This window comes from Panthera leo, chromosome B4, assembly GCF_018350215.1.
Source record: "Panthera leo isolate Ple1 chromosome B4, P.leo_Ple1_pat1.1, whole genome shotgun sequence".
NCBI lineage: Eukaryota > Metazoa > Chordata > Mammalia > Carnivora > Felidae > Panthera > Panthera leo.
Window position 1 is genome coordinate 24,002,847 of NC_056685.1, and position 221,139 is coordinate 24,223,985.

The 221,139-nt window shown below is 39.4% G+C and overlaps 1 protein-coding gene across 1 annotated transcript; it reads left to right on the top strand.

Annotated features, from left to right (window-relative positions):
• Positions 1–113,983: 113,983 nt before the first annotated feature.
• Positions 113,984–212,798, top strand: LOC122223988 (amyloid beta precursor protein binding family B member 1 interacting protein). Its single transcript, XM_042945156.1, has 14 exons — positions 113,984–114,058; positions 151,892–151,963; positions 157,211–157,298; positions 160,911–161,203; positions 162,545–162,622; positions 168,789–168,948; positions 170,123–170,244; positions 188,426–188,512; positions 190,816–190,959; positions 194,932–195,042; positions 201,163–201,261; positions 201,850–201,961; positions 209,358–209,461; positions 211,963–212,798. Exons 2-14 carry the CDS (start codon positions 151,892–151,894, stop codon positions 212,470–212,472), a joined length of 1,980 nt encoding a protein of 659 aa, XP_042801090.1. The 5' UTR covers positions 113,984–114,058; the 3' UTR covers positions 212,473–212,798.
• Positions 212,799–221,139: the final 8,341 nt, after the last annotated feature.

A 221,139-nucleotide genomic window follows, 5' to 3' on the forward strand; every position in this document is an offset into this window, starting at 1 on the left:
GTACAAGGGGAGAAAGAAAGAAATGCCCTATAATATATACCACAAGATCCAACCATCTGAAATCTGCATGAGCTTGCCCCTACATTCTTTCTCCCACATTATATACAAAAACATTGATACTTGAAATGAACATAGGTTTGGGTCTTTCCTGTCTGGGAAGCAAATAGGTTCCCTATGACGACTAGGAGAAAACTTTTATCTGTGCCCCAGAATTTCATGAAGGAATAAGCTTCCCCATCTAGGCTATGTCTAATGGCCAAGCATCCCCTTCCTTTCTAGATATCGGCTATTGAGACTAAGCACAGAGCTGCCCACCTATTTTGAGCCTCAGGCCAAAAGGTCCTACCTCAGAGGCAGAGTCACTATCAAACCCATTGTCCTGCTTGGAGAAGATGGTGGAGTCCAGGGCCCTGCCCTAGACAGATCCCTCTTAACCCCAGGATGCTTATACCTTGTGGTACAGATTCTCTGTCAGAAGCTGCTGTTTTTTAACTTGATAGTATGACAGAATTTAAAAGGAGGAACATTTGTACCTGTGCATGAAATTCCAGCAAAATAACTTCTACCCATAGATTGTTTCTCTCACCCCCTGCCCCTTCCAGATCCTTCCCTAAGTTGGCTGGGAGTCTTGCTCAATCCTATGCAGTAAAATCCCTGCCAACCATAACCCAGAAAGGGAGGTAAATGAAAGCCTAATAGGTCCCAGTAGTTTACTAAATATTCTTTAAAGTAGGTCTGTAATCTACTTGGGAGGGAAGGAATAAGGAAGGAAGGTTGTTTTGAACATTAGCTCAAATTCTCAGTGCCAAAGGCCTTTATAGGGGACCATCCTTTACAAATTTTAGAAAAGCCTGGTTTTAGCTTAATCAGAGTTGACATGGCCATTTTCATTTTATTCAGCAATATTGTGTTTATTATTTTTAAATACTTGAAAAAAAGTGGTATGTGTTTATCTGAGATGCATAAATGGTATTGACTTCATGTACTGTCACAAGGCTTGTGAGGAAAGGAAAGGAAATCAATTGTGTGTATAATCGTATTGCCTTTGTTTATATTGATAGTACTGTCCCGTCACCTCAGATTGGGGTTGCGCACTTTAGATCTGAACTGTATGGTGTTGCAAATCAACATGTGTTGCTATAAAAGCTTGTACAATATATTATTGATATGTCGTTTTCCATGTGGTAGCTGTACTGATATGAGAACTACATTTGCATCCATTGCTGTACTCTCACCCCCTCCCTCTCTCTGCTAAACTGTACACCCTCCACATCAGCTCTAATAGAGAACATGCCCTCGGCTAAGCTCCCCACTGAGAAATCTCCTTTGAGAACTATGTGATTTCACAAAAGGCAAGGTGAATTCTACTTCATCTCTGAAAATAGAAGAAACCGATGTGGATAGAGTGTCACAACCCTTCCAAATTGCAGGTATTGTCCCTGCCAGGGTTTTGGAGCAGGCGCTACCCCTCAGAATATGGACAAAGAATGCACGGGTGTAAATATAGCAGCAGGACAGGGAATCAAGGACCCTAACGGTGGGTATCATCTTGCACGTGCTTTCCTGTTTTCAAATGCTAAGTACAAACACTGTGTATTTATTAGTTACGTGTGCCAAAATACTGTTCCCAATTGGTGTTTCTGGAAGACATCGCCATCTTCCCAACATTACTCCATTACTCAAGACAGAAAAAAATAAAAAATATAAACATGTGGCAACCTGTTCTTCTTACCAAATATAAACCTGTGTATGATCTAAGTATTTTATCTGTGTTGTCTCTCTAAACCCAAATAAATGTGTAAATGTGGACACACCTCAGGTTTTGGTTGCTTATTTCTGGTTTTGCCTTTTTGTGGAGGTAATTTTTAATGAATTGCCTGAATAAGAGGCCCTTTCCTTGTCACGGAGCTCAGAATGTGGGTCTTTGTTGGGGAAAAAGCTCTGACTCCTACTGTTGCTTCTGAAGGATGTTGTTTTACTGCTTTGGCTTCAATCATTCAATCAGATCCAATCTTTTTTTTATTTTTTATTTTTTATTTTTAAAAATTTTAATGTCTTGGGGCGCCTGGGTGGCTCAGTCGGTTAAGTGTCCGACTTCAGCTCAGGTCACGATCTCGCAGTCTGTGAGTTCGAGCCCCGCGTCAGGCTCTGGGCTGATGGCTCAGAGCCTGGAGCCTGTTTCAGATTCTGTGTCTCCCTCTCTCTCTGCCCCTCCCCTGTTCATGCTCTGTCTCTCTCTGTCCCAAAAATAAATAAACGTTAAAAAAAATTAAAAAAAAATTTTAATGTCTTTATTTATTTTTGAGACAGAGAGAGAGAGAGAGAGTATGAGCAGGGGAGGGACAGAGAGAGGAGACACAGAATCAGAAGTAGGCTCCAGGCTCTGAGCTGTCAGCAGAGAGCCCAACTTGGGGCTTCAACTCATGAACCGTGGTATCATGACCTGAACCAAAGTTGGTCACTCAACCAACTGAACCACCCAGGTGCCCCATGATCCAATCTTTAAAAAAAAAAAAAACATTTTAGGAGCCCCTGGATGACCCAGTTGGTTAAGCATCCGACTTCAGCTCAGGTCATGATCTCATGGTTTATGGGTTCAAGCCCCGTGTTGGGCTCTGTGGGCTCTAGCTCAGAGCCTGGAGCTCAGAGCATGCTTTGGATTCTGTGTCTCCCTTTCTCTCTGCCCCTCCCCACTCACATGCTCTCTCTCAAAAACAAATAAAAACATTAAAAATTTTTTTAAATAAAAAAATAAACATTTATTATGGAAAATTACACATGCATACAAAAATGGAGACAATAAACTCCCATATAGATTTCACTTAGATTCAACATTTACTGAGTCAGAGACTGAATCTTGTTTCAACCATTCCCCTACCCCACATCCTTCCTGACACCAGATTATTTGTATATGAATCTGTAAAAGGGTTCCTAGAAAAAGGTCATGACAATTATCACAACTAAAACTAGAATAACATTGTCATAATAGTAGCAAATATTCAGTTAATGTTCTCATTTCCCTGATTTTTAATTCTATAGCAAAACCCATAGCCCATGGCCTGTGGCCCAGGAAAGCCAGTGAGGCCCACACAGCTTTCAGGACAGGTGGGGCACAGAGGAATCAGGAGCATGATACGATGCTATACACATGGGCTACTGCAAGCTGTTGTATAATATTGGTTATTTCTGTCCTTCTGTGGGTTGTGAGTTTTGGAAGTATCATGTGTTCAAGGGCTTTTGTCCCATGCTCACTCTTAGGGGTTAAGAGGTTAAATGCTAGAAAGCCATGGGAATTTAGTTGGTGGAATATATCCTGATGTGCCTCATCAGGTCCAGGCTGCCCCTATGGGCTCGAGATGCCCTCAAAGGTATTAGTCTGAAGTAAGTAGATACTACTTCAAGCAGATGCAGGGCTGGAGGAGGACATAAAGGGGAAGGAGAGACAAGGTTTCTCGATAATTTCAGTATTGCTTATAGGGGACCCAATAGACAAGAGCTAACTAAAGAGAGAACACTTTGTGCATTCCTGCCTTTATTCTCATTATTTCCTCAGCCCAGGAAGAATCTCCATTCCTCCTTGCTCTAGAGAGCAGGATCTCATGGATATTGTTACAACAACAGCCTTCTTCATTAGATTGTGTGTGGGTTAAGTAAAACATATGTACGGCACTTAGCATGATGCTTTGCACACAATAAGCTTTCAACAATCTTGTTCTTGTAGTGATGCTGGTAATTATATATAACTTCTATAAATCAGCTTTGTCACCTCCTCAAACACCCACCCTTCTCTGGATTCCCCAACTACTAGCTCTTGGTCAGTAGTGTTCACTGGGCACTTATCTAACAAGTTCAGGTTGGAAATAGCACCTTTTGCATTTTCTTCTGCTTAACCAATGTAGATTATAAGCAGAGTCTGTTTCTTATCTTTCTATGCTATCAGCCTTCCCTTATGTTCCGCCTCCAACAGCACACACACCCCTGACAAAATTCTGCAGTCTCCAGTGGTGTCCTACAAGTAGAAGGCCCTCCATCCCTACTGTCACTGGACCTCTCCATGATGACTCTAGGCAAGAAAACTCCTTCAGTTGATAAATGGGGTGGGGGAAGCTACTTGATCTCCAAGAAGAATGTAGGTGGAATGTGTTTTAAGATTATAGGTTTATATCACTGGATGGGAGAAGATACTTACTAATGACATATCTGGTAAGGAGTTAACATCCAAAATATATAAAGAACTTATACAACTCAACACCAAAAAAATCAAATAATCCAATTAAAAATGGGAGGAGGACACCTAGACATTCTTCCAAAGAAGGGATACAGATGCCCAACAGGTACATGAAAAGGTGCTCAATATTACTTATCATCAGGGAAATGCAAATCAAAACCATAATGAGATATCACCTTACACGTGTCAAAAAAGCAATAATCAAAAAGAAAAGAAACGTGTTGGCGAGGATGTGGAGAAAAAGGAACCCTGTGCGCAGTTGGTGGGAAAGTAAATTAGTGCAGCTATTGTGGAAAACAGTATGGAAGTTCCTCAAAATACCATGTGATCCAGTAATTCTGCTCCTGGGTGTTTACCAAATAAAACAAAACAAAAAAACACTAATTTGAAAAGATGTATTCACCCTTATGTTTACTGCAGCATTATTTACAATAGCCAACATATGGAAGCAACCCAAGTGTCCATTAAAGGATGAATAGAGATGTAGTATATAGATGTGACATATATATATATAGAATAAAGATGTGCACACACACATACACACAATGGAATATTACTGTCATAAAAAAGTATGAGATTTTGCCATTTGTAACAACATGGATGGACCTAGAGAGTATTATGCTAAGAAAAATGTCAGACAAATACTATATGAGAAAGACAAATGCTATATGATTTTACTTACGTGTGGAATCTAAAAAAAGTTGAATAAAGACACAAACATAAATCAGAAACAGATTCATAAATACAGAGAACAAACTGATGGTTGCCAGAGGACAGGGGAGAAGAGGATGGGCAAAATAGGTAAAGGGGAGAGGGAGATACAGACTTCCAGTTATGAAATGAATAGGTCTTGGGAGTAAGAGGTACAGCATAGGGAATACAGTCAATGGCGTTGTAAGAGTGTTGTGGTGGCAGATGGTAGTTATGCTTGTGGTGAACATAGCATAATGCATAAGCTTGTCGAATCACACTATGTTGTACACCTGAAACTAATGTAACATTGTATGTCAACTATATTTCAAATTTAAAAATAAATAAGTAGATAGTAAACAAATCAAAAGACTAAGTGGAAAAAAGATTGCAGGTTTACAAATCTGGAAGGCCCTCAGATGCATTAATTAATTCAGCTAAGTTTTATTGAGGAGTTACTCTATGCCAGATGCTTTCATATGTTAATCCAGCACCTTCATTTGACATATGGGAAAAATGAGACTCAGAGAAGCTTAGCCATTTTCCTAAGTCAGTGAATTCACAGCACTAGCAGCACTTTGCAATGAGCTGATACACCTGGTGAAGCTTCAGAACCCTGCCTTCTAGAACCCTTCTAGACTGTCTGTCTTCATCTCGTCTTCCGTATTTCCCTACCCACATCTCCCATCTCCATCGTTACCGCTCTTTCCCACACTCAATGCCACCTAGCCTTTTCTGAGTCCTGCCCCAGGGCCTTTGCCCTTACCATGCCCTCTGTTGAGAACTCGCTGGCCCAAGAATTTTCCACAGCTGGATCCTTCTTCCAAATACCACCTCCTTGGCAAAGCCTTCCCAGACCAACTGATCTGAATTTCTTCACTCTTAATCATGCCATTTCATTTAATTTTTTCATAACAATTTTCTCATTATTCATTTTTTGCAAACTTCTAAAATGCCTCGGTGGGAGATAACAATGCAAACCATGGCCTATCCAAGAAATTTATGATCAGAAATTGAATTTGAATTTTCTTAGACTCCATCATTGTCAAAATGAGAAAATTCAAACAAGAATGAGCAAGAGAAGGAGCAATATGCCCATCCTAACATCCTGATAATACACGATTACTAAAAGCTTTTTGATAGTGCCCGGCCATATATCAGCTTTCTATGGTCACTCCCGCCTCAGACCTTGAAATTTTCTATTATATGATGCTTCACATTTTACCTTGGGCTTCTTACACTCTGCTTTTATGAATTAGACTTCTTGTTTAACTTGATTTTTGAGCTGGCTGTTGCAATTGGGCAAACACAGCTAGCTCTAAAATTAAACCGGAGGCAATGTCCAGCTTAACCCAATTTTTACCATCTTGGACAACTCTGTCTGAGGTTCTGTTTATGTTTTACAATAACAGGACCAGCCAGTGTAATCTTCTTTAATTTATTTGCCTATTAAAACATACATACAGGGGCACCTGGGTGGCTCAATCAGTTAAGTGTCCAACTTCAGCTCAGGTCACGATCTCATGGTTTGTGAGTTCGAGCCCCACGTCAGGTTCTCTGCTGTCAGCACAGAGCCTGCTTTGGAGCCTCTGTCCCCTCTCTTTATGTCCCTCCCCCACTTGTGCTCTCTCTCTCAAAAACAAATAAAACATAAAAAAAAGTACATATACAAATATGTATGTATGTATGTATATAGATATTCTATCTATACACAGTTGCATACACTTATATGTAATTATGCAGATAAAAGCACACACACACACATCCACTATAATTTAATGCACTTAGTGGTACCACAATAAAATTCAAATCTATTTCAGGGGCGCCTGGGTGGCTCAGTCGGTTAAGCACCCAACTTTGACCCAGATCATGATCTCATGGTTCGTGAGTTCGAGCCCTGCATCAGGCTCTCTGCTGTCAGCATAAAGCCCGCTGTCCTCTCTCTCTACACATTCCCTGCTCAAGTGCTTTCTCTCTCTCTCTCTCTCAAAGATAAATAAGCATTTAAAAAATCCAAATCAATTTTAATAATTGACACAAAAGAGGATCAAGCACTCACCAAATGCTCAGTAGCTCAGAGCCCAAGTTTAAAGAGAACTGGAGGGGTTGATTTCCCAAGAAATAAGCAGAAGCGCTATAAAAACACACCGTGAGCATTGGCTGGCAAATAGTCATAACCGTTTCTTTGTGCCTATGCATGGGGGAGGCCCAGAAGGGAGGAAGGCAGGGAGCAGGGAGGCTGAGGAAGGTAGCAGGCTCCAAGGAGTCTATACCACCCCACGCCTTCTTCGGCCACCGTTTACCCTTCTCTCAGCTGCTGAGCTATTTTTATCTGAGGAAATGTAAAATAAAAATTGCATCAAAAGGGTAAAATAACTACCAATGGGCCATCTTCTGCCATGGAGAGAACAGATGATTGAATGAGAAAGAAAAAAACGGGATAAAGCCGCCATGAGGGGCCAAGAGGGTGGATGGAAATAGACCAAAGCCCAAGTAAGTGACCATCTCAGATCTGCATGCCCCTTGGCTGAGGGAAACTGTAGCCCATTTTCCACACCCATCTCACTGAGTCCTCTACCAGTAGCCCAATTCCAGGAACTACTTTCACTTGCCTAATCTCCCACCAGAAGAAAACACCATTAACACAAAGACCTGACTCAGTTTCACCTCCCCACAAAGGCTTCCTCACGTACCCTTAAGCAAATACACTGTGCTTTTAGATGTTCTATCTCTGTAAGGCTCACTGGCATCTATGTTGCTTTGGAAACTTTCTCCAACTGTTTGATATCTGTGACTCTGGTCTGTCCATCGTGTTTCAAGGGCAAGAACAGGCCTCCTAGTCACAGGCTTAGAGACCTGGAAAGATTCTGAAAGATCATCTGGCCCATAGCTTCACAAGCCCTGGGCTGGGGGACCCAAGAAGAATGACGACTTCTCCAAACTGGGGCAAATTATAGAAGATGAGGACAACAAAGAAGGGATTTTGTACCACCAAAGCCATTCATTTGGAAGGGCAGGCTCTCATCTCAGATTCTGCCCTTGTTACATTCTGTTGTTGCTGTCGTTCATCAGTACCCTGTCATTTCTAACACGATAGTGATGGCAAAAGAAAGAGTTACCAACTCTGCTAACTGCATTTTTTTTATGTAAACCATAAATCTGAGAACCACTCATTTCATCAAATCTTTCAGATTCTCCCCACCCCAACTTCGATTTCAAGGCAGTTGATCAGCCTTTAATAAATGCAATTTAAATTGACTTGAGTATTTGCAAGTCAAATCAAATGCTTTAAAACACTGGAATGTGGTGTAGTCTACTTGTCCACCAATAATATTTTCATTTTCAAATTCATGTACATCCCCACACCTTTTGGCATCAGACTCCTCATTCGTTCCTTGCATTTTATTGTGATTTACCCAGGTAGGTGTTATCTTTGGCCATGCAAAATAATAAGATTTTAATTTTTCCCCCCAGGCAGCTACTTAAGGATATTAGAGCCTAAGATCTTTCATGATGTTTCAAATAAAGAAAGACTTTCAAAATTAGTCTTTGATAGATGGATAAGAAGCTCTGACTATGAAGTATCAAAACCATCTCTTTGCTTTACTCTGCTGTTCATATGAGAGTGAGTTATAGGACTGTTTTGTGACCTGGATGTTTCCTGTGCTCCACTGAGTAGAACGGCAATTCTTTTTCTACTTCACATTTCCTGAAGTTTCCTTGTCTGTGATTCAAACAAATTTACACATCTGATACCATTTGCCAGTGCGTGGAAACTGACAATTTGCAGCAACATACATCAAAATGTCCATTTAGGAAAAGCACCTGGTTTAACATCTGTCTTTGTTTGTGCAAAGGAAGCTCTGATTGGCAAAGACTTTATAAACTCGGGGATATTCTTGATTCTTGCCATCCCGGTTAATTCTTTGAATTCTGCTGTAGGGAATAGGGAGAAAGATGAATATGAGCAGAGAAACCAAGTTCTATTGTATTAACCTCTTCATCCCATTTGTAAATGTGAGTATTGGAAGACCAAATAACTGAGGGGATTTGTTTAAATTGTAAAAAAAAATGGTATTACCCCAAAGTATGAGAGATTTTAAAACATGTCCCCATTCCCATGTCCTCACCTGATATTTCTTTCCTGTGTAATAGTAAGGGATTCCCATCACCATGCTAACCCAACCAGTGTTGGAATTACCTGCCCAACATTTATGATAAAACAACAAACTGGAGGTGTTAATTATGGACGCTGAGGGTTCCCACGGGACCCTCTTCTTGTCCTTGCCGTCTACAGAGGCACCGAGTCCTATTAACTTCCTTCCCAAGGACTTCCATGGCTCCAAGTAACTCCAAATCTGATTTAGTATATGGGCACTTAGGAGTACTATAATTTTATGGGAGGAGACTTAACAGAGTGGGCTTGTGGCAGCCTAGAAACCTAGGCTCCTGCCAGGAGAGATCGGAGACCTGTGCTCACATACGTTCCTCCAAAGGAGGCAGCTGCTGGAGCCAGATTGCCTGGCCTCAGATGCCAGCTCTGCTTTTCATTAGCTCTGTGACCCTGAGCAAATCACTTAACCTCTCTGAACCCCAGTTGTCTCAGCTATAAAGCGAGGGCAAAAATAGTACTTATCTCATAGACTGATAACGAAGATTCAAATGAGAAGAAAACCAGATGCCTGGAACATTAGCAAATGTTCAATACGTGTTCATTTTATGTTTATGCTGTGCCTGTAAGGTCCAGGCTTAGATGCAAGCCCCTCATCCTTAACTCCGCTAGAGAAGATTGTCCCAAACACATAGAGGAGGTGACAGCGGCATCTTCCTGTAGAAGGCCATTCTACGAATCATCAACCGTGAGAATAGCAGGCGGGTGACTGAGGAAGCCTTGGTCACCTCGGTCTCAGTATTAATAGAGACTAGGAGGAGACCCAGATAAGCTGGACAAGACAGCTGAGTAAAGAGGCAACAAGGAAGTAAGCTATGTTAGATGGGATGACTTATCCAGTACTTGTTTGTGTTTTTTTTTAATTTTTTTTAGTGTTTATTTATTTTTGAGACAGAGAGAGACAGAGCATGAGCAGGGGAGGGGCAGAGAGAGAGGGAGGCACAGAAACTGAAGCGGGCTCCAGGCTCTGAGCTGTCAGCACAGAGCCTGACGCGGGGCTCGAACTCACGAACCGTGAGATCGTGACCTGAGCCAAAGTCGGACACTTAACCGACTGAGCCACCCAGGCGCCCCTCCAGTACTTGTTTTTAACCCTGTCCCCCAAAGCACATCCTTGCCTCAGACAGGCACCCATCAGAGTTAGAGCAAAATGGAAGGGGACTCAGCTTTGGCTTCATTGGAATTGCTAATATGTTCTTACCTAAGGCTTATGAGCTTCCATTTATACAATGAAAATGTATCACCGGGGCACAACTCAAGAAGGAAGAGTGACTTTGTCTCCCCCAAGCCATTAAAGAGCTTCCAACACCTCAAAAACAAGTAGCAAGGAAGCACTAAAAGTACTGAGTTGAAGGTCCTCCCTGGCCAGCATCTGCTGTCATTGGTCCTGGCATGTAGCATGTGCACAGTTAAACACAAATAAAATACAAGCGCTCCACTCTCTACTTGGATTCGTTTCCCATTTTTGGAAAAAATGTTTGGGATCTCAAATAGTGTCAGAACTGGGGCCTCTGGCTGTGGAAAAGTAATCAAAAGCTTATCACGGTTGGCAAGAAAATGACTTTAAGAGGAATTCCGATTTATTTAAATATGCTAAATTTGTAAATTCCAAGAAAATCCAATTATACCAAGTTGAGAAGAGGAGAGATTCAAAGGACTTCTTTCAACTCAGATTTCAGTCAGTCAAGGAAATCTTGCTGCTAAATCTTTTGCCTTCTCCTTATTTCCTATTATGTCTGTTTGGGGATTGTCAAGATCAAGATAGTAAAGAATAGGGATTTTCTCTAGTGTCCATTTTTATTTCAGTTGTTGTGGAAGGTTTACATTCCCTCTGTGCTGCTGGGATCTCTTCTAGACGGAGAAACATTCCTCGTTGTGCGTCTCCACAGACGGCTGAGCCTGCTCTGGTTTATGTTTGGGGAAGAGAAGATTACTCTAATTGTCACGCAGGAGCCAAGATGCAAGGAAACAGTATTCTTTCTGTGTATGCGCTTGGTAAAGTTGCAGAAACAAAGCATCCCCTCACTTCACTTCTTCCAAAGGGTAGATGGAATCTCAGGTAAAATATCTATTGAGGATGGACCATCTACAGTGATTCATGGGTGAGAAATCTAATTCCATCTAATTCTGACATCGGGTCCTTATCTCTGCCCAGGTCATGATGAGCTATAATAGTTTATCATAAGAGATTACTCAGTCGGGGAAGAAATGCAATGCATGAAGGGCCCCGAGCCACTGACACCAATTAATCTAGAAGGTATAACAACACTCAGGGCAGGAATTGAGGGATGGGAGAACTGGCAAAGGCATGGCCCAGTGCTTTTGCCTGACTCATTCTGAATCTAAGACAGCTATTCCAGAATTCCAGAAGCCCCTTTAGTACTTCTTGGACTAATGACAAAATTCCCTACTCCCCCGTAATATATTGTCCCTTGTCTTTATGAATTCTGAATGTCTTTTCCTCGTCTGTAAAATCGGGTTCGTGATAATTCTCGCAGAGGTTGTAAGGATTCGATGAGAAAATACCTTCAAGGCTCTTGTCGAGAGTAAGCTGCTGGAGCCTGTTCCCTCCGTTCCCTCCCCTGTCCTGTGGCTGCTCTTTCTTCCCATGGCACTAGAATTGCCTCCCGAGAGAACTGCTGCTGGGGAGTCAACCAGGACAACATATTCACTACGAATGTGATTGTTTGCCACCCTGGGTAGCTCTTCACTTAACTGAGGGGTTTTGTTTCCTCGTTTGTTGCAACAAAACGTCAACTGAGACCATGCGCTGCTGCACAGAGTCGCGGGTTTGAGCACACTGGGAGCAGGTTTTACTCCAGCAAGCTCATTTATAAGGGTTTTATTGGATTCCATTTAGATAGGGCCCCACAAGGCGCAGACCAGATAATCAGCTATTAGCTGGTGAGCAACAGACACCTGAGACAGAGGACCCCAGGCTGACAGATTTCAAGGCAGCTGCGGAGCTGACTCCTGTGGGCCGCGGAAGGCCTCAGCGTGCAAGCGAACAGAACCAGCGAGGCTCTGTCTCCTACATCCCACACCACAAGGCTGGCGCTCGGGAAGAATCGCTGTTTGCCTCATTCATGTCACTCACAGGCCACAGAAAGCCACTCTCCCTGTGTCTCCCCAGGCCCCTGAACAGGATCACGCACAAGGAGCCCCGTCTGCTAAGAACAACCCTAGGAGGAACCAGGTCCTTTCAAGTTCTGTCCGACACAGAACCCATAATCGTCTCATCCTCCCTGTGCCCAGACAAGGGAAGAACAGAAAGAGAGGAAAGAAACGGAAAGGGGTCTTAGTCATTATTCCCTCTGATGTTAAATAACACACAATGTGCTTCAGGGTTGGGGGAGACCCATCACAGTGCCCAAGAATATAAATATAAATCTCCTGTGTTAAAGAGCATATCTAGGGGCGCCTGGGTGGCTCAGCCAGTTAAGCGTCTGATTTCAGCTCAGGTCATGATCTCACTGTTAGTGAGTTCAAGCCCCATGTCAGGCTCTGTGCTGGCAGCTCAGAGCCTGGAGCCTGCTTCAGATTCTGTGTCTCCCTCTCTCTCTTCCCCTCCCCTGCTTATGCTCTATCTCTCTCTCTCTCTCTTAAAAATAAACATTAAAAAAAATTTTTTTTTAATTTTTTTTTGCTTCTCTAGAAACCATGTTTCTCCAAGGGTAGATAGTACTGGAACAAGTGCAGTTTTAGGACTAGCCCTGGGTTCATACCCCTTCAGTGCCATAAGATTTAAGATATGTTCAGCCATGCTAAAAAGGTGGGGTGGGGGGAACCTTATAAATTCACTGGGCTCCAAGAAAATGAATACTAGTGAAATAGTTTTCATGTGATTAAGTCTATTAGATTTGGAGGCAATAAACCTTTAGGCACATGAGCTGCTTCCTGGCTTCCTCTACCACAGAGCATCTTAAAAATCATCATTTCTGGGGCGCCTGGGTGGCGCAGTCGGTTAAGCGTCCGACTTCAGCCAGGTCACGATCTCGCGGTCTGTGAGTTCGAGCCCCGCGTCGGGCTCTGGGCTGATGGGTCGGAGCCTGGAGCCTGTTTCTGATTCTGTGTCTCCCTCTCTCTCTGCCCCTCCCCCGTTCATGCTCTGTCTCTCTCTGTCCCAAAAATAAATAAAAAACGTTGAAAAAAAAATTAAAAAAAAAAATCATCATTTCTATTTCAGACAGGACTACATTGAACCATACTCCACTGCACCAAGTTCTACCAATGTCAGGTCCACTTCTTCAAATCCATCACGCCCTGTCTATTGCTGCTGCCACTCACCTCAGTTCTGGCCCTAATTTCTAATTGGGAATTTTGCAATAGTAGTTACCTTCTGTAAGATAAGTTTCTTTTGCTTGCAAGTAATGAAAATCCACTTGAACTAGCTTAGGAAAAAAATTGGCAGGATACTAGAAAAGCTCATAGAGTCTCAGGAACCCCGGGAGCACTCAGGACTTGAGAAAGGCAGTGATCCAAGCACTCCAACGACTCCAGCTGCAAGAGTTTGTGCTTGGTCCCTCTATCGCCCTGCCATCAATTGATTACCTGACCCAGCTCTGAATTCCCAGTCTCTGTGTCTTGCTCTTATTCATAAGGAAGAATCTGGTTGGGTGAGCAAATTTGTTTGGGTCGGTCAAGTGTCTACTCTGGTCAAACTGGCCATATCCAAGATGATGTATCATGTAGCACAAATATGGTTCCCCTCTCCACCCCATACATGAGAGGCAGAATAAAAACATCAATAAATATGTAAACCCCAAGGGAGAGAGAGTGGTGGTTGGATCCCAGATTGGAAGAGAAATTGTAGCCTTGAGCAGATGCAGTCTGCTATACACAAGGAACCCGTAAGGGAACAACTTTTTTGTTTTACCTTGTTTTTCTCCCTTATTGTTCTGGCAGGAACATGGGAGAGGTTCACCCGTTTCCATAGCAGAGTAAAAGAAACAACAGCACCTGCCCAGCCCTGGCTGGAGTAAGCAGGGTCACATTGAGCAGGGCTGGGGCTACTGGAGTATGAATCAGACAACAACAGGTACAGAGGAAGCAGGGTCACATTGGGCAGGGCTGGGGCTACTGGAGTATGAATCAGACGACAGGTACAGGCAGACTGTGCAGCCCCTGGGCATTATCATCTCCTCCCCATCTCCAACCTATGGGAAATGTAATTAGAAGCAAGGGGAAAACTTTTGGAAAATAGTAGCCCTTCAAGTGGAAGTACTGGGAGATACTGTGAAGGTAGGGGTATCTACTGATGAGCACAAATGGGAAGATGCTGAGCCCAGATTTTAACGTGAGGCAAACCTCACAGTGAAGAAAACATCCCCAAATTCATCTGAAAGGGTGAGGCTAGGAGAGCCCAGGTCATAGCGTACTTGACAAGCCAATGTGGCTGGATGGGACTATACACTCCAGAGAAAACTAATGAGATATTTGGGAGGATGGACATTACAAAATAAAGACAAAAAATGGACAATCTATATTAGAAGAAGAGGAATAAATAACCGAGACAAACTAAAGCTTTAAGATAAACCAAGAGGAGCACCAGGGTGGCTCAGTTGTTTAAGCAGCCAGACTCAAATCATGATGTCACTGTTGGTGAGTTCGAACCCCACTTTGGACTTTGTGCTGGCAGCACAGAGCCTGCTTCAGATACTGTCTCCCTCCCTCTCCCTCTCTAAAAAATAGACATTAAAAAAATTGTTTTAAAGATAAGCCTAATAAATATCCTCAATGAGATAAAAGAGGATACTAAAAACATGAAGTAAGAAGAAATAGTTACAAAAAAGAAACCAGGTGACACAGGGTATGAAACATATAATTGTAATAATGCGTTCAACAGAATACGCTAAAGAATAGAGTGGATACAAACCAAGAAGCAACCAATGACCTGGAAAAATTGGTCAAGTCCCTGTCCCAAAAAGTATAAGGAAGAGAGAAAGAGAGGAAAAGTTAAAAAAAGTGGAAGACAGATACAAAATTTCAGTGGAAAGCACCTGAGCATGAATGTCAACGTCACTCTAGCATCACTGTGTGCTGTGTTCAGAATACCCACTCAACAGGAACATACTTCCCGCTACAATTTCTTTAGGGAAAGTGAAAACTACAAAACAACAGACATTTATTTCTGTGTTTTACTGACAGTTGCCTAATAAAAGAGTTTCAGATGATGGCAAGAAATTCCAAAATAGATTTCATTCAGTTACTAGGTTCGAAAAGTATACTGTTTTACTCTGAAGTAAGGAAATGAAGCAGACTCCAGACAGGTTTTTTTCTTAAATGTGTCACCATGAAGCCAAAGGCATTTTTAACATGCTCTGAACACAGTGACCCTAAAGACATAAGGATCAAGTCTGAGGTTCAGATACCCATCATCCTAAAAAAGCAAAAGAGATGTTAAGCTATGGTTGAAATAAAAACCATTTTACAAAAAGTTTCTAGTTTAGTAGCATCTAAATACTTCCATGAAAGTAAATGTTCTGGGTGTTCTCTTAAAAGAGACACAAGTTTTTGGTGGTCTGGAAGTGTAATTGGTTCCTGGGTTATTTTATGTATAAGATAAATGACAAAAGAATAGTTATTTTCAGAATTATTCTCCTTTAAACAATGAAAATCTAGTATTTTTCCCTCTTTTTAAAAATTTTCGGGGCGCCTGGGTGGCTTGGTCGGTTAAGCGTCTGACTTCGGCTCAGGTCATGATCTCACGGTCCGTGAGTTCGAGCCCCGCGTCGGGCTCTGTGCTGACAGCTCAGAGCCTGGAGCCTGCTTCCAATTCTGTGTCTCCCTCTCTCTCTGACCCTCCCCCATTCATGCTCTGTCTCTCTCTGTCTCAAAAATAAATAAACGTTAAAAAAAAAAATTTTCTTTCCAAGCATTTTTTCCCAACCCAGCTTTTGGGAATTCCACCTCCCATTTTTACATGTAGACTTTTCAAATTGGAAAAATCATGCACCGTGAGTGGAAACCAAAGAAAATCAAAATGAGCCAAATTTATGGGATGGTTGAGCCAAATGGGATGCTTTCTAACAAAATGTTTCTTTCTGAGAGATTTTATTCCAAGTTGTGGTGTTGTCTGGGAATCCAAGTGATGGCACAAGAGGACATCACCTGATTCAACCCCATTAGTGACATATGAGGAAACTGAGACACAGGGAGACAAGCAAGGTCACCAAGTCAATAGGTAGCAACATCTGAACTAGAATCTCATGCCCCAGAGTCAAAGGACGATTTGTGCACGGTTATAAGTGAAGTTTCAGTATGGAAAATTATTTAATACTGACGAAAATAATATAGATTTACAAGAAAACAAGAATACGCATTTGGAAAGCTTGTGGGGCGGGGGAAGGAGAGAAGCGTGGAAGGGCAGATGGTTTATATGTATTCAGGCAAGAGATGGGGAAAGAGGCAGAGAAAGCAGCCTCAGAGAGAATAAAGCTCTTATCTTCTCCTCCAGGGAGAATGCATGGAAGACCCACTCAGGAAACTGCTCACAGCCACTAAATCTCAGCCATGGCTGGGTGCACCCCTGCTCCAGACATACAGAGGATAAGGAAGGGCTCATTGTGCACCTGCCCATCACTCACCTTCCTTTCTCTTCTGCAGGAACCCACCCATCAGCTCTGTCCCTGTTTCCTACCTCCCGGGCCACCATGACCACACTGCATCCTGAAAGAAATAAGCCTAGTCAACTTCCAGATAGAATTTGTAAGCAGGTATTCAGTTGTCTCAGGAGGCTTCTGCTCTTCCTCACGCCTCAAAGTTTCATTTATGTTCTTAATGATGCCTGAAACCCCTTCAACTTGAAGTTAAGCCTTTCTCTTCCAAAGGGAGGAGGGGAGAAAGGGGGGTTTAGATCGCAAATGTTTAATTTAATTATCAAATTGGCTGGAGTTCATTTCATTGAAATGTCATTACGAAATGACTAATGCTTTCTTTCCCTTCCCAACTCACTCAGCACTTCTACAAAATCTAACCCATATCCAAACACTCAATACCTTCACCTGCTGCCCTGAGGACTCCCTCCACACCACTGCAACAATCCTGTTAACTGCTCTCCCTTTCTTCATCCGGCTTCCTTCTCTTCTAGTAAATGCAAGTCTATAGATTTTCTTCTGAGCACTGCTTTCTCCCCTTTTCACAGATATTAATTTAAAGTAATTTCATTGTTATTCATTTCTTAATTGCCTATAATTTTAGTTTTTATTTTCTCTTTAATGCATGAAGTATATACAACAGTATTCTTAAATTTCAAGTGATGAGTTATTTTTTTTATTTTTCAATATATGAAATTTATTGTCAAATTGGCTTCCATACAACACCCAGTGCTCATCCCAAAAGGTGCCCTCCTCAATACCCGTCACCCACCCTCCCCTCCCTCCCACCCCCCATCAACCCTCAGTTTGTTCTCAGTTTTTAACAGTCTCCTATGCTTTGGCTCTCTCCCACTCTAACCTCTTTTTTTTTTCCTTCCCCTCCCCCATGGGTTTCTCTTAAGTTTCTCAGAATCCACATAAGAGTGAAAACATACGGTATCTGTCTTTCTCTGTATGGCTTATTTCACTTAGCATCACACTCTCCAGTTCCATCCACGTTGCTACAAAGGGCCATATTTCATTCTTTCTCATTTCCACGTAGTATTCCATTGTGTATATAAACCACAATTTCTTTATCCATTCATCAGCTGATGGACATTTAGGCTCTTTCCATAATTTGGCTATTGTTGAGAGTGCTGCTATAAACATTAGGGTACAAGTGCCCCTATGCATCAGTACTCCTGTATCCCTTGGGTAAATTCCTAGCAGTGCTATTCCTGGGTCATAGGGTAGGTCTATTTTTAATTTTTTGAGGAAACTCCACACTATTTTCCAGAGTGGCTGTACCAGTTTGCATTCCCACCAACAGTGCAAGAGGGTTCCCGTTTCTCCACATCCTCTCCAGCATCTATAGTCTCCTGATTTGTTCATTTTGGCCACTCTGACTGGCGTGAGGTGATATCTGAGTGTGGTTTTGATATGTATTTCCCTGATAAGGAGGGACATTGAGCATCTTTTCATGTGCCTGTTGGCCATCCGGATGTCTTCTTTAGAGAAGTGTCTATTCATGTTTTCTGCCCATTTCTTCACTGGGTTATTTGGTTTTTGGGTGTGAAGTTTGGTGAGCTCTTTATAGATTTTGGATACTAGCCCTTTGTCCGATATGTCATTTGCAAATATCTTTTCCCATTCCATTGGTTGCCTTTTAGTTTTGTTGGTTGTTTCCTTTGCTGTACAGAAGCTTTTTATCTTCATAAGGTCCCAGTAGTTCATTTTTGCTTTTAATTCCCTTGCCTTTGGGGATGTGTCAAGTAAGAAATTGCTACGGCTGAGGTCAGAGAGGTCTTTTCCAGCTTTCTCCTCTAGGGTTTTGATGGTTTCCTGTCTCACATTCAGGTCCTTTATCCATTTTGAGTTTATTTTTGTGAATGGTGTGAGAAAGTGGTCTAGTTTCAATCATCTTCATGTTGCTGTCCAGTTCTCCCAGCACCATTTGTTAAAGAGACTGTCTTTTTTCCATTGGATGTTCTTTCCTGCTTTGTCAAAGATTAGTTGGCCATACGTTTGTGGGTCTAGTTCTGGGGTTTCTATTCTATTCCAGTGGTCTATGTGTCTGTTTTTGTGCCAATACCATGCTGTCTTGATGATTACAGCTTTGTAGTAGAGGCTAAAGTCTGGGATTGTGATGCCTCCTGCTTTGGTCTTCTTCTTCAAAATTACTTTGGCTATTCGGGGCCTTTTGTGGTTCCATATAAATTTTAGGATTGCTTGTTCTAGTTTCGAGAAGAATGCTGGTGCAATTTTGATTGGGATTGCATTGAATGTGTAGATAGCTTTGGGTAGTATTGACATTTTGACAATATTTATTCTTCCAATCCATGAGCATGGAATGTTTTTCCATTTCTTTATATCTTCTTCAATTTCCTTCATAAGCTTTCTATAGTTTTCAGCATATGGATCTTTTACATCTTTGGTTAGATTTATCCCTAGGTATTTTATGCTTCTTGGTGCAATTGTGAATGGGATCAGTTTCTTTATTTGTCTTTCTGTTGCTTCATTGTTAGTGTATAAGAATTCAACTGATTTCTGTACATTGATTTTGTATCCTGCAACTTTGCTAAATTCATGTATCAGTTCTGGCAGAATTTTGGTGGAGTCTATTGGATTTTCCATGTATAATATCATGTCATTTGCAAAAAGTGAAAGCTTGACTTCATCTTTGCCAATTTTGATGCCTTTGATTTCCTTTTGTTGTCTGATTGCTGATGCTAGAACTTCCAACACTATGTTAAACAACAGCGGTGAGAGTGGACATCTCTGTCATGTTCCTGATCTCAGGGAAAAAGCTCTCAGTTTTTCCCCATTGAGGATGATGTTAGCTGTGGGCTTTTCATAAACGGCTTTTATGATATTTAAGTATGTTCCTTCTATCCTGACTTTCTTGAGAGTTTTTATTAAGAAAGGATGCTGAATTTTGTCAAATGCCTTTTCTGCATCGATTGACAGGATCATATGGTTCTTATCTTTTCTTTTATTAATGTGATGTATCACATTGATAGATTTGCGAATGTTGAACCAGCCCTGCATCCCAGGAATGAATCCCACTTGATCATGGTGAATAATTCTTTTTATATGCTGTTGAATTCGATTTGCTAGTATCTTATTGAGAATTTTTGCATCCATATTCATCAGGGATATTGGCCCGTAGTTCTCTTTTTTTACTGGGTCTCTGTCTGGTTTAGGAATCAAAGTAATACTGGCTTCATAGAATGAGTCTGGAAGTTTTCCTTCCCTTTCTATTTTTTGGAATAGCTTGAGAAGGATAGGTATTATCTCTGCTTTAAACATGTGGTAGAACTCCCCTGGGAAGCCATCTGGTCCTGGACCAAATCTCTCCTGTCGGGAGATTTTTGATGACTGATACAATTTCTTCACTGGTTATGGGTCTGTTCAAGCTTTCTATTTCCTCCTGATTGAGTTTTGGAAGTGTGTGGGTGTTTAGGAATTTGTCCATTTCTTTCAGGTTGTCCAGTTTGTTGGCATATAATTTTTCATAGTATTCCCTGATAATTGCTTGTATCTCTGAGGGATTGGTTGTAATAATTCCATTTTCATTCATGATTTTATCTATTTGGGTCATCTCTCTTTTCTTTTTGAGAAGCCTGGCTAGAGGTTTGTCAATTTTGTTTATTGTTTCAAAAAACCAACTCTTGGTTTCATTGATCTGCTCTACAGGTTTTTTATTTTTATTTATTTATTTTTTTTAATTTTTTTTTTTTTCCAACGTTTTTTATTTATTTTTGGGACAGAGAGAGACAGAGCATGAACGGGGGAGGGGCAGAGAGAGAGGGAGACACAGAGTCGGAAACAGGCTCCAGGCTCCGAGCCATCAGCCCAGAGCCTGACGCGGGGCTCGAACTCACGGACCGCGAGATCGTGACCTGGCTGAAGTCGGACGCTTAACCGACTGCGCCACCCAGGCGCCCCTCTACAGGTTTTTTAGATTCTATATTGTTTATTTCTGATCTGATCTTTCTTATTTCTCTTCTTCTGCTAGGTTTAGGCTGTCTTTGCTGTTCTGCTTCTATTTCCTTTAGGTGTGCTGTTAGATTTTGTATTTGGGATTTTTCTTGTTTCTTGAGATAGGCCTGGATTGCAATGTATTTTCCTCTCAGGACTGCCTTCGCTGCATCCCAAAGCGTTTGGATTGCTGTATTTTCATTTTAGTTTGTTTCCATATATTTTTTAATTTCTTCTCTAATTGCCTGGTTGACCCACTCATTCGTTAGTAGGGTGTTCTTTAACCTCCATACTTTTGGAGGTTTTCCAGACTTTTTCCTGTGGTTGATTTCAAGCTTCATAGCATTGTGGTCTGAAAGTATGCATGGTATGATCTCAATTCTTGTACACTTATGAAGGGCTGTTTTGTGACCCAGTATGTGATCTATCTTGGAGAATGTTCCATGTGCACTCAAGAATAAAGTATATTCTGTTGCTTTGGGATGCAGAGTTCTAAATATATCTGTCAAGTCCATCTGATCCAATGTATCATTCAGGGCCCGTTTCTTTATTGACCGTGTGTCTAGATGATCTATCCATTTCTGTAAGTGGAGTGTTAAAGTCCCCTACAATTACCACATTCTTATCAATAAGGTTGCTTATTTTTGTGAGTAATTGTTTTATATATTTGGGGGCTCCTGTATTTGGCACATGGACATTTATAATTGTTAGCTCTTCCTGATGGATAGACCCTGTGATTATTATATAATGCCCTTCTTCATCTCTTGTTACAGCCTTTAATTGAAAGTCTAGTTTGTCTGATATAAGTATGGCTACTCCAGCTTTCTTTTGACTTCCAGTAGCATGATAAATAGTTCTCCATCCCCTCACTCTCAATCTGAAGGTGTCCTCAGGTCTAAAATGAGTCTCTTGTAGACAACAAATAGATGGGTCTTGTTTTTTTATCCATTCTGATACCCTATATCTTTTGGTTGGCGCATTTAGTCCATTTACATTCAGTGTTATTGTAGAAAGATATGGGTTTAGAGTCATTGTGATGTCCGTAGGTTTCATGCTTATAGCGATGTCTCTGGTACTTTGTCTCACAGGATCCCCCTTAAGATCTGTTGTAGGGCTGGTTTAGTGGTGATGAATTCCTTCAGTTTCTGTTTGTTTGGGAAGACCTTTATCTCTCCTTCTATTCTGAATGACAGACTTGCTGGATAAAGAATTCTCGGCTGCATCTTTTTTCTGTTGATCACATTGAAGATCTCCTGCCATTCCTTTCTGGCCTGCCAAGTTTCAGTAGAGAGATCTGTCACGAGTCTTATTGGTCTCCCTTTATATGTTAGAGCACGTTTATCCCTAGCTGCTTTCAGAATTTTCTCTTTATCCTTGTATTTTGCCAGTTTCACTATATGTTGTGCAGAAGATCGATTCAAGTTACGTCTGAAGGGAGTTCTCTGTGCCTCTTGGATTTCAATGCCTTTTTCCTTCCCCAGATCAGGGAAGTTCTCAGCTATTATTTCTTCAAGTACACCTTCAGCACCTTTCCCTCTCTCTTCCTCCTCTGGGATACCAATTATGCGTATATTATTTCTTTTTAGTGTATCACTTAGTTCTCTAATTTTCCCCTCATACTCCTGGATTTTTTTTTATCTCTCTTTTTCTCAGCTTCTTCTTTTTCCATAATTTTATCTTCTAGTTCACCTATTCTCTCCTCTGCCTCTTCAATCCGAGCCGTGGTTGTCTCCATTTTATTTTGCAGGTCATTAATAGCATTTTTTAGCTGCTCCTGGCTGTTCCTTAGTCCCTTGATCTCTGTAGCAATAGATTCTCTGCTGTCCTCTATACTGTTTTCACGCCCAGCGAGTAATTTTATGACTATCATTCTAAATTCACTTTCTGTTATATTGTTTAAATCCTTTTTGATCAATTCGTTAGCTGTCATTATTTCCTGGAGATTGTTTTGAGGGGAATTCTTCTGTTTCGTCATTTTGGATAGTCCCTGGAGTGGTGTGGGACTGCCGGGGCACTTCCCCTGTGCTGTCTTGAATATCTTGCGTTGGTGGGCGGGGCCGCAGTCAGACCTGAATTCTGCCCTCAGCCCACCGCTGGGGCCACAGTCAGACTGGGGTGTGCCTTCTCTTTCCCTCTCCTAGGGGGCAGGATTCACTGTGGGGTGGTGTGGCCCGTCTGGGCTACTTGCACACTGCCAGGCTTGTGGTGCTGGGGATCTGGCATATTAGTTGGGGTGGATCGGCAAGGTGCACAGGGGCGGGAGGGGCAGGCTCAGCTCGCTTTTCCTTCAGAGATCTGCTTTGGGAGGGTCCCTGCGGCAACAGGAGGGAGTCAGACCCGCCAGAGGGATGGATCCGCAGAAGCACAGCGTTGGGTGTTTGCGCGGTGCAAGCAAGTTCCCTGGCAGGAACCGGTTCCCTTTTGGGATTTTAGCTGGGGGATGGGCGAGGGAGATGGCTCTGGCGAGCGCCTTTGTTCCCCGCCAAGCTGAGCTCTGTCGTTCGGGGCTCAAAAACTTTCCCTCCCGTTGTCCTCCAGCCCTCCCGTTCTCGGAGCAGAGCTGTTAACTTATAATCTCCCAGATGTTAAGTCCCGCTTGCTGTCAGAACACACTCCATCCGGCCCCTCCGCTTTTGCAAGCCAGACTCAGGGGCTCTGCTTGGCTGGCGGGCCGCTCCTCCGCCCAGGCTCCCTCCTACCAGTCCATGTAGTGCGCACCGCCTCTCCGCCCTTTCTACCCTCTTCCGTGGGCCTCTCATCTGCGCTTAGCTCCAGAGAATCCATTCTGCTAGTCTTCTGGCGGTTTTCTGGCTTATTTAGGCAGGTGTGGGTGGAATCTAAGTGATCCGCAGGACTCGTGAGCTCAGCGTCCTCCTACACCGCCATCTCCCAGAAGCCTTCCATAAGTTTTTCTGATGAGTTATTTTTGACTACCCTCTTGTTATTTTCTAATTGCAATGAGCCATGGTTGGAAATACAGCCTATATAATAGGATAGTGACATTTACTGATTTTCATAGGTATTTCATAGTCACTTGAATGGATTTAGATACAAATCTCTATGTGTGGGCATATGTATGTTCCCATATATATATATATAATTTTGTACATGTATATGTATATATACTTCATACATATATACGTATATATACATATACATGTACAAAATTCCCATTTTATATGTATAAATATAAAATTTATGTACATACAAAATTCCCAAGTTTTACATATGCATGTTATGTATAATACTTATACACACACACACACATATATATAATCTAATTGTAAACTTTGCTATTCATTTTTTATTATTTTCTATGCTTATTTATTTTTGAGAGAGACAGAGCATGAGCAGGGGAGGGGCAGAGAGAGAGAGAGAGGGAGACACGGAATCTGAAGCAGGCTCCAAGCTCTGAGCTGTCAGCACAGAGCCCAATGTGGGCCTTGAAACTTCGAACCTTGAGATCATGACCTGAGCTGAAGCCAGATGCTTAACTGAGTCACCCAGGCACCCCTAAAATTTGCTACTTAAATCCTCTATGTTCACTGGAATATAACCCCAATGGCAAGGATTTTTGCTTATTTTTTCCTTGCTTTAATACTCAGCATAAAGAACAGTTCCTGGAACATGGAAGGCATCTAATAAATATTTAGTGAATAAATGTTAAATATCCATGTATTTTCTGCTTTATATATCAGCTTTTTAATTATAATTTCTTTAAAAAAATTTTAAGTGAAATACGGTTAACATATATTAAATTAGTTTCAGTTATGCAACATAATGATTCAACAATTACAGAATTACAAAATGCTCACCATGGTAAATGTATTACAATATTATTGGGTTATACAATATAGTGTATTACAATTATTATTGACTAATCCCAATGCTGTATATTTCATCCCCAGGATTGTTTATTTTGTAAGTTCATAACTCTTACCCAAGCCCCACAGACCTCCCCTTTGGCAACCACCAGTTTGTTCTCCGTATTTATGAGTCTATTTCTCTCTGTTATTGTTTGTTTGTTTTTTTAGATTCCACATATAAGTGAAATCATATGGTATTTGTCTCTCTCTGGCCTATTCACTTAGCATTATACCCGTCTAGGTCTATCCATGTTGTCACAAATGGGAAGATTTCATTATTTTTATGGCTGAGTAATATTCCATTGCATATACACACCTCATCTTCTTTATCCATTCATTTATCAATGGACACTTTAGGTTGCTTCCATATCTTGGCTATTGTAAATAATGCTGCAATAAACATAGGGATATATATATTCCTTCTGAACTGGTGTTTTTGTTTTCGTTAGGTAAGTACCCAGAAGTGGAATTGCTGAATCATATAGTAGTTCTATTTTTAATTTTCTGAAGAACCTCCATACTGTTTTTCAGAGTGGCTGCACCAATTTACATTCCCACCAATAGGGCACAGGGTTCCCTTTTATCCACATCCCGCAGGTCAGTTTTTGAGAGAGAGATATGTCTTGTTAGCATTGGACTCTGTCAAAACTACTTGAATGAACCAAATGTTTGTGATAGAAAGGAACTAGGGGTGCCTGGGTGGTTCAGTCAGTTAAGCATCCAACTTCAGCTCAGGTCATGATCTCATGGCTCATAAGTTTGAGCCTTGCACTGGGCTCTGTGCTGACAGCTCAGAGCCTGGAGTGTGATTCAGGCTGTCTCGCTCTCTCTCTGACCCTCCCCGGGTTGCCCTCTGTCTCTCTCAAAAAAATAAAATAAAAACATTTTTAAAAATTTCAAACTGTGTCAGGTAACTGAACACAAAAATTCTAAATCATACACTGATTCTGATATAAAATGACATGACTCTTCCTCATTCCGACTCAGTTCAGCTGATTCTTTTCTACACTTTGTAAGACTCTCAGTTTAAACCATGCCTTCCAATACCTGGCTGGCCCAGTCAGTACAGCATGTGACCCTTGATCTTGGGGTGCTGAGTTTGAGCACCATGTTGGACATAGAGCTTACTTAAACTGGGGCCTTCTGGAAAGACAGGAGCATTCCACTAATTCCCACACAAGACTCAAAGAGAATGATAATGAATGAGCTTAGAATAGGCTGTGTAATTCAAATAGCATAGTTAACCCCCTTACTATTTGGCTTTTTGTAACTACTTTAATGTGAATTCTGAGAAAGCCACTCGCATAAGCATGTAAAATGATGGCATTATTAATGGATCCAGTGAAAGGTCAGGGAGAGTTTCTAGGAGTGTGGAATCGTTGATTTTCAGTGCCTTCTCAGTGAAGCCATAAGTCAGGCTTGAAAACTGTTAGGAATTGTTTTTCTTTTCTTTTGAATTTTTTTTGTTTTGTTTTGTTTTGTTTTGTTTTTGCCAAATTAGGACACAGCTACCAACTGATACAAATAGGCACGAAGGAATTGCCTTTCTTGAGTATATAAATCTGGTCTCTCAAAAGAAACTATTAAATTTCCTTGAGGTTTTTTTTTTTTCCTCTTTAGGGATCCTTTAGCATAATGTCATGTGAAAACAATACTTATAATTATGTCCGCCTGAAAAAAATATATACTTCTGATTTCCCCAGAGCAGTAAACACTATTTTACAATGGATTTATAGTGAGGATATCCAAAGGCTCAAAGCTGAAGTATGTATGACCCCATTCTAAGAAGGGGAGCCTGCTCAGATGTGGGGGCTCCAGAAGAAACTCCCGAGAATGGGCTTAGGCAGTGGCTTTCTCAGACCACCACCATCCAGGAGCAAGAGGATTCCTAAAACTAAAACCGAATGAGGGAAAATTTCCTCTGAATGCTCTGTCCTCAAGGCTTCACCACAAGCAGACTCCTAAATAAAAAGAAAAACCAATACAGACAATGAAATGGAATTTCAGAGAAGAGAAGGATTAAGGCAGCCCTCTGTGTAGGAATTTAGCGATAAAGAAACAAGGATCCTTCATTCTCTCCCTCTCCTAATCTGGAATATCCAGACTCTGAAGTGTTCCCAAAATTCAGAATATTCTTTTTTTGTCTCATGTTCTCTCTCTTTAAAAAAAAATTTTTTTTAATGTTTATTTATTTTTTGAGAGAGAAAGACAGAGCAGAAGCAGGGGAGGGGCAAAAGAGAAAGAGGGAGACACAGAATCCAAAGCAGGCTCCAGACTCTGAGCTGTCAGCACAGAGCCCGATGGGGCTCGAACTCACAGAGTGTGAGATCATGACCTGAGCTGAAGTCAGATGTTTAACTGACTGAGCCACCCAGGCACCCCTCATGTCCTCTCTTTTGAAACAATTGCCATTTAACCACTGATGCCGTCAGAAGCTCTATGGGAGAGTAGTATCTTCCTTAACAAAAGTTGTGATTTTTAGAGATTAAACTTAAATTCAGAATGTAACTACCTCCCTAATATTTTCAAGAACGAGAACTTATTTTTTAAGCATTGTTGTTCTTAACCCTATCCTTCTTAAGATTAGCTTGGATAGCTAAAATCCTTCCATTTTGAGTTGCATGCATTTTCAGAAGAGATTTTTAATATGCCCTCCCCCATAAAGAAAATTAAAAACAGTGCAGGGCATTTTTCCTCAACACTCTCGGTCTCTGGCTGGGTCTGAAGATAAAACTGATAAAAACAGATTAACAGGAGAAAAGCATACAAACTTATTTGTTTATTTAGCTGTTTCCCTTCCCAGGCTGTGAGCTCTGGATGAGGTACTCAGTAAACATTTTGTATAATAACTGAAAGAAATAAGAATAACTGACCGATATCCAAGAACCACTATTTACACAGAACAGAATTATTCAGAAACTCATTAGGGACATTTTTTTTTGGTGCTGTATATCATTGTGAGTAAAAATGACCCTTAGAACAACTGGTTCCCGAAACATGTATGAATAATCTGAAAAAAAATAGCTAAAAAAGGCGAAGCCATCTTTAAGCCACATATTAAACAAATGAAAGCATTAGTGGCTAATGCATTTTATTGCCTTTAATAAAATATGTCATTGCTTATTCTGTCTCTAGAGAAAAATAATTAACATAACTATCCCACAGGTCATGCCACTTTCCTGTCATTCTAGATTAAAGGGGGCTTGATTGCACTCAAAATCTGTATTAAAATATATTTCACCTCAGAAGCACCTCTTACATGACAAAATATATTTTAGAACCTGTCAAAATCAGTGATGACACTGATGGCAACACTTCTATTTTAGGATCCAACACCTGGTGAAGGAACCTGGGCCAAAGTGTTCCTGCAATAGAACTGTCTTGATGGGAGGACACAGCCCTATGTCTTCAACTGCCTCTTGCCTGGGAAACACGGGGAATACTTAATACTTTAGCAGTCTCCCTAAATTTCCTTTCCTCACACGGTTCCTGCCTCAGACCCGCCAACCCTGCTTCCCCTTGCACCAAACGTCTTTGATATAGTTCAGCCAGCATTCTCTCAAGTTTGCAACCACCTTCTTTGAAAAGATATTTTTTAATCTTAAAACGTGTTACTTTGCCCTAAACAGCTTCTCATTTTCTTAAGCAAGTTGGAGACATTCTGAATTTTAATAGGTTCTGAAGTAATATTCGTGTGGTTTTTTTCTCTCTGATCGCTGTCCTACCTGGTAAATGCATATTCTCCACCCTGGCCAACAGGTCCCAGCTGTCTTTACTGCTGCTTCATAGTGCATTGAATTCCAAACAGGCACAAAGGAAAAAGGAACAGAAGATGTGTAGCTCTAAGGTTGGATCACCTGACATAGTAATGAGAAGTAACTTTCAAGAAAAGCAAGAGCACCCAGGATTCCTGCTCCAAGCCTCTGCTTGCTCAGCAAGAATTCTTCACAGATTTTCTTTCTTTCTTTTTTTAAGATTTATTTATTTTGAGAGGGTGTATGTGTGTGTGTGTGTGTGTGTGTGTGTGTGTGTGTGTGTGCGTGCGTGTGAGAGAGAGAGAGAGAGAGAGCAGGGGAGGGGCAGAGAGAGAGAGAGAGACAGAATCCCAAGCAGGCCCTGCACTGTCAGCACGGAGCCCAATGTGGGGCTCCATCACAGGAACCGTGTGATCATGACCTGAACCGAAATCAAGAGTCAGATGTTCAACTGACTGAGCCACCCCAGGGCCCCTCTTCACAGATTTTCTGATACCACTTACTTAGAATTCTTTCCTGGCTTCCACTGGAAATCTCAGCCAGGAATCTATATCTCCATAAGTGTCTCCGTTTACAACAATGAACAGGCCCATTACCTCTACCGTGTGAAAAGCAATTTGCAGTAAGTAATGGCGACTCATTTCCCTGCTGACCCTTTCCCTGCCATCTCTTTACTCACAGCCCAACCTTGCCCTGTCATGGCCCCATCTCTGCCAAATGTAGCTTGTCAGACACCCACGTTTCTGTCTATAATATATGTCAACTGAAGTAAGAACTAACATCTGATTTTTCCAGAGATTGTAGGTCTGAGAGTGACACCAAGGGACTTACTTTGGGAAAACAGGATTACTCTACATGAAGCAAACCTCAAGTACTAGAGACGTCTTCGAAACATTCCAGTTATCATTAATAACTTGAGACTCGTCTCCTCTAGAATTGTATTTAAGTCTATTCTCCCACGCAGAAAACTCTATGACATCTTCAAAGAGATCCCATAAGAAAATTTCAAATAGCCTCATCAGCTTTTTCTAGAATATGGTATTGAAGAAAAGCACCATCTTTTTCTCATAGAAAGCTTCTCACAGGGCTTTTAAATTTTCAACTATAATGTAATTATTCCTTTGAGCCTCATACGTGGTTACCAATACTCCATATGATAATGCTGCACTTAAAAGACAGGGCTACATTTTCACAGAAAATCCTCTTTAGGGGGTGGATAAAACTAAACTGACAGAGTTAGGCTTTAATTACTCAGTGTATTCAGTAACTTACTTTACCTTAGTGACCTTACTTACCTTAGTAACACAAGGTGAAAAACTATGACGTACTTGGACTGTGCATAAAACCAATACAAGCTTGAAGGAGATGCCTGAACCCAACACGAAAGTGGAAGCCTAAATATCTGAGTCTTCTTTCCTAATTCTTTTCACCCTTGAGCCCTTCCTCCAGCCCATAATCAGCTTAAACAAATTCCACATCCGCACACAATGGTCACAATAGTCGTCCATATGTTCACCCTTCACAGTGAGATGGAGTCACCTGAACTTGACTTTTGCACCAGCATCTTCCTGGCTCATGCCTGGCTCCTAGCCGATGCTCAGAAACTGGTGCCAATATTATGATCTCAGGGCACCTGTTCTGGAATCTAGGCTCCTATTATCAGCTCTATAGTTTCAACCTGTTCAAAGGGCAGTACCAAGCAGCATCAGTGTCTTCCTCAAGGAATTCAGGCTGTTTTTTCTCCAGTATTTTTTAAAATGTTTATTCATTTTTGAGAGCAGGGGCGGTGGGGGGGGGGGGGGGAGGGCAGAGAGGGAGAGAGAAGATCCCAAACAGGCTCTAAACTATCATGACCTGAGATCATGACCTGAGTTGAAGTCAAACACTCAACTGACTGAGTCACCCAGATGCCCCTCCTGCATTTTTTTTATGTGCCTTCACACAGCATCTACATTTGCATTCATTCTCTCCAATGTTCACTTACAAAGAATGGACTCATCAGCTGTTTTAGAGATCACTCTAAGGAAATGTTTTCTGGGTCCTCGTTTTTAATTTCTTCTGCTCCTTTCACACTGAAGGACACATGGAACACAAAGACAGTTTCATTTTGAGAGCAAGGAGTCATCATTGAATAGCTAGGGGTTTCTGTGAATTCTCTCATCACTGGTAAACTTCTGGCTTGTGCCACATTTCACCTCAATTCCTAAGGACACAAAGAAAATAATTTTTTTGGTATTCTTGCCATTTCCTTGTCCTCCACTCCTAATTCTCTATTGTGGTTCTTGGAGGACAAATCTTTTCTTTTGTCACTTATCTATTCTTCATATATAATTAGACCCCTCAGTTTCCTTTCACAAGCAGAGAGTGGAACTGAGCACATTTAAATAAAAAGAAACTGTTTTCTGAGTCATATTGCCAGCATGCTGATGAATGCTGTTGCTGAGGCTGGCAAATCATAATTATTGGTACTTTTAAAAAGTAGAACCTTTAAATGCTATATATGAAGTGTCACATTACTCCCCACCGTTCAAGTCTGCAGTGGGCAACAATTGCCTCCATGAGGTTCTATTATAAAAACACCTAACATTAGGGGCACCTGGGTGACTTGGTTGGTTAAGTGTCCAACTCTTGATCTCAGCTCAGGTCACGATCTCATGGTTTGTGAGTTGAGGCTCTGGGTAGGGCTCTGTGCTGACCATGCAGACTTATTTGGGATCCTCTCTCTTCCTCTCTCTCTGTCTCTCTCTCCTTATCTCTCTTTCTCAAAAACAAATAAACTTAAAAAAACCCTAACAGTAGCAATTAGGAAAATACACACACACACACACACACACACACACACACACACACACACACAGAGGGAGGGAGGGAAAGGAGAAACAGAACTGGGATCTATATTCTTTCTCTTTCCATTTCTCTTTCCCCCAGAATGATGATAGGAAATAGTAAAAATGGTCCAAAAGCACAGGGGAACAAGTCAGGACACTTGATAATCCAGAATGGGCTCTTGGGGGCTGGAAGAGTGGCTGCATGTTTCTCCATGTGGCATACAACCCTGCTGCAGGATGCAGGAGGCTGATGACAGAGGGGCACCAGGTTGTTTGCTGTTGTTGTTGCTGCTGCTGCTGTTTAAGTAGAGAGCCCAAGATTCAAGACTCTGTGGCTCAGTTGGTTGAGCATCAGACCATGGGTCGCAATTCATGAGTTTGAATCCCATGACGGGCTCTCTGCTGTCAGCACGGACCCCTCTTCGGATCCTCTGTCCCCTTCTCTCTGCCCCTCCCCTGCTGCCCCCCCATGTTGTCTCTCCCTCAAAAATAAATAAAAACATTTTAAAAATTCATTTAGAATTTGGTAAAATGACTGCAAGTATTTTCTAGAAATTTTAAACCTGGGAATATTTTCTATCTTCACTTTCTCTTTTATGGTTCTTCCAAACAATTTTCACTTTTAAGTCTTTTTTTTTGTCAAAGTAATAAAATATCTGGAAAATCCAATCAATACAGAAAAGCAAAAAACAGAACCTGAAAGCCTTTCTACAAACCCTGTAGATAACCTCTGTAAAGAGATTTGGCTGTATCACACTGGAATTTTTCTACACATTTGCAAACATATAGATGTATTGGTATATATGTTTATATAGACATAGAATAAAATTGTATATATATACATACATACATAAACATATTTATAGGTATATGTGTTTCTGGGTTTATATGTATTACTGAATATAGAAGTAAACAGATAGAGGGTAAAATTTGAGAAATACATAGCTGTGTGAGGTCATATTTCTAGGTATATTTGTTTTCATGTGAATGTACATGTACATGTGTATATATATAGATATATGTATACAAATGTGCATATATATACATATACACAATACATGTATTTACATATTTATCTGTTATCACTGGCACTGTAATTCTTCTCACGATGGCAACTGCATTTGTTTAAGAAAATTCTTTTGCAAGGTCATTTGGGATGGGATGTGAGACATTGAAACATAGGTATTTGCAAGAGACAGAGTAACACAAAAGATGAACTAATTTTAAAAACCATCATTTTCTTTGTTATGGTCAGTATTTATTAAATACCTAGTATATGTCAGGTGCTATTTTAAGATGACTAAACCATTCCACTGGAGTATATGAGCAAAAATATGCTCTGAGAGGGCAGGAAAGGGGACAGAGTGGCCGAAAGGGTGGGAGAGAAGAAGGCTGCCCAACTGAGCTCTAAGTGAGGAGCAAAGACAGCGAGGCATCCCCAGGAGTGAGCCCCATCTTCCTCTGCCCATATCTCTTTTCTACACCTTCTTCCCTAGAGCAAAACAAATACTGCTCATTTTTTCAGGTACAGAAACTTGGCCAATATTTTTCTGAACTTTGGTCAGTGTATTTTTTTTATGAGTGGAGGAGAATTTTTGTTTTTGCTTTTATTTTTGTTTTGATTGTTTGTTGTCCTTTGGACATAAAGAAAGTTTTAATTTTCATAGAAGCAAATTTATTGACATTTTCTTAATGGGTTCGGGCTTTATGCCTATCCATACCCACCCCAGAAATTATAAAAAAAAAATTTCTCATGTTTTTTGTTGGCACTTCTGTGACTTTATTTATTATATTTAAATCTTTGCTCTATCTGAATTTTTTTCCTGGATAATTTTTTTTAAGAAGTAATGTAGAGACTCTTAAAAACTGAGAACAAACTGAGGGTTGATGGGGGGTGGGAGGGAGGGGAGGGTGGGTGATGGGCATTGAGGAGGGCACCTGTTGGGATGAGCACTGGGTGTTGTATGGAAACCAATTTGACAATAAATTTCATAATAAAAAAAAGAAGTAATGTAGGAGTTTATTAATGGCTAATCACTTGTTTTAATATTATTTATTCATTTACTCTTTTCATTGATTTTATTTCATTTGTTTCAAGTTTATTTATTTTGAGAGAGAGAACATGTACAGGGAAGAGGCAGAGAGAGAGGGAGAGAGAGATAATCCCAAGCAGCCCCCACACTGTCAGCCCAGAGCCCAATGTGGGGCTCTAACTCATGAACTGTGAGATCATGACCTGAGCCAAAATCAAGAGTCAGATGCTTAACTGACTGAGCCACTCAAGCTCCCCTCTTGTCACTGATTTTAAATGCCATTCTTCTTGGGGCGCCTGGGTGGCTCAGTCAATTGGATGTCCTACTTTGGCTCAGGTCATGATCTAGCGGTCCGTGAGTTCGAGCCCCACGTCGGGCTCTGTGCTGACAGCTCAGAGCCTGGAGTCTGTTTCGGATTCTGTGTCTCCCTCTCTCTGACCCTCCCCCATTCAAGCTCTGTCTCTCTCTGTCTCAAAAATAAATAAACGTTAAAAAAATTTTTTTAATAAATAAATAAATAAATAAATAAATGCCACTCTTCTTTATATACTGAATTTGTATTAGTTCTTGTATTTATCAATGAATTCTTGATTCCTTTCCATTGATTATACCACCCATTCAGTATAAGTACCCTAAAGTATTAACTAAGGTCACTTTAGTGACAACAGCAATTTTATTTTGCTGATTTATTGAATGTTTATTATGTGCTGATACTATTATGTTTTTTACAAGTGGAACATAAGACATAGAGAAGTTCATTAATTTACCCAAGTTCACACAGATATTAAATGGAGGAGCCAAGGTTTTAACCTAGATTGTCCAGCCTTAAAGACAATCTCTCGATTTTCAGCTGCCTCATGACACAACTGGATGTCATAAAGCTATTCTACTTTTGTGACTTTTCTCTTTCTGAATATGCTTTTATGCTTATTTTTCTAAATTAACTTCAAAATTATTTTTGGCAAATTTTCCCAAAAATCTTGGCCTAGTTTTACATGGGGATCCTAATGAATACACACATTGATTTAAGAATCGATAAGTCTAAGGAGTCTTCCTTTCCATGAGTAAAGTATGCTTCTCTATTTATTTGTCTTCTTTTACGTCCCTCTACAGAGATATTTGCAAACATCTTAATGGTAACAGGACTTGGTCTATCCATTTTATTTCCTGATTATTGGTTATATAGGAAACATATTAACTTTTGTATATTAAAGTCAAGTGGGGGCGCCTGGGTGGCTCAGTCGGTTAAGCGGCCGACTTTAGCTCAGGTCACGATCTCGCGATCCGTGAGTTTGAGCCCCGCGTCAGGCTCTGTGCTGATGGCTCGGAGCCTGGAGCCTGCTTCCGATTCTGTATCTCCCTCTCTCTCTGCCCCTCCCCCATTCATGCTCTGTCTCTCTGTCTCAAAAATAAATAAACGTTAAAAAAATAAATAAAAATAAAGTCCAGTGTAGTAAGGATGGTATCTTAGTAATACTTGTGATTTTACCATGAATGCCTCCAGTGTTTTGCCATCCATATAATCCTACATTTTGATTTGACAGATATATTCTTAAATATTAAAGAAATGTTCACATCTTCTTAGTTTACTATGATTTTTAAACTCAGAAATAGACATTAACTTTTTATCAAATACCTCTTCCATACCTATCAACATGATTATGTCTTTTTACCTTTTGACGTGTTAATAAGGTAAATTGTTAATAAATATTCTAATATTAAGCCTTTTTAAAAGTCCTAGAATAAACTCCACTTGGTTTTGTCTACTTTTTTAGTTTATTCTTGGCTTTTATTTGCTTTGTTATTTAGAATTTTTGCATAGACACTCACATGTGAGACTAGCCTATAATTTTCCTTTTTGCGTGCTATTTTTGTCAAAATTTATATGCCAGTTTTATAAAAAAAAAAAAACTTGTCTTTTTCTGTGTTCTTGTACAGTTATAAAGGCATCAGAATTATCTATTTCTTGAAAATTTAAAAGAATTCACTCAGGAAAACATTGGATACCAATACTTCTTAAGGATATAGCTTTTAGAAAGCCTGAATAGAGCAAAAATAAATCTATAGATAAAGCTGGTACCATTTTTGACAAACATAATAGTTGGCTCAGATTTCAATAGTTTGGGGAAAGACTAGATTTGGGTAAATCAGAAAGGTTATCCATAGAAAGAACACAGAGTACAGCCAAGATACACAGCAAAGAGATCACCAACATCACCCAGGATAACCAGAGGTACAAGTTTCCAAAAATTCTCCCTAGGAGATGCACAATTGTAGATGGTACTAGAAGCCTAACCTCTCTCCTTCCTGGCAGTCCAAATTTGGAAATGTGCTAGAGATCACCTCACCTGGGCTGAGGACACCTCATCCATCATGGAATTATACAGGCAACAGTAAAATCTCAAGGACAAGCACCCATGTATTCTCCACCTCCTAGGCTCTTCCAGCTGGGTTCAAGTTTATCTCTAAACTCAGTACTGGGAACCCAGAACAAAGGCTAGTTTTCCAGAAGCCTCTGGGTACCATGCTAGCAATCTTTAGAATAGTTTGGAGTGTGTGTGTATCCACCCATCTCTTAAAGATAAAGATAGTAGTTCCAAGAGAGCCTATGATATTGGAAATCTGTGTACTTGCCAGATCATAACCTTCTTGAGGCTGGGCTCCAGATCTCATAGAACTCCAGCAGCTCTATAGAGTGCCTGATAAGCCAAAAATGATTTTTTAATTTTCTTTAAGTTTCTGTCTGCCTTCTCAAATCTCAAATAAAATCCTCAACAATGATGCACTTTAGCCATAATAAAAATGTTTTCAGATTACATCTACACCCACTCCTGCTCTATACCCTGGTGTTAATAAAGCTTTCTTCTTCCTGACTTTGAAGAGAGCATAGACTAAGATACCAAAAGTGAGGTAGGAAATGTACTTCATGACAAAGGAGGTAAAATAAACAAAAGAAAGGAGACAGAAAAACAGAAAGCTAGTTCAATGAAAAGTTAATGCACTTGCAAGGTTTGGCCTGGAGATTGGTGGGATGTAAAAGCTGGGTGATAAATTAGGGCTAGAAGTTGGAAATTGAGCTGATTTTATTTCAGGAGTGACATGGACAAATTCACATTTCGAAAAGCTCCTCCTGGCACCCAGGGGAAGTGTGCATTGGAGATGGAAGAGCCAAGGGTGGGGAGAGCAGGGGAGAAAGCTGATGAACACTCCCGAGAGAGCAAAGACAGGAGGCTTAGAGGAAGGAAAGGGAAGGCAGACTTAAGATGTATTGGGAAGAATTGGCAGGACTTAGTGACAAACTAGATAAGGGGACTGAAGAAGACAACAGAGCTGAGGATAAATCCTACTTTTATGAGACTCACTAGAACAAGAAGCACAGGATGAAAGTTCGGGTGCGAACAGCTTACTTTTACAGGTGACTGTGGGAAGGTTTACCTAGCAGTTCTGCTGGGCAATATGGGTTGCTCAGGAAAGAAAGAAAGAAAGAAAGAAAGAAAGAAAGAAAGAAGAGAAGGAAGGAAGGAAGGAAGGAAGGAAGGAAGGAAGGAAGGAAAGAAGGAAGGAAAGAAGGAAGGAAAGAAGGAAGGAAAGATGAAAAGAAAAGAAAAGAAAAGAAAAGAAAAGAAAAGAAAAGAAAAGAAAAGATGAATTTCAAGGATAGGGGGAGGTTATTTTAAGGACGCCAGGACTTGAGCCACAAGGGAAGTTAAAAACCAAAAGGAAGTTATTCTTCCCATTATCCACTTCTCAACGTTATCAGTCTTTCTAGGCCATAGGCATCCAATCTCCACCCTCCAGCCAAAGAGATTCTCCTAAAACAAGTCAAATCGGGCCATTCCTGGCTAATACCCACGGCCCTGAGGGAGAGGCTCACAATCCTTAATTTCACCTTGGACCACATTCATAGTCAAGCTCTAGCATCCCCCTCCACCTCATCGCCCACAACTGTGCTCCTTGCCACTGATGGGTAATCAGAGGATTAAAGGACTACTAAGGTGATAGAGAGATGATCTCTCATCTCTTTCTTTCTGCCCATCAGTACATTCCAGATTCACCTCCTCTGGGAGGATCCAAATCTCACTCCTCTCCTGTAACTTTTTTTTTAAAGTTTATTTATTTTGAGTGAGAGAGAGGGCAGGGGGGGCAGAGACAGGGAGACAGAAAATCCCAAGCAGGCTCCACACTGTCAGTGCAGAGCCCAATATGGGGCTCACAGTACGAACTTGTGAGATCACAACCTGAGCCAAATCAGGAGTCAGATGTTCAACTGACTAGGCCACCCAGGCGCTCCTCTCCTATAACTTTTCTTACATGTGGCTCTGGCTTATACAGACTTACCTGGAGTCCTGACATCATAGGTTTCAGAAATATTTTCTAATAGCATGAAGCAACATTTCCTTAATTTCCCTGTTGCAATTCCAGATTCTCATGGGAGAGACTCTGGGTGACCCTTATTATAAGGGTCAGGTGACCACTTTCACTCCAATCAGCCCTGAACGAGGGTCAATGTCACATAGAAAGTAAGAGCCTTCCCAAGGCAATTGAGATGGCCAGGCTCACAGAGAGAGAGGTATAGGCACCAAGGAAGTGATCAATTTCTCTATCCAAATACTGTCCTCTTTGTGTGTGACTATTTTTTCTAACTTCTCCATTTCTACTTAAATTTTGTTCTAAGATTACAAAGTATCAGTACCACTCACACAGTGTTTCAGTCTCAACCAATTCAGTAGTATATATGAATCTAACATGCATGTTCTTATTTTCCTTTTTCCAGATCACTCATGAAAACATTTTAAAGAGAAATTTGGTTTCCTAGTGTGGCATCACAGAAGGCTCAGACCTATTCCCAAAAAAGTGGATTTAGAAGAAAAATGTTGGGGTGCCTGGGTGGCTCAGTCAGGAGAGTGTCCAACTCGATTTCAGCTCTGGTCATGATCTTAGGGTTGTGAGATCGAGCCCTGCATGAGGCTCTGCATGGAGTGTGGAACCTGCTTAAGATTCTCTCTCTCCCTCTGCCCCTTTCCCCACTTGTGTGCTCTTTCTCTCTCTCTGTTTCTCTCTCAAAAAAAAAAAAAAAAACATTTAAGAAGAAAAATGTTAAAAATCAAGAAGCTAAAAGCACAAGGTTATTGACTACATCTCTGTAGTAACAGATGGTAATACTAATTGTTGTTCAGGAGTTGCATATTGTTTCAATTTTCTCAAGGGTAAAATATGAAAGTAGACATGGACAGATTTTTAATATTCCATTTCTACACTCACCGCATGAGCTTTGCAAATTATGCGACTCTCTTAATAAAATGCATCTTCTTTTTTTTTTTTTTTTGGAAGGATGTGGCCCTTTTTTTAAGGAGAAACATTTTTAGAAGGTAGCAAAAAATATCACAACCTAGAAAAACTCATTTGAAATTAAGTTGTCTATTTGCAAGTGAATGAGGTGCTATTTCTGTCCATTTCAATATAATCAGCATTCTGCTTCCAGTAATATTCAAATTTTCATTGCAAATCACAGTGATGAAGGTCTGCATTTCTCATAACTCAAGGAGATTCAGAACTCACCCCTGGTTCATGGGCTCCTTTAGCGTTTATATGAGATTTTTATAATAGTTGGAAGATAAGTTTACCTCCTTCCACCAATACCTGTTGGGTGGGAAACACAACTAAAAATTAAAAAGAAAATATCATGTTAAAGAGGTGTGAGGTGGAAGGCATGTAAATAGTTGATCAAACGTGGACAGTATGTAACAATATATGATGCAAAGAGGATAAAAGAGATCCTGAACTTGGGACTTGCCAAATCCAAGCTCCATCTTTGAAAGGATGTCTAATCTCCAATTAGGTGTTAAAATTATTTTATATCTTGGACTTAAAATATAACCCCTGGACACAACCTAGATAGTCAGCTTCAAGGGATGCCGGGATGAACTTTTCTGCCCTTCCCACTCTGAACTATTTTATATGCTGCCTGTCCTTCCTTCCACAGAGCAGGCAAATTTACTGTGAGAGGGCTATCCCTTTGGATCAGGCATTGCTTTTTCCAGGTAGGGTCTTTAAAAATGCAGATTCTCCTGAGAGAGGTAACATAAAATATCGGTGACATCGTTACCTGCAAAGGTTTATCAAAAGCTGTGCAGAGAGGGTAGGATAGCAAGGGGGTGAGGAAGCAGCAGAAAATGGATGTTCAGAGACACAGGGGATGCTTTCCATCAGTGCTGCTTCGATTTGGGGATTCAATTGACGCTTTCCTTAGTGAAATACTTCTAATAACTCACAAAAGTGTTTCAGGTTTGGTTTCTTCTTTGTTAGACTCATTTAAATCATGAAACTATCCTGATCAGATGGCCCATGTAACTTTGATTATGTTTGTACCAAAGGCTTTTCTGCCACATTAAATGCAGTGATTACCACCACCTTCGCTCTACACAGGGGACCCAAATAGCCCGTGTGAGTTCATTTGCTAGTCAATCACAATCCTGTTCTCATTTTCCAAATCAACACAGAGTTGATATGAACATGTATGTAAATGTTTAGCACCATGCCTGGATGTGCTTTTGGGGTTTGAAATGGGCATGAGAACAAAGCTAGCCCATTAGGGTTTTTTTTTCCTCCAAAAAAAATCTGTAATGAGGAAGGGAGGGAGAATAGGGAGGAAGAAAGATCCTGTATGAATAGGATTGGGACAATTCACTGGACAGTGTGGCATGGCCATATTCAGCTCTTTGAACCCAGAGGTGAGAAAAAGTCAGACTGCTAAGAGCAGGATGCAGTGGGTGTACACGGAGGGTCCTGGCAGCTTGGCAATTCCCAGCCCAAGTTCCATACTGAGTCCAGCTGGGGTCCATGAGACACCCTTATGCCCACATAATGAACTTCCCACCACTACCTTTTCATTTTTGTTTTCAGTCAGCCTGAATTGAATTCTGTGGCTTGCAAGCAGAGTTGAAACTAATACAGTTCTTGGGATGTTTCTGTAGATATACCCCGATCTGTAATGGCAGGTACACTGAGATGTCAGAGAGGAAAATCTTAGATAAGGCTCCCAAAAGGGGGATGCCTTGTTCTAAGTAAGGGTCAATGTGTATTTCAGAAGAATGGCATGAATGTCATCCAGAAGACTGAGCCGTTGGCCACTCTGTTCAGGGTTAAGGTCCATTACTGGCATACCAAGAGCATGAAAATGTGACAAATAGGATTGTCCTCTGAAGACATAAAACATAAAATCAACACACGGTGGATCAGATTAGATACATGCCAAAATATCCAATGAGAAAGAATGAAATCTGGCCATTTGTAGCAACGTGGATGGAACTGGAGAGTGTGATGCTAAGTGAAATAAGTCAGGCAGAGAAAGACAGATACCGTATGTTTTCACTCATATGTGGATCCTGAGAAACTCAACAGAAGACCAAGGGGAGGGGAAGGGGGAAAAAAAAGTTACAGAGAGGGAAAGAGGCAAACCATAAAAACCCTTAAATACTGAGAACAAACTGAAGGTTGATGGGGGGTGGGGAGAGGGGAAAGTGGGTGATGGGCATTGAGGAGGGCGCCTGTTGGGATGAGCACTGGGTGTTGTATGGAAACCAATTTGACAATAAATTTCATATAAAAACAAAAACAAAACAATTAAATAAATAAATAAATAAATAAAGTTTCAAAAAAATATCATTTATAAAAATCAACATGCTCCCTATGTCAAAAATTTGATTCTAACATGACTGAATGGAGGAATAATGCTGATAGAATTTTGAGATGAATTTGATCAGCAGCAGCTTGGGCCTGGGCTGGGAGGTTTCTGGTTTAAAAATAAAAGATGAAACTCTCAAAAAGTGTAAAACTTACAAAAACAGAGTTATTTTCAATTGGCTTTATCTAGGTGTATATATAATCCATTATATACTATTTATATAAAAAGTATATAAAATTGATACATTGTTTTCAACTTTGATATTCCACAGTAATTTAAGACATGAAGAATCACATAACATGACCATATTTTCATCAATAATTGCACACCTCTGTATCCAATTATAAAGGTTGAATTGTGTTAGAGGAATTGGCAATATACTTGCCTTTAGAGAAACATAGTTTAGTTCTCTCTCTATATATGGATCCCTTTATACCATGTCACATTGGTATTACTTTGGTCCTATATATATATTTAAATGTTTGAAGTGCCTTAGACTCTTGACATAGTTTCAAAATAAAACTTTGTTAAGTTCTAATAAATTTTGAGTAAAAAACTTGAATAAAATCAAAGAGCAAGCCATGATTTATGGCTAAGAAGATAGTGGGAATATGGATGGAACAACATATGTTTACAATACAAAAAACAATATTACATAGTAATTAGAGCAGTGGTTCTCAAAATGGGGTTCTTTCAACCTTGGGGATCCCAACACCTTTTCAGGGAGCCCATGGGGTCAAAATTATTTTACAATTAATAATTGTAAAACGTTATTTGTGGGTTTTTTTACTGTGTTGACATTTTCGTGCAAAAATAATAGTGATTAAAATTGCATGTGCTTTAACATGAATCAAGGCAGTGGCACCAAACTACACTATACTGGTCATTACCATAGTCTTTATCACCATGTACTTATAGTTTAAAACATCCACTTTCACTGAAGACTGTCCTTGATGCTGCACTACATATGATTAAATCTCCACCATTTCATACAAGGTGATGAAATGAGAAGAAATGAAAAGAAAGGGGGATGGCAGACAGAACATCTGGGGGTGTATGTTTAGGGTAATAGAAAATGGGAGAAATGAGAGATTTTCAAGCAGATGACAAATAAATTTGAGTCAAGAGCTTTGAGAGAGGTCCCATGTGTCCTTCAGCAAAATGGTTTTGCAGAAAGGGTCCTATGATGAGGAAATTCTCCTGTTTTTCTTATCTCTGCTTTTCTGGTTCACCCAATCCCTCTCCCGATCCCCCACATGTTTTTAAATGGGGAGTACGTATCCTGAAAAGCAATAAACATCAATTCTCTCTCTTGGGGAGACCTGGCTAATACCAAGTCTCTAATATATAAAAGAAAAATTATTTTTCATGATAAAGCAGGAAATGCTCTAAAAATTGACCAAAAAATGGTCAATATCACCATAATAATTGTTAAAAATTGGAAAAATGATAAAAATTCTTTACCATTCTTATTTTTATGAGCTTTCTGTGAGACAGACTTATCTATTAGAAATATTTCTCAAAAACTTAACAGAAGTCCATGGGGGAGGGGAAGAAAAAAAAAGAGGTTAGAAAGGGACAGAGCCAAAGCATAAAGGAATCTTAAAAACTGAGAACAAACTGAGGGTTGATGGGGGGTGGGAGGGAGGGGAGGGTGGGTGATGGGTATTGAGGAGGGCACCTTTTGAGATGGGCACTGGGTGTTGTATGGAAACCAATTTGACAATAAATTTCATATTAAAAAAAAAGAAAGAAATATTTCTCAGAGAATTTACAAGATGAAAAAATCATTAAAAAAATCCTCCCCAGTTTCTCTTTATTTTGCTTTTTGAAACACTTGTAAACATTTATACGAGGTTTTCAGAAGACTTAACCCCCTGGTTCAATTTGTATTCAAGGTCTTTGAAGATAGTCATCAGTTTCTGCTCCCTTTAAAACTCCAAAATTACACTAGCACAGCCTCTCCTGACATATGGCAATTGGTCTGATTTAAAACTTGCTGGTTTAAACTTGTACATTCAGTCCTATGCAGCCTGAATTCTAAATATAACCCATTTCTCCTTAAGACAAGAGCTCAATGGAATGTGAATTCTACACAGAATTTCACACAATTTTAGATGTTCACCTTAAATTTACTGCCTAAAGTTATTAAAATACTGGTTTTTAAATTATCTAATTAGGTCACTGACTAATTAACTACTACTACACTTGTAAACATTTATATGAGACGACTATTTTTAAATCTCATTTTGGTGCTGCAAAGCTTCCAATGGACTTATTTTGGCTAGGATCAATACCAGTTTCCAGGAAGAACAGTGCTTGATGGAAGACTGTCTAAGTAAGCTTTGACACCAGGCGCCATATTTCCCATCTGGTTACCAGCTTTCAAGTAAAGCCTCAGGAGCTATGCCTTACATTTTGTTCCTGGCCCCATTAGAGGCTCCTTGGCTGGGACAGAACTCTGTGTCCATGTTTTCTCACCATCCAGCTGTTTGTCTTGTCCCAGGCTCCTCCTTTGTGTAGTTTTCTGAGATGAACCTCTTTCCTATCCTGCCTCTGTTCTTTCTGCAACTTTGACTTGGCTCTCCTTGGACCCAGCTTCCTGTCCTGCTTCTGCCGGCCCCGAGAATTGGCCTCTGTGCTCAAACAGTAAGCAGTGGGAACATCAGCAGTGGGAAACCACATTCACCTTCTTCATTCCCTTTACTTCACATGTGTTCAGCTGCCCAACTGAACTCACCCTGCAGCAATCCTATTTCAGCCTCTTATCTTCTTTCCAACCCACTATTCTTTCATATTTTTCCCTAAAAATAATGCCATTGGCTACTCTTCCCTCCTCTCACCCTTTCTCCACCATCTCAGTCTTCTGGTCTTTCTTCCTCCTAATATGTCTGTTTCTATGTCTCTTTTTATTTTATGCTCTTCCATGGTTCCCTTCCAGTTGTTTTTTGTTGTTGTTGTTGTTGTTCACTTTCTTTTCTGCCACAACCAAAGTATTTTCTCCAATACTTGCCAAGGAACAAGTATTGCCAAATGTGTGGTTTTGAATCAGACAGCCCCCATATTGGAGCTCTCTATCTGGGAAACCAGGTGAGAAAATACCAGATACTCACAATGGTTTTAAAGTAAGTAAAATTTGCTTCAGTATATTATGAAATGACCTTGCACCATTGTCCTAGGTTGCTCTTTGGGGCTCTACACACCTCTGTTCTGATTCTCCATGAGAATCTCACCAACCCTTAATGCTGGCACACAAATCCTGGCCTCATGGTTCTAAATTCTCATGAATAACACCTGCCAGTCAGAGGCATTGCAACGTCTCAGTTTTACAGACTATTTTCCTTTTATACACTTACTATGTGTACACTTACTATGTGTTAGCCTTGAAAAGTTTATTTTTTCCAAACATTGCAGAACTTTTAAATGGAAAGTCCAAGTTTAATCACAAAAAAAAAGAATAGCATTTTAAAATGAGAACATGTTAAGAAATAGAATCCAGTCCTGAAAATCCTTGAGGGAAAAAAATCACTGTATTTTTTCTGTTGGAAATTTATATTTGCATTTGCAGCAGGGCTATTCCAAAGGATGTCATGTATACATGGGCATCCTTAAACATACAGAAATGATTCTGTACTTGTTGCATCATGTTCTGAGTGTTTGTGGTTTGGCTAGTCATGAGAAATGACCTGATGAAGAAGCTCAAGAAGCCGTGAGTGGCCATGACCCTTACTTCTGCTGAGGTAATAAGAGCACCAGCTCTTTAGAAGGAGTAATGCTTCGTTCTGAAAATTACCTGCCACTGAAAATTTCTTTAAACTATTCCCTATTCGGTTACATTTTCCATATCAGATCTAGTGTAGGATGAGTTTATAGCACCTTAGGCAGAAGTCATAGCCAAAATATTTCACATCCAGTAGGGAGATACTGATCACTCAGAATGGAAGCCCAACCAACCAGAACAGATACCATATTGGTACGTACCTCCTAATAGCAGCTCTAGTTTTGGAAACCCATGAACAATGAATCTGAGAGATCAGCTATGTCGATGTTCTGTACTGCATGTGTTTTTGTTGTGCCTTTTGCTTGTATAAAAGAAAAAAGTAGTTTGGATAAGTAGAAATTGGGAAAGCCTCACTTCTTAAAGAAAACTAAAAAACCAAAATTGTAAAATTATACAATTGTATATTAAAATTGTAAATTAAATTACCAAACAAGAGTTTCCTACTTAATGGGACATGCCTAATGCAGTGCCTGAATAGCATAGGTATAATAGGTAGTTTGACTGGTGGTATTAGTTATATCTTTTTATCACTGAAAATTTATCAAGAATTTATTGAAAAATCTATGACCACTCTGAGGGCCTGTTTAGGTTACACAGAGGCTTCACAACAATATGTGACAATGTGAAAAACAAAATTAATTGAGGACTCACAGAAAGTGATAAAAAGGAAGAGGAAGTTGGTGAATCCATAAAGTAGAAGATACCAGTAGATAGGGGACAAAAAAAAAGGAAGTAAACACGGAAATCTGAAATAAAGGGGAAGTAAAAAACAAGCCAAGAAAATTAAGTAGCCTAAAAATATATCTGGTGAAACTGCACAGTACTAGGATGGGAAGACAGTTAATAGTTCAGGAACAGGAAACCAAGAACTAAAGTGACCCAGTGATTTAGAACATTGCTCAACAAACCTCTCAGCGTCTTGTATTGCTCAGGATAAAAGCAGCCTTTTAAAAAGCCACATACAAGGGACTCCCAAGAGCCTCAGTAAGCGCAAAAAGCATGTGGATTCTGAGGTCCCTCCTCCACCACCTACACCCCATATCCCAGTCTTTGCATTTAGCTAGTTCCAGAAGCCTATGGTCTTCAGTTGGCATCAGATGATAAAAATAAAGTGACAAAACAGGCAACATAATTTAGAAATAACTATGTCTATGAAGAAAGTAATTTTTGCCCTATGGGAAGAGGAGGGAGAAAGGGAAGAGAGAAAGACTGATTTGTCCCATTTCCACAACCCTGCATTATACCTACAGCGGGTGGGGAGGTGGTATTGTACAAAGAGTTTTGGTCAATTTGGATACACAAATGTTTAGTGATGTATATGAAATAGTCAAATGTCTACCTGTTGATAATACCTGTTGCTGTTTTTGACCTAATTACATATATATACTTTAGTCGTGTATTATTAAACACCTTCTGATTTACCAACATTGATTTTTTTTACACTCACATTACATTTTAAAAAATGTATTCAAGTTATTTACCTGTGCCTTTGACATCATCATCTTCACCATTATTCAAATCACTTTTGGAGTTATTGAGTACAGTTCTCCAGAGCACATTATTATTATATTTTATAAATATGATTCTGGCTCTGAAATGTTTATTCCATACCATCAATAACCATTCACAGAATACTGTCAGTTGGCTTTTTCACTCATAGTTGCATAGTCTTAATCTCTAAACATTACCATTTGATGTATGATTCTGTAGAAAAATATATTAAATATTGAATAAATACAAAATATTTATAACATGTGTTTGAGGTATAACAACCAACTGGTCCAAAGAAAAATCTCATGCATCCTACACTCAGCATAAGAAATGAGCATTGGAGTGCCTGGGTGGCTCAGCTGGTTGAGCGTCTGACTCTTGATTTTGGCTTAGGTCATGATCCCAGGGTTGTGGGACTGAGCCCTGCATCAGGCTCTACACTGAGTGTAGAACCTGCTTAAGATTCTCTGTGGGTCCCTCCCTAATCTCACTGTCCTTCCTCCTTACCCACTTGGCTCCCATCAGTATTCCACCATTTTAAAGTTCGTGTTGATCATTATTTTGCATTTAGTTATGGTTTTAGTACTATGATTGTATCCTTGTACAACATATGGTTTCATTTTGCACATTTTTATTTCTTTAAAAATGAAATCATGCATATCCCACAACTTATTTTTTGACTTGATATTATATTTCTAAGATTTATCCATACTGAATGTGCACAACTATAGGTCATTTATTTTCATTATTGCAGCATTCTATTAGTTGACCATACCAGCATGCATTCATCCTTCTTACTACTGATGGAAATTTAGGTTGTTTCCAGATTTGCCACTACAAACAATGCTTCTATGAATATTCTTTTGATGTCTCAGTGCTCATTTGAGAGATTTTTCTGGAGTATTTTATTGGTTTGGTTAAATTTCAGATAACAGAATCTCTTCTATATAATCTAAAGGATCTATTACAAAGTATGAAACATTATAAATTAAGCTTCCTATTACAACTCACAGCTATACAAAGAATGGGGATTACTTCTATATACTAATATGAAGTGATCATCAAAATATAATCTTAGCTGGAAGAAAAACAAGATGTGGAAGAATAAACATAGTATTTATCTAAGAAAAGGAAAAGAAAGAAAGAAGGAAAGCAAGAAAGCAAGAAAGCAGGAGAGAAAGAAAATGTGTGCAGGGTAGGGACAAAGAGAGAGAGAGAGAGAGAGAGAGAGAGAGAGAGGGAGAGAATCCCAAGCAGGCTCCACACTGTCAGCACAGAGCCCAGTGCGGGATTCAAACTCATGAACCCATGAGATCATGACCTGAGCCAAAATCAAGATTCAGATACTCAACTGACTGAGCCACCCAGGTGCCTGTCACATGCACACTTTTAGTTTTAAAAAATAAACTATAAGGGAACCTGGGTGGCTTAGTCCGTTGGGCGTCCGACTTTGGCTTGGGTCATGATCTCACAGTTCATGAGTTCAAGCTCCGCGTCAGGCTCTGTGCTGATAGCTCGGAGCCTGGATCCTGCTTCGGATTCTGTGTCTCCCTCTCTCTCTACCCCTCCCCTGCTCATGCTCTGTCTCTCTCTGTCTCAAAAATAAATAAAAAGCATTAAAAAAATAACTTATAAAATACATCAAAGGATTATCTATAGAGGGAGAGAAAGGGCCAGAAACAGACACTTAACTTTTCTGAATACAACATGTATTGTCAATTTGACTTTGGAATCATGTAAACATTTTACATAACTTTAAAACAAATCAAAATGAAAATAAAGCAATCCCTAAATATCAAAAGCAAAATGAAATAAATGAAGTCATCTCTGTATCAAACTGAAAACACACAGATAGACATTATTTCAAATAATTTTAAAATACAGTACTTTGACCATACATCAGATCACTTATGAGACAACTTGAAGAAGTTCCCACTGGCCAAAGATGGGGCAACAATAAAAATAAGAATACATAAACCATATTAAAAAGCAATTTATTCATAATAATAGTAAAATAAGCAACTTAAACCAATGTGTGAACTTAGCAAAATATTTGAGAAGTAATTGGGGACTGAAGAGTTGACCAAGATGGCAATATAGGAGGATCCTGAGCTCTCTTCCTCCCTCCTCCCATGGACACACCAAATGTACAACTCCACACAGAGCAAACCCCTCTGAAAGAGATTCAGAAATTAGCTGAGTGACTCCTACACATTAGACAAATGAGAAAATACTCACATTGAAACGGATAGGAAAAGCTGAGATATTCTCTTACCATAAACCCCATACCCAGCACAGTGCCATTCAATTGGGAGGAAACTCCCAACTCTGAGCTTCACCCTGAGTGAAGGGTTTGGACCCCATATCTAGCACCCTAACTTTAAAGACTCCCACCAGAAGTTTGGGTTTCTAACAAGCCCAGCTCTGAAAGCCAAAGGCTTGTGTCCATGAGACTTACAAGACTATAGCAAACAAAGAATCAACCTTAACAATGCATGAGCACTCACTGCAACTATCCCCTCCAGGCCTCAGTGCAGAGAAAATAAGAAAAAATGCCTATCTCTAAGTCTTTTCCTGAAAGAGGTTTATCTCCATATTTTCAAAGCTACTAGTCTTATGAGGGCCAGTCTTCTACCTCAGCAGATACTAATAAGGGTTGGCTGCAATTCTCCTCCAGAGACCAAGGAAGCTAGAGGATACCCCTTTTGCCTTCCCCATCTAACCCACTCCAAGGAAGGAGCTTATCCACATATCTGGTGCCCCAGCTTTTGTAGCAGCCACACAAGAGACAAGTTCCCCAGATGCCTGGCTCTTTAATACCCAATAGGGCTTGCATTCATGAGTCCTGTGGGACTATAGCAAACAAAGAAACAGTTCTTAATGGGTGCCAGAGAACTTCCTTGTAGCTATACTCCCAGACAAAATGCCCATTTCCTAGTTTCTCCCTGCAGGCTGCTTAACTACATACTTTCCTAGCTGCTATCTGAGGGTCTGGCTTCTAATCACCCTGCATCTAGGTAATAACTATAATCCATCCTTTGAGAACACTGGTAGGTCTTTTATACCCTCAACTACTCAGAACCATCTAGAAAGAAGGAGGTTTGGATGATCACAAAAATTTTGAGAGGCAATCAGGAGCTCAACCTGGACTGATTAATGAGGCTCATTTTCTAAGACTGGAAGGGGAGGCTGTTTTATTTTAAGTGCAGACACCAACACAAAAAATCAAAGAAAACAAAAAAAACAGGGGAATATGTACCAAACAAAGAATAAGAGAAATCTTCACAAGCCAATCTGAACAAAATGGAGATACATGCTTTGCCCTATAGAGAGTTCAAAATAATAATCATAAAAATATTCACTGAGGTTAAGAAAGCAGTGCATAAGCAGTGATAATTCAACCCAGAAATATGAAATATTTAAAAGGTACCAAACAGAAATCACAGAGCTGAAAAATATATTAACTGAACTGAAAAAATTCAATTCAGGGGTTTAACAGCAGAGCAGATGAAGCAAAAGGATTGGAGAACTCAAAGATGGGGCAATGGAATTCATCCAATCAGAGGATCAAAAGGGAAAAAAGAATGAAAAAGAATGAAGATAGTTTAAGAGACTCCCTGGACACTATCAAACACACAAATAGACATGCAAGATCTTCCATGATAATTCCTAGCTATGAGACAGAGCAGGGACTAGACTCAGGTCCCCTCAACCCTGACTACAAAATCCATCATTCTTTGGCTGCCTCCATAAGGAAAAGTAAAGGCTAAAACTCTATGCCTCTTAAGTTGCATATTCTTCAGGAATGCATAGGGAGAATGCTTACTGAAAGGAGGATGCTTCCTACAAAGACTGGAGAAGATTCAAGACCAAAACAGTCTGCTCCAAGATGGATCCCAGTGCTGACCTTTCATCAACTTTTTTCCTCATTGTGATACTAAAAATCACCCCCAGGTGTGATTTAATATGTGGTGCATGAAATTAAACATGTGATGCATGAAAAAGCAAGACCTTCAAGTACACAGGTGTTAACAAATCCTTGCCTCTACATGATTATATGTCATCCTTTATCCACCCAACTTTTTCTTAAAAACTCTCCCTGATCAGTGAGTCAGCCTGAGGATTCTTTCCCTTGTGCTGCTTCACTTGTACTCAAGCACAAGTCCCAATATAAAGTCCCACCTGTGAGGGTGCCTGGGTGGCTCAGTTGGTTAAGCATCCAACTTTGGCTCAGGTCATGATCTCATGGGTCGTGGGTTCGAGCCCCACATTGGGCTCTGTGCTGATAGCTCAGAACCTGGATCCTTGCTTCAGATTGTGTCTCTCTCTCTGTTCCTCCCCCACTCATACTCTTTATCTCTCTGTCTCTCAAAAATAAATAAACGTTAAAAAAAATTAAATAAAGTCCTGCCTGAAACTCCCATTTGGCCTCTTGTTAATTTTTATTGCTTAGAGAGCCCAAGGGCTGGCCTTGTTTGGTAACAGCTAGATCTTCACCATTATATCATATCATCATACTATATGTTCTTGCTATATTAAATTACGTGTAGATCCTTGAATGAGTCCTTTTTTCCTTTCCTTTTTTTTTTTTTTTTTTTTTTTTTTGCTTAATAATGCTTTCTGTCCCTGAATGTCTTTCATGCCCCCTTCATCTAGAGGTGTATTTCCAGACTCATTTCACATTGTTAGCATTATTGGAAAGCCTCCATAAGAATAGCACTGTAGAAAGTACTGAAGAGCTTATGTTTCCAAAGAAGAAACATTTTTCTTGGAATTAATTATTTGAAAACTGTGCTCTCTACTTTCCCAAATGCCCACATTACTGAGTCAATAACTCAGTAGCTGTCTATGCAAAAACCTCTTTAATCTGCTTATATTTGTGTTCCTCCATTGTTGCTATCTCTTTCCTCATCTGCTTCAGAATTAGTGGAGAGGTAGTAAAGAAATCATCAGAAGCCATATATTAGGAACAACTTCCTTACCCTAGCAGGTGAAGAGATGGTTCAGCACCAAGGACAGGGGCACCCATGATTGTCCAGGCTTACTTTCCTGGCTGTCTGTCCAGGCTCTCTCCTCCCCATTAATATTTTAGTCATGTCATGACTGTGTTCCTTAAGAGTTCCTCCCCACTGTTGAATTTATCTCTATCATAGTTGTCACCTTGTATTAAAATTACTTGTTAATATATCTTCTCAACCACACTTAAGGGTACTCTTCTTAGCCTCAGCACAATTCCTGGGGCATAGTAGACTCAGTAAATTGTAGATGAATTAATAAAAATAAATCAACAAATAGCTTTCAAAAAAGTGAAATCCAAGGACACACTTAGATAAAACAAGTATGAAGGGAAGCAAAAGTCATATATTTGTTATCACTCCTTTAGACATCAGTTCTCAGTTGTAGCTGTGCATTAGAATAACCTGTAGAGATTACCAAAAATACAAAAATCCAAGATGCTACTCCAGAAATGTAGAATAAGAATCCTAAGAGCTGGTATTTGTCATGTGTATGGAGGACAGGTAATTTCCAAGAGCATGAAATAATTCTTCTACAGATACCTCTAAGTGCTGCTATATCCCTAGAGGGGGAATTATCATCTGGAAAGGGGAAGAAGCTCCAGCTGTTGTCATTTATTTGAGCAGCAGGACCCAATATTTTCAGCTAGGTGTAATGGAAAACAGCAGAAATTGTATCTTTATGCTGACATCTGCTGGTCTCCAACTTATGGTGTAATAATGCAGATAAAGTTATTCTTCAGATTCTCTCCTTCCCATCTGCAACCTATAAACAAACAGTCCTAAGAACTATTTCACTTCCCAGGTGGTGCCAGTAGCACAAAATAAATCCACTCTGCTTCAAACAGGGGAGAAAAGAAATGACAACAGCACCATGGACATGAGAGGAAATCTGTTTCAGCTTTTGATTTTCTTCCTTTTAATGAACTTCATCTTTCAGATTATCTTTGCAGAACTAGCTGCAAAATTTTTCTCAAAATATAAATGTGAAACATGTTTCACTAAAACTTGAAAGCTCCTACATTTATAAGTAACATGAACTGCCAAGCACATTTATAACATGTCAGTTAAGGCTATTTAACGTTTTTCTCTTTTTGTCTAGAAAGAGGTTATTTAAATTTTTTAATTTTTTTAATGTTTTTTTTTTTATTTTAGAGAGAGAGAGCATGTGTGAGCAGGGAAAGGGCAGAGAGAGAGAGGGAGACAGAGGGTCTGAAGTGGGCTCTGTGCTGACAGCAGAGAGCCCAATGTGGGGCTCAAACTCATGAACCGCGAGACCATGACCCGAGCTGAAGTCAGATGCTTAACCGACTGAGTCACCCAGGCACCCTTAAATTTTAAATACCCATGTAGAGAGCTTTATGCCAGATTTTCCAAAGATCTGGAAACACTTATTAACTGAATTTTATTATTCAATTCAGGAAAATAACTTCTGGGTCTTTCACTAAATCCACAATTATAGCATTTGACCCAGTCCTGCTCTCAAGGTGCTTATGCTTTAGTTAAAGGATGTAGGGTTGTTCTCAAATGATGCAAATAAAGATTCTGGCCATCCTCTTCATCACTCTTCTGTCATACCTCAGAGGTTGCTGCCTTTTATAACATAATTCTTCCAATCAAAAAACAACTTGCATAATGAAACTACAAGGCAACTTAATATTTTTATTGATTTATTAGCTATGATGTTATCCACAAGTAGTGTTTAGTATTTATGAATCTCTTATTAATATGGCGATGAGAGTTGTTCCACTGCAGAAAAATATTCAAACTCCAAAAATTATAATCAGTTTAAAAAAATAAGATTAAATGATACACTGAAACCTTCAGTGTATTTGAAGCCATTCAGGAAAATATAAAAATTGCTTAAAAATAGTATATATCCTTCAGTTAATATGAAACATATATAGTTTCTTCCTTTAAAAGTAAAAATAAAATTTCTACATTCCTGATCTTTTTGGAAGGTTTAACCTCCAAAATATAAAAAATGTTGTTAGTTGTGATACTTCTGTTGTTCAAGGAAGGGAATGCTGTCTTTAAAAGCAACTAGAAGAAATATTTAGAGTAATATTAATACAGTAAATGCCACATGGCTTATTATTCCTGTTTGTCAAACTAGAAGTGGTAGAAGAAAGACACAGTGCTAAAGATACAGTGAAAATGAGAAAAACATTACAAATCATCTACAGATGAACATAAACCCTATAACTAAGCAATCTTGGATGTGAATTATCACACAGAGAGACGTTATTTAAAATGTTTTTTAATGCTTATTCATCTTTGATGAAAAAAGAGACAGAGCATGGGCATGGGAGGGGCAGAGAGAGAGGGAAACACAGGATCTGAAGCAGGCTCCAGACAGGCTCTGAGCTGTCAGCACAGAGCCCAATGTGGGACTCAAACCCATGAACCTCAACATCATGACCTGAGCCGAAGTCAGATGCTTAACTGACTGAGCCACCCAGGAGCCCCCAGAAAGAAGTTATTTAACGCATGATCCAGAATTGTGTCCATATTGATTTACATCTCGAGACTTTAAAATGTAAAGCATTAAAACGGTAATGCATGTAAGAAATAATATTCTCTTGTAGTAAGATAGAAGTCTATATTTATCAAAATTCAAAAACTTCTTAGTAACTTAATTCAAAATATTATCTTCATTCCATCAACAGTCCTTTCATCTTCAGACTGGTAATATATTTCCCAAACAGCTGTTTTTCATACCTGTACCTGAGGCCATGTTCATACTCAGACCTGTAATTTTCACCTTAAAAATTGATACCTTATCCCTTTAACACATCTAAGTCAGAGAGAGATAGGTTCTGCTACAGAGTTCTGCCTAAGTCTCTGCTCTCAGAAAGCATCTTTCTCTGGGAAGGACAGAGGTTGTTGGAATCCTTTCTTTTTTTTAATGTTTACTTATTTTTGAGAGAGAGAGACAGACAGACAGAACATGAAAGGGGGAGACGCAGAGAGAAGAAGACACAGAATCTGAAGCAGGCTCCAGGCTCTGAGCTCTCAGCACCGAGCCTGACATGGGGCTGGAACTCATGAACTGTGAGATCATGACCTGAGCTGAAGTCAGATGCTCAACCGATTGAGCCACCCAGGTGCCCCTCTTGGAATCCTTTCTTAAAGACTCTCTTAAAGTAGTATTGTCTTGTACAACAAACAATAAACTGGGAGTCAGGAAAAACATGTTCTGAGCAACTCACCTATCCTATTTGGGCTTTGGACATCTTTAGTAGCTTCCTGTAAAAAAAATTTTTTTTGAAATTTAGCATAGTAAAATGGCTACATTGTTGTCCAAAGTGTTGAGATTTCTACCAGCAATCAATTTATTGTCTCTCAGTTTCAAATCTGCCCTTTTTCTTAATTTAAAAAAAATTGTAACATTTTATTGAGATATAATTCACACACCATACAATTCACCCACTTACCATATACAATTCAATGGTTTTAAGAATATTCACAGAGCTATGTGATCATCACCATGATCAGTTTTAGAACATTGTCATCTCCTCTCAAAAAGAAACTCTACATTTAGCCATCACCACTCATTCTCCATCCTCTACCCACCCAGATAGCTATAAATATACCTTCTGTCTCTATAGACCTGCCTATTCTAGACATTTCATTTAAATGGAATCATAGAACATGTGATCCTTTGTAACTATCTTCTTTCATTCAGTATAACGTTTTCAACTGTCACCCCTGTTGTAGCATGTATCAGTACTTCATTCCTTTTTATTGCTGAATAATATTCCATTGTATGGATATATCATATTTTGTCAACCTATCCTTTTATCAATTGATGGGCATTTGGGTTATTTTCACTTTGGGGATATTTGAATAATGCTGCTATCAACATCTGTGCACAGATGTTTGTGTGGACCTGTTTTTTCATTTATTTTGGGCTATACCTAGGAGTGGAACTTCTGGGTCATATGGTAACTATATTACCACTTGAGGAACTGTCAGACTGTTGCAAAGAACTGCACCACTTTCTTCCATTCCTACCAGCAGTGTATGAGAGTTCCAGTTGCTCCACACCATCATCAACATTTGTTATCTTCTTGACAATTTTTTGATATTGATAGCCATTCTAGGGTGTGTGAAGTGCTAGCTCACTGTGGAATTACCCTTCTTTGCAGTGCTTTATGATAATGGAGCTGGATATTATAAACGTTTTTTCTTTGTCTTCTAGCACAGGTGATGCTTTTCTGCAGAGGCCATGGAAGGCACACTGCAAGAGGAAGGAACTTCTTTTCCTCATTTTAATCTGCTTTTCTTCTTACCCCTATAATGAGGCTGCCAGTGGCACATGAAAGACCCATTGGTTCTCACCTTTCAGCAAATTTGGCTAGCACCCTGGCGAGGTGAATTGCTTCTTCACCAGCCCCAGCCAAACAGCTACAATCAGCTCTGGTCTAAGGCACTTCAGGACTTCAGGAACTTCTTTTGCATCTAGTAGCCTGCAGCTGTACCCTCTCCAAAAAGGTCTGAATATCTATCTTTGGGGAAGGAGCCCTCTTCCAAGTTTTACTTCTGTGGATTCTCTCCCTTAGCCCTAGAGGTAGCAGCTGTTCCCTACCTTTGTTATTGCTATATTGTTTGCAAATTTCTTTTACCCCTTTTAGTAATTACCTACCTTTTCCTAGTTAATAAATGCTGTGTCTGAATGCGTGTGTCCCCTCAAAATGCATAAATTTAAATCTTAATGCCCACTGTGATGGTATTAGTAGGTGGGATCTTTGGGAGGTGATTAGCTAATGAGGGGGACACCCTCATGAATGATATTAATGCCTTAATAAAGAGACACCCTCAGAGAGCTACCTAAGCCTCTTCTGCCATGTGAGAATATAACAAGAAGTCTGGGACCTGGCAATGAGCCCTCATTTGACCATGTTGGCACCCTGATATTGGACTTCCAGCCTCAAAAACTGCAAAATAAATTTCTGTTATTTATAAGCTACCCAGTCTGTAGCATTTTGTTATAGCAACCTAAATGGACTAAAATGATAATATTTGTAATAAATTTCCCTTGTTTAAGTTACCAGTATGGTTTCAGCCTCCTAATTGTACCCTGATACAAGGTTCTCCTTCTAATGCGATTAGATATAATGAACATTTTCTTTTTGAATTAGTCATATCAACACCACTCCAAAATAGAGTCAATTACTTTTACAACCTTAAGTGTGTTAAACTATCATTGCAGTGCTATCTAAATCCACCTTTGCAAATTCAACACAGAACTAGAATCTCAAAATCTCTAGTAAACAATTATAAAAACTATAAACAGAAATTCTAAAACTGCTGAATTACTATCATTGCAATGAAAGAATTGTAACTTTATGTGACAGTTTAAATGCTTTCAAATTTTAATTAACTATCATTTGAAATAAATGCACAAACTTGTCCAGCTCAACATAAGATAAAAATGGAATAGGATTCTTCATGAATTTGCAATATGTGTGTGTGTGTGTGTGTATATATATATATATATATATATATATATATATCCCTTCAATAATAACTTCCTATCATATTTAACCATAGGTTAATAATCTGTCTTCAACTTACAGGTGAAATGAAAATGTTAGGTTATGATACAAAAGAAAACAGAGTAAGAACACCTTTCTCTGCCCAAGGCGATTTTAATGAAAACCAAGTTTAATAGACAGCCAGCTTTAGCAGGCACAGTCAAAAACTGGTATGGAACTTAATTAGTTCTTCTCTAATTTATTTTTATCTTGCCACTTCCTTAAAGCTGTCCTATATCATTTCAGAAGTCTACATTCATGCCCAGTAGCCAACATTTGCTCTGGCATCTGCTGACTTCATGCTTTTATGAAGTTCATTTAATACTTCCTGCTCACCCGATTACTATTGGTAAATCCTGATGTGAATTCCCATGCTATAGTGTTATAGCCCTGAAACACCACCAGTTACCAGAATGAACTGACCTCAATTTTTAAGATGCCATTAGCCCATACTATACAAGTGAAAAATGAAATAACAAAGTTCTGCTTGACTGTAGCTACCAAACATTCAGGCTAGGCTCCAGATTGCCCTGCAGAAATACAGCTTGACCTAAGTTATTTTGGTACTATCATTTAAGTTGTACTCAGGCTACAGCTCTCAAGATGGCTACTTGAAAATGTTTCTTTGGAAAATTTCTCGAAGTTCAGTAGGTAGGGGCTTTAGTGTTGGGCTTATTTAAATAGAGCAGTCTTATGGCTACCCTGCCCAGTTAATAGAAACGAGGCTAAACAATCCAGAATCCCGAATGTGGGAATCCCAATGTAGTACTGCCTTTGGTTCCATTACATTCCTGGACATGTAACACTCTCTTTTAAGCAACAGTGATGCAAGAAAAAGTCACAAAGTTTGAGATAGCCAAAAGGATTCAAATAAGGCCTCTGCCTAGACAAGCCCCATGAACTTGGTGAGTCATTTACTTCTCTAGACCACCATAGAGTAAAATACCACTTATCTACCACAGTTATCATAAAGATATCTATATATTGATATATGTAATTATGTAATTAAAAACACGAATATTCCCACACTTTGTGATGGGAATAAATGATATATTCGTGTTTTTAATTAGCTTACACACAATGAAATAATGGAATTGATATTACTCCATTAGGTGTAATGGCTAAAAAAGAACTAAGGCAACTTCACATTAATCTGTGGTATGTCTATGCCCATTATTCAAATATCAATTACAACAATATCTTATAACTTAATTCTCCCAAGTATATAGGGAAGCCCCATCCAGCTGTAATAAAGTAAAGAGTAATTTATCTTTTCTATGTGAAACTGTGGATTACCAGTTGTTATGAGGTAAATGTCTGTGTCCCTCCCAAAACTCATATGTTGAAGTCCTAACCCCTAGAGAGGTTATATTGGAGATGGGGCCTTTAAGAAAGTAATTAAGATTAAATGAGGTCATAAGCATGGGGTCTGATCCAATAGGATTAACGGCCTTATAAATAGAGACCAGATAGCTCTCTCTCTCTCTCTCTCTCTCTCTCTCTCTCTCTCTCCAACCAATGACCCCCACACCCACATTACTCCCTCTGTGTGCATGCACCAAAAAAAAAAGGCCATGTGAGGCCATAGCAAGAAGGCCAGGAAGTTAGCTTTGACCAGAAACCGAATCATCTGAGACCTTGATTTTGGACTTCCAGCCTCCAGAACTGTGAGACAACAAATTTCTGTTGTTTAAGCCGCCCAATCTATGATATTTTATTATGGCAGCACTAGCTAAGACACAAAAGTGTAATTGAAAAAACCATAAACCCCAGAAAAAAAATTTATTTCTTCCTTAAGTACCTTTAATTCTTATGTATAGCAGTTGAGTTCACTTATTAAAGGTATAATATGTATAAATCAGCATCTCTGATGTTTCAACAAATAATTTATATATAATGAATTATAATTTAGACCCCTAATAGATACCTCCCAGTACTAAAAGTTAGGAATACTGAAATATATTCAATCAGAAACCTAGTTTTGATAGAAAACTACCTTTTAATAGAAAACTAGTTCTTACAAGAGTAATTATATGTTTAAGAAACATTGCATTCACAACAGTAAAAAATATTTAAATGTCAGGATTTAAATAACCAATATAAAAGTGGTGATCATACCATTTGACAGAAAATTCCCTGAGGGTAGACTACCTCAGACACATGTTATATTCCTACTTCGATATTTAAAAATAAATTATAGTTTGGGTGACTTTCAGGTTCATGGATTGGTGCTCCTATATTGCTAGCCAATGTTAATTGTGACCATCAGGCACATTGCCACTTAATATGGCTAAAACAAGCCACACACAGAGCCAAGTACATCATCTGCAGCAAGATTGAGAACCACAGTCTCATAGATCAGAGACTTTTACTTCTCACCAGCCCTTCAGTTCCATCTCAAAGCTTGATTTCACAACCACACCAAGGACACAAGGCTCCCTCTTATATGTCCAGGTTATTCAGTCCAATGGCACTGAATAGTGTTAGGGTATTGGTTATTCACAGCTGAAACAAAGAACTTTTATACTGCCTTTGGTACTGAACATTTCAGTCTGTTAGATAAAGCTCCTTTGATTATCCTCTAGACATGAAGTCTGCCTTTCTTTGCTCATTAGCTGAGTTAGAGGCTAGAACAAGGCATTTTGCTGATCTCCCAAGTATTAATGCAATAGTAAACAAGTCTGTAGGTGCCAACAGGAATGCTCCCAAACAGCTGCAAAAGACATCAGTAGTAAAGTCACCATCGTTCAATCCGATCCTATACATGGCTAAGTTGGATACTGCATTTTCTCCATTGGCCTTCCTTGTGACAAATTTGTGATTTTTATAATTTTTAAAAGGAAGCTGTGCAATTTTATAGAGCAGAGTCAATAGAAAAAATCATAGCCATTATAACCATCTTTATACATTAGAAAGTTCTAAAAATAAGGAAGTATGCTTGATGAAAGCCCCAAATACTCTTAAAAGGCAAAAAAGAGCAAGAGTATAAATACATGTGATTAATAAATAAATACAAGTCAGCAAAACTAACATGATTGATAGTTTAAGCATTTACATGTTGAACATCATCATTTAATCATTTAATCCAGCTTTAAATCATAAAAGACTTATTGTTGTTACCTTAGTTAACATGACGTGTGAGAAGCACCAACACCAAAGCTCATAAGTATTCTTATGAGCTTTGTGTAAACCGAAACGGTTATGTATTCACTTAACCTAAAGTTAGATCCACAAAATTCCATAGCATTAATTTAGTAACATGCTCTGGTGTCCAAATAAATGTAAGTCCTGAATTTACTATGATAAATACTTAAAATTTGAGTTTATATTTAACCCAACTCTAACTCCAACCCACAAGAAATGAGATTATAAATAAGACTGAATTCTGTGTATATTAAGAAAGACAGATGGGTCATCTTTCTATGGAATGCAATCAGCTCATGATGACTCAAACATATTTCAAAAATACAGTTCTTCTAAAAGTTGATATCACAATATGTAAACATTAGATAGTGTTCCTCAAGGACAATCCAAAAGCTGTCAATCAGGTTTCTCTATTCCCCAAGGAAGTTAGGAGGCAACCCATAAAAGAGATATGCTGGTGCCATGTTACTGGGCCATCCAACTGATCCTTCTATGTGCACTTCTGGAGAAACAGAGATCATTGTGTCATTATGAACCTCAAAAGAAGACAGACTTACAATGCCCACAGACTTCTTTCAGTCATCTGACCACCAAGTCGCCGAGCATTTAAGGCAGGCTGCATGTCATCATGAGCCAACTGACTTGAAGTAACTTTAGTTATACTACATGAGTGGAGCAGCTTTAAATTAATGGCAACATTAGCAATGCCCTTTGGCAGGAAATCTAAAAGACTTCTGAACAAACTGTCTGGAAGGAACCAGCTGTATCTGCTTCTCATTGTGGATTTAAGTATGTTTGTGCCTTACAGCTCCAGTAAGCAATCCTGTCTTGGAAACAGTAGTAGGTATTACTACTGAAAGAGCAGTAGGAATTGCTGACAGGATCCAAATGAAGCTAAAGATACTGTCATCAGAGCCATCTCCAAAAATACTATACATGGCACTGATCAGGGGAGAGAATCTCAAAGTTCATCAGAGCTCCAGCCTGGACCTTGGTGATCCAGAGATTGAATGATGTGTCTGGGTAACTTCCAGCACATTTGCATATATTCATCAGTCCCACATTGGTACCATTCTTGCTGATATAAGAGAGCAATGACAACCCTTCACAGACACCAGTCGGGGAGCCATGGAATATGAAGCCTATTGGAAAACAAACGACAGTGCCAGATTTGGTGAACTATCCAACCTTGCCATGACAGGATAGGCTGATTATGTGTGGGTCAGAGTTCATTTTAAAAATAGAACAATAGATGGGATGCCTGGCTGGCTCAGGTCACAGAGCATGTGACTCTTTCTCTCAGGGTTATGAGACCAAGCTCCCACATTGGGCATGGAGCCTACTTAAAAAAAATTTTTGTTTTAATTGGACAATAGGTAATTAGGTAGTGCATCACTGTTGATGTCTAGGCCTTTGTGGCCACCACCCTCTGTCATGAAACAAAACAAGCTGAGTGGCATGTGAAGATCAACACATGGTCGTCTTTGCTTAGGTTGCAAAACTAATAAGTATTTTTGACGCACAATTCAAGCGCATGGTCAGCTCCACTTGGGTCCTGCTGCTGACATCAGTACTCCGAAGTATTTCTCTTCAGGCTGCTCAACTGACACCCAGTGAGCTCAGACGCCCCTCCTCACTGTTAAATCACTTTAAAGAGAGGTGTAGAAGGGCGCCTGGGTGGCTCAGTTGGTTAAGTGATGGACTCTTGATATGTGCTCAGGTCATGATCTCATGGTCATTAGATTGAGTCCACATCAGCTCCACACTGAGCATGGAGACTGCTTGGGATTCTCTCTCTCCATCTCCCTCTGCCCCTTCTCTGCTCACATGCTCTCTTTTTCTCTCTCTCAAAATAAATAAATATTTTTTAAAAAGTAATAAATAGAGGTGTAGAAAGTTTCCACAAAGCTTCTTTCTAAATTTAAGATTCTATTGTACTGCTAAACACTAAAAGCCATGTAAGCATTTTCATATATAAACATATATATACACATATATATCTATTATATGTGTGTATGTAACAGAAGGAATAGAAAAGTAGCTGAACCAATCTATTGAGGTATAGCTGGCAAATAAAATAGTAATATATTTAAAGTGTACATCACAATCACTTGACAGATGTACACATCATAAAAGAATTCCTACCATTGAGATGATTAACACCTCTGTCATCTCACATATTTATTTATAAATATATATTTTTAGTGAGAGCACTTAAGTTCTACTTTCCTAGCAAATTTCAATTACATACCATAGTATTATAAACTATAGTGACCGCATTATATACTGGATCCTCAGATCTGATTCATCTTTTTTTTTTTTTTTGAGAATAGTTCACACACAATGCTATATTAGTTTCAAGTGTACAACATAGTAATTCAACAAGTTTATACATGATGCTGTGCTCACCACAAGTGTAGCTACCATCTGTGACCGTAAAACACTATTACAATACCATTGACTATATTCCCTATGTTGTGCCTTTTAATATCATGACTTCTTCATTCCATAACTGGAAGCCTGCATCTTCCGCCACCCTTCCCTCATTTTGCCCATCCCCCCATCCTATTCCCTTCTGGCAACCATCGGTTTGTATTAATGGGTCTGATTCTGCTTTCTGTTTATTTATTCCTTTGTTTTGGTTTTCAGATTCCACATATAAATGAATCATATGGTATTTGTCTTTCTCAGCCTAACTTCACTTAGCATAATACCCTCTAGATACATGTCACAAATGGCAAGATCTCTTTTTTATGGTTGAGTAATATCACTCACACACACACACACACACACACACACACACACACACACACACAGGTATCTTCTTTAACCATTCATCTATCGATGGACACTTGGGTTGCTTCACCCAATATCTTGGCTATTGTACATAATGCTGCAATAAACATAGAGGGGCATATATCTTTTCAAATTACTATTTCTGTTTTCTTTGGGTAAATACCCAGTAATGGAATTACTGGATCATAAGGTGATTCTATTTTTAATTCTTTGAGGAAACTTCATGCTGTTTTCCGCAGTGACTGTACCAATTTACATTTCAACCAGTAGTGCATAAGAGTTCCTTTTACTCCATATTCTCACCAACACATGTTATTTCTTGTCTTTTTTATTCTAGCCATTCCACAGATGTAAGGTGGTATCTCACTGTGGTTTTGATTTAGAATTCCCTGATTATTAGTGATTTGATCATCTTTTCATGAGTCTGTTGGCCATCTATATGCTTTCTTTGGGAAAATGTGTATTCAGGTCCCCTGCCCATTTTTAATTGGATTATTTGGGTTTTTGGTGTTAAATTCTTTATATATTTTTGGATATTAACCCCTTATCAGAAAAATCATTTGTACATATCTTTTCCTTTTCATTAGGTTACCTTTTTGTTTTGCTGATGGTTTCCTTCACTGTGCAAAAGCTTAAATTTTTTTTAGAGCAGAGCAGAGCCCCACCTGGGGCTTGATATCATGAACTGAGAGATCATGACCTGGGCCACCCAGGCACCTCTATTTATTTTTGTGTATGGTGTGAGAATGTGGTCCAGTTCATTCTTTTGCATGTAGCTGTTTGGTCTTCCTAGTACCATTTGTTTAAGAGACTGTCTTTTACCAATTGTATATTCTTGGCTTGTTTGTCATAGATTAATTGACCGTATAAGTGTAGGTTTATTTCTGGGCTCTCTATTCTCTTCCATTATTTACGTGTCTATTTTTTGTCTCAGTATCATACTGTTTTACCATAGCTTTGCAGTATATCTTGAAATCCAGGATTATGATACCTCTAGTTTTTCTTTCTCAAGATTGCTTTGGCTATTCAGGGTCTTCTGTGAGTCTATATAAATATTAGTGTTATTTGCTCTAGTTCTGTGAAAAATGCTGTTGGTATTTTGATAGGGATTGCACTGAAGTGTAGATTGTTTTGGGTAGTATAGACATTTTAACAATATTAATTCTTCCAATCCATGAGCCATGGAATATCTTCCCATTGTTTGTGTCATCTTCAATTTCTTTCATCAAATGATTTAGAGTTTTCAGAATATAGATCATCTCCTTGGTTAAGTCTATTCCTAGTTTTTAATTCTTTTTGGTGCAATTGTAAATGGAATTGTTTTCTTAATTTCTCTTTATGCTTCTTTATTATTAGTATATATAAATGCAACCAATTTCTGGGTATTAATTTTGTATTCTGCAAATTTATTGAATTCATTTATCAGCTCTAATAGTTTTTCAGGGGAGTCTTTAGGGTGTTCTATGTGTAGTGTCATGTCATCTGCAAATAGTGACAGTTTAACCTCTTTTTTACCAATATAGATGGCTTTTATTTCTTTTTCTTGTCTTATTTCTATAGCCAGGACTTTCAGTACTATAGGAATAAAAGTGGTGATTGTGGACATTCTTGCCTTGTTCATGAACTTAGAGAAAAAGCCCTCAGTTTTTCACCATTAGTTATGATATTAGCTGTGTTGTTTTTCATATATGGCCTTTATTATGTTGAGGTCTGTTCCCTCTAAACCCACTTTGTTGAGAGATTTATCATAAATAAATATTGAATTATGTCAAATGATTTTTTCTGCATCTATTGAGATGACCACATGGTTTTTATTTTTCATTTTGTTAACATGGTATATCATGTTGACTGATTTGCAAATATTGAACCACCCTTGTATCCCTGAAATAAATCCCACTTGCTTGTAGTGAATTATCCTATTAATGTATTATTGAGCACAGTTTGCCAGTATTTTGTTGAGGAGTTTTGCAGCTATGTTCATCAGGGATACTGACCTGTAGTTTTCTCTTTTTTTTTTTTTTTCCAGTGTTTTTTTGCAGTGGTTTTGGTATCAGGGTAATGTAGGCCTTATACAATGTATTTGGAAACTTTTCTTCTTCTATTTTTCAGAATAGTTTAAGGAGAACAGATATTAACTCTTCTTTAAATGTTAGGTAGAATTTTAAGTCCTGGACTTCTCGTTTTTTTTGGCAGCTTTTTGATTACCAATTCACTTTCATTACTAGTATCAATCTGTTAAGATATTTTCTCTCTTCCTGATTCATTTTTGGGAGATTATACATTTCTAGGAATTTATCCACTTCTTCTAGGCTGTCCAATTTGCTGGCATATAATTTTTTGTATTATTATAATCTTTTGTGTTTTGTGGTGTCAGTTGTTATTTTTTCATCTCTGATTTTATTTGGGCCCTTTCTTTTTGTGTCTTGGGGACTTTACCTCAAGGTTTATCAATTTTATCTTTTCAAAGAACCAGCTCTTGGTTTCTGGGTTTCACTGATACCTCTCTCTATCTCTCTCTCTCTCTCTCTCTCTCTCTCTATCTTTCTCTCTCTCAAGTCTCTACGTCATTTTTTTCTGCTCTGATCTTTATTATTTCCTTCTTTCTACTCACCTTGGGCTTTGTTTGTTCTTTTTCCAGTTCCTTTAGGTGTAAGGTTAGATAGTTTAGTTAAGTTTTTTCTGGTTTCTTGAGGTAGGCCTGTATTGCAATAAATTTCTCTCTTAGAACTGCTTTTGTGAGGCGCCTGGGTGGCTCAGTGGGTTGAGGGTCAGGTCATGATCTCATGGTCCGTGAGTTCGAGCCCCACGTTGGGCTCTGTGCTGATAGCTCAGAGCCTGGAGCCTGCTTCAGATTCTTTGTCTCCCTCTCTCTCTGTGCCTTCCCCTGACCCCGACTCTCTGTCTCTGAAAAATGAATAAACCTTAAAAAAAATTTTTTAAGACCTGATTTTCCTGTATCCCAAAGATTTTGGATCATTATGTTTTCATTTTCATTTGTCTCCATGTATTTTTTTATTTCTTCTTTGAGTTGAGGGAGGGGCAGAGAGAGAGAGAGGAAGAAAAAGAATCCCAATCAGGTTCTATGCTGTCAGAGCAGAGCCCAACCTTGGGCTTGATCTCATGAACTGTGAGATCATGACCTGGGCCACCCAGGCACCCCTATTTCTTCTTTGATTTCTTTCTTGACCCATTGGTTGTTTAGTAGCATGTTGTTTAACCTCCATGTGTTTCTGTTTTTTCAATTTTTTTTTCTTGTGGTTGATTTCTAGTTTTATATGTGGTCAGAAAAGACACATGATTTGATTTCAATTTTAAATTTATTGAGACTTGTTTTGTGGCCTAATATGCACTATATCCTGGAAAATGTTCAAGTGCACTTGAAAAGAATGTGTATTCTGTTGTTTTTAAATGGAATATTCTGTATATATCTGATATGTTCATTGGGTCTAATGTGTCATTCAAAGACACTGCTTCCTTATTGATTATCCACATAAATGATCTATCCATTGATGTAAATGGGGTGTTAAGGTCCCCTACTATTATTGTATTATCAATCTCTCCCTTTATGTCTGTTAGTATTTGCTTTATGTGTTTAGGTGCTCCTAATTTGGGAGCATAGATATTCATAATTGTTATATCCTCTTATTAGATTGATCCCTTTATCATTATGTAATGCCCTTCTTATCTTGTGTTACAGTCTTTGCTTTAAAGTCTATTTTGTCTTGGGGCGCCTGGGTGGCTCAGTCGGTTGGGCGTCCGACTTCAGCTCAGGTCATGATCTCGCGCTTCATGAGTTCGGGCCCCGCGTCGGGCTCTGTGCTGCGAGTTCAGAGCCTGGATCCTGCTTCGGATTCTGTGTCTCCCCCTTTCTCTGCCCCTCCCCTGCTCATGCTCTGTCTCTGTCTCAAAAATAAATAAAAGCATTAAAAAAAAATAAAGTGTATTTTGTCTTATATAAGTATTACTACCTTGTTTTTTTTCACTTCCATTTGCATGAGATATCTTTTTCCATACTTTCATTTTCCTTTATTTTATTAAAAATAATTTTTTAATGTTTATTTACTTTCAAGAGAGAGAGATCCAGAGTGCAAGTGGGGGAGGGGCAGAAAGAGAAGGAGATGCAGACTTTGAAGCAAGCTCCAGGCTCTGAGCTGTCAGCACAGAGCTCGATGTGGAGCTCGAACTCATGGACCACGAAATCATGACCTGAGCTGAAGTCAGATGCTTAACCTACTGAGCCACCCAGGAGCCTGCATCCTTTCATTTTCAACCTCTATGTGTCTTTAGGTTGCATGAGAGTCTCTTGTATCTTATTCATCTTTTACTTGATTGTGTACCCTTATATCAGCCTCTATTTCTCCCACCTTCTCATCTAGCTTTGACAACTACCATTCTATTCTTTGTTTATATGAGACTGACTTTTTTAAAAATTCCAAATTGATAACATGTAGTATTTGTCTTTCTGTGTGTGGCTTACTTTACTTAGCATCATGCACTTTAAGATCACCCATATTGTCACAAAATGCAAGGTTTCCCTCCTTTTTAAAGTTAAATATGGGGCACCTAGGTGGCTCAGTCGGTTAAGCAGCTGACTTCAGCTCAGGTCATGATCTCGCAGTTTGTGGGTTCAAGTCCCGCATTGGGCTCTGTTGACAGCTCAGAGCCTGGAGCCTACTTTGGATTCTGTGTTTCCTTCTCTCTCTGTCCCTCCCCTGCTCATGTTCTGTCTCTCTCTCTCTCAAAAACGAATAAACATTAACAAAATTAAGGTTAAACAATAATATATATATATATATATATATATATATATATATATATATATATACACACACATACACATATATACCACACTTTCTTTATCCATTCATCTGTCAATGAGCACTTAAGTTGTTTCTATGTCTTGGCTATTGTGAATAATGCTGCAGTGAACATGGGAGTACAGATATCTCTTCAAAATAGTGATTTTGTTTCCCTTGGATGTATATGCAGAAGTGGAATTGCTGGATCATACGGTAATTCTATTTTTAATTATTTGAGGAAACTCCATACTGTTTTCCATAGTATATTTCAGTGTGGGTCTCCATAGTCTTGTCTCATTTGTTACTCTGTGGGTTCCTGCATCTGATATCTGTTTCTTTCCCCAGGTAAGAGAATTTTTTAGCCATTATTTCTTTGAATACACTTTGTGTCTCTTTCTTTTTTACCCTTCTGGGATTGGTGTCCTAAAAGTCCTTTAGCTCACTTCACTTTTTTTCATTATTTTTGTTGTTGTTGTTGTTGTTGTTGTTGTTGTTGTTGTTGTCGTTGATATTTTTTTAACCCAAAGATTCTAAACCTATGAACTCTCCAAAAGGGGACTAGCTCAAGGGGAGGGGGGAAAAACAAAACACAAAAACAACAAAATTTCTGAACCACAGGCACCAATCTTTTTTTGCAAAAATTAGTGAGCTAATCATGCCATAAGTTTCAATGAACTCCCCTAAATGTATCATAATTCAAACTAAATATACTTCCAAGTTCAGGCAGGACTTCGAAAACTATACACATGGCCCAATGGACAACATAACCTAATCAGACAACAGGCTTAAATGAAAATAGCTGCACACTCTCAAAAAGGACTTGCATGATCCATTTGTTGATGCATGGGAAAAGTATCACAGAAACCTGAAGGCATCAATCAGCCTAGACTCATATTTTCAGGCTTCTATCTTCAATCAACAATTTTCTAATACATATCTCATTAAAAGTTCTCATAAAAATCAAGTTCCTTATCAGCTTTCATCTATAGTCAAAATACACTACTCACTCACATGTGCAGTTTTCCACCCTCAATCATCTCCCTTCTTCCTAGCAACTAATGATGGGGAAGAATGATGAAAAGTAGTCCCTTTGCTCTCAGCTCTGAATAAGAGGGAAAAGCTGGAGCTCCCCTGCTCTCTTCCATCAGCTCAGTGAGCTCAACCCACAAAGGAAGGTGCTCTGCGACCACAGTCTTGCATTCTTTTCTATCCTCCTTCATCTTAGAACTAGTCCTAACCTTTTCTTGAGCTGGGTCAGTCATCTGAATTCAAGGAATCATCCAGGAAATCCAAACAACCTAACTCAAGTTTTTTTGGCTTTCAAATGCATTGTTTTACCTGTTAACATCCAATTTACATTTTAAATTACATCCCCCCTTGCTAATGAATAAAATATCTTTGTGTTTCCTGAGAACTCACAAGCAGAGGTTGAGGAATTAAAACAAAATACAAGGAAGACAATTTAGAGCTAGAATTTTCTCCCAAAAGTCCAGAAATTTACTAATCTATATGCAGTTGAACAAGGATCAATGGCCTGTGTGTTTAAGCATGTATGTGTTTGAAAAAGCCTCAAATGCTCAAATCTGGGCCTGATACTATCCTTTCTTTCATTGTTACAAAAACTAGGTACTTCATAAATAGATTACCTGGGATATTCAGACATTTTGTCTTTTCACCACAGATATTTGAAGATTCGATGCATTCATCTCTATCCCGAAAAGCACAATAATCACAAAAATAGAGACGATATAAGGACACTGAAATGCTGATTTGGCCATCTTATTTTGAGGAAAATATGTACCTTTCTCACTAAATTATGGAAAGATAAAGAAATTTGGAGTTCCAAATTTAGATATATGCTGTTTGCAAATCTGTACAGATGATACTTCATCTGATGGATCTGATCCATGTTTGTGGAACATTCAGACAATTGGGGAAAACCCAGCAGGGCAAAAAGTTCATTTTCACACTGTGATGGTCTCTTAAAAATTGCAAAATTCATCACTTTTGCAAAGGTCACATTCTTGGGAGCTTCCCCCCAACATTAATTACTTTCACATCAACTTCAACTTTCTGCAGAGGGTATGACCTCATAAGATGATATCTGCTATGATGAAGTAGTTCCTGAAGATGAGTTTCAAAAGAACATTGGCTGTCCCCCTACAAGCTATGGAAAGACATCTGTTTCCCAGTATCAAAGAGTATGCCACACTGAACCTTCATCAGATTCATTTGCTCATGCATTTTCTTCCATTGGTTTAGAATAGTTCATTGCTAGCTAATCAATATTTGCTGTTGTTTTGTGAGTTTCTGCCTCAAATCAGGGACAATCATGTGCTGGCTCTTTAGCATCTCCACAAATTTCTCTTGTCCCTTAGCAGACTCCAGTTGAAGGACCAGTGTATCCTCAGATGGGATTCCGTTTTCTCCTCCAACAGTTAGAACAACAATGATGTCATACACAACTGCTCACCATTTTCCATTTCAGACAATGCGTTGAGTTTAAAACAGCAATATTAATAACATGACTTCTTATTTTGGAAACTTTAAACTTAAAGAAATTTTAAGTGTCCTGAACATGCCATCTATGCACCAACATGAAGTTTTAAGCTCTTGGCTTTTTGCATATACAAAAACCTTGTATTATTTACAGTTTTAGAGCATCAAAATTTAATAGGTGCTTCCAAAGACCAAAAGTATTGACCTTGATATAAAAACTATGTGGTTTTAAAGTTTACATACAACCATAGTTCAAAGTGTAATGACACATAGACTGTGGTTATGCAAAGCTATCCACAGAATTTATCAGTTAACAGAAAATGCTAACTTTGCAATTTATCTCAGCCTCTAGAAGAGATGGATAATGGGATCGTAGCTTCTTTTATGTGTTTATTTGTGTACCTATAAGTGGCAGGGGTGTGTGCGTGTGTGTGTGTGTTTATGTGTGGGAGTGTATGTCTATGTGTGTTTATACTTGGGCTTTTCTCCAGAGGGTGACCAATCTGATGAGACACAGGTTCTGTTCATTTTTTATTCATAAATTCAGAGCTTGTTTGTGGAATAAAAAAAGGAAAACACAAACCACTAATGAATGCCAAAAACAACTTAGAAGGAAATTAGGAAGATTAATTAGGAATACTAATTTAATATGATAACCACAATATACTAACATTCCCTCCTTTTTTCTACTCATAGTCACAAAATTTGTGTAACTACATGGCTGGAAATTTGCTAACATTTCAGACAATTCTGGCTAAAAGAAATCACACTATTTCAGAAAAGAGTGAAAGATTTTTATCTAATGCCTAGAAATTTAAAGTAACCCTTAACTATACCTATCAACCAACTCTACAGAAAAATTAGTAACTAAGTGGGCCCAACAGCTGAACCAATGTTTGTAGGTTGAAATAAGCGTGTTAGTGAAGACAGTAAAAGTAATGTGAGATCTTGCTAGGTATTTTCCTGAGAAAAGTCGCATCCCACACACTGATTTTTTTTTTAACAAAAAAAGGCTCTTTGAGGAGTTCTGTCCATAGTTTTCTACAAACCACTTTATGAAAGCACATTAGCCAGCCCTGAGATGTTTGAAGAAATTATGTAATCATATTTGGGATAACAAATCTCCCTCCTCAAAGCTTCCATTTTGATAGCATACTAAAATCATGGTATATACTTAAATAGTGTGAGACAATGAGAAATACCTGGGGAAAACTTTGTTAAAGATTTTCCTTTTACATTAAGGAAATGGTTATTTTATATGTGAAATGGTTATTTTATGATGAAACCCAAAGACTATACACTATATATATATATATGTGTGTGTGTGTGTGTGTGTGTGTGTGTACACACACACACATATATATAAATTTTTTATATTTTATATTCACATTATATAAAATCTAACTGGAACCAGGCAAAAACATTAACCCTTATCTTGGTTGCTCCTTTTTATCGGATCAGAGCCAACAGATTAGGAATGTGACAAGAACATGTTCTCCTTCAGAGAGGGCTGCTCATACTGTCACCATCTCTTTATGCCCAAACCTCCACTTTTCATTCCAGGCTCTATTGAAGAATTATCTTCTGATCCAGTGGACCCACCAAACCAGACTCCTACTAACCACTTCCACTTAGTGTGAAGGCTGTCATTTACCAACACTCTTATCCCAATTGAGTAGAAATATAGAGTTGGAGTGGAAACGGTCTTTTAAACATAATTATAATTATTCTGTGTGTGTGTGTGTAATGTTCTTGCTAAGAATACTTCCCCAATTATTTTAGCTTTACATGATACCAAATATTCAATCAAATTAATTACCTATAATACCCAATCTGCCTTCCTTAATAAGGCTCCCAGGGACCTAAAGGTGAAGAACTCCCTTAGATCTCTGCAATGACCACCTAGAACTTTCCAGCCCCTTCCTAATAAGTCAGCTAACAACAGTGACAAAAGTTCCCAGAGACTGCTTAAATTATTTTTGGTGGCTTTGGTGGTCTGATGTACTAAGAAATTCCATCCATTCCTCTCTGGGGTTCAATGTTACATGTGATTGAGTTTAGCAGTGCTCTCTACTATAGACACATGGAAATGAGGAGTGCCAGAGTCCTTATGGACCCCCCTCGCAAGTTCAATTCTCATTTTATAGATGAGAAAACTAGGACCTGGGGGAGAAATGACTAGCCCACTGGATTATGAGCAGAGCTAAATATCCTGGATGCACCTCGGATGATGCTCCCAACTTGATGATTAAGATTTAATTCCTGACTAATATTCCTAAATTCTCCCAATTACTTTTGTCACTGAGATGACTCCAGAGGTAACTGAGACATCTTAAGTTGTGTTCAACCTGGATGAGGGAACAAGTCTCAGAAAATATTCTAGACTTAACTCCTGATGAAGAGGTGTACCTTGTTTCGACCAAGCTCACATCACATAATAAAAAGAATATTAACTGGAGTCTTCAGTTCTGTCATCTGGTTCCATATCATCAAAGTTGATTTTGACCTAGTGGAATGAAACCACTACTTTGGTTTTAGATTATACTCAGCTTATATTTCTCTTGTAGGGACCTTCTTAGTGAATAGAGACATTCTAGGACTTGGAATTTGGGTCCATATAAATTAGATTCTATAAACATGTAAATGCCTGAGCAGGAGGGGTACATACAAATGAATGTTGACAGCATTAAACAATGGCAAGGAGATGATAAAAAGCAGTGACAGCAACAGTAGAGAAAGTGAGGATCCGCAAAGTTTAAAAGTGGCCCCTTAGTCCTTTAAACCTCTATTGAAATTGTATGTCAAAGGAATAAAGAATTTAATAATACTTCTGAAGCCACAAGATGTGTTATGAACATGTAAGAATTGAGCTGTATAACTTCTTTTTAAAAAGTTTGTTTATTTAATATTTATTTATTTAGAATGAGAGAGAGAGAGAGAGAGAGAGAGAGAGAGAGAGAGAGAGAATACCAAGCAGGTTCTGCACTGTCAGTGCAGAACCCAATGCAGCACTCGAACTCACGGGTTGTGAGATCATTACCTCAGCTGAAGTTGGACGCTTAACTGACTGAGCCACTCAGGCACCCTGAACTGTGTAACCTTAAACGCTCTTTAGACTATCTGAAAATACCTTAAGTGAAAAACTGTCAATAAGTCAACTATCTGTATAAATTAATCATTTTTATTTATTTTCCATTATTAGTTTTTAATTACAGTGTAGTTAACACACAGTGTTCTATTAGTTTCAGGTGTACAATATTCGATCCAACAATTCCATATATTACCCAGTGCTCATCATGATAAGTGCACTCCTTAATCCCCATCCCCTATTGCCCCTATCCCCCACCCATCTCCCCTCTGGTAACCATCAGTTTGTCCTCTATAGTTGTGTGTAAATTAATCATTTAAGCCACTTTCAGTTCCTTAAAAGTCTATCCTAGGCATGCCCATTGGTTGATGCAAGCCACTTTGTCTCAACTAGCTTGATGTCACTCTTGTAGCTTTTTCTTTGTCCTTAGGCTTATTGGAGGCATGACATGAAACTCTCCTTTGCACAAAGAAAAGAACCAAAACCTGCCTACAGGCAGTTGGCTCCCCAGAAGTCTCAAATGACCTAAAGCTCACAGTAAAATGCACATTTCCAAGCTGTATCGAGCCCAGCAGAAGGCATCCAGAGAGTTATATGGTAAACACGTTCCACAGTTAAATATGCTGCATAAGGGGCTTGGGAACCACCGGGTGGATTTCCCCTATCCCAAGCCACTGGCCCAATGTCATGGGGGAGCTGCACCCCAGGGCCTGTGCCTCCCAGCTGGGCAGCAGTGTGGGCCAGCTCATAGGAGCTTCCCCTAGATTCCTGGCCCCTGGAGTAGCACAGCAGCCTTGTGGACCTGGGCGGCTGGGCTCTAGGGGTCGGGCATTGTGGGCAGGAGCAGAGGGTGAGGGCACAGGGCTCTACGTGCTCACAGGCAGGCTCCACCCAGCCAGCAGGAGCTTACCTTAAATGAGAGTCCAGTTTGAATTTAGAAGCCACGGTGTGTAGACCTATAAATGACGCCCGTTATTCTTCTTCCTTCAATTCTGTTATGTCAAATTATGCTATTGCTCTCCAATATAGTAATGTTCTGGGTTCTAGCCAATACATACCTCAAAAAGACTAAACATATACTTTCTAATTGACTTAATACATGATACTAACTATACATTACCTGAAACAGAACATTTTATATGTGCATTTCATGAAAATAAGAATGATTTGCAGGAAGGATGCTTTCTCTAAAAATCAGGCAATACCAATCCAACTGTTTTTAATATATTTTTACCATTTAAAAGTTTAAAGTTTTTTTAATCATAGCTGAACTAGTCTCTCTCTCTCTCTCTCTCTCTCTCTCACACACACACACACACACACACACACACACACACAAAATTATACATACAAATACACACACACACACACAGAAAATCAAGGAACCTCATTAAACGTTTTTTTTTTCCCCACTACACATCAGTATTATGCAATCAGTAGTATCCAAGCTGTAAGCATTTTTGATGCCTTATTTAAAATTAAACATTAAGAAAAATAAATTACTAAACATTAGGAAGATGAAAAACAGTTAATATTTTCTCCTGGTTTGAATTATAGTTCTGTACTAGCCACCATGTATTAAGCACCAATTATGTACCAAGTATTTTAAATAGATTTTCTTTAAGTCAGACTGCAGTCTTATATCTAATAATATCCACCACTTATGGGAGACAGTACTTACCATGTGCAGGGCACTGTGCTAAGTAGTGTGTGTGTGTGTGTGTGTGTGTGTGTGTGTGTGTGTGTGTGTTGTGTGTGTGTGTGTAACATCTGATTTTGTCCTCACAATAATTCTGCCAGACAGGTACTATTATCCTTACTTCATAAAAGATGAACTTGCAACTAAGAATTTGCCCAAGGTCAAACACCTTGGAAGCTCTGGAATTTAAACCCTGATCTGCCTAAATCTGAATTGGGCTCTGTCAGGATCCAAAGTCTGAGCCTTTTTTAGTACATCATTCTGCCTCTTGATGTTGCCTAATTTCTAGCTGTTTAGGAGGGTTATAAATAAATACACAGCTTAGGCAACATTTGCTTTGTCCCCTGAGGACAGATTTCTAAGAACCTGGCATGTGATAAACAGGGATTTCTGTCCCCCGAGGAAAGGATGAAAAAGTGTAATGGAGGGACGCCTGCGTGGCTCAGTCGGTTAAGTGGCAGACTTCGGCTCAGGTCATGATCTCGCGGTCCGTGAGTTCAAGCCCCACGTTGGGCTCTGTGCTGACAGCTCAGAGCCTGGAGCCTGTTTCAAAAATTCTATTCCTATTCCTATTCTCAAAAATAAATAAACGTTAAAAAAATTTTTTTAAAAAGTGTAATGGAAACTAATTGTCATTCTATGCATCGGGAGCAGGGTGAACACAGAGTACTATTCAATACAGAATTCAGTTTTAATTGCCATCACTGTTTCCATGTCATATGCTACAGCATTTCCCAGTGCTAAAACCACTGCTCTTTGGTTTTTCACACCACCCTGTAATGTAAGCATGAATTACGCCCTTGAGGATGCTGAAAACCTCAACAAGGTCAAGTGACTTGACCAAGCTCACAGTTGCCAGAGCGAATTCCAAACAGGACTTCAGACTCCAAAGCTGGTCTTTTTTATATGAATTCCCTGTTCATCGACATCACTTCCTATCATTTTCTCTTATTTATGGTGATGTTTTTCTACACTAAGAAATCACGCACTGATTTCTACTGAAAACTGTTCTTTCAGATTCGAATTCAAATAACATTTACCCAACACCTTGTACATGAGGACCCTATACCAAATTTTATTGTGTGTATTTTTCTCTTAGCCTCATGCTATTTAAGGTAAGTATGATTCATTTAATAAACTGCTAGTTCTCACAACTGCCCTTCAGGAGTTTCCAGTTTAGTAGGTTACAGAAAAATTACCACTGGTTTGATGTATTAATATCCCCATGGTATTTGTACCTCAACTTTCCTTACTCTATCATTCCCCCTTTCTCCTCATTTCCTCCCATAGACTCCATCTGCTATCACTTCAGCATCTCCCTTCCTGGGATTCTTAAATCTCTCAGTAAACCTGTGGCTCAATACCCAGCAGCTAAACATACAGATACTTAGATGGGGCGATTTGTAGTTTACATTCCAATGTCAACTGGATGCTCCTTGCTCCCCAGCCATCCTTTTATGTTTCTCTCCTCAGTCTCCACCCTGTTCTCCCCAGCAGCTCTCTGGAACCTCTGACCTCTCAGGTTCACTTGACCTTAGCCAATGGTTTTACCTCCTGCTTCACAGAAAAGAAACTAAAAGTCACCAGACCTCACCTCCGACAACATTCTGCCACTATAAATTTATCTGTATCTACATGCCTCTCTGCCTTCTTCTTACTTTTCAAGGCTAACCCCTTCCCTTGGCTCTGAAACCCATCCCCTTCTACCTGTGGGGATATCCCTGCCTCCCAGTACCATCACCTCCCCCTTCTTATTAGCTCCTTCCTGTAAACATGCAAAGGTTTTCTGCCCTCTCTCTTATTAAACAAGAACCAATAAAAGAGCTCTTCCTTAATCCTGTAACCACTTCTAGCTAAAGCCTCTCATTGTGCTTCATCATTTCACCTTTGATGACATCACTTTCTCCTGATTTTCTTCTGACTTCTCTGGTTGGAGGAAAATCTCCTTCATTAGCTCATCATCCTCCACCCATTCTTTAGTATTTGGTGTCCTTCAGAGTCCCATTCCTGGTCCCCAGCACTGTACCACATGAGTCACACACTGCCTATGACAATCCCATCCCTCATCTTCCTACACAACCCCTCCAGCTGTCATCTCTGGCTATGGTTTTTCAGTTACCATATATATGTTGGCAACTCCCAAATCTGTATCTTCAGGGCTAATGTCTCTGTTGGCCTCCAAACCCATATATCCACACACATACATCCCGCCCTCCCAACCTCATCTTGGAAATCCCAAAGCAAGCAGAAGCATCTTCATCTCCTGCCAAATTAGGTCTTCACTCTAAATGAAAAGCATTATCAAGGATGGTACCTTTGATCCCTATCAGTCATAAGTCCTTTCAAAGCATCTACTGCACTTAGCAACAGCCACTCAATATCCTTATGGATATCCTCACCCTATGTCACCAAGACTGGATGTTTTCACAATTGCTTTGCTACCTCAAGTCAGGGACTACCTGTTCTCCTCTATCACTACTGATGGGATGCTCATTTCAATACAGCTGGCAGGTGATCCAACCCTACATTCTCGTTTTAGCCTCTACCTTCTTGGACCTTTCCTGGCACCAACTGTTATAGGTTGGATTGTAGGGTTGGAGATGGAGATTAGTGCAGGAAGTTTAGTGGGGGGTGGTCTGTAGGTAAATACCTGGAAGGGCAGGAATGAAGCAGCATCGGACAGGGGGAAAATCAGTCTACTATGCAGTCTCAACAAAGGTCTCAAGCAAACCTTCTGTAATGAGGATGGCCCTTCAGAGCTGTCCCCAGCTGCAGGAAAAGGGCCGGGGCTTCATGCATCCACATCAACCACTCTTGTGTGCAGACTGTCGCCTGGAGACGGTGGTGACCTTGGGCAAGGCACCTCTCTCTAGAAGAGAGAAATTTCCAGAAAGGGCTAACAGCTGAGGACTATTAGCTGGCAGCACTCCCAGCTACTGGGGATTTGGGCAGCGTATCACAGTGATCACCACACTAGCTGTGCTGCTGTAGAAGTTACTTGATTTCTCTGTTTACATGTCTGTAAACTGGGGAGGAATAATTGTATTACCTGCTGGGGTTGTTGTAGGAATTAAGGAAAAACCACGTAAAGTGCTCGGTAGAGTACCTGGTCATGTACATAGTTAAGCCCTCAATAAATGCAACGCTATAACTGTCATTACTTTTATTAATTTGCTATAGTTTATCATAATATTTTATTATTGTTATTCATTCAGATCTCATTTATCCAGAAACTCCCAAGATTATGTCAACCATTCCTCTTATGTTCTCATAGCACTTTAGGTCTTATCATAGCATTTAAGATACCCTATTTTCATTGCCTTTTCACCCATCTCCCTTACTAGAGTGTAAATTCCTTGAAAGCATTCACCTCTTAGCCTTACCTAAAACCTGCCCAGACCGCAGCATGCCCCAACCAAGTCTATACATTCTCTCCCATGTGGCCATCAGAGTTGGGAGGTCCTCACTGTTGGTATCCCCCACACTCCCGATTTCCTCTTCAAACTCTTATAAAACCTCTCCTCTTTAGGCTCTCATGCCCTTAGACTCTATCACCCTCACCCCCCCTTGTCACCATCATCAACAATCAATCCTCCCACCAATCCCAGTCACTCACTGAAGATTTAGACAACTGGCTCACAGTCTCTTTCTACTTCATTTCTTGCCATCATATGGTGTGACCTTAGTGTCCACTAGGACAATTCAGACAAAATGCTTATCCCTCAGTTCTTGATCTCTTTAGCCCCAGTGATGTTTCTCTCAACTCCTCTACTATCTATTCCCTATGGTGAACTGGGCGTTGTGTCAATTGACTGGACATCCATCTGATTGGCCAGTACCCATGTTTCACTGATGTCAAATATTTTTAATATTGCCCTAGCCATGAGCACATGCTAAACCACATTTGACTTTTCCCACTAAACTATTCTTCAACTTCACTGGGACCAATCTATTGACTCCTCTGGTTTCTCCAAGGTCTCTCTCTCCTTCATTTCCATACTCAATTAGCTTATACTTAATGATCCTTCATCTCAGCAAGATGCTGCAGAAAACTTTAACTGCTTCATCCCAGGGTCTTTTCACAGCCCCATTTAGAGTTTGCAAAATGTTGCCTTCTCCATAGTTCTGTCAAGCACTACCAGAGAAAGTCACACACCAGGGCATATTGGTAACCCCATAAATCCATGGTCCCCAACCTCAAGTGGGTGTTCAATGGTGCTTCACATTTCTTTCTGGTTGGTTTTCAAATTGTTTCCCACCCTTTTGCAGTCTTGACCCTCTTCACCAAATCTCAAGCCCCTTACTCCTATCTTCAGCAAACAAATTTACCTTTAAGGGTTTTTCTTTTATATATTTTATTTTATTTTTATATATTTATTAATTTATAAAAATTAAAGAAGTACCTGCTCACTGTAACAGGAGAAACAATACAAGACATAAAGTGAAAGATATACATGCCAGGGTGCCTGGATGGTTCAGTCAGTTAAGTGCCTGACTTCGGCTTACGTCATGATCTCATGGTTCATGAGTTTGAGCCCCACGTCAGGCTCTGTGCTGACAGCTCAGAGCCTGGAGCCTGCTTCAGATTCTGTGTCTCCCTCTCTCTCTCTGCCCTCCCCTGCTCATGCTCTCTCTCTCTGTCTCTCTCTCTAAGAATAAACATTAAAAAAAATTTTTAAAGATATACCTATGCAATCACACAGCTCTATTCCCACTGCTTGAAGAAATCAATGTTAATAAGCAGATAGGTATTTCTTCAACAAATTTCTCCAAATGTATATGAACAAATGAAAATATGTAGAGATATATACAGGAGTGTATCTGGTCTTACAAAATGGGATCATACTACAGATATTTCTTAGTACTTTGTTTTTCTTATTTAATAATAATAATCATGGAAACTCTCCACCTTTGTCAACACATATCTATATCATATCTATCTATCTATCTATCTATCTATCTATATATTATACATGTGATATATATTGATATACCAATATGTACAAAATATATATCAATACACATAAATATATTATAGACATAAACACACTCAGTTTGGCACGTGCAAAGCTCCAGGATTATTTAACTGCACATGTAGGCAAAGCTCACTCTATCATACCCAACTAAAACCGAACAGATAATAAACTCAAACACCTAAACATCTTCATGATGAGAGGTTTCAAACATAAAGAAGTAGCTCTTATAAAATATTGAAATCAAGGTCAGGGCACTTCCTCCCCTGGGGCAGTTTTTGCTGCAGAAACAAGATCACATAACATCACTCCATATCAGTAGGTTTTCATGAATGAATGTATCTCTGACTTTTGAACATCATTCTAAATTAGTCATTCACTAACTGATAACCAACTAAATCATCTTCAGTTTCCTTGCCACTACAAGAATGCTGTAATAAATGTTCAGGAATATGTGGTTTTACATATCATTATCTCCATAAGATAGATTTCAAAATGGGAATTCCCATGCCAAAGAGAATGGATTTTTTAAATTTTAATAGATATAGTCAGATTACATTCAGAAAAAAACATAGCAATCCACTACTGTCGGAAGCAAAGTAAGAGACCTGCTTTCTTGTACCTATGACATGTCGCACATGATGTGATCTCTCCCCTTCGTTTCTTTTTCTTTTTTTTTTTCCTGCCAGTTACATGATTTGAAAATATAAAGTCCTTGGGGTGCCTGGGTGGCTCAGTCGGTTAAGCAACCAACTCTTGTTTTCGGCTCAGGTCATGATCTCACAATTCAGTTTGTGGGTTCGAGCCCCGCATCAGGCTCTACGTTGACAGTGCGGGGCCTGCTTGGGATCCCATCTCTTTCTCTCTCCCTCTCTCTCTCTCTCTCTCTCCACCTCCCCTGCTTGCACTGTCTCCCTCTCTCTCTGCCCCTCCTCTGTTGGTGTTGTTTCTGTCTCTCTCAAAATAAATAAAAACTTTAAAATATATATATATAAACTCCTTAACTTTCACCAACTTGACTTCTAGCAAGCTTTTCATCTATTTATTGGTCATTACATTTTATCTTCTATGAATCACCTCTGCCCTTTCTTTCCTGTGTGTTTTCTATGTCTTATTAATCCAGAGATATTATTGTTATGGATATTAATAGTTTTGTCTGTAATGTCTATTGAAAATCTATTTTCCAGTCTACTTTTTTATTTAGCATAAAAAATTGTCATGAACCTTTAAAAACATATATGTAGAAAGACATATCTGTCTTTCTGACAGACCAAGTTTCTTGGTCTGTCTGGAGGATTTCCCTATTTCAAAATTTGCTCTTGAAAATTTTATCTAATCATTTATTGTTTTTTAATATGACATGTTTACTATGTATAAGCATGAAAAAGTGGTCTAGCTTTGATTTTTGTTGTGGTATTTCCATTTATACAATGTGTGTGCATGTATTACATATATTTCAACATCTATCAGGGAGGGTGATGTAACCAAAACGGCAGAGTAGCCTAGCTTCTGCCCCCAACAAAGATCAACAATTATATAGCTATCCAAGAACAAAGAAATAGCTCTGGGAGAACTCGGGAGTCCACGTAAGAAATTTCAGTAACATAGTAGAACAAAAAACTTGAGAATAACTGCACAAAAAAGGGAAGGAAGACAGCTTCATTTTGCCTGCATCATCCCATTCTCCAAGCCAGCATTGCTGAGCACCAGGAGGGAACTTCCCAATTAGAAAGAGTTCCCCCTCACAGGGAGAAGAAGAGTGGGGTGAGTGACCAGCTTCCCTAGCCTTTCAGGGCCCTGCACAAAGGTCCCATTTCAGTTTGCCCCTATCCAGAGATCAGCAAAGCTGAGATGTTAGCAGACATGGCTACTAACAAGAAAGAAAAGCAGGGGATACCAATAGCAGCCATTTAGCGGGAATAATCAGCTTCCCAGTAGCCTGCTCTGGAGAAAAACCCAGCATCTTTCACCACTGGAGAAACCAATGGCCAGCACAGCCACTACAAACCCCTTACAGACTTCCCTGGCTTTTACCCCACAGGCACCTTTAGCTGGCCCCCACAGCCAAATACATACGTACCACCAGCTCCAGCCACTGCCACTGCTTGCCCTGTCCCCCTGGGCCCAGAGGTGCTGCAGGACCCCAACAGCACTTGCAGCCTCTCTGGACCTCCTTCCTCTCCCTTCACAGTACCCACCAAGTACCATACAATTGTCAACGCTGTGGAATCCAACAACCTGAGCTAGCAAGCCACCATGGACCCCTGGTCCTGGTGCCACCACGTGCCCCTGAACTTGGCAACCTGCACCACTAGATTTGGGGTCACAGCATGCTCCAGCATCCCCCTCCCACAAGTGGAAGTCCCCCCTTAATGAAGAGATTATAATTATACTATCTTTGCTGACCACAATGGTATGAAACTAGAAATCAACAATAACAGGAAAACTGGAAGATTCACAAATATGTGGAAATTAAACAACATGCTCCTGAATGACCAATGAGTAAAGGGAGAAATCAAAGGGAAAACAAAATACATCTTGAGACAAGGAAAATGGAAACAGAACATCCCGAAACTAATGAGATGCAGCAAAAGCAGTTCTAAGAAGGATGTTTATAGCAACAAATGTCTACATTAAGAAAAATATCTCAGATAAATAACCTAATTCTATACCTCAAAGAACTAGAAAATGAGAAAAACTAAGTCCAAAGTTAGCATGAAGAAGGAGATAACAAAGATAAGAGCAAAAATAAACTTAGTAGGGAATAGAAAAATGAAAAGACTAACAAAACTAAGAATTGGTTTTTTGAAAAGGTAAAGAAAATTGGCAAAATTATAGCTAGACTTATCGAAAATGAAAAAGAACTCAAGTAATTAAAATTACAAAAGCAAAAGAAGACATTGTAACTGATACTACAGAAATACAAGGGATCATAAGAGACTACAATGAACCATTATATGGCAAAAAATTGGACAACCTAGGGGAAATGGAGAAGTTCCTGGTGAGACAACCTACCAAGACTGAATCATGAGGAAATAGAAAATTCGAACAGACCAATAACGAGTAAGGAGACTGAATCAGTAATCAAAACTCTCCCAGAAAATAAAATCTCAGGACCAGATGCCTGCATGGGTGAATTCTACCAAACATTTAAAGAGAAATTGAAGCCAATTCTTCTGAAAATTCTTCTACAAAAAATTGCAAATGAGGCAACACTCCCAAAGTCGTTTTACAAGGCTCAACTTACCCACACACCAAAGCCAGATAACACTATGGAAAAATAAATTTGCAAGTTAATATTACTGATGAACATAGGTGCCAAAATCCTCAACAAAAGATTAGCAAATGAATTCAACAGCACATTAAAAGGATCATACACCATGAGCAAATGAGATTTATTCCTGGGTTGCAAGGATGGTTTAACATATGCAAATTAATAATTGCAACACATCACATTAATAGAATGATAGATAAAAATCATATAAGCATCTCAACAGATGCAGAAAAAGCAATAAACATAATTCAACAACCTCTCATAATAAAAATTCTCAATAAATTGGGTATATGATAAACATACTTCAACATAAGAAAAGCCATATATGTCAAACACTCAGCTAACCTCATACCCAGTAGTTGAAAGCCTTCCCTTTAACATCAAGAACAAGACAAAGGTGCCCACTTGCACCACCCCTATTCAACTTAATACTGAAAATCCCAGCTAGAGCAATTAGGCAAAAAAAAAAAAAGAAGGCATCCAAGTCAGAAAGGAAGAGGTAAAATTGTCTCTGTTTGTTGATGACATGAGCTTGTACACTGAAAGTCCTAACAACTCCACCAAAAAACTGTTACAGTCAAAGAATTCAGCAAAAGTTTTACAAAATCAACATACAAAACACCAGATGCATTCCTATACACTAACAATGAAGTATCCAAAAAAGAAATAAAGAAAACAGTCACGTTTACAATATTATCATAAACAATAAAATCCTTAGGAAAAAACTTAACCAAGAAAGTTAAAGATGTAGACTGCAAAAATTAGAAGGCATTGAGGAAAGAAATTGACAAAAACACAAATAAATGGGAAGATACTTCAGGCTCATGGACTGGAAGAAGCAATATTGTAAAAATGTCCATACTACCCAAGGCCATCTATAGATTCAATGCAATCCCAATGCATCAAAATTCCAATGGCATGTTTCCAGATGTAGAAAAAAACAATACCAAAAGTTTTATGGAACCACAAAAGATCCTAAACAGCCAAAGTAATTTTGAAAGAACAAAATGGAACCCATTATACTTCCTTATTTCAAACCACATTACAAAACTATAGTATTCAAAAACAGTATGATACTGGCATAAAAACAGACACATAGATCAATGGAACAGAATAGAGGGCCCAGAAATAAACCCATGCATATATGAGCAACTAATATCTGACAAAGGAGCCAAGAATACTCAATGGGGAAAGGAGAGTCTCTTAAATAAATAGTATTGGGGAAACTAGATATTTACATGCAAAAGAATGAAATTGAACTTCTATCTTACACCAGTAACAAAAATTAACTTGAGGAACACATCTTGATCACAGTGTTGTGAGTTTGAGTCCCACATTGGGAGCAGAGATTACTTAAAAATAAAATTTTAAGGGACGCCTGGGTGGCTCAATCAGTTGAGCGTCCGACTTCAGCTCAGGTCATGAGCTTACAGTCCGTGAGTTTGAGCCCCGCATCGGGCTCTGTGCTGACAGCTCAGAGCCTGGAGCCTGCTTCGGATTCTGTGTCTCCCTCTCTCTCTGCCCCTGCTCAACTCATGCTCTGTCTCTCTCTGTCTCAAAAATAAATTTAAAAAAAAAAACATTTAAAAAAATTTAAAAAAATAAAATAAAATTTTAAGGGGTGCCTAGGTGGCTCAGTCAATTAAGCATCCAACTCTGGGTTTCCACTCTGGTCATGATTTCATGGTTCATAAGTTCAAGCCCCACATTGGTCTCTGCACTGGCATTGCGTACTTCTTGGGATTCTCTCTCTCTCTCCCTCTCTCAAAACAAACAAACAATTTGTAAAAAAATAATAAAAAAATTAACTTGAAATGCATTAAGGACTTAATTCCTAGAAGAAACTCCTAGAAAAAACATAGGGGAAAATCTCCTTGACATTGGTCTTAGAGATAAACTTTTGGATGTAGGTACCAGAAGCACAAGCAACAAAAACAAAAATCAACAAGTGGGACTACCTCAAACTAAAAAGCTTCCATACAGCAAAATAAACAAAATGAAAAGGCAACATATAAAATGGGAGAAAATATTTGCAAACCATATCTGATAAGGAGTTAATATTCAAAATATATAAGGAACTTACACAACTCAGTAGCAAACAATCCAATTTAAAAATGGGCAGAGTACTTTTAAGTAGACATTTTTCCAAAGAATGCATTCAAATGTCTGGCAAGTACATGCAACAGTCAACATCACTCATCAGTAGGGAAATGCAAATCAAAACCACAGTGAGATATTACCTCACAACTGTTAGAATGGCTATGGTCAAAAAGACAAGAGATAACAAATGCTGGTGAAGATGTGGAGAAAAGAGAAAACTTGTGCACTGTTGGTGGGAGTATAAATTGGTGAAACCACTGTGAAAAAACAGTATGAAAGTTCCTCAAAAATTAAAAATAGGGGTGCCTGGGTGGCTCATTCAGTTAAGCCTCTGACTCAATTTCAGCTTGGGTCATGATCTCATGGCTCTGACAGTGCAGAGCCTGCTTGGGATTCTCTCTCTCTCTCTCTCTCTCTCTCTCTCTCAAAATAAATAAATAAACATTATTTTAAAAATTAAAAATAGAACTATCATATGATCCAGGAATTCCACTTCTGGGTATATATCTGAAGGAAATAAAATCACTATCTCAAAGTGATATCTACACTTCATGTTTATTGCAGGATTATTCACAATAGCCAGGTTAGGAAACGACCCAAGTGTGCATTGATGGATGAATGCATAAAGAAAACACACACACACACACACACACACACACACACACACACACTGGAGCATTAGTCACCAATGAGAAAGAAAGAAATCCTGCCATTTGCAACAACAAGGATAGACCTTGAATGCAATATGCTAAGTAAAATAAATCAGACAAAGACAAATACAGCATGGTCTCACTTGTGGAACATAAAAACATCAAATTCAGAAACAGAGAATAGAATGGCGGTTGCCAGGGACTGATGGGGTGGGTGAAATAGTACAAACTTTCAGTTGCAAGATGATTAAGTCCTGGGCATCTCACATACAGCATGGTGACTATCGTTGACAGTACTGTGTTGAATACTTGAAAAATTCTGTGAAAGTAGAGCTTTACCTTTGTGATTATAACCAGAAAGTGGTCATTATGGGAGGTTAAAGGGTGTAGCGAACTCTACTGCAGTAACCATTTTGCAATGTGTACGTATATAAAATCATCACATTGCACATTTCAAACTTCTACAAGGTTATATGTCAAATATATTTCCATAAAGCTGGAAAAATAGCTATGATTAATATGCTCAAAGAAGTTAGATGACAAGATGGAAAAATCTCAGTAGAGAACTGGAAACTGCTTGGGTTTTTTTTGTTTTTTGTTGTTTTTTTTTTGAGAGAGAGAGAGAGAGAGAGAGAGAGAGAGCAGGCAAGCAAGGGAGGGACAGAGAGACAGAATCCCAAGCAGGCTCCATGCCTAGCATGGAGCCCAACATGGGCACCATCTCATGACGCTGGGCTTATGAGTCAAAGTCGAGTTGAAAGCTCAACCAACTGAGCCATGCAGGCACCCCTGGAAACTGCTTTTAAAAAGAATTAAATGGAAATGACCGAACTGAAATGATGAACAAAATCAACTGGATTTAACAGTAGATTACACAGCTCAAAGAGGTAAGCTAGAAAATAAATCAGAAGATTAATACACAGAAAAAAATTGGATTCAAATCTAGAAGAGTGCGTAAGAGACATAATGTAACACAGTAAAAACATTTAATATGTAATTAGAGTCCCAGAGTAAGGAAAAAGAGAGGAAACAAAGTGACTTTTGATAGGCTAAGGGTGGAGAAGTTTCCAAAATTGTCAAAAGACATGAAACCACAGATTCATGTCTTCATTCATTTCTCTGCGGGGATGATTAGCTCACCCTCCCATCACCTTCTCCATTTTCAGGTGTGACTGCCCTGATGTGCTCCTGGTTCTGCTCTCTCCTCTCCACCGGCCTTTGTAATGATCCAGCTCAAAGGTCCTCAACGCTCATAGTTTTTCAATATGCACTGAGAATATTTGGGGGAGATTTTTTTAAATGCACCCACGAGATGATTTTTCACTTGATTTGGGGGCAGGGGGCTCAAGTATCTGGTGTCTTAAAAATATCCCTAGGCGAAGAGCACCTGGGTGGCTCAGTCCATTAAGCAGCAGACTCTTGATTTCGGCTCAGGTCATGATCTCACGGTTCATGAGTTCAAGCCCCTCATCAGGCTCTCTGCTATCATCGTGGAGTCTGCTTGGGATTCTGTGTCTCCCTCTCTCTCTGCCTCTCCCCTGCTCACTCTCTCTCTCTCAAAAATAGTAACATTAAAATAAAAAATATTAAAAATATCCCCAGGTGATTTCAATGTGTGGCCAAGATGGAAACCACCAGCAGTTGCTCAGCTGATGCCAGGTGAGTTCTGTTCTGTGGGAAATAATAGGAAGCCACATTTGCCCCAAATCAAGCCAAATTTTCCATTGAGACTTAGGAATCACGAAGCTGCTCTTTTTATCTCCATCTGTCAGATTGCTACTCCTATCTTTCTGCTGGCTCAGAATTCAAGAGAGGAAGAGAGGGGGTTACTTATTAGCCCTGCAATCAATTGGCTCAAGATTTTATTCTTCATTCATTTAATATAAAGTATTAAACTCAATCTGACATTTCAGTCCTCAGTTTGGGTCCTGGCACACTTATTTCCATTAAAATTATAATTAGTATGTGTGTGAATTTTAAGACTATATAAGAAAGTACCATGAGGCCTTTATGAATGTCATATAAAAAGACCAGAGGTGTCCTCACATTGGTCCCTATAACTGTGTTTCTCTCTGTTGAGGTTTACCTGCTTTTCCTGAAAAAGAGGTAGACAATGAAGATTAGTGACTTTAACTGGCTGTAAAACTGTGTGAAAGATTTGGGGAATGACTCTACTAGACAGAAGCAAAAATCACTGCTGCATAACCACTGAACAAGGACCCACCACCACTGCCTGCATAATATCATGAACTTATAATGAGGAAAGTAACCTCAGAACACAGGCAGTAAGCTAAGCAGTATGCAAGGACAGGGAAGAAATGAATGATAACAGAGGTGGCCCCTTGGCAGGGGGGCAGGAAGAGTCACTTGGCCCAGGCATCACTAGAAAGACAGGAAAATCTACAATCTTCTTTCTTGTAAGTCGGTGACAGACCTTTGCTGCATTCAGACCAGGATGTGACCTTCAGATGGCTTATTCGCAGCAAAGTTTCATGTGAACTGTGACATTGTATATGTGTGACTCATACAACTTTGACATGTTTCTGATGTAGTTAATCATATTTGTTACTAAATAGCTTCTTTGTGCAAATGCAATTTTTATACTAAAATTACTGCTTATTTCTGCTTCAGTGCATTATAAATTGTTATTTATCTTCTTTGTAATGCTCTTGATTATTTAACCCAATGGTATTTAATTATTTTTCTCTTTATCCATGTTTTCTTTGTTTACTCAAATAGCATAGGCAGCAATTGGAATGGGAAATCAAGATGAGTTTCAAGGAGTACACTGCCTAAATTACAAATCACCTTATCTCTCTCCCTCTCTCTCTCTCCTTCTCTCCCTCCCTTTGTCTCTGTCTCTCCCTCTCCCTCTTTCCTTCTCTCCCTCCCTTTCCCTCTCTCTTCCCTCTCTTCCTCTCTCTCCTCCCTTCCTCTTTTTTTCTCTCTCTCTCCTCTCCCTCCCTCTCTCCTCTCTCTCTCTGCCCCCCACCTCTCTCTCTCTCTTTCTGTCTCTTTCACACACACACACACACACACACACACACACACACACACACACACTTGTTAAGACGTGGTATCAGAAGTTGTCCATTGTGCTTCATAGTGTGTGTGCCTGTCCACACATCGCAGGACATCCAAGATATTGAACACTCCTGGCCTTGTGTGGACTTCCTGCTGCCCTTCATTTCTTCATTTTTCTAGAATACTGAAATCCTACTCCCTTGGGGGCTCCCTGTCAGCTCCACTCTCTAGATCATTATGAACCTGAGTAAGAATGACCACCAATTCCCAGGAGAGAGAAAGGGAAAGAAAGATTCAGGGGAGGAGGATGTGCTGAAGAAAAGAAGATAGAAAAAACTGTTCTATGAATAAACAGTTCTTCCTTCGGAAAAGACTTAGTTGTACATTGGGGAAGTTGAAGATTGTTTAGCAACTATTTGGGTACCTCTGAAGTGCTCTATATACATTATCTCAACTAACTATCATAGCAACCATATGTTCAAACATGGAATGTTTGAATAACATTGTAAATAACATGGAAATAGACTTTCAGGGACTGAAATAGAAAGATATGTGGGTGCTATTCTTAGCTAATCCTGAGGATAACTGGGGACTCATTAGGGTTAAAATGCTAGAAAGGCATGGTCAGATTTGCATTAGTAAGATCACTTTGGCTTTGGTGGGGATGTGAGTGAGTGGCTTTCAGAGTAACTGGAGTCTATAGTTTTATTACATGTTTTGCCACAAGCAAAAAGAAAATGTAAATAACAATATAACACTCTAATATAGGCCATACATTATTTCTATGTGGTGACTTTCCTTTCATTTTCCAAAATAAATTAAATTATTTCAATTGAATGTTTCAGTTATGAACAATTTAGATAGAGAGTTTAGCTTATTTAAGAAGTAGTACATGTCAGGAGGCTGTAATACCACATTTGTTTCATTATTTACTCACATGAGAGGAAAAATTTGACAAGAATGACTCTGTCTAAAGATGATTTCCCTTTTTCCCTTAAAAACCATGAGCATTAATGTCATTGACCACAAAAGAGAGAACATTCATTTTGAAGATATAAATCCAGACTCTTTAGAATGTATCTCAATGTACAAATGTGAGATAGAGAAACTGAAGGGACCCCATAAAAGAAAACCATTTTTTCTCCTTTCCCTGCTCTATTCTTGCTAGGTCCTGCACCCCTGCCTTACACATGCCTTAATATATGTTCTCCTTGTAGGGTACAAGAAGTTAATGATTTCTTTGGAGTCTTCCAGAGTGACAGAGAACATCTAAGGAATGACTGCACAAGGTGACCATGTGCATATTCCAGGCCACTGGCACTAGACATCTCAACATCCAGCCCCCTGGCACCAGGAAGTAAGTGACTTTATGATAGACACCTGGCCCCTGTCCTTGTCCTGACCAGTTCCTGGATGCCTGAGTGGATAGGTACACCAGACCACAATTGTGAATAAAAACCCCAGACCCCAAGCAAAGATAAAACTCTCTATCCTTTCCTTTCTGAGTCTCCCAGATGCTGTCTATATCTGCTCTCTCTATATATCTTCAATAAACTCTGCTCCCACTTCCTGCTGGCTCACGTTTGATTTCCATCCTGCACAACACCAAGGACCCCCTTGGCTGGTCCCGTAGGACCCTCCCCACCAGGCCCCGGGCCCTTGGACCTGGTCTGCCTGCATTACACGCAAAGAATAATAAGCCAAATAAATGAATCTCAGAACTTCACCATGCAAAGACTCCATGACTTGCATAAATAGGAGCTGCTTTTTTCTACTTCAAGGTCAGTCACAGTATAAGGGCACATTAAAAAAAAACACAATTCTGACTCCAAAAAGCCTTGGAAAGTAACAAATGTCTTTGCTGAAGATTTCCTGTGAACATCTTGTGGATATCTACACAGCAAAACAACAAAACAGAAGGATCCTGGACTTCTAACAGCCTTGGACAGCAGAGTTTCCAGACCAGGCTCAAGGTCGACAAGAGAGAGAAAAGAACATTCTTCATTGTTGGTTCACTGTCCTAGCATTCAAGCCTATATGTATTAATTCAAGAATTTATTCACTGTCCTGATCCTAACTAATATTATAGCATGTCTGGAATTATTCTTTAATCGTTTTGACAAACCTAAAGGGAAAAACAATCTTGTAACTAATTTACGTATTCAATTCAACAAGTGTTTATGGAAACAAAGACTTCTCTAACAACTGGAGATCTAGACATAGAACAGACAAGATGCCTGTCTTCAAGTAAATTACATTCTGCGTGACATGCAAATGAAGAAATATGATACGATAAGTTGGTGTTTGTACCTGTGGGATTTGTGAACCAAATGCCTACGTCTGAAAAGCCAGAGAAGGCTTTACAGAAGAGATTGCATTTTGTGTTGAGATTCAGCCACAAACAGAAGCAAAGGACTTTGTACGTGCAGGCACACAGTTCTGGAAGTTGCCCAGTACTTCTGGAGTTTGGCGAGCATTAAGACAGTACTCACTTTGTGAAAAGCTTTGCATGTCTTAATTTACCCAGGACAGTCCCTATTTATCTCAGATAATAGCTTTTCCTCTCACTCTCAAAAGTGTCTCAGTTGGACCATACATTAACTGGTCACCCTATCTGCCAAAGAATTAAGATTCAGTCCTGTAAGTGATGAATTGCAAATCAGAACTAACTGCATACAGCTATTTTGGACGCAGGCATCTTTTGCTGCAGCCACTACAAAAATTACCTTGTCAAAACATAAAAGCCCTGATTTTTAAAATTATTAAATCATCCCAAGCCTTTATTCCACTATTAATTCCCATATCAATAATGGCACTTTATACTTCATTCATTACTGTATTCCTTCAATTTTTTTAAAATATTTTTTTATTTCTAGTAATTTTATTTATTTCTTCTATCGCAGTCATAGAACACTGTATAATTTCAGCTATTTTAAATTTGCTTTATGGCCTAGATATAGTCTCTTTTGGCATATGTTTCATGGGCACTTTAGACAAACGTTTATTCTGCTGTTTTGGGGTAGAATATTTTATAAATGTCAATTACATTCTGTTGTAATGTTGTTGTGCTCTTCTAGATTCTTATTTATCTTTTTTTAACTTTATTTTTTATTTTTTAAAATTTATATCCAAGTTAGTTAGCCTATAGTGAAGCAATGATTTCAGGAGTAGATTCCTTAATGCCCCTTACCCATTTACCCCATCCCCTCTCCCACAACCCCTTCAGCAACCCTCAGTTTTTTTCTCCATATTTATGAGTCTCTTCTGTTTTGTCCCCCTCCCTGCTTTTATATTATTTTTGTTTCCCTTCCCTTATGTTCATCTGTTTTGTCTCTTAAAGTCCTCATATGAGTGAAGTCATAGGATTTTTGTCTTTCTCTGACTAATTTCACTTAGCATAATACCCTCCAGTTCCATCCACGTAGTTGCAAATGGCAAGATTTCATTCTTTTTGATTGTCGAGTAATAATCCATTGTATATATATACCACATCTTCTTTATCCATTCATCCTTCGGTGGACATTTGGGCTCTTTCCATACTTTGGCTATTGTTGATAGTGCTGCTATAAACATGGGGGTGCATGTGTCCCTTTGAAACAGCACACCTGTATCCCTTGGATAAATGCCTAGTAGTGCCATTGCTGGGTCGTAGGGTAGTTCTATTTTTAGTTTTTTGAGGAACCTCCATACTGTTTTCCAGAGTGGCTGTACCAGCTTGCATTGCCACCAACAATGCAAAAGAGATCCTCTTTCTCTGCATCCTCGCCAACATCTGTTGTTGCCTGAGTTGTTAATGTTAGCCATTCTGACAGGTGTAAGGTGGTATCTCAATGTGGTTTTGATTTGTATTTCCCTGATGATGAGTGATGTGGAGCATTTTTTTTATGTGTTGGTTGGCCATCCTGATGTCTTCTTTGGAGAAATGTCTATTCATGTCTTTTGCCCATTTCTTCACTGGATTATTTGTTTTTTGGGTGTTGAGTTTGATAAGTTCTTTGTAGATTTTGGATACTAACCCTTTATCTGATATGTCATTTGCAAATATCTTCTCCCATTCTGTCGGTTGCCTTTTAGTTGTGCTGATTGTTTCCTTCGCTGTGCAAAAGCTTTTTATTTTGATGAGGTCCCAGTGGTTCATTTTTACTTTTGTTTCCCTGGACTCCGGAGACGTGTTGAGTAAGAAGTTGCTGCGGGCAAGATCAAGAAGGTTTTTGCCTGCTTTCTTCTCAAGGATTTTGATGGCTTCCTGTCTTACATTTAGGTCTTTCATCCATGTTGAGTTTATTTTTGTGTATGGTGTAAGGAAGTGGTCCAGGTTCACTCTTCTGCATGTCACTGTCCAGTTTTCCCAGCACCACTTGCTGAAGAGACTGTCTTTATTCTGCTGGATATTCTTTCCTGCTTTGTCAAAGATTAGCTGGCCATACATTTGTGGGTCCATTTCTGAGTTCTCTATTCTGTTCACTGATCTGAGTGTCTATTCTTGTGCCAGTAGCATACTGTCTTGATGATTACAGCTTTGTAGTATAGTTTGAAGTCTGGGATTGTGATGCCTCCTGCTTTGGTTTTCTTTTTCAAGATTGCTTTGGCTATTCGGGGTCTTTTCTGGTTCCATACAAATTTTAGGATTATTTGTTCTAGCTCTGTGAAGAACGCTGGTGTTACTTTGATAGGGATTGCATTGAATATGTAAATTGCTTTGGGTAGTATCGACGTTTTAACAATATTTGTTCTTCCTATCCAGGAGCATGGAATCTCTTGCCATTTCTTTGTGTCTTCTTTCAATTTCTTTCATAAGCTTTCTATAGTTTTCAGTGTATAGATTTGTCACCTCTTTGGTTTGATTTATTCCTAGGTATTTTATGGTCTTGGTGCAACTGTAAATGGGATAGATTCCTTGATTTCTTTCTGTCACTTCATTGTTGGTGTATAGGAATGCAACTGATTTCTGTGCATTGATTTTATATCCTGCAAAATTGCTGAATTCATGGATCAGTTCTAGCAGTCTTTTGGTGGAATCTTTGGGGTTTTCCATATAGAGTATCATGTCATCTGCGAAGAGTGTAAGTTTGGCCTCCTCCTGGCTGATTTGGATGCCTTTTATTTCTTTGTGTTGTCTGATTGCAGAGGTTAAGACTTCCAATACTATGTTGAATAACAGTGGCTAGAGTGGACATCCCTGTCTTGTTTCTGACCTTAGGGGGAAAGCTCTCAGTTTTTCCCCTAAAATATTTTTAAAATTTTATTTATTTTGAGAGAGACAGAGAGAGAATGAGTGGGGGAGGGACAGAGAGAGAGACAGACAGACAGACAGAATCATAAGCAGCTTGTGTGCAGTCAGCTCACAGGGCTCAAACTCACAAAACCATGACATCATGACCTGAGCCAAAATCAAGAATTGGATGCTTAACCCACTGAGCCACCTAGGCGCCCTTGATTTCCTTGAATTTTTATGAGCCTGTATTACCTCCACAATTCATAAATTACATAACAATATAATTAGACTTCAATTTGTCTCCAAGACCTTTCAAAACTATTATTAGATGGTTTCAGATGGATTAGACTAATGCCTAATATATTCCCAATCAAATAAGATCAGCACAATTACAACTTTAAAAGGCAGATGTGTTTGTTCTCTAGAGTTTAAAAGAAAAAGTGCCTATAGTGGCTTCCCAGAGCTGTCGTAGCAAATGACCACAATCTGGATGGCTTAAAATGATAGAAATGTATTCTCTCACAGTTCTGAAAAACCGATGTCTCAAGATCAGGGTGTGAGCAGGGCCATGCTCCCTCTGAAGGCCCTCGGGAAGAATCCTTCCCTGCCTCTTCCTAATTTCTGGTGCTCACCAGTAATCAGTGCATGGCATTCCTTGATTTATAGCTGCATCACTCCCATCTCTGCCTCTGTCATTACATGGCCACTTCCCTTGTGTGTCCTCTATGTCTATCCAAATCTCCCTTTTCTCATGAGGGTACCAGCCATTGTATTTTAAGACTCAACCTGTTCCTGTATGACCTTGTTTTAACTTGACTACATCTTCAAAGATCCAAATAAGGTCATATTCTGAGGTTCTAGTACACACAAATTTGAGGGGACACTGTTCAACTCAATACAGTCCCATTATTAACCAAAGTATAATACTTATCATAAGTAACTGCCTACACTCATTGAAACATTAACAGAGAAACTGGGGAGTCTGCTGACCAGCAGCATCTAATTCTCAGAGAACAAAGCAAATCCTCTGCCAGATTGATTTAAGTGAATGAGTAAGGAACTATCTATGGCTCCATGTTTCCAAGTGGCACCGAACCCCAGTCCATCTTCATCCACCCAGTCTTTTTGTTTTGATCCATGATCCCCCCTCATTCTCACCTCCCCTCTCTACACCATCCCCAACCCCCACTCCAGGGTGCAGAATCTTAGAGTTGGAAAATTCAGGCATGCAGTGAGGATATCTGTTTCATACACTACTTAGTAATAAAAAAAAGTTGAAACTTTAATAATTTTTTTTTTAGGCCATGCTAAAATATCCCTAAATCAAAATGTCTGGATAGATACAGATGAGATCAAATGTACCCTAATTTTGAAGGAAGAGTGGCCTGGTCAAATTAGACCATTAAAGAGGCCATTCTGACTCCACGGTGGAGGTCCCACTGAGAAAAGGTGACGTGCATGGTAGTGTGTCCAGATAATATTCACCAGAATTCCACCTCTACATATACTTCCCTGTAACTAGATACTTTCCTGATCTTACGCACTTCTCAGCCCAGACATCCATGCATGAGCAAGAGGGTCTGTAGGGCAGGGCTGTTTCAGCAAATCTAGAGGACAAAGTATCTTATTTGTGGCTTGGAAATTTCAGGCATCAAGCTCCCAGTGTCAGAAACATATGAATGTATATAAGAAAAAAAAATAAGAATATATATAAGAAAATTTAAGCCAATTTCTTTGCTCTTAAACCCCAAAAGTGAAGGTTGCTGGGCATATTAGATAGGAATCATTTTTCTGTGTGTGTTATGGACTGGTCCCCCCATTTCATATATTAAAGCCCTCATTGTGACTGTATTTGGAGATAAGGCCTATAAGGAGGTAATTGCAGGTTATATGAGGTTAAATGAAGGTTACATAAGGGTGGGCTCTAATTCAATAGAACAGGTGTCTTTATCAGAAGAGGAAGAGACACCAAAGATTACCTCCTTTCCTCCCCCTCCTCCTCTTTCCCCTTCCCTCTCTCTACATGTGTACCGAGAAGAGCCCATGTGAGGACACAGAAAGAAGATGGACATCTGCAAACCAGTAAGAGAGGCCTCACCATAAGCTGAATTTCTGGCACTTTGATCTTGGACTTCTTGCCTCCAGAACTGTGAGAAAATAAATTTCTGTTATTTAAGCCACCCATCCTTGGTATTGTGTTATGGCAGCCTTGTACATTAATGCAACAGAGATCTTAAAATTGGGGGCTTACTCACACAGGGCTTATTCCCACATGAAATAACTATCTAGAAGTAGATAGTCTAGGACTAATGCAGCTGCTCCACAAAACCCTCAAACACCCAGGCACCTCCTAAGTTGCTGTTCTGCCATCCTTAGTGTGTGGATTCTATATTCAAGGTCATCTCATGGTCCAAGAGAGCCTCTCCAAGGTTTGCATTTTAAGCAACAGGGAGGAGGATATGAATGAAGACACATCTTAAGGGAGCTTCTCAAAAGTCCAAAATAATACTTTCACTTCTCCCTCGTGAGCCAAAATTTACTCACATGGCTGCAAGTAGCTTCAGGGGAGGCTGGACACATTTTCCAAAATTCCATATTATATAAGAAGACAATGGATATTGGAGCCTAGTGATGGTCTATAACACAAAATGTAAGAAAAATAGATTTGAAATAGTATGTGATTGAGCAGAATTCATTTTTCCCACTTGCATTTCCAGCTTCCAATGAGACAAAGCTTGGGTGGGAAGACAGAGTCTGGGAGGAACAGAGAAGGCAGTTGGAATGGGTTGCCCAGCCTTTCAGCCAAGTCTGCAAAAATAAGAGTCCTGATTCAGGTGGACCTATACCCTGATTCCAACCTGCTTGCCTTTGGAAGGAGCCAGTGTTCCCCCCAAACCCCCACAACTGGGAAACTAAAAATAGTTGCATGGCAAGCCAAAGAAGACGGGTCAAAACATGCCTCTCACCAACCCTGAGCCCCAGCGTAATGTTGTGATTTGTAATAAGAAATATAATTTTGGTCTTTGTCCTGATTCCTGGCACAGAGCTCCTAAAAGCCTTGGAATTTCCTGAGCAGTAAGAGCAATGGGAGTATCTTCTGTTGTAATATTTGGTCTCTTGTCCAGTTCCTCAAATTACTTCAGAGTCATAAATGTGAAATGGGTGTCTTGTTACTCATAACAAGCCCCTTTCCACCATAACTGGGTTTATGTTAACAAAGTGACTTGGAAAGCACCCAAAAATGGAGGCTGGCTGCCAGGGGAACCAACCATGAAGAGAGGGGTGGGACCGATTTCTGGGGAGGGGGGAGGGGCTAGAGGTTGGAATCAACCACCAATGGCCAATGATTTAATTGATCGTGCCTATGGAATGAAGCCTCCATCAAAAAAACCCCAAAAAAGACAGGGTTCAAAGAAGTTCCAGGTTGGTGAACACATGGCAGTTTAGGAAGAATAGTGCCCTCAGAGGGAACATGGAAACTCGGTGACCTTTCCCCATACCGTGCCCTGTACACATCTCTTCCATCTGGCTGTTCCGGAGTCACATCCTTTCATAATAAACAGTAATCTGGGGAGTAAACTGGTTTCCTGAGTTCCGTGAGCTGCCTCAGCAAATTAATCAAACCCAAGGAGGGGGTTGTAGGAACTTCCAATCTCTAGCTGATGAGTCAGAATCCCACATGAGACTGGCATCTGAAGTTGTGGGGGAGGGGCAGCTAGTGTCCTAGAATTGCATGTTGGTGTGGGGAACACTCCCCTCACACACTGGAATTGGGTGCAGAATCTTTACCCAGCATGATATGGAAAGTAGCCAAGCATTTCTCCTGTGTGCCCAGAATGGTAAAGACAGGACGGAGAGCTTTCAACCAAGAGAGTTTCCATAAACTGAAGGGGAAGACTGCCAGGGGACCCAGACTGTGTGACCCTGTCCTTGGGAGTTTGCTGGGATTAGCATCACAAGATTCAAATGAAAGAAAGTCATATCATCATGCAAAAGGAAAAAATAAAGGAAAAAATTTGAGTAACAGTACTTTTAAAAATAATAATAAGAAAAACTTGGAATCAGTTGAGATAAGGATGGGAACTGAAATTAAAGAGAACTGTAGACAGAAACAGTGGTTTTACCAATTGCCTCACTGACTGATTGTAAGCATGGCTCAGGAGACAGTACGGTCTTTGTCCCTCACTAAGAATGAGTTACAATTAAAAAGTGGGGAAATAATTTTGATATGGATCTAATTAGAAATTTAAATTCCCAACAATGAATTATTTTATATACTTTTATCTGAGATCACAGGATTTAAAACTGGATAAAGCAAAGAAAACTAGAAGTAGTTGAGAGATTTTGTGGGGTCTTAGCAACTCTGCTTTGTCATTTGATTACACCAGCACCTTCTGCCATGTATTTTACTGAGCTTCAAATTCATTTGTTCATATAGAACTTTTCAGTTTGACCAGATTCCTTCTTCAATTGACAAAGATGAGAAGTAAGGGAAGATGGGAGGGACAGAGGGAGAGCAGAAAGGTAAGGGAGAAAGAGAATGGAGGAGGAAAGGAGAAAAGGTTCCCACTTAAAATATATTTTTTGCTGTATTGATTGAAAAAAAAATGGTGTCTGAGGATTGCTATAGGAGCAGTAGTGGAGTGCAGAATCTGTTGAGGTCCCAGAATAGGCAATGAAATGCCTACCGAGGGCTTCTTCTCAAAGCACATTGAGCTGACTTCGTCCTTGGCAGAATTCACAAGGGAAGGCACCACTAGTGTGGAGACCACATTAACCTGAATTTATTAACATCTGTGTCTATTTACAGCTTTCAAAGCAATCTTGCATATGCTCTCTGAACACCAACCCTGCAATTCAAACAGGAAAACATTATTGGCCTCATTTTACAGTTGTGGATAGGGTGAGAATATTGAAAAAAAATATCTTCTGACCTTATGTTTCACAGTCTGCTCGCAGGTTCAGCCTGTGCACACTACTCTTAGAAAAGGCACCAGTCTAAGAAGATATGCTAGGAGAAATGGAGCCTAAGTTCCCTTGGTGCCCCTTTCTTCACACTTCAGCTACTTCTCCAGATCTTCGTGGAGCTTACTTAACAAAGGCAACACGTCATCATAAAGTTCAGACTAAAAGGACAAGAAGATGTCATTCAAAGAACCAGACGTGCATTCCTGGCAGCAAAGAACAGTTTTCAATTTTCAAGAACAAAGAGGAAGACAATATGCCTTGAACTTAGTTTTCTATGGGGACAGACAACTCTAAGATGAAGTTGGAGAAGTGGGCTTGGCTGCAGATCTTATAAAATCTTTTTTTTCCCTTTTTTAAAACAAGAGTATTTTTTTAAGTTTATTTATTTATTTAGAGAGAGAGAGAGAGAGAGAGAGAGAGAGTGTGTGTGTGTGTGTGTGTGTGCGCGCAAGCAGGGGGGTGGAGAGGGAAAAGGAGGGGAGGGAGGGAGGGAGGGAGGGAGAGAGGGAGAGAGAGAGAGAGAGAGAGAGAGAGAGAGAGAGAGAGAGAATCCCAAGCAGGCTCCATGTTCAGCATGGAGCCTGATGCAGGGCTTGATCTCATGACCAAGAGATCATGACTTGAGTCCATAGCAACAGCTGGATACTTATCCAACTGAGCCACCCAAGTGCCCCAGATCTTATAAAGTCTTAATGATATTGTCAAAGAGTTTAGATTTTATCCTAAGTACAAAGGCAAGTTTAAATTTTATGTAAACAAAGAACGACAGTTCAGGGAGGCAAGACATACAGCGGCAAATAATCCAAGCTCTATCTTATACTGCTTACAAAAAGTAACTTGAAATAGAGTTTTGCTAGATAGTCTGAGAAGTTTGTGTGTTTTGGCTTCTATTACCAGGAGCCAAATGGATCTAGCAAAAAGGAAGATAAAAGAACTTAATTTGGATGAAAAAGACCTGTAGTAAATTTTGTGCTCTAAACTTTAAAAATATGTAACACCAGTGTTTCTTAAGTCATATGCTTTTTTTTCAGTGTTCAGTCCTGGCACAAAACCCTCTTTGCTGTAGAAACACATCTACTATTATTTTATCACCTTCCTGAAGTACATGTAAGGCTCTGCAATATCCAGAAGCTTGTTGTAGCCTATGGTATTTCACAGAGCTTCCAAAACATTTGTAGTATTTGATTTCCAATTTCTTCCCATACAATTTTATGTTCTCTCTCTCTTTTATTTGTATTTTAGATCAAGGCTTCCAACAATAAAATGTTCAGCTTTAAAAAGTCTAAAGCAGTGATCCTTCCTTATCTATCAATATTTGTTATAAATATTAATATTTACAATTTAAATTTTCCCTTATTTTGATGAATAAGATTTTAATTAAAATTTAATATATGTTTTTAATTACATTTTTGCAGTCATGAATTAAAGAATAGTCCAAGGTGCAAAGAATTTTTTTGTAGCTCTACTGAGGTACAATCGACATAAGCTGCATATATTTAAAGTATACTATTTGATCAGTTTTGACATATGTACACACTAAATGGAAACCATCATTAAAATCAAGATTATATACATGTTCGTGACTCCTAAAAGTTTCCTGTGTCTCCCCCATCCTTCTTTTTTCCCTCTTCCCTCCCCTTCTCAGTGCTTTCACTCAGGACAGATTAGTGTGAATTTTCAAGAATTTTATCTAGATGAGATCAAACAACATGCATTCTTTATTTAATATGGCTTTTGTCACTCAGCATAATTATTTTGAGATTCATCCACCTTGTTGGGTGTATCTGTAGTTTCTTCCTTTTTTTTTTTTTTTTTTTTTTTTTTTTGGAGAATAGTATTCCATGGTGTAATTGGTTTCCCCATTCACCTATGATGAACATTTCATTTGTTTTCAATTTTGGGCTATTACAAACAAAGCTGCTATGAACATTCATGTAACAGGTCTTCCGGTGGACAAATGCTTTTTTTAATGTTTATTTATTTATTTTGAAAGAGAGAGAGCGAGAGCACAGAAGTGTGAACAGAGAAAGGGGAGGGGCAGAGAGAGAAAGAACCCCAAGCAGGCTCCCTGCTGTCAGTGTAGAGCCGGAGGCAGGGCTCTATCCCACAAAAAGTGAGATCCTGACCTGAGCCGAAATCAAGAGTTGGATGCTTACTTGGCCAGCTGAGCCACCCAGAGACCCCTGCTTTTATTTCTCCTGGATAGATACAACACCTCACACAAAAAAAGATATGTATATAATAAGTAAGCATATTAAGAGATGCACAACATCATTTGTCATTAGGGAAATGCAAATCAACATGACAGTGAGATACCACCACATACCTATTAAAATGGCTAAAATCCAAAACAACTGACAATGCCATTTGCTGGTGAGGATGAAGAACAATAGGAGCTCTCATTTATTGTTGATGGGTATACAAAATGGTACCATCACTTTGGAGGATGGTTTGGCAGTTTCACACAAAGCTAAACACAGCCTTACTATATGAGCCAGAAATCATGCTCCTAGGAATTTAGCCAACTGCTTTGAAAATTTATGTCCATACAAAATTCTGCATGTGAATGTTCAAAGCGGTTTTATTCATAATTGCCAAAAATTGGGACCAATCAAGATGTCCTTGGTGAATGGATAAACAAACTGCAGTCTAACTATCCAATAGAATACCTTTTAGTGACAAAAGGAATGTGCTGTGAAGCCACACAAAGACTTGGATCAATTTAAATGCATACTGCTATGTGAATAAAGCCAATCTGAAGAGGCTATACACTGTATTATTTCATGTATAGAACATTCTGGAAAAGGTAAAACTGTAGAGATGGTAAACAAAAATGCTGTTAAAAGGTAATTATTCAGTCTGTCTTCTGGATAAATGTGGGTTTGGATGTTTCTTATTTTTTACATGACCTCTCCACCCACACATCCCTCCCTGTACAAACACTGACTTTTAGAATCATATTTATCTAAATGTTTGCCACTATTTCAACAAAATCATAACTGCTCTTCCACAAAAATGTTAAGCAAATAATATTTGCTTTAGAGACTACCAAATCTTTACTAATTTGCATTTACATTCAAAGACAAATTACAATTGTTTTGATAGTTGGATATCAGCAAACATATCAGTACCTAGGAGATAATATACCTCATAAAAATTCACTTCCAGAGCCAGAGCTGATCATAAGATACCTATGGCCAATCAGATTCTAGCTCCCAGGAATTTGAAAATGGAACATAATAACTCTCTTCAGTCCCAGTTGGTGTTTGAGATGTGACAGAACGTCAATCTGGACTAGGTAGCTGAATGGATGCCCCAGGTTCAATGTCTCCTTTATAGCAGTGGTAGCTGCTGACTGTTTATACTTGAGTCCCTCTCCAGAAACTGTCCTTGACCAAAGGGAGACATTCTGTCTAAGGGCACAGCCTCCTCCCCAGAGACAGCCAGCATCCAATGGCTGGTTAATAAGGGGCAAGCAAAGGTCCTGCCTCCCATTCTTAAAGCTCTCTGTAGAATTGGCTAAAGCTTCTATTGCCAATATATCATAGCCAAACTTCTCCGTCTCCATCCTTCTTCCTTCACTCCTTTGCAAGCATTGTTCCTGAGATCATTTGCAACAAATTTTCTGCACAGAAATCTCTATCTCAGAGTCTGGAGTCCATGAGATCTGCTCCAAGGCAGTGGCCATGTTTGACCTATAGCAAAAAAGTTAATTGCAGCAAAAGAGGAAAAAAAGGAGTTAGGTGGAGAATATTAGACATAAATCATATGAGCACAAAAAGAGAAATGAAATCCTCAACAAAACACTAGCAAACAAAATTCAGCAGCATGTTGGAAGGATTAAACACCATGACCAAGTGCAATTTATCCCTGGAATGCAAGGGTGGTTCAGCATATGAAAATCAATCAATATAATATACCACATAAACAGAATAAAGGGAAAGAAAATCACATGATCATTTCAATGGGTAGAGAAAAAGCACTTGACAAAATTCAACATCCTGTCATGATAAAAATTCTTAAGAAATCAGTAATAGAAGGAAACTATCTCAACCTAGTAACAGCCATATCTGAAAACCCATAGCAAATATCACACTCAATGGTGTTAGACTGAAATTGTTTTCCTCTAGGATTAAGAACAAGACAGGGATGTACACTCTCACTACTTTTATTCAACATAATATTAGAACTTCTAGCCAGAACAACTGGGCACAAAAAAGAAATAAAAGGAATCCTAATTGGAAAGGAAAAAGTAAAATTATCTCTGTTTGCAAATGATAAGATCTCCTCTATAGAAAACCCTAAAGATTCCACACCAAAACAAACAAACAAACAAACAAACAAAAACTGTTAGAACAAATGAATTCAGCAAAGTAGCAGGATACAAAGTTAACATGCAAAAATCAGTTGCATTTCTATACACCATCTGAAAAGAAAATTATGGAAACAATTCCATTTACAATAGCATAAAAAAGAATAAAGTATTTAGGAATTAATTTAAGCAAAGAGTTGAAAGACTTATACAATGAAAACCACAAAACATTGCTTAAAGAAATTATAGAAGACATAACTAAATGGAAACACATCCCACGTTCATGGATTGGAAGACTTAATATTGTTAAAATGTCAATATTACCCAAAGCAATCTACAGATCCAGTACAATCTGGATCAAAATCTCAATGGCATTTTTGCAGAAATAGGAAACCCCATCCTAAAATTCATATGTATTCCCAAGGGACCCTGAATAGACAAAACAATCTTAAAAAAGAACAAAGCTGGAGGACCCACACTTTCTGATTTCAAAACTTACTACAAAGCTACAGTAATCAAACAGTGTAGTACTAGCATAAAGACTGACATGTAGAGCAATGGAAGAGAATAGAGAGGCCAGAAATAAAGTCACACATATATGGTGAAATGATTTTGGACAAAGCTGCCAAAACCATACAATGGGTAGACAGTCTCTTCAACAAATGGTGCTGGGAAAGATGGATAACCACATATAAAAAGATAAAATTGGACCTTTACCCAACAACATATACAAAAATTAACTCAAGGGGTACCTGGGTGGCTCAGTTGGTTGAGCATCTGACTCTTGACTTCAGCTCAGGTCATGATCAGGTCATGGGACCGAGCCCTGCTTTGGGCTCCATGCTGAGCATGGAACCTGCTTAAGATTCTCTCTCTCACTCTGCCCCCCTGCCACTTGCATGCTGTCTCTCTCTCTAAAAATAAATTAAATTGTTAAAAAATTAATTCAAAATGTATCAAAGACTTCAATGGAAGACCCAAAACCATGAAACTTTAGAAGAAAGCATAGCTCAGAATCTTCAGGACACTCGATTTAGCAATGATTTCTTAGCCATGACACCAATAAAATGCAACCAAATTAAAAACAGATGTATTGGACTTCACAAAAACTTAACAGTTTTGTGTATCTTGGGCGCCTGGGTGGTTCAGTCAGTTAAGTGTCTGACTTTGGCTCAGGTTGTGATCTCGTGGTTCATGGGTTCGAGCCCCATGTTGGGCTCTGTGCTGACAGCTCAAAGCCTGGAGCCTGCTTCAGATTCTATGTCTCCCTCTCTCTCTGCCCCTCCCCTGCTCATGCTCTCACTCTAAAATAAATAAACATTTAAAAATTTTTTTTAAATTTGTGTATCAAAAGACAATATCCACAGAGTAAAAAGACAGCTCATAAAATGGGAGAAAATACTTGCAAATCATATATCTAAAAAAGAATTAATATCCAGAATATACAAACAAACCAACCAATTAAAAAATGGGCAAAGGACTTAATAGACATTTCTCCAAAGAAGATATACAAATAGCCAATAAGCACATGAAATAATGTTTAACATCAGTAATCATTAGAGAAATGAAAATCAAAACCACGGTAAGATACCCATTAAGATGGCTACTATCAAAAAAGAAAACAAAAACAGAAAATAAGCTTTGGTGAAGATGTGGAAAAATCAAAACCTTATGCACTGGTGATGGGAATGTAAAATTATACAGCCACTGTGGAAAAAGTATGGCAGTTCTTCAAAAAATTAAAAATAAAATTACCATATGACCCAGCAATTCCACTTCGGGTATATACCCAAAAGAACTGAAAGCAAGGACTTGAAGAGATATTTGCATTATTCACAATAGCTAAAACACGGAAGCAACCCAAGGGTCCATCAGTGAAAGAATGAATAAGCAAAAATGTGTGTGTGTGTGTGTATACACACACACACACACACACACACACACACACACATATATATATAATATGGAATATCATTCAGCTTTAAAAAGCAAGGCAAATGAGACTTAAGCTATAACCTGAATGAAACTTAAGTATATTATGCTAAGTAAAATAAGCCAGTTTTAAAAAGACCAATACTATATGATTCCACTTACATGGAATACTGAAAAACAGGCAGAATGCAGAATGATGGGTTATCCAGGGCTGGGGGAGGGGAGAACAGGGGAGTTAGTGTTCATGGGTGTGGAGTTTCAGTTTTAAAAGATGAAAAGAGCGGGGCCCCTCGGTGGCTCAGTTGGTTGGGCCAATGACTTCAGCTCAGGTCATGATCTTGCAGTTTGTGAGTTCGAGCCCCTCATCGTGCTCTGTGCTGACAGCTCGGAGCCTGGAGCTTACTTCGGATTCTATGTCTCCCCCTCTCTCTACCCCTACCCTGCTCATGCTCTGTGTCTCTCTGTCTCTCAATAATAAATAAATGTTTAAAAAAAAAAAGATGAGGGGCGCCTGGGTGGCGCAGTCGGTTAAGCGTCCAACTTCAGCCAGGTCACGATCTCGCGGTCCGTGAGTTTGAGCCCCGCGTCAGGCTCTGGGCTGATGGCTCAGAGCCTGGAGCCTGTTTCCGATTCTGTGTCTCCCTCTCTCTCTGCCCCTCCCCCGTTCATGCTCTGTCTCTCTCTGTCCCAAAAATAAATAAAAAACGTTGAAAAAAAAAATTAAAAAAAAAAAAAAAGATGAAAAGAGCTATGGAGTGGATGGTGGTGGTGGCTGAACAACATTATTCATGTATTTAACATCACTGAACTGTACATTTGAAAATGGTTAAGATGATAAATTTATGTCTTGTTTATTTTATCACAATAAAAAAAATTTTTTTAAAGAAAAAATAGAGACTTCCTGGTCTACCTCTACTTCTTAGTATCACCCTTCAAGCAGCCCGGCTATACTTCCTGTCTGAGTTCAATGAGCTACCAGAGCTTCTCTCCAAGAGCTTATTTTGGCTTCAGCCAGTTTGAATAGATTTCGTTCCTTGCAAATCAAACAACCTCCATTTCTTTTATACTTTTACTCAGTGATATTGGGTAGCAAGGATCACTGCTTTACAGACACATACACTGGGAAGATACAGTGTATGCATATATATCTCAGTATTTCAAAGATGTTAATGCTTATTAAGTAACCTACCACTGGGCTCCCATGGGCATAGCCTCTGTGCACTGTCAATGCAAAGAAACCATCAGCCAAGTTTCTTTTTACATCAAGTCCACATGTCTTAAAACTCCTTTCCTCTCTTTCTTCTCACTCTCTACCTCTCTCATACCCAGCAATGTCCCCAAAATCTCTTTCTCATTGTTTTGCTCTCAGCTACCCACCAAAAATCCTCTCCCAAGCCTTCTTGGGCTCTCTCTTTTCTTCCCTACCCTTCTCCTGCTGCTATTCTTCCATCCAGCCTTTCTGGTGCTCCTCCCACTATCACCAGGGTGTGGAAGGAAAGGAATATCTGAGAACAGTGGCCAAAGGACAAGTAGAGGGTCAGAGGTCAGGCAGAGGGAACATTTTGTTAACAGGCAAGAGAAAATACATATGCTATATACAAAACATATAATTAATAATAGTATACTGGTTAAAATAGAAACCACAAACAGTTATTGTTTTTATGTTTATATTTTAAAAGTCAAAGCACAAAGCTTTACTACGACACAAATAGGAGACACAGAGGTCCCCAAGAAGCCTTGAGCACAAACCAGGACTTAGAGGCTTGATACAGCTATTTATCATGATCTCTCAGGAATCTGTGGGTTGATGCATCTGGGTGGTTCTCCATGCTCTCTGGTGTACCTGCATTTGGATAAGAACTGGGGCTGGGATCTTCTGAAGGTTTGATGGGGCTGGGTGTCCAAGATGGCATCTTCACCTCATGGCTGATGCCTCAGTGCTCCTTCATGTGGTCTCTCTCTCTGATGGAGTAGCCTCCTTCATGAGTGTTCAGGGCTAAAAGAGGCAGGAAGAGATGCTGCTGGCCAATAAGTGCTAAGTCCACCATCACTTTGCTGTCTTCTGTTGGCCAAAGCAGTCACAGAGTCCACCCACATTCAAGGGGGAGGGAGAGAAAGGGACTCCACTTTCTGATGGGTAAGAGAGATACAGTCATGGCCTTCTTTGGAAAACACAGTCCATTGCAGATGGCATTAAAGTTGTGTATTTAAATCAGAGGCAAATATTCCCTACAATTAAGGGCAATCCAAATAAAATGAACTGGCAAAACTTTATGAAGTGCTAAACCAAAAGAAAAAAAATACCTTCCCACTCCCCACCCCCAAAGTAGCAGAAATCTTAATTCAGCTCAACACAGGTCCCTTGTCAGAAGGTAGATGCTCTTTGGCCAGGAGGAAACATGCCGAAAGAGTAAGGTAGTAAGACACAGTTAAAATCCAACTCAGCTTAAACTTTAACTGTGTTCCTCCACGGTGCCAGAGCCCACGTTGTCTAGCCACTACCCACGGTCCTCAGAGATACTCCAGGAAGACTGCTCCACTGGTCCCTCCACAAAGAAGAAGTCACCAGGGGACTTTCTCCCACACCACCGTCTCATGACATTGTGTTCTTCCCTGCCTGTGATTCACTCAGCCCTTGTCTCTCCCATATCCCAAACTCTCTCACTGCCACTCCTGTATCATGAGGCTATTCCTGGTGCACTCCTCTGTCCTGGAACTTTAACTCTGCCTGGAGGACACCATGTCCATTGCAGCTTTCTCAAGGAAAAATCGTTTATTCTTCACACTCCATGTACCTTAAGCTCAGAAGGTGACTTTGCTGTTGCCCATTGTCCCCATTGCCGTGGGCAGACCTTTAGTGGCTCCTCCTTTTATTCAAAACAAAAGAAAGCAAAAAGCAAACTAACTTCTTTTGAGACGTGCCGTTTGGGGAAACTACTCTGTCCACCTCTTCAGATCTGTCATCTCCACAAATCCCAGTCAGCCCTGCTCTGACACCTGACTCCCAGTCTTCCTTTAAAATGACTTTAAATCATAGCATCATTCTGTTTGTTTGGAAGAGTCATGAATCATTACCTGTTTCTTGCTTTCTCACCCAGTTAACATTCTGGTACTCTCAGAAGTGGCTCAGTCTCAGCAGTAAGTTATGGGCCACCCTAATCCTGGATGACTTAAACGGTTACCTGGGAAGATATACATAATCCTTTGGTCTCTCTCTCATTTCATTGGTCACATCAGCCACCCAGGCCCATGGTCACATTCTGGACATTGTCAGCACCCATAATAATGTCGATTATCTCCAGAAGGAAAATTCAATCCGCCTACCTTCTGACCACAATAACCTTTCCTTCCAGCTGGCCTGTTCAGCTAGCTACTCCCATGGCAGCTAAACTTTCTCCAAACCCAGGGAACCTAGCTTTGCAGGAGAGTCACACGACTGACCAGATTGCTTCCACCATCATCGCCGATTTCAAATAGATTCTCGGGCTGCCTGGAAATCTCATTAAATTTTTCTAGTCACATTTTCTGCAATGACCTTGTCACACTTTCTCCAGTTCCCCAAATCTATGATAGTCTATGATAGTCCCTACTATCACACTCCCAGCAGAAGGCTCTACTTTTCTTCTTACCATATAAAAGACAATAGAGGCTTTAAATGAGAACTTCCTTATCTCACAGCTATCAAAAATAAGAAATTCCTTGTCTACTCTAAACCCACCTTTCTTCCTCTGGTAAAATACAGAAAATCTTATTTCTCTTTATTTAAAGACCCAAGAATATACAATGAGGAAAACGTAGTTTCTTCAGGAAATGGTGGTGGGGAAACTAGATAGCCCCATACCATACACAAAAATAAACTCAAAATAGATTAAAGACATAAATGTGAAGCCTGAAACATAAAATTCCTAGAAGACACATGGAGTAAACTCTTGGATATTGGCCATAGCAATACTTTTCTGGATCTGTTTCCTCAGGCAAGGGAAACAAAAGCAAAAATAAACTATTGGAACTATACCAAACTAAAAGCTTTTGCACAGTGAAGGAAACCATCAACAAAACCAAAAGGCACGCTACTGAATGGAAGAATATATTTACAAACGATATATATGATAAAGGATTAATATCCAAAATATATAAGAACTCATACAACTCAACACCAACAAAACAAATAATGCAGTTAAAAAATTGGCAGAGGACCTGAATCACAGATGGCCAACAGACACATGAAAAGATGTTCAACATCACTAATCATCAGGAAAATGCAAATCAAAACTACAATAACATATCCCCTCACACCTGTCAGAATGGCTAGCATCAAAAAGAGGAAGTATAACAAGTTTGGTGAGGATGTGGAGAAGAGGTACCCTTGTGAACTGTTGGTGGAAAGGTAAACTGGTGCAATCACTCTGGAAAACAGTATGATGGTTCATCAAAAAATTAAAAAAAGAAATACCATATGATCTAGTAATTCTACTTCTGGGTATTTACCAGCTGAAAAAGTAAACACTAATTTGAAAAGATATATGCACCCCTATGTTTATTGCAGCATGATTTACAATAACCAAGATACGGAAACAACCTAAGTGTCCATCAATAGATAAATGAATAAAGAAGATACAGTGTATATATATAATAGAATGAAGTCTTGCCATTTTTAACAACACAGATGGACATAGATGGTATTATGCTAAGTAAAATAAGTCCAATAGAGAAAGACAATTATCATATGGTTTCCCTTATATGTGGAATCTAAAAAACAAAACAAATGAACAAACAAAAAACAGAAACAGACTCACAAATTCAGAGAACAAACTGGTGGTTGCCAGAGATGAGGAGGTTGGGGGGTCAGGCAAAATCAGTGAGGGGAATTAAGAGGTACAAACTTTCAGTTATAAATTAAATAAGTCACAGGGATGAAAAGTACAGCATGGAGAATATAGTCAATAATATAGCAATAATTTCATATGGTAATGAGGGCAACTACACTTACCATGGTGAGCATTCATAATGTATATAATTGTCAAATCACTATGTTGTACACTTGAAACTAATATAATATTATAAACTATATTTCAATTACAAAGACAAAAAGAACTTGAAAACTTTTCACCATCCATCATTTCTACTCTCTCTTTAATATTTAATCCTTCAATCTCATCTGGTTTCTTCCTACTTGAAAACCATTTAAAAAAATAAAATAAAATCTTCCTCAATTTCACATGCCTGACTCTCTACCTCCCTATCCTTCTCCTCTTTACAGGCAAACTACTCAGAAGGGTTATTTTGCTCACCTATTCACTCCTTAGCCCATCTGGCCTCCAGCCCCAACATGCTATTAAAAATAGGTCTCTGTGGGGTGCCTGGGTGGCTCCATTGGTTGAGCGCCTGACTCCTGATTTCAGCTCAGGTCGTGATCTCACAGTTTGTGCGATCAGGCCCTGCCTGGGGCTCTGCAGTGGCAGTATGGAGCCTGCTTGGGATTCTCTCCCTCTCTCTCTGCCCCTCCCCAGCTCTCTCTCTCTCTCTCAAAATAAATAAACATTTAAAATAATACATCTCTGTGATCGTTAATATAGCTCAAGTTAATGGGCACGTGTTGATCTTCATCTTATATTACTCTTAACAGCCCGAGACATGGCTGCACACTCCCACTGTTGTGAATTCCTCAACACCACCTTCTCCTGGTTTGCCTCCCACCCCATCAGAGCTCTCCCTCTGTCTCCTTTTCAGGCTCAACTTCCTCTACTTTGATGATGACATTCCTTAAAGCTTAGCATAAGGTCTTTTTCTCATCTTACTCCTAAGCCATCTATCTCATCAATGGCCACCTGTGGGTAGATTAGCCAACCTGTGTATCTCTAACTGTAAACCACACTCTGAGCATCAGCCCCTTACACATCTCTCTACATGAGGTCTCCACTCACACGTCTCAAAAGTTTATCATACTCAACTTGTTCAAAATAAAACTCACTATCTTCCCCTCCCCCAGTCTCCCCCTGCATCCACCAGAGTTCCTCATCTCATTGAACGGCAATGACATCCATCATTATCCAAGTCTGCATCTTAGTGGTCATCCTTGGCTCCTCCCTCTTCCTCACTCTGTTCAAATCCAGTCATCACTGCCTCCTATCAACTACCTTATAAATATCTCTCAGGTCCATCCATTTCTTTCCATTTCCACTGTCACCAATCTAGTCCAAACCACTGTAAATCTCTCAGCCAGCCTCGCTCAGAAATCTTCCTGCACCCATTCTTCTCTTCATCTGGTCAATTCCCTAAACTACAGCCAAAGTGATTTTCCTAAAACATAAATCCTGCCAGCTTAAAGTATTCTTAACACAATCTCATTGCTTTTAAGATGAGAAAACAACCTTCAACATGGTCCACGTGGTCCACATGGTCCTACATGGTCTCTCCCTACTGACCTTTCTTCGTCTAGCCCTGCCTCACACCAGAGCTCTCAGGACTCCAGTCACACTGGCTTACACTCAATTCCTAATGCCTTCTGCCACTCTCCCACTCCCGTGGCAGCCCATCAGCAAACATTGGTGATTCTGCTCTAAAATCATATCTTGAATCCAAACTCTTCCCATCATCCCCATCTTCAGGATACTAACCAAAACCACCATCATCTTTCACCTGGACTACTGCCACAGCCCACTGAATGATCTCTCACTGCCCTTTGTCTTGCTCCATTCGATCCATTTCCAATCACCAACCAGCATGATGACGTACAGCAAAAGTCCAGTCATGTACTTACTTCCTAAAATCTTTCCAATGGCTCCCCACTGCAATCAGAATGAAACTCAAAGTCCTCAAGGCTGACCCCAAGCCACTGCCTAATGTGGTCCCTGCTTACCTCTCTGTCCCCATCTGTTACCAATGCCCTGCTTTTTTTGCTGTATGCTAGACACACGGGCCCTCTTTCTAACCTTCTATGTTCCCATCTCAAGACCTTTCCTTGCTCTTTCTTCTCCTGGAATGTTCTTCCAAGCCTCTGACTGGCTGCTCCTTTTCATGACTTTGCAAAGAGGTATTGCCTGCTCTCTTCCTCTCCTGTGAAAGTCACTCCATTGCTTCACCTGACTTTCCAATATAGTACTATGTTCAGAACCTTCCAATGGCTGCTTCCTGTCTCAGAGTAAAGTCCCAACCATAGCCAGAAAGACCACACATTATCTGGCCACAATTTCCTCTTTGATCTCATATACCACCTGCTTCCCTGTCACTGTGCTCCATCCATACTAGCTTCCTTGCTGTTTTCCCAATGTCTCAAGTGCCTTCCTAACCCAGAGCCTTTGAACATTCTCATCCCAAAATCGACATGAATTAATCTCTCGTGTCTTTTAGGTCTGGCTCAACTAACACTTATCAAAAAAGCTCTTCCTTGAGGATCCTAGTTAATATAAGGCTCCATCCCTACTACCATCACTCTCACCTTTTAACTCCCTTCAAAATACTTACGTTACGTAATATGGTAAATATTAACCTGCTTTCTCAGGAAGAATTTTCTTCACAGCTATTTTTATTGTTCTTAGATGAGTTAATAGTTTTTCATTAAATAAATGACTGAACTATCTTAATTTACCTAATTGATTTGTGTGTCTAATATATCTGTATGTCTTTAGGTCTTCTCCACCACCTTCCTTCCCCACACGGCGGCGGGGAGGCCCTTTAAGACAAGGCCCTATAGGGAAGACGCGGTAAATTCAATCCCACTTACAAACTCTCTAACTTCTGTATTTTCGGATCTCCCCACTTTCTCCCAGGAGGCTCCACTCCCAAAGAATCTCGGACTACGTCCAGTCAGTCCTTCGCTATTACAAATCATGCGGCCAAGAATGGGCGTGGGTATATGCAATCCTTCTTTTCATCACTGTGATACATTCTTAGAAGTGGGATTTCTGGATCAAAGGGTAACTGCCTACGCAAGTTAAATAGCTGTTGCCAAATTCGCCGCCACCGGGTTCGTACCGTTTTGGAGTTCCACCGGCAACGTGTCAGAGCGCCTGTTTCTTCACAGTTTCGCCCGCGCCAACTCAGTGTCCTTAAGCTTTGGGGGGAGGGGAGGGTTGCCATCCGACAGTTGAGACACGGGCTGCGCTGAGCGCGCCCTTCCACGTCCGACCTCCAACCCCGCAACCCCACCCAGGACTCCCGCGGGGACCTGCGTTCTTGCGGACCCGTGCGGGGGAGGGGCGGGCAGGCGCGCACCCGGGGGGCGGGGAGGGGCGGGCAGGCGCTCACGCGGGGGGTGGGGAGGGGCGGGCAGGCGCGCACGCGCGGGGCCCCCAGCGCTCCGCACACACGCGCCGCGTCTCCAGCGGGTGGGCTGCGCGCGGCGGGCAGATCCGGCCTTGCTCAACAGGATCGAAAGAGGAAGCGCAGAAAGGGCTGAAGTAAACACTCAGGAAGACCGTTGCAAAATAGATGAGGTTCTCGGGTTTTTTGGAGCCATCATCTGGCCCCACATCCCTTAGTCACTAATACAGCGAGCGACCGAGAAGGCTCAATTCGCTAGGGAACGCTCCGGAGGGAAGGGGACGCGCGTAGGGGCGGGATGAGGGAGGAAGGCCCAAGTTTTCTCAGAATTTAAAAAACTACAACTTTCGAGGGTGTGGTGTAGCAGTGAGGCACAGACCCGATTAGTTGGAAAAAGCAGTCCCCGAGTTTCAAGAGTCTGCATCCACCCGTGCTCCTCCCTGTGTGTCTCGAACCGAGCGCCCTCGTGGCACCTCGATGCAAAGCGGCGCGGCGGGCGCCTCACGTCTGCGCGCTGCGTGGGAAGGGCAGGGCTGACACCACTTCCTCCCCGAGGCGGCGGACCTGAGCCCGGGTGGAGCCCAGTGCGCCGCGTCGCCTGCCCCGCCGCTGCCCCGCCGCCGGCCCGCGCCCCGCCCGCGCGGAGTCCCAGCCGAGCTCCGCCGAATCCCCACGCAGCCGTCGAGGTAAGCGGCGTCGGCCCCGTCCGAGCGCCCTGAGAGCTGCAGCCGGGACCCTCGGGGCTGCCGCGGGACCCTGTGTGTCCAGCGCGTCTGCTCCCGGGCCCGACCCAGCTCCCCGCCTTGGCCGGGAGAACGCGCTCCCCCCGGCTTGGCCCTCCAGGGGAGCGCGTCCCCCGGGTCCCCTCCGCCGACTTCAGTACTTGACCCAGCCACGCTGGGGGTTGGGGCGCGGGCTCGTCTTCCCCGCGTTCGCTTTCATCACAATTTGACTGATTTCCTGCCCAGAAAGTTGCTTCAGAGATAGTCGGGGAACCCGTATGAACCCTCACCTGTTCAGCTGTCCAGAGCCCCAACTTGACCCCTCTGGAGGAATTCCTGGGGGCATTTTAGGGCACCTTAGATTAAATGCAAGTCGTGCAAGAATGAGAGTGACGATCGAAGTCTGATGTATTTTAGTGTTATCGTACTTTAAAACTTTTGGACAATTCTTTCGTCATTTTAAAAACATCTTTACCAGTGATTGTCCTTTTCATTTTACAATAAGGTAGAGGAAAGATTTGGACAGCAGGTGTAAGTTCCATAATTTGGTTTGGGGGGAATGCCCAGAGTGACGTTTTATAGCATGAAGGAAACTAACTGGGATGCCCTTACATCCAGGGGACCTTAGCCCAGGAGTCCCCCAGGAGACTTTGTCCCTTGCACCTCTTACTGTCTTTTCGGGAAGGTATTTCTTTTTCATACCATTGTGGAAAGGTAAATGTGTAGTTTCCTAGTGCCACTCAGAGTAAAGCTGTTGAAGAAGAACTTTAAATGTGGACATTAGAAAAAAAAGCAGTATCAGAGGAAAGTAACATAGAGAAAAGGTGAATGACTTGATTACTCCCAAGGATATTATTTCTGGTGGCAAAATGTGGTTTAAATAAAGGCAAGGGTACTTACTACCTACTACTAATTTTAAATTCTGGGCCTCTGAACAGAAATTTCAGAAAGAGAGCTTTTGTCCCTTGGAATGAACCTCCAATGCCAATTTTCCCTCAGGCCTCACTGCAGTAGTCTTACAGTTAAGATTGGCTAGCAAAATTAACAAAAAAACTACTGAGAAATCTTCTATAATGTCTTCCGGGTGGTATTTCCTGTCTGTTCAACGTGTTGTGAAAGGTCTAAGAAATTTAATGTCATCTTCAGGCTGTTAACACATAATCATTTCACACCGATACTAATGCTTGTGGGTTTTTTCTGGGTATTTGGGAGATTTGGATTCAAGCTCCAAATCCGCCTTTAACTAGACAAGGTTGGCCTTGATTAAGTTGCCTTAACCTCCCTGGACCTGAGAGGGAAGCGAATTTGTTTGACTAGAGTATGTCTGTCATTATAATAGCAATTGGGGAACAGCTATAAATTCTTTGAATTTGTCCTGCCTAGAATACTAGCAAAGTTAGAATTGCTGATCACACAGAAAAGAATGGAGAAAATCATACTGATAACATATTTTGTTAAAGTCTGAAATATCAACAGTTTTGAGACCCTTTGTTTCTATAGAAGGTCCTCCAAAAATAGTCCATTTTTGTTCTATATGTAAAATGGCAGGTTTCCATTCTGTTGAAAAAACTGAGGTAGAGAATTGATGTGCTCAAGCTTGGACAGGTCAGTATTAGATTCCAAAATTCTTCAATTATTATTACTCAAGAGATATAACTTTGTGATATGGATTACTTAATGATTTAGTTACTTTAAATCTTAAACACAGTACTTACAAGGTTATATATATAGTGTCCATTAATTTTTTCTTATTTTTATATCCTAGGAATGTATAACAATCATCCACTTTTTTTACCTTTATTCACTCATAGTAAAAAAGTTTTAGATATTTTCATATTATTATTAGAATGAGCTATTTATAAAATTTATTGCCATAAATGTCTGTTTGATATGCCACTCTGAATTTCTTTAAACCATCCTACTTTCAAAAGCATTATTATTTTCGTTTACTTCTAATCCTCTTCCATCTTATTTTAATTATTTTTATGTCCAAAACCTTTCAGTGAGTCCATAAATCTTCTATAAATTAAGTTGGCATTTCATAGTTTATCACACCAAAATATTTTCAATGCTAAAGACCTCATAGTTTATTTTATAGGCAATAGAATGATCTTAGTAATTCTCACCTGGAAATAGAACAATTCTTATTAACATAATTAATTTTTTAGGATGTAAATGTGTCTAAGTATTTTTTTAAACTTTATTTTATTTTGGGGGGAGAACACAAGTTGGGAAGAAGCAGAGAGAAGGGGACTGAAGCAGGCTGTGTGCTGACAAGCTGACATCAGCGAGCCCCGTATGGAATTCAAACTCCCCAACCATGAGATTATGACCTGAGCTGAAGTCAGACAATCAACCAACTGAGCCACCCAGGCACCCTTAAATATGTCCATATTTTATGTCAGTTCTGTCATCCTCTGTGGCAAGTAGCTTAAAGTTTAAGCAATTATTACAAATTGAAGTACATCATAAATGCCAGGATTCGAGGTGTTAGATTGAGGGTATAGCTCACACTGGTTGTATAGTCATGTTTTTCTGTATTACAGTTATGAGAAACATGATTTGTAGGGGAAACTGCTCTCTGTTTGGAAAAGTTAACAGATTTCTCTTGAGAAGAGAGAACAGCAGCACTAAGGAATGGCATTGAATAAGCCATAATCAATTTAAGGGGCTAAGGTTGTACATGCACAGTAACAAGGCAGGGCCTGTGGACAGCTTCTAGGGACTAGAGAATGTGACCTGCCACCACAGCATCCCCATTGTCTAGCCAAATTCCTGGCACCATAGTTAGGACTCAAAAAGCATTTGCTAAATGTGCAGATATAGCAGTTCCACTTGTGGGTTATGCCATCAGAATGTCACAAGCCCCTGACCCAGGGAGCTCTGTTGGTACCAACCCTGAGGCATGAGCAGGCAGAGATACAGCACCATTCCAAGGGACCACACCTTCTCAGCACATGCTCTGAAGCTGGAATTCGTGATGCAGTTTCCAAACATTTTCTAAAGATTGGTTAAGAAGCTTACGCAGAGGATAAGAAGCAGAGCTGACCTTTGAACTGAGCTAGTCTCATACGGCACCCCCTAGGAGCTGTACCAGGGACAGGGCTCAAAAGGTGAAAAAACATGGGCCCTTTGCTCAGTGCTCTTCTAGTCTAGAAAGGGGGGACATGAATGGGTACAGTTCTACACATGACCAGAGTCAGGTGCTGTGGAAGCACATATGAGATCCCTGTACCACAGTGGGTACAGGGAGGATGAAATTAAGATAACCAAGGAACTTGCCTTGCAACAGTGGGAAGACAGGATATTATAATCAGTTGTGAAGTTATTATATTTATATATGTTTTTTGAAAAATTAATTCTGCTTTGGCAGCCATCACGTGTTTTCATTTTTATATTTATGCTCATCCCTCTTGATACCTCACCAGGTTGATTAAATCAATGAAGCAGTGAGTATATATTTTTTAAAGTTTCTACTGGAGATCTTTCTGATTTGGTTTCACATCACAGACTCATTAGTGAGACGGTTGTGGGCAGGGAGAGGGTTTAAATGCTAAGTCACATGGCAATTATGTTTCCACAAACCGGCTAGAAGATTTACGTCCAGGGAGCTATATCCTATCAAACTGGAAGAAAAATAAAGAGCGGTGGTAGAACAAGTAAGCTAGACTAGGTTTATTTTGTCCTTTTTTATTATGAAATGTTTCATGCATACAAAATATGGTGTATAATGCATATGTTAATTATAACAAATAATAAAGCCAACATCTGGATACCTATCATCCAGTTGAAGAAGTAAAATATTACCAATCCATCTTCTGACGTCCTCTCAATAGCATTCCCCTTTTTTCTCAGTAGAATATTCTGTATATCAGTATTCTGAATGTGCTGATTTTTTTTAAAAAGCATTTAGAAAGCATGTACATGTATTTGCAAAGATGTCAAACTGGGAATTAGAGTACACTGGCCCTTGGGAGACTGGGATTAGAATCTCCGACTGTAAGCACAGTTATAAACAGAGTCTCCTGTTAAGTGAAGACATCTTATTTTAAATAGTGTAATGGGGGGCGCCTGGGTGGCGCGGTCGGTTAAGCGTCCGACTTCAGCCAGGTCACGATCTCGCGGTCCGTGAGTTCGAGCCCCGCGTCAGGCTCTGGGCTGATGGCTCGAAGCCTGGAGCCTGTTTCCGATTCTGTGTCTCCCTCTCTCTCTGCCCCTCCCCCGTTCATGCTCTGTCTCTCTCTGTCCCAAAAATAAATAAAAAACGTTGAAAAAAAAATTAAAAAAAAAATAATAATAAATAAATAAATAGCGTAATGGGGCACTTGGGTGGCTCAGTGGGTGAAGTGTCTGACTTTTGGTTTTAGCTCAGTTTATGATCTCACGGTTCCTAAGTCTGAGCCCTGCATCGGACTCTTTGCTGACAGTGTGAAGCCTGCTTGGGATTCTCTGTATCCCTCTCTCTCTTCCCCTCTCCTGCTCATGATCTCTGTCTCCCTCAAAATAAATGAACATTAAAAAAAATTAAAAATAAAAAGCAAAGCAGGTTATAAATGATTAAGAGTAAGTACCACAGAAATAGGGGTATCTTAGTTATTACTGAAGTGACCAAGATTCATCAGGGGATAAGTTTTAAGGGTAATAAATATATTAGGAAGTGTTCAGTTTTTCATATTACTTAGATTTCTACTGAAAATACAATTCAGTCATTTAAAAAACATTTGCCAAGCGCTATTCTAGATGTTTGAATGTGTTTCTGAGTAGGTGAGGCAAAGATCTCTCCATTGAGGAGTTTGTATTCTAACGGGGAGATACAGACAATAATCAGTAAATGTAACAAATAAGTAAGTAATATAGATTTAATAAGTGAAAAGTGCCATAAAAAAGTCAAAGTTGAGCAAAGTAAAGTTGTAGTATTTAATAAGGTGGTCAGGCTTGGTCTCACTGTGTAGATACAGCTTGAGCAAAGTTTTGAAGGAGTTAGCTAACAGGCTATCTGAGGGCACTGTGTTCCCAGCAGAGGGAACAGCCAGTGCCAAGGCTGTAAGACAGAGTTCTTCCTGGTATATTCAAGAAACGGGGAATCTCACATGGCTAGAAGGTGGGTGAGCAGGACGAGAATAACAGGAGATGTGGCTGGAGAGGAGCATGAAGAGGTGGCAGATCATGTAAGGTCTTGTCGGCCATTGTAAGAAGTTTGGCTTTTACTGCGAGTGAAATTGAGGGACTGTTGTGGGATTCTGAGGACAGGAGTAGCATGATCTGACTTATATTTAAAAGGCTCACTCTGACTGCTTGAGGATGAAAGCCAGGAGCCCATTAGGAAGCTTTGGGAATCACCATGTTTTTTGAGGGTGAGGTCAGGATTTTTTGACAGCATGGATATGGGGTTAGAGAAAGAGGAGTCAGCAATGATTCCAAAGTCTTGACCTAAACAGGTGGAAGATAGAATTGCCATCAATTGGCATGGGAGGTTGGAGAGGAGATGGTCAGAAGTTCAGTTTTGGATATAAACATAAAGTATCAATTGGTAATAACCATGTGCTTATTACATATAAGGCTGAAGCCATTCAGGCTGAGTAGCTATTTGGGAAGATATTGTTGTTATTCTCAGTATACAGAATTAGAAATGATGGTTTGAGAGTTAAAGAAATGGAACATAGGGGCACCTGGGTGGCTCAGTCGGTTAAGCATCCAACTTTTTATTTCAGTTCAGATCACGATCTCATGGTTTGTGGGTTCAAGCCTGGCATCGGGTTCTTCACTGATGGTGCAGAGCCTTCTTGGGTTTTTGTCTCCCTCTCTCTCTGCCCCTCTCCTGCTTGCTATCTCTCTCTCAAAATAAATAAGTAGACATTAAAAGAATTAAAAAAAAAAAAAGAAATGGGACATGAAACCAGATCTTTTAGAAAAAGAAAAAAGTTTTAACCATTCTTTCAAAACTTGCTGAAAGGAGAAAAAGAAAAAAACTTGATGAAAAGGTTGACTAGTAATCTTTATTATACAGATAAAATAAGAATATAGTCAACTAATCAGTAATATTCCACTTCCATGAAATGCTAGACAATGAAAATTATCTTTAATGACTGTAAAAGCAAAAAATAGATACTAAAGACACATTCATAAAGTCATTACTAGTAACCTGGGCATTAGGCAATACAAGGTTTCTATGATTGTGTTTAGCAGCAAATTCTGAGGGAGGAAGGACAAAGGCCTTTTCCACAAAGGAGACTTTTATCTAAACCAGAGATTAAGATATTTATATTTTCAAAACCCAAGACCAGATTTGGAAGAGAGGGGAGCTTTCTCTTGGCACAGCTGGATTTCAGATGGATGCAAGTGTTCAACCAGGGCCAAAGGTTCACTAGTAGCTGTTGAAGAATGTTAGATGACATGGTTATAGTATTTTGAAAAGTGAAAGTACTTTCTACCTCATTAGGAAGTAGCTACTGGAATGATGATAATTGATATTTCATTTGTTCTGGTTATAAGAGCCATCAAAGCAGTGTACTTATGGAATGGTAGTATTTAGTGGAACACCAACCAAGTGGTTGATTACCATTTAATACACTATGTTTTTCACCAGGCAAAACTCCAGTCTTCAGTTAAATACATTATTAAGACTTCATCTCAAAAAATAAAAGAATCAGTTAGGGAAGGGGGGAATACCATAAAATCTTTTGCAGGAGATTTACAGTATATTAATGAAATTACTGATTAAGTAAATTTATCTAAGGCTACTCTATAGTACAATATTACAGACTCACTTAGGTCTCCTAATACCATAAAATTCACAACTGACAGGTCAATGAACTAAGTAGATTCAGGATATAGTATGGGTTTGTTTTGTTGTTTTTAAGAGAATAGCTTCCTTCTGGTTAAATTCCATAAGTGATATGGCTTACTTAGCAAACCAAGAATATTTCTTAACATGCTTACTAATTCAGTGACATTACTTTTCCCCTGTTGTAAGGAACAAACAGAAACGAAGTTGCTTGGGCCATGAATGTAGTGCTGTAAACACATGGCTCATAAGACCACTACTGAATAGAGAAGCTGAAACCCCAAGGTAGCTCACTACACTGTCAGAGCAGAGACAGCATCCCTCAAGGCTTACAGGGGCTTATGGCTCTTATGCATGTGTTTGAGTTGCGTGAAACTCTGCTCAGCATGCTATAATTATAACTTTTGTTTTCAGTTTCAACACACATCTGCTGAAGGCCAACAATGTGTCCAGTGTGGAGGGTATAAAATAGAATAAGATGTGGCCCCTAACCTCAAGAAGCTTCCAACTGAGTGGGAGAGACAGACCTGTAAATAAACACATCCCAGTGTGTGATATACAATGATAGGTACAGAAATAATACGATGAAGAGTGATTATAGGGAAGACATCATGTGGAGGTGACTGTGGGGCCCTTGGAAGGATAAAGGTATTTCCAGGCAGCCCAGGGAAAGAAGGCTACCCCAGGTACCACACATATGAAATAGTTGGGCAGTGCTGCAGCATGAAGTGCAGTGGGAAAGGAAATGGAGCAATTCTGATTTAACACTTGGTGAGTAATATTCAAATTAGGTTCATATGGTACAGTCACCATAATCTATCATCTCTGAGTCAAATGCTTAGGCACTTGTAATAACAGAACTGTAGCACTCCAGACCAACCCTGTCCAACAGAAATATAATACCAACCATGTATATAACTTTAAATTTTCAAGAAACCACATTAGAAACAGTAAAAAGAAACAAGTAACACTAATTTTAGGGATATATTTTATTTCGTATGTATCCTGAATGATCACTTAATTAATTAATATTAATTATGCTAAATTGCATTAAATTTAATTAATGTTAAAATTATTGGTGAAGTCTTCTTTCATTTTTCCATACTAGGTCAGATCAACCATGTTTCACCCTTATACCACATCTCCATTTGGACTAGCCACAATTCATGTGCTCAGTAACCACATGAACTCGTGGTGACCAAATTGGACAGTACAACTCTAGATAATGGCACAAATATTGTATCTTAACTATGTGTTGACTTCTCAGCTGCGTAGAGCATCTTAGATGAATTATGAAGTAAGCTAAAGGGAAAAAGAAGGGAACAGTGTTTTCTATTAGTATGGAGTCTGTCCCTGGAACCTGATTTTAATTCACATTTAAACCTGTACTCAAATACTTTGTTAGTTCTCTAGCAACAAAAACAAACCCAAATTATCATTTCTTACCTTCCTTTTTATTCTTTCTCTTCCCCTCCCACCTTGTTTTTGGATTCTTCCTAATAGTAACAAGGACTGAGAAAGAATGGAAATAAATAAGCAGAGAGGTATGCCGTAAACCCACATCCAGCAAAATGTGAGCTGTTGCCATAGTCAACAGTGGTTGCCATCTCTCTCTCTCTCAGTCTCTCTCTCTCTCTCTCTCTCTCTCTCTCTCTCTCTCTCTCTCTGTCTCATTGCTTCCACCTACTATTTCATAAGCATCAACAACAACTCTCTTTGCAGTGGTTCCAAACTCTAGAAATATACCTTCTTTTGGCTGGCGGGGAGGGATAGGTAATGATAAGACTTGGAAGATAGAGTCGGTTTGATTCATGGGTATGGTTTAACAAGGCTCAGGGATATTTTTATGCCCTCTCCTATCTTCTTCAGAATGGTTAAGAATTTCTGTCATAGAAACAATATTTACAGATGTCCTTTCCAGTGGCTTGGTCTTTGGAAACTGCCTGGTCCACAAAAAAACGGTAGTCCAGCCAGTTTCTAGGTACACAGAAATGTAACAAACAAAAGTACCCATCCAGTTGCGAACATGGGATTGTGTTTGTGAATATGTGACTGACATTTGTCTCCACTGCTTGTTTTAAATGGAGAGTAAAGTAATAAAAGTGATGATGATGATGATGATGATGATGATGATGATAATAGCTGATAGCTGATATTAGTATCACTAATATCACTGTGCCTGGAACTATATACTAAGCACTTTACAGACACCATCTCATCCCCATGAAACATGGACTGTTCTTATTCATTTTACAGCTGGGGAAACTAAGCCAACAGAGAGGTTAAATAACTTGCCCAAGATTACTCAGCAGCTGAGTATATTTACTGAGTAAATGGTGTGTGTCAACACTTGATGAAAATACAAGGTTCCACATCTGAACTCATAATGTGGTGTGAAAGACAGACACACAATTATATTAGAGCTGGACATACACACAACGTAACAGAGGAATGAGCAAAGCAGCTGCCAGTTTCCACCTCTTAATAATCACAGCCCTTGTTTTCAGCAGGCAATGTGGCATGCTGATTGTTAACATGAACTTTTGAGTTAGACCCAGGCACAGTCCGGTTCACCCGTCACTAGCTGCATGAGCACACACAAATTATTTAATTCCTCTAGGCTTAAGCTTTATAACCTATAAAATTAGAATTTTGAATTAAATTTAGAAATGTGAATTAGCATGTCACCACATCAGGGGATTATTTGGGGAATTCAGTGAGACACTCTAGATGTCTGACCTGTAATGATTGTCCCATATTTATAATTCCTACTATTCTTATTTTAAAATAGGTGCTAATACATATTAATGTGAGCTAGCATATATTGAGTTCTAAGTGCCAGTCATGGTACTAAGAGAGCTGAGGCATAAATTTTGCCTCTGCAACATAGTTGAGAAGATAACAATACCTATAGAGATAAACTGTAAGGAAGCTGATAAACTTTCGAATAACGGATCCTAACACTGCTGCTACAGGATTTGAGATGAGGGTAGATCACCAGGATCCAGCAGTGAGCCTTGAACTGGCCTTGCATAACGAATAAGACTAACAGAAGTGGGGAAAAATAGGAGAAACAGCACAGAGGCAACATAAAGGGTGTGTATAGAGGAAGAGAAACAAACTACTTTCACTGTAAGCAAAGGTTTAATGAGAGAAAGATGTCGATGACTTTGGAGTGGTGCGTGGGGTGGATTGTGGATGAGCTCACCCTAGAAGATGTTTTCTCTGAACAGGCTTTTCTGGCTAGCTGGGAAGATGCCAGGCTGGCCTGCACACACACAACAGTAAAGCCGTGGATCAGTCACCTAGCCTCTGCTTCCCGACTAGAAGCACTGGCCTCCCTGCCACCTACTCCTTCACCTTCTGCTTGTCTTTCTCTGATTGACATGGACTTTCCTGGTTTGGTATTTGTACCCCTTGGAACAAGGGTGCTTGTTGATATGGGGAACTGCTAATGTTCCTCAGGCTATAGTACAAACCCCGATCACTCCTGGAAAAGGTGTTTAAGGGGGCAGTTGCCCCTGGTGCATATTGACAAAGGAGGGCCTTGAATGGCCCTCCACAATTTGGTACAAAAAGACAAGAGAATAATTTCATTTTTGACAGGCTGTCTCTGCTGCAGACAGATCCATATTCAAAATTTGTGTTACTCAGGAACCTGCTGAACCAAATGGTGTAGGGAGTTGAGACTCTTACCAAGAGGCAAAGAAATGATAGAAATGCCAAGAAAAACAATATATTGCTTAGCTGATTGAAATATAAAGGAGCCATGAATTAAGAACTGTGAATGTATCATCATAAAAAAAAAGCATTTGAGGATTTTCAGTTTAACTTAGTAAAGTTACATGGTAACTGTTATGTGAAACACATATAAAACACATCCACTTATAGAAGTTGAATTTCACTCCATATCTGCTGATTCCATTGTTTGGGGTTCTTGGGGTTTGGGGGTTTTTTGTTTTGTTTTGCTGCTCGGTGTATTTTAAATTGAGGATTAATTTCTTTGCCAGATTAATCATCAATCTTTCTATGGGTGGATTCAATCTAAGGCAGTGTTGCTAGAGTCTGGTTCTTTGTGGGAGCAAACATGAGTTTACCCTAAATCCATTTGGATTGGTCCTAGATTATAGCAGTATGGTGCTTGCTGTTACAGTTTCTTTTTATTTTTATTATATTGGCTGGTTCACTGTTATGTACATTTGCACAAATGACTCAATGATTATGTTTGGATTGGATATGCAGAGAACTAGAAGTTATTACATTACAGATAGAGGAAAAGAGCTTTCGGGGGGGGCGGGGGGACTTTAAGGTGTAAAAAACACTCTGCTCTCAATAGCATTCATTTAAAAATAATGGCTCACACAATATACAAAATTTAACGCAAAATAGATCATAGACGTAAATGAAGAGCTAAAATTATAAGACCCTTGAGAAAAACATAGGGGTAGATCTTTATAACCTTGAGTGAAGTAATAATTTGTTAGATATAACAGTGAACACACACACACACACACACACACAAATTGAATAACTTGGACTACTTCCAAATGTGAAACTTTTCTGCTGCAAACAGTGCCATCAAGAAAGTACAGAGACAATGCACAAAATAGAACAAAATATTTTATTTTCAAATTATGTACAGAGAGTCCCAACTTATGATGGTTCAACTTACAATTTTTTAACTTTACCATGGTGTGAAAGTAATGCTCATCCAGTAGAAACTGTACTTTATATTTTGAATATGGATCTGTTACCCAGCTAGTGGTATGTGGTACAAGACTCTCATGATACTGGGCAGGGGCAGTGAGCCTCAGTTCCAAATCAGCCGCATGGTCGCAGGCTAAACAACTGATACACTCATAGCCATTCTGCACTCATGCAACCATTCTGTTTTTCACTTTCAGTGCCATATTCAATAAATTACATGAGATAGTCAACATTTTATTATAAAATGGGCTTTGTGTTAGAAGATTTTGCCCAGCTGTAGACTAATGTAAGTATTGTGAACACACTTAAGGTAGGCTAGGCTAAGCTATGATTTTTGGTAGGGTAGGTGTATTAAATACATTTTTTACTTAGGATCTTTTAACCTTACAATGAGTTTATTGAAACATAACTCATCTGTATCTGTTAAGGGACTTATATCCAGAATATTCAAAGAAGTCTTACAACAACAACAGCATATATATGTATGTATATATATATATATATATATATATACATACATATATATATGAATGACATATAATCCACTTTAATACTAGGGAGAGGATCTGAGTAGACTTTTCTCCAAAGAAGATATAGAAATGACGAATTAGCACATGAAAATTTCTCAGTATCATTGGACATAAGGGAAATGCAAATCAAAAGCACAATGAAAACTTTATACTTGCTAGGAGGGCTACAATTAAAATGACAGACATACATATTGATGGAGAAATTTGAACCTTTATACGCTGCTGGTGGGATGTAAAATCATGCCACAGATTTGGAAAAACAGTCTAGCAGTTCCTCAAAAAGTTAAAAGTTATCATGGAACCCACAAGTTCCATTCCTGGGAATCCCCCTAAAAATGAAAACATATTCCATGCAAAGCCTTGTATACAAATGTTCATAGCAGCATAATTCATAATAGCTGAAAAATGGAAACAACCCAAATGTCTACCAGCTAATGAATGGATAATCAAAATATGGTGTTTCAGTACAATGAAATATTCAGCAATAAAAAGAAACAAAGTGCTGATGCATATTACAATGTAGATGAACTTTGAAAACATTATCATAAGTGAAAGAAGCCAGACACAGAAGACCACATATTGTACGGTTTCATTTGTATGAAATTCCACAGTAGGCAAATTTATCTTGAGAGAAAGTAGACTGGGGGTTGCTTAGGGCAGGGGAGGGTGAGGGAAATGACAAGGACTGCTATTGGGTATGGAGTTTGAGAAGAAAATGTTCTAAAATCAGATTTTAATGATAGTTGCACAACTCTGTGAATATACTAGAAACCATTGAATTATACACTTTAAATGAGTGAGTTATATGTTATGTGAGTTACGTCTTTTTTTTAAGGTTATTTATTTTGAGAGAGACAGAGCATGAGCGGGGGAGGAGCAGAGTGAGAGAGGGACACAGAATCCGAAGCAGGCCCCAGGCTCTGAGCTGTCAGCACAGAGCCCGATGACGTGGGGCTCGAACTCAGGAGCTGTGAGGTCATGACCTGAGCCTAAGACAGATGCTTAACTAACTGAGCCACTCAGGTGCCCCAGAGAACTGGGCTTTAATAAGAAAACTCTGGTAGCATTTTAGACACTGGATTTAAGGAAAGACTAGAGGTAAAGAGATAAATAATAAGCAGATGGCAGAGACCTGGTAAGACCTATGGTGGAGCTGAACGGGGGTGGTAGTGTGGAAAGAATAGGACAAGTTCAAGGGCATTAGGAAGGCTGCATTGACAAGACACCCTGGCTGACCCAGGTGAGGACCTCAGGAACAGGAGGCTAACAAGATGCCCCTGAAGTTCCTGAGAATGTGGCTGAGGGGAGATAATTGTACTATAGGCTAAGACAAATGTAGGCTGGTTTGGTGGGGGGGAGTTGGGGTGTCATGTGGGCAGAGGGAGAGTCATGTCTAGTTGGCTCCTATTAGCAGGAAGGCTGAGTGTGATCTTCGCAGACGACCACTGCTATTAGATTAGCCACCCTGTATGTCTTCACTGAGCTTGCTCTTGCCTGTGTCTCATCTGCTTCTCCACTTCTTAATGTGGGACTTCTGTTTCAGTTCCACAGTTCTGGTGACTTGCTCACCAAACTTGAGTGTCTTCTGCCCAAATACCCAGTCTCAGCCTCACTTCACTACTCTGATCTTCCCTGGGATCTGATTCTCACCCAGAGCTGTACCGACTTTCTCCTTAGTTCCCCAAATAAGCTCTAATTTGCATCTTGCTGAGCCACAACTTATATCGGCAAACCAAGGGGGGTGAGGGGCAGGGTGGAGAAGAGGAAGCTGGAAGGGGGCCATGTTGTGGTTGAACCACCACCCTTTGTGGGAATGCCCTGCAGACAACGGAAGTTAAGTGTCGGGCTCAGTGTGAGGAGAGAGATGGAGACATGGATAAGTGAGATGTTTCTGCTTCACTCTGCCACGGTATCTACAGAGATTAGATAATAGGAATAAAAAGATATTAGATATTTCTATTAGATAATAGAAAACAAAGATCAGGGAGGATCTACCCCAAAGTTAATCCAGGATCACAGAAAATATCTAAATCACTTTTCTAAATAATTTACTTCAAAAAGTAGTTAAAGCTGCATCTTTGTTCATATTGATGACATCTGGATATTTTTACTGTCATGCCTTTGCCAAGGCAGCCGCCTAGACAACAGGAAGATGCATGGGATGGACAGTGTGAGGACTTAACGGGTGGTTTCTTAGAAGTTTTACAGAGACCTTTGTCTGGAAAGGTCCATGAACACCTTACCAAAGAAATTAATCAAGCACGGTACCACATTTTTGTCTCAGTGTCCTTAACAAAATGAATCCAAGTTGTCTCTCAGTATATTATGTCTTTTGTATCAGGGCATCACGGGACAGTCGCAGTGTTCTAAAATAAGTTATTGGTGGTAAAGTTGGTGCAAAACAAAGACTATAATATGCTAGCCAAAAACATTAAGACTTTATTTCATTTTATGTTTCCATTCTGGTAAGATTATAAAGCAGCAAATTCTTTAATATTCTTGAATATATTTCTGCTTTCCGTATGTTCCATCATTGTCTATTTTATTCTTACACTGTTGTTGTTCTGCTTTAATTATTGTCATTGTGGAAGGCTTTTATTCTTTTTATTTCCCCTTCCAAATTTCGTCTGAACTTGGCTCTCATATGTGTGTGTGTACCTTTTACTATGGTAATTTTTCTAGATAGTTTGGAATTGTCTTCTGAAATTTTCTCCTCTGATCCTTAAGTTGTTAGTAAAGTGCTTTTCTCTTAAGGATTTATTTTATTTATTTAATATTTTATTAGCAATTTCTATTTTTGTTATATTTAATCAGAAAATACAGCCTGTACAATTTCTTCTTTGGAGAATTTATTGAGATTTTCTGATATATGATGAGTTTTTAATAAATATTATGAGTTAAGCCTATTTTTTTAAGGCAAAGCCTGATTTTTTACTCAGATCCTCTATATATATAATTTTCCCATTAATCAGCCAAATATAGAGAGGAAATACGTTAACCATTGCTGAGGTCATAATTTTGTAAGCCAAATCTTAAGTATTATTTTCCATAGAACATTGATTTAGTCTTCAAAACAATTTGTATACATAAAAGAATATATTTTTGGCTGGAAAGTTTGTTTAATAATGAGTCAGTGCTGAACCTATACAAATAAAGCTAAATTCTTAATTGCAGTTGTTGTTCTGGAGAACTAACAAAAATAATTAGCTTCTGACAAGAAAAATACTCCCTGGAAAGTTACTAAGCATAGTAACAAAAAACAAATAAAATACCTTTTATTAAAATAATCATAAGATTTGGGGTGCCTGGGTGGCTGTCGGTTGAGTGTCTGACTCTGGCTGAGGTCATGGTCTCACGGTTCATGGGTTCGAGCCCCTAATCAGTCTCTGTGCTGACACCTCAGAGCCTGGAGCCTGCTTCAGATTCTGTGTCTCCCTCTCTCTGCCCCTCTCCTGCTTGTTCTCTCTCTCTTACTCTCTCTCTCTCTCTCTATCTCTCAAAAATTAATGAACATTAAAAAAAATTAAATTAATAAGAGTCATAAGATTCAACCATCAGAAACAACACATGAAAGGTATATTTTCATTTGAATTTTCTTTTCACTAAGAATGTTTAGAGTCTAGGCAAGAAAAACAAGGAGCTATTGCAATACACCTTCCACCTCAAATTGTCCACCTCAGACTGATCCTGGCAATGTTTTGGAGAGTAAAGTCACAATCAGATGGGGTGGAGAAGAGTCCCTTTTCCATTTTTTTTGTAAGCAGCCCTCACAGTGGAATTTAATGAAAAGACAACCTATGAAATGGGAGAAAATATTTATTTGGAAACCATATAGCAGGTAAGTTTTACCACACAAAGGAAATGATATATCCAGAATATATCAAGAACTCATACAACTTAACAACAACAACAACAAAACAAACAACCCCATTTAACAGTGAGCAGAGGACCTAAATAGACATTTTTCTAAAAAAGGCATACCGATGTCCAACAGGTACATGAAAAAGTGCTTAACATCACTAGTCATCAGGGATGCAAGTCAAAACCACAACAAGATATCACCACACATCTGTAAGAATGGCTGTCGTCAAGAAGACAAGAGATAACAAGTGTTGGTGAGGATGCGGAGGAAGGGGAATCCTTATACACTGTTGGGAATGTAAATTGGTTCAGCCACTATGGAAAAAAGTATGGAGATTCCTCAAAATATTAAAAATAGAACTACCTATGGGTGCCTGAGTGGCTCAGTTGGTTAAGCATCTGGCTCTTGATTTCAGCTCAGGCTATGATCTCACGGGTTTGTGAGTTCAAGTCCCACATCTGGCTCCTCATGCTGACAGTGTGGAGCCTGCGTGGAATTCTCTCTCTCTCCCTCTCTCCTGCCTCTCTTGCACATGCCCTCTCTCCCAAAATAAATAAACGTAAGCATTTTTTTTAAATTGAACTATCTTTTGGTCTAGCAATCTCTCTTCTGAACGTATATCCAAAGGAAACAAAAACAGGGTCTCGAAGAGATACACCTGCACTCTCATGCTTACTGCAGCATTATTCACAACAGCTAAGATACAGAAACAACCTAAGTGTCCATCAATGGATGAATGGATAAAGAAGATGTGGAGTATATATACACAATGGAATATTATTCAGTCATCAGAAGGAAGGAAATCCTGCCATTTGTAACAACATGGATACACCTTGAGAGTGCTGTGCTAAGTGAGAGAAGTCAGACAGAAAAACAAATACTATATGATCTCTCATATGTAGAATCTAAAAAGTCAAGCCCATAAAAACAGAGAGTAGAATGGTGTTTACCTGGAGCTAGAGATGTTGAAGGGTAAAATTTGGAACCAGTAGAGAAAACAAGTCCTGGAGATCTAATCTACAGCATATCGATTACAGTCCACAATACTGTAATATAAACTTAAAAGTTGCTAAAGGACTAGATCTTAATTGTTTTACCACACAAAAGCAATGATAATTATGTGACATGATAGAAATGTTACCTAACGGTGGTGGTGATCATACTGCAGTATATAAATCAATACATTGTATACCTTAAAGATACACAATGTTATATGTCCAATTGTATCTCAATTTTAAATGTATATGTCTTAACCTCTGGTCTTGCCAGCATGCCCTTTAGGTCACTTCTGTGGACCTGAACCCAAATGTGACTCTTAATTCTATTTTAAATTATGAAATTGGTACATGATGGAAAATTTGGAAAATAGGGAAAAAGAGACCAGCACCCTAATACATGCACTATTTCACATATTGATTTATTCTAGTTTTTTTTCACGGCCCCTGTTTTTTTTTACATTACTGTAATATTAGAATATAAATTATTTTGTATCCTGCTTATTTTACTTAAATATACAGTTATAGTCTCCATAGCCATTATTTTTAATAGTAACAAAAAACCCATTGTGCATTGCAATAATTAATTCTTCCCATTTTGTTGGATATTTAAATTGCTTTTAATTTCCAATAATGCTGCAGTTTCACCTTCAGGCATAAAGAGTTCTTTCATAGTATGTAAAATTTCCTTGAATTAAATTCCTAAAGGTTGAATAAGTGAAACAAAAAGAATGAATATTTCTATGATATTAGATATTTAATATTGATGAATGAATAAATATAAAGAAGTAGCTTCTTTAAAGCACCTAGATTTTAGGTCATGCTTGGAAAATACCTCACTATTTGTAATGATCACAAAACAGAATCCCTTTTAGATTAAACAGAAAGGAGTTTATTACAAGGCATATGACTGCATACAAAACTGGGAGGGCCAGGGAGTTAGGTGTGATGTTAACCGTCAGGAATAACAGGCAGGGGAAATGCCCAACTGTACCTTCAGAACTGTTCTGGTGAATCCTCACGGCCACCAATATCTACGACTCAGTCTCATGATAAGGACACTAAATTTTATACTTGAAACCAATATTACACTGAGTGTTAATGAACTGAAATTTAAATGAAAACTCAAAATATAAAGTAAAATGAAGGGACACGATAACTGCCCCTGGAAGATTCTGTTTGTCCGCATGTGGCTTTCACTTATGTTGCTCATTTCCACCCAGCAGATCTCATGTCAGCATGTCTCCTTGACTTGATCACAAGTAGAACCCTAACTGCAAAGGAGTCTGAGAAATAGCGTGTCTAGATTTCCAGCTTCAGTGTTATGGGAACACAGCATACAAAGCACTAGGAGAGAGCATTTCAGAAAGCCAGTTAGTAGTATCTGCCACAGAATTATAAAGAAGGAAAGGGAGAGAGGAAGGGGAGAAAGAAAAACCTTTTTTCTATGACTCTTAGTTTTACTGTTACACTGAGATTCTTAACTCCATTCAAATTTGTTATGTGTATGGTGATGAAGTAGGGATCTGATGTTATTTTTTTCCAAATGGATAGTGATTTATTAAGTAATTTCTTACTTTCTGCTGATTATTAATTGCCAACTTTTTCGTATATTTAAATTCTGTGATCTCTGCTCTTTTCTGTTGGTTTATTTGTGTATATCTTAAAGTACCACATTTTTCTTTAAAATGTATTTTTTGTTATTAAGAATAATATTTTATTTCTCAGTTGAAGTTAATAGTTTGTCAGCTTTTTAAATTTGTTTTAATCCATCTGAAAGTTTAATTGAAATCGCAAAAATTTCATATTCATTTAGGAAGAATGAATATAGAATTCACCACATTGAATGTTCCTTTCTAGTAACATGTTATCTCCATTGTTCAAGTTTTCTTTTATGCTATATAGTTTTCTCTATATGAAATTGGCAAATTTTTATTATTTATTTCTGTATTTTTCATAGTTTTGGTTGCTGTTATAAATTTGATTTTTTTGCCATATCATTTTCTAACATGTTGCTGAATATATTGGAATGTTATTGTTTTGTATATATTTACGTCACATCTTCTAATTAATTTTACTTTTTGCTTATATTCCTATGTATACAATCATGTCACCTACAATTATGCTAATTACATCTTTTCCCTATTGCCTATTCGACAAATCTATGGTGCTTTTGTAAATGAAGTTTGAGATCAAAGATGGCAATGGAGTAGACTCCTCTTGTCCCACAAACACAACTAGGTAACTATCAAATCATCCTAAATACTCCACAGATAGGCCTGAGGACTGACAGAACAAGCTACATAACTAAAGGGAGACAAGAGGCCTTATTGAAGAACAAGTCAGAGACTCAGACAAAATGTGAAGACAGAGGAATTTATCCCAAATGAAAGAATGGAACAAGGCCACAGAGATCTTGATGAAACAGATATAAGTAACATGCCTGCTGGAGAATTTAAAGCAACAATCATGGGGCACCTGGATGGCTCAGTCGATTAAGCATCTGAGTTTGGCTTAGGTCATGATCTAATGGTTCATGAGTTCAAGCCTCACGTTGGTCTCTGTGCTGACAGCTGAGAGCCTGGAGCCTGCTTCGGATTCTGTGTGTGTCTCTCTCTCTGCCCTTCCCCTGCTTGCACTCTTTCTCAAAAATAAATAAACATTAAAAAACATGTAAAGCAACAATCATGAGGGTATTCACTGGGCTTGAGAAAAGAATAGAAGACATTAATGAGACCCTTACAACAGAGATAAGAGTTAAGAAAGAATAAGAGATGAAGAACACAATAAATGAGATTGGCAACAGCCTTGATGCAATGAACAGCAAACTGGAAGAAGCAGGGGAAAAAAATAGTGACCTAGAAGATAAAATAATGGGTGATAATGAAGCTAACCAAAAAGAAAGAAGAATATGCAACATGAGAATAGACTTAGGGAACTCAGTGACTCCATCAAACGTAATAACATTCATATTATAGAAGTTCCAGAAGAGGATAAGAGGGAAAAAGGGGCAGAAAATTTATCTCATGCAATAATGCCAGAAAATTTGCCTAATGTGGAGAAGGAAACAGACATCGAGATCAAGGAGGCATAGAGAACACCCATCAAAATCAACAAAAGCAGGTCCACACCAAAACTTTTTGTAATTAAATTTGCAAAATATAGTGATAACGGGAAAATCTTAAAAGCAGCAAGACAAAAGAAGTCCTTAACTTACAAAGGAAAGCCTATAAGACTAGCTTCAGATTTCTGAACAGAAACTTGGCAAGCCAGAATGGAGTGGTATGATATATTCAAAGTACTGAATAGGAGAAATCTGCAGCCAACAGTAAGTACTCTATTCAGCAAGGCTATCATTCAGAATAGAAAGAGAGATAGAGTTTCCCAGACAAACAAAAACTAAAAGAGTTTGTAACCACTAAATGAGACCTTCAAGAAATATTAAAGGGGACTCTTGTAGTGCAAAGGAGAGACCAATAGTGACAAAGACAAGAAAAGATCAAGAGAAAATCTCCAGAAATAATGACAAAGCAAGTAATAAGATAAACACATCTGTCAATAATTATTTTGAATGCAAATGGACTATAAATGCTCCAATCAAAAGACATAGGGTGTCGGAATGGATTAAAAAATAAGATCCATCTGTATGCTGCCTACAAGAGACTCATTTTAGACCTAAAGGCACCTGCAGATTGAAAGTGAAGGGGTGGAGAAACATCAAACAAATGGATGTTAAAAGAGTAGCACTACTTATATCAGACAAACGAGTTTTTTGTTCTTGTATTGTTTTTATCCTGCTTTGATATCAGGGTAGTACTGGCTTCATGGAATGATTTTGAACGTGTTCCCTCTATTCCATTATTTGTAAGATTTTGATAAATACTATTTTTTTAATGTTTGGTAGAATTCATCAATGAAACCATGTGGTCTTGGGCTTTTTTGTGCTGGGAAATTTTTGATTCCTAATTCAACTTTCATTCTTGTTATTGGTCTAAGAAGACTTCCTGTTTCTTGTATTCAAGATTCATGATTCAGTTGTGATAACTTGTGTATTTTTAGAACTTATTGGGTCTTTTTTTCCTAAGTTATCTGATTTGTTAGTATATAATTGTTTATAGTAATCTGTTATCACACTCTGTTTCTGTGGTTATCTATTACATTATTTTCTCGTCCATTTCTCATTTTGGTTTTTGAGTCTTCTCTCTTTTATTTTCTTAAAGTAGTTAATGCAGTTTTGTGGGGTTTTTTTAAAAACCAGGTCATTACTTTCAATGGTATGCTGTTTATTCTGGTCTCTATTTTATTTATTTATGATTTTTCTTTGTTATTTTCTTCCTCTACTAAATTTCAGATAAGTTTTTCTTTTTCCACTTCCTTGCAGCATAATGTTAGGTTGTTTATTTGAATTGTTTTTCTTAATACAAGCATTTATAGCATAAATTTCACTGTAACGTCTACTTTTGCTGCATCCCATAGGTTTTAGAATATTGTGTTTTCTTTTTTTGAGAGAGAGAGAGCGCATGCACACATGCTAGTGCAGGAGGGGCTGAGAGAGAGAGAGAGAGAGAGAGAGAGAGAGAGAGAGAGAATTTCAAGCAGGCACTACATTCTCAGCACAGAGTCAGATGTGGGGCTCAGTCCCATGAATTGTGAGATCATGACGTGAGTTGAAATCAAGAGCCAGGTGCTTAACTGACTGAGCCACCCAGGCACCCCTCTTTTCCTTGTTTTGAGACCTACTTTGATTTGCTGTTTGATTTCTTATTTGGCCCATTGTTTGTGCAATGGTGTGTTAATATTTACGTATTAAACATTCAATATTTCTAGTGAGTGAATGAAGAAAGAAAAAAGAAAGAGAAAGTTAGTTTTACTGCCACTAGCCATCACTGGTTGTCTACAGCACCTTTTCCGTTAAAATATTTACTATCTGTCCATCTATAGAAATAGTTTGTCAGATTCTGCCACAAAATATCTATAAATTTGAAATCTTTATTCTGGCTCTGTATTGTCAGACCACCAGAATAAACTTAAATAGTACCAGTAATGATGAGAGTCTTTAACTTGTATCTGACTTTAATAGGAACAGTTTTTGTGTTTTACATTTAGAATAATAGTTGCCATTGGTTTCTGGTAGATGCCCTTATCAAGTTAAGGAGAGTACCAACTATTTCAGTCTTGCTAAGGGGTTTTTACCAAAAATGTATATCAGATTTTTACTAACTACCTTTTCACCATATAGTCTACAATTTAACATTTAATTTAGTGAATTAATATATTTCCTGCTGGTAAACTGTTCTTGCATTCCTGGTTGTTATGTATTATTCTTTTAATATATTTCTGGAATCAATTTTCTAAAATTTTATTTGGGATTTTTGCATTTATGTTTGTAAGTAATATTGATTTGTTTTCTTATTTTTTGATTGCTTTTTTAATAGCAACCTCTACTTGTTGCTGTGTCATCTTAAAACTCTGAAGGCATCAGTTGGGATTTGTTTTTAATTCCTTTTCCATTTCTCTCATCAACTCTGTCTCCCCAGGGTCAGTATTCTGGTTTTAGTCTTGAGGCGCCCATGCTCTTGCTTTTCCTCAAATATTTCATCACCCTTGGTTGTTGACTCATAATTTTAATGAAAGGGCTGGAATAATATAGGAAAATGATGTGGATTTACTTGGCAGCTGTAACAACCCTCTTTCTTGACTAGGAAGCTGACTGTGAGGTTCTATAAATGAATGTGGGGAATAATAGGCAGCTATCTTTTTGGTTTGGATGACAGTGAGACATTGTCAGCCCTCCTTGAGGGCTGTTTACTGAGGCTAGCAAGGCTTTGTGCTGGAGGTGGAGCACATAAGAGTTCTTAGCACATTTCAATGAATGTGGACATTTCTCTTCCCACTCTTTCTGACTGACTGATTGATTGATTGATTGATTGAATAGTTGGCTCGTGGGATTGGAATCTGCTGTCTGTTATGCAACCCCAACGTTCAAAGCACTGCTCTACTTGTTTTCGGAGGCTCAATGCTCAGCTTAGGAACTAGTGAAACAGTTCTCCCATGTTATTTAAGGCAAGGATTCTTACTGATTTTAGACTGGGGTGATTGTGGCAGCTCATTTTTCCTTGTGACATAGAAATAAAATGGTCCATAGCACTCAGTCCTTTGAATAATTACTCCTCCAATTGGGGGGGGGGGTCTCTGGGTTCTCTCCTTGATGATCCTGAGCTTGGTGTTTTCCTCAGCTCTATCTTAACCACACCCCCTCTAGACTCATATTGGACTGCTGTTTCCTTAGCACTCATTTTTCAGTCTGTGTAGTTCCTTCTCCTTAACATCTTCCAGAAATTCCTCAAAATAGCCTGGTGATGCCATTCTTCCTTGGTTTCCAGACTGTTAGTCAGTGGACAAAGAACTCTAGACCATTCTGTGTTTTCAGGTTCATTATTTTCATTCCATAGTTGTGCTTTCTGACACTGTAAGAGAGAAATTTTAAATGCTGTACCTGTAGACTAGGTGTGATAAGTAATAATGCAGGAGCCCACATGTGTTAAGTGACCAGTTAATGTCAAAATTCAATGCACAGAAATGTGTGGCCTTAGCTGTTACTCTAGGCTGTCCCAGCATACTCCACAAAGCAGAGGCTGGTGTTCTTGGTTTCCATTAGGGTCTCAAAAGATGCAGTCTTTGTGTTTTTTTTAACTCTGTTCCTTTTTCAACTCATGGCCTCCACACCCCAACCAGCTGCAACCAAGAACATCCCTGGGCCAAGTGGTTTCTCTGGTGGGAAGGGATGGGGCAAGAGGGAGGAGCCTGGTTTGAAGACCATTGATTCTAACAATATGCCATGCTGTCATCGCCCTCCTTCTCTTCATAACCATGATCGGTGTCCGACCTCAGCCTGCATCTTTGCACATCAGCCTTCTGGGTGGCTAAAAGATGGCTGTAGTTCTGACTGCTTAATAGTATGAGGATCTCCACTTCCTGAGATCTTCCATCTAAGCCAGGCCCATTCTAATTGCACTTTACATGTGTTAATTTATAGAATTCTCACTTTGACCCCATGAGGTAGCTTTTTTTCATACCTTTTCAAAGATAAAACTAACACACTGAGAAGTGAAGTAACTTGCCCAATGTTGCACAGCAGTAAGTGGCAGTGCTGGGTCTTGAACTCAGGCATTCCAGTTCTAGTCTCTGTTTTCGTCCCTGGGGGAGGATCTTGTCTGCCCCTTGCAGTTCAGTGGCTGTTTGAGGCCCATCTAGATGGGCCCACATGTCATGGAGGGGAGGTAGCTGCACACAAAATCGAAGCCCACACACGCCGCACGCTGGATACATATGGAAAATGGTTTAGGAGGAAACTATTAGATATTTTCTTGTTTTAGTTAAGGGATGAATCATCTTAAATGTGGGGGAGTACAAATTCAATTCCTTTCTTTAAAATAGTGAAAAGTATTGTCAGTAGCATTTTTGAAGAAGACAGAAATTTTAATGAGAAACTCAGGAAAATAATTAAAACTGGGTTGTCACTGAAAAATCTTAAATATACCTCAGATTTTTCTGATGTAAATTTTTTCCATGGCATGTATCACCCTAGTAGGTTTTGCACACGCCAGCAGTCACGGAAATGACTGCAAATAGTTCTAAACAGAGAGAAATAAATGACACAGTGGGGCACACACTGCTTGAGCTTATTAATGCAGAGTTTACCACACTTGACCCTTATCATTACCAAGAGCCCCAATCTTTGGGGATTTCTTAGTGACAGGTGCAGAATATTGACCACGACACAGAAATGGAAAATTCCTCACCCCACAGAAAGTCAAGAATTGGTTGATATCTCCAGTTTTATTGTTCAGCCATGCTGCATATAATTTTTCTGCAAATGCAAACATCTGGCTCATAGCATCGTATCTTTGAAAAGAAGAGCAAACTGTAAATTTCCAACAATAGGGAACTGATTAAATGATGGTGCAGCACATCCACATGGAAGATACTTGGAGCCATGAAAGTGACTTCAGAAGAATTCTCAATGATAGAGAAGGCAGCATGTGTAAGTGCTGTTGTCTGTGTTGCTATCTCTATTTCCCAGTCACTTCTGGAAGCCCTCAACGCTCCAGAGATAACCAGTGACTTTTACGTATTAAAGCCAAAGGTCATTTTTCAGTTCTCATCTTGAGAACATTCAACGTTACTGTCATATTTCATTGATTAACTCATTAATATTTTCTTTTTGGAGGTGGGAAGATGCTGCATTAAATGTTCAGGAAAATTTTAAGACCTAAGAGCACAAAGTGATTCATAGAGTTACATATCATTTCTTGTTAGTATTACAAATAAAAACTTCTTAAAATGGAGAATCTAAAGATGTTAAGATGTGCAGAGCATGCCAGGACACCCAGCTGTTCATTACCCAAGGCCATACAATGTTCCTTAAAACCTTTAGAGTTCACAGTATAACTTTTAGGCTTATCAAAGAAGGTTGTGAATTTTTCTATATTTCTTATTTGGTTAAATACAAAGATTCATTTTTCTTTATTATCTTAAGTACTGTTGGAAGTTAAACAACTTCTCTTGAATTCTAATAGAAGCTTTTAATAGGTAGGCATCTGGTACCTAAAAGGCAATCCTTCGTAATGCATTATCTGCCATTTCAGTGTCTTTTCACTTTGAAAATTGTAATCTGAGAACCTTGGCAATGAATTGTAGAAATAGCTCATCCCAATAATAATATGAAAATATCTAGAACTTTTATTTGTAAATGAAGAAAGGTGGGGTGCCTGGGTGGCTCAGTGGAGCGTTCGATTCTTGATCCTGGGCCTTGATCTCAGGGTTGTGAGTTCAAGTCCTGCATTGGGCATGAAGCCTACTTAAAAAAAAAAAAAAGTAGGTGATTGATATACATGCTTAGGATATAAAAATACAAAACTTTAACAGACAGTACATAAGTAAGTATTGTGTTTAAGATTTAAGGTAACTAAATCATGAAGTAATCCACACTACAGAGTTACATTTCTCTGTGTGTGTTTGAATGTGTGTCATCTCTTGGAGGATGCATTGTGAGAGTCTAAGTGTATTTTCCACCTATGCTTCTGTGTGATCTCAAACTCCTGACCACATGCTCTTCATCTGTGAAAATGGGAGAAATATTTACCACCACATGGGTTTTGTGAGAATTAGATGATGGTATCAGTTCACAGGATAGATTTTTTTTCTTTTATGTTGTCTTTGCCTGCCTCTACTTTTTATTCTCCCTTGTTCCTCTTTCTATTTTTGTTTTGTTTTGTTTTGTTTTGTTTTGTTTTGCCTTGTGTTTTTAAACTCAGGTCTGTCTAGCTTAAAAGACTGGTTCTTTTTTTCCCCCCAGCTTTTCATTTTGAAAACCTTCAAAACTTCAACAGCAAAAAGCAAGGATAGTGCAATGGACATCCATATTCCCTTCATTCAGATTCGCTATTTACATTTTATTGTATTTGCTCTATTTTTTTTCACTTTATCTCTTAAGAACAAAGACCTTGTCTTACGCAATCATGGTATAATTATCATGTGGGAAATTTCATTGATTTAATACATTTTCTGATACATAGTCCATATTCAAGTTTTCTTTATTATCCCTGTAATATCTGTTTTCTTTGAAGAGTCCAAACCAGTCGTTTGTTGTTTTGCAGAATGTCCTTAATTTGGATTTGTCTGATTGATTCCTCTTGACTAGACTCAGCCTGTTAGCAGCAGCATTATAATGGTGATACCATGTCCTCAGTGCACCACATCAGGAGCAGTGGTGTCAGGTTGTCCAATCAATGATGATCCTAAGTTTGATCATTTGGTTAAAGTTGGGTCCATCCAATTTCTACATTTAAAATTACAGCCTTTGAAAGGGTTAAGTAACATCTTTGTTACTTACTGTCTTGCATTTTGGAGTCTTACTCAGCCATCTCACCTATCCTGGAACTTGACTTAGCAGAATAGGGAGCTACTCTGAGTCAGTATCATTCCCCAGCCATCTTTCATCCATTGATGTCAACATCCACTATTTATTCTTGCCATCCAGTAGGGCAATGGTCGTAGAATCATTTTCCTTTTTTAAATCTGTCTTTCCCCCTAGCTTCTTTTCTCCTCTGCTGCTCTCTCTTAAATCATTAATTTATTTAGTAAATGCTTTTGAAGGTCTTCCATGACCAAGGCAGGCACTATGCTTAGTGCTAGAAGTATAAAGGTAAAACCTGACCTCATGAAGCCTAAATGAATATATGAATGTATTACATTTTAATTTAAAAAATTGTATTCATCCATTCACTGAACAAATATTCACTATCATGTATCTACATTGGCCTACTTGCTGGAATCCAGCGGTAAGCAAAATCAGTCAGATCCCTGACCTCATATAGCTTATGTTCTCTCTGCTTACCAGAGAGACTATATAAGCAGGGAAAACAGGAGTTGTGCAAGAGAGTTGATTTTGAAACAGGTCGGGGAAGGCCTCAGTAAGGAGGGAACATTTAAGCAAAGACCTAACAGCAGTGGACAGCAAGCCACTTAAGTAAGTGAGGAACAGGTGTTCCAGACAGAGAAGCGCATGCGCAAATGCGTGCCTACAGTGTTCAAGGAACAGCTGTAGGCTGGTGTGAGTGGAGAGTTAAAGGAGATAAAATCAGAGAGGCAGGGGGCGGGGCGGTGCTAAGTACTAGTTGAATGTGTGAAGTAAGAGAGAAGTTTGGGTTGGAGATACACTTGGGGAGTTAGCAGCATGTATATGATATTTAAAGCCTAAGGCAGCATGATGTCACCTAGGGAATAGTTGTAGATGGAGGCCAAGAGGAAAACTAGATCAGGGAGAGGAGAAGAAACTAATGTAGGAGGCTCAAATAAGAAGCCAGTGATGTGGGCAAGGACAGTTCCAGGATCTCTGGGGCCTAAATATTATACAATTTGGGGGAGACTCTCTTTAGAAAACAGAATACAAAATTATGAATAAAAAATTAACAAGAAAATATTTATTTAGAGATAGGAAATCTCAACAAATTACCAATTTTTTTTTTTTTTTTTAACGTTTATTTATTTTTGAGACAGAGAGAGACACAGCATGAACAGGGGAGGGGCAGAGAGAGAGGGAGACACAGAATCGGAAGCAGGCTCCAGGCTCTGAGCCATCAGCCCAGAGCCCGACGCGGGGCTCGAACTCACGGACCGCGAGATCGTGACCTGAGCTGAAGTCGGACGCTCAACCGACTGAGCCACCCAGGCGCCCCCAATTTTTTAAAAACACATACCACAAACAAAACAAAATCCAAAAAGCAACACTTATTTTTATTATTACTAATATTCTGCCTGATACATTTTTACCTGCATGTTTTTTGATCACCTGTCTGTATGAGGATGAATCTGAAATACAATTTTCTATAGAGGTAATAGACAATTTAGTCTTTCCTCCAGCATGGTTGCACAAAATTAATTTTATTTTTGATAGTTTAGAAAAAGTATATCTTGGTCTCAAAGCTCTCTGTGGTAAGGCCTCATCTGTAACTTCCTCTGTGGTTTCTTACTGTGACATTGTGTCTTACCCAGGAGAAAGACCTCAGAGAATTGAGGTATTTGCTGTCACTAGATATGGCATGGCACCCCATGGCTCCCAGTGGCCTAGGAAGCAGCTGGTCCAGCTCAGCCAGGACCATACAGCCATCAGTTCTTGCTACCTCCCAACTGCTAGGCTGGTCCTGGAGATAATATAAGGTGGCCAGGAAACCTCAGTCAAGGTGACCCCATGCAAGGAGCAGAGCAGAACAATGTCTCCATCACATCTTCTCCTCGGAACCGATGGGGTCCATAGTCCATGAGATCTACTAAGGATCCAGCTTTTGCTGGAGTCCAAGTGAACTGGAGGTAGTGCTGGCACCCATTGGCCCCATTCTAAGCCCTGGAACCATGACAAGGATGATCTCCCACCATAACTGTGTTCCATGCTGCTGGGGTGCTGGAAGAGAAATACAGTCTTATAAGGGACTTACAAATGAGGAGCCCTGAAGCTTAAGCTTTATTAGCTTCAAGTCAGTCGTCCTCTGTTAGTAGGCAAAGCAGGAAGGAAAGCTTTTATGAAAGCCAGATGAAAAGAATATTTCTAAGAGAGAGTGATCAATGAATGATGATAAATGCTGTTTAAGATGCTAAGAGTTAACCATTGGATTTAGCAACATGAAAGTCCTTGTTGGGATATGTCTTGGTCAGTTTGGGCTGCTGTAACAAAAATACCAGCAACTAGGTGGGTTAAACAACAAACATTTATTTCTCATAATTCTGGACCCAGGTAGTCCAAGATCAAGGCAACAGCAGACCTGGTGTCTGAGGAGAGCCCTCTTCCTGGTTTGCAGATGGCCATCTTCTGGTATCCTCACATGGCAAAAAGCAGAGAGAGGAAACAAGCTTTCTTGTGTCTTTTCTTACAAGGGTGCTAATCCCAACATGAGGGCTCCACCCTCACGACCTAATTACCTCCCAAAGTCCCCACCTCCAAACACCATCACATTGGGGATTAGGTTTCAACATATAAATTTTGGAGGGACACAAACATTCAGCCATGGCGGGATAGATTTAGGAGAAAATCCAGATGAGTAGGAGATGGTGAGTATAGAGAAATATTCACGGGAGTTTTCTGTATGAAAATTAATATCCATTGTTTTTATCTACAAATTAGTGAATATTTTCTATTTTTGTCTCTTATAAAAACCTAAATTATGTTGTTACTTTAGTTTGATGTCACAGTGGATCCCAAATACAAAAGCAGATCCCCATTCCTTATATGGATACTCAAAATAGGATTAAAAGGCAACTTGAGAAAAATCTCGAGATTTTAAAATTCCCTTTTCAGCCTATGTATGTCCAAGTAAAAAATAGTCTACAATTTGTCTCCCCAAGATACAGAAAAGCCATCTGGACAGATGGAAGTGAAAATATTGAGTTCATATGAGTTTGTTTCCCTTGTCACATGCTGTTTACTTCTTATCCTATTGAATATTTTTGGGTTTTTACAGCCATCTCACTTTTCACCTACCCTGGAACTTAACTTAGCATAATGCAGCACCCTGCCCTTCTCCACCCTGCATTCACTCAAAAGCAAAGCAATTTGGAAATAAATACATTTAAAAATCATACTTTAAAAAAATATGGTAGCCCATCTCATGTTCTGTGTATGTGTGTGTGTGTGTATACTGTGACAAATTCTAAGGTTTTTCCAAGCACCTCCATAGTGGTTTTTAAATTATTGAAATAAAGCACATCATTTCATGTTTCCTTTTTCATTTACAGATGTTTTTTCCACTGAACTCTTGCCATCACAGTATTGCTTACCGAAGAATCCTATTGTCTTGACTGTTCCTTTTGCATTACCATATATATGCATATCCCCAACATGCACAAGAATTTCCTTTGTGAATGATTGTTGTGTTTGGTTTGTATTGTTCATGTGATCATAGTGATTATCCTATTAACTTAGTAACTGTTAGCTTATTGCTTAAAATTTTCACTTATTCAGGTGTACTGTATAAAGCCTATTAAGTTGACTGAGAGATTTCTTCATCTTAGATGTTTGTTGAGTGTTATTTGATATTATGTGTAATTTAGAGATGCTTCTATTTCCTGTTTTATGTTACACAGAAGCTTCAGCTTCCCCCCTCCCCCAAACATTGCAAGAACCTTTAACCATGTGCTGTGTTGTTCCGTGAACCACTTCCTCTTGATAAGTGCTTTCATTGCATTTTGCAAAAAAACTACACTGAAGGAATCAGGTAAAATTCAATATTGTCAATTAGTTTCCAATCATACTGTACACTAGTCACGTCATAGTTCCCACCAGCATTTGGGATCTTCTGGATTCTACACTCCTTATTCCATACTAAGTGTGATCCCTGTAATTAACAGAATTTTTTTTTAATTTTCTCTTTTTTGATATCTGTAATTGTGTAGGCTGATTTTTTCACTTGGAAAAAAAAGGAACATGGCCTGCTATTTTTTTTTTAATTTAAAAGTAATAAAAATACCAGGGACGCCTGGGTGGGTCAGTTGGTTGGGTGTCCAGCTTCACCTCAGGTCGTTGATCTCATGGTTTGTGAGTTCGAGCCCCGTGTTGGGCTCTGTGCTGACAGCTCAGAGCCTGGAGCCTGCTTAGGATTCTGTGTCTGCCTCTCTCTCTCTCTGCCCCTCCCCTGCTCACATTCTGTCCCTCTGTCTGAAATAAATAAATAAACATTAAAAATTTTTTTAAAAAATAATAAAAAAAAATACCAAAGCCAATTCATATGGACAGAGAGCCTCTAATTTTTCAACTCTTTTTTCTTATTAATTCTAGTTATATTTAGGCTCTGGTAATCTAGCTGTAGACTCAAAGCATTGCTTACCTGCACAAAGAAACCCAAGATAACATGTAAAGTTAAAAAATTACAACCTCAATGCAAAGATGCAAACATTTTTAACTGTCTCCAAAATAAGAAGACATACAGTAAATAGATAAAGTCTGGATATTTAATCCTTGACACATAGACGAAGAGAAATACTGTTGTGGAAAACTCTTCCAGATGTTTGTTAACAGTGTCTGGGGTCAATAAATGCTTCTTGACTGACTTGAATGGTGTAGCCTCGGGCAAGTTACTTAACCTCTAGGAGCCTTAGTTTCCTCATCTATAAAATAGGGAAAATAAAAGTGTCCTATCAGGGTGGTTGTGAGGATGGATCTAATCAGTCAGTACATGTAAAGCACAAGAACAATTTGTGGCACAGAGGGAGAACACGTAATTGTGTGTGAATAGTTATGATCATCATGCAGGTGAAGGAACAGGGAGATTCGTCTCTCTCTCAACCCACAGCCATGCACAGAACAGAGAGAGAAAGCATCTGTTCTGGTGGAATTTTGGAGACCAATTCTAACTTGTCTGAACTTAATCGATTCATTTTAATGATTGGAAAGTAATATTTTATTCATCCCTAGTTATTTTATTATTTTAATTTTGCTAAAAGATATTCTTTCATTCTGTTTTTGGTACCAGTATCTAAATTCATGTAAAGATTAGACGTAGCTAAGAGCATAGCTGAAAAGGTGAGCTTTGAAGCATTCAAATTAGACCCATCTACAAATTTATACCTTGATCTGGTGCTTACAAGAAAGCAGGCATTTGACAAAAGCACCTTATAAAAAATGTGTATAACACAAGGTTCTTCACTGATGCTGACTGCCACCGTGTACATCGTTTCTGTAAAGCCAAGAACTGATAATCACAAGGAAAAAAATCTTAACCTTTTGATTTTATACAGAAGTTGTTAGGAGCACTTTTTTAAAGACCTTTTTAAGGCTTTTTTTTAAAACTACTTTTTGTGAAAGGTACAATTTTATGAAAAATGCTTGTAAATGTATTATTATCAATTTTGTTTAATATTCAAAATTGTATATATAATGAGTAAATCTTTTAGTTTTAAATATATCAAATAACCCCTTTAATACTATTATGCTCAAAACTCATTTCACAGCAAGAGAGTATAACATATATGAGGGGAGTACTTGAACATGTTCATATGTGTGTTCATTTTTATTTTACAGATTAGCAAATTCACATTTAAATACATGAAAAATAAAAAATATAGCATCATCAAATACACACATACACATTATTTATTCTCTATTTTGAAACCCTGTGCAATCCAGAAGCAGATAATTATATGTAAATAGCAAAACACATATATATTAATTATATGTTAAAGTGCTAAGAGATAACCTGATATATTACTATATAATTAAGCTGTTACATTTTCATTCAGAATTATGGTATAAATCTATGTTTATATGGTTAAAATTAGATATATAATGTGAATAAATAAATAAGATAGAAGACATAACTTGTTTTTTCTTATTAAATACTGGTTAATTAATCTACTGCTTGAAACATTAACTGACTTCAAATTTAATTAGATAAGAAAGAATGCCATTGATAATGTCACCCAAATTGCCTGATAGCTATTAGATTTTTCTCAAAGCAGCAAAAATTGTGAGCATGAAAACTGATTGAGGCCTAAGTATATATAAGCCCCAATGAAACCTTTGTGTTTACCAATAGAGTTTTATTGGTATAAATTTCAGTTTTCATTCATTTAGCACTAAAAAAAGTGAACTGTTGCTCTAGTGAGTGAGGTTCCACAATCCTACAGCTGTGACAGCAGCTTTAGAAGCAGACTTTCTGTTTAAATGTCTTGATAGTTAAAGGAATCCTGGGACTTAGTGACCTCCCAAGGACTGTCCAGCCCTGGAATGTCGCATGTCTGAGTGCAATGCAGCAGGATCCACGTCTGGGCATAGAAGCTGGATTAATAGAGTTTTCTGTGTGGTCTGAGACCTCAGCCTTAGCTCACTTCTTCCCACTAGGCTGGGAGGTTATTTATTCTCTCTAGGCTTTCAACAAAGCATTTAAGTTTATTTGTTCATTTTGAGAGACAGAGAGAGTGAGAACGTGTGTGCACGCACACACACACACACACACACACACACACACACACGAGTGGGGGAGGGGCAGAGAGCGAGGGAGAGAGAGAATCCCAAGCAGGCTCCACACTGTTAGCGTGTGGAGCCCGACTCAGGGCTCGATCTCATGAACTATGAAGAATCATGACCTGATCGGAAATCGAGTTGGAGATTTAACCAACTGGCCCATCCAGGTGCCCCCAAAGCATTTTTAAACACAAAGATGAATGAGATCTGATCCTTACTTAATAACAGCTCCCAGTCTGGAAACATGTTCAAAAAAAGTAACAAAAAAGCATGATTTGGGAAGCCTGGGTGGCTCAGTCGGTTAAACATCTAGCTCTTGATATCAGTTCAGGTTGTGATCTCACGTGGGACTGAATCTCTTTTCTGGCTCCATACTGGGTATGGGGCCTGCTTGGGATTCTGTCTCTCCCTCCCTTTCTGCACTTCCCCTACTCACTCGGTCTCTCTCTCAAAATAAATAAATAAAACATTTTTTTTTTTAAAAAGAGCATAATTCACTATGGTAAATGCTATTACTGAGTGCTTATGCCAAGAACCATATAGTATCTTGCAAAATGTCAACAATCCTATGAATCACATGTTATTCCTTTTATTTTACAGACAAGGAAACAAACCTAAGAAGGTGAAATACCTTATCAAGGTTGTTGTTGGGGCCAGGATTTACAGATATGGTTACCAGCTGGCTATGAAGATACCATTGAAGTGTTGACATGAGAGCTGGATTTTGAATAACTAGGATTTTATGAAGGATACAGGGATAGGAAAGCATATACAAAGGCAAAGAGAATTTTTTAAAGCCTCTTCAGACAATGTCAAGGGCTGCTATGAAGGACTTTGAAAGATAGGCTGAGACCTGAACTCTTTGCACTTACTTCATCATGATCACCATGGCATGGTTTTAAGCAAAAGAGTGACACATTCAAATCTGCATTTCAGATTCATCCAATTTGCAGTGATAGTAGTGAGGCTTGAGCAGGGGATCTAGGAAGCTGGAGGTGGGATGAGCTGATGAGGGGCTGAACCATGGCTTGATAGTGAGGATGAAGGAAAGGAGAGGGCTCTACAGGAGAAAACCAACAGGATTTTTTTTTTCTTTTTTTTCTTTTTTTTTTTTTTACTATTAGATGGAAGAATGGGAGGAGTCAAGGACTAGGCCAAGGTTTCTAAATCGGACTAATAAGTGAATAATGACTATTAGCCAAGTTAGGGCATGTGGGATGAGAATGCGCCAGAAGGGCAATAATGATAGAAGTTGCCCGTAAGATACTGGATGGGCTATTTTGAGGCAAACTACTCTGACAGATAAAGTAAGATCTGTCCTGGTCTAGGCCCAAAATTATGGCTGGAATTGTTAATCCATTGTGTGGATAGATTTTTCAAATATGTATATTTGAATGTTATCTATGAGATTTATATACATGGAGAACAGGGACACCTGGGTAGCTCAGTCGGTTGAGTGTCCAACTTTGGCTCAGGTCATGATCTCACAGTTCATGGGTTCAAGCCCACTGACAGTGCAAAACCTGCTTCAGATTCTCTGTCTCCCTCTCTCTGTGCCTCTCTCTGTGCCTCTCTCTCTCTCTGTCTCACAAAAATAAATATTAAAAAAAATTTATATACATGGAGAAGAGAAACTACTTGAGGATAAAAACTGAAGCTTAGAAATTTGAGCCTTAAGGAAATACTGAGCATTATGGGAAATTCTGTTGTCATTCAGGGATTCTCTAACGTAGAATTTCAGTCTGAGTGTGCAACCTCAATGACCCACCCCTCTTCTAGCTACTCCCTTCCTTCCATGAAAAAAAAAAAATCAAAACAAATCTATTTGGTAAAGTATTATTCCAGTTTTTCTTAACAGTTTGTCATTCTTCCCCAGGCCCAAAAGGAACTCAAAAATTACATACTCACAAAAAGATGTTAATTCCACCCAATCATGATGTGCACATTGCTTGTTTTGCAATCCATTGCCTCAGTAAGGCTGCTCCACCCCTGCTGGTTTGGACTGCTGACCCAAATAACATTCTGAGCTATCAGGGCTGGGTGTTCTCTTTCTCTCTTTGGCTCTCTGTCTTTTTAATCTTGATTTTGACCTTTGGAGGATACCACAGATCCAGATAGATGCAGCCCTATTTTTTCATGTGCTTAGATGTGTGCGTATGTGTATACACTATATACATACATATATATCCCTGTAACTCTTATTCTGTCTATGCCAAAAATAAGGTTTTCTTGTAGGGAGGGTAAATATGTAAGATGGTTGAACTTGCAGATTAATCCAAACTTATGTTTTCTTTATGTTTTTAAGTTCATTTATTTTGAGAGAGGCCAACAGAGAGTAGGAAGAGAGAGAATCCCAGGCAGGCATCATACCTGTCAGTGCAGAGCCCATTGCAGGGTGCAAACTCACAAATTGTGAGATCATAACCTGAGCTGAAACCAAGAGTCCAGTGCTTAACTGACTGAGCCACCCAGCCTCTCCAGTCCAAACTTATGTTAAAAAGGCCCTTAACTCAAATGTCTCATTATTTTCACCAAGGTTACAAACTCTTTTAAACTGTGATTCATTCAATAGCAGATTTACAGCCTGATTTTGAGGTTGACTCCTTTTAATAATCCAATACCAACAGACTCTAGGAAAAAGGAATGAAAGGGCAGGGGGAAAGATTTTTACCAGATGAACACAGGAAGAGTTTCAGCAGAGGTCATGAGAATGCTGTTGTTTTGAGTTATTTCCATCTTAGGTGTGTGATTCACTCTGGCATGTCCTTAGCCCGCTATGTATGGGTGGTGTCTACAGGCTGAGAAACTAAGGTCTTTGGGCTCAATAGGTTTTTCTGATTCATCATTGTCACATTTGTTTCCAAAACTTTATCTTCATCATTTTAGTGTTTTTCCAAATTTAATGATTTAAGAGAAATCATTAATGGCAGTGTTCTTTTTATTAATATCATCTTTGTTTTCTATGAGTTTTTTTTGTAACACTGGAAGGCACTTTTCAGATCAGCAAATAAATTTATTTTTTCTACTCTGAGTGGATTACTTTTCTCTTATGAAAGATTTAAAATGTATTAATGCTAACACTCTTTTTAAAATAAAAATATAGTTTGCATATCATATTGGTGTCAGGTGTACAAGATAGTGATTTGACAATTATATATGTTATGAAATGTTCACCACGATACTCTTAACACTCCTAACTTTCCCTGTTAATAATAATTCATCTGAAGGATTTTTTTATTTTGTCACATTGTACTGCATAACATCCTGATGAAAATAAATTCACATGGGTATTTCTGGAATTTTGTTGTTTATCCTGCTAATTTCCTCTTATTAAAGTAATACATGGGGGTGCCTCAGTGGCTCACTCAGTTAAACGTCCAACTTTGGCTTAGATCATGGTCTTCTGGTTTGTGGGTTTGAGCCCTGCATCGGGCTCTGTGCTGACAGCTCAGAGCCTGAAGCCTGCTTTGGATTCTCTCTCTCTCTCTCTCTCTCTCTCTCTGAAAAATAAATAAACATTTAAAAATTAAAGTAATAAATGAATCATCCATCACAAGATTTTGAATACCAGATGAATTGTTTGAGAGGACAGTGTGTGAGTACTTTGTTGACATACTTTCTTTTCTCCATGTTATAGGTAATTTAAAGAAGGGAGGGTGTGGTTCAAATGTTTTGGAAGCAACTGGGAGGGATTGAAACCACCTGTGAGTGGATCCTGGTATTGCTCCCCTCCCCAACCAGAGGCAGGACCTGCCTGCAGCAGTCTTTCCCTCTCAGACTGTGATAAATACAGCCCAACAACCTACCTAAAATGAGATCTTCCCTTTTTGTTATCCCATCTCTGTTCACTGATGCTGTGTTTGCATCCTCCCTGACTCAGACTTTTACACACAGCCCCACACCTCCTTACCTTGCGTGGTCTGACCCCAAGCATCTACTGAATGGCTTCCTTGGGTTCAAATATATGCCTCCCTGCCTACATGCATGTACACTTGATTCTTTCAGGTGTGTCTGCTACTTAGGAATGTGCTAGTTCCATGGTCTCGTGGCCATCTCTTGTTGAAGTCCCCTTCCTTGCCCTTCCTGGCCATCCCAATTTTTTAGCTACCCACTTTGTCCACTTGGACCCATGGAGACTAGTTTGGTCTGAGAAAATAGAGTAATAGAGTCTAATTGTCGCTCTGACAAAGTGCCTAGGGCTTGGTTGAGTCTTGGACCAAGCAGATTGGAGAGAGGTCAGGGATGGAATTTCGGGCTGCAAGGAACCTTTCTCTCCATAGCCTTCTCTTTTCGACTTACTTGTCCATGGATACAGCTTTTGGGGAAATAAAGAGATGAGACAATTATCCAGGGACCAGGCTTTTATTAGATTGCTTATATCTGCGTTTTTTTTTTCTGTTTTTCAGATGGGTGAGTCAAATGAAGATATAGACCAAATGTTCAGCAATTTGCTGGGAGAGATGGATCTCCTGACCCAGGTAAGATCCTCTTTTTAACTTGAAATTAGTAAAAGATGGGTTTACAGTATTTGATTTTAATATGATGAGAGAGCTATCTTTAAAAAAAGAACAACTGGGGGCGCCTGGGTGGCTCAGTCGGTTGAGCGGCTGACTTCGGCTCGGGTCATGATCTCGCGGTCTGTGGGTTCAAGTCCCGCGTTGGGCTCTGTGCTGAAGGCTCGGAGCCTGGAGCCTGTTTCGGATTCTGTGTCTCCCTCTCTCTGACCCTCCCCCATTCATGCTCTGTCTCTCTCTGTCTCAAAAATAAATAAACGTTAAAAAAAAATTTTTTTTAAAAGAACTGGAAATTGACAGTATTGTATGTAATTTATGTAACTATAATAGTGGTGGGGAATAAAACAAAGCTGTTTTCCTGATTATATCCTCAGAGTTCAGTTAATTGAATACATTGGTCACATATATGTTCTGTTATGGCAGTTCCCATGCTCATCATGTTGAAATATTTAGCCAATAGAGGAATTTTTCCCAAGTAAACCTTCAAAACCATCATCACTGAACTATTTCCCCTGCAGTTACTAGCCAAGACCAGCCAAGCTTGGGGTACCTGAGTGGCTCAGTCAGTTAAGCATCTGACTCTTGATTTCAGCTTAGGTCATGATCTCACGGCACGTGAGATCAAGCCCCGCATCATGCTCTGTGCTGACAGCACAGAGCCTACTTGAGATTCTCTCTCTCCAGCTCTCTCTGCCCCTCCTTGACTCATGCGCACACTCTCTCAAAATAAATAAATACGCATTAAAAAAAAAAAAAGACTAGCCAAGAAAATCACCTGAATCTTTAAAGAATTTTTAGTAAAGATTCTTTACCGATCTTTGAAGGAATGCTACATTTTAAAGGGTGAGTGGAAGTTATCATGGCTTCTGATTAGACTAGAAGAACTTAGTCCTCTCAGAGTAGCATAAAGACCACCGAGGCAGCTTCACATCTCGAAAAAACTACTGGAACCAGGACTAGATTAACTCAGATAACCCCTATTTTGGGCTAATTGGAGCCCAGGGGGCTGCTGACCTGAGGGCCAGTGACCCAGGTTACAAAGTCAGGTAAGCATTAGCATGTCTTATAGTGTTCTAATAAATGCTTCTTTGATTCAGAGCATAGTCAGCTCATCACTTTTCACATAAAATATTATAATAAGAATAATCCAGTATTCCTAAATAAGAGATCTGAAAGTTTTCCAAAAATAAATTAAGAATAGTCTGTGTTTTAAAAAACATTTATTTCAGGAAAAACAAATCAATTTTAGTTAGCACCTACTTAAAGTTTGTGTAAAATTCAAGAAAGCTTAGACACTATGAAGGAAGAAACAAAATATGAGACACTAAGCTAAGATGAAAGGGGTGCTGATTAACAGTGAGTGTTAGGATGGTAACCACACTCCTGTCAAGGAGGGGACTAAACATGGGCCCCGAAAGGGAAGGGTTGAGTGACCATCTGTGGTCTCCCTTCATTCATTCACTCACTTCTGCTCCAGTTGGAGGAGTGATTGTTCTGATTGGTTGCAGTCTGGGGTTTTCACAGGACCACAGCTGAGTGTTGTTACTCTAACTGAGGAATGGGGACAGGACCCCTTGTAGTGTCTTGAACCTGCCTCCACTCCAGGCCTTTCTGGTGTTTTCCCTTTCTTTATTGTGCTCATGTGGATGTAGTCACAGGGCTTGCTTGGCTAATACACTTCTCCCAACAGGTAGGCCTCAAGATTTCACAGTAAACAAAAAGCCCCACTTTGTCCTTGAGTTTAAAATCTAGGCTTCATTTCAGCCATTATCAAGTGCACTTTGACCTTACTGGGTATTTTTTGGGCCATTAGAAAAGCTGTATTTTAATCCTCATTTGTGAATTTTGTACATACTCTATTATTTGAAACTGCAGTGTGGTTGAGATGGTTGGATTAACCATATGCTTCCTAATTTCCCAAAAGAGCAAAATTAAAGGAAACTAAAATGTATTAAGGTGATTTTAACTTTTTTATTTTGAAATAATTTTAAGCTTAGAGAAAAGTTGAAAGAATAATACAAAGAACTCCCATTTGGGGCACCTGGGTGTCTCAGTTAAGCATCCAACTCTTGATTTTGGCTCAGGTCATGATCTCATGGTCATGGGATTGAGCCCCATGTCAGGCTCTGTGCTGAGCATGGATCCTGTTTGGGATTCCCTCTCACCCTCTGCCCCCCCGCCACACACAAACACACAAGTATGCACATGCACACGGTCTCTCTCTCTCCCAAATAAACATTAAAAAAACAAGCAAAAGCCAAAGAATTCCCATTTACTTTTCTTTCAAATAGCTCATTAACATGTTACTCCATTTGCATTATCATTTCCCTCTGTCTCTCTCTATATATACACTTATGTGTGTTATATGCATGTGTATGTATATATATATATGTTTACATATGTATGTATATTTATGTATATAGAAATTATGTTTATGTATGTATATCTATGCATAGAGAGACATAAAAGCTAGAAACCAGTATATATACTGACTGGATTTTTTATGCAGAAGGGGAGCCAAGCCATTTCCACTATTTGTATGACAAAAATTTAAATATACAAATATCCAGGAAAATATGAAAAAGAAGAGGTAATGATACATGAAGACGGATTCATGAAACAGATTTAGATCCAAATATATACAAGAATTTAAAATATGATAAAAGTGGCATTTTAAATAAGTAGCAAAAGGAAATATTTAATAAATTGTGTTGGAATAGTGTCTGGAAAATGAAAAGCTGAATTTCTTCTTCATACCTTACCCCAAAATGAGCTCCATGCATCAGAGATCTAAATATATGAAATATATCCATAGAAGAAAACATGAGAAAAATGTTTATCTAATCTTAAGATGTAGGTAGCTTTTCTAAGCAAGATATGACACCCCCAAGCCATGAAAGAAAGAAGGAAATACATATATAAAAAGTTTAAATACCTACATGGAAAAAAACAAATAAATAAATTCTGAATTCATATTGATACCAAAAATAAATAAAAACAACAAAAACAAAACTGTTGGTCACCATTGGAAATTGACAAAGCATTAACTTACCACTCTGAAAATTGATAAATAAAGAGAAAGAACCAGGCATTTGCTTTAGTCTTTCTATAGTCTTAGTTACACTATATTTCAGACTAAACAAATAATTGGTGAGAGAAAGTTCTTCTTTATAGTAAAGTTCCAGGGACGCTTGGGTGGCTCAGTTGGTTAAGCGTCCGACATCACCTCAGGTCATGATCTCACGGTTCGTGGGTTCGAGCCCCACATCGGGCTCTGTGCTGACAGCTCAGAGCCTGGAGCCTGTTTCAGGTTCTGTGTCTCCCTCTCTCTGTGCCCCTCCCCCACTCACGCTCTGTCTCCCTCTGTCTCAAAAATAAATAAACATTAAAAAAAATAAAAAATATAGTAAAGTTCCAATTAAACATTGAAAAGGAATGAAGAATTAGAAAGTCACCATTATACAACATCTGATGAAATACACACTGAAGCATATGATTTTTAAGGTTAGTGAGTACAGAGCAATGTTCTCAATCTTTACTCATTCACATATCACTTTCATGATTTTTGTCATGTTGCAACCCACTGTCCTATTATTCTCTTAATGTTTGTCATTAATTGGTTTTTAAAATTAAACTCTGTCTCAAGTAGATGTTCTAATTTGATTTTTTCTCAGACATCCAAAGGAGATACCCAATAATTTAAATTTTCATTGCGTTTTTGTATACCACCTAAAATCATTCACAGGCCACACCAGACACGTAGAGAACATGCTACATTCTTTATTTCATTTTGGGCTTTGAGTGACTTTCCTAGGATAAAGGGAACTCCTTCTGGAAGTCAATTACCTTTCTTTTTTTCCTTCTCTCTAACTGGAAGCCTGTTTTATCACACATGTATGTATTAATATTTTGTTAGAGAACTACTTCTGATTTCTTTGAATAGCATGGTGATTATGTCCTGAGCAAAGATTAATCAGCTACCCTAATTGTGATGTTAGACTTCTTAGTCACGGTGAAGGAGCTCATTGATGAAATTCTTTGTACTTTTCTTTGTTCTGGTATTTGCCCCAATGTTTAATCAATCAACTTCCTCTCTTCTCCACAGTTTTGCTTATTCTGTTTTTCAGAATGAATTCTGGGTCTGCAGTCACTTTTCCTTATACTTTATCCTTAATACTAACTTGCTTGGGTTAATTTTTTTAACTTCTTAATTAATGGTCTTTTTTTGTTTCTACTTATAATTGAGGATATTCCATTGTTTTATTCTCAAACGTATAATGATTCGTTTCCTTCGGACATCTAAGACATGAACAAGGATATTATTTACCAAATCCAATTAACATCAAAGGATGCACTTACTATCATGAACATGTTCATGTTGCAGGATGGGGGAAATCACCTCTCAAACTATAGACATAAAAACATTTTTGGAAATTTAGATTGTATGTGTAATATAGCTTTCAAATCATGGAGGAAGTCACCTTTTCAATCCAAAGCTTTTATTTACAAAATTGATAACTTATTCTGTCTTAATTTATTTTTAATAAGAGTTTTATTAGATAAGAAAAAGCATAGGGGCGCCTGGATGGCTCAGTGGATTGTGTGCAACTTCAGCCCAGGTCATGATCCAGAGGTTCACGAGTTCAAACCCTGCATCAGGCTCTGTGCTGACAGCTCAGAGCCTGGAGCCTACTTCAGGGTTCTGTGTCTCCCTCTCTCTGCCCCTCCCCAGCTCTTGCTCTCTCTCTCTCTCAAAAATAAATAAAAACAGTTTAAAAAAAGAAAAAGCATAATATTTTATTATGTACTGGCAGATTCATCCTGAAACAACTTTGATCTTCCAAGTGACTAGACATTCCTTTTCTTTGATGTCGTTACTTAAGTCCTTACAAGAATTACACACGATATGTGTCACAAATGCACCATTACAGGAGATTTATCTGTTATTCCTGAAAATTAACTATCTCATGCTCATCATTCTATGTTGACCTGCTGTTTCAAGGTATACCTTGTAGAACCATTTTGATGTAGTCATTTTCTGTAGGGGTAAAAAATCACATAAAGCATTTTTCATGTAAGAATACAGTTTTCAAAGAACATATTTAGAAAGAAAATGTGTAAACAATAAATGGTTTTGTCTTAATGATTAAAATATACTGCAGACATGTTAATGTGGTAAATAACTTTGAGGACGGGGATCTATTTTCACAGAGTTTAGGAGTTGACACTCTTCCTCCTCCTGACCCCAAACCACCCAGAGCTGAATTCAACTACAGTGTGGGTTTTAAGGATTTAAATGGTAAGCAAAATAATTTCTTAAGTAATTTGAAATCATAACAATGACTAACATCTGTACAGAACTATGATTTGAAAACAAAAATGTAAGGAACCTGGACATTTTAAACTCCTGGATTTTGGCTTGTGTTTTATGGTGTTTGGATTAAATTGGGGGGCCAAAAAGATATTTTTGCCTACAATGAAAGGGAATACTATCCTGCATTTATGTAGAGTATCAAAGCAATTTTTTTTAAGTAAAGGGAGTTTCTTCCTAGTACTAAGAACCAAGAGTAAGAAGCTACAATAGAATAAAAAAATATTAATAAGGAAATGTCCCTTCAAAGATAATAATGAACTATCCATTTCAGAATGTTTGATAATATATGTATGGGTGCTTCAAAATATATTTTAATTGATATATAATTAATATGTATTTGCTCTATTTTTTATCTTCCCTGAAATCATCACATTATTTTATTAACAAAAATCTGTCTTCTTATTTAGTACGAAGACAATCTTTAGCCCATGTGCTTTTTAAAACTACAATGAATCTTGTAGTAATTGCTTCCAGTGAGAATGCACTGCAACTCTTGAAAAAGCTTTTCCAAAGACGTGCAGTACCCACCAAAAAAATGAAAAACAAAGTAATAGAGAAGCCCAGTTACAGAAATCCAGAATTCCAAGTTTTTTTCTGCCACTGGGTTTCTTTGTTTCTGTTATTTTTAGTAATTTTTTTATAAACCTTTAGGTGCCAATGCCTATACCCGGACAAATTATAATACATTTCTTCTGACTTCTTTTCCCCCCTTCTTTTCTGTTTGCCATATAAACTTAACTATTCCTGGCAGTTATTTCCATCATGAGATTGAGTGATGGTAACATTCATGACATTTCAAAAGAAGCAATACACCTTGGTAAACTGTCTGACATTAATAAATAACATATACTTGCACATATGAACAGTGCGGGTTTTTGCCTAATCACACTCACCATGGCTGAGTGCTTTAATGAGTTCAATTAAAAGAATTAATCAATACTGCAGTTATAGACGACTCAACTACTGCCTTCTAAGCACTCAGTACCTAGTATCCAAAAATTACTGAAAATGACAGAAACAAAGAATCCCCGCAATAATATAGTATTGTTTAAGTATAGTCACGAGAAACTCATGTCATTAAGACTAGAAGATTAGACATATCCATGAGGCACAATTTGGGTAGAGGACAAAACCATTAAAAACTACTTATGTGTACTGAAAATTAAATGTGTTGGTAATTAGAAAAGAAATAGGCTTTTTACTGTCTTCACTTAAAATGTTGCTAAAATAAGTTAAAAATATTTTGCCCAAAGTCATTCAGAGAGTTAAAGACTTCTGAACAGAACCCATTCAATTCTGTATTGCTCACTTCTGTATTGATATAGTTAAGGTTATGATTTTCTTTAGAAATTGTTAATATGAGAACTGTTATGGGAACTCTGTCCCTAAAATTTTTATAAAGGATTAAAATAATTTGCTCATATGGCAACAGTCACAACATAATTGCTGACATTAAGAAATTATGAATATACTTCATTTGTTCTACATATATTTTCTTTGAAAATTTTTAAATTAATTCAATTTTATGAAGAAGTTATATGCAAAAATGGCTTAGAAGAAAATAAATCCTTTTTACACATTTACTTGAGTCCAAGTGCTATACACTAGAACTATCAGCATGAGTATAATATGCTACTTGGTATTTACTATGATGGTGTTTGGCAATAAATTATTTCACAGAGCTTCATGGTCGTTGCTGAGTAAGCTGCATTTCCTCATTCCACTTCATCCTGCATGTAGCAGGTGACTCTTCTTCCTCATGAATCCCTTCCATACTGCCCATCCTGTGTTCATTACATTTGCCATCCAGTGAATGCCTGCTTACCAAAGCACTCCTCTAACAATGCTCACTGACACCACTCCCCCATAGGCCCCACAGTCTGTCAGCTTTCAGGATCACATGTCCAATCACCGATCACACATGGAAGAAATTCCAGTGAGAACTGTCCTTCCTCACCCTCACTCTGAAAATCCGTGTCCGTGCTTTTTTAAAAGTTAACTCTCAGCTCACCGGCTTATGAAGTATTTACCACTTAACCTAGTTCTTTAAAATTATTTTTTACCTCTCAACCTCCTTAGTGCTTTATTTCCTGCTGATAATCATTAATCAGTCTTTCTTTGAATGTGAGAGTTTCCGTAGTTGGATGGTGTGCCTACAGAAGTTCTATCCTTACCACAAGTCTCAAAGCATACTAAACCCCAGTTGATTGGGACCTACTTTCTTCCAAATAGATTTATCATCGGTACTCTGTCTGCTCTCCTAAGGCCTGGGGAAAACTCCCCTTCCATCTGTTTCCAACATCTCCCCTCCCCTACTTTTCTAAAACTCTCAGCTCTTGCACCAGAATATACAAGAATTCCTATTTAGGCAACTAATCATGTGCTTGGATCTGACTTTGTAGCTAATCTGTGAGGGTAGAAAATAAGTTTTTCTCCTTTTATGGGGGGTGGGGGGTGGAGGAGAACTTCAGCTTTGTTGAGGTATAATTGACAAAATTGTAATACATTTAAAGTGTACAGCTGTAACTGACTCGATATATGTGTGCGTATAGAAGAATTTCCTCCATAGAGTTAATTGACACATCAACAGGGGTGCCTAGATGGCTCAGTCCATTAAGCGTCTGACTTTGGCTCAGGTCATGATCTTGCAGTTTGTGAGTTTGAGCCCCACGTTGGGCTCTGTGCTGCCAGCTCAGAGCCTTGAGCCTGCTTCTTTGCCCCTCCCCCCCATACTCTGCCTCTCTCAAAAATGAATAAACATTAAAAAAAAATGAACACATCCATCACCTCACATGTTGTTGTTGAGAATATTTAAATTCTACTCTCTCAGCAAATTTCAGTTAAATAACAGTATTATCAACTATGGTCACCATGTTATACATTGGTTCCTGAGACCTTATTCATCTTTATAACTAAAAGTTTGTACTCTTTCGCCAGCCTCTCCCTGTTTCCCACACCCCCCTGCCCCTGACAACCCGTACCCAAATACCACTCTTAAAAATGACCTTCTTAAAAATCACACACACACACACACACACACACACACACACACACACACACACAAAATGAAGTATTACTCAGCAATCAAAAAGAATGAAATCTTGCCATTTGTAACTGCATGAATGGAACTAGAGTGCATTATGCTGAGGGCAATTAGTCAGTTGGAGAAAGACAAATATCATATGACTTCACTCATATGAGGACTTTAAGATACAAAACAGGTGAACATAAGGGAAGGGAAGCAAAAATAATATAAAACAGGGAGGGGGACAAAACCTAAGAGACTCTTAAATACAGAGAACAAACAGAGGGCTGCTGGAGGGATTGTGGGATGGGGGGATGGGCTAAATGGGTAAGGGGCATTAAGGAATCTACTCCTGAAATCATTGTTGCACTATATGCTAACTAACTTGGATGTAAATTAAAACATAAATATTTAATTTAAAAAATGAAAATTCTTTAAAAAATGGTCTTCTTTCTGTTTTCCCAGGTAGAAATTGTTACTTTGATCATTAACGTGGTGATTTTTCCTATCAGAGTCCTTAAATGCGCTGGAAGACCAAGATTTAGATGCTCTCATGGCAGATCTGGTAGCAGACATAAGTGAGGCTGAGCAGAGGACAATCCAGGCACAGAAAGAGCCCTCTCAGAATCAGAATCATCCAGCACCCCTGAACATACCAGATTTCAGCGGTGCAGCCGCTCTTGGTTACGGAGCAAATGTTGCTGTAACTAGTGTTAGCCAGTATGAGGATGATTTACCACCTCCGCCGGCTGATCCCATGTTAGACCTTCCACTGCCGCCACCACCTCCTGAACCTCTCTCTCAGGTAAGTGTGTGGGGCAGGGATGGCAGGACTCTTGACCTCTGCTACCCATGGTCTTTGACTTTCTTCAAAATGACAGTTACATTCATAATTACCTAATTTCTGAGATACTTAAACAAGGATACTGAGTACGTTTGTTGCAAAGCCAGAGTCCTCCATAAGAAGACACATTGGTGTGTATAAAGAACATATTGGGGACATACTCAGGAATTATTATAGCTCGGCTTAAGTTTATATTTGTATGCGACACTCCCTGATAGTACTCAACCTTTTAGGGTAATGTTTTATTAACTTGGCATGAGCAGTGCAACCAATTTTATATCATGTCTCTGTCTCTGGTGCTTGCCCAGTATGTAAAGAATTGAAAGCATTCCTCACATACTTCTGAATTGAACTAAATGGAATTTTGTTGAATTTGGCTACCCTGTTCAGTAGAGCAAATATATCTATGAACTATTGGTAATCTCGTAGTTGGGTGGAGTGAGGGTGGAACATTTACTTACAAAAATCAAAGGGCTTTAGGAGCACCTTGGTGGCTTAGTCAGTTGAGCATCCAACTCTTAATTTCAGCTCAGGTCTCATTATCCCAGGGTTATAGAATTAAGACCCGCATTGAGCCCACACATTGGGCTCTGCACTGAGTGTGGAGTCTGCTTGAGATTCTCTATTTCCTCTCTCTCTCTCTCTTTCTCCCTCTCCCTCCCTCCCCCTCCCTCTCTCTTCCCTCTCTCTCTCTTTCTGCCCCTCTTCCCCACTCATGTGCTCTATCTCTCTCTCTAAAATAAAAAAAATAAAAACAAAGGGCTTCAGGCTCATAAAATATTTTACTCTCTTTTCTGCCTGCTCACATGTGTTTGTCAGTGTTTTCTTGGTGAATTATAAGTTTAGGTTTGAGTTTGAGTCTTAACTTTTAGAAAACTAAGGACCCCTTTAGGAATCAAATAAAAACTAAGACTCGCAGAAAATGTATGCTGATCCAGAAAAATGTATATAATCTCAGAGAGTACTCAAATCCCTTGAGATCCACCTGTAGATTCCTCAGGTTAGACTCCAGCTTTGAGCCACTCAGAGATTTCTGTGGACTAAATATGTGAAGCTCTTTTAGAGTCCTCATTTTATCTTTGAAGTTACTATTTCTAAGATACAAAGAGTGACTGCATTCTACATCTTTGGGTTGAACATTTTTGTTATGGTTATTTAAATTCTGAAAATCAAATGTGAAATTCGGTGCCTCCTAACACAGCCTTTTGTCAACATAAAGTAACTAACACATTAGCCATGGCCCAGGTACTTTCTCACTGCTGTTCTCTAGTGGATGGTGTTGAATGTCTTGCTGTTTTACAGGAAGAAGAAGCAGCCCTAGCCAAGGCTGATAAAATTAAGCTAGCATTGGAAAAACTGAAGGAAGCCAAGGTCAAGAAGGTAAACTATGAATCACTTTTGCATGGGGCAGTTAAGTTAATGACATTTACGCTTAATGGGAAAAAAAAAAAAAAACTAAAATTTCTAGTGGTGTTTTCCAAATAGGTATAAATTTTTTTTTTAATTTTAGGACAGATAATTACATAGTTATTCTTTCTGTGACATCAGTTGGCTCATTTGTGATTGATAAAGAGGGATCTATTTAATACAAATGTGGAAGTTTCCAAGTTTCCACCCCCAGGGCTCCCTCCCCTGGAGGCACCCTCTTGTTCTGCTCAGCTGTCATGTAATAGCAAGTGGTGCCACCTTCTGGGCCCACTTAACTGGGTCAGAGCTTCGCTTCCATTGGCTTTCCCTTAGTCAGCATTTCCCCAGTTGCTTTTGTACATTTTTCATCACCCCTGAGGCAACCTCCAGCCCCACTGCCCGCCCTAGATGTCCTGGTTATTTCCTGAGATCTCAAATGTTTTGACTAGTGCTCTGGGTTCAAAGTTGCATATATTTTGAGTGATCTGTCTAATCCTATTCTCCCAATAAGCCTGCAGTTTCTTTGTGTGTTTTCTGCAGACTGTAGGCTTTCCAGGAACACATATATTACATTATCATAGAAACACATGTATTTAACCTCAGTAGAATTGCATACCTAATAACAGCTAAGTGTTAATGATAGTTGATTTGGTAACTTAGAAGAAAGATGAAACAATCTTATTTCACTTCCTGAAGCATATGCCATGTCTGAGACCACTTAAGAACTTCTTACTTCTAGCTGGGTAAATTGTTCTTTTCACAGAGCATAAGACCTTATATTCCTGCAGTACCTATCAGGGTTCCTTGGATGAAAGTGTTCAATACATGCTGAATAATATTCAGTAAATAGTCCTTGACTATCCCTGGGTTCAGACATTCAAGGTTCATGTGTGAAAGTCTTCCCAGATCAGTCTGGCTCCATTCATTCTAAACATGCATGAAATTCTTTACCATTATTCTTCCCAGTTCTCTACATGTGATTAAATTCTATGTCAGTTATTGGAATCATACATCCTCAGCTGCCTTGCCCTTCTGTCCCCTTGTACTCATCTCATTAAGCCCTGGCTAACTCCAGCTCTCCTCCTACTCAGTCTGCCCCTCACCGTGCTTAGGCTTCCCAACAGTGCAGGCACTCTCCCACTAACCTAGGAAACAATTTCTACCTGTTCTCTCCTTTAAAACTTCCAATACCTTCCACATCCACATTCTCTCAGCTAATGATGTTGCTCCCTGTTGCAGTGAGAAAATAGCAGGATTTAGAAGGAAGGTTCCATAAGCTCTTGACACATTTATCTTCCTGCCTGCCTGCACCTGTGACATAGAGTCCATAGTCTTTCCTGTAACTGTTGATGAGCTGTCATGTTTCGGAGACCAACTTCTCATGGGCTCCAGTTCCCATCCTGTCTTCTTGCCCCTCCCATGCTAAAGCCTCCCATGGTGCCCCATCTCACACAAAAAAAGCCCAATCCTCACAGCAGTTTGAAAGCCCCTAGATGGTCTGGCTGCCCGCTGTCCCCCACCACTTACCCCATTCTTGCTACCTGGTCTCACCATTGGTCTTCAGACACTCCAGGAATGCTCTGGCCTCAGGACCTTTGCACTTTACAGTGTCCTACCTCAAAAGCTCTTCCCCAGATACTGGTGGGTTTTCTCTGTTCCTCTCCTAGGTCTGGTCACCTTCTCAGGGAAGCCTTCTGATCTGACATTGCACTCACACGTCACCACTACCCCCACCCCTTCCCACTTTCTTTTTCTCTTCTGTGCTCGTCACCATCCAGCATACTATCTACTTCTATTTATTGCCTACATCTCCTCCTCACTCCCACAGAAGTTCCTCCAGGGATTTTTGTGTTTTCTTCACTGACACATCTGCATCCCATAGAACAGTGCTGGGTTTACAGATATACTCCAGTTCAGGCCATGTCTCTTCCTGTGTAGAGTTAAATTCTAGAGAGGGAGTAAGTGTTAGGAGGAAGGTAAAGCAGAAAGAAGTGATGGAGAGTACCTGAGCCACTCCTAGGTGGACCTAGTGATGGGGGAGGCCTCTGTGAGGAGACACCACTTAAGCAAAGACCTGGGCAGCAAGAAGAGGCCAGCTCCCCCTGCACACAGCTGGGGAGTGTCCTGGGCAAGCTGGGTGGCCACTGTTCAGAGAGCCATTGAGTAGGAGGGAAAGTTGAGGAGGAGTTGAGGTCAGAGAGGCAGGCCAGGCCACACAGTCTCACAGACCCAAGGAAGAGTCTGGAATGTCTAAGTGCATTGGGAAGCCATTTGAGGGTTTTTAACCAGGGATAACATCTGGTTTTCAGAGATCATCCTGGATACTTCATGGAAACTGGAAAGGATGACAAGCAGGGTGGCCTGTTCTACAGCCCACATTAGCACAGTGGCTCCCTGGACATAAACGTGGGCCACAGTGGGTCACTAACTTTATCTGTAGGGTAAAAACACAGAAGGAAATGAGTACAAAGAAAATTCACAATTACTTAAACTATTTTAAAACACCAGACTGTTTGTGAAAGGGGGGCCACATTGGCTATATTTTCAGAGGGGAAGTGAAAAGAGAAGTCGATTGTTAGATAAAAAGGTAGGACAGCTAGCTTGCTCAGTCGATTTGCTTCAACTAGAGGTTAAGAGACTGGGAGGAGATAGCAGCTGTTTCCTGCAGCGTATCAGAAAGCCAGAGAACTTCAACCATAATTTAGGTGAGGTAAATTGTAACGGTAAACACAGTGCACAACCTGTCTTGATTCAACGAAGATGTCAAACAAAGCCACTCTGTACGTTTGAGTTGTACGTTTGGTCTGATTTCAGACACTCCAGATACGTTCCTTAAAACAGAAACCTGTGAGCACAGAACATTAAGAAAATAACAGAGACAAAAATAAAAAATAAAAAAAAAAGAAAATAACAGAGACACACTTGTACATTACTAACATGACTAAGATGTACTCATACATAGTCTGCAACATAGAAATGGAGTCTGAAGTACTCTGTAGTACTCAAGTACTCAAGTACTCTGTAGAGTGTTGACATCATTTTGGATTGCAAATGATGTACATACAGCTTATGTTACAAAGCTTTTGGAACTGGAAATGGGATCAGACTCACTCACTAACTTCATGTGTTTGTTCATTTGCTTTAAAGCTCGGTGACACAGGAGAGCAATTCCATGTGTCAATTTTATCATGGAATCAAAGAAAATGTATATCATTTTCTTTGTATATGATGTATAGGATCATGTATATGATTCTAGGATATTCTTTTATTTAACAACTTGCAAAAGAAAAAGAAGAAATGATAGAAATCATGAAGTTCTTACTGTAACAGATTAGAAAGGGGAGGTTTTTTTCATTCTTGAATCATTCTATCCTGTATCAAACAGTATAGATATGAAAAGCGCTCTGCTTGCTCAATCACATAACTGGGATGTAGCAATATTACGTGTTAGTGTAGCTACTCTTCAGCTTGTAAATGTGACAGAAGCTGTGAAGAATAGTAAATACAATTTCTTCCTGCTAAAAGTTGCCAGCCTTCTCTTGTTTTTTTTCTTTATTTTCCAAGTTCTGTAATTGTAGACATTCATAACTACATGTGGATTAAATTTAGTTTGCAACTTCTGCCAAAAAAAATAAAAAAAAGTTTCATCACTGTGAAATTATGTGATTCAGTTTTTGTCCCTCTATCTAAAAACAAAACAAAACACAAACATATGTTTTCTTTTCTCAAGAATACCTAAGCAAAAATGAAATGTGGTCAAACATCATTATTTTTTCCATCATGGAGATTAAGTCTTCTAAATTCTAACATTGGCCGTGTTTTCTTAGGACATGTAGCTACTCCACATCAGTAATTCTCAGCAGAGGGGTTCCTGGGTGGCTCCATCAGTTAGGCATCTGACTCTTGATTTTGGCTCAGATCATGATCTCAAGATTCGTGAGTTCAAGCCCCACGCTGGGCTCTGCACTGACAGATTTCTCTCTCTCCCTTTCTTTCTGCCCCTCCCTCGCTTGTATGCACTCTCTCTCACTCTCTCTCTCTCAAAAATAAAGAAATAACCTTAAAAAATATTTACAAAAAAATACTAATAATTTTCAGTAGAGAGCAGTGGGTAGGCCTTCCACAGAAAATAAATCGTAATAAAGCCCGCTATTTGAGGATTTTGTGTTTCTGTACAACCCTCCATGCTTCATGCCTCAGGTCAGATGAATGTTTCTTTGACTTTGTGGCACTTGGACCTATCGTTTTAAATACATCAAAAGACAAACATACAGGAAAAAAGCAACCTTCCAACAAGACGTTTCTGGGCTACAGGTTTTATAGGTTTTCAAGGGAGAAAAAGTATTCTGCAGACAAACCTGGACTAAAGGTCTAATTTGAATGATCCTGTGGAGAGGATACGCACTTTTGCTGCCCTGATGTCTTATGTTTTCACTCTCAGTGTGCAACTGTTGAGAAGAAGGCATATGCTAACTTGTGGTTCCTTCGGGCCCCTCACCCAGATTTCTATCTCCACCCATACCCTGGGTTTCTGTCAGTAACTCTGCATAACAATCCACAAGATTGCGCTCTTCATCCTGTTCCCTATAGAACGTTTTGGAGATCAAATTAGGTGGAAGTAGGACAGGAGAGGCAGTTTCTCAGGGGCTCAGAACCTAACCCAAACTTTTGGGGAGGGAGAAATGTTACCAAATGTAACATTTCTCCAGACCTTCACTTTTTTAATAGTGGTAAGTCTCATCTGTGAATAACCAGTACAGACCCTAGACAAACAGAATAGGCAGAACTTGTCTTTATCTGTTTCACACTTCTCTTTTCAAGTTAGAATAGAAATGTAAGTAAGCAAGAGTGGTACCAGGCAGTTCTGGTTAGGGATGTTTCCAGGAATTCTCTGTATAATGTGTATAGTTGGAGACACCTCAGGCTGATGGTCAGTCAGGGCAGTGTTGTCTGGAAAGGAAAAGGTAACAACATCTGCTTCCGGCATGGCAATCAGAGATAGACTCCAACTTGATTGACTCTCACTAATGCTAATTCCCATGTAATTAGGTAGGATCAGTGATCTTGGTAAAGACTAAAATAAGAACACAGGGCTTTCTAGGAGTTGTAGGAAATCTTCCCCAAACATATGTGTGTAGTAAATTGGGGCTCAGTGGGCACATTTCCGCTGTTCCTTTTGAAGACTGGCTATATAGCACCATCATAATTACTTCATGAATGAATTATCTTATATTAAATCAGAATCATGGTCTCTCTGGAGTGGGGGGGGGGGGGGTTCGGAATATTTTATAACTTTGACAAGTTGCCTGGGAAAAATCAGTGAAATCCTATGTCCTTATTGAAGATGAGTAAATTCTGCTCCCACCAAACCCTCCAGATTTGGAATGGGATAACTATCAATTTCATTGTGAACTCAGTGCAGTAGAATTTTTTTAAAAAATGGAATGAAAAGTAAATTTGATCATTAATTTGCCTTCATGCCTCCATAATTCATTTTGCTTAATCCACCTCTAATCTCAAAGATACTCAGCTATGACACAGTCTGTAACCCTCCCGTAAGGCCCCTCAGTTGTATTGTGTCGCTATGTACTCTTGACCTTCAAAAGAATTGTAGTTTAACCAACTTGATCTTTTCTGTATCTTAGAACTCTTGGGTTGCATGAAATAGGACTCAACTCCAGCTAAGCAAAAGAAGAATTTATTATAGACATGCTTTCAAACAAGAAATGCTTCTGGGCTCCTGGATGAACCTCAACAAATATAGAAAGATATCAGGAGAGCAGGAAGTCAGCACTTCTTTGATCCTGTTTGTTTTCTGTCTGCTTCACCAGAATGCAGGGTCTCTGAAGGCTGGGCAAGGACTTTGTTTATTATGCGTTTTTTTCAGTTTGGGTTTTTTTTGTTTGTTTTGTTGTGTTGGCTTGTGGGTTTTTATTTTTGGTTTGTGAATAGGTTTTTCCATCTCCATATTTTTTGCACCTTAAGCAGTACTAAGCATATGAGTGAGTTCATATTGAGTGACTTTGCAGGAGAGCTTCTTACTTAAATTCACAGAAATAATAACAACTTTGAAACCTTAATCTTCATGGCCTTCTCCAGTTGCTGAAATTTACTAGCTGCCCTGTGGCTTTATCCTCAGCTTGTTGTCAAGGTGCACATGAATGATAACAGCACTAAATCGTTGATGGTGGATGAGCGGCAATCAGCCCGGGATGTTCTAGACAACCTTTTTGACAAAACCCACTGTGACTGCAGTGTAGACTGGTGTCTTTATGAAATATACCCAGAACTTCAAATTGGTAAGTCCCATCGTCAGTGTTAGACTGTGCTCCAAAAACCTGTGGGTTTGCTTTTTTACGGGTTTTGGTCTCTTATTAAGAAGAATTTGGTTCAAGACTATCAGGATTTCCCATAAATCACTCCCCTTATGGCAGATTCAGTGCTTGACTCTTCATTCCTTTGTGGTGAAGAGCCTCAGATTGTAACAAGTAGCCAGACCTTGGGGGATGTAAACACTATTATTGCCACCGCTGTAGTGGTTCCATAAGAAAGAGAAAGTGATAGGATGATACGTCTTACTGCATGCTTAGTAAGTTGAACATATTGTGGGAGGGCCTGGGTATCTGTCAGCTAATGTCTCTTTAGAGTTTGCGTCTTTACACTATAGTGTAACTCTGCCATACATCAATGTTCATTTCCCCTTCCACCGTCCCCACTCACACTTTGTTTAGTTGAAGAGGCTCAGCTCCAAAGAGCAAAGGACAGTTGGTAGAATTGGAGTAAAAAAAAAAAAAAAAAAGTGAAAAAGCAATTAAAGAAATACTCTTGTTACTTCTCTTTGTTAAAATCACTCAGAACAGTTGTCTCTCTCAGGAGAGCTTGGTGGAATACAGAATTACCTGCCTTCAAAGCTTTCAGTGAATTTTTTTTTTTGAATGAATGAAATGGTGTACACTGAAAGAATCTCTTGAGGTATTTTGCAACTCTCTGAGTCAAATAGAGAAATGAAAGCCTTCCTGTATGTTTAGGTTTGGTTCAGATATGCGTATGTAGTTTTTAGTGTCTTTGGGGGGTGATGTTTCAGAGAACATATCACATGTCTCATAGCCTCCTTCAGAGTTGTTAAGCCAATTATTGCTTCATGGTCCTCCTTATGGATAAGATGTTTACCTCCATCTGAGACTGTTTAAAGTGAAAAGTAAAAATGCAGATAAGAAACAAGTGCAGTGGCTGGCCATTATCACGATATTGTATGGTCGTCTGCCATGTTTTTTTGTGGAAAATAAGTTGAAGACCTGACACTGAAGAAGAAACATAATAGGGGTGTTACAATGTGACATCATGGAAGAATTAGGAATTTCTAAAAACCGATGAGAAGAATGAAGCATTGTATTTAACTCAATACTAGCTTAATTCTCTGTTGGAAACCCTAATGTCTTGGGTTGGAAAGAATGCTTTTTCTTGTTTCATCAGAAAGGGTTTTTGAAGACCATGAAAATGTTGTTGAAGTCTTATCAGACTGGACAAGAGACACAGAAAATAAAGTGCTATTTTTGGAGAAAGAGGAAAAATACGCTGTATTTAAAAACCCCCAGGTAAGATAACTTGTATATAGTTAAACCATATAAAATATGGAGGATTTTTTTTAATGTCACCTGTGTACTAACAAACATCATTCATTGTCTCACAAAATATTGCAAATATATTCCTTTAAAAAAAACACACACACACACAATCCAGGGACACCTGGGTGACTCAGTCACCCAGTGTTAACTCAGTCAGTTAAGTGCCAGACGTCGGCTCAGGTTATGATCTCACAGTTTGTGGGTTCGAGCCCTGCATCAGGCTCTGTGCTGACAGCTCAGAGCCTGGAGACTGCTTTGGATTCTGTGTCTCCCTCCCTCTGTCCCCTTCTCTCTCTCTCTCTCTCTATCTCTATCTCTATCTCTATCTCTATCTCAAAAATAAATAAACATTAAAAAAAAAAATAAAGGAATGCCTGCGTGGCTCAGTCAGTTGAGCATCTGACTTCCACTCAGGTCATGATCTCATGGTTCATGAATTCGAACCCCACATTAGACTCTCTGCTGTCAGCACAGAGGCCTCTTACATCCTGTCTCCCTCTCTCTCTTCCCCTCACCTCCCTTTCTTAAAAATAAATAAACATTAAAAAACTTAAAAAAAAATTTTTTTTGTTACGTTTCTTTATTTTTGAGAGGCAGAGAGACAGAGCATGAGTGGGGGAGGGGCAGAGAGAGAGGGAGACAGAATCAAAGGCAGACTCCAGGCTCCAAGCTGTCAGCACAAAGCCCGATGTGGAGCTCGAACTCATGAACCGTGAGATCATGACCTGAGCTGAAGTCGGATGCCTAACCGACTGAGCCACCCAGGCGCCCCCCAAAATTTTTTCACTTAATAAAAATACACAAACTCAACTCTTAGGTCATATGTAAACTATAATAGGCCCTTAAAGGATTCAGAAAGAATAGAAACCATTTTGTTTTTTTTAGATCCAGCATCCAAAGCATATCTGTCTGTTTATTAATCCTCTTCTTCTGTCCTTACTTCTATTTGGCTACATTAATTCAATATACCTTGATGCACTAAGGGTCATGAATGCTTCATGTTTTAAACACTCTTTTTTGTTGTTGCTAATACTTGGTGCTTATTGATGCTGGGATTACTAAAGAGGGCACCTGGAAAATGTACCATTTATTGTGATTTAATTCTGTAAACAGTCTACGTAATGAAAAGCATTATTCTCCGGGGAGCCTGGGTTGCTCAGTCAGTTAAGCGTCCAACTCTTGATTTCGGCTCAGGTCATGATATCGAGCCCTGCCCTGGGCTCCGTGCTCGGTGTGGATCCTGCTTAAGAGTCTCTCATACTCCCATGTGCTCATGGTCTCTCTCTCTCTCTCTCTCTCTCTCTCTCTCTCTCTCTCAAAAAAAAATTTTTTTAAAAAGCATTGTTCTCCATATTTGAAAAAGCTTCCTTCAAGTCATGTGTACAAGGATGTCACAGAAATACAGGCCTTTTCCCACTGTGGCCTCCAGCCGACTGTAATTGCATGAGGGTCATTAAGTCTTTTTTGGAAAGTCAAAGAACATTAAACACAGACAAGATCATTGGGGACATCCAAACACCTTTATATTTTACAGGTTAAAAAAACTAAGTCCCATATCACTAGAGGCAGAAATAGCAGGATACTAGAGCAGCTTTCTTGTGAGAAAATGCTCTTTCCCCTGTACTGTGCTTTTTTCTAGAGTCTTCTCTAGGTTTTGTGGTGGTGCACTGACAAGAAAGCAATTAAATACTATTGTCTTTGACAAATATTGAACAATAAAAGTATGGTTGATGCTTGAACAACACAGTGTGGGAGGGACGTTAGGGGCACCGACCCCCTATGCAGTTGAAAATCTGTGTATAACTTTTCACTCCCCAAAAACTTAATTACCGATAGCCTGCTGTTGACTGGGAAGCCTTACCAATAACATGAACAGTCAATTAACACATATTTTGCATATTAGATGTACTATTCAGTGTGTTCTGACAATAAGCTATGGAAAAAATATTAAGGAAAAAATCATAAGGGAAAGAAAATACAGTACTGTACTATATCCCCCCCACCCCGCCAAAAAAAATCCGTATATAAATGAATCCATGCAGTTCAAACCTGAGTTGTTCAGGGATCAACTACAAAGTTTTCCAGTTGTAACTACCTTCAATGGAATGGTTTAATGCCTGTATTAGTTAGGGTACCATCTTAGCTTCTGTGACAAAGAGACTCCCTAGATCAGTGGTTGAAACCAGCTAGAAGCTTTATTCTTTCTCACGTACCAGTGCAGACATAGGTGGGTAGATTTAGTAGGAGGCTGTGCCATTCTCAACAATGGCTTCTGTCTCTGGGCCCAAGGCAGCTTTTCCACCTGGCCATTTCCCAGTTCTTAGGGAGGGAATAAAGAGCCAGGGAACTGCACAACCACACGTTTACTGGAAGGACCTGGAAATGGCACTTTTACTTCTGCTTCCATCGCATTGGCCAGAACTTAGTTACAGGGGATTTTGAGCTACACAAGAAACTGACAATACAGTCAATTTGAACAACGATACACATAACTAAAATCGGGAGTTGTATTCAGAGTCACCACTTTGCACAGTTCCTCCACAAAGAAGTTTTCACATTGAGTCTATAAAAATGGTGCCCAGCGCTGTGTAACATGGCTATAATATTGTATAACCAAGAGGAGAAAGAAGAGAATAAGTATAGGCGGATATCTGCAGCTTGCCATGGCATCTAATGAATCAGTGCACAAAACATAACTACATGCTGTGAATTTTTACAAAGTGCACATCCCATTGAACTACCACCCACATCAAAATATAGAGCATGAGTGATACACCAGCAGACTCGCTTATGTCCCTTTCCAGCCATTGACCCCCATTACAAGAATAATCATGATTCTGACCTCTCTGGCCTCGGTTTTTCATGCTTTTTAACTTTGTATAAAATCATATCATAGTACTCTTTGGTGTTTACCTTCATTCCTTTTGTTGCATATGGCAGAACATGGTTTGTTCTTTTTCTTTGCCCTTTGGTATTCCACTGTGCATTTGTACCAAAATAAGTTTATCTGTTGTATTACTGATGGACATTTGATTTGTTCCTAGTTTGGGGCTTTAACAAGTAATGCTGTTGACAACACTTTTGTACCTGTATTTTGTTGAACATATGGAGACTTTTTTCTTGTGTAATACATACAAGTACAATTGCTAGCTCATAGTTTCTGCACATATTTAGTTTTAGGAGATACTGCCAAGCAGTTTTTCAAAGAGATTGCATGATTTGCCTCCATTAGTATTGTATGAGAATTACCGTTATTCCAGATCCTTGCCAGCCCTTGGTGTTGCCATTTAAAAAAAATTTTTTTAGCTGTTCTATGTGGGTGTGTCTTGGTATCTCCTATGGTTTTAAGTCAAATTTTCTGTTGCCAAAGGCTTGAGTACCTTTTCAAATGTTTATTATCGATTTTTGTGAAGTGCCTGTTCAGGTCCTCTGCCATGATTCTCAGCCTCTTACCAGAGGGGAAATGTGGCTCTCAAAATATCTCAGCATCAATTTGTGGTTCCTTTATCTCTTGGATCTTGGCCCCTTACATCCTGGTTGCCCCCATAGCTCTCCAAAACCTTCACACAGTTGTTGTTTTTTTAATCCATATTTTCAAGCTGTTCTTTTGAAGCTTTGGTCTAGCTACAAGCTACTGTATCATAGGAGGAGGCAGAAATCCTCCTGCTGAATTCTTCTGGATAATAATCTGTTCTTTAAAACCAAGTAAATAGATTCTTCTAATTTGCAATCACATTTAAAGACCATAATGGAAGTGGAAACATTTTTTAAGTTGCTGATATTAAGTATTTCCATTTTCTCAGTGTTTGGTTGGATAATGTATCTTCTGTTCAGTACTCCATGTGAATAGCTACTTCAGCGTGCTGACCTTAGGGCTCTTGCCTTGTTCCTGAAGTAGACTGTGACCATTCCCACATCGATGTCATGGCTCCTAAAAGGGAAGCTTTGTAATTTTGAAATACCCACAGTCCCTTTGTAAAAGCTGTATGCTGAGACCCTTTGATAGTTTTTAACAGAAACATTTTTTTTAAGTTTACACAAAAAGAATAACAAATCCTCGAGAAAAGTATTTCCAGAGTAAGTTTCTTAAAGAAATACAACCTGGAAATTCTTTTGTTTAATTGCCTTACATTTTTTCCCAAAGCAATGTCTCAAATCAGTTAATTCAAAAATCCAAATACATCCTGTATTCCATTTGGGTTGTTAATTCTTTTTCAAATGTAATTGTCAACATTTATATGTAGTAGTGAATCCCAGAACAGAGTAGTGAGAAACTGATACCTGCTTCCATTCCCTAGTCAGGACTATCTATACCTGTGGGCCTGCAGGTTTGATCATCCTGCCCAGCCGGCTTATGGTGCTGTTTCGGAACTATTTCAAGAGTTAGACACTGTGCGTGAAGAACTAGATTTAACCAGAAATTATAAAAGGAAAAGGCTGAGATTCTGAACAACTTATTTGTTCTTCTCAAAAGGTTTCAAAACATTGAATGTCTTTCCACTGTTGACTTATATGGTGAACCTTTACTGGAATGCACTCCGTTTACTTGGCTTTAGCAAATGTTGTGGAGTATCTGTTTACATGTTTAATCTGTGCTATCTGTGGAAGACACAAAAGCAAAGATACTCTTTGCCTCAGACAATTTACAGTGTAGCTGAAGAAAAAGATATGTACAAAAATAAGGACAGCATAGCTTCCAGCTTTAACATGAGAGTGGTGGAGGACAGAGACTATGGCCTGGTACAGTCTTAAGATTAAGTCCCAGCATGCAAAATGCTATTGACAGCACAAGAGAGCTTTAGTAAAGGTGTATGCTGAGAATTTTGGTTTTGTAATTACTGTATTACTTCATAATACACAAGGTTAGGAAAATGTCAGCTCAGTAGAGCAGTGAAACTAGGAACTTAGCAGTCAGGTAACCCATTCATCCTGTCCCTGAGGAAAAAATATACTCTGCACAGATGTACAGATGCAGAGGGAGTGCGTGCAGCTCAAGGCAAACCACAGATCTTGCCTGTTGACAGATACTGACTACAGAACAATCTCACCCTGATTTAGGACATGAGGGAAGAGGAAAAACCAACATTGTGTTTATGAGAAAATACTGCAGGACCCTGACGGGAAATAGCATCTCAAAGACATTATGGACAGTATATCAATACAATTAATGAACTGCGGGATTCAGAAGAAAATTGTAGAAACTTGTTACCTTCAGTAGAAGGCAGTGAAATATGGACCAAACAAACCAGTAGAAGAGGCAACAAAGTAAGAGTAAAAGAAAAGAGAATGGGAGGGAAAAGAAGGGAAGTGGGAAATCAGAGTCGGGTCTGAAAAGCCTGGGGGTGAGGTGAAATACTAGCTTCTGTGGAGCAGATGGCGGGCAGGGAAATTTACTCAGAGAAACTTCTGTCCAAGCATTCACCTGGAGAACTTGGGGGAGTTAGCCAGGGGAACAGCAGAGGGGAAGCGAGCATTCTAGGCAGTGGGCCAGTGCAAAGTCCAAGAAGAAAGAGGGACCTGCATTTAGGTCATGGGAAAGGTTGCATGGCTGGACCGTGGAGAGGTGAGCGAGGGACAGGGAGGGACAGTGCATTCAGGTACGTTGGTGGGAAAGAAAATGGTCAAAATAGCATATTGGTAAAACAAGTCAGAAATGAATGTTTCCAGTCACCAGTTCATGCAGATTTAATTGTATGGGATTCATTTAAAATGGATTTTTAGACTGTTTGGTCAGTTTCCAGCATTCAGTTATTTTTAAAAATCCAGTTGCAACCACCAATGCCTACTTTGCCTATATAGCTGTGTTCTTTTTTTTTTTTTTTAGTTTATTTATTTACTTGGGGCGGGGGGGAGCAGCAGAGGGGCAAAGAGAGAAGGAGAAAGAGAGAATCCTAAGCAGGCTCCGCCCTGTCAGTGCAGAGCCTGACACAGGGCTCGAACTCATGAACTGTGAGATCATGACCTGAGCTGAAACCAAGAGTTGGGCGCTTAACTGACTAAGCCACCCAGGCGCCCCTATTTAGCTGTATTGTGTTTTTCTTTTATATTAAACTGCACTTCCTTGACACTGTGTGATCCAACTTGGCTATCATGATTGAAGCTATTGCATGGAGTGTGCCCTATTCTTTGCAGGTACATAACCTGACATTGAGGCTTCATTCTTGCACAAAAATGATTCATGGAATTAGAGATGATGAGTAAAATGCCTTCTGCAGAAGGTTATGATATGACAGAAGGTTCTGCAACCACTGATAATAATCAGGGGTGCTGTTCATTGCATTAAAATGCTGGGGTATTGTGCTTGTTCCTGCCATCTCAGTACCTGTCAGAGCTCATAGAGGCCTGGCCCCTGGGGGACCTCATCATTCCTGGAGTAGGTCCTTGTCCTCCTGGCTGGGAGCAGTACAATGGCCAGTGGCATCAGGCTGTTGGTTTACACTCACTTCACTCATCAATACTTCCTCCAAACCCAAATCTTTAGGAGTAGGTGTCAAACAAGCAAACTCAGCTAATAATGAAATAGAGATAAAAAGAAGGAACTTTAAAAAGTCTGACAAATGGCCCAAAAGTCTTAAAGATGGATAAAAACTTGAGAGCTACTAAATACTGAGTGCATTGGAATGAGTAAGACCTGAGAAATAAATGGGGGCAGGGCATGGATTTTGAACCAGCTTATTGTTTCTGCTATGATTTTATTCCTGATCCAGTTGTTAAATCAAATCATATGGGTGTAGCAAGACTTCATTTAGACTGGAGAGGAGTGGGCACAAGATGATCAAGGGACTTGTAAACAATGTTAAAGACATTGGCCTTGATCCTGAGGCTTCCAGGGAGCTGTTGAAGGGTTTTGAAGGGGGGCAGTACCATCATGGCTGCATGATGGAGGATGGATACAAAAGAAAGCAGCGTGAAAGCCACCATGTGATGGAGAGGTGGTTACAGAGCCCAGAAAAAGGAGGTGATGATGGACCCAAGGGAGTTGGAAGATATGTAGGAGGCAGAATTTTGCAGAATGTGGTGATCATGAATGCTGGTATAATGAGGAGGCATAGAAGCAGACAAGGGTGACATTCTGGTTTCAGGCTAGGGAATGGGATGGATCCTGATGTCATTCACTGTGGCAGGAAGCACAAGAAGGGAAATAAGTGGGGAGAGGGACATAATGAGCTAAATTTTAAACATGCTGAGTTTCCCCCTTTCCTTCAAAAAAAAATCACATTTCACCCTCCATAAATTTAGCATGAAATTTACACATTTCTCTTGAGTATTTTCTGTCAGATGGGCAATCATAAGAGATGTGCTCCTCAGTTTTTCCTTGGGTTATTTTCCTTTTCTCATGAGATAACAGAAACCTTTTCATTACTGAGATTCCCATCTGACCTGTTCTCAGAGTGCAGGGCATTTACAGAGGGATAGAAGATTTTTGGAGAGAAACCAGGTTCTGCAAATTTATGAACCCAAAGATGCTTATTTAAAAGCAATCCCACTAGGGGTGCCTGGGTGGCTTAGTCAGTTAAGCGTCTGACTCTTGGTTTAGGTTCGGTCATGATCTGGTTCGTGAATTCAGCATCAAGCCTTCCATCAAGCTGCAGGTCTCCTGGCTGACAGTGCAGAGCCTGCTTGGGATTCTCTGTCCCCCTCTCTCTCTGCCCCTCCCCTGCTCACTTTCTCTTTCTCTCTTAAACATTATTTAAAATGTTTTAAATAAACATTTAAGAAATAAATTTTAAAAATAAAAGGAATTCCACCAGGATGACTGGTCTATATTTCCGGAGGTAATAACAGATCACCCCATTTATAAATGAGGAAAAGCAGAGTAGCGAATTCCCCTGGTTGCTGTTATGCCCTATTCCATTTAAAAACTACTTATTATTCTGGAGTGCCTGGGTGGCTCAGTCGGTTGAGTGTCCGACTTCGGCTCAGGTCATGATCTCGTGGCTCGAGAGTTCGAGCCCCGCGTCGGGCTCTGTGCTGGAAGCTCAGACCCTGGAGCCTGCTTCTGTCTCTGTGTCTCCCTCTCTCTCTGCCCCTAACCCACTTGCATTCTGTCTCTGTCTCTCTCAAAAATAAATAAACATTAAAAAATTTAAAAACTACTTATTCTTTTGGACAGTCATTGCTTTGTTTGGCTTCACTCCCAAGAGGCAGGAACCACATATGAGCCTAACTATTGAACCTTGGTGAGGATGCAAAACTATCAGTGGTTCTTCAGAGAGCCACTGCTAAAGCCTGAGACCACTTAATCGTGAGAACAGAAAGTGCACTAACTAGATTTTTTTTCAGCGTGATTATTGAAAGGACTCGGAGCCATCTCATGGGGTAAAAGATAGGAAGCATGACCAGGGAAGCATGCCAGCCTCCTAGGGGCTGGCACTGGGAGTAGAAAGCTGTGGGGACCACAGCCAGGGGCATCTTGGGCCCAGCCTTCCCATGGGCCTCTATTACTCTGTCCCTCAACGAGCGGTGTCCTTCCTCTCCCTCTCAGTAGGCCCCCTTACTTTGCCTACTCATCTCCCCCACACAGCCCCTTATGGCCAACCCCAGATGGTGGCTGCCTCTATGAACGGATGTGAAACTTTTGTGGTTGCATACCCCCTGGAAGAAATTTTATAAGCTGTATACCACCTCACATATTTGTATGTTGACATCCAGAATTTTTCAACAAATTTTTCTAGTTTAAATAGATGCAAATAATGCAATGACTAGCATATTATGAATTTTGACATTTTTAAAAGTTATCCAGTGGAGTCTAAATAATTTTGTGGCAGTTTGATTTCTTTACCATGTAAGAAGCACATGACCAGCTTTTTGTTAATAGACTTTATTTCTTGGAGCAGTTTTCAATTCATGATAAAATTGAGGAAGTTCCCATATACTTTCTACACATACATAGTCTCCCCCACTATCAGTATCCCCCACCACACTAGTATATTTGTTACAATCAGCGAACCTACATTGATTGACAGGCCATTATCACCCAAGTCCATAGTTTACATGAGGGTTCACTCTTGGTGTTGTGCAATAAACCTTTTTAACATTTGGGAAATTTTACATTGTTCCTTGTTTTTCCCCTTGAACTATTCCCATTCCATTTTCTCCCCAAAGATTTCTCCTATTGTAATATATTTTTATGCCTGAAAGTCTCTGACTGAGCTCTCTCTCATATTTCTCTTCAACAAATTATATTTATAAATTGGTAAGTAATTTTTTAATTTCCTGTCATCATAAGGCACTTATGTGTTAAAAAATTACACAATTGGTTGAACAATTTAAAAACATTGAAATTAAATTGCTTGACAATTTAAAAACATTAATATTATAACAATTGATATTAATCTTAAAAAGTAAAACTCCAGGGGGAAACATCCTTAATGAGATAAATAGATGAAACCTTCTCCCCTCTGATTAGTTCCAGGATAAAAGGATGAATGTTCAGTATCAATTATATTCCTATTTTTCATTCTTATAGAAGTTGAGTACTTTTTATAGATGCAAGCAGTGAGAAACCTTGTTCACATAAATAAGTGGACAAGAATAGAAGAGCTTTGTGAGAGCAATGCCATTAAATTCTTTGAACTCCTTCCAAGTTACCTGCCACTGAGAGATCAATGATGATTCTTTTAATGCACCACCTGACATGATTAGGTGCCTTCCATTGTGTAAAAGCAAAGAGTTAGAAACCACTTGACTTCCCAAAAGATTTGTTTTGAGTTGTGAGTCTTTCTTTCCCTCTCACCACCCATGTTTCAAGTTGTCCCTTTGTTTTGAGCCTTTGAGCTCCCCACCCAGGGCAGTAAGATCCTCTGTGGTTGTGAGGTGTGCCTTTCTCTTGGGAAATGGGAAAAGGGCCTTCCACTCTCAGGCAGATCCATTTTAGAAAAGAGTATGTATGGAAGTTGAGGGTGTAGAAATCGATGCCCATCTACCCTTGGTGGGGCTTCAGTATACACTCCAAGGGGGACACAGTTGAACACAGCCTGGCCTTGAATGGTGACTCAGTCTCCCCCACAGTTAAATTAACTGTCTTCTGCTTCTGAATCTGTCACAACTGTTATCAAATAATGATTTGTGTCATTTTCATCTTCAGCTTGTTAGGAGGCTCAAGGAAGGTAGGTATTACTGAACTTGTCAGACAGTAAGGACACTTAGCTGATAATAGCCAGTGAAGTGTGTATCAGATATATATATATATATATATATATATATATATATATATATATATATGTATATATATATATACACACACACACATATATATTTATATAAATATAATTTATAATATAAATATAAATTATATTTATATAAATATAATATTTGTGTGTAAATATATATATACACATATATAATTTATTGTCAAATTGGTTTCCATACAACAACACCCAGTGTTCATCCCAACAGGTGCCCTCCTCAATGCCCATCACCCACTTTCCTCTCTCCCCCACCCCCCATCAACCTTCAGTTTGTTCTCAGTATTTAAGAGTCTCTTATGGTTGGCCTCCTTCCCTCTCTGTAACTTTTTTCCCCCTTCCCCTCCCCCATGGTCTTCTGTTAAGTTTCTCAGGATCCATATATGAGTGAAAATATATGATATCTGTCTTTTTCTGCCTGACTTATTTCACTTAGCATAATACCCTCCAGTTCCATCCACATTGTTGCAAATAGCCAGATTTCATTCTTTCTCATTGCCAAGTAGTATTGAATTGTATATATAAACCACATCTTCTTTATCCATTCATCAGTTGATGGACATTTCGGCTCTTTCCATAATTCGGCTGTTGTTGAGAGTGCTGCTGTAAACATTGGGGTACAAGTGCCCCTATGCATCAGCACTCCTCTATCCCTTGGGTAAATTCCTAGCAGTACTATTGTTGGGTCATAGGGTAGATCTATTTTTAATTTTTTGAGGAACCTCCACAATTTTTCCAGAGTGGCTGCACCAGTTTGCATTCTCACCAATAGTGCAAGAGGGTTCCTGTTTCTCCACATCCTCTCCAGCATCTATAGTCTCCTGATTTATTCATTTTAGCCACTCTGACCGGCATGAGGTGGTATCTCAGTGTGGTTTTGATTTGTATTTCCCTGATGAGGAGTGACGTTGAGCATCTTTTCATGTGCCTGTTGGCCATCTGGATGTCTTCGTTAGAAAAGTGTCTATTCATGTCTTCTGCCCATTTCTTCACTGGATTCTCTATTTTTCGGGTATGGAATATGGTGAGTTCTTTATAGATTTTGGATACTAGCCCTTTATCTGATATGTCTTAATAGGAACAGACCAGGAGACTCTGGGAGCCTCCAGCAGGAGGGTCTTTCAGTCCTTGGGATCAGAGACAGCCTGCCTGAGGAACATGTTTCTCATGTTCACCAAGGGAACAGAGATGAAGGAGAGAGGCAGGAGGGGAGATTCCAAGCCATAGAGAAGAATTATAAAGGCCCATAATCAGACTGTATGTCATGCTCAAGGAATAGAAAGGCACAGTGAGGCTGCCGTGGAGAGTGCTATGGGGATAGCATGCACAGGGCCAAATCCGTGGACCTGACATGCTGTGCTGAGGGTTTTCAATGACAGCTTCATAAAACGTGTTTTCTGTTCAGATTTGTTTCTACCAAACTGCCTCTCACTAGAAAGCAGTACCCTGAAGTGGCCAAGAGTGTGGCTCCTAAAGTCAGACTGGTGGGATTTGAATCCTGACTCCATTGCTTGTTAGCTGTGGGTCCTTGAGCAAATTACCTAACTTCACCAAGTCTCTATTTTCTTGTCTGAAAATGAGGATAATTTGTTTTTAGAAATATGTTGTGAGAAGTAAAGGCCATCATCCACACAAAGTGTAATGCATACCATGATTTTAGTTGGCTTCATTGTAGACAGTAGTCTGAATGAGAGAAGCGATGGAGGCACGTGGGAGGACATGTCTCCAGAAGGTGTCAGTGGTGCTCTTGGATTAGGGTGATCACAGTGGGGCCAGGACAGACTTCCATCTGAGACAGTGGTACTGTATAATCTCACAAGTTTTGGGCAGGTAATCAAAGAAGTGTGCATAGGAATCTAACCTCAGGCTACCTGAAGTTGTTCAGGACAAATTAAGGAAGTAATGATTTAATCCCTAGGTTCCCCATGATGCCAGGCACTTGCTCAAGAACTACATGAGCATCCACATTGTATTGAATGCTTCTTGTATTGTATCTACATTGTATTGATGCTTCTTGAGCATCAAATGTATCCACATTGTATTGATGCTTCTTGAGTATCCACATTGTATTGAAAAACAGCCAGGGAAGGAGACTGTAGGTGAGATGCAAGGCCAGGGGTGTCTTCCGGATGTAATGGGCAGAAGAAGAAGAAGCATTTACAAGCTAGTGTGAAAATAAAAGCAGTAACCAGCATTGTTTAGGAAGTGAGGTACATGCAGAGGACAGATGCATAACATGGGGACATTATGTTTGGCTGTGTGTCTGGAGGCATGGGGTCAGCAGCCAGTGAAGTACAGCTAGGATACTATGGGCTGACGAGTGGTGTTTAGCACCATATTCTAAGCACCAAGACAGAGTTGTCAGAGATGGGGGCCTGTTAGAGCCTGGGGCCCAGGATGTAGAATTTAAAGGATGTAGGTTGGTGGGCAGAAAAACCCAGGTTGAGGAAGGAGAGGTGTCAGTTCTACTCATTAACAAATGTGGCTGTTCTATAGTTGAGAAAGTTGCCCAAAGCTTCAAATATCCCAGAAAATTAAGCACCTCCTCAAAGAGAAAGAGCCTAAAGAAATTGTTTTATATTTCTATTTTGTATTTCAGGTAGGCCTAATGACTAGAAGAAAAGAACAAAAAGATGAGGTGGGAGGCACTGTGGAATCCCACAGGGAATGGAAGATAGGCCTCTGGGAAAGCCCACCCCCAATATTTATGGGGCCTAGGGCAAGAGTAGATTGAAGGCCTATAGGCAATATATCGATATATATTTAAAGTTCTAAATCAAGTTAATAAACAGTTAAATGTGTTCTATCTTCCTACCTGGGTACCTTCATAATGACCTAAAAGTTTGGCCTTAGCATTCTTAGATTTCTTTTGAGTACTGTGCAAACAGGTGGTGTCATGGAGGTGCTCATGACCTTCCCCTAGACTTACCCTTCCACCCACCCCATCTATCCTGTCCCACCTGGGCCTTGCATGCATGATGTGGACACTCCAGCCCAGAGAGTAGGCTTCATACAACCCATCACTCTCCTGCAGGAGCTGCCCCTTGGCCACCTTCTGGCCTAGATGCACATACTAGCAGTGCCATCTACCCTCAGGAGGATGGGTGTAGGGCAGAGCCTCAGGGCCATTTGGGCAGGGAATTCCAAGGTTCTGAGTTTGTGGAGTATGGACTAAAATGTGGAGGTCATTGGCTCCAGGTGGCCATATCCCTTTGGCCCCATAAACTTACTGTTTATGTGAGTGGGGGAGTGGCTGAATGAGGGTCAAGGCAGGGACCCTTTAAAGTGTGGAGTCAGGGGGCACCTGGATGGATCAGTCAGTTAAGTGTCCAACTCTTGATTTAGGCTCAGGTCATGATCTCACAGTTGGTGAGTTCAAGCCCCAAATCAGGCTCTGTGCTGACTGCATGGAGCCTACTTGGGATTCTCTCTCTCTTCCTCTCTCTCTGTTCTCCCCCACTTGTGCTGTGTCTCTCAAAATAAATAAGTAAACCTAAAAAAAAATAAAGTGTGGAGTCAGGGCAGGGGCCCCTCTTGCCCAGGTGGTACTGCTTCTTTTGGGTAAAGTGGGTTGGGACAGTAGAACCTTACTATCTAAAAGCAACTTTATTTACCTTAGTTTCTCTGTCTGGTTGTCATTAGAAAGCCTCCTCTTCCCACTTGATTGGAATCACAGGTGGTCTGCTATTCCTAAATAAGTGCCAGATGTGCAAATGGAGGTCAGCTGTTGCCCGAAACCAAACTAGAGGTTTAGGGGTGCCGGTGTGGTTCAGTTGGTTAAGCATCCAAATCTTGATATCAGCTCAGGTTGTGATCTCACGGTAATGAGATCAAGCCCCATGTTGGGCTCCATGTCTGAACATGGAGCCTGCTTGGGATTTTCTCCCCCACTCTGTCTCTGCCCCTCCTCTGCTCCCACTCTCTCTCTCTCTCTCTCAAATAAATAAACATTTAAAAAATTTAAAAAAATAAAGACCGAAGAGAGTCCCTGGAAACAGAAAAAGATTCTTAGGAACAAGGATATTTTACATGTAGAGAATACTCACAAATATTCATTCATGGACTGAGAACTGATTGGTTTACTCTTTGTTCCAAGAAGGTGATATTACGAAGTAATGTATTTTCTCTGTTTCTTTCCTCTCCAGCTGCCCCCAAGTCTTGCATTCTCAGTTGTGAGAAAAGGGATCAAGCTGTAACTGAAAGTCTCATTTCCCATTTTAAAGTTCTTTTATTGTTCACCTCAGCTTGTCCACAGTTTCCATGAGGAACAGATAAGGAGTTAACTCTTGAGTTCCACTGCTTGCTACAGAGCAGCTCAAGTTGAGTTAGCTGACCTCACGACTGATGAAAAGTTCTGACCCAAGGACAGTGGGTCCATTCTAAGGACTACGGTCTCTCAACTCCAGCTCAGATTTACTTCGTGGGTTTTTTCCATTTTCTTTAAAACAAAAACAGTGTAAGGGTGCCTGGGTAGCTCAGTCGGTTAAGCGTCTGACTCTTGATCTCAGCTCAGGTCATGTTCTCATGGTTCATGAGATTGAGCCCCATGTTGGGCTCTGCACTGACAGCATGGAGCCTGCTTGGGATTCTCTCCCCTCTCCTCTGCGCCCCCCACACTCTGTCTCTCTCAAAATAAATGAACTTTTTTTTAATAAATACAATTTTTTTAAAAAATAAGTAAAAAAATAAATAAAAACAGTATAGCACCATCACTTGCAAGGAAAAAAAAAGTTATTCTGAATCTGAAAAAATGAAAGGGATCTCAGAGAAAAGTCTTAGAGAAAGACAAAGCTATTGATCCTGGCCCTTTGGGATATCCTTATAAAATGAGGCCCTTCACGGTTTAGAAAGGCTCTTCTCTTACCTGTCCCTGAGGTGTTCTCCTTTTGCCACATGATGGTGAATAGCTCAGGCCGCAGTGTTTCCTCTGTTCCTTCTTCCCACTCTTACATGGTTCACCTGCCCAGGACTCTAAAGCAAGGTGTGCTTGTAGGCATCACTCTCTGCCTTTACTCTTCACTGCTCAGTTTTTTTTTTTTATTATGGCAAAATATTCATAACATGGAATTCACCATTTTAATCATTTTTAAGGGTATAGTTCAGTGGCATTAAGTGCATCCACACTGTTGTGCCGGGTTCTCTCCTATGGTATTTAGAGCATTTTAATACTGAAAAAAAAAAATGAGGAAGAACTCTAAGTTCTGGCACTGACTGGCCTTTGGCCAATCACTTAATCCTCCTGCTTCCTTACCTGTAATGTAGTAATAGTACCTATGTTGTGGGGTTCTTGTAAGTGAGCTCTTGGTGTCGACTTCTGGCAGGTAGTATATGTTACATATTAATGGTTAGTCATGATCTTCAAGCCAAACATGTAAAATTAAGATAGTTTCTGAATCCTAGATGATAATCACACTAATTCATGATATGCTGTCCTTTTCAAATAAGTAAAAGTATTGACAAACATATTAAAAGATAATTCGGTAAGAATTATCAAAGCAATTATACTGGAGTGATTTCCCCCATTGAAGTTGGCGAATTGCCATTTTTATGCATTCTGTTCCCAGGAAATATCCTAATTCTGCATATTTTATTTGCCTGCACTTTGCTTCCTTCCCTTCTGTCCAGTACACTCTGTTCTTTTTTTTTTTAAATATTTAGTAAGTTTTCATTAAAAATTTTTTTAATGTTTATTTATTTTTGAAGGAGAGAGACAGAGTGTGAGTGGCGGGGGGAAGGGGGGATGGAGCAGAGACAGAGGGAGACAGAATCTGAGGCAGGCTCCAGGCTCTGAACTGTCAGCACAGAGCCCGACATGGGGCTCAAACCCACAAACAGTGAGATCATGACCTGAGCTGAAGTTGGACACTCAACTGACTAAGCCACCCAGGTGCCCCAAGTTAGTTTTCATTTTAATTTCAGTATAGTTAACATACAGCATTATTTTGGGGAGCCTAGGTGGCTCAGTTGGCTAAGCATCCAGCTCTTGGTTTCAGCTCGGGTCATGATCTCACGGTTCGTGACTTCAAGCCCTGCATAGGGCTCTGTGCTAAAAGTGTGGAGCCTGCTTCAGATTCTTTGTCTCTCTGTCTCTCTTCCCGTTCCCTCATCTCTCTCTAAATAAATAAATAAACTTTTTAAAAAAATGTTCTATTAGTCTCAGGTGGACAATATAGTAAGTAATTGAACAATTCCATATCTTGCCCAGTGCTTCTTATGAAAAGTGCATTCCTTAATCCTCATCACCTATTTCCCTCATTCCCCACCCCCCACCCACATCCCCTCTGGTAACCATCAGTTTGTTCTCTGTAGTTAAGAGTCTTTTGGTTTGTATCTCTCTTTTTTTCCTTTGCTTGTTTGTTTTGTTTCTTAAATTCCACACATGAGTGAAATCATACGGTATTTGTTTTTCTCTGACTGACTTATTTCACTTAGCATTGTGGTCTCTAGCTCCACCTCTTTTTTTTTGTCAGTCTTTTATATATATGTGTATATATATATATATAGAATATATATACATATATATATAATTTATTGTCAAATTGGTTTCCATCTAGCTCCATCTCTGTTGTTGGAAACATCAAGATTTTATTCTTTTTTATGGCTAAGTAATATTCCTGTGTGTGTGTGTGTTCTTTATCCATTTATCTATTGATGGACACCTGGGCTCCTTCCCTAGTTTGGCTATTGTAAATAATGCTGCAATAACCATAGGGGTGCATGTATCCTTTTGAATTAGTGTTTTTGTACTTTTGGGGTAAATACCTAGTAATGTGTTTCCTGGATCATAGGGTAGTTCTATTTTTAACTTTTTGAGGAACCTCATCCTGTTTTCCAGAATAGCTGCACCAGTTTGCATTCCCACCAACAGTGCATGAGTGTTCCTTTTTCTCTACATCCTCACTAACACTTGTTGTTTCTTGTTTTGTTAATTTTGGCCATTCTGACAGATGGGAAGTTATATCTCATTGTAGTTTTAATTTGTATTTTTACAGATATTGAGCATCTTTTCCTGTGTCTGTTAGACACATTTGTGTCTAAATTCAGTCACTGTCCTCCAGAGGTATATGTTCCAGTTTTAATACATTTTTTTCATGCGTTATTTTACAAAACTCTACATTTTCACATAAAAGTCCTCAGTGTTTTAATTATGACACTGGTCACTCATAATAATCACTTTGTATATTGATACCTCAGCTGTACTGGTTATGTGAAGATTAATAACCCTTGGATACTCATGATTTTTTGGAAACATTCGTTTATAATTTTGTCTCAGCCCTCTCATTGATACTCAGTATTAACAAGGTATGATACATGGGTTAATACAAACCCCACTTAGAGACTATGCACCCATTCATGAATGCTTTAAAACCATGGTCTTCCCTGTCCGTTGTGAGGCTAGTTCCCTTTCCAGAAATTCCCTTTCTGCTTCTGTCTGTCCTTAGAAGTTGCCAAGCAGCAAACCCTGTGCTGTGGTTTTTAAAACTTAAAGTAGTCACTAAATTTATAAAAATCCAGATTTCAAGTTTCTCTTCATCAGCCAGAATCTCTAGTCCACAGGACCTTGGGAGGCTACATGACCTCCACAAGCACATGGGGCACGGGTTCCACCAGCAATCCAGACCCAGGCTCTTCCAGTACATTAGGGTCCCCCCGCTTCCAGCATTTGACAAGTTTTCTAGACAATGGAATTTAACAATTAAATGTTGTCATAACCTTTGCTAGTGTTTTCTATCTTATGTTTGTTTCCTCGTTGATTGTGCACAATGGGAGGAAGAGAAGGTTTTACATCTGCCTCAGTAATCAGCACTTGGTAAAGCCTCGGTAAGGCACTTGGTTGACAGATACCATATGCTGTGGTCCCCACTCTTTTTCCTATAGGTGCGTCTTCTCTCTACAGCAAGACAGTGAGTCCCTAGCATGGCGATGAACACTCACTGATTCTGATCTCTTAATATTTTCTTTAGAATTTTTACTTGGATAACAAAGGAAAAAAAGAAGGGAAGGAAACAAGTGAGAAGATGAATGCTAAGAACAAGGAATCCTTACTTGAGGTAAGTGTAATTTTACAGAGTAGAAGAAAAGAGAAGGATGTTAACTGTACCTATTTTTAAATTATTTGCTTCTTAGAACAATGGGATATTCTGAGACACGCTGAAATTTCAACTTGGGGTTTTAAAATCAAATTATTACTAAATTATAGCTATTTAGATAATTAAACTGGTTGCTTGAGTCAGTTGTTTAAAAGTATGGCTTTAGACTATATTTTACTTTCATGAACTTGGATTAGTGATTCTCGCCTAAAACACTTAAGAATCCACGTAAAACTCGTCTCTTAACATTCCATATTTTTCATTACTGAAGTGCTCCCCAGAAGTCAGATGTAAGGCTTTCCAAACCTTGTTTACGGTGAATTCTAAGATGTTCTTTCAGTAGCCAGGTGTGGTAGAAAGTGTGGGCTTTGCACTTAGGAGACCTGACACAAGGTCTGGGTCTGCCATTGAGGTTCGGATGTTATGCAGCAAGTCCAAGAACCTCAGTGTCCTGGATCATACTGAATTATTACAGCGATCCAGGGCGGTAATGGAAGCACTGGGTCGATTACTGTGCAGATGTTCGTGATTATCACTATACAGGCGTGTTCCAGAAGTTTATTTGATGGTTGGTTTTTTTTGAAACTCCTAGTGAGTTTTCACATAGTAACTGTGCTAAAAATCAGGGCTCTGCTCCCAGCACATAATGCAGATGAGTGCAGAGATCTAAAGTCAACACACTTGTGAGGGTGAAGAAAACCTGTGTAGGGTTCCAGTCCAGGTTTTCTCCACCTTCAAAAATGTGTTGACCTTTTCTTTTCTTTTGAGGCTTCTTCTGAAGATTCAGATGACCTGGTGAGCTCTGGACGCATGTTCACACCTGGAGCCAGTTCGCTGACATTGATTAGCACCCTTTCTCTTATTCACCAAGACCTGGCCAGGCTCCTGCACAGGTTTCTCTCCCCATCACATTCTCACAGGCCCGTAACCAGATGGAGCAGACATCAGAACCTTCTGCCACTCACAAGGTCCTGAAAACATGTTATAAATTCCGGCTTCTGGAGCCAAGAGCACAGTGGGTATTTCACACGAAGGCGTAGCAGTGGGAATAGGGACATTCTCTGCATTTAGCAGACTCCAGGTTGTGTCGAGGAAGAAAAAGCACCGGGTACCCAGCAACAAGGAGATTCAGGTTCTGAGTGTACCTAGCAGTGATGGAAACTGACAGACAGGGAAGGGGAGAGTGAAGTTTCCTGACACAGCCATTTGTTTTTAATTATCAGCTGTCTGTAACTCAGGGACAGCTTGTGCCTTGGTTTATACAGTTGCCTGAATAGTTCTTGTTCTAGGACTTCAGCGGTGCATTAAAGGCTGGATGTGAAAGAAAATACAAAGGATGTTACACTATGAAAAATCAGCACTATTCTGCTTTCTAATTTGGGCCAAATATCTGATTGAAGAGATTATTGACAAGGCAACTAATACTAGCTAAATTGGAGGAGAATATGAACAAAAATGTGTCCCAGCTCCACTATATATACATTTCCTGGCAGGGTACAAAACTAGAAGTTATTCTCCATTTATGAGATGGAGTAGAAGGGGGTTGAGAGTTACAAAAAAGAAAGCCAAAAGTAAGTTTGAGTATTTGAACTGGAATAGAATGCTTTACTTTTACTGAATTGCTTTTTAAAAGAAATTTACTAAGAATTATTTCATTATATGTAAGTTTTCACATTCGAAAATCTACGCCTAGAGAATTTGCTTTGTCCTTGTCCTTTTCTGATAACCATAGTGTTAATAACTGCCTTCTTCATTCTTCAATAAGAAAACTATCCCAAGAATAAATTAACATACACACGTTTATGTGAAGGATTATATATTCTAACTTTTCTGTTTAGTGGCAGTAAAATAGTAATTATTTTTACTTATAGGAAAAGGAATAATTTTTCTATTTACCAACTTATAATAACAGAAATAGCCTTTATTTAATGCTTACTTTCACAGTATACCAAGATTGTACTCATAACCTTTCTTATGAAGTTGGAGCTATTATTACTCCATTTTTGCAAGCAAAGGAACTGAGATTTAATGACTTGCCCACGGTCACAAAAGTAAGTGGTTGAGAAGCCTTGAAGTCTACACCATGGTATCCTTCCTTTCTTTTGGCAAACAGCATGCAGTATAATTGTATGCATTCAGAGTTACAGACAAGTGACTTTTAGCTGGTTTGGCTAAAAGGCTAGTTTGCCATAGTTTGTTTAAATGTGAACAAAAATTTGTGGTTTTTTTTCACGTGTTCTCCATAATTGGAATCTCAATTTCAGGAAAGTTTCTGTGGAACATCTGTCATTGTGCCAGAACTTGAAGGAGCTCTTTATCTGAAAGAAGACGGAAAGAAATCCTGGAAAAGGCGCTATTTTCTTTTACGGGCTTCTGGAATTTATTATGTACCCAAAGGAAAGACTAAGGTCAGGAAAATAAAGTAATACGCTTTATCAAAAAATCATTTCATGAAAATGAAACTGAAGAAATTCTCAGACAGTAATTTAAATACACTCCTTTGTTCTGAGATTTGTGTTCCTACAGTGTTTATATAAATGCATATCCTATTCTGACAGAATTAAGAAGTTCTTTTGAATTTTTCCATAGCTTTCTCCTGAAGGCAAAGAATTTTATCTGTTTTAAAGTCAGGTTTCAAAAATTATAGCAGAAGCACTTTTCTAGAGAGTAATTTGCTACTTTACATACCTATTTCTGAGGACGTTTTCCTCCTGTATTTACTCTCTTGTTCTATAGTCTATATATAAACTTCTATCTGGAATCATAGAGGTATAAGCATTGACAGATCTACATCAAGATTGTAGCCCTTATTCCCTGAGCATTTAAATTGTTCTCTGAGGTGTGCTATATGCTTTTCCCTGCCTGTTTTAAGAGAGGATCTTAGCTATCGTTTAACTTCTACTTGGTGATTCAGGATTATTGCCTCAGAAGTACAAGCATATCATAAATTCCTCATCTTTGAAATGAATTTAGACTCTCATTATGACCATTAGCTTTTCCTGAGACCTTTTTTTTAGAGGCTTGGGGCATTTCCATCTTTTGCTCACCATTAAAAAGCTTTAGGATACTTCTCAGCTCTCTATAGCTGGGGTATGCTGAAGCATTTTGCCTTCACTGCCAAATCCAGGGCACCACCCAATGGCATATGTACAAACTGCAGGTTTCTAATAAGGCTTGACCCACATTCCCAAGCAGGTGAAGTCATGGGAAATATCCAGATCTGCTCCTCTAGTTAGAAGACTCTCTTATCTCTGTGGGAATGCAGGAGAGGCATTATGGGTAATGCCTGGTGGAGGGCAGCTACTGGGCCTACTTAGTGTCAGTCTTAGAGAACTGATACCTTCCCATTTATGCCACCTTCATTCTGGCCCCACACTGGGATGTAATAGCTGACACAGAAATTATTTTGGAAGTGCTATACATGTAAATTAGATGTATAAATAAACCTATCACAACACATTGGCTTTGGGCAAGAGTACTTTCTCTCACTGCTACCATTAACCTCGGAATGCAGGAAGGAGCTAAGGAATGAAGAGAAAGAATAAGAAGTAGAATTTTTGGAAATGAAGAGGCAAAACTGTATTCATTCTTTTTTTTTAATTTTTTTTAAATTTTTTTATTTTAAAGAGAGAGAGCACAATTTGGGGAGAGGGACAGAGGGAGAGAGAGAGAATCTTAAGCAGGCTCCATGCTCAGCACGGAGTCTGATACAGGGCTCTATCTCACGACCCTGGGATCATGACCTGAGTCAAAATCAAGAGTCAGCAACCAACCTGAGCAACCAACCACCCAGGTGACCCAAACTGTCTTTATTCACTCTTGACATGATTGTCTACCAGACAATATAAGACACTCAACTGAAAAACTATTAAGACCAAGTAAATTTACCAAACAAGAAATTATTTTCTTTTGTACAGATAATATGCTAATTAAAATATAATGAATTATTTAATGCATAGTAGAAACAAAAAATACAAAATACCTAACAATAAACTCAACAGGAAATGTTCAAGACCTATATGGCATAAAATACAAAATTTAATAAAGGAACTGAAATAGAACTAAATACACAGAAATGTACCATGTTGCTAGATGAAAAGATATGAATCTCCCCCAAAAACTTTCTATATATTAAATCCCAAGAAAAATTTCAATAGGATTTTTTTACTTGAAGTTCACAGACTGATTCTAAAATTCATCAGAAAGAGATACTGTTCCAAAAAAAAAAAATGTGAAGAACATTGAGGTAGAACCCCTCCTCCCAGATGTCAAAACATTAGATGAAAACTATAGCACAAGTAGAGAAAACAGATCAACACTGAGATCTGATAATATAAGGGAAATTGAAGTGAGAATTTTATAGCAATGGGGAAAGAATGTGGTATTTAATAAATAGCAGTGAAATAATTGTATCACCATTGGGAGAAAGTAGTTTCCTACCTCATACCATGTTCCAAATTAAATCCTAGGTTAATTAAATCTATTTAGAAAAAATTTTTAAATCTTCTTTTATCTATATTTTCTTTTAAATTTTCTTCTAAAAAACATGGGTTAATATTTTCATAATTCAGGGTTGGGGAAACCTTCAGCAAGACTAGAAGCTCAAAATTATAAAGGAGAAAATTTGACAGTGTAAGATTTTTTTTTAAATTCTTTATAGCCAAAGATACCAAAGAAGAAGTTAAAGACTAGTTCTGGAGTCAAAGAGTACACTTCAGCATGTATAACCAAATATGATTATCCACAAAATATAAAGACCTCAACAAATCAATAAGAAAAAGACAAATGTACTCACAGAAAGATGGCAATGGCTATTAAGTGAGAATTTACAGAAAAAGAAATATCAGTAGCCAGTGAATAATTAAAAAGTTGCTCTGTCTTACTAATCAGGGAAATGTAAATTAAAAAGTGAAATATTTCTTCCTGTGGGATTGATAAAATTAACAATATTGATAATATCCAAATTTTAGCAGGAGTAAGAAAAGTGGGCACAGTCGTGCTCTGGAGGTGAAAATATAAATGAGTGTAGCCATATTGGGGAACAATTTAACATCTATTCAAATATAAAGGGGAATACCCCTTGAAATGGCAGCTGCACATTTAGCAATCTGTCCCATGGAAATATTTGCTCAGATGCACAGTATTTTTTGAAAGAGCAAAATATTGCAATAACCTCTAGTCATTTTTGGTAGAATGGCTAAGTAAATCATTGTACCTATTCAGTGAGATGCTGTGCAGCCATTACATGACTGTGATGTATCTATCCATTCATATATGTCTTGACATATAGAAAGACCTCATGTTAAGAAAACAAATTCATGGAACAGTATTTATAGTAAAATTTCATTCATATTTTTCAATTTGTGGATGTGTATGTATGTAAGTGGGTGTGTCTGCACATACATATGTATATAAATGTTCACCCAGAAGAATTTGGAAGAATACTTCCAAACTATTAACAATGGTACTTCCAGAGAAAAGAGTGTGGAGGAAGATTTTCATTTTATTATATATACGTCTAATACATTATTTTTAAAAATTATGATGAATATATTTTATATTTTTAATAAAAAAACAGGACTTTGAAAATCCAGAAGAAAATACCTTGCAAGAAAAAAAACCGTGCAACCATATATAAAGGACTAATTGTGCACTGAGGTGTAGCAATTCTGCCCTCTATTCTTTATTCACTAACCTGGTAAAGAACTATGGAATGTGAAGGTAAAAAGACAATAATAGAGCGAATTTGTAATGGAAGTATAACCAAATATGTAGATTAGAGGTTGCAGTCCTCACAACACATATTATACATGGAGGAGAGGTTTCTGTTTCCATAGCAACACCGCCAGCACTAACGAGAAAGCATGAAAGGAATCCTTTTTCTCAGGGAGAAGTGCATGAAGTATGTGCTAATTTACTGAGCATCAAATTTACCTCTTATTGTTTATCCTGAAGAGGGCTTTTTCTTTTTTAATGCTCAATCATGAAATCCATCACTGACTTAGAATGGCAAAAGCCAAAATGAAATTTCCGACTAGACGGTCAGTCTCCTTGTCTTGACTGCATCAATAACAATGACTCAAGGTCAGTCCGTCAGATCTGCTGCTGAGAGTCCACACGCAGGTGCTAGAACAGCAGTATAATCTTTCGCTCCATTTCTGGGTTTGTGGAACACTGTTTCGTGTTGGGTGTGCTCATGTACCTCTTAAAACGCAGTCTTGACTTTTAGAAGACTTATACGTGATAGATGCTTAAACAAGTTGCTGAAATTCAATATTTTTCTGCTAAAATGTAATCCTTAGTTGTGCCATCGAGGACGACCTTGAAAATTTATTAGCTGTCAACTCAGTTAAGGTGATTTTTTTTCTCTTCTCTTTCAGACATCTCGAGATCTGGCATGCTTTATACAGTTTGAAAATGTCAACATTTACTATGGGATTCAGTGTAAAATGAAATACAAAGCACCGACTGACCACTGCTTTGTTTTAAAGGTGTGTTGTACGAAGTCCTTGATTTAGATTTGTGAACAAGTTGAGTTAATATTTCCTTTTAAGGAAAAAAGCGTTAAGTGTCCCATAATTAACCACAAGTGTATCATAATAATTTTTTTGAAATGGGAAAAGTGGAAGCATTTCTACCCTGAATTCCTGTTTCTGATTCTAAAACTTTAAAATGAATCTGTCCAGGCTTCTTCGTGACTTCTTAGAGCTAGGATTTAGGGTCAACATTCTTTTAGTTCTGCACCTTCCTTTCCTTAGTCTACTCAAGAGCCGTGTCACATTTGGGGCTCATACAACTGGGCTAAATCACTCACTTCTGGTTCTTGAGTCTGCTTTTTGCTAACTGTGTCAGCTCCTGCAGTCACAGAAGATTTTAGTAGCTTTTCCCTGCTTTCCACTCAACTTCGTCTTCTACCTTGTCCCCAGACATTGTCTACACTCTTCTCAAAGGGTCTCTCATCTACGAACTTCTCAGCATACCTTGCCTTCTACTTGCAGAAGACAGAAAAGAGAAGGATTGAGTTGCCCTGGTTTACTTCATATTTACTTCTGAACTTATCTAATGGAGTAATCATCCTCACAACTCTGCGCCTCAGAGGAAAAGGCTCCCTCCTCCAAGGCCAGTCCCTCTCCAGCATTAGCCCTTCCCTGGGACCGTACCATCGGTGACTCCGTTTTGCTTCAGCATCTTCAACCTCTCTCCAGAGAATTCTTCTCTTGGGCTACAACGCGTTCAAATATTCCTTGGTTTGGGAGGTTCCAAGTTACTTCCCTCAGTTTGATCCACCCCATTCCTTTAAGCAACGCCTGCTTCTGTCTTCCCTTTAACTCAGACTTCTTGGGAAAGCAATATGTCCTCCATGTCCTCAACTTTCATTCTGTCAGTAAAACTCATTCATTCCAAAATATTTCTCTCCAGCCAACTGCTTTCTGAGAGGTTGGGATATAATGAACAAAACAAAGAACTTCTCTGTGGAGCTTGCACTCTGCAGGCTTCTCCTCCCTCCTGTGCTGTAACTGTTACTAAAGTGTCCAGTGAGGTGTGCATCGGTTAAGTCTGCACTCTTGATTTCATCTCAGGTCACGATCTCATGGTTATGAGATCAAGCCCCAAATTGGGCTCAGCACTGACATCTTGGGATTCTCTCTCTCCCCCTCTCTCCCTGCCCCTCCTCCCCTTAAAATAAATTAAAAAAAACTTTTTAAAAAGTTTCCAATGAACAGTCAGCAGTTTCAGTCCTCAGGCTTCTGGTCCTCCTGGCATCTTTGCATTGGTGATAACTGCCTCATTTTCTAGCCCTCTGCCTAGTCCCCTCTGTTCATCTGCTCCTCCATTTCTGTGGGTTCCTCCTCTTTCCACACATTCTGGGATGTGTTCCTGGGTTCTGTATTCTGTTCTCACCAGACTCGTGCTCTCTCTGAGAAGTCATAGTCACAGCCACAGCTCCAGCTGTCATCTGTATGCTAATAATTCCCAGTCTATAGCTGACAGTCTCACCTTCTCTCCCAGCCCCACCCTTGAGGTAACTGCACTGAGGGCACTTCAACCATAACCTGTCAGATGGTGATTCAACCCTCCCTCCACCCTCATAAACTCCTTCCTGCAGTCCCTATCAAGATGAATGATACCATCACCCGCTGTATTAGTTTTGGGGCGGGGGGGGGAGGGGGTGGGGAGGATGGGCTGCCATGACAAAGTGCCACAAACTGGTTGACTTAAAATAATGGAAACTTAAGCTCTCACGGTTCAGGAATCCAGAAGTTTAAAATCAAGCTGTCAGGAGGGTCGGTTCCTTTTGGAGGGCTCTGAGGGGAAATGTGTTCCATGCCTCTCTCCTAGCTTCTGACAATTTCCAGCAGTCTTTGGCACTCCTTCCTGGGCTTGTAGCTGCATAATGCCAATCTCTGCCTCTATATCACATGGCCCTCCTCTCTGTATGTGTTTGTGTTTCTTCTCTTCCTACAGGGACACCAGTCATATTGGATTAGGGCCCACCCTAACCAAGCATGACCCCATCCTAACTTGATTACATCTACAAAGAACCTATTTACAAATAAGGTCATAATCACAGGTATCAGCAGTTAGGACTGCAGCATATCTTTGCAGGGGACACAATTAAACCCATAATACCCATCTGCTTTTCCAAGCTAGAAATAGAGAAATCTTCCTAAAAGTCCCTCCTGTTCCCTTTCTTGTCCAATCCATCATCACACTCTGATTTTCCATCTGAGACGTCTCTCATCTAGCCCTCTCTGTCTGTCCTTCCTTGTCACTCCAGGCCCGTCTTCCACACGGCTGCCAGTTGCTGCCTGTATCACTCTGCTCTTTTAAAATGTCTGATACCTAGAGGACAATGTCCAGATCCAAGTTTGACACGAGCCCTTGACTCTGGCTCTCTCGAGCTGATTTTCTGTCTCTTCTTTCCATGGATCCCAGACGTTAGCCACACAGAATTTCTAGATGTTCCTCAGATGTGTTACAGTACTCTATAGCTTCTTCCAATGAGCCTTTCTCATTTTCTGTTTTCAAACTTTTACTATGAAACTCACCATGTCATAGGGTAATCATAGATTTCTTTACATATGTCTCCCCCACAACACCCCCAGCCACCACTTCCTAATTATGGTGTGAGCCTCTTATCTATATTAATGAGGGACATATTCCTTAGCACCCAGAGGTATTTGGTGAATGTGTAGGTGCTTTGCTCTTAGTTCACCCACTCCCTTTGGTCTTGGACAAATGACTTACCCTCTCTGGCATAGTTTTCTTGTTTATAACACATAGTTACTTCACTTTAGAGGATCTGTAAGATCCCTCTTAACAGTAATGTTCTGCAATTGCCCTGACCTTTGTGTGCCTTTCAGCATGTCCTACAAGAGCTTCTCTCTGTTTATGGTCAGGAATAATCAAACCAGTTGCACAAGAATCTGGCCAGGGGTACTGAACCAGCATTTTTTCCTTAAACCCCTTTATAAATAATTTTTCAGCAAAAGGCTCAGTTAAGGAGTAAACCCTTTGGCAGGGTCCTAAGCCATGACTGGAAAACAAGCACAGTTACTTGCTATAGGATGTCCTGAGAGCCAGAAAGGAGCCTCGTGCCCACTAGATTAGCTCATCTTAGAATCATAAAATTTAAGGATTTCAAGAGGCCTTTGAGGTCATCGGATGCTGTCTCCTGTATACATTTGTAGTACGTGTAGTGTAAGGAGGTCAATGAGAATGTTGGAGAGAATGAACCAAGTTCTGTACACCTGTCTCATCACCATAGGAGGAGCCATTGTTGGAACTCAAGTTCAAGAGTTCTTGCCTCTTTCTTATGCTCAAAAGCCGTTATGTTGAATGGCTTTTACTCTATTTGGATTTTACTCTGTTTGGATAAATAACATACTTAAGAATTATTTATTGTGCTGTTTAAGTGGATACCTCTACCCAGACAGCTGATTTGTGCATTTGACTGCAAGCATACATGATGTAAAGTCTGCTCTTGGGAACCTGGCTCTCACATGCCAGGAACCAAAAAATAAATGAAAAATATTTTAATACACCAAAAGCCAAGGTAACACTGTCAACTTTTTAAATGTGTCAGAAATAAAATAACAGCTGCTTTCTAAGAAAAATTATAAACAGCGAACTGCCGAAGAGACCCATGTTTGCCCCTCTTAAATGACCGTCAATAAGAATACTGTTATGGGGTGCCTGGGTGGCTCAGTCGGTTAAGCGTCCGACTTTGGCTCAGGTCATGATCTTGAGTTCGTGAGTTCAAGCCCCATGTTGGACTCTGTGCTGACAGCTCAGAGCCTGGAGCCTGCTTCACATTCTGTGTCTCCCTCTCTCTGCCCTTCCCCCGCTCACACTTTGTCTCTCTCTCAAAAATAAACATTTAAAAACAATTTTTTTAAAAAGAACACTGTTATAAGTTAAGGGGCTTTGTTTCTGGTGCTGGAAGACAAGGACTGTGGTTTGGTTTTGTGAATTTTATGGCTGGAGAGAGTGCTGCAGGCATTTGTGGAATGTCACATTCCATATAGGGACTAAGTCCTCAGCTTAGTGTACTTATCATCAGTGTGACCTTCCAGTTAATTAATGTAACAAATCCGTTTTTGCTGTTGGGCCACATTATCCGCGTTGATACTTTCAATTTTAAGGGCCTCCAACGGGAACGATCATTGGGGTAACATTTGTAAAGCTAAAATCTAACAGTTATATTAATGAGGAAGCACTGAACCCCAATAACGAAGAAATGCGCAGCAGCCATACAAAGTGCATGCTGCCATCTGCTGCCAGAATGGAGAACTACAGGCATCGTTGGGCAGCCTAGTGTCTGTCACCCCCGGAAAACCTAGGATGATTTTTCGTGATACAGATGCAAATTCTGAGGGCTGAAAGACCTAAACCAAGGGCATGGTCCATTTAAAGATAAAAGTATAAAGGTGGACATTCCTCAACTGGGTCAAAGGGCCAAAAGAAGGAATTCTTTACAATTTCTGATTTTTTTGTGTGTGTGGTATCTTTAAAGTTTGGAATTTTGACCTAATAGCTTAATATAAATACAGAAATTCTAGGCAGTAGGACAAGAGACCCACAAGGTTCTAGTGTACCATGGGGTAAAATATATAGTAACTTCTCTGGGCCTCAGTTTTCCCATTTGTAAAACCAAAACTTACTAAGCTCTCATCAAGCTCCTAAGAGTCTGTATGGGTCTTGTTATCCCTTCTGGGCAATAACAGCAATGAGTTGTTAGATCAGCAGGGTGACTGGTCCAGATGTTGCTTCTCAGATTCATACTGAAGTTAAAGGCACGGTGTCGCTGGCTTACATCAGCTTTAAAAACAGCCATTTCCTTGAAGGTCAGTGATGAAGCTGGAAGCAAAAGTGAAAGGGAGTAGTCTGTGCAATACCCTTAGAGAGGAACTGGTCAGCTCCACTCCTTTCCCGCACTGAGGATGGCTTCCCACTCTGTCAGCACTCCATTTCATGTGCACCACCACTACCTGTCCTAGCAGGATTAACAAGCTCCTCTGAGAGATGGAGGCAGAAGAGTTGGTCTCTCTCTCTCTCACACACACACACACACACACACACACACACGCATGCACACATGACGGCTATGTTTGTAATTATTTTTCTCTATAATAAAACTTATTAAAAATGATAAAGGCCCATGAAAATTCACATGGCACAAATCTTAAAATCTAGATTTGGTTGCCTGCCCCTCACCTTGTACCCATGACACTTCTGGCTGAACAGGAAATCTTGCTTTTGTTCATTATTTCCTTCAACAGTTATTTCCACCTCTAAACCAGAATACTGACCACATGCCAGGCCATTGCTAAGCACTGGGGGTCTTCAGCAGTGAACGGCAGACATGGTCCCCACCCTCACGGAGCACACAGTCTATCAGAGACAGACACACACAACAGAAATTACAGAGGCAACAAGGATTAAGGAAGAGGGGCCCAGGTGATCTGGTGACCAGAGACCAGTGTCTCTCTCCCCTCTTCATGCCTGCCAGTGTCACTGCTGTCTCTGACAATGAGCTCCTGGAGGGCTTGGACCCTAGTGCAACACCCCAAGCCATTGCCACTTGAGAATAGATAGAATATTCCTTCCCTGGGACACCCATCCAGAGGCCAAGATGGCCAGTATGAGTAGGAGATGACAGTTAAGAAAAGGTGAAACCCTGAATTCTGATAGGGGAGATATCCCTAAATATCCCTAGGACTGGTTGGGAGTCACAAAGCATTAATTCTGGGACTTAAGAATTGCATCAGGGAAGTTCCTTTATTTGATAAATGGAGAAACGATTCGGATTTCTTGTGGGAAAGGAGACGTGGTATATGCAAAGGCTTTTAAAAGCTAAAAAAAAAAAAAGGAGAAATTAAAATTATTATGGATAATACAGTAAGAGGTGCTTATGATAAATCATGTCACAAATCTCTTAAATCCTTTCAAAATTTAGCCCATTCTAAAAATACCCCTATTTCTAATCCTGAAATTGCTGCCAGTAGCAATTTGCCACCACATCAGGAAATTAACATTGTTACAGTCTTAAATTTTTTTTGAAAAGTGCTAATAGTTTATAAATGGTCTTTGAAATTACTTTTTTCTAGCATCCCCAAATTCAGAAGGAGTCCCAGTATATCAAATATCTCTGCTGTGACGATGCAAGAACCCTAAACCAGTGGGTCATGGGAATAAGGATTGCCAAGGTGAGAGAGCATTTGGGCTCACCCTATCTTGAATTGCATACCAGCATCCTGACCTGGGTGGGTCCAGTCTCCGTGCTGCTGAGAAACAGCTGACCCATTCTCCATGAATCAGAGCTGAAGATACTATCTCATTTATTTGCCCATTGGGGGTTTTTTTAATAGCGGGGAGTGATAGAAACACAGACCTCTCCAATGACCTGAGAATCAGGGTTTACTCTCCCTTGAGACTTCTCAGACCTTCATTTACTCTTGGAGAGCTTTGCATGTGTCGTGTGTAATTAAGAAACACGATGTGGAAACTGGTAGATTTATATGAAGACTCATGTACTCAAAATCGGGTGGCGAAAGCTCTCCTCTAATGTCTGGATATGAAAGTATTAACTGACTCTGCCAATCTGGAAAATTACTTAACATGTGAAAAATAAACGATTTGTGGATGTTTTGTTGGAATCCTTACACTAAAAAAACAACTCCAGAAAAGAGTAGCTACAAAGTACTTTTTTTTTGTCTCAGTACGTATATTGCAATCAAGTGCAGAATCTGGGATAAATGGATTCCTCTCTTGCTTCTTTTGTGTTCTCTCCCCAGTACGGGAAGACTCTCTATGATAACTATCAGCGGGCTCTGGAGAGGGCCGGGCTCGCCTCTCGGACGAACCTGAGTACTGTCGGTGCAGTTCCACCACCCCCGCCTGCTACAGGTACCATGCAGGGAAGAAATTCTCACACCTGTTCAGAGCTCAGAGCTCATGTTCAAACTTACACAACACATTTTGTAAAAACAGAACTTTGTTGGCACTGTGTACGTTTCCCTTCTGATGGTCAGGCTCAAGATCTCCACACACCTGGATCTATTTCTTCAGAAGTGATTCTTAAGCAAAGCTTCTATCACTTTTCTCGTGTTATGCTCATGGATAGGATGGCGATCACCAGTGTAGGGTGAGCTGGTCGAGTACTGTGTCTCATCAGAGTATAAAGGTTATATTTGTCCAAAGCTCCACTAGCACCCAGCAGACAGCCCACCCAAAGGACGAGATCATTCCCGGGTGTTTTGGCTCAGTGATATCATGGCCAGAGCCTTGTACCCAATCCTGGATATCACATTCTATAATAACATAACAGCTTCTTGCGTATATTTTTAAGGAGGACAGAACTCTGAGAGATGAAGAGGGTACAATGCATTGCTTTACATATAATCGCTCTGATTCTTACAACAGCCCTGCAAAGTATAGATTATCATCTGCGCTCCTCAGCTGAGGAAACTGAAGCTGGGAGAAGCATGTCCCCAGCATCTTGTCAGTGGCTGAGCTACAATTCACACACATTGTCTTTATGATAACTAATGGTTGAAAGAACTGGCACTATTTACAGCAGAAAAGTTCTGGTCATTGTTTTTCAGTGTTAAAGAACAGTCCTAACATAAGGCTAGTATGTGTATTCTTTGCTGCTCAAAGGGTAAAAGCAGCTTAAAAGTGTGGAAGGTGCAATAAGGTAGATTTAACCCAACATTTAAAAATATTTCCATTAGATGTGTCCAGCCTGGCTGCTCTGTGAACAATGAGTTTCCGGAAGTGTCTATGCTGAATAAAACTGTTTTCTGCAGAGCACTTACCACAATGTGTAATCATTTTATATATCCATTAACTCATTTGGTGCCTGTTTTCTCTACCAGACTCTTAAGTCTTGAAAGGACAAAGGACCATTTCACCATGTTGCACACATTGTGTTCCCAGAGCTTAAAAGCCTGGCACATAGTAAATGTTTATTGAGTTACTAAACAAAGGGTTGCTGAGGTTGGTTGAGAGTTGGGTTTCCTAATTCTGTTAGTCTTCAGCTTGGGAGTGAAACACCACTTAAAAGTTCTTGGCTGTCAAGCTTCCCCTTTCACTCTTTGGGGTGAGGCATCCTGAAACCATCTAGGGCATCTCTCCCAGGGTCATTGGTTTCCTTTCCAGTAAAGACTCCTGGGCTCTGTGGGAGGCATATCTGGCTCACTCCCATGGGTGGAGGCCCGTAGGTACCTTTAGGATGGGGGCTGGTCACCAAAAAGAGGAAGCAAGTGATTCCACCACAGAGCTTTGGATATCACCCACAACTGGACACTTAATACTGCCTATTGATCTCACTGTGTTTCTGTAGACTGGCAGTCTTCAGCCAGGGATGACTTTGACCTCTGGGGAACATTTGACAATGTCTAGAAACATTTTTGGTTGTCACACCTTGGGGGAAATGCCAGTGACATCTAATGGGTAGAGGCTAGGAATGCTGCCTCCTACAATGCATAGGATAGGCCCCCACACAACAAAAAATTTTCCAGTCCCAAATGTCAATAATGTTGAGCAAACCTGTTCCAGTCAATGTAATCTCCTAGTTTCTCATTGTTTTGGATGTTCTTCACTCTCCTCAGATTTCCAACCCCAAAATCTTTCACTCTCAGCAAAGGAACCATCAAATGTGAACTCCTTTGACTCCCCACCACTAAAACCAACAACTTACCTGCGTCTGCACCCATCCTAGTCGCATCCATTCTGTTACATCCTAACAAGGGCCATTCCTTCCATGCATGCCCTGGTCCCTATTCCAACACCAGCTGATGTTTTGCAGTACTCTGACACCCACCAATGGAGTTAGCTCAGACCAAGGGCACTGTCCCCAACAAAGCTGCCTTTCTTCCTATGTCATCCACACATCTGACCTCCTGGCTACAATTTCAGGGGTTCCCACTAGTTCTGGTTGATTAGAATGACTCACAGAACTCAGAAAAGTGCTATCCTTATTATTACAATTTTATCATAAGGGACACATATCAGGACCAGCCAAATGAAGAGACACATGCATAGTGCAAGGTCTAGGAGGGTCCTGGCTGCAGAACTTCTTTGTCCTCTTATTGACCACATGACTGATTTCAGTCCCCTCCCCAGAGGTTCGATTAGCCCAAAGCCCCAACCCTCTAATCACTTGGTTCATCTTTCTGATAACCAGCCCACATCCCAACCCATCTTGTTAGCATAAACTCAGATGTGATCCTAGGGGTTCACTGAATAGCAAAGATATCCCAGTCACTTTGGAAATACCAAAAGTTTTAGAAGTTCTGTGCCGGGAATTCAGGACAAAGCCTCGACAGATACTTTATTATACCATCCTCTTCTGCATTCTCTTCTGCTCTACTGAGTCCTTATCATTGTTCCCTTCTCCAAACAAACAAGTAAGTTTTAAAACCCTCCCATGACTCCACACCTCCCTCCAGCTATTGCCCCACCCGACAACCAAACTGTTTTAAAGGGTAGACTACATTTGCTGCCTCCACTTCTCTACCCTCACTGACTCTGCCACCAATTTCAGTCAAGCTTCTGCCTCTAATGCCTTACGGAGAATGCTCTTGCTAATCCCACCAGTGGCCTCTAGGCTGCTAAATGCAACTATTATAAACCCCTGTTCTTCTCTGACCTTTCAGCAGCATCAACACAATCCTCCTTGAAACAGTCTCCTCTATTGGCTTTCAAGATAGTACACATTTGGGGCACCTGGGTGGCTCAGTCGGTTATTGTCCGACCTCAGCTCAGGTCATGATCTCAGAGTTGGTGAGTTCGAGCGCCACATCAGGCTCTCTGCTGTCAGCTCAGAACCCACTTGGGATCCTCTGTCTTCCTCTCTCCCTCTCTCTCTCTCTGTCTCTGTCTCTCTCTCTCTCTCTCTCTCTCTCTGCCCCTCCCCAACTCATGCACACGTGCATTCTCTCTCAAAATAAATAAACTTAAAAAAAAAAAGATAGCACATGCTCCAGACCTCTCATCATACCCCCAACTGCTATGGTCACTCTTTTCTAACCTCCTCTACTAACTCTTCTACCCCACCTTAAATTGCCCACAGCCTCGTCAATCAATCCTAACCCTTTTCTCATTGACAGTCCCTCTAAGTGGTCTAAATCCACTCCTGGCACCATCTATGTGCTGATCACCCACAAATCTATAAATCGAACCCAGACTTCTCTGCTGACCTGCAAAACCATGTATCCAGCTGTCTGCCCAGTGGCTTCACATGGATACATCAGACTCGATGTCTGTAAAACTGACTCCTCATCTTACCCTCCAGACTTGCTCCCCCACTGTTGTTCTCAGTTTTTGTAAATAATACCATCGTCTGCCCAATTGCTCATGCAGGACACATGGAAGAAAAGCTCACTCATGCCCAAATCCAATCACCTCCAATTCCTATTGATTCTACCCTCTAAATATTGGTCAAATCTGTCCAGATCTGTTCATCTCCATTGTCATCAAATCCCAACTTCCATGATCTTTCACTTGGCCTCCTCTGGCGGTGCTCCACCTCAACTCCCTGCATTTGCAGACTTTTCTCTCCCCTTGACTCACCTTTTTAAATGTAAATATGATTTCTCCCCTGTGGGTAGCCTTTCAGAAGCTTCCCACTGCGCTTAGATAAAGTCCCAAATCCTTAGCAAGGCCAACTAAGCCTGTATAATGTGAGCCTTGCCCAGCTCTCCTGCCTCTTTCTCCACCCGTGTCTTCCTGTTCCTGTCACATGGGCCAGTTGTTCTTCCTAGTTCTTCAAAGGCTCAAGCACCATCTTTTCTTAGGGAATTCACAGATGTTATTACCTCTGTTTGTGATCGTTTTTTCTTTCATGTAGCTAATTCCTTCCTATCCTTCGGTCTACAATGAATTGTCCTTTATAAGCCAGTCATAATTAATAATCTTTGTGATTATTAGTTTAGTATCTGTTCTCCTAGATACTGAAAGAAATCATGAAGTGTTTCTGCTATGATTTCCCAACTGAAAAACATGGAGACGTTCTGTATCCAAAGTGCTTAACAAGTAATTCGTTCTTGATGAATGGCAGCTTTTATTTTTCTATTAGAGAAGAGCCATAGAGGGTTTTTTTAGTACTTATTAAATCACTTTATGACTTTAGCAACTATTTTTAGTCCAGACCCTTCACATGGCAATTGACATATGGCAGTCTAACTCTGTCTGGTTTAAGCAACAAAGAGTGATGGGGAGAGATTTATTAATGCACAAAACTAGGAGGTCTGTGGGTAGGCTGCTTTCAGGTATAGAAGGATCCAGGGATGTAAGCGATGTCGTCAAGATACTGTTTATTTAGGCACTGTCCCCCTGAGATGTCAAGGACTGTCACTGACTCTCCAGGCTTACATTTCTCACACAGCCAGAAATCGTAGTACAAAGAGGATGCCCCCATCTCTGAAAAAATTCTGGAGGGCTCTGTTTCGTGCCTGTCCCTAACAGTCTCACTGTACCCAGGAGCATGCTGTCTTCTGATTTGCCAGATCAAGTGGTAGGGTCAGCCTTTCACAAACCACATGGGTTAAGAACGAGGGAGGTGGGGGGCGCCTGGATGGCTGAGTCAGTTGGGTGTCTGACTTCGGCTCAGGTCATGATCTCATGGTTCGTGGGCTCATATTTGTTTAATAAACTTCCCACCCATAATTCCTCCAGGGACTCCTAGAGAGACAGTGGGAGAGGCTGTATTGCCACTTGACAGCTGGGACTTTTAACACAGTGACAGAACAACCTAGATCCCAGTCAGTGGCACCTGCAGAATATATGGGGTATGTGGGCACACATCAGTTGTCCCAAGATGGGGCAGGGAGCCCATGGGAAAGACTGGATTTCCTGGTAAATAGGAAGACAGCAGCTTGGAACATTTAGGATTATTATTATTATCTGTTCTCACAGACAAAGACCAGGTCATCCTACTTACATAAAAATACACACTATGTTGCTGGGAAATCAGCCTGTGTATGTGTTTGGACAAAAGAAGCAAAAAGAAAATATAATTTTTGCCCTTCAAAAGAATTTCCCCCAATGGTCTTCAGTATTCAGATTTAGTCTCTGCTTGCACAAATTTGTGCTTTGCACAAATGCAAAGGTGTTTATAGATAAATAAAGGATTTGAATATGTATAAGATGAAGGAGGAGAAAGAGAATAAATAGCCCAAAGGAAATGAGAAGATAGAGCACTTTGGAATCTCAGATGTTTAAATCTCCTAGGCACGATGGTACGGTGCACAAAGTCTTACAAAAAGTCTTAAATAGAAACATTCTAAAGCTTAAAGATGTTTGGGCCTGTTGCTTCCCGACCTCCAGAACAAAGCTGTGGCTAATCAGAGACGTTTAATAAGCCTTAGAGTGAGAGAAATGCACATTTACATGGCACATCATGTACGTTCCAACAGCTCCACTCAGAACAACGAGGTGGCTGTCCTTGCTGAACAAGGGACATGGATTTTATCATTAAAACACTGACAGGAGAGAAAGCAATTCTAGCCTGTTCTAATATTTCAATTGCATAAACGGACACGAATACCTTTTTTCATTCTGAAATCATCTCAAACACAGAAAAGTTGCAAGAATAGTACATAAAGCCTTCATGTACCCTTTACCCAGATCTCCAGTATTGAGTGTTTGCCATATTTGCTTTATCATTTCTCTCTCCCCACTCCCGCTTCTCCCTATGTTATCCAAAGACATTTTTTTTTCTGAACCACTTGAGAGTAGATTGAATCTATCATACACCTTTGCCCCTAAGTCTTCCCTTTGTGACTCCTAAAAATCAAGGCTGTTCTCTTACGAACCATAGTACAGTTAGCAAATCCAGGAAATTTAGTATTCAATATTGATAGGATATTTTTATCTAAATCACATCCATATTCCCTCGATTTGGATGTGTCTGATGTTTCCTTATGATTCATTTCAGACAGTGCATTTTTGGTGGGAATACTGCATGAGGGCCGCATGTCCTCAGGTTATCACAATCAGACACATATGACATCTGTTTGCCCCTCGTTGGAAACATTCATTTTGACCACTTGGTTAATGTGTTGTCCGATATCTCTCCTGTGCAGATTTTTCATTTGGCACTTAATAATTTGCAGAGAGATACTTTAGGCCCTGTTAATATCCTCTTCCTCATCAAACATTCCTCTCTTCCCAATGTCATGTCCTTAATAGCCTTCTCTGAGTTGTTATGTAGATGAATGGGTTTCTCAAACTACTGGAAAAATATTTAAAGAAGCAAGCAAACGGCCATCTCATAAATATTTGACAGAATAGCAGGCAATGGACATAGCTAAAGGAACCTCTGAGTTCACTCAGTGGCAAGACCTCATGTTGTGGGCTGGGTGGCAGTTTGGTCATTGGAGAAATGTCTTTTGTGTGGGGGGGCATGGCCTTCCTCTCCAGGATGTTCTCTAAGGACCCAGAGAGATCCACATACATCCAATGAAATCTATCAGATTCCCTCAAAACTGCAAAACCTCAGTTAGCCTCACTTTTGTGCCAAAGGGTAAATTAAAAGGGAAGAAAATAAAGTAAGTGCTTATCATGACTTGCTGGGGAAAAAAAACCTATTCCAGGGTATCTCAGGGGTCTGCACATTTTACTCAATCCCCTGTGTCTTCTATTTTTGTGCCCATCCTACTTTTTTGTTGAGAATAATGTTTAAAAGTTGTTCCTATACACAGCATGGTATGAAACTAGAAACATACGTTTCAAGTGTTTATTATTTTTGAGAGAGAGAGAAAGTGCATGCATAAGAGTGGGGGGCAAAAAAAAAAAAAAAAAAAAAGAGTGGGGGGCAGAAAGAGAGGGAGAGAGAGAATCCCAAGCAGGATCCATGCTGGCAGCACAGAGCCTGACGTGGGGTTCAATCCCATGAAACATGAGATCATGACCTGAGCTGAAACCAAGAAGGATGCTTAACTGACTGAGCCACCCAGGCACCCTGAAACATAGGGTTCAGAAAAATCTTCAGCAACTGGAATTTTTAAAAAGTTTTTCAAAGTTATTCTCCAGTTGTCAAAAGGCTTTTGAAAACAGAACATACCATTCTCTAGGCCCCTAGTTAATCGAGATGTCATAGCCTACATAAAGCATTCACCTTCCTGAACCTTTGCTGAATCTCATGAAGTGTTGCCATAGAACCTCAGACTTTCTGTAAGGCCTGTATACCTAGAATTCCTTGTCTTTTGCTTTGGAAATATAAACTATATTTTTAGATGAACTCACAAGAATGCTGAATATGCCTGCCCACTCTTCTTGTCTTTATTCTCCCCTTCAGGACCTAAAGCAGGCACCACCCAGGCCAATGGGCAGATTCCCCAGGCTGCACATTCTGTAAATGCGGTTCTTGAAGAAGCCCAGAGGCAGGCAGAAACTACCAAGGTAAGACCAGAGAGTGACTGGACGTCATTCTCAGACTGTCTCCAGTAAGCCCGTATTCTAAACCATTAGCAGTGTCCAATAACTGCTCCTCTGAAAAGAGAAAATCTAGTTCCAACTACTAAGAAGTCACTATAATTTCATTTAGGTAATTGTGTGGGTTTTTTAATCTTAAAGTTATTCAGGCTAGAATGGAAAGTTAAAGCCAACTGTTACCACATTGCTTCAGAAAAATGTAAGAATTTTTTTTTTAATGCTAAGGCTTGGTAAATATTTTTAATTTAGCTCCATTGATTTTGACTGAAGGGCTTTTTTTGATTTAGACAAGTGGTTTTAGCATTCTGAAAGTGGCACCTGAGTTTTAAACCCTTGGGATTTTTTTTTCCTGAATAAATTAGAGCAACCAGTTAGTCAGAAGCCCTATATTAAATGTGAAAATCCCCAAAACCAGATTAGAAGACTACTAAAAGGGTTCTGTTATAAAATGTGCATTTTATATTTTTCTGTTAATGTTCTGCATACATCCTCAGGGTGATGGAGAAGAAAACACATTTTAAAATACTAGCCAAATTGACATAGCATTCTCCATAATTTTTTTTTCAGTAAAGGAGATTAATGAAGATTCATTTAAATTTATCTAAAAATTATAGCTGAAAGTTGTAATCTAGTTACTACTAGCCTAATTGGTAACATCTCAACTTACTATTCTGTTGAATATTTTCCATATGTGATTCAAAACAACCTTAAATAATTGTGCCTTCTGTAATTTTTCACTTCATTCTCCCCTTTGATTTTGTCCATCAGTCAGTGGTGGGAGCAATTAAATCCTGTATTTATTGAATTTCTTACAATTTTTGAAAACCATTGTAGACCATTAAAAGTTGTATTACTCTAGTATTATTAGCTTCTCAAGTCTGACATCATACACTGTACTTTCAGTGATTATTATTTCCATGGCTCCTGTAATGCCTACCAAAGAGAAACACTCTAAAATGCTGAAAGCAACAAAAGGACCCCAAAAAAGAAATCACTTCACCTTGTGTGAACATCAGTTCCCAAACTGCCTGTTCAGAAATTTTTTTTAATTACATCACCAGTCAATTAGTTTATCGTGCTAAGCAAATAAACCAAATAAAATAGAAAACTCAATCATAAGGCACTTTGTTAGGAAAAAAAAAAAAACTTCTAAATTTAATCGTCAGTGGTAAGAGGTTGTTAAAGAAAAAAAAAAAGAAAGTGAAAGCCTGATAAATTGTAAATTGCAATGATAATTATCACTGACACAGAGGGATTCAGCTAAGCTGCCTGGAATCCCTGGGGAAGTTGCATTATATAAATGTAATTTACTATCATCGATTTCCACCGCTGGCAGAAGGACTGCGCCTCTATTAGCCTTTGGCCAAGTTCGGTGTTGTGGTTTCTGCCCGGCAGCATGTGCAGTGTAATCTTACTCTGAAGAACCCAGCCACACCTTTAGCTCATTTAATATGAACATAACCTTGAGACAGAAATAGTAAAGCTTATGATGCTTGATTTATACCTGATCAGCCAGCCAACTTTCACACAGTTCAGAAAAGGTAAATCTAAGACTATGGACCAGATGTGTGGATTCTTGGTCCACCCACCACCTCCCTTGAAGCTGTTAGGTCAGAGGGAGTGAAGCATATAATTGGTTTCTCCCTGGTAGCCCACAGTCATGGGCAAAGGTTTCTTTGTTCTCAGCATGCCAGCAACCACTGATGCAAGAAAAGGCAGGCAGTTCTTTCATAGGAGAGTCTTCTTTGTGCTCAGATTTGTACAAAGGTTACCTGTAGCCTAAAGTACATCATCCTTGTGCTGTAAGAGGAGGACATCTAAGCCAGGAGATTTGGGGACAGTTTCGGGAAGCTTCCTAATCAGCTCTCTGCCACTGGAGGTATGGTACAAAAGGAAAATAACTTCACAGACACCTGCTTCTGACAATTGAGCTTCACAACCTGCTCAACTCAGACCAAGAAAAATGGTATGGCTGCATATGTCTAGGGCCCTAGTGGCTTGTCTTGGGAACCAGGGCATGAGTGGGAATTCCAGGAGAGCCATTTTGCTTCCATTTTGAGTTTCCTTAGGCTGAGCTTAGGGTAGGTAAAGACTGAAGTAACCACACAAGGAGCTAAACTCCTTATCACTAAAGCTCTTTTAAAGACACGGATTAGTCCCCTATAAGGTGGTTGGTTGGGAGGAGATACATCTCTAATCTAATAAACACCTCATTGAATAGGACTAAGTCTTCGATTTACCAAAGAAGACATGGTAGGTTAGCATTAAATGACGTTATTATTGGTAATAATGTTAGAGGCCATTTGGAGTCATTCTCCTTACTCACAGCAAACATGAGCTAGCTCATGAACAACTTGTAGAATTGGCCTGAGGAGTGGAGGCCCCCCTGCCCCTCAGGAAGCAGACACTGCCCAAATCAGCAAGACCTCACCTTTCAATGGAAATATGCTGTGGTTGCTCTGTTGAAGGACAAGAAGCCAGCTCTTGGTAACCACGACCCAGGAACACCCAGGGCCCATCACCTTCCAAAGTCCAGCCTGCCACCGCCCCCTCCCGTGCGAAGGTCTTCAGACGTCTGTGGCAGCCCAGCGACAGCCCCCAGGGCCAAGGGCATGAGCAGCGGCTTCCCTGCGCCGCCGCCCGACGACTCTCTGCCACCACCCCCGCCGCCACCGCCCCTGGAGGACGACGAGGAGCTCCCTCCGCCGCCCCCCGATTTTAACGAAGGGCCCCCGGACTTCGTGCCTCCCCCACCGCCGTCGTTTGCAGGGGATGCTGGGTTATCATTACCGCCCCCGCCCCCGCCCCCACCTGCACTCAACTCTCCCAAGCCGCCCCCCGTTGCCAGCAAAAGACCTCCGGCTCCCCCGAAGAGGAAAGAGAATCCAGGACCATCTGGTGGAGTAGGGAGCGGAGAGCAAGATTTCATGTCCGATCTCATGAAAGCTTTGCAAAAGAAAAGAGGCAACATGTCCTAAGGGAAACAGATAAATATGTTTGTGTGATGGTATAATCATTTCTAACCTCAAGTACATTTTTGCTACTTTATCTTCATGACACCTTATTCATTTTAGATAAAATATTGACGCATTCAGACTAGAAATGGTGTAAAACGTCTCACTGCAGCGCAAATACGTTCATAATCATTAACCTATAACGGAAGCAAGAGTATCTGCCTAAATGTACATACCTTTCCTATGTGTTTCCACCTCCCTGAATTCATCTTCCCTTACAAATTAACTGGAATGTTTTATGTTTATTTTATTGTGTTCAGAAGCATCAAATTAATAAAAGTTTGAAAGTCTTCCTTGAGGATGGTATTTCTAGAAATATCAGTGTATAAATCTAGTGTGCTATCAATACCACATTATATATACTTGACCTTTATAGCTTTGAATTCTAACATCTTGTTAATTTTTGGTATGTTTTCCATCTCCACCTCCATGACCTTCAGAATTTTCTGAAAAATCAAATGAGGAAAAAAACAGGAGGCAGAATGAATTCGGTTTCTTTGAGACTCATGTCCTGATTGCCGGGAGTCCTGGACATACACTGTTTGGGTTAGGGTTTTCCAATGGTCAAATAACATAGTAATGAAAAAAATACATATTTAGAGTTTGGAGATTGTCTGTTATTACACTGCTATGAGTATCCTATAGATTAAGATTTAGGGACAGGAAAAGGCAATCATTTATATTCTTTAACCTGGAATGTTTTCTCCCCAGTAAATCTGATGCTCAATTTTTTTTAAGTTTTTTTTAATGTTTATTTACTTTTGAAAGAAAGACAGAGCATGAGCAGGAGAGGGACAGAGAGAGAGGGAGACAGAATCTGAAGCAGGTTCCAGGCTCTGAGCTGTCAGCACAGAGCCCGACACGGGGCTCGAACTCACAAGCTGCGAGATCATGACCTGAGTCGAAGTCGGATGCTCAACCTCCTGAGCCACCCAGGTGTCCCAATGCTCAATTTTAATAGCCAATTTATCTTGAGTTCCTGTTACCCTATATCTCTTCTCTTTCAAATCATTTTATGGGAGTTCTTTTAGATTTTCTTCATTTTATTTCCATATTCTGTTTTATTTTTCTTTTTAACTGTGGAACACCTCAAAATCTTTTTTTTAACTGAAGTATAATTAACACACAACGTTACATTAGTTTCAGGTGTACAGCACTGTGATTCAACAACTATGTTATGCTATGCTCACCATAAGCTATTACAGTATCGTTGATTATATTCCTTATATTGTGCCTTTTATTCCTGTGACTTATTCATTCCATAGCTGGAAGCCTGTATCTCCCATTCATTCCCCTTCACCCATTTTGCCCAGTCCCACATCCTCTTCTCCTCTGACAACCATCCGTTTTTCCTCCATATTTAAGGGTCTGTCTCTGCTTTTTATTTGTTTATTCATCTTTTTTAGATTTCACATGAGTGAAATGACATGGTATTTGTCTTTCTCTGACTTATTCACTTAGCATAATATCTTCTAGATCTATCCATGTTGCTGCAAATGGCAAGATTTCATTCTTTTTTTTTAATACTTATTGATTTGGGGGAGCATGCAAGCAGGTGTAGGCAGAGAGAGGGGGTTGGAGGATCTGAAGCGGGCTCTGCACTGACAAGCTGACAGCAGAGAGCCCGACAGAGGGCTCAAATAAACCATGAGATCATGACCTGAGCTGAAGTTGGATGCTCAACTGACTGAGCCACCCAGGTGCCCCCTCATTCTTTTTTTATAGTTGAGTCATATTCCATTTTGTGTATATAGCACATCTTTATCCATTCATCTATCAGTGGCCACTTAAGTTACTTCCATATCTTAGCTATTGTAAATAATACTGCAATAAACATATACTGCAATAAACATATCTTTTAGAAATAGTGTTTTCTTTTCTTTTCTTTTATAAATAGCCATTAAAGGAATTGCTGGATCATATGGTGTTTCTGTTTTTGTTTGAGGAAACTCCATACTGTTTTCCACAGTGGCTGCACCAGTTTACCTTCTCACCAACAGTACACAAGGATTCCTTTTTCCCCACATCTCAAAATCTTTTTTTTAATTTTTTTTTTACATTTATATATTTTTGAGAAACAGAGTGAGACAAAGCTTGAGCTGGGGAAGGGCAGAGAGAGAAGGAGACACAGAATCTGAAGCAGGCTCCAGGCTCTGAGCAAGCGGTCAGCACAGAGCCTGATTCGGGGCTTGAACCCACGAACTGTGAGATCATTACCTGAGCCAAAGTCGGATGCTCAACCGACTGAGCCACCCAGGCGCCCCTCAAAATCTTCTTAAAGTGGGTATAAAATAAATAATAATGTTACTTTCTACTTAAGGAAGATGATTAATCTTTTTTTAAGTTTTATTTTTATTTATTTTGAGAGAGAGTGTGGAGGAGAGGCAGAGAAGGAGCGAGAGAATCCCAAGCAGGCTCTGTACTCTCAGTGTGGAACCTAACTTGTGAGATCAAGAGACCTGAGCCAAAAATCAAGAGTTGGACACTTAACCAACTGAGCCACCCAGGTGCCCTGGAAGATGATTAATCTTGTGTTTTAGCATTTGGGTAGAAAAGTAAGCTCTAAACTGACATTTAAAACAAAAATGCAAATTCAGATTTTAAAACAAAAATATTTAATAATTAAAACTGATAAAGTGCTCTACATTTTTCCTAAGCATGTCCGTAAAATTGAAGATAAATGATTTACATTCAGTCTCTCCTCGGGTGCCTGGGTGGCTCAGTCAGTTAAGCATCCGACTTTGGCTCAGGTCATGATCTCATGGTTCCTGAGTTCGAGCCCCGCGTGGGGCTCTGTGCTGTCAGCTCAGAGCCTGGGGCCTGCTTCAGCTTCTGTGGTTCCCTCTGTCTCTGCTCCTCCCCTACTCATGTTCTGTCTCTCAAAAATAAATAAACTTAAAAAAAAAATTTAATAAAAATAAAAAAAAAACCCTCATGCACTGTACTCTTTTCTGTTTGTTTTTGTTTTATGATGATCTTTTGATATCAGATGCTGCAAAAACATCTGGGGAAATGACCTGGGGAAAGCCTGGTCATTATGCAGATCTCTGGGACAATACAAGAAAGGTGTTAATGGCATAATTTTCTTAGAAACTGATTCTGAGCTCACAGGTAAAACAATGTCTGTGGCTACACAGGATTGTCCAGTTGCTTCAACCTGACATAGATTAATGAACAAATCCTGTGATGTCCAGGACAAAAGATCCTTCATTAGAATTATCTGGATCTGGGGCACCTGGATGGCTCAGTCAGTTAGGCATCTGACTTCGGCTCAGGTCATGATCTTGTGGTTCATGAATTTGAGCCCCACGTCGGGCTCTGTGCTGACAGCTCAGAGCCTGGAGCCTGCTTCGGATTCTGTGTCTTTGTCTCTCACTGTCCATCCCCTGGTTGCACTCTGTTTCTCAAAAATAAACATCAAAAAAAAAAAAAATGATCTGGATCTTACTTACCTTGATCAAAATTACCACCTAGTTTGCAGAGGAAGAAATTCATTGGGATTTGAGGAGGATAATTTAGAATTCAGTGCCTCTCCAATCAAAAAAATAATAACCCCTTGCTGACTTTATTTCAGAGTATAAAAACCTTGATAGCATCCCTCCCCCACCATGTCTAGAGCAGGAAACAAGGACTCTCCATCTCACAGCCACAGAATCACCAAGATGAAGGGACCCTGGAAATGACCCACTACACTAACCAGGATTCTGACTGTATATAACAAAACCACTGGAGCAATCTTAAGCAGAAAGTAGGACTTGATTACAGAACTCAGAGCAGAATGCCAGTACCCAAGGCTCCCTGTGTACATGGACTGTAAGGCAGGGCCTGGGACTGGTCCCTGGAAGCTCATAGTTCACCCTTCTGCTCATTTCTGCCCCTGTCCACACGCTTGCCTTATTGTCACTCTCTTTACAAACACCATCATTCTCTTTGTGTTGTCACTCCACTTTTCAGTTCTGAAGGCAGAAGACAGTCGGGCCTGACAATATGCTTAACCTAGAGCCCAGGGCTGAGTCATAGCCTGGGTCTCCTAACTTCTATCCGTACCGTACCTTTCCTTTACAGGGAAGAACTATGAAAATTCAAACATTAAAATGTTTGTGAGTTTTAGCATCTGATAATACATACATATATATATATATACACATATGTATGTATGTATTTTAGGAAAGCTATTGAAGATAATTAACTGATTTTGTGGGCAAAATATTGACAGTTTTACTCAATGCATTGTGTCGCTCCATTCCTTGTTTGCCTGTGTGGTGGGCCCACTTTGATCTCCACTGTATGAGTATCCAAAAAAGAATCCAGTGTTAAGGTCTTTTCAGTCAGGAATCTTAGAAATCAGGGCTTCTTTTGCCTCATCTCAGAGTAGAAGTTTGCTTTCAAGAGGCCCAGGTACCAAATCAGGAGCTCTGTGCAGTTTTCACTCAAATGGAACAGAATCTCTGGTGTCTTGCAGAAGAATCTTCACAAACACTACTTATACATGAGTCTACCTAGGTCAGCCTCAAAAATGCACCAGATTTGTTCCCTGTTTATGAAAAGCTTAGCCACAGATTTAGATGTGAGGGAAGTACCAACATTGGGGTGGAGACAGCAGGAGAAGAACTATGGAATTAAGACAGTAATTCTAGGGGTGCCTGGGTGGCTCAGTCAGTGAAGTGTCCCACTCTTTTTTTTTTTTTTAAGTTTATTTCTTTTTAGAGAGCATGAGCAGGGAAGGGGCAGAGAGAGTGAGAGAGAGTCCCAAGCAAGGATTATGACCAAGAGCCAAACCAAGTGTTGGACGCTTAACCTACAGAGCCACCAAGGCGCCCGGTAAGTGTCCCACTCTTGATATTGGCTCAGGTCATGATCTCACAGTCATGGGATCCAGCCCCATGTCAGGCTCTGTGCTGGGTGCGGAGCCTGCATGAGATTCTCTCTCTCCTTCTCCCCCCCCCCCCCACTTGTGTGCATGCACACACTTTCTCTCTCTAAAAAACAAAAACAAAAACAAAACTAATTCTTTATCATAATTTATAGCTACAGAATTTCTTGCATAATATTCCCAATAGGACAAAGACTAGAATACCTGCAAAGCAAAATAAAACAAAACACAGGTTTGATCAGGTTTACAAGAAACAAGATTTAACCTGCCAGGAGACAGAATCTCCTGCTTTCAGAAGGTCTCAAAGGGGAAATGAACATTTAAGCTTCTACTACGTGTTTTAGGTATTTTATTTAGTCATAGAAACAATGGCTAGTATGATAGTGAAATTATCACACACTGATAACTGAACCTTTGAAGTGTGAGACTTTTTTTACGACTTAATACACTGTCAGTTTTTATAAATGACCCCATCTATGTTTAAGTACATGTTGGTTAGAACAAGCTTGCTAAGCATGTGGCTCAAGTCTTCCACAGCCTAATATCTAGTCCGCTTGATACATCAATTACTTGGAAGAATGTTTTAAATCCCTTTTGACGAAGGTGGATTTGTCAATAGCTTTTAATTGTTACAGTAAATTCTGCTTATATATTCTGACACTTTATTAAGTGTAAACAAAATTTATTTGTATATTTTGTGAATTATGAATTGAATGCTATATCTCTATGTATTGTTTTCTGCTTGTTATATTCACACAGCTACACCATCTCTTTTCAGTTACTTGCCTGAAAAAATCTTTCTGTTCATTTACTCCCAAACTTTTGACATCATTATGTTCTAGCTTTGCCACTTGTAAATGGCATATAAGGGGATTTTGTGTTTGTATGGAGTCCAGCAAATATTGTCTTTTAGCTGGAAAATGTATTTTTTAACTCTTATTGTAATTATATATTTGCAATTGTTTTTAATATCTTATTTATCTTATTTTGTACTTTCTATTTGGATTTTTCTGGTTTTTTTTTCTATCTTTTCATGTAATTAAGGATTTTTCTCTTACTCTGTTTTTTAATCTTATTAGAAAGCTGTACACTCTGTTTTTTCAGTGGCTACCTATAAGTGACAGCATCATACTCAATAAAGTCTAAACAACTTTAACCAGGAGAATACAAGACTTGAGAACACTTAAATTTCAGACACACACAATTATTGTCCAATATTTGAGTTCCATCTCAGGGTTTGTTTTTTTTCCCTAGAATATCTTTATTACACCCTCATTCTTGAAAGATGGCTTCACTGGATACAAAATAACCTGTTGGCAGTAAATACTTTAGTAAATACTAGACAACAGTGAGTTCTTTGAAAAGATTGTCCCCCTATCTTCTAGCTTCCACTGTTGCTGTTGAGAAGTTGGCTGTCAAGTTATATTTTCATTTTGGTCATCTTTTTCTTCCCTTCTGGATGATTTTAAGACTTTTCTTTGTTTTGGGTCCAAGTGTGGGTTTCTTTTTATTTGAATGCTTGGGAATCTATTAAGGCTCCTAAATTTACAAATATGCGGATTTCACTAATCTGGAAAATTCTCATCTATTTTGTTTTCAAATATTGCCTCTCCTTATCCAATTATGGAACTCTAGTGAAAGTATGTCAGGCTTTCTAACTATCCTTCATATCTCTTAATTTCATATGTTTTCCCTTTCCTTATGTATTCTAGATAAACTAATCAGATCTTAATTCCCACTAATTCTCTGTTTAGCACAATCTAATCTGTGTGTAAGCTATCTATTGAGTTTTTAAAATTTTTTCAATGACTTAAATTTTTAGAGCAGTTTTAGGTTCACAGCAAAGTTGAGCAGAAAGTAGAGGGAATTCCCTTATGGCCCCTGCCCTCCTGCACTTTTAACATTCTGCAACAGAGTGCTACATGTATTACAATTGATGAATTTCATTGGCACATCATTATCACGCAGAGTCCACAGTTTACCTTAGGGTTCACTCTTAGTGTTAACACCATCTATGGGTTTTCACAGATGACATGTATCCACCTTTACAGTACCATACAGAATAGTTTCGCTGTCCTGAAAATACCCTATACTCCTCCTATTTATCATCCTCTCCCCCAAAGCCCCTGGCCACCACTGATCTTTTTACTGTCTCCATTATTTTGCCTTTTCCAGAATGTTGTAAAGTTGGAATCACATAGTGCATAGCCTTTTCAATTAGCTTATTTCATGTAGTAATATGTACTTAATTCCATGTCTTTTCATGGCTTGATAGCCCATTTCTTTTTAGCGCTGAATAATATTCCATTGCCTGGATGTACCACAGTTTATTTTTACATTCACCAACTGAAGGGCATCTTCGTGGCTACCAAGTTTTGACAATCATGAGTCAAGCTACTGTGTGATGAATTGCATGGTAAAAGTCTGTTCAGTTTTGCAAGAAACTGTCAAATTGTCTTCTAAGGTGGCTGTACCATTTTGCATTCCCACCAGCAATGTATGAGATTTCTTGTGCTCTACATCCTCACCAGCATTTGGTGTCATCCATGTTCTGGATTTGGGCCATTCTAATAGGGGTGTAGTAGTAGTTCATTATTGTTTTAATATGCAATTCCCTAATGACATATGATATTGAGCATATTTTCATATGCTCGTTTGCCATCTGTGTATCTTCTTTGGTGTGGTGTCTGTTCAGATCTGTTGCCCATTTTTTAATCTGGTTCATTTTTTTATGTTCAGTTTTAAGAATTCTTTATATGTTACATATAAAGAATTATATGTAATTATATCTATGTTTATATACAGTTCTTTATCAAATGTGTCTTGTGCAAATATTTTCTCACAATCTCTGACTTGTCTTCTTCTCTTGACACTATCTTTCACAGAGCAGAAGTTTTTAATTTTAATGAAGTCTATCTTATCAGTTCTTTCATGGATCATGCCATTGTTGTATCTAAAAAGTCATTGCTAAACCCAAGGTCCCCTAAATTTTCTCCTATGTCATATTCTAGGAATTTTGTAGTTTTGCATTTTATTTTTAGGTCTGTGATCCATTTTGACTTAATTTTTGTGAAAGATGTAAGGTTCGTGTCTAGATTTTGCTTTCACATGTGATACCCAGTTGTTCTACAACCATTTGTAAAAAGACAGTCTTTTCTCCATTGTATTGCCTTTGCTCCTCTGTCAAAGATCAGTTAACTGTATTTCTGTGGTCTGATTTCTGGGCTCTCTATTCTGTTTCCCTAATCTGTTTGTTCTTTTGCCAATACCACAAGGTGTTGATTAGTATAGCTTTATAATAAGTCTTGAAGTCAGATAGTCACCCAGTTTTGTTCCTTAATATTGTGTTGGCTATTCTAGATCTTTTGCCTCTCCATATAAACTTAAGAATCAGTTTGTCAATATCTATAAAATAGCTCACTGGGATTTTGATGGGGATTGCTATGAATCTATAGATCAAGTTGTGAAGAACTGGCATCTTGACAATAGAGTCTTCCTACCCAGGAATGTGGAATATTGCTCCATTTATTTAGTTCTTCTTTGCTTTCTTTTATTAGGGTTTTGTAGTTTTCCTCACATAGATCTAATACATATTTTGTTAGACTTTTACCTAAGTATTTCATTTTGGGGGTGCTAATGGAAATGGTATTTTTAATTTTGGATTTTAGTTGTTCATTGCTAGTCTATAGGAATGCAATTGCACTTGACTTTTGCATATAACCTTGAATCTGGCAACCTTACTATAATTGCTAATTAGT

Excerpts from the sequence above, each read along its gene's own strand:
- LOC122223988 (XM_042945156.1), top strand. The coding sequence starts at position 151,892 with ATGGGTGAGTCAAATGAAGATATAGACCAAATGTTCAGCAATTTGCTG. Across the intron at positions 188,513-190,815 it reads ACAAGGAATCCTTACTTGAG|GAAAGTTTCTGTGGAACATC; the intron begins GTAAGTGTAATT and ends TCTCAATTTCAG. Across the intron at positions 201,962-209,357 it reads ACCACCCCCGCCTGCTACAG|GACCTAAAGCAGGCACCACC; the intron begins GTACCATGCAGG and ends TCTCCCCTTCAG.